This window comes from Pseudorca crassidens, chromosome 2 (assembly GCF_039906515.1).
Source record: "Pseudorca crassidens isolate mPseCra1 chromosome 2, mPseCra1.hap1, whole genome shotgun sequence".
Taxonomy (NCBI): Eukaryota; Metazoa; Chordata; class Mammalia; order Artiodactyla; family Delphinidae; genus Pseudorca; species Pseudorca crassidens.
The window spans coordinates 2,184,934-2,464,292 of NC_090297.1; the positions used below are offsets into that span (position 1 = coordinate 2,184,934).

The 279,359-nt window shown below is 55.0% G+C and overlaps 7 protein-coding genes across 18 annotated transcripts; 4 read left to right on the forward strand and 3 right to left on the reverse strand.

Annotated features, from left to right (window-relative positions):
• Positions 1-5,833: 5,833 nt before the first annotated feature.
• TP73 (tumor protein p73) lies at positions 5,834-51,811 on the forward strand. Of its 2 annotated transcripts, none has more exons than XM_067717911.1 (13): positions 5,834-5,920; positions 6,325-6,445; positions 32,525-32,773; positions 44,523-44,709; positions 45,060-45,175; positions 46,714-46,823; positions 47,131-47,273; positions 47,625-47,713; positions 48,496-48,617; positions 49,036-49,208; positions 49,473-49,611; positions 49,980-50,073; positions 51,339-51,811. In XM_067717911.1, exons 1-13 carry the CDS (start codon positions 5,862-5,864, stop codon positions 51,675-51,677), a joined length of 1,941 nt encoding a protein of 646 aa, XP_067574012.1. In that variant the 5' UTR covers positions 5,834-5,861; the 3' UTR covers positions 51,678-51,811. The 2 variants fall into 2 exon arrangements, with proteins under 2 accessions (XP_067574012.1, XP_067574021.1); XM_067717920.1 differs by having other exon boundaries at positions 49,060-49,208.
• A 23,703-nt stretch (positions 51,812-75,514) lies between these two features.
• CCDC27 (coiled-coil domain containing 27) lies at positions 75,515-90,013 on the forward strand. The gene is made up of 12 exons (XM_067711283.1): positions 75,515-75,700; positions 76,236-76,368; positions 77,371-77,481; positions 78,056-78,213; positions 81,061-81,240; positions 81,974-82,069; positions 82,349-82,682; positions 82,899-83,029; positions 85,511-85,588; positions 85,830-86,042; positions 88,273-88,377; positions 89,888-90,013. The coding sequence occupies exons 1-12, from the start codon at positions 75,515-75,517 to the stop codon at positions 90,011-90,013; spliced, it is 1,851 nt and encodes a 616-aa protein (XP_067567384.1).
• A 1,239-nt stretch (positions 90,014-91,252) lies between these two features.
• Positions 91,253-94,919, forward strand: SMIM1 (small integral membrane protein 1 (Vel blood group)). The gene is made up of 4 exons (XM_067717955.1): positions 91,253-91,323; positions 91,657-91,783; positions 93,513-93,640; positions 93,945-94,919. Exons 3-4 carry the CDS (start codon positions 93,531-93,533, stop codon positions 94,069-94,071), a joined length of 237 nt encoding a protein of 78 aa, XP_067574056.1. The 5' UTR covers positions 91,253-91,323; positions 91,657-91,783; positions 93,513-93,530; the 3' UTR covers positions 94,072-94,919.
• A 3,057-nt stretch (positions 94,920-97,976) lies between these two features.
• LRRC47 (leucine rich repeat containing 47) lies at positions 97,977-110,858 on the reverse strand. Of its 2 annotated transcripts, none has more exons than XM_067717933.1 (7): positions 110,200-110,855; positions 101,293-101,751; positions 100,548-100,664; positions 99,804-99,919; positions 99,242-99,344; positions 98,896-98,985; positions 97,977-98,742 (listed from the first exon to the last, which is right to left on the reverse strand). In XM_067717933.1, the coding sequence occupies exons 1-7, from the start codon at positions 110,812-110,814 to the stop codon at positions 98,494-98,496; spliced, it is 1,749 nt and encodes a 582-aa protein (XP_067574034.1). In that variant the 5' UTR covers positions 110,815-110,855; the 3' UTR covers positions 97,977-98,493. The 2 variants fall into 2 exon arrangements, 1 of the variants encoding a protein (XP_067574034.1); XR_010938870.1 differs by having other exon boundaries at positions 98,693-98,742; positions 99,178-99,344; positions 110,200-110,858.
• Positions 110,859-115,271: 4,413 nt separating this feature from the next.
• Positions 115,272-173,592, reverse strand: CEP104 (centrosomal protein 104). 6 transcript variants are annotated; one of them, XM_067717971.1, is made up of 22 exons: positions 173,390-173,591; positions 169,559-169,685; positions 157,144-157,317; positions 156,626-156,764; positions 155,286-155,348; positions 154,917-154,993; positions 152,172-152,340; positions 151,648-151,803; positions 150,526-150,753; positions 148,607-148,900; positions 147,867-148,034; positions 147,063-147,236; positions 138,926-139,102; positions 136,379-136,585; positions 135,803-135,910; positions 124,686-124,722; positions 124,408-124,474; positions 123,493-123,601; positions 121,763-121,901; positions 121,526-121,593; positions 118,571-118,661; positions 115,272-117,699 (listed from the first exon to the last, which is right to left on the reverse strand). In XM_067717971.1, exons 2-22 carry the CDS (start codon positions 169,669-169,671, stop codon positions 117,584-117,586), a joined length of 2,874 nt encoding a protein of 957 aa, XP_067574072.1. In that variant the 5' UTR covers positions 169,672-169,685; positions 173,390-173,591; the 3' UTR covers positions 115,272-117,583. The 6 variants fall into 6 exon arrangements, with proteins under 6 accessions (XP_067574072.1, XP_067574082.1, XP_067574092.1 ...); XM_067717981.1 differs by having other exon boundaries at positions 148,607-148,804; positions 173,390-173,588; XM_067717991.1 differs by lacking the exon at positions 151,648-151,803 and having other exon boundaries at positions 173,390-173,592.
• A 169-nt stretch (positions 173,593-173,761) lies between these two features.
• DFFB (DNA fragmentation factor subunit beta) lies at positions 173,762-191,738 on the forward strand. 4 transcript variants are annotated; one of them, XR_010938877.1, is made up of 8 exons: positions 173,762-173,998; positions 176,253-176,379; positions 179,410-179,598; positions 180,440-180,519; positions 182,713-182,883; positions 184,131-184,231; positions 187,557-187,949; positions 190,568-190,706. XR_010938877.1 is itself a non-coding variant. In XM_067718032.1 (7 exons), exons 1-7 carry the CDS (start codon positions 173,876-173,878, stop codon positions 190,800-190,802), a joined length of 1,026 nt encoding a protein of 341 aa, XP_067574133.1. In that variant the 5' UTR covers positions 173,762-173,875; the 3' UTR covers positions 190,803-191,738. The 4 variants fall into 4 exon arrangements, 3 of the variants coding, with proteins under 3 accessions (XP_067574133.1, XP_067574139.1, XP_067574150.1); XM_067718032.1 differs by lacking the exon at positions 187,557-187,949 and having other exon boundaries at positions 190,568-191,738; XM_067718038.1 differs by having other exon boundaries at positions 187,557-190,709.
• A 2,576-nt stretch (positions 191,739-194,314) lies between these two features.
• On the reverse strand, positions 194,315-203,054 carry C2H1orf174 (chromosome 2 C1orf174 homolog). 2 transcript variants are annotated; one of them, XM_067718060.1, is made up of 4 exons: positions 202,903-203,054; positions 196,626-196,736; positions 195,378-195,866; positions 194,315-194,925 (listed from the first exon to the last, which is right to left on the reverse strand). In XM_067718060.1, the coding sequence occupies exons 1-4, from the start codon at positions 202,915-202,917 to the stop codon at positions 194,812-194,814; spliced, it is 729 nt and encodes a 242-aa protein (XP_067574161.1). In that variant the 5' UTR covers positions 202,918-203,054; the 3' UTR covers positions 194,315-194,811. The 2 variants fall into 2 exon arrangements, with proteins under 2 accessions (XP_067574161.1, XP_067574171.1); XM_067718070.1 differs by lacking the exon at positions 196,626-196,736 and having other exon boundaries at positions 202,903-203,041.
• Positions 203,055-279,359: the final 76,305 nt, after the last annotated feature.

Below are 279,359 nucleotides of genomic sequence, written 5' to 3' on the forward strand. Positions count from 1 at the left end.
GTAGGGGGACTTCTGGACGCTGGGACGTTCTGCTGTCCCCTCAAGACAAGGCCACAGGGGATGGGAAGGGTCCCTCCTGAGATGGTGTAGGTTTATCTGCCCCTTGGATTTCAATCCGCCATTGTTTACTGAAATAACCGGGGACGGACCCACCGGAATAACCAGTATGTGACTGAGGACCATCAAGATGGATTGTTTCGGGGTGGGTGGCAGGGTGGAGTTCTTCGGGTCTTTCCCCACTAAACTGAATGGGGCCGCACGCCCTCCCCCAAAGCTGGCATCCAGATGGCCGTGGAGGAGGGGCGTGTGCCCCAAGCTGTCCTTCTCTGCACGCGGGCCAGGCGTCCACTCTGGAGCAGGGCTCTTGCAGGTGGGTGGGGGCCTCCCTCTGTGGATGGGGTGTCCCTTCTGGGAGGATCACAAGGACCCCAGTTTACGGAAGCTGGTTTCGGGGCCCTGGGCAGGGGTGGGCCCAGGGGACAGGGAAACCAGAGGCCTCAAAGTCCTGCCCAACCAGTGGGGCTGCCCGTGGGGGCCACGCAGCTGAAGGGCTGTCTGTGCTCTGCCACCTGCCAGGTGATGGGGGGGCAAGCTAAGGGGCGTCCTGACCTGGCGTCGGGGAGGACAGTGGCTTCCTGGAGGAAGCCTGGCCTGGCAGGACAAGGATGGGGTGGGGAGTGGACGGTGGACCAAAGCTGAGCGTGGAGGCCGCCCTGGCTGGGGTGCATGGGGACAGGGCCGGGGGCAGAAGGGGACCTGTGGGAACAGGGCCAGGAGCCCACGGCAGGCTGCAGCTCTCGCCGGGATTTGTGGAGGACGAGGTCAGAGGGTCGAGCAGAGCCGGCCAAGGAACAGCTGCTGCCCCCCGGGGCCTCCAGCTCCCACCAGCCTGGGGCAGAAGGTCTGCACTCGCTTGTGGGGCAAGGTCTCCAGCTGTCTGGGCTGCGGCTCGAGTCCCAGCCGGGGCCCTTGGTAGCTTGGGCCTCTGAGCGCCTGCCCCGGGGTGGCGGTTCCTGCCCGACAGGGCAGTGTGGGGGCCTGGGGCCCCGGCAGCAGCTGGCCCGCTTCTCCCCTGCGGCACCGGACCTCTGGGCTGGAACCTCTGCCGTGGTGCGCTGCAGGATGTGGGACTGCATCCCCTCCCTGGGGGGCTCTCAGAGACCTCGGGGCATCCCCGAGCCACCCAAAGTCAGTGGGGTGTGGGGCTGTGTCTCCACTCCAGCTTGAGTTGAGTGTGGCCCACACAGCCCCTGCCCCGCCTCTCCAGGGTCAAAAATTTTTGCTGGAAATTCCTTGAGGTGAACTGGTGTTGGTGGCCCCAGCCCACGGGGAGCTGGGGCAGGTCGGAGGTGCCTGAGCCCCGGCCCAGCTGCTGTGAGAAGGGGCCACACGTTGCCCTTCTCGGGCTGCCTCTGACTCGGCAGTTCCCTGTGGGCTGGGGCTCAGGGATTGCTTGAGCCCAGCCCCCACCAGCACCGTACCCCACCTTCTCACACCCACGTCTCCCTTGGAGACCGGCCCTGACCAGGACTGGACCCTCCTGGTGCAACAGGCTGCATTTTTTTCCCAGAGCAACTTCATGGAAAAGCAAAGCTGTCCACCGTGCATGTGCACTTCGTGGCATCATTAATGCCACCTGAAGAGGTGTCATCGAAAGTCAGTCTCTCCCCTCATACACGCGATTTTTTAAATGATTCGCGTCGTTTGCAAAAGCAGTTTCCACTGTGAGCACATTTCCAAATTTGAAGTGCATGTCGGGGAAACTGGATTTAATGTGCAGGAAGTGATTTTAGAATTGCTTTCTTTTTCTCACCTCTGCAAACCTTGGCCACCTTGGCCGAAATGCTGCTAGTGAGTAAAGGGAATATACTGTCCCTGCCCTAGGGGAGAGAGGGCTGGGCCCATGGAGCTCTGGGGGAGGTTCCAGTTGCGGGGGGCAGCCTGAGGCCGGACATCAGTTGTGCTGCTTCCTCACGCCCAGCTCCGGCCCAGGCGGGTGCTCCCTGGCGCCTGCAGGAACCAGGTCTGCGGCTCTGTCACTCATAGCCCAGTGCAGCCTGCTCTGCAGAGTTTTCCAGGGAAGTTGGAGGTATGGGCGCTGCATGGCTTCCTGGGTCAAGTCCTCCAGGCTCTCTGGGCAGGGCAGGTTTCTGGACCCGTTTTGCCGATGGAGAACCCGTGTGGGAGTCACCGTCAGAGGCTGGTGCCGTCCTCGGGTGGACACAGCCAAAGGGGCCCCTCAGTGGGTGAGGTGAACCTGTGTGTTGCTCTCCCCGCCCCGCGGCGGGCGGGGAGGTCTGTCCTAGAGTCACTGTGAGTCCTGGGGTGTTGGCTAAAAGCAGACACAGAGTCCTGGGTCTGAGGGTGTACTGGGGGCAGAGGCAGCAGGATCTGCTGAAGGCAGTGGAGTTTGGTGACCCGGGACCACCCCTTGCATCAGTAAGGCTGAGCAGTCTCCGTCTTCAGTCCTGGTGGTGAGGGCTGGTGGGGTGGGTGTAGGACACCCCCCCCTCCACCGCTTCCCCAGAGGGCCGGGCACCTGCAGGTCTGTCACCGAGCCAGAGCCGGCCTGTGTGGTGCAGGCGCCTCTGACCCCGGCAGCTTGGGGTGAAGCAGGGGGTGGGGTGAAAATGCTGGTTGTGTCCCCCAGAGTGCGGGCCTCTGTCCCCCCTCCCGGCTGTTCTGTGGGGAGGGAGGTGTGGGAGCCAGGGGAGGGAGGGGGCCTCGGGGAGATTCCCAGTGCTGACTTGCCTCCCCAGATGCTGGGCGGCAGGGGCTGCTGAGAACTGGGGCTGGGCTTTCGGAGAAACTGTCTTTAACTTCCATGCAGCTTTATTGAGGTGAAATACACGTAACATAAAGCTAACCCCTTTACAGCAAACCCTCCAGTGGCGTTTAGCTCATTCACAGTGTCGGGCAACCATCGCCCCTGTCTTACTCCAGCAGTCTCCCCCCATGCCCTGCCCCCAGCCCCTGCAACCGCCAGCAGCCCCCCCATGCCCTGCCCCCAGCCCCTGCAACCGCCAGCAGCCCCCCCATGCCCTGCCCCCAGCCCCTGCAACCGCCAGCAGCCCCCCCATGCCCTGCCCCCAGCCCCTGCAACCGCCAGCAGCCCCCCCATGCCCTGCCCCCAGCCCCTGCAACCGCCAGCAGCCCCCCCATGCCCTGCCCCCAGCCCCTGCAACCGCCAGCAGCCCCCCCATGCCCTGCCCCCAGCCCCTGCAACCGCCAGCAGCCCCCCCATGCCCTGCCCCCAGCCCCTGCAACCGCCAGTCTGCCTTTCGCCTCTGTGGACTCAGCTGTTCCGGACGTCTCATAAATGGACTCGTATAGCACGTGGCTCTTTCACTCAGCATGATGTTCCGAGGTTCATAGTGACATGGCCGGTGTGCGCGATCATTGCTTTTCATGATGGAGTAATATTCCAGCGTGTGGACCGACCAGGCTTTGTTTATTTGTTCATCCGTTGATGCACCTTCGGGCCGCTTCCACCTTTCCACTGTTGCGAATGGTGCTGCCGTGACCAGGGACAGGATCTTGCCGTCCACTTGCTGTGTGATGTTAGTCAAGGCATTGTCTGTCTCTGGGCTTAGATGGTCCATTAGCAAAATGAAGGGGGTGGGACCAAATGGCCTGGGCCAGTTGAGCCTCGTGTTGGTACACCCTGCCCACACCAAGAGGCCCCTCTGACTAATCTCTGCTCATCCAAAAAGGACCAGCCTTGGAGAGTGGGTGAGGGTGCGTTTCCGCCCAGCTTCGGCACAGTGACCTGCTCCGGCCGGCATGTTCTGCTTCCTACCAAGTCCACCCCGTTCTGCGTTACCACATGGCCAGCTCCACGCCTTACTCAGCTCTGCTGGGTTTTGGATAGCTCAGCCCAGGATAGGAGTGATCTCCCCAGCACAGGAGGCATGCAAGTGAGCGCTGACCCGCCCCTTGTTAAAATCCTGTGGATTGTGTGCTGAGGGTTTGAGGTGAAGGGGGGAGGAGGCATGACTACGTTAATTTCCAATTCTGAGAAAACCACTTGGGTGTCCCTGCACTTACAGCTATGCTGTGTGACCTCGGCATGTCACATAACCTCTCTGAGCCCTGGTCTCCTGAGAGTGGGTGGAGTGGCCTCCGAGCCTGCTGGAGAGTTGGTCTGTGGCCAGCACTTTCCAAGCTCTTTGTCCCGGCCATCCTCGCTCGGCCCCGCCCGGCCCCTCCCAGCTCGTGCCGCTGCTCCAGGGACGGCGGCCTGGCACGTGGCAGCCCCGGGAACAGGCCACCGGCCTCTCTCGGGGCCCACCGCCTGGGAACAGACGAAGTCTGTCCAAAAGGTTGCAGGCCGCACCCTCCCTCCCCCGACGGCCGTGGGCAGGTCCGGGCCTGCCCGCTTGGGCCCGGGCCTGCCCGCTTGGGCCCTGCCAGGCGGTGGCCAAGCTGATTCCCGTGGCCCCTTGCCAAGAGCCTGGAGGCTGGCCCAGGGGAGACATCACCTTGGCCTGGGTGGGGGCAGTGGGCAGGGTGGGCTCTGGTTTCCCTGCCCCTCCCCCCTACCGTAGGATAAGGGTTCAAGATGTGCCCGGTGTGGTCACCGCCACCTCCTCCTGGGTGGCTGTTTCGGGTGGGCATGGAGGCCCTCAGGAGGGGTGACAGTGGGGACAAAGGCCAGCGGGCACTGAGTCAGGATGCCCCAAGCCCTGGGCATCTCCTTGAAGGGGGGCCACTCGTGCAGTGACCCCTCCAGTGACAGAAGCTTCTCGGCCTCGGCCTTGGCGGCTGCCTCGTGGGGTTGACGCTGCTTTTGTGTCCAGGCCGTACGCAAGGATCCCACATCAGAGGTGAAAGGCCGCCCAGCCTGCAGCAATCGGGCACAGCCAGGCTCGTACCAGGGCCTCAGCTCCAGCCTCCGGTGTGCCCTGCACACGCCCCTCCCAGGGGGCACCTGGGATCTAAGCGTCGCCAGCTGCTGGGGCCTCAGGAGCCCCCAAACCTGGCTTGAGCCACCCCCCAGGCCAAACCTAGAGATACAGTTCGTAATAATAATGACCACGCGTGTTCCAGTGTAATTATGACCCGGGCACAGCAGAGACTTTTTTTTTTGTTTTGTTTTTATTTTTTAATTTATTTTTTATTGAAGTGTAGTTGAAGTACAAAGTAGTGTTAATCTCTGCTGTACAGCAAAGTGACTCAGTTACACACGTGTATGCATTCTTTTTCATGTTCTTTTCCATTACAGTTTATCACAGGATATTGAGTATAATTCCCTGTGCTGTACAGCAGGACCTTGTTGTTCACCTGTTTATACATACTAGTTTGTAGCTGCTCACTCTAAACTCCCACTCCATCCCTCCCCCAGCCCCCTCCCCCTGGGCAACCACAAGTCTGTTCTCTATGTGAGTTTGTTTTGGTTTCGTATATAAGTTCATTTGTGTCATTTTTTTTTAGAGTCCACATGTAAGTGATTTCATATGGTATTTGTCTTTCTCTTTCTGACTTATCTAGTAGAGACTTGAAATTCGTGCTCCCAAGGGGCCCTGCAGCAGCCCCATGAGGGGATGCTGCTGTCACCCCCATTTCACGGGTGGCGGCTTTGAGAAGCTCCTGCTGCCCAGGCCCCCAGCCGGGTCTGAAGCCAGGCTGCCCACCCCCAGGCCTCGGCTCCCACCCCCAGAGAGGGCAGGATGAAGGGAGGGGCTGGGTGAAGGGCGTGTGCCTGGTTAGCACGCCAGGGTGTCCTCGGGTGGTCATTGTCGGCCCCGCCTACCACCTGTGCCCGAGGATGCTGGTTGAGGAGCGCAGAGGATGCCCTCCCAACCCGCACTCTTGTCCTTTCCTCCTGGCAGAGCGAGCTGCCCTCGGCCGGGAGTGGGAAGATGTCGCAGTCCACCGCCACCGACGAGGGGGCCACGTTCCAGCACCTCTGGAGCTCTCTGTGAGTACCTCGTCTGAGCCTGCTGGACTCGGGGGCTGCGATGGACTCGGGGGCTGGACAGGGAGCTGCTGCCTTGGGCTTTCTCCTGGGGATGCAGGGTCCAATGTCTGGGCTTCTTCCTCTGACCAGCCCTCCAGAGGGGTTGGGTCCAGGGGACAAAGCCTGTGTGTGGCCACGCCAGCCTGGCACTCACACCAGCCCTGGAGAGGCTGGTAGGGTAAGGGGGCCGGAGGCCGCAGGGGCTGAGGGTCAGGGAAGGAGTGGAGGAGACAAGGGACTGAAGGAATCCGTGGAGGTGGGAGAGGGAGGCCCCCCCCGGGAGCTGCGGGCTGGCCTTGAGCTCCAGGCCTGGGCCATCTGGGCTGATGGCTGTGCTCTCTGTTCTGTTTCCCTCTTCTGTCTAGGGAGCCGGACAGCACCTACTTCGACCTTCCCCAGTCGGGCCAGGGGAATGATGAGGTGGTGGGCGGTGCGGAGGCCAGCATGGATGTCTTCCACCTGCAGGGCATGACCACTTCTGTCATGGTGAGTGGGCTGCCCTCTGCGGAGGACTCGGGGTGGGGGCAGTAAATGTGGACTGTCCTGTCCTGGGAGCCTGCAGAACCAGGAAACAGGCTCTCGGGTGTACGGCTTCCTCTCTGGGTTTGTCAGCACATTTCAGATGGCAAAGTGGAAGATGTATCAGCTCATGTAACTGTCAGTCCAGGTGTAGGAAGGCCTTCAGGCATGGCTGGATCCAGGTGTTCCAACAGCTGCCTCTCTGTCTCTTGCTCTGCTTCCCCCGTGGTGGCTTTGTTCTTAGGCAGCGTCTCCTCTCATGGGAAAGGCTCCATCATCATCCCCCTCCCTGTGGGGAAGGACCCCTCTTTGCCCAGAGTCCAGCATGCCTACCTCTGAATGCCTATCGCTGAGCCATCCCTGTGCCTCTGATGGCCTGGGTCCCCTGAAACAGGATCAGGATGGAGTGGAGTGGTGTGGGCTCTGCCCACCAGCCGCACTGACTTATGGGGAAGAGCGCCCCGAAGGAAGCTGGAGCTGCTGTTTCCAGAGGAGGGGGGCTGGGTGGGGGATGCAGGGGCACCTGAGGCCCTGACAGCCGCCAGCCCTGCGGTGTCTCAGGCCTTGCCACGCTGGAGGAGGGTTGTGATAAACGGGTGGTGGCCACACTCCTGTCTCTCTCCCTGGCCGCCCACTGCCAGGCACTGGTGGGCCAGGAGGTGGGGGGCAGGAGAGACACAAGAGGGTGTATGAGGACCCCTGGCCCCGGGGAGGCCCAGCGACGCCTGCCGTCCCCAGCGCCCCCTGTGGTCACCTCCTTGGGACAGCCTCTGCGGGACCCGGGGCTGCTCCGTCCTGCCCACAGGCTTGCTGTGCAGCTCCTTCAGACGGGGACTTGTTGTGGGACCTTGGCTAAGTGCGTGAGGGAGGCACCTGGATCTGCCGCTTGCAGCTCCCCAGATGGGGGCCCCCTGGATGGCGGCTCACTGGATGGCCGCTGGCCCCCACAGCCCAGCACAGTGGCCTTGGGGCACCACACCAGGCCAGGGCCAGGGTGCAGGAGGGAGACGGAGCTGGGAACTCTGGAGGCGGGGGGGGGGGGGGGCGCTCAGAGTCTGGGCCCCTCTCCCTAAAGCCCCCTTCCAGATCGGAGCCCTCACCCCAACACACACCCGTCCAAGGCATCTGGTGAACAGTGGAGACCATGGGGGCTCCGGTCGTGGGAACGAGTCAGGGTCAAGGGGGTGGGGGATGAGGAAGGGTCCCTACGTCCTACGTCAGTGTCCGTCTCGGATGCTGGGCTGGCCCAGGGCCCGCTGGCCCGCATGGGGCGAGGAGAAGGCACCTGCTCGGGTAGTCGCAACTGGGGCAGGTGGGGGTCTGGGGGGCAGTGAGCTCCCTGTGACATCCTTGCTTCTGAGGATCCTCTCAGAGTGGACCTGAGGAATCTGCCTGCCCAGCTCAGGCCTCCTGCCTCTGCTCAGAACACCATCAGAGCAGAAACATCTGCCTGTTATAGTCCCATTTTACAGGTGAGGAAACCGAGGCAGATGCTGGGCCTGGGCGGGGCCAGGTAGTGCTGCCCTGTCCCTTTGGACCATTTCCTGTCTGCCAACATCTCCACAGGGGCCAAGGGTCCTGACCTTTCATGGTCCCAGTCGCCCCTCCTGGACATTAGTGTCCTGGCGCCACTGTCTTGGGTGGGTCTCAACCTGTCAATAGTGATGCTCTGGGCTAGGATGCCTGGGGTGTTCACCTGAGCCCTGCTACCTGCACTGTGGGGTGGGGTGGCGGGGGAGAGAAAGAGAGAGAGAGAGAGGAGACCCAGGGCTCTGCCTTTATTGGGGCTGAGGATGGGGTGCCTAGGGTTTGGGGGGTTGATTCGTTATTGGTGAATTTAAAACATAACAGTGGAATTAAACTGTGAAAGGGAGAAGTGGGGTCACTCCAAGGTCCATTATCTGGTCACCCAGGGCTTTCTGAACGGGAGCCTTCGGGGATGAGGCAGCTGGGCTCTTGACCTATAGTTGTATAGCTGTCGAGGTGCATGTCTTTGAAGTGGGCGCCTCACCCATCCACAGCCTAATGTCAGGCACTTACTTTACAATCAAAAAGCAAATTGTCAGGCAGGGCTTCCCTGGTGGCGCAGTGGTTGAGAGTCCGCCTGCTGATGCAGGGGACGCGGGTTCGTGCCCCGGTCCGGGAGGATCCCACATGCAGCGGGGCGGCTGGGCCCGTGAGCCATGGCCGCTGAGCCTGCGCGTCCGGAGCCTGTGCTCCGCAACGGGAGAGGCCACAACAGTGAGAGGCCCGCGTACCGCAAAAAAAAAAAAGAAAAGCAAATTGTCAGCCACTCACCCTACATCCACTCTGGGGAGGGACAGGAGCTGCCCCCAGGCTCCAGGGAGGGAGGGCCTCTGAATGCGGTCTCCTAAGAGGCCTGTCTCTGTAGTTGCAGAAGCCCCCACCTCCCCTCCCCCCAGCTGCCCAGCTCACCCCCTGGAGGGCAGTAGGCCCAGGGGACCCCAACGACCCAGTGTCAGGAGCGGACCAGCTCTGGGCTCCTGTGGGGTGGGGTGCCCCCCCTCCAGGGAGGATGCCTGATGCTGAGAAGGTCTGGGCCAGGGAGGGCAGGACACCCCTCCCACCAGCCGTGGGGTAACCAGGATGGGGCCTCTCACCTCTGCCAACAAGAGGGCCGAGCCTCTCAGCTAGCGCCACGCCTCTTAGTAAAAGTCCTGCAGGTTCCCAGAGGTGGGGGTGCCCAGAACCACGCTGGCCCTGGCTGGGGGCAGGGGTAGGTGTGGGGAGCCAGGCCCCCTCCGAACGCCACATCCTGACCCCTGCCTGACATCGTGTAGCCCAGCCCTCACCCTCATGTAGCCCAGCGCAGCCCAGAGGGAAAGGCGAGGCTCAGAGACACAGCTGGACAGCTGGGCAGCTGGCTGCGGAGCCCACTGCCTAGCTGCCTTGCAGAAGGGCCTCTGCCTGATGCGTCCAGAGGCCTGGAGCAGGGGCCCACGGAGTCCAGGGTGCAGGCAGGAAGCCCCACAGAGTTGAACTGGGTGGTGTTGTCTTAAAGTCCAGACTGGAGGCTGAGAAGACCTGACCCTCTGGCCAGAAAACAGCCCCGGCAGACGCTGTGCTGCTGAGGGCGACCTGGTGATGCTGGGGTGCGGGTGGGGACTCCTGAGTGCCTCAGCCCCACCCCCGTGGCTCCATTCCCACCCACCAGCAGGTCCCTCGTCAGGGAAAGCCTGGGGCTCGGCGGGGAGGGGGGTAGCCCCTCCTCCAGGCTGGTAACAGGTCAAGTGCTCCCCAGGCCAGGCTCCAGGTCAAGAAAGCAGCAGCTGCAGAGTCAAAAGTTCGCACTCGCCACCCGCCCTGTAGTCACGATTCAGGCCCATGTGAACGCGTGCGCGCACTCGTGCACACACACGCATACACACACGGGCCCCCATGCCGCTCCCTCTGGCCGCTGTCCTCTGAGATGAAGGGTGCCCGTACCCCAGCCCCGGGCTCTGGGGCCACCCCCCCAACTGGGTCGTGGGGCTCATCCAGGAAAAGGCTGAGGCCGAGGCAGGCACAGCCGTCGCCTCGGGGGACACTGGTCCTTGCGGGTGGCACACACTGTGGTCTCGGGGCCTTGGGTCTCCACCCTGCTCGGTTGCCTTGGTGACCAAGCAGATTACTTCCTGCCGGACCTGCAGGTTCCTGAGCAGCACCCCGGCCCTGTCAGGAAACAGGCCGTTGCGGACCCCCGGGACGCCCTTAACCGCTGCTTCAGTGGCCGGTGGGAACAGGCGGAGTGGGAGGGGCCTCGCCCGAGGAGCCAGTCTGTCCCGGGTTCGAGTCCCCATGTCTCTGAGCCTCGGTGCCCTCACTTGGGGACCTGGGGTGACAGGCCGTATGGGGTCCCAGCAGAGGCTCCGCCAGCCCTGTGGGGCCTCGGACCACCCTCCTCCCATGCTGGGCAGCTGAGGAAGCCGAGTCGGGCAGTTAAAGGAGAAGGAGAAGGGCCCCTGTGGGAGCACTTGGCCCCTCGGCCTTGGAGGAGTCCCAGAGCACAGATTCTTGGTGGGGACACTGAGCTCCCTGAGGTCGTTGCAGCCAGGGTCCACCGCACCACAGGGCCGAGATGGTGCAAAGGGCGTCGGGGGCTCGGAGGTCAGATCCCACCCCTGCCTCTTCTTTGCTTGGAGAGTTATTTGACCCTCTGGGCCTCAGTTTTCTTGTCTGTAGAATGGGCCAGTGAGGATCTAAGCCAAGGTTGCGAGGAAGACTGATGGTGCCTGACCTGTAGGAACGCATGACAAACACTAGACGTGATGCTGAGACCAGGGACATGGGCTGAGTTTAAGAGAGCTGTTCCCCCTGGAACCCAGAACAGTGGAGCCAGGGAGGGCCCGGGAGCAGCTGCTTCCAGCCCCAGAGCCTGCTGTGCCAGGGAAGGACCCAGTGCCCCAGGTCCACCTTGGGGCCCTTCGGTGGAGCTCCTGCTCTGTGTGGTGGCCTCCAGTTCTAGCTGTCCCTGTAGACCCCCGGCGGCTCACCCATGACAGGCACCTATAAAATAGGCCCCCAACTCCTGCAAGGGGAGAGAGGGGAACACCCGGCCTCCTGTGGGCTCGAAATGAGGGCTGCCCAGAGGACACGAGGTGGGAGGTGACCCCTGGGCCCCCGGCGGGTGTGGTGACAAGGGGAACCTTGTAGGGTCTCCCCTGGCCCTGGAGGCCCTCACAGTCTGAGAGGAGCATGGACAGGATGAAGCCCCCCATGGTGAGCGCTCATGGGGTCCCGAGCAGGCAGCGGCCGTATGCACCCCGTGCTGGTCTGGGCCTGGGCTTTGGGCCATCCAGGCTTTCTGATTCTCAGTGTCCCTCAGGACAAAACGGGGGCAGGGGGACTTCCTTGCCGGTCCAGTGGTTAGGACTTGGTGCTTTCACCGCCGAGGGGCCTGGGTTCGATCCCTGATGGGGGCACTGGGATCCCGAAAGCCTCCAATAAAATGGAAGGGGGCAGGGTTCTGGCCAGCTGTGACGATGCTCGAAAGGTTGAGATGGAGGAAAGGGGAGCTCGGTTGAGGATGGGGCTGGTTGAGGTTGAGGCTGGCGGGCTCTCCTCCCTGACCATCCCTTCCCTGTCTCTCCTGCCCATCCTCCCGGAGTCTGAGCACCTCCTGCCACCCTGGCTGCCCATGCCTGCCCCCTCCCTGCATCCCTTCCCGCCTCTCCCGGCGCCTTTCTCCGGTGACAGCTGTTGTGGGCGCCTGGGCCGTAGAGGGGGCTGTGTCTGGGGGCTGATCCACCCTGGAGCCCTGCCGGCCTCTCCCCAGGTGCCCAGTGAGCTACGCAGGGGACAGACACCAGGGTTAGAACCTGCAGCCACTCGGGACCTTGAGACCCCAGCGGTCACGCAGGACAGGGCTTCCTGGCCTGGGGAGGGGGCGTTTCTCCCCAGGCCTGGGAGCAAGGAGGGCGCAGTCCGGTAGTACACTCCCTGGAGCAGGCATTGTCAGGGAACAGAGCCAGCCCCCAGAGGGATCCGGTGGGCTGAGGGAGGGCCTGCCGCCCCGAGGACGTAGGGCCGGAGCTCGGGGACGGTGAGCCCCGCCAGCCACCGGATCACAGAGCCACCTGCCTGTGGGTGTCCGCAGGTGGTGTGAGGAGTTTGACCTGGAGTTGACACATCACTGGTGCCCTTCTGGTGACTCACCCCTTCCTGCGCAGGTGGGCCGTGCAAGAAAATATCCCCCCTGCCCTGCTGCCGCGAGTCCTGCGGAAGTAGTCCGTGGGGTGGAGTCCCGGTAGGTTAAACTCAGAAGAGCAGGTGCCGCGGGCCCGGCGGGGTGACTTGGGAGGGCAGCGCTGGCAGCTGAGGACTAAGCCAGGAAGAGTTCCTGGGGACAGGGGCCCCGGCTCCCCGTTCCCTGTCCCAGGATGGCCAGGATTTTGGATAAATGTGCAGGAAGTGGGTGATGCTCTGGGGCAGGTGCCGGAGCTCCGGCACTTTGAGAGCTGGAAACGTGCTCTCGTCCACGCTGGGAATCCCAGTCTGGCCCAGGCTCACGCTGTGGGGACCGTGCTGGTTCTCAGGCCGCAGGTGCCCCCGCAGTGTGGGTGGGGCGTGGCACCTGGGCCTTCAGTGCTTCCAGCAGGGCTCAAGAGAGGAGGTCTTCCCGACCTGACCCTGCCTCCCTGTGGGCAGCCTCCAGTCTGGGCACACGTGTGGCCAGCCCCTCCTGGGCCCTGCCTTGTGCCCTGCAGGCCTGAGCCCGAGTGCAGACCGAGGCCAAGGCTGCCCTTCGGCCGCGCCAGCCGTCCAGGGTCCCGCGGAGCCCTGGCCGTCTTCTGCCCAAGGTCTTTGCCTGCCTGCTCGCTCCCCTGCTGCATTACTCAGCTGTGCTGCGTGACACGTCACCGCCAACGGAGGGGCTTAAAGCAGCACCTGTTTGTTGTCTCACGGCTTCTGTGGGTCGGGGGTCCTGCGTGTCCCCACTGGGCCCCCTGCTCAGGGTTTCACCAGGCTGTACTCAAAGTATCAGTGAGGACTCTGCCATCTTGTCTGAGGCCGGGACCTCTTCCAGGCCCTGGTTGTTGGCAGAGCTCAGTTTCAGGTTCTCACTGGCCATTGGCCCAGGGCCACTGTTCTCGGCTTCTAGAGGCCGCCCGCCGCACCCTGCCACGTGGGCCCTCCACAGCCTGGCGGTTTGCTCCTGAGGCCATCAGGAGGAGGTTGCCCTGATTAGGTCAGGCCCACCCAGACAGCGTCGCTTCTGATCAACTCGAATTTTACCCCATGTTGCGCAACGTCCTGTGCTTGAGCCCAGGCCCTCCCCCTCCTCTCCTACCTGCCTGTGTGTCCCTCCATCCAGCCACCTGCCAAGCCCCCCGGCCCTCTTGGGAGAAGCCCTGGCAACACCCACAGGGATCTCACTGACCGACAGTCTCCCCCCCTCCCCCCCTCCCCCCCTCCCCCACCCCACCCCGGCCTTCCCGCCTGCGGGCGTCCCGTTAGGAAGGCTCTCGGCCGCTGCCTCTGGCCAGAACTTGCAGCCGGGGCCCCGCTGCAGACGCCCTTCCTGAACATCGGTCTGCCCGCCAAACCTTGATGTCTCATTGTGAGTGGGGGACACCTGTGCGTTGGGAGTAACAGCGATGGCCGCACGCAGTCACGGGGGCTCAGGCCGCATGTGCTGAGCTGTGTTTCTGGCTGCAGCCGCCGAGGCGCCCAGAGCCTGAGCCGGGGGCTCCCGGCCCAGCCCCTTGGGGGCAGCGCCTGGCTGCACGTCCACTGCCTGGGATCCCCCTTTCCCTCAGCCAGAGGAGCTGGGGGGCTGGACACGTCACGGGCTCCTCGGGCTGGCCTCCCTCTGTGCAACCCCGCTGCTCCCAGCTCCCCGGGATGTGCCGAGGACAGGCCGGGAGAGAGACGGGGTCTACATGCCGTCTTCTCGGCACCTTGCGAGTTTTTAAGCTCTCCTTGGGGGATGGAAGCAGCTGGGCTCTGGGGGCTTGGAAACTTCACATCCACTTTCACGTGATCTGGGCCTGGTTGATCTCCCAGGGATGATCCCAGCCCCTGTGCCAACTTGGTGTCAAAGACGGTTAAGTTACAGTGGTTGGTCCTCCAGAAAGGGAGTGGCTGTGAGCACCGCGAAGCCGCCGGGGAGGCAGGCCCCCATCTCTGAGCCCCTGGCAGCGCTGAGGGCAGTGCCGTCCATGCACTGCGATGGGCGGGGCTCCAGCGGTCCTCCTTCTGGACCACCTCCCTCTCACTCCGGGGGCTCGGCAGCAGTGGGGACACGGCCAGCGGCAGGCCGGGCAGCGTCTGGGGTGCGGGCTCTGGGCTGCGTTGGGCCACACCCAGATGCTCACTCCGTTGCCAGGCTCCCTGTGGGGTTCCGCAGGCAGCAAACCTCCCTGAGTGCGTCTCGTCTCTGCTCAGCCCTTTGGAGCAGCCCTGGAGGGCCACCACATTCCCTAGGCAGGAGTGAGATTCGCTCCACCCTGGGCACAGGGCCGGAAGCGCCATCTGTTCCCTGCCCGGTGGCCTGGCTCTGCCTCCCGAGCTCTTGAGGGCCCGGGCTGGCCCCCTGATGCTCTGGGGTGGAGGCCTGTGGCCCCAGGGCCTCCCGTAGGCAGCATCTCAGAAGGAGCCAGGCGCAGCCTCACTGCAGAGGTGGCCCATGGCCCCCGGCCGCCCCCTCCCTGCGCAGCCGCCTTGGTGCGGTCCGACCCAGCAGTGGGCAAGCTGAGGCCTGCCCTGGACTTTGATGAATAGTCATGAGGAATAAAGGGGTGGGCCGCCCGTTTTGTTGTTAGATGCAGCTAGTTGACAGGACCAAGGCAGATGGAGAGGGCCAAAGTGCCCACGGCCAGCCCACATGTTCTGCAGCGTCCTGTGCTTCTGCCCGCCTAGCCACGGAGCCTCTCTGCCTGGGTCCACCCTGCCGGGCGGCCGCACCCCTGCCCCCGGCTCCCCGGCCGCCCATCCCCATGCCTCGCCCCGCAGCACGCCAGCTCCCCGGCGTGTGCAGACCCCCGTGCGCCCACCATGCTGTACGTCAGTGACCCCGTGCAGCACTTCGCCTCGGTAGGTGCGCGTCGTGCATCCTTTTCAGGGGGCCTTGGCGGGGCTTTTGCCGTGGTGGAGGATGCACGGGGCATTCTCTTGTCTGTCGCCCTGCTCGGCACCTGGGGCCGGAGGGGATGCCGCCATCCAGGGTGAGCAGAGGCAGGCAGGAGGCGCCGACGGGCTGGGGCCGGCCCCAGGCGCGGAGGCAGGTGCCTGCCCATCCTGGAGAAGCTCTGGGGACCAGTGCCCACTGGCTGGGCAGGACCGACAGCCAGGGGGAGGAGGGTGGGTGAGAGTCTGGTCAGCTAGTGGCCCTCCCCAGAGACGTGCAGGTTTCCCTCACTCCCTGGCTTTGGGCTGTCTGAGGCTTAGGGCGGGCTGCCCCACCTGCCCGGCCCTGCCCCCGGCTGCAGGAGCTCAGTGTACCCTGGAGGCTGTCTTTGCTCCCTGGGCTCTGGCTGGCTGTTGGGCTGCCACCACCTGCTCCCAGGACAAGAGCATCCTCACCTGGGAAGCTGCTCATTTGGCTGTGGGGGCAGGAGTGTTTCCTGCCGGCCAAGCTGTGGGTCAGGGGCTCACAGAAAGCTGGCTTCGAGGTGTCCTGTTGCCCCTCACGATGGCGGTGGGCCGGGCAGAGGGAAGGAAGGGACCGCAGCTTGTGCCTGGCCCCTGTGGCCTGAGCCCCGGGAACCTGGTCTCATTTCCAGGTGTGCCCAGTCCCTGGGGCCAGCGGTCACCAGGCTGCTAGTTGAGCAGGTTGAGCTGGGGCTCAGCTGCTCCCCACCGGGCCTTTTTCCTGCCGGGGAGGTGGATGGCGTGGGGGCCACGGGTACCACCTGCCCTGTGGGAGACCCAGCAACGGGCAGAGGGTTGGGATGGACAGCTGGACAGAGTCCAGGTGTCGCCAAGCTCTGCGGGTGGAGGACAGGAGCCATGAGCGCAGAGCCACAAAGAGCTGCGGTCTCTTGGCCCTGTGCGCGCCCGAAGGTGTGTTTGTGTGCACGTGTCTGAGCGTGTGAGTGACAGTGGGTGTGTGTGCTGTTGTTCGCATTGTGTGTTGGAACAGGTACGTGTCTTTGTGCCTAAAGGTGGGTGTCCCCAGGCAAGGCCATGGGAAGAGTAATGCCGTGTGTGGGGGACCCAGGAGGGGTGAGGGGTGTACGGCCCGTCTACACGGGCTGACCCAGGCACTGGCTCCGTTCACTCACATCTGGAAGCTTCATGGCCTCTCCCACCCACGGCATGAGCTTTTCATCTGAAACCCAGCCCTGGAAAAGGGTGCAGCCCCGGGCGGGCCACAGCTAGAGTCCTCATGGCTCCCTTCTGTCACTTATTCCGTTACTGACTCATTTACCCACTAGCACCTGTCACTGGGCTCATACAGTGGCCAGGGGCTCCCCGGGGAGCAGCCTTGTACCCCCAGCCTCTCCATGAAGATGGTGCGTAAGCCGGGAGGGACTGTCTCCCTGCCGCCTGGGGGTCTGTAGTCATACACGGAACCCAAGGCAGAGCCAGAGGCCCGGGGACCTGGAGACCAGTGTCCCTGCCCGGCCAGCTGAGAAGCCCCGCGGACACGCAGGACTCTGGTATAATCTTTTCTCTCGAACGAAATGGGTGTCTCGGTGTAAGTCAGCCGAGGCTGCAGCTCATCGCCTTTCAGGGAGTGGGAGGGGTCCGTGATGGGAGGCACGGGCCCCCCCCACCCCGGCTCCGGGCCTTGGAGCGTCGCCTTCCTGCAGGAGCTGTCGGCAGCAGGGGGCCGCTGGCGTCCACCCTGCTGCCGCCGCCGCCCCACCCTGGGGACCAGCAATGGCCAATCTCATCATCACCCGGCTTCCTGTAGACCCAGGATGACCGTGGCCTGTTCATTCGTTCGGTCAGCAAGTGCCTAGAGCAGCTCTGATGGCAGGTAGAGGCTGCTGGAGCCCCTTCCGGGCCAGCTGGGCTGGGCTGGGCTGGGTCGCACGGATTTGTGAAAGTGTCTCCGTTTCCGTCCCGGAGGGAGAGTATCTGTGATCTTACCACTGCACGCAGAGGGGAAGTGGTATGAACAAAAAGGGTTGAACTTGAGGTCGTGCGGTCGCCTTTGTGGTTATCGCGAGCCCACTGGGCAGGGAAGGGGGTGTGGAGCTGCAGGATGCTGTCGGGGCCCCTGCCTGGGTCTCCTGTGGGACCCACCTTTCTTTTTTTTCTTTACCTCTTTTTTTTTTTTTTTTTTTTTTTGCGGTATGCGGGCCTCTCACTGTTGTGGCCTCTCCAATTGCGGAGCACAGGCTCCGGACACGCAGGCTCAGCGGCCATGGCTCACGGGAACAGCCGCTCCGTGGCACGTGGGATCTTCCCGGACCGGGGCACGAACCCGTGTCCCCTGCGTCGGCAGGCGGACTCTCAACCCCTGCGCCACCAGGGAAGCCCCACCTCTTTTTTAAAAAAAATATTTATTTATTTATTTGGCTGCACCGGGACCTTTAGTTGCGGCATGTAGGATCTAGTTCCCTGACCAGGGATCGACCAGGGATCGAACCCAGGCGCCCTGCATGGGGAGCACAGAGTCTTAACCGCTGGACCACCAGGGAAGCTCCCCGGGACCCACCATTCTGAGCCCCGGTTCTGATGCTGCTGCCCGTAGCCCGCGCTGTGCCAACGGCCCACAGCTTCCCGGTCAGGGCTGGACAGCCCCCTGCCGTGGCCCACTTACTGGGGTCCTTCAGCTGGTGCCGGGGTGGGCTTACTGCTGGTCCAAGCATCTTCTCCCACCTACACAGACCAGCAGCTCACGGGGCAGAAGGGAGCCAGGGGCACGCCCCATGGGCCCCTTCTCAGATGGGATGAGCGTGGAGAGTACCCAGACTCTCCAACTTTCCCCGTCCACTCCTCTTTTGGGTGGGCATCCAGGGACCCCACCCAGCCGCCTCCCAGGCTCCTGTTTCACTGTGTATCAGTTTAGACTTGCAAGAGATGAGAAGGGCTGTGCTGGACAGCACTGGCTCCCGCATGCCTGCCTCTGTTGACGGGCCCAGGTCCATCTGGGCCGCAGGGTCATCGAAGGCTTGGTCTCGGGTGACTGGGCCTGGCCCCATGCCACAGTCCCATGGGCCAGGCCCATGGTGGGCGTCGTAGGTGTGTGCCCTGAGCTGGGGTAGCACGGGAGGGCACAGCGCTTGGGTCTCCCCTGCAACCTGGAGCAGGGTCCCACCTGTCGCTACGGACGGGACAGCTCCTATAGGAGGGGCAGCCTTGGACAGGAGGACCCCAGGAGGGGAAAGTCAATCAGTGCTTTAAGAAATATTTGCTGAGTGCCTGCTACTGCCTATGAGGGCACACAGGAGGAGGGCGTGATCCCTCGTGAGTTCTAGAAGCTGCCTGGGCTGCAGTGCTGAGAGCAGACCACAGGAGGGCAGGGCAAGGCTGGGAGCCGGCTGGAGGCCTGGGATGGAGAGGGATGTAGGCACCTTGGACCCGGTGGGAGCAGGGGAGGGGCTGAGAGCCCTGGGGTTCCAGACAGACGGGATCTGCTGATGGGCTGGGGGTTTGGACCCAGGTGACTGGGTGAAGGGAATGATCACTTATTCAGCTGGGAAACTGAAGAAGTGGTATTTGGGGTGAAAAGTAAGCGTTCTGCGTTGACTGTGCCCTGTGTGAGACGCAAGCAGCAGACGGAGGAGGACCGTGGGAGGTGGGATGGAAGTAAGCGTGGAGTTTCTGAAGCCGCGGGAGGGAGGGAGGGAGGGAGGGGATGTGCGGTGCGGGCAAAGCAGGTCGAGCCCAACAAGGGCCGCCCAGTGGAATGGAGGCATCGTGGGAGGTGGTGGGAAGTGATCGGTGAGAGGGAGGCTGTTTGATCTCTGGAATAAGGGCAGGAGAGGACCGAGGCCAACGCCCAGGCTTCTGGAGCCTCGCGGATGGGAGGGCGGTGCGGAGCCGGGGCGCGTTGGCTGGGGCAGCGCTTGGACACTTCGGGGCAGGAGTCCTGCGTGCTGGAGGGTGTGGGTGGAGGTGACCACTGGGGAGTCTGGCACAGGTGGGGTTCACAGTCAGGGCGGGGTGGGGCCCCACGCAGGGAGAGGGTCGGAGCCGAGCACAGGGAGAGACGCCACCAAGCAGACGAGAGGGGCGGCCTGGGAAGTGGGGGGAGGGGCGGCACGATGCTGGGAGGTGGGAGGCGACGAGGACAGAAAAAGGACGGGCCTCTGGGGACCTGGCAGGAGGCAGTCCCGTTCCGTGGCTGGGAGAGGACAGAGCTGAACTGGGAGCAGGGAGGCCCTGGGCTGGGGACAGAGCAGCAGCCTCTCCCTACCGTGCGCTGAGAGGGTGCAAGGGAGGTACTGACCTTTCCGGAAGGAGATGCCGGAGCCTGATTCAGGGGGACAGAGGGGTCGCCCCATCAGCCGGGCTCGCTGGCCCGGCCTCCTGCCCCTTCGCCAGGTTCTAGGTCTATCCCCGCAGTGCCAGCCCTCTGGCATCCCCACTTCCACATAATACATCCCCCTCTGCCCCCCATGGGTGACTGTCCCTTCTCAGCTGGCGGAAAATCCACCTTCCTTCCTTCTTTCACTTGGCCAGCACCTGGGAGCTGTTCCTGGGCCCCTCCTGCGGCGCCCAGCATCCCGCTCTTTAGGGCCTGTCAGCCTGACCTGCATCGTGCTGGCCCCGTGCAGCTCCCACTCGACTCGGAGCTAGAGGGTCCCTCCTGCGTTCAGTCCTCCGTGGGCTCCCGGAGGGAGGGTTCTGCTCCTCTGAGCAATGTCCCGCCCTCGGCCCCGCGGCTCTCTGGCCCTCTCAGACATCTGGGTCTAGACCTCCCCAGTGCCTGGGCAGGCGGTGGCATCTTCCTGGAGGAGGCCCCCTGGCCCGGCCGCCCCCCGCTGGGTTGCTTTTGTCTTCTTTCTTTGCCGTCAACCTGTTCTGAAGCCTGGTTCGCTGCTTCTCTGCTGTCCCCTCATGGGAGTTAAGCTCTGGAGGCTGGAGGGTGCAGGGTACGGGCTGCGTCTCTGTGCCCACCGCTGTCTCCCAGGGCATGGGCAGTGCCCGGGAGATGTGTGTTGAAGGGCTGAGCTGCACCCCCTGCCGGGAAGCTGGTCCTGGCTTCAGAGCTGGAGGGAGGGGCCGGGGTCGGCCCTCAGGACTCACTGAGTAAGTCCAGGCTGTCCCCAGTTCTGCGGGCTGCCCCCTCCTCCCCTCTGTGCCATCCCGCAGCACCCTCCCTGCCCTTTCATTGCACTTGTCACAATTGTCCCCACTGAGGAGGGCCGTCTCCCCATGATGGCCCCCTTGGTGTCCTCAGTGTCTGGTGCAGGCGGGGGGCATGCTTAGCGTCTGCAGGATGGACAGACAGACGGACAGAGGGATGGATTAAAGGATGTCAGGGGACACGTGGCTCAGGCTCTGGGGGCGCAGGCAGGAGGTGAGGGCAGACTGCCCCCCAGTGGTGCTCAGGGAGGAGAGAGGAGCCCATACCCCTGCCGTACCCCTCGAGCTGGGCCTGTGACAGATCACCAAGCTCCCCACTTTCCTTCCAGGCTCTCAGCATGCTGGGAGGTGGGGCGTGGACTGGGCTCGTTTCCTGATGGTTAAAAAAAAAATCTCTGCATCCCATGGGTCACCTGCCTGTTTCCTGGCACCTCCGCAGAGCCTGGCAGGGGTGCAGCCTGAGACCCCAGACCCCCCTGGGAGACCCTGTGGAGGCTCTCGGGTCCAGGCTGCGCCCTCACTGTCTCCGCAGCGCCGTCTGCAGGCGGAGGCTCCGGCTGCAGGTCCTGCAGGCACACGCCTCCCTGGCAGCCCAGAGCAAGGTGTGGAAAGTTCCACATGGCCCTGACTAGGATGGGGCAAGGCCCCGTGAGAGGAGAGAGCGTATGTGCATATTTTCAGGAGGAGAGGGAGCCTTTCCCCCCAAGCACAAGTCGAATCTTGTTGGCATTTCCATCCGTTTAATCACAGACTCCTGGAGATGCTGTGGGAAATACCAGCGGGATGGAGGTCCTGCTCCGAGTGGGACGGGTTATCTCCCAGCCAGAGCCTAGACGGCCTGTCAGTCACTTACCTCTGGGCGAGGTTGCACCCAAGCCCAGACATGCCTGCCAGCGAAGATCACGGAGTTGGAAGTTTCATTCTCTATGTTTTGAAAGTCTGGTTTTGGTATCCTCCGGGGAGCACGGGGACACTGGGGGTCAGAGCAGACAGAGCACGCCAGAGGAGGGGGCACCTGGCCGACCCTCCCCAGGTAGAGCCTCTGAGATCAGACCCCAGGGCCTCAAACCTGGGGTGATGGTGGTGACAAACAGACGCATGTCTGCCCCACTCTAACCCTAACCCTAACCTTTCCCCAGCACAGGAACAGGATGAACTGGGTCACGCAGGGTAGAAGCTTGGGTCAGGAGGCGCTGTACCTGAAGTGGGAGTGATGGGCTGGGGGCCTCACTGCAGGAGGTGACAGTTGAGCAGGAGGGGAATGGGGAGGGGCCACAGGGCAGGGGGCCCAGCAGAGCGCAGGGGGCAGGGGGCTCCACCTGGTGACCTTTGCACCCAGCCCCCCTCCTATTTGGATCCACTCTCTGGTCTCGTGACGAAGACGCAGATAACACTACAGTAAGTCCCCTGACATACGAACCTTCGAGCTGCGAACTTCCAAAGACACGAACGTGCGTTCTTGTGTCCAATCACATAAGTTAGTTCACGTGTCTGGCGTACATTGTACATCCATTGTACGTTGCAGAGGACGCGTGCATTCTCTACAAGCGGTTGTGCTTCTGTGTACTTTACTGTACAGGACTGAATCGAGTACAGTAGTACAGTACCTTTATTTCAAGCCCAGGATGTCCGGAAGCAAGCGTAAAAGCAGTGGTGATGTAGCTGGTCCTGTTGAGAAGCTCCAGGAGAGACAAAAGGAAGAAGTAACTGAAGAACCGAAGAGAGTCACGATGCAGGAAATGGCAGGGGATTTTCTATATTTGAGGAGGCGCTGTTAGGTTTTGAGGCACAGGACGCAAATGTAGAACAGTACGTGAAGGTTGCGGCAGCCGTTCAGAATGCAATCCAGTGCTACCGTGTCATCTATGATGAGAAAAATAAGAGCTACTACCCAGACATCGCTGGATCGTTTTTTCAGGAGGGTAGATGGAATTGAATCCAGCAAGGAACCAAAACCTGTGCCATCAGCGTCAGGCGTGAGTGACATTGCAGCTCGCCCTCCGTCTCCTACAGCTGACGATCCTTCAGCTCTACCCTCTCCCACCTCCTCTCCCTCCTCCAGTCAGTAACTCTTCTTGCCTGTTCACTCAACGCCAGCCCCTGTATGCCAGCTGTTGTACGGCACTACTGTACTTTTCAAGGAACTGTACTGTAAGATTAAAAATGTTTTTTTTTTTTTTTGCGGTACGCGGGCCTCTCACTGTTGTGGCCTCTCCCGTTGCGGAGCACAGGCTCCGGACGCGCAGGCTCAGCGGCCATGGCTCATGGGCCCAGCCGCTCCGCGGCATGTGGGATCTTCCCAGACCAGGGCACGAACCCGCGTCCCCTGCATCGGCGGGCGGACTCTCAACCACTGCGCCCCCAGGAAGCCCTAAAAATGTTTTCTTTATTTTTTGTGTTTGTTTTTTTTAAACTTTTTATTTTTTTAAATTAATTTATTTATTTGGTTGCACCGGGTCTTAGTTGTGGCAGGCAGGCTCCTTAGTTGCGGCTCACCAGCTTCTTAGTTGTGGCATGTGAACTCGTAGTTGCGGCATGCATGTGGGATCTAGTTCCCTGACCAGGGATCGAGCGTGGAGTTTTATCCACTGCGCCACCAGGGAAGTCCCTTGTGTTTGTCTTTTATGTATTAGTTGTGTGAAAAGTATTATAAACCTATTACAGGACAGTGCTGTATAGCCGACTGTGTTAGTTGGGTGCCTAGGCTAACTTTGTTGGACTTAACGAACAAATTGGACTTACGAACGCGCCCTTGGAATGGAACTCGTTCGTTATGTAGGGGACTTACTGTATTTACCGTATTTCCAATTTTTGCAAAGAGGTTCCCTGCTGGACCACACAGCCAGGCCTTGCAATGGACCTTGGGCAGCTTGAATACCGGTGCACAGAGGCTGACCTTGGGGGGCAGTCTGGAGCCTGTTCCCTCAGGGCTGTGAGGGCACTCTACAGGCCCTGGGGCAGCGCTAGATGCATGGTGGGTGCTGCAGGCCGCAGGGGGAGTGGGGTGCAACAGACAGTGCAGGGGTAGGCAGCGTGGGCGTGTCTGCTGGGACCCAGCAAGCTCTGGAGGGACGGCGGGAGGGAGGGAGTTGGGAGGAACTGTGAAACTTCAGGCTGGTGGGTCGCCACCTTGCACATCTGGGAAGGTCACGGGTAGATTTTGCTTGGAGCTGCATTGGGGACTCTTGGGGTTTTTTTGGGAAACATCCTCACTCCCCGTTGTCAGGGGTCTCAGGGAAAACGTGGAGGACAGCGATAGGGCCTCCCCGGCAGCCGGGCCTCCCCTTCTGGGGTCTCGAGGGTCCCCTGCCTGATCCTTGTAAGCCTGGCTGAGGTCCCAGAGTGAGAGGAGCCTTAGCGGGGAGCCCAGGCCAGCTGCCGCCAACTTGCTGGCTCTGCACAGAGCAGCCAGGGAGACCTGCTTCAGCTTCTAGAAAGAGCTGAGGGTCACGGGTGTGAGATACTGCACGCGCTTAGCCAGGGTGGCCGTGGAGCGTTTGCTGTGGCTTCACAAAGGCGTGGACAGTTATTTTGGAGGCTTATGGCCAGAGGAAAAGGGGTGCCCCCCTCCCCCAATTAAAAAAGACAAACCTTGATCCTTTAGTTCCTTTCAGTCTGGTGGGACCTTAAATACTGCTGCTCGCAGGACCCTCCTCTGTTAAAAACGCACAGGCTGGGACTTCCCTGGTGGCGCAGGGGTTAAGAATCCGCCTGCCAATGCAGGGGACACGGGTTCGAGCCCTGGTCCGGGAAGATCCCACATGCCGCGGAGCGACTAAGCCCGTGCGCCACAACTACTGAGGCCGTGCGCCACAACTACTGAGCCCATGTGCCACAACTGTTGAAGCCCGCGCACCTAGAGCCTGTGCTCCGCAACAAGAGAAGCCACTGCAATGAGAAGCCCGTGCACCGCAACGAAGAGCATCCCCCGCTTGCTGCAACTAGAGAAAAGCCCACGTGCAGCAACAAGGACCCAACGCCAAAAAAACCCAAAAACCCAAACCAAAAAAATAACTTTTCCAACCCTTTCATAAGAAAGGGATAAAAAGACCCAACCCTTTATGGAATAAAAAAGGTCCAACTTTCATCTATTAAAAAAAAAATATATCTAGGACCCTCCTGGAAGGAGCAGGGACACAGGTGCAGTCCCGGAAAGTGCCCCCCAGGGACACTCCTGGCTTCTCTAGAATCCGGCAGTTCAGCCCCAACCCAGCCCCACGGGCAAACCAGCGGCAGCATGGGTGCCCTGGGACCCAGGGGGCAAGCGTTCTGCTGTTCTGCCACTGTCTCCAGGTCTCCCGGCCTCCTCTCGAGAACAGAGTAGGCAGTGGCCAAGCCATGCAGCTGGGCCACTTGGAAAAGCCAGGGCTGGAACAGGCCAATGGTGGCTGGGTGCCCTGGGATGGGCGGGGACCCCAGCACTCCCTGGAGGCAGGACCAGGGCGCTGTCTCACAGGGCGAAACTTCATCCCTGCCTGACGGGGAGGAGACAGCTCTTTGTCAGACTGTCCCCCTCCAGCCTGCCCTCTGCCAGAAGGGGGCCCATTTTAAAGAGCCAGAGGCAGGTCCTCTCCCCTCACCGCCCACTGCCAGCTAGCTTGGCTCCCGTGGGGACAGGAGCTCCTGGTTAGCAAGCGCTCCGTGCCACTTCTCTCTCCAAGATTCGCCTCACACGCTGGCTGTCCTCAAGGTCTGCAGTCGTGCCGTGGCGCACACTTTGGGCACCATGGACTGAACGGCTGGACAGCTGCCCGTGTGAGCTGCAGGTGTCCTGGACACTCAGCAGGTTCTTAATGCAGAAATAGGAGCTGGAATAGGAGGAAGGTGTCTGGATGGGTTGTACACTCTGGTGGAGAGAAATTAGCTTAGCAGGAGCCTCTCACCTCTGAGCTCGGGGCTTCCGTGCTGAGGAGAGGTTTCTCTCTCCCGACCCTGCTCCCTGGACGGTGGGGATTCTGTAATTACGTGTCTCACCTTGGGTCCCTGTTCACGCTGGCTGCCAGTCTGCCCTTGCCGCCGGGCAGCCTCCTTTGCGCTTTCGAGTTGTCCTGTCATTTCTGTCCCTTGCTGAGTCCCTCCTGATCCTTTCTGGGCGTGGAGGGAAGGGTACACTATGACCTACTGGATCATTCTCTGCTGAACTGAAGTAGCACTGGGGGGGGGGGGGCATGGGCCCAAGCTGCCAGAAAAGGTCAAACCGCCCACCCCGAGATGGGCCCTCAGATCCCTGGGCGGGCGCCCTGAGTAATGGTCTTCTGACCACACCTTGAAAGAACATTAAAAGCGTGAAACCTCCATTTCTGCCGGAAATGCATTAGAATGCAAGATGAGTGAGCTGGCCGTCCCATGGCTTAGAAAAGAAGGAGCCAGAACCAGTGTTTCTGCGATAGCCATGCATGTGGCAGCTCCCAGGACCGTGGCCATCCATGCCCACCTGGGGGCAGGTAGGGGGAGAGGGAGCCGGTAGGAACGACAGCAGACACGTCTATGCATTCCGTGTTCGGGCGCCATTCTCGGCTTCTCAGTGTATTAACTGCTGGGCCCTCACAGAAGCCGTTGGTAAGAGGTGGGCATGGATGCAAACCCACATGGGTGTGCATATCATGTTACTGAACCCAGAGAAGCAGCAGAGGAAGTCCTTGAACACCAGAACAGGTGGAGAGAGCCTGGGTGGCTTCAGGGAGGAGGTGATCCTTGAGAGGTGGTACAGGTAGGAGAGACAGTATTGGGAGTAGGTGACTAGCACGAGAAAAGGCCCTGTGTGTGGACCTGCAGTGTCGAAAGGAGGCCGGAAACTGGGGCTTCCTGGGAGCTGTTATCACTGCCCAAAGGCGAGCGAGTCCTGTCTTTCGAATCTTTGTGTCCTTGCGGCCGGGATGGACAGATGCTTCCTGAGCCAGTGTTTGAGCTCCGCATTCCCCAGTTGCCCCCGCTTGGCCTGGCTTCGAGTCCCCTCCACTGGGTGAGGCAGCCTGAAACCGTAAGCCCCTGGGGACATAACCAGAGTCGTTTTAAACTTTACTGACAAGTTTTTCTGTTGCCACGTTCACCAAAAAAATAAGCTTTACTCCGGAGAGCACGTGTGGCGCCTCCATGTAAATCTGTGCTGGGTCCCCTGACTGCGCGTCGCAGCCCGTCTGCACGGTCCTCGTCTAATCTTAGCGTCCTGGAGCCTTGCTGAAGGTGGTCGTGGATGCAGGGAGGCTAGAGATTAGGAGGTAATGGGGACACAGACTGTCAAAGACAGTTTATTTCCCAGGTACATCCCCCCAAATCATTTGAGATGGTTTACAAATTCTACATAGATAATCACATAAAATGGGATACTTCTAAACCCACAAAATCCAGCTCACAACGAAAGGGTCGACCTGGTGAAGCGGGAAGAGCCCAGGCCCTGGAGAAGGCTGGCTGGGACGGCCATCTGTGGGGGTCAGAGGAGGGTGCCGGGGAGCCGCCTCCCTGCCCTCACGGGGAGCTGGCCAGCCCCCGTGCACTGGCAGGGGTGCCGGTTGGCGCAGTGTGGTCACTGCCACGAGGGTCTCCTGGAAGGGCTGCCATGGGCTGGAGCTGCCTTGGGCCGCAGAGTGCGCCCAGCACAAGAGTGGGTACAGTGGGCCTGTGTGATTCGGGGGGCCTACTTGGGAGTTCCAGGGTCTGGTTCATTCAGCCCGGAGTTTCTGAGCGTCCAGTCTGGGGCTAACCTGTGTGCGGGAAGGCCCGCAGCAGATCTGCAGGGACTGGGCAAGAGGCCCCTGAGGCTGGGGGCTGGGGACATGGTGGCGGGGCTGGGGGTGGGCGGGACCTGGGCCCCGGGGCAGCCCCCTTTGGACCTCTCTCCGCAGCTCCTCGGGAAGCCTCCTCCTTTCTCTGGGACTCCGGAGGCTTTGGCAGCGGCAGAGCGGGATGTCCGTTCAGGGGCGGGACCCCCTCAGCCCCGCCCCATTCAGCCTCCTCCCTCTGCAGATGGGTGGCCACACCTGAGGTCTAAGCCCGGTGCCCCATCTCCGCGCGTGTTCTGGGCCCTGCGTGAGAGCACACGTGTGCACATGGCCCCCCAGAGGGGCCCAAGGTGCGCCCTTGCCTGACATGGAGCAAAAATAGGCCATGCTGGATTCCTGCCTGAGAAACGCTGACCCCAGGAGCAAGCCTGGCTGCCCTGCGGAGGCTGGGACGTAAACCCAGGCACACGGTGTGGGTTTGCAGACGGCCCGGCCTGTACCGGGAGGGCAGTCTGACCCCCCTCCCCCGGCCCAGCATCTGGCTCTAAGTTGACAGAGAGCCTCAGAACAGTTTGTGGAGCAAATGGATGGACCGCCTTGGAGGGGCTGGAGAGAGTGGCCCCCAGGGCACCGTCCTGCTCCGCCGGAGGCACTGAGATCTGAGAGGGAAGCCCGAGACCCCCTCCCAGAACTCCAGCCCAGCGTACTGGGCGTAGGGGCCTCCGAGGCTCAGAGGCAGGCCTGGCGCTTCCGGGGATGCTGGGGAGAGGCCACCCGCTGGCTCCCGACTCCCGCTCGCTCGCGGCCCTCCTTGGGTCGGGCCCAGGAGCCCTGCGCGCGCATGTAGGCACATGTGGGCCGCCGCGGGCCAGGCGTGCCCCAATCAGCCCACTCTCTTGGGAGTTCTTATTGAAAGCCAAACAAACCAAAAACGCCCTGGTCTTGCCTGAGTTCCTCCCTGTTGCCAAGCGGGTCTCGTCTCAGCTTCCGGGGGCCTCTGGTTCTGGAGAACCCCTACCCCTGCCGGCTTGGGTGCAGCCGCCTTGGGCACGACACTGGCCTCCCCTGGGGTCCAGACTCCCCTGTTTAGCAGCTGGGTCTGTGTGGGGGTGGCCCCAGCAAAGCTCCCTGCCTGGCGGGGGAGGAAACGCAAAGTTCCCTGTGGGTAGGGAAGGAAGGGCCTTTCGAGGTGAGGAAGCAACACTTCCTAATCTGCGCTCAAAGCCTCAGGGAAACCAGGGGGACAGACGTCTCTGCTGTCTCGCTGTCTCTCCGTCTCTCCGGGTGTGGGCAGGGGTGTCCCTGGGGAAGCAGGACGGAGGGAAGGAGCGGCACTGGCGGTCTGCCCCGACAGCATCCGCCCAGCACAAGGCTAGTGTCATCAGGCTCCCGCAGAGAAGGGGGGCTCCCCAGGCCCCCAGACCACAGGAGGCCCCTGAGCCTGACACCTTGGAGAGCTGGAGCGAGAGGAGAGGAGATGAGACCCTCGCTGGACGAGGGATGCAGCGGTCCCACATCCCATTAGGACTCCTTGTGGCGGCCGGCGGCCCGCTGGAAGCTTCCAGGCTCCCTCTTGCTTTGTGGCTGCTGGGCGTGGAGATCCTATCAGCCCTGCTCCTTTTGGTTCAATGACTAATTCCCTGGCACTCGCCTCAGATCTGTAAAGAATGTGGACAAGTTAAAATCTGAACACGGTTGTCGTCGTGGGGCTGCCTCCCCCTTCCCCTGAACACGGTTGTCGTCGTGGGGTTGCCTCCCCCTTCCCCTGAACTGGGAGGCAGGGGCAGTTTGCTCTGCTGGCCTGGACCGTCCTCCTGTTGGGGATGGAGCCGGGGGAACAGACATGAAACCCCAGGCTGGCCTGTCCTTGCTAGGGATGTGGAAGGCTCCCTGCAGCCCTTGGTGGAGCGAAAGGGAAGACCCTCCAGAGGGGTCGTGCTCATCACCTAGAAGAGAAAGGAGATCTCTGGGGGTTGGGTTGGCAGGCTGGGACCCCTCCCCCCAGGACCCACCAGGTTCTCAGCCTCCTGCAAGTGGGAGAAGCAGGCTCACATCCCGTCCTCATTCCTGGGCATTTGTATGGTGGGGTGGGGGGCATCCTGCTGCCCCATGCATCTATCTATCCATCCATGCCTCCCTCCCTCCATCCAGCCATTCATCCCTCCCTCCCCCTCCCTCTCTCTCTCCCCGCTCCCTCCCTCCCTCCATCCATCCATTCATCCACCCATCCATCCATCATCCATCCGTCTATCCATCCATTCATCCATCCCTCCATCCCCCCCTCCAACCCTCCATCCCTCCATCCCTGTGCCCACTTGCTCTCTCATTCAGCAACCCTCCTGCGTAACCACTCTGTAATGAGAAATGCGCTAAAACCCCAAAGGACGTGCTAATAATTAATAATAATAAAACAATAACAATAGTTACAGTTGCGAGTCCCTCACTGGCCACTGATGGAGGACCCTGTCCAGTGCCGGCCATCCAGTAGAAATGGGACGCAAGCCACACATGTAACGTTGCATTTTCTTGTAGCCACATTAAAAATGGTGAAAAGAAACAGTGAAAATAATTCAAGAATTTATTTTGCTTTTCCCAAACTATGCTCATTTCAGCAAGTGATCAATATGAAATTGTGAATGAGATATTTTATTCTATTCTTTCCATTGGCACTAAGTCCTTGGAGTCTGTGCCCTTATGTCCACAGCACAGCTCAGTTCACACTGGCCACGTTTTCTGTGCCCGTGCAGGGGTACGTTGATGACCCGTGGGACAAGGTCTGTCCTTGTCGGGTCTGAAGTCCAGTGGGGAGGCGTAAGTGGGGGGGACGCAGAGCAGTGCCGTCCTGGAGCAAGGGGGTGTGAAAGCACCCGGGCCCTCTGGAGGCGTTGGCTGTCACTCCCCTCACGCCCACAATGGCCCGGGCCAGGAGAGGTGAGGCTTGGCCGGGTCCCTCAGTTGTTTTTATTGAGTTATAATTGGCATACCACACAATTCACCGACTTAAAGTATACAATTCAGTATTTTTAAAATATATTCACAAAACAGACTCACAGACTTCGAGAACAGACTTAGAGTTGCCAAGGTGGGGAGTGCAGGGTAGGGAAGGATTGGGAGTTTGGGATTAGCAGATGCAAACTATTATTTACAGGGTGGACAAAAAACAAAGTCCTCCTGTAGAGCGCAGGGAACTATATTCAATATCCTGTGATAAACCATCATGGAAAAGAACATGAAAAAGACCGTGCATGTGTGTGTATAACTGAATCGCTTTGCTGTACAGCAGATGCTAGCACAGCATTAAATCAACTCTACTCCAGTTAAAACAATTCACAGGTATATGGACCCATCACCACAGTCCATTTGAGAGCGTTTTCATGGCCTCAGAAGGGACCCCTGCACCTTAGCTGTCACCCCGAAGCCCCACCCCAGCCCTGGCCGCCCCCATCTGCGTCTGTCCCTGTGGGTTTGCCATCCCTGGACTTTCATGTAAAGGGAACCGTATGGCGTGTGAGTTTTCGTGTGGGCGCCTTCGTGTGGCGTGTTTTTGCATCTCCTCCGGGCTGTAGCATCAGTAGCTTGTTTCTTCCTGATGCTGGAGGAATAACATTCCGTGGCACGGACTCGGCATCTGTTTCTCCACCTGCAAGGCAGGCGAGGCAGTGGGCACTGAGCCTCCTTCGTCTTCCAGGCGAAGCCTCAGGAAGTTAGGAAGGCCTTTGAGGGGACCGCCGACCAGGGAAGGTGGCCTTAGTGGGGCGGGGAAGTGGGGTCTGCCCGGCAGGGGGCGCCCATCCCACTGGTGTTGGGGCCCTAGGTTTACAGGGTGGGGGGAATGGCCCTGGAGGTTCAAATAGAAAAGCCTGAGAGCCACCCAAGGGATCTGTCAGGTGGCAGTTTCGGCCGGGGCCTTGTGCCAACACCCTGACAGCGTTGCCCAGTCTGGCTGTCCCCAGCGGGGAGGGCATGGGGCCGGGCCTGACGGCTGGTCCGCACTGGGTGGCAGCGGGCCGTCAGGGCTGGAGCATCTGAGGGAGGCACGGTGGGGGCAGGAGGAACGGGGCTGGGGGGGCGGGAAGCGGCTTTGGTAAGACTCAGCCGCCTGTCGTCCATCACCCGTCACCTCCCTCCCCCTCGGTCGTCACCTGTGCTGAGCTTCCTCCAGGCTGGGCAGACCTCAGGAGAGGGTTTCCCTCCCCAGGTCGGGAGGGGGCCCGGGGGGCTCTGTGATGTGGACACGGGTGTGCCTCCGGGGTGCCGAGCTGCAGGGGCCTCTGGGTTATGGAGCCCAGCCTTCCTGACGTGCAAGAGGGAGCTGAGCACTGGGGTCGCCCCGCGGCCGGGGTTCTCCCCACCATCCAAGGAACTTGAGGGGACAGAGTGCTTGCCTCGCAGAAGTGGGTGCAGAGCAAAGGGGCCCCTCGCCCGCTGTCCGGTCTGCCTCTCCCCTCCACCCCTCTAGGGGGACTCCAGGCCCTCTGCCCGCCAGATGCAAGTCCCCCCAGTTCACAGACCCCCGGCGTTGCCATCCCCACACCAAGCCTCAGTCTCCGCATCTGCACATCGGGGGCAGTAGCGCCCGCCCTCCCTCCGAGCCTGGCTGGCACAGAGAGGAGCTGTTTAAACACTTGCGGTTAGAGCAGGCCTGGCCCGTGTCAGCTACTGTGTCACCCTCCTGTTGGAAGCCTCCTGATTGCCAAGGTGGGTCTTCCCTGCCAGCCCTCCAGGGGAGATCTGCTCTGCCCTGGATGCAAGACGCTGAAGCGTGGGCCGGCGCCCGCCCCCTCCCTTCCTCGCCGGGGCCTCCCTTAAGCTCCTGACAGGGGCTGCTGGTCCGGATCCCACAGAGGGTGACCAGGGGACACGCCCACACCACGAGGCTAAGCGCTCCTGTTCCTTCTGTGTGTGGCCCCGGAGGGGGCTAGGCTGCCAGTGCCCTGGGGTGGGCAGAGGGTGTGGACCAGGCAGAGCTGCTAGCGGGGGGAACTGGGGGTCGTTCAGGTGTGGGGGGATGAAGGTAGCCTGTCGTCACAGAGGCCCTTCGCAGGTGGCCTCAGCCACCGTCCTTCAGCCCCCAGCTCTGCCCCACCACCTACGGGGCTGGACCGAGGGGGCCACATCTGGCCTCCCAAAGCCTCTTGGGCAGACAGCCCCTGCACCGGAGCCTGGGGTGTGCCCACCCTGCGCACGCGCGGGGGCCGCCCTCTGCCCTGCTCCCGGGGGTGGGGTCTCCCCAGCTTGAGCTGTAACGGTGACAGTAGGAGGCGTGGCTCCCTGGGCCGGGTGCTGCCCCTGGGGAGTGCAGCCGGGCACCCAGGGTGTCAGTCGGGGCTGGGAGCCGCCCCCCCGCAGGCCGGTCCCCTCCAGGTGTGCTCGGCGGAGCCCCAGGAGCCCAGGCACTGGGAGGCTGATGGAGAGGGGAGGGCGAGGTGAATATGTCAGTTTATCCCAACACAAGTAGTGACCTGTCAGGTGGGCCCCCCCCACCCCCCGAGGAAATATTTGGGATGACTGAGCTGCTGGCCCTTTAAGGCTCCTGTAACAGGACACCTCCCGGACGGGATGGCTTCCACTCTCCAGCCTGACTGTGTGTCTCCCCCTTCCCTCCTCCCCTTCCTGCCAGTCCCAGTTCCATTTGCTGAGCAGCACCATGGACCAGATGAGCAGCCGCGCGGCCCCGGGCAGCCCCTACGCCCCGGAGCACGCCGCTAGCGCTAACGTGCCCACCCACTCGCCCTACGCGCAGCCCAGCTCCACCTTCGACACCATGTCGCCCGCGCCTGTCATCCCCTCCAACACCGACTACCCCGGCCCGCACCACTTCGAGGTGACCTTCCAGCAGTCGAGCACAGCCAAGTCGGCCACCTGGACGGTGAGTGGCGCCCGGCTCCGGCGGTCCCCTGAGGGGCGCACGGTGGGGAGGGCTGCCCGCGACCTTGGCACCCAGGGATGGCACCGTGCACATCCGTGTCCGCTCAGGGCTCCCACCCGGCCGGGAGGCGGGTCTCGGGGCCGGACAGTCTGGGCGTGCCCGCCCCTCGGACGGCCGCGTGGCCAGAGTGGGCCAGCCTCCCACAGGGCCCCAGAGGAGATGGACATGCCCCTCCCCCTGGCGAAGACAGAGGCAGACCCTTCTCACGAGGACTGTCTGGCCGGCATCCCTGAGCTCAGTGGGGGCTCTGGCTTGAATCCTGTCCTGGGTGGGCAGCAGGCTCACAGCTCTGACACCTGGAGCTGTCTGAGGCTGGCGTCGGGGCCCACGGAGGCCACCTCCTCCAGGCAGTGCAGGGCTGGCCAGAAGTGTCTGTTGTAGGCGGGTTTCGGCTTTGCCCACTCCCTCTCTGGGCTGTCATCTCCAAGCATGGGTGTCAGGGATGGAGCCGCAGTGCCGCGGACCCCAGGTCCTGCCACCGTGCCCTTGGGAACAATCTGACCCCCCTGTCGAGATGGTCGAGATTTTGCCAAGCTTGTAACACCCCCCACACCCACGGCTGCTCCCCGAGAGCTGTGATCTGCTGTTGCCCTCTCTGAGGTTGTGTAAACCCTTGAAACTGCCTGCAGCCACGAGGTAGAATCCACTATTGCCCCATGTCAGAGTCCAGGACGCCGAGGCACAGGGAGGGGACGTGGCCCGCTCAGGGTTATGCAGGTGGTAAGTGGGGGCACTGGCATGGGAACCTGGTGGCTGGCTCCTGCGGCTGTGCTCCCAACCACCGAACTGCACTGTCCATACTGCGGCTGGGAGAGGAAGGTGCTGCCTGATGTCCCCGCTAGGGCAGAGTAAAGGGTTAGGGACACCAAGACCCCCGGATACACTGCCGGCTTGCCTCGGAGCCTAAGGCATTGGGCAGGAAAGGGTGCGCCAAGGACCCTCCATGTCTGCCCGCCCCCAGGAGGGGAGAGTGAGCCTGGCTCTGGCGGTCCTGGCCGTGGGGCCACATCCCCTCCTCTGGGAACAGCAGCTCCGTGCTCACACCGGGCCCCTGGGAAAGGACCCTGGAGCAAAGGAGTCCATGCAGGGTGGATGCACTCCCTCCTGCCCCCGAGGGAGTGCTGAGCTGGTGACACCGAGGTCCTGCCGCTTTGAGAACCGGTTCCCACTGCCCCCACTGCCTGCTGGCCAGGCTGTGGCTCTCCCGCACTCCTGGGGTGGCCAGAGGTGGGGCGGGGAGGCAGGCAGCCTGGACGGCCCTTGCAGCTACCTCTGGCTCTTGCCTGAGCCATGGGCTCCCGCAGCTGCCGACCCATTGCTGAGTCAAGGCTCAGACTGACTCCAGGGCTTCCAGTGGCCGAGAGGGGCATCTGCTCCCGTCAGTGCCCAGATGTCCTCATCTGGGAATCTTCACTCCATCTCCATTGGTGGAGGTGATAAGGCTTAACCGGGATGGGCTTAGCGCAGTCGGCGCCGGCATCTTCATTATTTCCTTGGATGATGGGGGTGGGGGTGGGCTGCCATGGAGCCTGGTCCTCCTGGACAAGGTTGTTTAGCCAAAGCTGCACCTGCAGGAGCTTCTTTATTGCCTGTGGGGTCCTGCTCCCCACACCCCTGCTTTGAGGTCTGGCCCTCGAGGCATCCCTACACTTGCACGTCTCTAGTGACAGGAGGCTCACTACTGCCCCTATTCCACATTCTGACTTTTGCTCCCTAAGCCCTTTCTCTCCCTTCTAAGGGGGAGGGTCCCGGTCCCTCCTTCACTGACGTTCTGTCATCAGGGCCTGAGTTGCTGGCCCCGTAGGAGTCCTGGTAGGCAGCTTGGGCGGGGGGGGGGGGGGGTCCTGGCTCCCTTCCTGTCCATTGTTTGAGGATGCTGATGGGGTCTGTAGCATCTGGGGGGCTTTGAGCACCTGGAATGGTCAGAGCTGGTCCTCAGGGAGGGACGGGAGCTGCCCCCTCCTGGTTGCCTCCACCACCCCCTGCCAGGTGTGTGGCCTCAGGGCTGGAGGGGCTCATGGCTTGGTCACAGTTGTGCTGGCCCTAAGTGGCCCCGTGGGGTGGCCTGTTGTCCAGGACAGAGGCAGCCCAGCGGCTGCACCAGAGGGCAGGGGAAGGCTCATTTGTCTGAGCAGCTGTGTCTCCAAGCCCCAGCCTTGCTTCCCCCGGTGCCCGAGCAGTGGACACCTCCCTCCCAGCCTGGGCACCTCTACCTGCACCCCCGCTGAGGGCTCGCGGAGCGGAGCTGAGGAGGAGGGTGCAGCTGCCTGTGCCCAGACGCCCTCCCCAGCCCTTCTCCATGCGGGGGTGGAGGTGGGACAAACATCCGTAATGAGATTTGTGGCGCCTCGGCTCTGGGGGCAGACCCCACCCCTGCAGGCTCCCTGCCTTGCCCGGGCGGGGTGGGGGACAGGCGGCCGGCTCACGGGGACCCCTGGGCATCCCGCCTGCTTGCAGCTCTGGGGGCCTGGCTGTGCGGGCGCTGCCCAGACTTGCCGCCCGGCTTGCCCTCCGGGCCTCCGCGCCGTGCCGTGCGCGGCCCCGCTACGCCAGCCGGCTGGTAACTGATAGATAATTCGTATTTTTCTCAAGTGCAGTTCCAAACTGACTGCTGCCTTCTCTCCTCTTCCTGCTCAGGAAACACACTCTCAGCGGCCCCCACGTGGCCACAGCTGTTTATGGGTCTTTGGCTTCTGCTCGGCCAAGGCCTCCTGGGAGTCCCCCCAGCGCCGGGCGCTTCATCTGCTTTGACCTGTGTCCCTTGACTTCAGCTCTCACGCCTGCATTCTTTGGGGGCAGAGGGGCCCGGAGCCCTCAGCTCACAGGCGTGTGTGCACGTATGCGTGCACGCAACACTCGTACATGCATGCACAAACACGAACACATGTGCAGACATGCACACACAGGCAGACGTGCAGACACATGTGCAGACATGCACACACGCAGACACTGTACACGTGTACTTGCGCACACAGGCCCGCAGGCCCCTCCTGGTCGCTGCCCAGGGTTCTGACAGCCCCTCCCCTCCTACAGGAGTCAGGAGGAGGCGGGTAGCAGGTAACTGAGCTGCCGGAGGAGGGACCTGTAGCCAGGAGCGGGGGCAGGATGAGATGGCACTGTGGCCGGCGGGGTCGTGGTGTCACAGGGGTTCGGTAACGCCCCGCCAGCGGTCGCTGTTTCCGAGCGTCCTGGCCGAGGCTTGTTCTTTCGGGGCCGTCTGGGCTTTGGAGAGAGACAGACGCCGTGAGAGATCACAGCTGTGAGCAAGGGCCCGGGACCCCGGGCACTGATGTTCTTTGGGCCGGTGGACGGGTGGAGCCCGGACAGGGATGGCAGTGCCGGGTGCCTGGGTCCTGTTGCACACCCTCCCCGGGACATGGCGGGTTGGCCTCTGGGCCCTGATGGTCACTCCCATCCCCGGGGCCCCCGTGGGTTGGCAGTGTGGGGCCTGCTCCCAGCCTGAGCCTCTCCAGGGAAGGGGCTGTCCTTGATGTTCTGGAGGTTTGGGGAGGGGCTCCAAGGTCAGCAGGCAGGCGTGGTGTGGTTGGAGCCCTGGCCCAGCTGGGCATCTGTGGGCACTGCTGATGGCCCTCAGGGAAGGCTGCCATGAGGCGAGATGGCGCGGGTACGCACGGGTGCGCACGGGTGCGAGGGCACACAGCTTGTCCCTGGGGGCCTCCAGCCAGCCCCCAAGCCTGAACACAGCCCTCTGAGTGACCTCCAGCTGCCCCCGCATCCGACGGGGTGTGTGTCCATCCGTCTGTCCTGGGGGCGAGCTGGCCCATGTGATGTGAATGCCCTCCCGTCCCACCCCTGCCCCAGAAACACGTGGGAGGGGGCCTGGGAAACGCAAAGGCTCTACGAGGGCTTCCTGGGTAGAATGTGGCTGAGTCAATGCTAATGGATTCGGGAGAAAACTTTCCAGCCCCTCGGAGGTTTGCAAGTAGGAGAATAATAGTGGAGGTGTCCCAACATGATCGTGGTATCAATTGCGTTATCCTAAAAGTTTATGGAATGCATGAGTGGAATTAATACCTTTTACTGGCACCAGAAGCAATTATATGTATTTGAAGCTGAGGGAAGAGTCCTAACAGTGTTCATTGTAGAGGTGAACCACCGAGTATTCAGGCGAAACTGGGGAGAATCTTCAGCAAACGCTTGCCCTGTGCGGAGCTCCGCGGGGGGTGCGCTCCCTGCGGCTGGTCCTGGGGGGTCAATGCCCCGGCTCGCGGCCCAAGGTGGGGGTCCCCTCAAGCAGCGGGGGAGCCCTGCGCCTGGAGGTCACAGAACTCAGCCCGGAGGGCCCTGAAAGGGGCCCCGAGTCCCTGCCGCCAAGGGGTCCCAGGGCAGCCCCCCCCCAGCTCTGAGGTTCTTGCAGGGGAGGCGCGGGGAGGCCCAGGGACAGGGCTCCAGCTCCCAGGTGCGGGGCTGTGGGCAGGGCATGACACGATAGACGTTTTACCAAGAGTCCTCTCTTGTCTGGGGCTTGTTTCCAAATTGGACGCAGCTCTGTGGATTCTAGGGTGTCTGGCTGGTGCGCAGACAGAGCCCTTGCAGGGCCCCTGTGTGGGTAGCCCGCCCGAGCCCCCGGTACATGTTGTAGGCTCTCATGTCCTCCTCACTTTACGGATAAGGAAACTGAGGCTCGGGAGGGCAGGTCCCTGCTCAAGGTCGCCCGTCAGCAAAGGGTGGAGCGGGGGTCTGAGCCCCGGCAGCCTGACCCCTGGCCTTCATCACGCAGCTTGTGGGGGGCGCAGCCTGTGCCCCTCTGTGGAGCGCGTCAAAGGAGCAGCCTCCTCTCGGCTCCGAGGGGTGGGTCCAGGGACCCCCCCAGGACCCAGTGGTGAGGGGTGCTGACCCCTAAGAGGTCCAGGGCCTGCCCTGGTGGGGATCAGCTGGCCCAGCAAGCCTGCGACTACTGTGTGTCAGTGAGTGAGTGACAGCTGCCACTGGGCGGGGAGAGTCTGCCCAGTTTGCCTTCGCAGCCTTATTTTAACTGACTGATGAAAATTCCTTTATACGTATTCCTCTATTATAAAGAACACTTTATCATTACAATGCTCCAGGGCTGACCAGGCTCAGAGGTAAACGTAGCAACAGGCCGGGAGGACCTGGGACCCCCCCCCCTTCCTCTTCTCGCACCTGAACCTGGCCCCCTGTTCCCGCCCCACCCTCCGGTGCCCTTAGCCCCCTCTCTAGCTGGGAAAGTGAGGCCCGAAGGGGAGCTCTCGCCCCAGCTTCTCCTAGAGCCACTGCTGCAGCCAGGGGGTCCTGAGTGCCCTGGACCTTGGCCCTGGGGGAGCGGGTTGGAGCTTGGCTTCCGAGCTGGGTGCGTCCCTGTGGTTGGTTGCCAGGGAAATCTGCTTTGGGGTTTTCTCAGATCCCAACCTTGGAAGCCAAGCTCAAGCTCATGGATCCCAGGCCCTGAAATCCCACCCGCCACGATCGGGGCTGTGAGTGTGCTGCAGCTCATTCTAGGGCAGGAAGGTCCCCGTGAGAGGTGCCCAGGGTTCAGTGAAGTGGGCAGTCAGAGGCTGTTGGGGGAAACACGCAGTGGCCTGGAGGCAGGCTCCCCCAGGATCGCAGACCTGCCCAGGGCGAGGCGCCCCCTTCCTCCGTGGGTCCCCGTGTCGTGAGGGGGCAGCCGGTGCCTCCAGGGCCTCGGAGAGGATGCACCAGGTGGTGCTTATGTGATGGGAGATGCCATGTGGTGCTGATGTGATGGGAGCCGCCATGTGGTGCTGATGTGATGGGAGCCGCCATGTGGTGCTGATGTGATGGGAGCCGCCATGTGGTGCTGATGTGATGGGAGCCGCCATGTGGTGCTGATGGGATGGGAGCCGCCATGTGGTGCTGATGTGATGGGAGCCGCCATGTGCTGTGGGGTCAGATGTGTAGAAGCCACAGCGCTCCTGCCCCAGATGCTTCGCCGGATACTTACAGGTTCCAGTGAAAACCTCGATGGCAGCCAACTGTACTAAACGCTGAAAAGTGACCACCCCTCGTGTCCAGGGCGTGCAGGTCCCCGGGGGCTCCTCTCCTGCTGGCCGGGAGTGGAGTTGATTTAGTGAAGAGAGGCACTCACTGCTTCCTGGCTGGAGGGCGTGGCTTTGCCTGTGGTCCTGAACTGGGGACTTACCTGCAGCTGCCGTGGCAGGAAGGTCAGAGACAGGAGGGCCCATCCTCAGGGCTCCCGTCGGGGCTGACACGATGGCCCTCCAGAGGGGCCACCTTGAGTATCTGCTACAGCTGCGGCCACAGCCTGACCTCCCCTCCCGCCATCCCCCCTGCCTCCTGCTGCTGGTCCAGCCCCAGGCCATCTGGAAGCTGCAGGGCGCTGGGGGAAGGAATTGCCCACCCTGGACAGTGGTCATGTCCAGCATGGTGGGCCCAAAGGCAGAGGCTCCTGGACTGTCCCGTGAGCGGAAGGTGCCCACTGACCCTTGCAGTCACCATGCTCACAAGGCCAGGCCGGCTCAAACGGCTGCAAGTGGGATGGGGTGAGCGTAGTGGGGACCTCCTTCCCCTGGCCGTCAAGGGGGCCCTCCCGGGGCTGGGCAGAGCTGGGCTGGTGGGCAGCCTCCCCACGCCGCCCCGTGCCGGGCAGTTCTGAGGCCCGGCCCACAGCCCTGCTGGCTGGGTTCTTGCCAGAGTGCTGTCTCTGTGAGGCCAGCGGGGGATGCCCCCTGCCGCAGGGACGCCGGGCACAGGGGCCATGTCTGGACCTGGCTGAGGCTCTCTCTGTGAGGCCAGCGGGGGGATGCCGCCTGCAGCAGGGACGCCAGGCAGAGGCCAGCGGGGGGATGCCCCCTGCCACAGGGACGCCGGGCACAGGGGCCAGCGGGGGGATGCCGCCTGCCGCAGGGACGCCGGGCACAGGGGCCACGTCTGGACCTGGCTGACGCCGAGTGTGCCGCTTGGGCTGTCGACGCTCTTTGTGCCCTGGGAGCGGGAGGGGTGGCCGTTGGCGGGAGTTCTGGGGCTCCCTGCAAGCCCGGCCTGTCCCGAGGGCTCAGAACATGTACTGCTCACCCCCTCCTCAGGGTCTGGGGGTGGCCAGATGTTGGGCCTGGGTTACGGAACAAGGACCAGATGAAGGCCCAGGCTCACCTCACCCTGCCCGTGAGGGTGTCACTGAAGCGAAAGGAAGGGCCGGGCCCTGGGAAGGAGCTTCCGGCTGGGGCCAGAGTGTGAGTGATAACAGTGGGACCCCCTGTGTGCAAGACCCCCTCCCCCACTGCTCACGGGGGGGCCAGTGGATCGACAAGGCCCTTTGGAGTCGGGACTGAGACTCATCCCACGGCATCTTGACAGAAAAGGGGGGGGGCCGGAGCAGCCTCCTTTATCTGCTGGCCAGGCACCGGCTGTGGCCCCCCTCTGGAGCCAGGGGGCCCCCGGAGCCTCCAACCACCAGGCCCGCAGCCAGGGTGGGCTGCTGGCCGTGGGTTTCCCTGTGTGTGGACCCTCACTGCCTTCTGAGCGTGGGTGCTCTGAAGCAGGCTGGGGTGATGGTCACCCCCCAGGCCGGTCACCTCCCTGACACCTGTCAGAGCCCCCCATGCTCCTGGCCACTCTGCTGAGTGAAGACACAAGGGCTTTTCTACGGTGAGTGAGGGTCTGCGGCCTTGGGGAGGTCCTCAAAGGGTCCGTAACCCAAGAGAGGAGAGAAATGTGGGTGTGAGAGCGCGCACACGCACACACACACACACGCACACACGCACGCGCGGGTAGCAGATAAAAGTGGTCCATGAAAAAATCAGTAAAATAAAGCCCCACCGCAGGCCCCGTCGTCCAGAATCTGTCGTAACAGATTCACCCGAGCTGGTTAACGGTATTTGCGGTTTGCAAGATGCTACACGTCCCTGGAAAATGACAGACAAGTTATTATCACCTCTCCACTCTCCTTCTGCCCAGACCTGCCCGTGCCGGGCACCCAGCTGCAGGGGAGCAGGCGCGAGGAAATTAACAGCCACCACGCCGCGCCCGCCACCCTCTGCCCACCACCCCCTGCACCAGCCCTGCCAGGCCCGAGGCTCCCAGCCAGGCTGGGCCGGGCCTATCGTGGACTGGGGGGGGGGGGGGGTGTGTGGATCGGAGGAGAGGAACCGGGTGGAGGCAGGATGGGCACACACCAGCGTCTGGGCAAACCATTTCCTGCAAACACGAAGGAACTCACGCATCCCCGAACAGGCAAGTCCTGACGGCTCTGTGTCAACCGCCGAAGATAAATAAGATTTTATCAGCTCGGAATCTGTTGAAACACATCCATCTAGCGGTTCTAGGGAAGGAGAGGCAGGAGGGAGGGAAGGAGAGGCAGGAGGGAGGGAGGGCGAGAAGAAGCATCGCTGCGTGACCTTTTTTACAAAACAGATGAGGACCCAGGCACCCTCCTCCTCCCTGCCCCGTGCCCGGGGCGGCCTGAGGCCCCGGAGCTCTGGGAGGAGAGGAAGGATCTAGGGGAGGGGGTGGGGGGCTCCTTCATTCCCTCCAGGTCCCACCCTGCCCCCAACCCCAGGTTTGGCTATCCAGGCCTACCCCCTCCCCCTCCCAGGCTTCCTTCCTGCCCTGCGGCCCAGCGGCCGCAGGTGTCACCACCTGATGCTACCAGGGTGGGGAGGCCTCAGGCACCCCTCCCTGACGCTGCCCGACTTGGGCCAGGCTGGGCGTCCGTGGGTCCAGCCCCTGCTGGGGGGCTGGGGCCTGACCGGGTGTGTGCCCAAGGGCAGCGTGAACAGCCAGCTGAGGGCAGTACTGGGCTGGGGACACTACTAGGGGAGCGGGCCACCCAAGGCCGTCGGGGGCCTTGCCGGGGTGCAGAGGGAGGGGGCTCCTCTGTCCACGCTCATCGCCAGCCAGCCGGGGTGAGGCACCCCAGGCAGCTCTGCGCTCCCAGCCGAGCCGGCTTTCGGCTTTCGGCTTTCGGCTTTCGGCTTTCGGAGGGGCGGTCAGGCGGCCGCTGCCCTCGGTACCAGGGACAGCTCCCAGCAGCTCCTCCCAGGGGCGGGGCGTGCACAGCTCCGGAGGAGGTGGCCAGTGGGTCTGGGGCAGGCAGGCCAGAGGGAAAGGCTGCGCTGGTGGGGGCAGGGGCTCTGAAGCCACGTGGCGGCGATCAGGGAGCCTGGGGAGGGGGCTGCAGCTTTGCGCCTCCCAAGGCTGCGCCTGGAGCCTGGCTCCATCCATTCCCCCTTGGGGCTGCCTGCGGTGGTTGGTCGACGTTGGAGAGGGCACTGCGGGGCCAGCATGCCCTTGGGGGCCCGTTCGGCTCCATCCGTCCCTAACCACAGCCTTGGACTTGAACCCACTGCCCCTGCTCACACCGGAGGCCAGGAGCCACCTCACCTGGAGATGAGGAAGCACAGGAACACGTGCGGGCGCTTCCACAGTGGGCAAGGTTCAGGGGTGTTACATGTAGCGGCACATCACAGGCCAGCGATCAAGACGCGGGGAGGTGTCCAGTGGTTTCAGGCATCCCAGCTATCAAACCCAGAGCCAAAATTGCAACACAGTGGCCAGGTCTCCGACGCCGCACCCCTTGCTGACCACCCCCCAGCCCAGGCCAGCTCTCTGTGGGTCCTCAACACGCCCCCCCCCAGCCCTGGTCACCTCATTCGCTGGACCCTCTGCAGGCAGGTGGGACACCTGCAGGGGAAGAAGCACCCTTTGGAATCCACCAACGCTGCAGGCGGCCCCGGTGAGGCCGCGTGGCATTCAGGCGTGAGCCTCCTATGAGTCTAGCTACTTCTGGGGGCTGGGGGGCTCTGTCCACTTTCCTTGGTGAGCCAAGGGGCTGGCGAACACGAGGCGCTCAACAAAGGCTTGCCGCGTGGACGGCTCTCGGGATCCCAGCCTCTCCCTCCACGCTGCTTGTGTTCAGGTCCCTGGAGTCCAGCTGAGACCCGCCATTCCCTGTGGGGCCCTCCGCTTCCAGGAAGTCCCCCAAGTAGGCCCCTGGAGCTCCTCCATGCCACTCACCAGGCAGTTTCCTCTGGAAACTAACTGCACACTTGTCTCAGGTCAGGGGCGGGTCCCGAAGCCTCACACGTGGTGGACGAGAGAGCTGGGCACTAAACTGGCAACTGGTGTTTGCTCTGGGCTGGGCTGCTGCTGCCCTGGGCACGGCCCTCAGGACAGGACTCAGCTCAGGACAAGCTCAGCTTATCTCCCAGACTGGTGCTTCGGGGAGTGAAGGGGCAGCATCTATACCGGTGGGGACCCAGGAGGTCAGCGGTCACCTCCCTGGGAAGCAGGACTGCCCCCCCCGTGGCCCCAAGCCCACTGAGGGCCCACCTACACCCATGGGGGGTGTCCCTTCCTGCCGAAGCGGGGTCGCAGGCACAGGTGGATGGGGTACCCGGGAGGCGACAAGCCCTGTGGGCATCCAATTCCCTTCCATGATAGGGGCCTAAGGGGGCTCGCCCTGAAGTCACCGCTGAGGGAGTTGGACAGGGTCCCAATCCCCCAGGACACCACTAGGGAGACCCCAGCTTGGGCTTGTCCCCGAGCCCCCTCAGACCCCATCCCAGGTCAGCATTTCCAGCTGGGTTGCAGCTCATCAGAGGAAGGACATCTTGCACTGCTCAGGGCCAAGGGCTCCGAGGCTCTGAGGGTCCAGTGTGTCCCTTGGTGGCCAGAGGGTCAGGGTGTCAGGCCCCAGCTTCCTCAGCAAAGGTGGGATCAGACCTGCTCGTCCTCTGGTCTGCAGCAACCCTCCAGCCTCAATTTCCCTGACAACCATGGTGGGATGCGATGGGGGGCTCTCCAGGACCCTGTGGCTGGAGTAACTCTGAGTCCCTGGGGGCTTGTGGGGGGCCCAGGGCTGTGGCATGACAGGAAGCATCCTGGGACTCTGAGACCCTGATGTTCCCTACTGTCCCTGGGGGATGGGGCCATGAGGAGCCCTGATGGATCCCCCCAGCCAGCTTGGAAACGAGTGGGCACCCCTGTTTCCAAGGGACCCTTCCATCAAGGGGCACTTTGAACTCGTGAGAGCCGGCCTGGGTCCTCGGGTGGGCCACCTGGACCTCTGGGCGCTCGCCCTGGAGGCCCCTTCAGGTGGCCCGGGAGTCATCTGATCCTCCCCGGGTCAAGGTCTTGGGCTGGGGGTCCTGGGGCTTCAAGGTCAAAGACCGCCACCCGCAGTGGCCAGAAGTAAGCCAAAGGGCTGGCCCCTCAGAGGATGGTCCAGGGAGTCCCTGTGCACGTTTCCTCTGTACAGAGGGCTGAAAACCTAACTCGAGGCTTTTAAAACCCCAGACATGAGGCTGTACCCTCCCCCCTTCAAACTACTGCAGTCTGGGGGCTTAAGGTTCGCAGGCTTGATGCACTGGACCTGGCTCCCCGCCCCCGTCCCAGCCCTGCTCTCCAGCAGCTCCTTCTCACCATCCTGGCCTTTACTGTCCTCATCCATAGAATGGACCTAATGGTACCTACTTCTCCAACCCATGAGATCCAGGTGGATAAGCGTCTCAGCCTGGCTGCACGGGGCACTCAGAGCAGCTGCTCTCACTGAGCCCACACCAGCCAGACACTGATGGGTGGGTGCCGGGGAGAGGCTCTTTGAGGGAAGGAAGCCCAGAGGTGTTCAGCTGAGGGTCAGGCATGCGGTGGCCGGGACTCCTGGTGGGAGACACAGCAGGCGAGGGTGTGGAGTTGGGACGGCCAGCCTCACCCCGGTCCCCACCCCCTGCAGTATTCTCCTCTGCTAAAGAAGCTTTACTGCCAAATCGCCAAGACGTGCCCCATCCAGATCAAGGTGTCCACCCCGCCGCCTCCGGGCACTGTCATCCGCGCCATGCCCATCTACAAGAAGGCGGAGCACGTGACCGAGGTCGTGAAGCGCTGCCCCAACCACGAGCTCGGGCGGGACTTCAACGAAGGTGAGTGTCCCTGCCCCACCCACTCCTGCACTCAGCAGCCGGCGCCCCAGCCAGGAAGGAGAGGGCTGGCCGGGGCCTCTTTCCTGGCGGCGGCAAGTCCGATGCGAGGGGCTGACAGGTGGGTTCAGCATCCCCTCCCCAGTTCCGTGTCCTGCCAGCTCTGCTTGGGGCCTTGGGTGCTGGTGCCCACAGGTGAGCGGGGAGCAGGGCTGCTGGGCCAAGTGCCCCGGGTGCATGAGGGCTGCCGGCGGGTCTGAGTCCCACTGGGAGGCCCGAGTCCCCTGCGATGCGCCCGGCACAGGGGCGCAGACCCCGGCTGGCACCTCTGAAGCGGCGTCCCCTCTCGGCAGGACAGTCTGCCCCCGCCAGCCACCTCATCCGCGTGGAGGGCAACAACCTTTCGCAGTACGTGGACGACCCCGTCACCGGCAGGCAGAGCGTCATGGTGCCCTACGAGCCCCCGCAGGTAGGGGGCAGGACTTCGGGGCAGAGACCCCTCGGGTCACTTCCCAAGTGTCCCCGAGCTGTGCAGATCCTCCCCCAACCTCATGTCCATCCCTCCCTTGCCTGTGGGTGGGGCTCTGACCACCTACTCTGCCTAGCTGTGGGCGGGGCTGGGGGGGTCCCCTCCGGCCCTCTCTAGGCATCCACATCCCTTGCTTTACAGTAGGGGTTGGGCCTGCTGACCCTTGGGCCTCAGCCCGGCCCTGCGTCCCCTCTTCCTGCCTGTCTGTTTCCTATGGCCCGGCCTGGGCTCTGGGGGATGGAGGGGCTGAGGTCAGGAGGAGTTAGCCCGGGTAGAGCTGGGGGGCCGCGGGGAGAGGAGAGACCTGCGGTCGGGGGCACAGCACTGCAGGGCCCGGAGGTGTGGGGGAGGCTGTGGGGGATTGTTGCAAGAGGTGGGCGGGGGCGGAGAGACCCTGGAGGTCTGACTTTGACCTGAAGGCAGCAGAAGGTTCTGGGGCTCATGTGCGAGCCGGACTGGGGTAAAAAGCTGGGGTGGAGAGAAGTTGGGGTGGCACCAACCAGTGACGGTGGGGTGGGGCTGCCAGGATGGCAGGTGGAGACCGAGTCCCAGCAGTGCGCCTTGTGGGCTATGCTTCCCAGGGTGGGCGGGTGACGGCGAGCCCTCACCTTTCCTCTGCCTGGGTCTGAGACGCCCGTGCCCCCTGCACAGAATTGTACCCAGTCCTCCAGGCGCCCCCTTCCAGACCCCATCACTGTACCTGGTCCCTCAGGACCCCCTGTGGTTCCCTAGGAACAGCCCTTACATTGGCGGGGCCCGGGGAGGGCTTACCACCCTGCCTTCCCTCCCCGGAGCCTCACTGGCACCTCCAGGACCAGGAAAGCAGGTCTCTCCCGCCCCCTGGTGGCTGCCACGTGCCAGCAGTTTTGTGAAAGGCCAGGTTTCCTAAGCCATCATCCTGACCCAGAGAGACCGTGACAACTGTCCATTTTGTGGTACTGGGATGCCCACTGGTCAAGAGTCCCGGGTTCACATCTCACTGTCTCCACAAACTCCCTGGAACAAGTGTGTGTGCTGGGAGCCCACTCGGACGGCTCTGGTCCCTCCCTCTGCCAGAGCTGTGCCATGCACCCCACTGCCCAGAAGAGCCCACAGTTTGCAAAGCACACGCCTGTGCCCACAGAGGCCTGTGCATGTGCCTGCCCACACTCAGCCTCCGGCGCCACCCCCAGCCTGTGCCAGGGGAGGTGGTTGGAGCAGCCAGACCAAGGCTCTCTTGGTTCCAGAGCCAGCACAGCACATGGTACTCAGTGTACTTGCTGTGTGGCTGGCTGGCTGGATAGGTAGGTGGATGGGTGGGTGGGGGATGGATGGTGGATGGGTGGATAGACAGCAGAGGACCACAGGACAGGGCCCAGCTCCCCCTTGCCTACCCAGAGATGCGAGGGGCAGGTGCCTGGAAGCCCAGGAGCCCCCAGCCCTGTGGACTGGGGCCCACGTGCTGACAGCACAGCTTCTCCCTGACCCTCCTGCGGCAGGTGGGGACAGAGTTCACCACCATCCTGTACAACTTCATGTGCAACAGCAGCTGTGTCGGGGGCATGAACCGGCGGCCCATCCTCATCATCATTACCCTGGAGACGCGGGAGTGAGTCTGCCGGACGCGGGGGTCGGGGGGGGCATCGGGGCAGGGACTTGGGCCCGTGCTTCTGGGGCGCTTGCTGGAGAGACAGGGAGGCCATGAGCAAGGGGAGGTGCAGGCCCTGCAGGCCACGTGCTGGGAAGGGCTGCTGGGGCAGGAGCTGCCTCGGGAGGGACGCAGGGCACCTGGCGTCCCAGAGCAGCTGGGCACTCAGCCTTGAGCCCTCGGCCCATCAAGGCCGGTCCTGTGGGGTCCGAGGTGGGTGGGGACGGTGGGCCCCAAGGCTCACGGTCCCGGCTGTGCCCCTGGACAGCGGACAAGTGCTGGGCCGCCGGTCCTTCGAGGGCCGCATCTGTGCCTGTCCTGGCCGAGACCGCAAGGCGGATGAAGACCACTTCCGCGAACAGCAGGCCCTGAACGAGAGCGCTGCCAGGAGCGGGGCTGCCAGCAAGCGCGGTGAGCAGGGCCGGGCCGGGGGTGCGGGGCTGGAGGGCCACCCTGGAACGTCAGAGCCAGGCCACCCTAGGACACAGCTGGACCTGTCTCGGGGCTCGGGGGAAACGCACGAGCCTGTGTCCGGGGCACAGAGCCAGCCCCGCCTGCGTGGCTGCCCCCGGTGCCCTCCGTCCAGTGTGGGTGGCCGCCCGGGTTTGCTCATCCGAGTGGGTGACCGGTCTCCGGGCCTGTCCACAAGGGGCACCTTGGGAAGGTCGGCTCACGCCGGGGGGCGGGGTCGGCTTGGCTAACCTGCGCGTGGCCCCTCCTCCCTGCCTGCTCACGAAGCTGCCCCACCCCGCCCCCTGCCAGCCTTCAAGCAGAGCCCCCCTGCTCTCCCTGCCCTGAGCACCAACGGGAAGAAGAAGCGGCACGGGGACGAGGAAACCTACTACATCCACGTGAGCGCGCCGCGTCTGCGGCCCCCAGGCTGGGGCAGCGGGGAGTGGGGGGGGTCCTGGGGCCCCCAGGGTGGCAGGTGCAGCCTGGCACATCTGAGAGCTGAGACCCCGAGCTCTGCAGGCTGCAGGGCCTAGAAGGGAGAACCAGCTCTCAGAGAGGGAGAGCTGGCCTGACGCAGCTCCCAGCGCAGGAGTATCGCTGTAGATACAATGGTACAGCGTGTGGGGCAGTGAAGGTCTCCCCACCGCCGGGTAGGGCACGTGCCAGGAATGCCACGCTCCCACAGCCTGGCAGGCCCCAGCCACATCACCAAAGTGAGTTTACAGCCTGTGGCGTGATGCGGCCATTCCAGCTCGGATAAAACCCCACCTGCTCTGCTAGGACTGGTATCCGTGACGTGAGCTTATCATTTTTTGAGTCTTTCAAGAATGAGTTCCAAAAAAAAAATAGGAATGAGTTCCTTGTTCTAAAAGCCCCGTATTTGTGCAGCGCCCCCGCATCCCAGCACCCCAAGTGTGCTGAGCTGTGGAAAGGGGAAGGTGGGCAGCGAGGCAAAGTCTCAAGGGTAGGAAGGGGTGGGCGTGGTTTGTGCAGACAGGAGACCCACCCACCAGACTCCCCCAGACCTGCTTCCTGGGAGAGGAGAGTAGGGTTGGGGGACTCCCGGCCCGTGGGGGACTGGGGAGCCCCGAGAAAGGAGAGACGCTTCGCCGCGCGGGGGGGCTGGGGCTGGGCGGTGCCCACACACACCTGGGCAGAGGGTCCACCTCTCCGTGCTCAGGTGCGGGGCCGGGAGAACTTTGAAATCCTGATGAAGGTCAAGGAGAGCCTGGAGTTGATGGAGCTGGTGCCCCAGCAGCTGGTCGAGTCCTACCGGCAGCAGCAGCAGCTCCTGCAGAGGCCGTGAGTGCAGCCCCTCCCGCCCCCAGGCTGCCCGTCCTGCCCAGCTGCCCGGGGGAGAAGGATGGGGCAGGGCGACCCAGCAGGGACGGTGCCAGCAGCACCAGGCCGCGCTTGGCGTCTCATCTCCCGGGAGGCCTTCCCTGAACTGCGGCGTCTCAGCCCACATGTCTCCCGAGTGAAGGCGAGGGGCGGTGGTGGGAGGGACGCCGACCCACCAAGAGCAGGGCCGGTTCCAGGGGCCCCCACCCCCTCCCACCCATCGCCCGGGTCCTGCCTGCCAGCGGGCCCGTGGCCGAGTGTGGCCACCGCCCGGCAGGGAGGCTGGGCGCGGAGGCGGGCGCTCTGACACCTCAGCACAGGGCGGGGGCTCCAGGCCCCTGCAGCAGGGGGGCTTTACATGTGGAGGTGCTTCTTACAGACCCCAGCTGTCCCTTCCAAGCAGGGGCCACCTGCAGCCTCCGTCCTACGGGCCCGTCCTCTCGCCCGTGAGCAAAGCGCACGGGGCTATCAACAAGCTGCCCTCCGTCAACCAGCTGGTGGGCCAGCCTCCCCTGCACGGCTCGGCGGCCGCGCCCAGCCTGGGGCCCATGGGTGAGTGGCGCGGGCAGCGTGGCCGGGATGGGCGGGGAGGCCCAGCGGGCGGCCGGGCTCCAGACTCCCCGGCTCAGGACCACGCGGGGCTCTCGACGGCTGCTCCCTCCAGCAGCTCCCGCCCAGGAACAGGAGGCCCGGCCATGGACGGTCTCCTCTGTCCACTCCCGGTCTTGGGGAGGGCCGAGCGTTACGAGCCTCCCCCACACAGCCTGGGACGCCCGGCCCGGCCCCCTCTGACCGTCCCACCTGCCTCCCACCCAGGCCCCGGGATACTCAACAACCACGGCCACGCCCTGCCAGCCAACGGTGAGATAAACGGCGGCCCCAGCTCCCAGTCCATGGTCTCGGGGTCCCACTGTACCCCGCCACCCCCCTACCACGCCGACCCCAGCCTGGTCAGGTACGTGGGCCACTGCCGGCCACTGCCACTCACCCACTAACCTCAGCCCTGGTGGCTCCTGGTCGCCTGGCCCCCAGCCGGGGGGCGGTCTCTGCCTGCTGCCCCTCGCAGCCTGTGCTCTAACGCTCTGCCGTCTTGAGAACAGACAGGGGCAGAGGGATGTCGGGAGTGAGCATCCAGCAGGTGCTCGGAGGGAGAGCAAAAAAGCCAGGGGTTCCTGGAGGCTGTGCCCCGGTGAGCGTGTCCCCGACACCGCGGCCACCGCTGGCCAGGGGCGACCTGTGGGGTGGCCAGTTCCCACCCAGACGGGCCGCACAGCCAGGTTCTTAGAAGTTAATGCTGCTTTATTTCCCCAATTCTCTCTGCAGTTTTTTAACAGGCTTGGGGTGTCCAAACTGCATCGAGTATTTCACCTCCCAGGGGTTACAGAACATTTACCACCTGCAGAACCTAACGATAGAGGTAACGGCCCCGGCAGGGCAGGTGCAGGGAGCCCACCCCCAGACCAGCGCAGGGCCCTGTCCGCGGGGCAGGGAGCTTTCTCCCCTTGCTGGGGCAGTCCCTCCGTGTCCTGTCCTCCCCGTGTAAGGGAGGGCTGGAGAATTTAGAAAACCTTCCCACCGGCAGCCCGATCTATGTGCTGACATCCGGCTCCATGCGGCTGGACGGGACTCGCCGGGGCCCCTCATTTGGACTTGAGTCTTGTCTCCTGTGACCCGGCTGCCTTTGATTTGGGGGACTGGCTGTCTCCAAGGCACGAAGAAGTGCAGAAGGCGAAGGCCGGAAGGGTCCTGGGGCTGGTCTAGTTCAGTGCCATTTACACAGGGAGAAGCTGAGGCCCAAACTGCTTGCCGTGCACGCACAGCAACTGAATGTCTGGTCCAGGATGTGCGGGGTACAAGTGCCCCACCCTTGGCATCCTGACCCCTGACCTCACAGCCAGGGCTTGTCTTTAGGTTAAACAAGAGTCCCAGCAACGAGCACTCGTAGCCTGGTGTTGCCTTGAGTGTAATGACTAGTAGCCAGAGCCCGGGAGACACAGCTGTCGGCCGGATCCTGGGGGGCTCCAGCTCAGCGGGCTGGAGTCTCCGCAGCCCCTGCTCTGCAGCCGGCTCCGGGTCAGAGGCCCGTCCAGGCTCGTGCCCAGCCAAGGCCACAGGGCAGAGATGCGGGTTTGCCAGAGGGAGCTGGGGCCAGTGGCTCAGAGGGCTGCCTTGTTGTGTGTCCACTAACGCCCTCCCTAGGGAACAACCCCCCTTGTTCCAGGCAGCTAACCCCTACTGGGCTAGCTCAGTGCATGTTAACCCTGCCTCACCAGCAGATGCTGTGCCTGGCCGGCGGGGTGGGGAGGGAGCGGGCGACAGGAGCCTGAGAATCTGCTCTGCCCTTGCTGGGGGGGGGGGGCCCGCCCGCCCTCTAGGTTCCGGCGTGCCCCCACACGTCACTTCTTAGCTCTCCTGCCACCTGTCTGGGGCAGAATTCAGTGCGGCCAGACCACCAGGCACAGGGCAGGCCCAGCACTGCCCCTCCTCCGACCGCACTATCTGCTTCCCCCGCACCGTCCAGTGCCTGGACAGGTGGCCCTTGGGGTGTGGGTTCCTCGCCTCCCTCCTGGTGGTCCCACGATGGCTGTGCGGGGGCAGGCGGAGCCCCTGGCGGGAGGGGGAGAGGGCAGAGTCTGCCGCTGAGCCCTCTGACGGGGGCGGCCGTGTGCGCTACGCTTGCAGGACCTGGGGGCCCTGAAGATCCCGGACCAGCACCGAATGACCATCTGGAGGGGCCTCCAGGACCTGAAGCAGAGCCACGACTATGGCGCGCAGCAGCTGATCCGCTCCAGCAGCAACGCGGCCACCATCGCCATCGGGGGCTCAGGGGAGCTGCAGCGGCAGCGGGTCATGGAGGCCGTGCACTTCCGCGTGCGCCACACCATCACCATCCCCAACCGCGGGGGCCCGGCTGGGGGTGCGGGGCCCGACGAGTGGGCCGACTTCGGCTTCGACCTCCCGGACTGCAAGTCCCGCAAACAGTCCATCAAAGAGGAGTTCATGGAGAGCGAGGCCAACTGAGGTGGGGCCGGCACATCCAGGGCCCCCCTGACCCGGTGCTAGCGACCCAGAGAGCAGAGAGCCCCGGGAGCCATGCTGGATGTCTGCTTCCTTTTTGTCACCAACTGCCTTGGGAGGCAGGACCTCTGGGCTCTGCCGGGAAAGGGACTTGGGCAGGGGGATGCCCCTGAGGAGGGGCTCCCGGAGCTGCGCTGAGGGTGCGCGCCCAGGACCCATCCTCCAGGGGTCCGGGGGGCCTCCCCCTCCCTGCCTTGCCTTCCTGGGGGCTCTGCTGACCGACTGCCAGAAAGTATTTTCCGATGCTCTGGCTCTGGGTAGCAACACGGCTCGGTGCTTGTACCTAGACACTCCTGTTTTCGGGTCAAGGTTCCAGACCACATCTCTGCCTGAGGCTGTCCCTCTGCTGGTCTTGAGGGTCAGTCTGCCCTTGCACACCTGACCGCTGGTGCAAAGCCTACTGCAGCCACCTCCCACTTCCTGCCCCAAACAAAAACCAGAGTTTCACTGGAATCGGGGAGGCAAGGAAACTCCTGGTCGGCGGCCTCCAGCCAGCACCCGTGCCAACACCTCTGGCTGCAGCCCGTCTCTCCAGTGGCCCTCTTAGCATAGACACGGACGGCAGGCTCCCCAGACCACTGGAAAGTGTCAATATTTGATAAAATGATGCCCTTTTCTACATGGTGGGTGAGCCTTTTTTTTAATTAACTTTTGTTCTTAACATTCACGTTGGGTCAGCCTAGCGGGATGCCCGTCTTCCCAGGCCTGTGTAAACAAGATGGGCTAAGAGAGCCGAGGGACAAACCAGGCGGGGTCCACACCAGGCAGGGTAGGTCACTTGCTTCCGCGTGCGGGATGGGAGGCAGGCATAGGAGGGCAGAGCCCACCACCTGCAGCCGTGGCCCCACTCTGCTCCCTGGGAGGCCGGCTCTGTGCGGGAGAGGCCCTTCTGTCCTCGTGGGGACAGCACTGAGGCAGATGGAGGGGGTCCAGGCCTTTACGGGACACCCCAAGGAGTCAGCGGGCTTGGGGGGGACAGCGTCAGCACCCTAGCTGGTGGGGACATTTCCATCTGCAAGAAGCCTTCTGAGCTGCTGTAGCCAGAGAACTTCAGGGCCGGAAACAAGACCACGGAGGGTGGTGGAAGAGGGGATGAAGCAACGCCCCTTGCTCCAGGCAGGCGGGATGAAGGGACTCCTGACTAATGCGTGCGCTGAGACGCTGCCTACTGCTTTCGTAGCATCTCTGTCCCTCACTCTGCCTGGGTCGCTGTGGTTAGTCCTGCGGTCTGGGCCCTCCTGTCCGAGGCCCCCAGGCCAGGGGGCGGTGCAGATGCAGCCCTAGTCGCCCTTTGGGGGTTTTCCTGTTGCTATAACCACCCCCCAAGCCCCCGGCCCGGGGAAGTTAGGAAGCAGCGGACCTCACACAGGTCCACTCAGACGCCGAGCTCTCAAGACTGGGTGTTCAAGTTCCAGCTCCCTTGTTAGGTTCTCAGGCTCTGCAGAGGCGGGCACTGGGCAGAGAGAGGGGTGTCAGCTGTACTAAGCGTCTCAGGGACCGGCCAGCAGGGGACGGAGCCCCAGGGCCAGCTCTGCCCCTGGCCCGCTGGCAGGAGGCCTCCAGACCAGGGCTTCATCCTGGACATCGAGCGTAAACACTGCGCAGCAGCTCTACTTATTTGAAAAGCGTTTGTGCGAAGGCAGGTGCCTGTGTCCAGGGTAGCACCCCCTCCCCCCACCATGCGCTCCCTGGGGACCCCCTTGGGGGCGGAAGGGGGTGTCCTCAGCGCCCAGGAGGCCCCGCCTGCAGCCAGGCCTGAGAGCCACAGGGAACAGACCAACCGCCCCCGGGGACGGGGGTCGGGCTCAGCTCCCGGGGGCCTGCGGTCGCCCGGCAACCCGGACACACGCCCTGGCGGCGCCTGACCGGCCGTTGCGCCGTCCCGTTTCCTCTTGACACCCTCACAAGGCCGCCCGACAAGGAAGGTGAGGCACAGAGCGCTGGCTCTGAGCCCTGGGTCACAGCCGCTGCCGTGGTGTCCGGCTCTTGCTCCAGTGGCACACGCTGGGCCCCCGAGTCGTGCCCCGTTGGGAGCTGCAGGCCCTCCCCCCAGCTCCCCTGGGGCCCACGAACCTGACAGAGGAGCAGCTGAGTGCCCGGGGCTCCCGGGACTGTCCCTCAGGCTCATCCTGTCGGCTGGTGGGGAGGCCACGGGGGCCCCAGGGTGCTCCCGAAGTCCGGGGGCTGCGACGTGCGGGCACGGGCCGGGCGTACCCCCAACCCGGAGGAAGGGGAGACGCATCCTCCCAGAGGGCCCAGCACAGGCTCCCCGCCCCTTCGGCCCACGTGATGAGCCCCCGCGGCTCCTGGGCCTTTGCTCCTGGAGCTGACGGTGGAGCGGCCGTGAGAACTGAGCCGGTGGGGACTTCCTCGTGGTTGCAGGAACACGCAGAGCGACAGGAGCAAAGACGGGCTGCACGAAACTCAAAGATCAAGAGAAGATAAACCCGTGAAGAGGCAGGAGGGAAGCGGCCGGGAGAGGGCTGGGCTGGGCCTCATGGACGCCGGCCGGGCTGAGCACAGCTGCCCGGTCCCAACCGGCTCCTCCCGGCTGCTGGGGGTGGTCACCCCTCCCAGGTTTGGGTGGCTTCTTCAGTGGCCCTGGTCCCCAACATGCAGGGACCAAGAACGCGGTGTCACTGTCCCCTCGGACATGCCAGCCTTGCAGACACAAACACCTGCTTCTGTTGCATCGGTTAAAGTGCTTTAACGCTTTTAAGGTTTAAAAAAACACCCACCCTGTCGTTAACGTCGGGCGATGCTTCTTCAGGCGGTACTGATGGATCTATCCCAACAATATTATTACCTTCTCTTGGGAATGTAACCTTGGGAAAATGTGGTATTTTTTTAGCTGTGTTTTGGTGGGAATTTTTGGTTTTGTAACATAATAAAGCACATGTTCCGATGACTGACAGTTATGACTCAATCAGATACAAAGACGAGAGCACACATAACACAAACACACCCCAACACACACACCCAGCGGGCGCCCCATCTGGGTTTGTCCCGTGTTTTCGGTGAGTGTGATGCACCCCCAGGCACCATCCTCCCCTGCGCCTCAGAGCCGTGTGCCTCGTGGGGACTCGAGTCCAAGGACAGCCTGAGGACCGACACCCGGTTCTGTCCGAGCGCCGCCAGCTAAGCTCATGGGACTGGCTGCGGCCCAGCCACCTCAGGCCTCCTAAGAGCAGGGGCCGGGTCCGACTTTAGGAAGTCTTCGGGGCGTCCCTGTAGACAGTCCTCCAGCTGTTTCGAGTTGAAGTTCATGTTCCTCTGCAAAACTCAGGAGCTCGGTTCAGCCCAGCGCAGGCTCCAGGGCACCGGGCATCATTCCGTCCCTCCAGGCCTCAGGTTTCTGGATGTCAGACCTGTGAATAAGGGACTGGGGACTTGGTACAGCAAAAGGAGGGCTCTCAAAACCCGTTCAACCTCGAGGTAGGCCAGGGTCTTTCTAGACGTGGGGCTGAAACCTAGCAGGACAAGGCGAGATGGAGCCCCGCCCACCTCCCTGGCCCCAGTTTCCTGGGTGGGGCTCTGGGTGCCCCCTTCTCCCCGCACCTCTCAGTCCCTTCCCCAGAGCCGACAACCTCATGTGACAGTGAGCTGTCCCCGCCCCACTGCGGTGACAGGAATCTGCATCACTGACGCCAGCACCTCAGGACTGGACGGAACAAGGACTCGGGAAGCTTAATTAGAAAGAGACTGCCACCGCCATCACAACAGGCCCTGAAACCAGCCCTTTGAGGGGTGAGCACGGTAATGCTAGTGTGTTCAGCACAAGGCGATTTTAATATCTTTGTTGAAAAAAAACCTTTTTTTAAAAAGTAGGGTACTTTTAAAATACACACTTACGTTCAAATATATAAAAACATCTCCCATAGGCTGACGTGTAATTTTTGAAAGATAACCTGGGTTCAGAGCAGACCTGGCACTTTGCAAGGCACTGGGCTCTGGGGACACGCCCCCGAGTAGCCACCAGGGAGCAGAGGAGGCCACGGCCCCTCGGGAGGAAACAGCATCCCCTCCTCTCCCCATGGGCACCCAGAGAGAAAGGCTATATATTCAGGCAAGAATTTAAAAAAATGATTCTTTAGTATCACATTTCCTAAGAATAGTGCTGCATTATATATTGTGCCCAAACTCACAGATGCTTCAAGAAAGTGGTTTGGTTTTTAAAGACGGCTACAACTGCCCCGAGGGCCCAGGGGAACCTGCAGCCCCGAGTGCATGGCACACGGTCTCAGATGCTGAACCAGCCTTCGCTTTGCTCACCACACAGAAGAGGAGCTGCTCAGGGCGGGAGCTGCAGCTTCCGGCCAGTTCACGAGGCCCAATTCCTGCCCTGCGTTCTTCCCAGGACCCCTGTGGAGGAGACCCTGCTGGAAGGGCGTCCCTCACTCACCAGGCCCAGGCTCCAAACAGAGCAGCAATGCCAACCTCTGCCTCCTGGCTCTGACATCATGTCCTAAGCAATCCCGTTACCCCAGTAACGAAACACACTCGGTCTCCAAAGGATAAGGTCACCAAAGGTCCCATCTCTCCCAGCATCGGGTACGTGGGGACGGGCTGTCAGATCTCAGGCAGGGCCCCGGGTTCGAGCCGCGCCGTGGCTCATGGTGCTTCTGTCTTGACTGCACGGGCCTCGATCGCTTCGTGCTGAAGGTCCATGGCTGACCGGCTCCACCAGGACTGCTGTGAGGCTGCGGCCACCTGGAGTGTCCCGACGAGCAGCTCTCCGGTGACTGCAGGAGCTTCTTCCCTTGGACAGAGTGTGTTTAAGCAGAGTTAGGGTGAAAACCTAGACCCCAAGCAGGGTCAGGACATTCCTTCTTTGTCTGGGGCCACGGGGCCATGGAGAGGTCACGGGCCTCCTGGGCTGGTGCGCCAGGAGGCCCACAGACTCTTCTTGACACACCCCTCCCCCGGGGTCATCCGGTCTCCCTCCCCAGCCACTTTCTTCAAGGACACCTGAAATTCACCCGACCCCAGGAATGTGGAGTAACTATCGTGTCACAGGCTTCAGAGCTAAAACATTTCTGATGACGCTTCAGGCAACGGGGTGTATTCACACAACCCTAAAGGGACACCTACAGGACGGCACCTAAAATACATGCAGTGCCAATGATTATTTCAAACAAACAACTTTGGGGACTTCCCTGTGGTCCAGCAGTAAAGAATCCGCCTTCCAGTGCAGGGGATGTGGGTTTGATCCCTGGATGGGGAACTGAGATCTCACGTGCCGCGGGGCAACTAGGCGGCATGAGGATGGAGGGGGGATGAGGGCCAAGAGCACAGACGACTCATGGGCTTCACTCCAACAGGACGAGAGACGGGCCATCGAGCTCAGGGCCAAGCAGAACAGGACTCCTTGAGAGCCAGCAGTGCGACACAGCACGACAAGTCCCCCATGCCGGAGCCCCAGACGTGCTGTCCCAGGCGGGCTCTGGTCTCCCACACGCGCGGCTCCCGCACACCTGCTCAGCCAGCCGGCTGGGGAGCAGACGTCACCTTCAGTCCTGGCCCAAACACGCACACGGGTGAGCCTCGTGGGTGTCACCTACCACGTACGTTCCCAGGCAGCCTGGAGAGACCAGGACCCCGACCACAGCCATGGGCTGACCCTCGGGCCCCCCTCCCTGCCCCATCTCCTGCGGTTCAGGGTGACACAGCTGAGCCTGGGCCCCCCAGGGTGCCTCAGTCCCTGACCGGGCCCTTCTTCCCGCCCTCCCTCCGACGTCTGACCAGCTCTTACTGTGCGCGTCCGCTGCACTGGTGGCCCCGATATCCCCACCTCCCTCGGGACTGCCCGAGGGTACTCACACCCTCAGGCAGTCCCCGGCCCTGGGACCTGCCACAACCCACAGAACGCCGCGGAAATGGTGCCGTGCCAGCTCAGGGCCCGAGCCTTGAGAGGCCCAGCTGCTTCCACTCTTGTGCCCTTGGGGGCCCTGAGATGCCGTCAGAAGTGGGGTCACCCTGCCGGGGAGACCCAAGGAGGGGCTGCCCTGAGACCACACAGAAGAGAACCCACGTGGGGCTTCCCTGGTGGCGCAGTGGTTGAGAGTCCGCCTGCCGATGCAGGGGACACGGGTTCGTGCCCTGGTCCGGGAGGATCCCACATGCCGCGGAGCAGCTGGGCCCGTGAGCCATGGCCGCTGAGCCTGCGCGTCCGGAGCCTGTGCTCCGCAACGGGAGAGGCCACAGCAGTGAGAGGCCTGCGTACCGCAAAAAAAAAAAAAAGAGAACCCACGTGATTGCAAGACAGTTGCCGGCAGGCCACCAGCCAGCTGACTGCATTCGCTGGGAGCCCACGGGGAAGACCAGCAGAAGGGGCCCCGCTCAGGGGCGAGCGGCGCGTATCGCGGCTTCAGAGCATCCTCGGCCCCCCGCCCCCGCCTGCCCGGGATGCCGCCCACAGCGCCTCTGCGCGCCCCGCCGGCTGCCCTTTCCCTCGGACACGGGCCTTTGACCCCTCAGAGGCTGCACACGGCCTGTCTCACGGCGGGGGCTGGAGGAACGTTTACTGAAAGAACGAATCTCTCAGTTCACAGATGTGAACTGCTTCTGGCTCGACACCTCTTTTAACAGAGCCTCTGGGGAGCAGCTGACGAGTGCAGTGAGGTCACCCGGCTCAGCCGCGACCCCTCGAAACCGTTTTTATGCATCATGTCCCGCATCACTTTACTCGCTCCTCAAATGGGGGGCTGGGGGCTGTGGCGTCCTGTACAGGGTCACCAACTGGGGCTACAGCCCAGATGCTGGGGGGAGGACCTTGCGAGGAAAGCCGCACTCTCACCCGGTCAGGGGGTGCTCCCCAGGGCAAACATGGATTCTCCAGGCAACGCGCTGACAATGTCCACGTCAATGTCCACGTCAACGTGCACGTCAGTGTGCACGTCAATGTCCACGTCATGCACGGCAACGCTGTAGAAAATCCTACCTGGACACAAGGGGGAGCCCCCCTGGCATCCGGAGCGTGGCTACGGGCGCTCCCCACCGTGCGTCCCCGACCTGACGTCCTCAGGAAACCCGGAGAGGCTCCTGGGTACAGACTGCTGACGGCAGTGACCTGAGGGACCCTCCCCGGGGCATGACCATCTCGGACCTTCTTGTGCAGGAACTGGAGAGCCGGGTCAGAGGACCTGGAAGGCAAGGATGGACACCAGGCAGCCCCGTCCCCACTGCCCATCTACCGGAGAAGTGCATTTGGCCAGCTGGGCTCTGGGCCACGGCCCTCAAAACCTTCCCAAACACGTACATTCTGATGGGCTATTAACAGCCCTGTCCATGGGGTGCAGCAAGGCGGCAGGCAGCACGCCAGCCACTTTACTTAAATCCCAACCCCATCCTTTTTGCATCCCGATGTTCCAAACCCTGTGTGGTCTCCGGGATGAGATACAGGCTGCTGACCTCGGTAGCTGCCCCCATTTCAGATCGTGAGCTCCTGGGAGCAAAGGCCTTTCTGCTTCTCCCCCAGTTACACCAGCACGGCTTCTGGCAATGAGGAAACACTTGCTACACTCTGGTCCAGCAACAATCAGGTGACCTGAAGTATGTGCATCTCGAGGAAGACAGAATCGGCCCCAGAGGGCAGCCCACAGTCGCAACACAGGGTTGGACTGTGGCTGGACTCCCCCCACCCACCCCCCAGAAGTCTGCTTTTCTCCTGTGTGACACCCTCGTACTACCAGGTCTCTTCCTTCCTTTCTTTTCTTTCTTTCCTTCCTTCCTTCCTTCCTTCCTTCCTTCCTTCCTTTCTTTTTCTTTCTTTCTTTCTTTCCTTTTCTTTTTCTTTCTTTCTTTCTTTCCTTTTCTTTCTTTCTTTCTTTGCTTTTCTTTTTCTTTCTTTCTTTCTTTCTTTTTTCTTTCTTTCTTTCTTCCTTCCTTTTCTTCCTTCCTCCCTTCCTCCCTCCTCCCCTCCCTTTCTTTTCTTTCTTTCCTTCCTTCTTTCTTTTTCTTTATTCCTTCCTCCCTCCCTCCCTCCTTTCTTTCTTTCTTTCCTTTTCTTTTTCTTTCTTTCCTTTTTCTTTCTTTATTCTTTCTTTCTTTCTTTCTTTCTTTCTTTCTTTCTTTCTTTCTTTCTTTCTTTCTTTCTTTCTTTCTTTCTTTCTTTCTTTCTTTCCTTTTCTTCCTTCCTCCCTCCCTCCCTCCTCCCCTCCCTTTCTTTTCTTTCTTTCTTTCCTTCCTTCTTTCTTTTTCTTTATTCCTTCCTCCCTCCCTCCCTCCCTCCCTCCTTTCTTTCTTTCTTTCTTTCTTTCTTTCTTTCTTTCTTTCTTTCTTTCTTTCTTTCTTTCTTTCTTTCTTTCTTTCTTTCTTTCTTTCTTTCTTCCTTTCTTTCTTCCTTTCTTTCTTCTCCTTCCTCCCTTTCGACTGTGCCATGCAGCATGCAGGATCTTAGTTCCCCAACCGGGGACTGAACCCACAGCCCCTGCAGTGGAAGCATGGAATCTTAACCACTGGACTGCCAGGGAAGTCCCTACCAGGTCTCTTTAGAACAAGTAATAGCCAAACAAAAAAGTCAATAATTATATCTATCCCTCACTCCTGGAAATGAGAATCTCATTTAGAAATTGCAGGTTAGTATTTTTTAAAAAGTACTATGAGTATTTCACATAATTTTATTTTAAACATTTAAAAATCGCTAGGAGGATGCTCTTATTTGTAAAATACACAGACCAGAGGCCTGCTGCACCTGTCAGCCTCATCGAAGCTGGACCCTGCCATCTGCCCGTCCAAGCAGGGCAGGCTCTCGCAGAGCACACCCTTCCCTGGAGATCGCAAGCAGGGAAGCAAGGGTCACAGCACGGAGAGTGGAAGGCCACAGACTGGAACCCCAGCCTGCTTTTCTCTACAGCCACAGACCACCCTGGGCTGGGCAGCTGTCACCCAGAGCCTTATTCCTGGTGAGTGAAGTCAGGCACACTGCTTTAACAGGACAGGACAAGGCAGGGGAAAAATTACATCCACCTCAAAATTTGTAAATGCAGATGTAATTTCTATCAGTATTTCTCAAACTTGAATAAGATACAGACAACTTGAAAAAGAAATTCTCACGAATTCCCAACATTGACAAATTATTTTAAATATAACCTACATAACATAAAACCAGGCACTAATTCCTCTTTTTTCAAAAAATATTTTTAAAATTTATTTATTTTATTTCTTCTTTTTTTTTTGTGGCTGCGTTGGCTCTTCGTTGCTACGCACGGGCTTTCTCTAGTTGAGGCGAGCGGGGGCTACTCTTTGTTGCGGAGCGCAGGCTTCTCATTGCGGTGGCTTCTCTTGTTGTGGAGCACGGGCTCTAGGTGCACGGGCTTCAGTAGTTGTGGTACGTGGGCTTCAGTAGTTGTGGCTTGCGGGCTCTAGAGCGCAGGCTCAGTAGTTGTGGCGCACGGGCTTAGTTGCTCCACGGCATGTGGGATCTTTCTGGACAAGGGCTCAAACCCATGTCCCCTGAGTTGACAGGCGGATTCTCAACCATTGCACCACCAAGGAAACCCCACTAATTCCTCTTATATAATTAAATTAAAACTATTCTATAAACTAAACGTAATATTACAAAACCAACTAAATCCAAATAAACATCTCTCTGATGTGCAGATGCTCTGCCCCTGCAGAGTGGCTGTCATTCTGCCAGCGTCCACAGGGGATTTCAATGGACGAACTCCTGACTGAGGCCTCCGACTCCCTGCTGCTTTTCTCCATTCAAACTGCTGCAGGTGCTTCCCTGGGGCCAAGGGCACCACTTACAACAGAATCCCAAGACAATGAAAGTCTATGTCTTTTTTTTTTTTTTTCCTGTGGTACGCGGGCCCTCACTGCTGTGGCCTCTCCCGTTGCGGAGCACAGGCTCCGGACGTGCAGGCTCAGCGGCCATGGCTCACGGGCCCAGCTGCTCCGCGGCATGTGGGATCCTCCCGGACCGGGGCACGAACCCGTGTCCCCTGCATCGGCAGGCGGACTCTCAACCACTGCGCCACCAGGGAAGCCCAAAGTCTATGTCTGATGCCAGCATGTTGACGGACTCGACAGCCTGGACACTAAGATTATGTCATTATTGGCTACGAAGTGGTCACCCAGAGCAATGACAGGAACTAACATTCGTGCCTGAGCACTTACTGTTAAGGGGGCGCTGCTGACACAGGGACCAGCTTCCTTTTCTGTAATGCGGCCGAGGGTGAGAAAGGCACCCAGGGTCACACGACTCTCGGGACCGAGCCAGGGTGGGACCCTGCAGAGTGGCTTGAATCTGTGGCCCCTATGGATGACCAAATGTGGTCTCATTTTCTGAGATCACCAAAGTGCAAATGCCGAATGATGAACCTCTGAGGACAATGCCAGGCCTCAAAGAGAAGCACCCAGCATGAGATGCACAGAGGCCCATTTTGTAGGTGAACATTCCTGTCCCCAGAATGGGCCAGGAAGTCAGTCCCAGGGGTGGGGACACTTCTGGGAGAAGCATCATCTGTGGCCTTAAGCAAGGATCCCTGAAACGTTCCTAAAACTTCTTTTCCACAAGCAACTGTCAGCCTGTAGTTCCTGAATAAAAGTTTATGACTTCAGAGCCTTAACTCAGCTCCTTTTGTAGAATACGGAAATCTTCAGCTTAGGAAGTTACAGTGACCTTGCTTCTATCTTAAGAGACAAGGGTTGGCAAACCAGAGCTGGTCTCTGTTTTGGACAGCCTGGGGCGCTGAGAATGCTTTTCACGTTAAAGAGAAATGAGTGCCTATTCTACACAAACACTTCCAGAAAAAGTGAAGAGGGGAACACACCCAACTCATTCCATGGGGCAAGCATTACCCTGAAACCAAAACCAGTTAAAGATATTACCAAACAACAACAACAACAACAACTATAGAGGAATACCTCTCATGAATGCAGACAAAAATTCTTTAAAAATTTAGCAAATGGAATCCAAAAATGTATAAAAAAGGGTAATACAGCAGGATCCAGTGGGCTTATCCCAGGAATGCAAGGCTGGTTCGACATTAGATCAATCATCCATGATCTCAACTGGTGCAGAAAATGCACTTGACAAAATTCAGCCTCCAGTCCCGATGAAAACTCTCAGCAGAGTGGGAACAGAAGGCAATGATCTCAACCTGATAGAGCTTACAGCTGGCACCGTACCCATGGTGAAAGGCAGAATGCTTCAGCCCTAAGGCTGGGCACAAAAGGAGGCTCTCATCACTCCTATCCTACATCACATGGCAGGTCCTTGCTAGTGCAATTAGGCAAGAAAAAGAAGCACACTGGCTAGAAAGGAGGAAACTGTCTCTATTCACAAACAACACAGTTGTCAACACAGAAAATCACAGAGAATCCACAACAAAGGAAGGGAAACAAGTGAGTTTAGTAAGATCACAGAATTCAAGGTCAGTTATACAAAAATCAATTGTACTTCTATATACTAGCAATGAAAAACTGAAAATGGAAAATAAAAAAGTACCATCTGCAACAGCACCAAAAATTCTAACAAAACACGCATAAGACCTGAACACTGAAAAGTACACAACAGTGATGAAAGTAATCAAAGACGACCTAGATAAATGCAGAGATAGGTCATGACCCACTATCATGAAGATGTCAACTCTCCCCAGACTGATCTACAAATTTGAGGCAATTCCAATCAAAATGCTAACAGGATTTTTGCTGTAGAAACCAGCAAGGTGATTCTAAAATTTACATGGAATGGGAAAGGATCTAGAATAAGCAAAACAACGTTGAAAGTGAACAAGTTGGAGGGCTCAGGCTACCTCATTTCACTCCAACTTACTGGACAGCTGTAGTAATCAAGATACTGTGGTGTTGGGGAAGGAATAGGCAAATGGATCAAAGGACCAGAAGAGAGATGAATTTTTGACGAAAGTACAGAGACAACTCTGGGGAGAAAGGAGTCACTTCCAGAGCATCCCAGCATCCTGTTGCCGGTTTGTCATCAAGGTGACTATGGTGGCAGAGCCTTCCCAACCAGGTGTCCTGACCCCAGATCATGGGCAGCTTCCTGCTTCTTTGCCTTCCTGGATGCAGCGGAGGTGAGTTCTGAGGTCACTCCACCCAGAGCAGCAGTCACTAATCCTTCCAATGATTGTTCTTTATACTAAGTCTCCTGATGCTTAGGATATCTGCTTTCTATACTAACCCCCGAACGACACAAAGACCAAAAATGATTGGGAGTCTGGAAGAGATACTTGCAAATGCATGTTCATGGCAGCGTTATTCACAAGAACCAAGATGTGGAATCAACCCAAGTGCCCACTGATGGACGCCATTTGGATAAACAAAATGTGGTCTATCCATACAATGGGATATTATCCAGCCCTAAAAAGGAATGAATATCTGATCACAACTTGAACACAAGCAGCCCCTCTCTATTTAAAGAGCTTTCTGGGAAGCCAATGACTCCTTCTGCATGGCTGGGAAATGCCTTAGCTGGGTTAATCCGGGCCAGGCATAAAACCAGGGCTCTGTTTACAGAAAGCAAGTGATATTGGATAAGCAGCTGCCCTTTGGTGATCAGGTCCTATTTCTAGATTTTGAATGCAGGATGCATTCATGGGTCACAGCTGAGTAAAAATAAAGGTGAAGACAAAATATCTCGGGTCAGGGGCTAATCTCCAAGGGGGCAGAGATCTCGTTTTCACCCCACTGTCCCTAGATCTAAAACAAGCCTGGTGTTTTTTTAACTGGCTGACCTTAAGTATTTACTGAATTAAAGTTTGAAAATAAGCTGGAATGTTCTCAGTTTTTAACTGCATTTTTCATCAGAAAGTCTTAAAAGCCAGAAATGATACTCATTCATTCGACCAAATACTCCTACATGCCAGGCATGCTTTAAGTGCCCTGAGGCTGGGTAATGAGGTCTGGAGAGCATCTTGCACTGAATATTGCTGACAGGGTGTAGTTGCTATGGGTTGAATCCTTTCTTCTAAAAAATTCACATGTTAAAGTCCTAACCCCCAGGACCTGTGAATGTGATCTTATTAGGAAATAGGGTCGTTGCAGATGTAAATGGTTGAGTTAAGATGAAGTTACACTGGAGTAGGGTGGGTCTCTAGTCCAACAAGACTGGTGTCCTTAGAAAAGGGGGAAATTTGGACACAGACACGCACACTGGGAAATGCCGTGTGAAGGGGAAGCAGAGATGGGGATGATGCTTCTAAGAAGCCAAGGAGGGCCAAGGAAGGCCAAGAATCACCAACAAACCACGAGAGGCTAGGAGAGAGGCCTGGAAGCGTCCTCTCCACAGCCTCAGAAGGAACCAGCCCTACCGACATCTTGATCGTGGACTTCTGGTCTCCAGAACTGAGAGAGAATAACTCTCTGCTGTGTAAGCCCAGTCTGTGGTGCTGTGATGCGGCAGCCCCAGGAAACCAGTACAGTAATACCCGCCACTGGGGATTCTGGCTCCATCCTAGAGCTCTGACACCTTCTTAATGGTCCTCTACCATGAGAAGCGCAGGCCTCAAGGATCTGGCCTCTGTTGCTCTTGAATAAGCCAACCTCGCTTTCACCCTCAGCTGATGAACTGCTTGCTCTGCGGGGGACACTCTTCTCAACCCTTCTGCTTTCTGCCTCTATGAGTTTGACGACACTAGGGACCTCCTATAAGTGCAATCATGCAGTATTCATCCTTCTGTGACTGACTCACTTCACTCAGCGTCATGTCTTCATAGTTCATCTATGTTGTAGCAGGTGTCAGAACTTCCTTCTTTTTAAGGCTGAACAATATTCCATCGTATGGATGGACCACATTTTGCTTATTCATTCGTTTGTCAGTGGACACTTGGGTTGCTTCTACCTTTTGGCTGTCGTGAGTAAAGCTGCCATGACACAGGCATGCAAATATCTTCTGCACATTTTCGTCCCTCCCAAAGTGATTAGGATTCTATTTGAGCTCTACATTAACAAAGAGCCAATCCTGCTGTCCATCTTTTCCTATGACCTCTGGGTTGCAGAGAGAAAGGACCGAGTGGATCTGGTTTTTCTTCGTATCTCCGCTGGGAGCGCTGAGCCTGGCACACGGGAGATATACTTTGTTGTCATGGGAGAGGAAGGATGACAGGAAACTTGCTGAGGGCTCGCAGAGATTAGGGGAAATATGGTGTGTTAAGCACTTTGCTGATCTCGCACATTTTATCGGTGGATTTTTGGTGTGAATCTGTAAAAATGAAATTGCTTATTACTGCATCATGTGAAAATGTCTCCATGGATTCTCAGTAAATGTGAAGGCCACGTCTAGGATACACTGACTTACGATACAGGCCACGCAGCAGGGATGAATTACATTTCTGGAGGCACCAGAAGAGAGGCAGGGAGCCCTTCTTAAGAGAGTCTGAACAGTTACAAGAGGCATGGACCGCTGCCAGTGGTGAAACCTAGGCTTCATGTGGCCACCTCAGGAGCGTGACAGTTTATGCCACCTCCGTGTAGAGTCCGGGGCAGAGAGAAAGCCAGAAGACACAGAGCAGAGAAGAAGATAATCCAGCAGTGGTGGGAAGTGAAAAACTGCTTGGAGAACAGGAAGCACCCGGACCTGGTGAATGGGAATCAGCTCCCCAGGCAACTCTCAAGCAGAGAGCCAGGGAGGGGCCGTTATGCTCATCTGCCTGAAAAGCTCACTTGCCCCCTATTCACCTGGCCTAAGCCCTCCCATCCTTCAGGACTCTCCTTCCGCGTGCCTCCTACAGGAAGCTCTTCAGGAACCTCCTTGCCCCGCTCACCCCCAAGACGGTGGGAGGCCCCTCTTAGGGGTGAGTGTGGACTCTCAGGCCCACCCCCATCACAGCTCTGTTCACGCCCTGCTGGGTCCACGGTATCTGGTTCCCCAAGATGGCCAATCTTCATTTGTTTCCTGGGGCCACCATAATAAAGTACTACAGACTGGGGGGCTTAAACAACAGGAATTTATTCCCTCACAGTTCCAGAGGCCAGAAGTCGAAAATCAAGGTAGAGTTGTGCTCCCTCTGAAGCCAGAGGCTCCTCCCTTGCTTCTCCCTAGTTCTGCTGCCAATAGTTAGTGTTCCCTGTGGTCACATCACTCCAACCCTTCATCTTCACGTGGCCTCTTCCCTCTGCATCTGTGTCTAAATTCCCTTTTTTATAAGGACACCAATCCCATGGGGCTAGGGCCCACCCTAATGACCTCATTTTAACATGACCACCTCTGCAAAGACCCCATCTCCAAATCAGGTCACTTTCTGAGGTCCTGAGGGTTAAAGACTTTTAACATATCTTTCTGGGTGGGACACAACTCAGCCCAGAACAGTAGGTCTGCATTTCCCCACCCGTTTTGTGATCAGGCATGGCCAGCTGACCGGCCTCGGTCTGTAAGATGTGAGCCTCAGGAAGAGGCATCACTTCCAGGCCAAAACGTTGCTCGCCGACATGAGACCTCAGAGTCCCTCGTTCCTGCGTCTGTGATCCAGATGCCAGTGACAGAGGCAGAGCCTCCAGCATCCTGGGTCCCTGACTAACTGCAATGCACAGAGACTCTCTCCTGGAACAAACAGGCTCCTCCGAGCCCTCTTCTCGACTAGGCTCCACCTTGGCCTCTCATGTCCATCCTTTTTGAGCCCAGTTTTAGCAAGAATCCTGCTAAGTTCAGTTTAGCCAGAATCCCCTGACCCTTGGCATCTGACCAAATTCTGCTTTCCCTGACCTTTCCCGTCTGAGCCCTCGTATTTGAGTCCGTAGCCTGCCTTTAGCAAGAGTCCTGTTAGGCCAGTTTAGTAAGAATCCCCCTACTGTTTTTTTTTTTTTTTTAAGTCTTTATTGAATTTGTTACAATATCGCTTCTGTTTTATGTTTTGGATTTTTGGCCACGAGGCATGTGGCATCTTAGCTCCCCGACCAGGGATCGAACCTGCACCCCCTGCACTGGAAGGCGAAGTTTTAACCACTGGACCGCCAGGGAAGTCCTAGAATCCCCCTACTCTTGATGTCTCCTCCTAGGAATTTTCCATCCACTGACCTCCTCACTCTGCCATTGGTTATAAATCCCCTGCTGTCTTTGCCGTATCGGGGGTTGAACTCAATCTCTCTCTCTTACTGCAATAGTCTTGAATAAAGTCTTCCTTATTATTTTAACAAGTGTAGGAGTAATTTTTCTTTAACACAATCCGTGGTGTGCCTGCAAGGCCCTACATCGGACAGCTAGCACAAGTAAGAAAAAAAAGTTTGTATGTTCAGCCCCTGAGATGGGAGTTTGCTGACTGTCACAGCATAACTTGGTCTATCTCAATGATTCCACAGTGTCTAGGACAGTGCCTGGCACTTGGAAGACATTCAATAAGTGAGAATAAATGAAAAAACCAAAGGTGCCAAAGAGATAGAGAGGGAAATGTAAAACTAATTTGCTTTATGACCTCCTTGGTATCCAAATTGCTAACAATGATCTCGATGAAGGCTGCATTAATGACTATTATTACATAGGTCAGCATGATTAATCACCACTTTTGTTCATATTCTTAATTACTTAGGCAATCCAAATCCCTCTAAGACAGACAAAAAGATGATGATGATGGTGATGATGGTGATGATGGTGATGGTGATGATGGTGATGGTGACGGTGACGGTGATGGTGATGGTGGTGATGATGATGGTGATGATGGTGATGATGGTGATGGTGATGGTGATGGTGGTGATGGTGATGGTGACGGTGACGGTGACGGTGATGGTGGTGATGATGATGGTGATGATGGTGATGATGGTGATGGTGATGGTGATGGTGATGATGGTGATGGTGACGGTGACAGTGATGGTGGTGATGGTGGTGGTGAGCATGATGAAAATAATGATCATAAATAACAATAGCTAATCTTTACTGACTATATGCCATGCACTATGCTAACTCTTTACATATATTTCCTAAATAAATCCTCACAACTCTATGAGATAGGTAAAATTTTTTTTTTTTTTTTTTTTTTTTGCAGTTCGCAGGCCTCTCACTGCTGTGGCCTCTCCCACTGCTGAGCACAGGCTCCGGATGTGCAGGCTCAGCGACCATGGCTCACGGGCCCAGCCGCTCCGCGGCATGTGGGATCTTCCCGGACCGGGGCACGAACGCGTGTCCCCTGCATCGGCAGGCGGACTCTCAACCACTGCGCCACCAGGGAAGCCCCGAGATAGGTATAATTTTTATCTCCATTTTAGAGATGAGCAAATTGGCCCAGGGAGGGGAAGTGACTTGCCCAAGGGCATGCAGCTACTAATAACATTGGAGCTGGGATGTGAACTCAAGCAGTCAGGCTCCGGAGCTGCATTCTAACTGCCTTGCTGTACTGCCTTGGACCCAATCAAAACAGAACCTGGTATATATATGAGGGATAAATAACAAGTTCCTACTGTATAACACAGGGAAGTATATTCAATATCCTGTGACAAACCATAGTGGAAAAGAATATGGAAAAGAATATATATGTATAACTGAGTCGTTTTGCTGTACAGCAGAAATTAACACAACACTGTAAATCAACCATACTTCAATAAAAATTTTTTAAAAGTCTACGCTCCTATAGGGTAGCTCATAGTATTATATTTTTAAATATTATAAACCATGTTAATGAAAGCATGATCTTAGTAAATTAAATGCTTAATGATATAAAAAGCAATAACAAAATCCAACAACAGCAGAAGCCAGAATGTGGTGCATCACACGGGTAACTCTTGGACATCCTGTCCAGAAGCCACCCAATTGGACGAAGGGCAATGTAGGCAGGGCTGTTCAGAATATGGACCCCACAGTCAGGTGACCAGGGTGTGGGTCCCAGCTCTGCCCCTGACTCGCTGTGTGACATTGGGCGGGTTCTGTAAACTCTCTCTTCTTCAGTGTCTTCATCTGTAAAATGGGATCATACTCGTACCTACATCGTTGAGAAATATATGAGTTAATGTCTATAAAGTACAATTAAGAATTAACCTAGGAATCCCAGGTGTGAAGGAAAGATAAATGCTTCCTCATCAATTTCAATCGCAAACAGCCTGAGTCACCAGAACCCCTGAGACATACTTACCTAAGGGCTCAGCATGTTTACAATGTCTGCCCCACACTGACTCTTTTTCTTCAAAGGTAAATGGGTACCTTGCTGATGAAGGTAGCCTAGCTGCTAGGTCACCATGCCCCTCGAAGCCAACACCTGTCAACAGGGGAAGAAGGAAAACAAGTATATTCTGCATGGCTCCCTGCAGCTGCCCACTCATTTGATATCTCTCAGGATTATACTGTGAAGTAGTTTTCAGCATTCAATATTTAAAAAATTCTTCCCATGGGATTTTATTTCCCAGAAAAAGAAATCTCTTGCAGGTGATTTGTTACCTCTACATCTATGAAGGCAACACACTCTATTTCCCATATGTCACATTAAAAATCTGTCTCCACTCAGAATTGGCCACCAATGTTATCTTTTAGCTAGTATTTGGTCCAAAAAAGAAAATAAAGAGAAGATGCTTTGATGCCGCTCATTTCCTTGAGGAAGCAATTTCTCCTTTAAGGTTTTGAAAAGCAGTATTCAGACCAAGCTCAGCTAGTCCTTCCCACACTGTATCCAATGAACCATTTCTGCCTGGGTCCCCACAGCCCTGTGAGCTTGGGATGGCGGGTTGGGTGCTTGGGTCCTATTCATGGCCTAGTGCACTGTTTGCTTGGTGATCACCTGATAGGCAGTAATGTTGAGTGGATGGACAAAGTTCCTTCCTACACACCTGAGTCTCCACCACCATCTATGTTGTGTTAAACATTTACCTGCATTTTGCTTGGGTTCAAATGGAGGTACCCCCCTATCACACCCACAGGCTCTCCCTCCTGCCAGGAGCCCTTGCGTCTCCCATCTCAGCAGCTCTGGCCATTCTGGTGACTTTCCCAGGATCCCTCTTGTCTTAGTCTGCTCGGGCTGATATAATAAAATACCACTGGCTGGGCAGCTTCATCAGTAGACATTTATTCCTCACAGTTCTGGAGGCTGGAAGTCTGAGATGAGGATGCCAGCTTGGTTGGGTTCTGGCTCAAAGACGCCACCTTCTCGCTGTGTCCTCACGTGGCCTTTCCTCAGCATGCATGCCGGAAAGAGATCTCTCATCCTTTCCTTCTGAGGGCGCTAATCCCATCATGGGCCCCACACTTCATGATCTCATCTAACCCTAATCACCTCCCAAAGGCCCTTCCCCCCAATACCACCATATTGGGGGTTAGGACCTTGACATATGAATTTTAGGGGGACACATTCAGTCCATAGCACCTGCTCATGCTGGCCCATAGGCGGGCACACCAGGTGAGGGCCTTTCCACAAGGTCCTCCCTGCTGTTGGGCACCATGACTTATTCTTCAGTAGGTTTGCTGGAGGTCCATTTATGAGATCCTGGAGAGATGTCCCAAATGGACCCAGGGGGCTCTGTTTCAGAATGGGGGAAGGAGCTCCTGTAACAGGGACCCTCCTATGCCTCCCACAGAAAACAGCTACAAACTAGAGTAAAAAATGCAAAATATAACTACTGAGCATGCCTGAGGATAAAAACAGAAATATTTTGGAGGGGGGTAAAAATGTGGAGGAAGCGACTGGCATGGGTGAGTTCGCCTTTTGGTTGCTTTTCTCTGAGGAGAAGCACAGCTGCAGTGTAGGGTGGGGTGATGAAACGTCTGACAGGAAGGTCCCCCTCTGTGGTCCCTCTGGCTGAAGTAACCAGGGGAAAGAGCCAGGGAAAGCACGGCCATTGGACAGCAAAGGAGGAATGCCAGGAAGGAGAGCCAGATGAGGGCACCCTCAAACCCTGTGTATAAACACTGCCCAAGCCTCTAGCTGCCCTTCAAACTACACCTGCCTGGGACAGACAGAACAATCTGCACTGAGGTTGGAGCTGCTGTCCGCTGCAGGTAAGACAGACTTGCAGTCTTAGTTTAGCCATGTGAGTCACCGCTAAAATGAAACCATCAACACTCTTCAGAGGAATATAACAGAACTCAGAGTCTCCACAGCATAACATTCACAACGTCTGGGATACAATCTAAAATTACTCTACCAGGAAAATGTGACCCACTCTGAAGGGAAGAAATTAACAGAGGGCAACCTCAAGATGACGCTGACATTGGAATTGTCAGACAAAGACTTAAAGCAGCTGTTATAATTATGCTTGGTAGGCAAGTACTCTCCTAATGAATGAGGCAATAGGAGACCTCAGCTTATAAATAGAAAATATTGAAAAAAACAAATGGAAACTTTAGAACTGAAAAATATATATTTGAAAAAAAACCTTTTAAATCACTGGGATTTAAAAATCCTGGAGTTTAATAGCAGACTCAAGACGAGAGAGGTAAGAGGAAGTGAAGTTGAAGACAGGTCATTAGAAATTACCCAGTCTGAAGAAGAAGAAAAAAGATTTTGAAAAGTGAGAACCTTAGGGACTTGTGGGGCAATGTTAAAAGAGCTAAGATATGGGTAATTGGAGTCTCCAAAGAAGAAGAGAGAAAGGGACTGAAAAAATTGTTTAAAGAAATAATGACTGAAAACTTTTCAGTTTGGTAGAAAACATATATTTGTAGATTTAAGAGGTTAACAAAATCCAAAACAATGAACACGCACACACAAAATCATGCCTAGACACACCAGAGTCACATTGAAGCCAAAGATAAAAATAAAAATCTTGAAATCCACCTAGAGAAAAATTAAACATTACTTACAAGGGAACGACAATTTGCATAACCACAGGACCCTCATAGGAATTATAGGGACCAGAATCTAGAACACCTTTACGTGCTGAAAGAAAAGCCACTTGTCAACTAAGAGTTCTATGTTCACAAAAATGTCCTTCAAGAATCAAGGCAAAATAAATATATACCTAGAAGAAGGAAAACTGAGAGGATTTGTTTCCACTAGACCTGCATTGCAAGAGATGATCAATGAAGTTTTTCAGGCTGAAGGGAAATATATGTGTAAATACAAAAGACTATTTCTCCTCTTAATTTATTTGAAACACTGTTAGAAGGAAAATTTATAACATTGTCTTATGAGACATACAGTATAAGTAGATGTAAAACTTATGACAACTATAGTTTAAAATATGGTGGGAGAGGGGTACGGATCCAATTGGGTGCAAGATTTCTATATTTTTACATAAAGTGGTACAATATTAACTTTACTAAACTGTGAAAAGTAAGGATGTGTATTGTGAAACCTAGAGCAACTTCTAAGATATAATGCAAAGAGGTGTATCTGAATGTTCAGCAGGTAAATTAAAATGGAATTCTATAAAATATTCAACAAATACAAAAAATAAAGAAAGAGGGATAGAGAACAAGAAACATGTGGGCAAAGAGAAAACAAATAATAAAACGGTAGGCCTGATCTAACCACATCAATAATTACGTTAAATATTAATGGGCTGAACACTGCAATTAAAGGAGATTATCAGAGTGAATAATAAGACAAGACCCAGCCATATGTTATTTATAAAAGATATAGTTTAAATATGACACAAGTAGATTGAAAATGAATGGATGGAAAAAAATACCATACAATGGGAGCATAATAAGGTAAGACTGACTATGTTAATATCAGTAAAATAATCTTTAAGGCCAAAAATATAAAAGAGAGAGACCTTTCATAAAGATAAAAGAATTGACTCATGAGGACGACATGACAGCCTTAAATGTGTGTGTGCCCAATAATAGGTCCCTTAAACACATAAAGCAAAATTGACAGAACTGAAGGGGGAAATAGTTCCACACCATAGCTGGAATATTTCAATACCCCTTTCTCAGCAGATGATGCGGGAAAAGTCAGTAAGCCAAAGAGGACCTTGGGAATTCCCTGGCAGTCCAGTGGTTAGGACCGGCCACTTTCACAGCAGGGGCCACAGGTTCGATCCTTGGTCTGGGAACTAAAATCCCGCTAGCTGCTAGTTGCAAGTTGCGGCCAAAAAAAAAAAAAAAGGAAAAGACAAAGAGGATCTGACCAAGACGCTCGATCACCTTTACCAAATTGCTGTATGTAAAACACTACATCCAGCAAATGAAGCAGGGTGGGATCGGAGGCTGCCTCTGACCCAGGGCTGAACCACTCAACAGACAGACTTGAGACCCTAGTACTGCAGCGGTATCAAAACATATGGAGAAGAAATTAGGAGAGAATTTAATAGATCCCAAAGAAAGCATTAATGTAACCGTCTGGGAATGGTCAGCGTTTGATTTTCTTACATTTATTTTGTGATGCAGGATCACCCTTGTACTGTCTTTGTCTCTAGTGACATGGGATACGAGGCACCAAAATCTTTGCAGTGTTGCCCCTCTCTCGCTCTCATTCACCCGTTTGTTCATATAGGTCCCTCCAGGATGGCACGCGGTCCCCTGCCGGCCCCCATGGCCTCTGATTGTAAGAGGGACCCTCTCCTCTCCTTTTAGACTCAAGATCACAGACAGGAGTGGAAACCCAGACGGCATTTTCATCCTTCTGTGTTGCAGAACTGAGAACTTCACGCCTGGAGACATCCCTCGAGTGGACTGGAGAAAAAGCAGCACAGGTGACACTGAAATAGGCGGGAGACCTCAACTCAAAACAATACCCCACTTTCCCTTGAAACTCTGAGCTGGGCCAGACCAGCGAATGGTTCTGGGAGAGGAGGCCATGCAGAGCTGGAGAGGACCCACAGGGTGACCCAGAGGGGCCTGGACTCTGGGAAGGCACCTTGGTTCCCTTGAAAGAAAGTGAGGCTGCTTCAGAACACAGCTCTACATGCTGCCTGCAGGGGCTGGCCTTTTCCATTCCCCCTGAAGGATGGGCTGAAAGAATATGAGCTCGAAGTACAGTTATTATTTTAAATTGAGATACAAATCACCGTTTTAAAATGTACAATTCAATGGCATTTAGTCCATCTGCAGCGATGTGCTACCATCACCCCTATCCAGTTTCAGAACATTTTCATCCCCCCACAGAGGAGCCCCGGGAGCCATGTGTCGTCACTCCCCGTTCCTCCCTCCCTCCTGCCCTAGGAAATCAATGTGTTCTGTCTTGGTAGATTTGCACATTCTGGACATTTCAAATAAATGGAATCACACACTATGTGGCCTTCTGTGTCTGGCTGCTTTCACTGAAGAGAATGTTTTCGACGTCAAACTGCAGTTTGAGAAACATGAAGTGGCCAAAAAGAAAATTTTTCAAGTAGCAGCCTGGATGCAGAGAAACATCGACACCATTTCTTTGTGTCCTTTGCAAGCCTGAGGCCTGTGTGTCCAAGAATCGGATGGTGGGAATTTAGCAAAATCACAGTAAGTCTCTCTCCTCTATCCCAATTCCATTTTTTAAAAAGAAGTACATACAGTATTCAGGTGTTAAGAAATATGTCTAAAGTGTGGACTTTAATTGAAAAGGTTAAATTTTCACATCAGAGCCACCGACACAGTGTCAGATTGTTAAATAAGGTGAAATACTAATGATGGGGAAAAAAGAAAACAGAAGAATGGGCTGCTAATGCCTCGGGGCACTTCTCCTGCGCTTGTAACATTCTGTGTGTACAGCGAAGCCGCTTCTGGTTCCCCTTCCCAGCCGAAAATTTAGACAGATGACAGGTGCTGTTTCTAGGTTTCTATGGAGACATCTGTGATGTCATAGACTGCTCCCAGGACCCCTTAGGATGTGGAGCTTGGGAAGCTGGTCTTCTCCCGGCCTGTGCTTGGACCTGCGCATCCATGACTGGGGCTGTGTTCCCCTCGACACGCTGCTCCAGACCCGGAGGATAGGTCCAAGTCATCATTCAGGTGGCCAACCTTGGCCCTCTGCTCCACGTTCCCGATGTTACCCATCAGAGCCAGCACGCCCAAGAAGAAAAGTCTGGTGCCCAACTGGATAGAGAAGGGCCTGATCGTCCTACGGCAAGTGTCCAGCCGGAACGAACAGACCCCAGAATGGAAACTTCGCCAAAAAGAGCGCTCCCTCAGCAAGTCAGCTCAGGCCATCAACCGCTACTACAGGAAGATGGTACGGAGTCTCGGGAGAAAGGATGGCCCGGCCACACGCAGGTCATCAGGAGATGACCTGCTTCTCCCACTGGATGAAAGGCCTTGAGGGTGGGGGGCTAATAAGAGCATCCCAGATCAGCTTGGCTGATGGATTACAGTGGGTGGATTCTGGGAGTGGATGGAGACTGGGAGAGAAGATGCAGTGTCTGCTCTGAGCCTTCCTTAGGGAAGTCTTGAGAAGGAGGGAATGGGGAGGAGAGAAAATAAGGAAGAGAAAGCGCGGGCGGGAAGGTTCAGGCAGGTACCACGCGCTGGGGGAGACTGGAGAGCCACCACACTCCCCAGGGCCCTCCTGAGTGAACTTGACTCTGGGCTCAGCCGACTGCAACTTCTAAAGCAAGGTCCCCACGGCCCTCATCGAGCAGCCAGTTTTCCGGGTGGGGACAGCCCACCGGGATCGGCACACACGGCAGGCCCTGGCGCTCCGCCAGAAGATGGGAGAGGGGCTTCCCGGGTCCCTCTTCTCCTGCTGGTCTCATTTTCCTGCTCCTCAGAGCGATTTCAACAAGGACACCAGCCCCCAGGACAGCGGCTTCCTGTCTGAAATGGAGGAGCTCTGGCACAAGTTTCTCACACGTCCGGGCTGTCCCCAGTTCAGCACCAGGTCCACGTCCATGACCCACTATGGTGAGCGTGCCCAGCGGGGCCCCACGTGGGCACACCCCCTACACCCAACCACCCAACCCACCCCTCAGAGTCCGGGACCCGCACGGGGTCCTGGCACACAGCAGCCTGCGGGGGTGGCCAGAGGGGACGTGTGCAGTGGCCACAGCTGCTGCTTCTGAAATTGGCTCTCAGCTGAGGCCAGAGTGGGAGGGGGAGGGAGGGAAGGAAAGGCCTGTATTTCTGGTCTCCCAGTCCTCTTGCTTTTCCTATGGTCTCACTCACCAAGATTCAATAGAGTTGGGACAGGGGAGGAGAAGGTTGAAGGTTCTGGAAGCTTCAGGAAAGAGGTCCATAGGGCCAAAGGCAGCTCATTAGGGACCAAGCCCTGAAAGGAGCCTTAGCAAAACTCTCGTCTAAGCCTGCGTTGCTCTGATATGGACAAGAGGCTCCGAGAGGGCAGCTAAGGGCCCAGCCGTCACCCGAGTGGCATTGGTCAGGCCAGGTGTCATCCCAGACCTCCAGCTCCGGGACCTCCCATTTCCCCACACACGGCATTTTCCTTAGTGGTGTTGACATGGAGGCCGAGTGCCTGCAACCAGCAACTGGGGTCCTGTGTGTGGCTCTCAGGCGGCAGTCAGGCAAAAGTAGGGCCCCGCCCACCCGTCCAGGCTCTAAGCTTCCCGTTCTCAGTGCCAGGGCCTCAGAGAGCAGCCGGCACTCCAGGACTTAGAGGGGGAGCCACTTTTACGGGAGGGAACGGGGCTGCCCTCCAGGGAAGGGGAGGCACCAGACTGCAGAGCTTAAGGTGCACTGATCGGTTTCAGGTGGACACACCCGTGGTGGGTAGGGGGACAGAACTACGCTTCGATTCAGTCGCGTAGTCCAATCCTACGCAATCGCTGAGAAAACCACCTTGAACCCTACCCAGCATTTAAAAGGAAAGGAAATACTAGTCTCTGTCCTGGAGGTCTTGGGAGGACTCGGCCTTAGCCGTCATCTGTTGGCACGTTTACCGTCCTGCAGGTTCAGCCACGACTCTCGATCTCCCCGAGGACAGGTGCATCAGCTCTGAGACCTGGAAGGTGACTGAGGACCTGCTCTCTGGTCAGGAGGGCTTGGACATGAAGGTGGACGGTGAGGACGGCGAGGACGGCCCTGCTGGGCACGTGTGACCCATGGGGTTCTCTCCTCGGACCCCAGCCCTGAGGTCCTCTGCCTTCATCTGCAGGGACCCCTGCTCCTCGCAAAGCCACCCGATCATGTCCCATGGAACTCCCTTCCTAGGACCGCCTGCCTGGCCCTATGTCCCTTACACAGGCTCCTGGGATGCATCCCTCCTTGATTAGAGGGACCCACATGCACTGTTCCTACAGACAAACACTTTTGTTTATCCAGAGGTGAAATCCACCCTCCCTTGAATTTGCCTGAATTCAAGGAAACTCCTCAAAAGTGTCCCCTGTGCACAGGGCAGAGTCAGGATGTCCCCTCTTGTCCTGACCCCCAGGCTCTGGGAATCCTGAAGCGTGCTTTGATGCTCTCATACACACTGGGCTGGGTGTAGGGGACGGACAAGGGTGTAGAGGAGCCCAGCTGGGCAGGGAAAGGTTTCAGGGGGAATCTTGAAAGGGGGATGTTACGGAAGATCCGGGGCAACTCAGCTGGGGGAGAGTCTGACCGACCCCCCCCCCGCCGCCCCGCCTCTTGACAGGCTGCCAACTTCCCTTTAGTAAGAGTGCCTGCGAGTTCAATTACCTTCGGAAGAAGAGTGAAGCCCAGGTGTTGAGCCCGGCCCCCAGCAACCCGGTCCTAGGGCAGAGCTACCCAAGGAAGTGGGTACCTTGGTACATCTCCGTCATCCACGAGAAGGTACGGCCGAGCGCGGAGCCTGGGCACGGATCCTGGTCCTGGCGCCCCGGCTCCACCTCCTGCCCGAGAGGATGCCCGACCCTGGGGGCTCTTGTTCTAGTATCTGTTTGGCTGTGTAAGCAGGTCCCAGACATGGCCTGAACTGACATCCAGACCCCCTCCCATGGCTTCTACGAATCAGATGTTTGACAAGCCTAGGTCCTGCCCATCTTCATCCCTGTGGGGGACAGTTCAGGCTGGCCTGGACGTCACCCACTCTTAACACAGCTCCCCCCGTGAGTCAAGACCTTCAACATCCATATATTCTTTAAAATAGTAATAACCAGCTTGATGGGCAATGATCTCCCTACGGGTTGACTCATCGTGGTATCATTTTTTCCTACATGTTTATGAGAGGGACTGGCCCATAATTTACCCGCCTTGTCATTCCCTGTTTGCTTTTGGTGTCAGAGTTTTCTGGCCTCATAACAACAACAAAAGTTGGAAAGTTTTTGCTCTTTTTCTATTTTCTGGAAGAGTTTGCATAAGGTTGGTGTTATTGCTTTGTTAAATTCTGAAGAATTCATCATTGAAGCCATCTGTACCTGGCAATTTCTTACAGGGTTGGTTTTTAAAATAACAAATTCAATTCCTTTTAAGATATTCCAACTTCCTTTTCTCTCGTTTCAGTTTTGGTAAGCTATGTTTTCCTAGGAATGTGCCCATTTCATGTAAATTTTCAAATCTGTGAGCCTAACTCTGTGCACAAGAGTCTCTTAGTATTATTCCTCCAAAGTCTGGAGAAGATCCTGCAGAAGATTGCCTGTTTTTTTTGTTCCTGACATCGTTAACTTGTGCCTTCTCTCTTTTTCTCTCCACCAGTCTTATCAATGTTAAAAGTCTTCTCTTAGGGGATTCCCTGGTGGCGCAGTGGTTGCGAGTCTGCCTGCCAATGCAGGGGACGCGGGTTCGTGCCCCGGTCCGGGAAGATCCCACATGCCGCGGAGCGGCTGGGCCCGTGAGCCATGGCCACTGAGCCTGTGCGTCCAGAGCCTGTGCTCTGCAACGGGAGAGGCCACAACAGTGAGAGACCCGCGTACCACAAAAAAAAGAAAAAAAAAATATCTTCTCTTAGAATGAGCTTCATGGGTTTTTTTTAACGTTTTTGTTTTTGTTTTAAGCTCGTGAAACTCTAGTGACAATTATGGAAATGTCACACAAAATGCTGTGTAGTTGGTGGGCACACAATGGGGACTCGAGCCCTGATAGGGTGGGTTCATGAGTATTCATTTTAGCTTTATTCCCGAAACTGTAGCTCTAATTTTATGATAGATTTCATAATTCGTTTTCTTTAGAGTTCACAATTTAAAAAGCATCCCAACCATTGGAACAAGCAATTCCACTTTGGAAAATAGCCTGAGGATAAAATCAGATAGAGTCTCACAGGTATACGTAAAAGGATGCTTTTGCAGTGCCGCTAGGAGAAGGAATTCCAGCGGAAGGGCTGCAGGCTGGGCTGCCACCAGGGGCTCACAACATGTCCTCAGGGCCCTCGTTCCCTCACCTCTGTGTTCGTCTGCCCTGTGGTAGGTAGCACCACCTGCAGAAGCAAGGTTGTGCTGTTGCAAAGTTAGCAGCCCCAGAGGAAAGGAGCATCCCCTTCCCGGGAACCGTGTCTGGTTTGGACACATCGTGTTTAAATCACCATGGCCTGGGTGAAGAAATGGGATTTCTCCATGACTATTTTAACATAATACTATAAATAATTCCCATATACCCTCCAGATTCCCCGAATGTTAAAATGTTGCCGATTTGCCCTGTCCTCCTCTCCCCGCCGTACCCCATCTCCCTATATCATCCATTCTTGTCCTGAGTTTTAAAAATTCTCTTCCTGGGCTTCCCTGGTGGCACAGTGGTTGGGAGTCCGCCTGCCGATGAAGGGGACGCGGGTTCGTGCCCCGGTCCGGGAAGATCCCACGTGCCGTGGAGCGGCTGGGCCCGTGAGCCATGGCCGCTGAGCCTGCGCGTCCGGAGCCTGTGCTCCGCAGCGGGAGAGGCCACATCAAAGAGAGGCCCGCGGACAGGAAAAAAAAAAAAAAATTCTCTTCCTGCTGTGTTCTTTAGGCTAAATTTCCAGTTCTTTTTCTGAATTCTTGAGCTGGATACTTAGATCTTTGGTTGTCCATTGTTTCCCCTGATCCATGCGTTCAAAGGCTACAAATCTGTCCTTAATCACAGCTTTCTAGTCGCCCGTCTTGACGTGTCCAAATGTTTGTTATCATTCAGTTTAAAATACTTTCCAACTTCCTTTGTGACTTCTTCCTGGGCTCGTGGACTCCGTGGAAGCCTGTCACTTAACTCCTAGTTATCTTTTCCTTTAGAATTCTGTCTCTGACCCCTTCCCTCTTGCCTGGAGAATTCCCTTTAGTATTTCTCTCAGTTATTCAGCTCTGCTGGCGACGAATTCTTCCAGTTACTGTTTGTCCAAAAACACCTTTATTTTGTCTTCAGTTTTGAATAATTAAGGGCATGGAGGTTTTGAGAGTGGATGGTTGAGGGGCAGTGGGCCCAGCCCTGACAAGCCCCTTGGAGGTGGCCCTCGGAGGGGGTGCTGGTTAGGTGTCCTCGGTCACACCTGGGGGCTGACCGGGAGCCAGGCCTGGAGATCCCCGGGCAAGGGTGGCCCTTAAGCAGGAGGTGGTTGGGGATGATGGGGGTGGGGAGGGGGGGGGTGGGGGGGTGGACGGGGTCTAGGGCAGCAGGCCTGCTCTTCCTGGGCCCAGAGCTGCTGCTCTGCTGGGGGCTGGCGGTGCTGGAGGCGCGTCTGAGTGGCTTGACCGTGCCCGGGGCTGCCCTGTTTCTGCCCAGGACCGGTGCCTGTTTGCACTGGGGAAGGAAGTCCAGCGCCTCTCCGAGCTGGAGGTGCAGGTTCAGACGAAAGACGAGGAGATCCTGTCTCTCCAGGAGGAGAGGGAGGCCTTGAGGAAGCAGCTGAAATGCCTCCTGAAGAGCAAAAGCCAGGAGGCCTCGCTGAGCGAGGTCATGACGGTGAGCAGAGGCAGGCGCTCCGCGGGCGGCGGTGGCTTGGATTAGCCTGACCTGTTCTAGCTGTGGGGGTTCCGTGTCCTTGCCTGTAACATCGGGGTGGGCCCCCACCCCTCCCCCAGCTCTGGGGGGCGCCCTGGAGGAGGCGGGTCGGGGTAGGGCTCTGTGTGGCCCAGGGGAGCAGTCGCCGAGTCTGAGAACTGACTTCTTTCACGTCTGGGGATACAGCCAGTGTTTATGCTGGGTCCTCGCGTGAAGTGGGGACTGGAGGCTTCCGACCACCACCGGACCCTCTGGCCGCCGCCAGAAAAGCTACCCAGGCACCGATGGTGGGGGACTGGTGGGCGGGGACAGCAGGAGTCTGGAGAGGCCTGGAAGCATCGTCCTGTGACCCCCGTTCCCCGGCCTCCTGGGGGCTGTCAGGCGTGAGCGGGCAGTGCAGGGCGGTGACCTGCGGGCACGTCTGAGGTCGGGCCCCTGCCAAACTCCTCCAGACGAGCGTGCTCGTTACTGCCAGGCCACTTGCCAGGGCTGTTCCTGGGGTGGGGGGGAGCCAGAAACAATACGGCCCCCCAGGGCTGCCATCTGCACACTATGGCCCCCTGCCCACTGACAGGGCACCCCTGGCAGGAGGACGGTGGGTCCCCCTTCCAGGAAGACAGGTCTCTGCAGCACGGCCCCTGGGGGAGCTGAAGGTGCAGATTGAAACCCTGAGGCTCCCACGGGCCTCTTGCAGGAGTGGCCGGCGGAGTCGGAGCCGAAGCTGCAGGGGAGACTGAACACCCTTAGGACCTTCCTCGGAGGCAAGGAGGAGCCGGAGCACAGGCAGCAGGTGCGGGCTGGCCGGGGCCTCCTCTCCCAGGCTGCCCACGCGATGCCCAGGCCACAGGCTCCCACCTGCTGTCCGCACCCGGTGGTCCCCGCCCAGGCGAAACCCTCGGCCACACTGGAGGGGAGCAGGGGAGGGGTGATGGGGCAGCTCCTGGAGATGCAGCCCCGGCCCCGCCCCGTGGGGGCCCCCTTCGCAGTGCACCCTCTGTCCCCGTGAATGGCCGAGCCCCTTCCCACAGGGGTCCCGCAGTCCTGCCCAGCATGCCCGTCCCTCCCCCAGATGCAGGGAGAGCACGCCATGACCGACAGAGGCAAGGACCTGGAAGGAGGCAGCTACGAGGAGGAAGAAGGCCTGGAATGGGAGGCCGAGCTGGCGGCGGACGAGGGGGCGAGGGCCAGTGCCAGCAGGAAGGGGATTCTGCAGGAGAAGGCGGCGACGGTGGTGGCCGCAGGGGGCGCCGCGGAGGGGGAGGCCGCGGGCGGGAAGAGGGCTGCCTCCATGGCCCACACCTTCACGGGGGAGCTGAGAGCCCAGCTGGAGAAGCATGAACAGCTGGTCCGGGAGTTCCAGTTCCAGCTCGAGATCACGAGGACCAGACACTCCCTGGCAACAGGTGGGAAGTTGGAGGATGGTGAGGCGCGGCCAGCAGCGAGCATGCCCAGCTCTGCCGGCTTTGCCCCGTGTCCCTCTCAGCCGGGACCATGTGGCGGCGGCGCTGGAGCCCCGGGGTGGGAGCCAGCAGCCCTCAGCCTGCAGTCTCAGCCTGGAGCCCCCGGGATGATGCGGTGACCAGCACCCTCTCCTCCCCTCTCACTGTCGCCTCACCCAGGAGCCATCATGTCTTTACAACGACAAATGGAAATCCAAGAGTCCCAGCTGCAGAGCTTCAAAATGGAGAACGAGGCCTTGCAGAAGGAGCTGCGAGAGCGGAAGCAGCAGCTGCAAGCCATGTCCGACAAGGTGGCGGTGTCCTCCGTCACGTCACAGGCGTCCTCCCTCTGGGGCTCTGGGACCGGTGCCGTCTGTCCCATCCCCCTGATGGAGACACTTGACTAGGGAGCTGATAGTGGCGGAGCTGGGGTTCACACCCTGCCCCGCCGTGCTCTGCGCTGCCCTCTGTTCCCAGCAGTCATCTCTGTCTCCTGGGCCACTGGGCTCCTGGCCATTTCTCAAGCATCTCCTGGCCCCTGGGTCCCAGGGCTGAGACCTGCATGGACATTAGGGAGATCGCCACTGCAATGAGCCCAGTGCATTGGTGACCTTAGGGATATCGCCAATGCACTGAAGCATTTGTATTTTTTAATTGAATTTTATTTTTTGGCCACGCTGAATGGCTTGCAGGATCTTAGTTCCCCGACAGGGATTGAACCCGGGCCCTCGGCAATGAAAGCACGCGTGGAGTCCTAGCCACTGGACCGCCAGGGAATTCCCTGAAGCATTTTTAGCTTTTATTTTTATCCAAGTTTCTTGTGCACAAAGCTACACAGCTTAAGGAACCAAACAGTTCCACGGGCTTATTATGCGAAACAGGAGTCTGACCCTTCTCTTTCTCATTTGCCCATCCCCCAAGACAACCGCTTTCAACTCTTCTAGCTGATTCTTGAAGGCTGGCTCTTTGTATCTCGAGATTGCATGCTTATAATGCCCATTCTAGATGTTCCTCCATCTTGGCATCATCTAACGCTTCCCTCTTTCCTCGCTTGCCTCCCCAGCCCGGGAACTCCTCCCCCTCCCCGTACTATTCCATCGCGGCGTCAGTGAGTGGACGCTGCATTTACATCATTGAGACGGTTATCAGGTGCACACGCACGTGACCGAAACACACGTTTTGTGAAACAGTATTAAGATCCATAAACCACATTTTAAAGCCACTGCCATCCACATCTTTTCTCTTTCTTGACCTACTCCCATAGTTTCACTGGAGCACATCCTTCAGTAGTTTTTTGAGAAAGGTGAGTGAAGGTAAAATTTGGGGGGCGTCGTAAGGACATTCTGCAAATGTCCTTCTTCTACACATTAATAGAATCTGGTTGGAATAGAATTCCGGTATGGCGAGCACTCCCCCGCAGTGTGAAGGCATTGCTCCGCGCGTCCGAGCTTCCAGGGTTCCTGGTGGGAAGCCCAAACTCATCCTGACTCTTGCACTTTCTTACAGCATAGTTTTTGGTGGTGCTTCGTTTCTCTCTGGAAAGTTGCAAGATGCTGCCTTTGTCCCTTGTGTGCAGAAGCTTCCATAGTTGGGACTTACTAAGGGTCTGTTTTCATTTGTCCTGGGCGCTCAATGGGCAACTGGAAACTTGTGTCCTTCAGTTCTAGAATTTTTCTTTGTTTATATAGTTTTTATTTCGTTCTCTCTGTTTCCTCTGAACCCTCCTTCTGGCATCTCCATCAATCGGCCAGTGGACCTCCCCTTCTGGTCTCTTTTTTCCTTCCTGTCTCTTCCCTCCTACCTTTCATCGCTTTGTCTTTCTGTTCCTTTTATGAGATTTCCTTAACTTTGGCAACAGCCCTCCTCCTGAGCTTTAATTTTGCTCATTTACGGTTCCCAAGGTCTTGCTTTTGCTCTCTGAGTGTTCCTCTCCCGCTTTTTTGGAAGCACACTCTCGTTTTGTTTCTCAATTGCAGTATGTCTCTGACCTCGCTGAGCGCGTAAGTGATCATTATGGGTTTTGGCTTCTTGTGCCATTTCTATCTCCTACAAGCTCCTTTTGTAAGTCTGGTTTTGGTTTCTGTTATTCCTGCAAGAATCTTGCTCCAAGGTCAGAGCTGCCTGGAATCTCTGAGCCCCTGAGTGATGATTTTGTGCTTCACGGCAGAGAGCTGGTCTTGGGCGTTTCAGCGGAGAGTTAGTTCAGGGGTCATGTTGTTGGGTCTCTCCTCTTGGTTTGCCCAGATTCTCCTGGAATCTGGGAAACTGGGAAAATTCCTTTCCCGAAAGTAAAGGCCCAGCTGCCGGTGTTTTAGGACCAAGTTGGGCAGAGGCTGCAGTCTCCACATTCAGCCCCCACAACCTGTGCCTGGAGCTGGGGGTCTCCACCAAGTGAGCTTGGCATCTCCCGGGCCAGAGACCCCCTGCGGCCCCCCGGCATCAAGTCTCCTGCCAGGTGGAAAAGGGGCAGGCGCTCTCGGCAGCTCCTGGTCAGGGACGAGTCTGCGGCTCCTGGTTTCTGAAATGATGTTCCTCATCGTGTTGGTTTCCACGTCCAGAACAGCCCAGCACCACCAATTTCTGAGATGTCCAGGGCCTCTGACGGCTCTCCCCACTGCTGGCTCTGGAGCCAGCTTCCCAAGTGGGTTTGGTGCCGCCCCTCCTCCCCTCCCTGTCCAGCAGAAACCAACCGCGGAGCTTTCGTCTTACTGAGGTTCAGGGAGGGGGCTGTCTGGTGTCTCACCCCCAGCCCCTGAGCGAAGCCCCTGAGCGAAGCCCCCTCTGCCTTGCAGTTCTCCAACCTCCGGGAAGACAAGAAACACATGGAGATGATGGGACTGATCGAGAAGGACAACCTTCTCCTCCGACAGGTGTCCGTGGGGTGGTCAGGGAGCAGCCGCAGGCCCGGATGGTGACGGTGGGGGGAGAGGAAGCTGGCAGATCCCTCACCGCTGGGCAACACCCCATTCAGCAAATCCAGAAGCACAGACACCCACAGGGGTCCCTGCCACGGCCAGGGCCGGGCTGACTTGAAGAGCTCAGGGAGAGTGGCCGTCTTCAGGGGAAGGAGGGGGGCAGGTGGGCCTACTGCGCCATCTCTCCGCCCCCCAGCAAGTGTCAGAGCTGGAGAAGGAACTGGTCAAGCGGGAACGGACCATCTCAGAGTTGGAGGCCAAGGTCAGCCAGTTGCAGGCCCAGGTGAACCAGAGCCAGGACCATCTGCAGAGGCGGAAGCAGCTGCAGGAGGAGATGCAGAACAAGAATGAGATGATCCAGCGGGCGGAACAGCAGGCCTGCGTGGCCCTGGAGAGCGCCCAGTCCAGGGTACGCCCGGCTCCCCCCTCCTGAGGGCCTGCTCCGGGGCCCTCGCCCAGCGCTGCCCAGCGCCGACCCTGGGGACTGTGCACGGGTCCTCTGGCTCACCCCCCACCCCTTGTGTGCAGGAATGCTGGTGGAGGAGGGGGCAAGGGTGCAATGGGCGTGGCAGCCTTAGACGTAGGAGCCGGAGGGTGCCGCGTGTCGGGGCTTTGTCTATGGAGGAGCCCCTTGGGTTGTGCTGTGAAAGGGACCCAGGGGTGTGGGTGGCCAGCCAGGAAGGAGAAGAGCTCTGAGGTGGGAGAGAAGCAGTAATAATAATGCCGTCCATGTATAACTTAGAGAGCACTTGCTGTGGGTCAGGTGCTGTTCGGAGCATTTATTAAGGCATTCAACCCTGTTAACAAAGCTGGGATGTGGCTTTCATGAGTGTCCTCACCTGATAGATAGGAACCTGCAGCAGAGAAGGTAAATGGTCCGTCTGAGGTCCCAGAGCTGCGTGGACGTGGTGCTAGGGTGTGAAGTGCAGGGTCTCCATTCTGAGCTCCCCATTAGATGTGAGCAAAGGCATGGGGCGGGGGATTTAGGAGGGACCCGTCAGAGATCTGACTTGATTGAGTCCAAAACCAGCAAAGGTAAAGGCCCCAAGCTTGCAGGCTTTTGAAATAACATTTTCCCCACTCACCCACCGGGAGTGCCACCTGTAACCAGCCGTGTTCTCCATCCTGTTGGGGCCGGCCTCCTGCTGGCCAGCTGACAGCATCACTGAGCCCCTCTCCCTTGCCTGTTATCTTTTATAAAACTGTGTTTCCCATCCAGCAGCATTCTCAGCTAAATCACTAGATGGGTGACGGTGTATAGATGGTTCCATTTCTAGTGGGTTTGGTGGGGCCCAGAATGCTGTGTTGAGAAAGATTCTGAGGCTCAGTCTGGGGTTGGCAGGAAGTAGTGCCATGACCAGTGAGTGATGCCTGAGACAGGCCCGGCTGTGGGGCACCGTGGATGGTTGCCCCGGGTGACTACCACCCCTTACCCAGCAGGAGGCACCTCTGGTACAGAGGGCGAGCCCCCGTTTCCCTCATGACCCCTGTACCTAGCATGGTGCCTGGCACAGAGCTGGCATTAATCCATGTTGGAAAGAAGGAAAGGAAGCCCTCTGCCCCCCCCAAGTCCAGGGGCTTGTGGCATCCCTGTCCCAGAGGCAAAGTGGACCGACTTGCGTGGCGTTAGGCAATGCCACATCTCTCCAGCGAGGCTCTGCCTCAGCATTTCTACATTGGCAGGGCCCCCGGACACTGAGGGTGAGAAGCTGGAGCTGAGCTTGTCACCGTGACTTGGGGGACACTGTCTGGGGGCTTCTGGGGTGCAGATCGGAGGATTTTATTCTGAAATTACTGGGAGGCATGATTCACTCTCCTCTGCGGAGGTGGGCTGGGGCCCTGAGCACCCACAAGGATGCTGATGGCAGAAAAAGACTAGACAGCCTCAGGGGTCCATTCTGCTTAACGCCTGGTTAACGCCTGGTTAACGCCTGGTTAACCGTTTAATGCAGATGCCCACAGCATGGAGGAAGGGAGGGAGTACAATGACCAAAGGGGGGCTAACAGAGTCTACAGGACGTTTTCTGCGCCACTGACAGTCTCCTGGGGGTCAGCAGGAGACTGTGGCTGAAGCTCCTTCAGGGAAGGGGGGGAAGGTCTGGGGCTCATTTGGAGATTTTTGTTTGTTTGTTTTGTTTTCTTGTGGTATGCGGGCCTCTCACTGTTGTGGCCTCTCCCGTTGCGGAGCACAGGCTCCGGACGCGCAGGCTCAGCGGCCATGGCTCACGGGCCCAGCCGCTCCGCGGCATGTGGGATCTTCCCAGACCAGGGCACGAACCCGCGTCCCCTGCATCGGCAGGCGGACTCTCAACCACTGCGCCACCAGGAAAGCCCCGGAGCTTTTGTTTTGTTTTGACCACATGCAGGTTTTGCTTTTTCAATTAAAAACAAACAACAAAAGCTTGGTGTGGCAGAAAGTCTTTGCACTTTGGTGTTAAGCTTCCTGGGTCCAGGTGGTGATCTGGCACCTTCTAGCTCTAAGGCGACCACGCTGACCTCTCCCACCCTGACTCCAATTCCTAAAGCCAGGAAACATGAGGCCAGGTCTACCTTCCCTAGACCCTCAGCGAGGTGGCAGGTGCGGAGGTTGCTGCCTCCTCCGCTAAAGGTGAGCTTGGTTATTTTCCCTGCGCTCACAGCTCGAAAGACTAAGAAACAAGATCATCCAGGCCACCTTCAACACCATAGGATTCAAGTCCTTGGCCACCGAGATCTCTGACAATGACATCCTGGAAGCCTTGCAGGTATATCCAGCCTCCTTGTCCCCGGGGCCACGTCTCCACACCAGCGCTCCAGGGTCTGCAGCTGGGGGCAGAGGGGAGAGGCCTGGATGGGAGGCTAGGGACCCCCATTCTTGTCCTGGTGGTGTCACCCTTTTACCGTGACCCCAGAACTGTCCTTTCTCTCTGCTTAGGCAGAGGGGACTAGGTCTCCCTAATGGGTGGCAATGTCCCCGAGCTGCTCTCAGCATTCAGCGCCCAGCAGCAGCTGCTGCAAACCCACCCAGTGCAGTAGGGAGGGGACCAAACTGCTGGGTCCTGGGCATTTTCCTGCAGCAGGAGCCCATCCCCAGGTTCCGCCCAGCTCAGCCTCCTCCAAGGACGCTACTTTGCAGCTCAGCCTGGCCTCCGCTGGAATCCCTGCTGAGCCAGGAGTCTGGCACGGACCCTGTCCCCGGCCTTGGTCCATGTCAGCTCCTCACTGACAGGCAGAGGACTCAGAGGGGCAGGGCGGTGAAGGGGAAATAGTGCAGCTTTGGGGTGGCAGGAGTGAGTCACCACCTCCTGGACCTTAGCTTCAAAGCTGTGGGCCGGTCACTTGACTTCGCTGAGCCGTAGAGCTTCCCTCTGTACCCGGGACAGCGTGCCTGCCTTCCAGGCACCACGGGGCCCACAGCTCTGGGAGGAAAGCACCTGAAAGACAGGTGCTCCGTGCGGGGCCCCAAGCCTCCTTCGACAGCACAGCCCTAGACCCCAGCAGCTACCCATGACCTGCCACTGGTCCACACTTCCCTGGGGCTGGGTTCCTTTCCCCTGTGAGGGGGGCGGGGAGTTAATGGTGCTCTTGTAGGGTGGCCACAGCCCTCAGGGCAGAGGGGACCTCTGCATGGGGACCTGGGGAGAGGTCTCTGTTGTTTGGGGCCTGGGGCCTGGTTACTGTTGTTTGTGGGAAGGGAAGAGGGAGGAAGGAGAGAGAAGATGGGAGGGATGGGGGACGGGAGGGAGGGAGGGATGGGGGGAGGGGGATAGGAGGAGTCGTCACCATCACCCAGTAGCCAGGGAAAACCCCCTTCCTTTGCCAATGCCCCACACAAACCAGCAATGGGCCAGAGAGAAGGAGGCTGAGGAGGGGCGGGACAGCCTTCCCTGCGCCCAGGACAGAAGGGACTTGAGGTTAAGACTTGACGGCCTCTGAGGTCTCTGGGAGTCTGGGCTCCCAGCAATTCCCAGAGGACTAAGAAGTGCATTTGGGGCAGACTCCAGGGGTGAGATGACCTGGAGCCGATGGTGGGCATCTCTCCCCAGCTCCGAGTTCTGTGGCTTCACCCCTGTGCCTGGATCAGCCGTGGTGGGAGGGCTTTCAGAACAGAAACTGGCAAATGCTACAAACCAGAGCTTTTTATTTTCTCCTGGAGAACAGGTTGCAAATATTCACCAGCACAGCACTGAGGCAGCGGGCTCTTCTCGGGGAGGGAAGGGTGGTGTCCCAGGAGCCTGCAAAGACTGGGCACACGCTGCTGCATGTCTTTTCTAGGGGATCATCTCAGAGAGAACTGACTACTACAACCAGTTGAAACAGAAGGGGATTAAAGTGCCCCCCCTGCAGCAGTCGGAGATCTTATCCTCACCCAGCAAGTCCAAGAAGATAACCTCCAAGTAGGCCCAGCTAGGACCCCAGGCGCAGCCAGTCCAGTGGAGGCCAGGACCCAACCTGGGTGTGCCCTGTGTGCCCCCCCTTCTCCTCCGTCAGCCCCCATGGCCTCACCCTTGCGCCCAGATTCAGAATTACACCTGCTGTTGGCCACCGTCTCACCTTCTCCTTCACTAGCACACACAGGGGAGCTTGGGCTACATGGACACCCCCCATTCCAAAACTCACTCGTTGGGGATCAGCACAGCAGCCTGCACCCCTGGCTCCTTCCTGGGAAGACCCCACGCTGAGCAGGGTGCCCTCTGGTGGTGCCAGGTGTAGGAGGCCTGAGACTGGGCTCCTGTCCACCGCATTCGGTTCAGACCCCAGAGCGGTCCTTCTCTGCCGCACACACCTGCGGCGGTTCCCCTGACAGGGGCTCCCCAGCTGGGGCACTGTTTTGCTGGTGCGACCCCGTGGAAGAAGATGGGTCGGGCTGCGGCACTTCTGTTCACATCCATCGCTCCTGAGATGAAAGATCTGCGAAGACAGGCACGCTTGTCAGTGTCGTTCACAGAGACCTGTGCCCGGCACACAAACACGTGCTGAACCTAGTCAGTCCTCGGCCTCTTCTCTTTGCTCTCTACGCTCACCTGTCCACGCATTCTTTCATCCTTTCCTTCGAGCAGCGCCCGCTCGCGCATGGCCGCCCCACCCAGGCCTCTGGCCGCTCAGAGCGAGCGGAAGGCCGGCTGGCGGCTGGGGAACCTGATGACTGGGCGCCACCGAGAACAATCCGGTGTTTCGGTTCTAACCAGGCGCGCTTACCATCCCTCCTCCCCCCACTGAGCCCGCTTCTGCGCTCGAGCCCGGTTCCCGGCGGGGAAACTGCAACAGTTGAGAGGGGTCTAGGCTCTGGAGAGAGGTGCGCTCTGCGGCCCTTGCGGCTCCTGCGGCCCCGGCGGCCCTTGCTACCCCTCGCCCCTGCAGCACGCACCTCCTGGAAGGCCTTGGGACCTCCCTCTTGCTCCGCCCCTGCCACGCCCCCGGTAACGGCCCCGCCCCTCCACCCCTCCACCAGGCCCCACCCCCGTTCCCGGAGTCCGGCGGCCTCCCACCCACGGCCTCAGATCCCGCCCCATTTATGCCCCGCCCTGACCTACCTGCCCGGCCCCTTCCCCGGGCCCCACCACCCACCGCCTCGCCCCGCCCACCCCAGCCCTGCTCCGCCCCCGCTCAGGCCCCACCACCCACCAGGCCCCACCCCCTCCAAGGCCCCGCCCCCCTCAGGCCAGGGACACGTCCGCGGCGCGCGGAGCGGCCGGGGGCTGTCGAGCCAGGTGAGACACGGGGTCGTGGTGCGGTTTCCTCGAGTAGAAGGAGGTGGTGGGCTTGGTTTCAAGTGGGCAGTGGGCAGAGACCCCACTGGCGAGGCCCAGTGCAGCCCCCCGCCCCGCTAGGCCGCGGCCTCTGTGAGCGGCCGGCCCGGGAGAGAGGAGTTGCTGGGGTGCGGGCGGGGTTGAGGCTGTCCCGGGCCCACAGACCCCGAGGCTAACTGCCTTCGCCGCTCCTGCTGGCCGCCCGGGACGCCCCAGGGCCCCTTTCCCTTCCCTGCCCCTGGCAGCGCCGCTCGCTCCTCTTCACCTTTTCTTTATTTTCTGCCTCTCTCTAAGGTTGGAGACATCTGAGGCTCCTCAGGTCCCGAACTGCGGGCTGGGAGGAGGTGAGATCACTGGCCGGGCTCTGACCATCTTCCTGGACCGCAGAGGCTTCGACCCCCAACGCCGGGACTCTCCCCTTGTAAGCTGTGGGCTCCTTGGAGGTGCCTTGGGGGTGAAGGGGTCTAATGTATATGCAGCCCGTGTGTGCCAAGGACTCTGTCCCCACACACTCCCAGGAGGCGGTGGTACCCCTGAGGGTCCCAGGGCTTAGCAGGTGTCCCTGCCAGGGAGCACAGCCCCAGGGTCCTGTGACACTGTGTGGCCGTCGCGTGTGGGTTGGACAGACCATTACAAGCAGGTGAATGAAGCCCTCAGAAGCTCAGCTGCAGCGCCTCACCAGCTTCTGGTGGCTCTCTCCGGCCAGGACTACTTGAGGGCCACCATCCGCGTCAGTCAGGAGCTTGTTCTGCTGCAAATAACAGGAGCCCACTGCCCCAGGCTTGCACAAAGTGAGCTTGACCCCCCTCAGATCAAGAAGCTCATGGGTGGGCAGCTGGTGTGGATTTGGAGACCCAGCACCACGGGGCTGGTGTGGCAGGATATCCAGACTGCAGAGCGGCTGCTCAGCTCCAGCCATCACTTCAAGGCAGGAAGAAGGAAGTGGCTGTTCTTTTGTTCATGAAAGCAAAAGCCTCCTACCCCTGCTGCACCCCAGCACCTTGCTCATATCTGGGTGACATGGGAAAGCAGGGGTCAGAGTATTAAGCTTGTCTTAGCCCGTGACTGTCACTTTGGGCCGGCACACTGCTGCCTGCAACAAGATGGGGACTCTGGCCACAGGAGGGAGGGTGGACATTAGGTAGGTAGCTAACAGAGCTGGCCCTTAGCCCCTTTCCTGGACACATCCTGGGAAAGCAGAACCCACGCTCAACAAATGCTTGGCCTTCCCCAGGCCTGAGACCCGGCCTGCATGGCTACCCCAGAGCACAGGATCCCACAGGAAGGACAGGCTTTGTGGCTTTGAGACAATCTCCCTTCCTTTGTCCCATGGGCCTGGGATTTGGGAAAGGGCAAACGTGGAAGCATTTCGGGGGTTTAAGAACTGCCGGATTTCCTGAGTTTCTGGGTTCGCTTCTTGCTAAGTGGCTCACTGTGCTTTTAAGCCTCTGTGTCCCAGATTACCTGGACAAAAGGTCAGGTTTTCCCAGGCTGGCGGGAGCTGAGCAAAGTCTCAGCCCCTGGACTCCCAGCAGGGCACAGCGGTGGGTGAGGGAGGGGCTGCAACTCGGACAGGCCAGAGGACACAGCTGCTGCTGCTGCGCAGGCCAGGCGGGCCTCCTCCCCCTACTGGACAGGCTGTACCCGCTGCCCCCAGTCCGGCTGCCCGGCTTGCCCCGTCCCCTTCCTTTCCAGCCTCCAGGGATGGCTCTGGGGCCTTATCTGGCAGGAATGGGAGGAGGGAAGGCCGTTAGTTATCAGGCTTGGTGACCTGGCCCCAGCCAGGGGCCCTCCAGGGTGGCAGCAGCTCTGCCTGGAGGCCCCCCCCTGCCCTGGGGGAGCAGGCTGGGTGGAAAAGCAGCCTCTCGCATTCCTGAGGGCAGGGTTTGGCAGACTTTCAGACTCTGTTGGAATTCCCTCTTGCCTCCTCCCACGTGACCCTGGACAAGTGGCCTAACCCCTCTGCATCCTGGTCACCTCCCAAGCTGGATGAGAGGATGCAGGCAAAGAGCCAGCCCACCTGGCCCGTCACGGCCCCCAGGCAGACCCTCACCCCAAGAGCAGGGCCACACGAACCCTGCCCCTGGCCTCACCGGGTCTGGAACAGTGTGTCTTGGGAGGCTCAGCCCACCTTCTGCCCCTCCCGCCAGAGCCCCGTGGCCCCCAGGATGCAGCCCCAGGAGAGTAGCATCCAGTACAGTAGGTGGGAGGACAGCAGCCGGGATGAAGTCAGCGTGGCCAGCGGGCCCGGCGCACAGGAGGCCTCGGGCTGTAAGAGGTGAGGGGCTGGGAGGAGGGCCCCCCTGGCCCTGCGCAGGCCCCTCCCATCCTTCCTGCCAGCCTCTGCTCTGCGCCCACTGGGCGCCCACCCCAGGCGGTCTCGGCAGACCCGGGCCCCACACCTTCCCCGGTGTCTCCACCACTCCCCTCCCTCCTGTCTTCCAGTCCAGAGCGCCTGGGCTGCCCTCCTCCACAGTCCACCTGCCCGAGGCCCCCTCCTTCTCCTCCCCCCGCCCCCCCGCCCCCCCACCCCCGCACTGGGGGCCGCCTGGGGGCTCACGTGCCTGCGGTTCTCACTCTAGGGTCTCCCGGAAGCTGTGCTCGGGCAAGCTGGGCATCTCCTTGAAGGTGCTGGGCGGAGTGGCCCTCTTCTGGGTCGTGTTCACCCTGGGCTACATCACCGGCTACTTCGTGCACAAGTGCAAATGAACGCTGCCCAGAGCATGCGCCCAGGGGCATGGGCTCGGAGGGACACCCCGTGTGCGAGAACCCCTCCGTGTACACAGACCCACCAGTCTACACGGACCTTAGTGTATACAGCCTCCCATATACACAGACCCTCCTCTCTCTACACAGGCTCCCCTCTGTGTTCACAGCCCCTCACCATGCACACAGACACTCTCCCCCAGACCAGTGCACAGACTCCAGGGGCACAGGGGGCACACATATTGGCCTCAAGCTCACGGGGACACCACTGTGCACAGCTGTCACGGGCATCCACAGGCGTACAGCCAAACAGGGACACGGGTACACAAGGACACACACCTGCACGCCTGGCGCACACAGCCACCCAGGGGCCCACGAGGCTGGGAGACCGGGCCCAGCCTGAGCTGGGGCTCAGGATACACCCAGGCTAGGCCCTCAGTCCAGGGCCCCAAGAGCTCCCTTTCTCCCCGCAGCCGAGGGCACAGGCCTGGCAGCCCCAGGGTGGGGTCGTCCCTGGGTGGGCATTGTGCGGAGCTGTGTGGCCCTGACCAGGCCCCTGCCCTCTCTGGCCCTTCTGACTCCCGTTGTGAAAGGATGGCTCTGAGGGGGTGTATGTGTGTCCCTCTGTACATCCACCCTCCCTGGGGGCTGAGTCATTTCCTGGGTAGAGGGGCCTTAGCCCTTGTCCCAGACCCACCTCTGCATCTTCCCTCCAGGGAGGTGGACACGTTCCCCAGGGCTGTCCACCCCACAGAGTGGTCCCTGCAGGAGCCCGGCCCCTCCACCGGCACCCTGTAGGAGGCCCAGACCCTGCACACGGAGGTCGTCATTAAATGTCTGTTGAATGAAAACACGGATGACAGTGTCTCCCGTGGGTCTCCCCGGCGAGGCGTGACTCACGGCCCCCGATGTGAGGGCAGCTGGAGGGCATCTGGACAGCGGCCGGGAGGCCTGGGAAAGGGCCTGTGAGCCTCCCGCTGGCTCTGGGCCTTGGGATGCGCCCCGTCCTGGCCAGGCCCTCTGCCGGGAGGTGGGAGCACAGGGGCAGGCCTGCGGGCGCGCATGTGGCTGGACCTGCTCCTGCCTCTCCTGACCATGGACAGCGCCTTGACGGCTCTGCTCCGGCTCGCTTGGCCCTCGCCTGCTGTGAACTCACGCCCCAGACCCCGCAGACCCCTTGCCAGAAACACCTTCTCAGGGAATTGGTCCTCACCCCAGAACTGCCCAGAACTGAGGGCAGGAGACGAGGGACAGTCAGGATCCCTATGGCTCATAGCAAACCTGGGTGTCAGAGGCCGAGCTGGCAGGGAGGGCAGAGACCCCACGGGACTGGCCTAGGGCACAGCGGGCCCACTGCAAGTCTGCCCGGGCCGGGTGGGCGTGAGGTGGGGCTGCACCACCCAGGTGATCCCTGGCTCTGAGCCTGCTGCTGGGCTGGGGTCTCCCAGCAGCGGTGCTTCATCAGGGCCTGCTGTGGGGCAGGGGGCAGGGCAAGCAGGTTAAGGGCAGTGGTGGAGGGTCTGTCCCAGCCGCCCTGGTCTCTGCGCCTCAGCATCTGTCTCCGGAGAGACTCTGCCCCCACCTGCTTGGCCACAGCCAGGGAGGGGGCCCCAGCTGGCCTGCACCTGTCTGGCCTCAGCCTAGCACCCCAGTTGGAGTCCCCTCTGGCCATCTCAGGACGGGCACTGGGGTGGAGGGTGTGGGAAGGTGGGCAGGGGCCACTGGCCTGGCTGCGTGGCCTCCGGGGGCTCTCAGCGGTCGGCGGTCGTCGCTGGAGGTGCAAGGGCTGACCCTCCCCGAGGCCCAGTGCAGCCTCGGCCAGGAGTGGGGCGAGGGCGCGGGACAGAGGGAGGAGGGAGGGGTCCCCGCTGCCCCTGCCCCCCATTCCCTCTGAGGCCTCTTCGGCTCCAGGGCCGCATTCCCCGAGTAGCCCCTGGTGAGGGGCAGGTCTGCGGATGCACAGGTCACATGTGACTGGCCTGGGGCAAGGCAGGGAGGCGGGACGGGGCAAGGAGGGGCAGCCAGCAGCGGGAGCGGGTGGAGAGGAAGTGACCTCGGAGCCTCTCCGGCTCGGTCCGGCACCGCTGGGTGACGCCCAGGGTCCTTACGAGGCCTGCTCCCCAGGACCGGGGGGAACATTACGGGCAGCCGTGGACCATGGACGGTGCTGGGGTCTGGCCTGGGTCTGGCTGGCCACGCCCTGTGTGCCCCACGGTCAAGCAGGCCTCAGCATGGAGAGCTGGGTGCACCAGCCCAGAGCCTGGGGGATGCGTGGCACCCCCTGCCCCAGGCCCTACTGGCACCGGATGCCTGGCCCATGCAGGTGGGGGGCTACAGGCAGGGGCACGCGGGGCACCTCAGAGAGACGTGCCCCGGGGCGCCAGCTGGACCTGAGTGGCCGGAGTGGAGGTGGCGTCCCGACAGCCCTGGGAGGGTTGGGAGAGGACGGGACAGGACCCTTGGCCTCCGCTCCCACAGGAGGTTCAGGATTGGGGTGGTCTGCTGGAGGCGGGTCCCAGGAACTTGACCCCTTTGGGAAAGCCCCGGGGTGGGGTCCACCTGGTGATGCCACAGGAGCAGGTTCCCAGGACCCAGGGATCAAGGGCAGCCGCTTCTCTGGGCCAGGCCCGAGTGACAGGAGATAACTGCCTCTCACTCTTTGCTGGCAAGAGGGTCCCAGGTCCTCAGCTTCCCCACAGACACTTCCAACACGCACCTCCAGAAACCCCAGGAAGGACTCACGGGGAAGGAGCCGCGATGTTCCTTCTAAATGTTTTTATTAGAGGGTCGGCCGACAAAGAAAAAGAAACGTCAGAGCGGTTTTCTGCTGTAAGTTGAATACGTTTCCAAACCTCACACGGAATCAAACTGCACCAGAGAAGAGCAGCAGGGCCGGCTGCTCCCCAACATCAAGGTGCCCCAGACGTGGTGCCACGCGGCCGCTGAAGCCACAGCTTGGTGCCAAGAGGGCAGCTCAGCTGCGGCCCCAACCCAGAGCTCCCAGCAGGGCTTCGCCGTGACGCCCACGCCCACGTCAGCCGCAGCATCTGCGGCCTTGATGGCCCGAGGGTCATGAAGTGACAGCCCTGAGCCGCCGATGCGCACAGATGTCAGGTAGGTTTGGGGAACACCGTCACCCGGTGTCCACTTCAGCCCAGTTAAGCACGGCTGCCCCAGGGCCGACGAAGGGCAGTCCTGGCAGTGACCAGAGAGCTGGGTCAGGGGTCAAGGCAGCCCCGCCATGTCCTTTGAGGAGGGCTGGCCGGGCCCTGGGGAACCCACGTGGTTGTACAGCAGGCCCGGCGTGTGGGGTGTGGGCCTCACGCGGGTCTGGCTCTGACCGCTACGCGCCTGGGTCCGGGGGGGGCTCTCGCATATGCCTGCCAGCCGCCTGTCATTTTGACAAAACACATAAACTGTCCTTTTCAGGTCAAAGACCATGGAACACACGTTCACTCAACAAGAAAAAGGTGGCGGGTCAGTTTTTCCTGTGCCGGCTGCTCCTGGAGCAGTGAGGTCAGTGAACTGCTGACTCAGAGCTGGAAATACCTAGAATGCCAGATGCTGAGACCCCCTTGTCCGGCACATGCTCCACGATTCCTGGCATCAAACTCCCCATGCCTCCTCCAGTCACCGCCACCCCCGTCCTGGAGCAAGCTGACGACGGCTGACCGCCCTGTCTGAGCATGGAAGCCTGTTTTGCAGTGGGAAACCTGCACACTGACCTCCAGACGCAGGTGTGACACCTCACGGCCCTGGTGCTGGTTTACAGTCGACTGACGCCCCCGCCCTCCCCAAGTCCGGCCAGTGCAGCAGGCGGGTTGGGCCGTCGCTCCCGGATGCCCTGCCTCCCACCCCCAAAGCATCCTACAGCAGCAGTAAGAAAAATGATTTTGCCAATTCTAAGGTCACGTTAAAAAATGTTTTTATAAAAAGACTACGGTTTACAATAACTGGAAACCATGGCATCCCACATTTCTAAGCTGCACTGCTGGAACCGTAGGACTTTAAAAGATACTGTATTGTACAAAAATAACTGTGCAGCTCAGCAAAATGCATGTTGTTCAGCTTCTCAACTTAGAACTAAATATTCACACCAATCACAGTGTCCTTTCCCCTGTGAATACAGTGATTTGCTGTGTGGCTACATGATTTCAGAACCCTTTGAGCAGTCAGTTCCAATATTCAAGTGATTTCATTAAAAGCACTGGCAGAGTCAATTCGGTGCTGTAAAGGTGAAATGACTTCAGCGCATGTCAACGTGGCACCCCCTACGACAGAATCGACTGGAAAACTGAACAGAGAATGCATATATCTTAAAAACTACCGAGGCGAAGGAATAATTTAATATCACCACACGAAAGCCCTGCAGAGCCAGTGCAGCTGACAGTGCCTCCCTGGGAGCCTGAGGCAGTGGCCCGGCCATCAGCGGAGCACAGTCACGTGGGCGGCGGCGAGGTCCAGGTCCGTCTTGGACGGATACACCACCTTCAGGTGGCCCTCCTCATCCACCACCCGGACCTGCTCCACCACCAGCGGGGCGCTCCCAGCCTGCTCAGCACCGGGAGTCGCCCTGGGGCCCGGGACTTGTCCAGGAATGGCATCGGCTTCGTGGTCGGAGAGGGAACCTTCGTCTTTGTTTTCCAAAGTGTACTTGTTGATTTCTGCCATTTTCTGCAAATGAAAAATATCTTTTCAACCGAGAGATTAGAGGCAACCCAGGGAAGACAGGCTGCCGTCACCCAGATGGCAAAGGGCAGCGGACGCGCCGTCTGTCCCGCGGGGCCAGAGCCTCGGTGGGCAGGATGGGCAGGGCCGGACGCTCACCAGGATGAGGGCGTCCATGATGTCCTTGCAAATCTGCAGGCTGGTGGCGCTCGTCACTTCCAGAAACAGGTCACAAGTGGTTTTCTTAATCTTCAACAGAAATTAGAAAGATTTCAGGAAAGAATCAAGTTATCACAAGCAGACCCCAGCAACTGCAAGGTCTAATCTGCAGAAAACCCTGTAAGACGGTGTCACACAAATCTGGACTGTCGCCCGCCTGAGGGGAGACACACACCGGGGTGCGGCACACGTGGCGAGTCATGGGCAGCAGCGAGCACACACCGCCACACGCGTGAACGCGACACGTGATGCGGTCTCAAAGGTGCCAGACGCTGGCACCGCCCACCTTTGTCTTCTCGCTGTTTGTTATGGGCGGGAAAGAAATCACGTCGCCGTTTGCATCCACGAGGCACGGGTAATGCTCCTTCCCATCCAGCAGGTGAAGGTACCTGGGTGAGAAGAAATACCGATAACAGGCACAGCTGTGGAAACACACCTAAAGGCGAGTGGACGAATCGCAGTTCTCTGGACACCGTAGGTGTCAGGTCAAGGGCACGTGACACAAGCAAATTCAGAGGAGATGTTCGCAGGGCCTCCTCGGCGCCCGAGCCAGCCGAGCCTGACCTAGATCAAGCGCAGCAGGCCTGGCTGCCCCTCATCCGTGGCGCGCTCTCCCTGCGCACCTGGTGGGCATGCCGAGGGCCCCCCTCTGAGACAACACAAGGCCTGCACTCCTGGCACCTGCTTCTCTGAAGCCACGCGACATGGGGCTACGATGGATCCTTCCCCCCCCCCCCCCCCACCGCCAAGAACCCGAGAGGAGAGTGAACGAACGCTGGGGAGGTCTCCTGAGTTTGGGCAGCTGCGGGAGCGCCCGCAACGGCACAGGCTGATGAAAGGGGCCCCACCTGTGCAGGCCCGACACGTTCTGCCTCTTCTTCTGCTTCCTGTGCTCCTCCGCCTCCAGCTGCAGCTGCCGCACCAGGTCCTTGGCCTTGACTTCCCGGCGCCCCAAGGGGACGATCTACGGGGTGGATACCGCACGTTGGCCCGTCGCTGGGGGTCCCAGCGGGAGGCTTCTGAGAGCTGACAGTCCTCCAGGCGGACGTCCAGCGGGCTGAGGATAGAGGCTGTCCCCATGTCACGTGCAGATATACTGTGCCTTCAGAGGTCACCCCGGGGGCTGAATCTGAAACCCGCCTAATGCACAGCCGGGGCTCCACGCCTGTGGCTCTGAGGAGGCTGAGGGAAGAGATGGGGCCAGCAGCCGGAGCCAGCCCCCTGGGAACACTCCTCCGCCGGGAGCCCGAGGTGCCTCATGCGGAACCCGAGAGACCAGGAGCGGGGCCTTGGCAGAACTTACACTGTGGTCAACCCCAGATCAGGGGGTTTGCAACTGGGATATAAACCACAATTTCTGGTTAAAAGTTAGCGAGCAGGTGAAGGAAACCACTTTCAAATCACCACCTCCTTTGATGAGTTTACTTTTGAAAGTAACTGTCAGCACAACCTGTTTTATTTTATGTTCCTGCTGGGAGCAGAAAAGGGTCAGATTCTATCCAAAATGCTCTGACTCAACCACCTGCACGTGTATTTTTTGAAAAACACACAAGGAACACTCAAACTGCAAACACCGGGATGCGTGGCCTCACCCTGAGGTCTTCTGGGGGGCGGGCGGCATACAGCAGGGGCCCCCGGATGGCGCTGAGGTCGTGGGTTGCGATGGTGGCCACCGTCCTCTTCTCACAAAGGTCCTCGTGCAGCTTTGTCTGCAATACAAGTTCAAGGGCAGGCAGAGCTCAGTATGCCAAGGCCGGAGGGCAAGCCCCGCCACCCCAGCCCCCCGGAGCAGCCTCCCCAGCCAAGTATTTATTTCGTGGAGCCTCCGCTGGAAAGCTGGTGCCTGCTTATCAGCAGAATCTCCTCTCGCCCTAACTCTACTGTGCAATGCTTGAGACTTCAAAGAGCCCGTCTCGAGCTAAAATTGATGACTGAATAAACAGAAGTGTGGCTTCAAAAGAAACACAACCCCAGCAAGCGTTTCCTCCAAAGCGCTGATCTTCCAGTTCCGAGCTCCTGGCTTGGCTTCCTCCCCGTAGGCGCGTACAGCCAGCCCCGCAGGCCACGCTCGGGGCTGCCCACGTGCAAGGATGTGCTTTTTGCTTTAAAAGCTGGGCAGACTTCACAGAAGAACAAACTCTAAGTTTGTCTAGCTGAAACTTCACAAAAACTAAACAAGTCACCCAAGAACACGTTGGCAAGAGCTGACGATTTTAACTGCGCCGGGTCCCCTCCCCGCCCCACCCCACCCGGGCCGGCCGAGGAGCTCGGCAGGAGCGGTGGTCGCCCCGCCCACGGCCCGTCCTCCCCGCCCCCATCGCGGCCGCGGGCACCCACCTGGGAAGAGAGGAAGCGCTTGAGCGCGTTCCCGGGCTGCAGGTCCATGCCCCGCACCACGGCGCCCACGATGAAAGGCCGCACGTCTCCGACCCCGGGGCTCACCCTGACCGTCAGTGGGGCCGGGTTCTCGGCCACGTGCAGGACCCGCAGCAGCAGCCGGCTGGCCTCGTCCACCCACGCCTCCTCGCCCTCGCCGCACTCCCTCTTCCTCCGCTCCCGCCGCTTCCTCCGCGCCTCCTCCCTGTCGGGGCCCTCGGCCTTGCCCCGGCTCCGGCAGCCCCCGCGGCCCCCGGCGCGCAGGTACTCCAAGATGGACCTGGTCTGGCAGCCGCTGACCATCTTCTCCAGGCGCTTGTCCCGCAGCCTGTTCCCCCGGAAGTTGATGTCCTTGAGCCTGGGGCAGTCGGCCAGCTCTGCTGGGATCTCACTCAGCTGGTTGTTGGACAGGTCCAGCGTCTGCGAGGGAGACCGGGACGCATCAGACCCCCGGGACCCGCCCTCCTGCCGCCTGCCCCGCCTCAGCCCCACGCCTCTCCCCCAGCCCAGTGCCCAGCACGGATGCAGTGACCCGGGCTCCTCGGAGGAGAGGCGCGAGTGGACTGCCAGTCACCTCTGTGAAGTGCTGGTCTTGCTTGTGCTGCTTGACCACCGTGTCCCTGTAGTAACAACCACGGCAGAATTTCCCATCGATGGTTAGGTTAGAGGGAAAAAAGACAACAAGGAACGCGGGGAATGTCTGGTTATAAACAAATAAGGACTTTACATGAGAAACAGGTTCCCCACAAAGTAGCGCTGAGACGTCTTTAATTAAATGAGCAAAAAAGCAAGAACAGAGCAAGAGTAACCAGCACGATGCTCTCGCGCTCTCGTATCCTGCATGTGTGACAGACAGCGAATCAGCGTCAATGCTGGGACAGTCCTGGGCCCTTGGCGGTGACGCGGGAGGAGGGAGCGGGGGCTACTGCTCCTGCGCCGTAAGGAGGTTGGTGAAACCCTGTGGCCCGTGAAAAGGAACCTTCTGTGACTACTACTGAGGCTGCCATCAGTGTCGCTGACACGGTGGAAACGGGCCAAGTGGCCACCTCACGTGGTGGGCAGAAGGTAGGGTCCTGTGCCGTGGGAGGGACTCGGCTGGTGGTAAGGAGGACAGGGCCCCTCCCAGGAGGCCCAGGCGGCACGCAGCCCTGCAAGTAAACGGCTTCTTCCTCGTTCTCCTCCAGGGCCCGTGGCAAGCTCTGGATGGGCCCCGCTCGGCTTCGCTTGGACCTGACATGGAGCCTGGGGAGAAACCCTATAATCTGGCTTGGTGGGAGTAAGCACAGGGGACTGGCATTTGGACAGCGAGGCAGTGACGGGCGGCAGGGGCCTCCCCAGGGGCTGCAGACCTGGGAGCGCTCGGGCAGGCCCCTCCTCACACTCAGGGAGCAGCACCCACAGCAGCGTGGCCAGCGAGGAGTCCTGGTCCTGATGGGGACACCTCGGCCCCGAATGACCACAGCTGGGCCGCAGCGGGTGGCAGATCTGTCATCAGCTGGGAGGGGGGCAGGGGCCCTGACTATCCACGAGATGCTGTCTGCTGTGGCTGGCACAGAGGGTGGTTTTAAGGGAGCTTCACAAACCCCGGTTATGAAGGAAACTCTGGCTCAGCAGTCAGGCTGCTGCGAGGCCGGAAGAACCAGGGTGGAGGAGGGGTGTGGCAGGTGGGTGCCCGACAGAGGGTGACAGAGGAACCTCCATGCGGCAGGACCGGAGGCTCGGGAGGGAGGGAGCAACTGCAGAGCAGACTTTGATCCTGCAGTCGACCCAGAAATGGAGAAAGAGAAGGTGAGCCTGACACGGTCTCCAGTCACCACTGGGGACCAAGCACTCAGTGGTCATGCGGGCTGTGGGTTAACCGGACGTCACACACCTGTCACCGTTTGGTGCCTCTCCAGGCCTCTGCCTGCTCTCAGGCGAGACTGGACAGGCGGGTAGATGGGCTGAAACGTGGCCCTTCCAGGCTTCTCTGTGTCCTGCCCCCCCCATGCTCACGCACACACACACCCACCCGTGCACAGGACTTGGCGGTGCCCCCTGCACCCCAGCCTGGGGTCTGCTGGCCTCCTCACTCACTGCTGACTGGCAACATCAGCAGTGCTGAGCCCAGGGCTGCGGAGCTGCTCCCCCAGGACACGCCCAGGTGTCAGAACGCACCTGGACGGGAGGACGGGCAGGGGCCGCCTAGACCAGGTAACCCTGTGTGCACACTCAGCCTGGCCTGGGCCAGAAGAACCAGGCCCCCGCCCACTGGCAGGCTGTGAACAGCAGACCAGGGCTGGCATTTCAAGGTCGGGTTTGGACCTGCACACCCAGCTTGGAGTCTCAAGAGCGTGAACTCCACTGGCAACTCTCACTGCAGCGTGAAAACACAGCCGCCGCGGTGGAAGGTCTGTGCCTCCACGAGGAAGAGACCCACAAAGAGCAGCAGAGGAAGGGCCGGCAAGAGTGGGGGAGGGGGGCCCCCAGCCCCGACCAGAGCAGTGTCAGGCCAGCAGCCTGCTGAGGTGGTCTCCTCGGAAGACAGGTGCGGGGGTACTGGGGCGGGGGTCTGTCAGGGGCAACGATCGCCAAACACTGGGCATTTCGGAGCAGAGGGCAGTGGCAGCAGCCAGTGCCACAGACAGCAGCCCAGGACCTGCCCCGGGGCCCTGCGGGAGACAAACGGGGAGCAAGGGCAGGCAGCCAACAGGGCTCTGGGGGTGCCATGTCCAGCAGAGACAGGGAGATCACCGACGAGTTCAAAGCGGACCCCACAGCAGGACACGCCACCCGCCGCCAGGCACGCAGAGCCGCAGGTCCAATGGGGAGTGGAGTCCACAGGTTTCATGGCCGGAGCGTGAGTGCCGGAGGGAGAGCCTGCGGCTGAAGTGATGTCTGGATGGCGTAAAACTGCGCAGGGCAGGGGGCGGGGGCGGGAAACCCACAATCGCCGAAAGGAGAATGAAGTGAATTGAGTGCACATGGAGGGGCCTCCAGGCACCTGCCCAGAAGACACCCAGGCACTCCCTCCCTGTAGGTAACACAATAGTGACACCGGCCAGGCAGGGCCAGCCTCTGACCCTAGACTGTGACTCGACTGCTGGGCCGAGCTGCGGGGAAGGGACCCTAACTCCCTGGTTGTGAGACCCTACAGACACACACTCTACCCCTGGGGGTGTGGAAGGGCCCCTCTGTTCCAGTTGATGGTGACCAGGCCGCGGGGACCTGAACCCACCATCTCCAACAGCAACTGAGAAAATAAGATGGAAGGATTTTTTTAATCAGTTTTTCGTCACTGGACAAAGGTTTCATGGGCAAAGTTCCACTTCTCTGTGAAACGTGATTACGGGAGGAGTCCCATAAATGAGCGACGCCAGACGACATGAGAGGGCACAACTCCTGGCAGGGCTGGGAGAAACCCTGAGTGCCGTGGCCCTTCAGCTGATGAACGTGCTGTCCCGGAACAGTTCATAAATCTGGGGGCACATCTGGCCTGCCCGTCCCTCCAGCAGTCCCCGGTGGCAGTGCCGTGGGCCTGGGTAATGGTCACTTACAATGGGGGCATCCTGTGGCTGAACCCCATGGGTAACAGAAGCCCAGTGGGGAGAAGCCCAGCTGAGTGGGTCTGAGGTCAGGACAGTGGTGAAGCTGGCGCTCCAGGCAGAGGTAACTGGGGAGGGAAAGGACAGCTCTCCCTTCAGCTTCCGTGTCCCCGGCAGCTGCAGTGGGGCAGAGTGTCCGCCCTTCACGGCTCCCAGGGGAGTGGGCACCAAGAAGCTCTCGTGCTGTCTCCCGACTGGGAGGTGAGTGGGACAAGCAGGGGCCTGTGTGCTGTCACCTTGGGGGCCCCTACAGAACCACGCCTCCAGGTATTCGCCTCCTTGTGTGGCATCTCCCACAACTCCGCACTGAGCTCCACTTACTGAATCAGCAGGTTGCAGTGGATGTGGCGGGCTGCTAGGTCCAGGTCTGTGCCTCAGGAAGGCCTGGCAGCTCCTGCCCTTGTGCTCCAAGGAGCCCTGAGCCGCCATGTGAGAGGTCAGACTACCCGGCGGGGACGGGAGACGTCCCAAGATGACGTGGAGAGAGGAGTCAGCCACGCCAGCCACGCCAGCTGAGCCTGGCCCTGAACCCACGGCAGCTGACCGCAGCCACACGAGTGATCAACGGCAAGGCAGCAACAGTCCAGCTGGGCTGGCCCACAGTGAAGAACCGTGAGCAAACAAAACGACCGCTGTGTTAAGCCACAGCCTTGGCGCGGTGATGCGGCTGCAGAGGACCTGCACCAGTGCCATCACCGCGCTTTCTTCATGGCACCGTGGTCATCCTCAGAGGGGAGGAGATGGGCAGGAGCCCAGGGCGCCGCTACAAGACACTGAGCTGAACCCACACTTTCTGGTTCCCAGCGCAGCTGTCCGACTCCCGCTGTGCCCCCACCTCACAGGAAGGACAGAGAACACCTCTGTCCTCGGAGCGCCAGGGTGTGGAGCGATGCTGCTTCACCCAGTTCCAGCAGCCGTTCCTTGTGAAGGCATCATTTTAGGAAAGGCCCCCAAAGGACATCTGAGTCCAAAAGGGGTTCCAAGTAGCTCTGACATGACACTCTCCAAGAAACAGGTCTCTTCATGTGAAAGAGATCGATGGAAGTCTAAAAATGGGGAACGTGATGGACCAGGGGAGGGGGGATTGAGCAAGCAAGACGTTCTCTTCACCTGAATGAGGGTGTTCCGGACACAATAAAGGCTACTTCACTGGGCGGGCACCCAGAGGTACTAAGAACGTTAACAAAACAAAACAAAACCCGAACTTGAACACTGCTAAGGCGTTACAGATGTGAAGAGAAAGATAAAAACTGTACACTCACACGACGCGACGTCACACTCACACGACGCACACGACGCGACGTCACACTCACACGGCACACACGACGCGACGTCACACTCACGACGCACACGACGCGACGTCACACGCACACGACGCACACGACGCGACGTCACGCGCACACGACGCACACGATGCGACGTCACACTCACACGACGCGACGTCACACTCACACGACGCGACGTCACGCGCACACGACGCGACGTCACGCGCACACGACGCACACGACGCGACGTCACGCGCACACGACGCACACGACGCGACGTCACGCTCACACGACGCACACGACGCGACGTCACGCTCACACGACGCACACGACGCGACGTCACGCTCACACGACGCACACGACGCGACGTCACGCTCACACGACGCACACGACGCGACGTCACGCTCACACGACGCACACGACGCGACGTCACGCTCACACGACGCACACGACGCGACGTCACGCTCACACGACGCACACGACGCGACGTCACGCTCACACGACGCACACGACGCGACGTCACACGCACACGACGCACACGACGCGACGTCACACGCACACGACGCACACGACGCGACGTCACGCTCACACGACGCGACGTTACGCTCACACGACGCACACGACGCGACGTCATGCTCACACGACGCACACGACGCGACGTCACGCTCACACGACGCACACGACGCGACGTCACACGCACACGACGCACATGACGCGACGTCAAGCTACACATTTGGTACCTCTACCTTCTGGGAAACCAAGAGACGGATGAGATGGGTGATGGAGTAGAAAGGGCGAATATCATGTGTCACACCACAGCCCTGAAGGGAAGCTACAGCCCTGGGACCAGCATCCCAGGAGTCGGCGCCCACAGCTTCTTCCTGGAAATGCCAGCTAGCGCATGTCACTCTGCAGGGTGGCCTCCTGTTTCTCTTAACTATAAACACACACACACGTACCCACGCACACAGATACACCCTGACGTAAAGACATCTGTAAAATGAGTTAGCAACATCTTAAGAGTAATTCCCGCTGCAAAGAGGTCAGTTGCTAAACTGCACACATGTTTTATTGTTTTAAAAAAGTCTGCGTTGGGAACCTACCTCAACATCATAAAGGCCATATACAACAGACCCACAGCAAACATCATTTTCAATGGTGAAAAACTGAAAGTATTTCCTCTAAGATCAGGAACAAGACAAGGATGTCCACTCTCGCCGCTATTACTCAACATAGTTTTGGAAGTCCTAGCCACGGCAATCAGAGAAGAAAAAGAAATAAAAGGAATACAAATTGGAAAAGAAGAAGTAAAACTGTCACTGTTGCAGATGACATGATACTATACATAGAGAATCCTAAAGATGCCATCAGAAAACTACTAGAGCTCATCAATGAATTTGGTAAAGCTGCAGGATACAAAATTAATGCACAGAAATCTCTTGCACTCCTATACACTAACAGTGAAAGACCAGAAAGAGAAATTAAGGAAACAATCCCATTCACCATTCCAACAAAAAGAATAAAACACCCAGGAATAAACCTACCTAAGGAAATAAAAGACCTGTACTCAGAAAACTATAAGACACTGATGAAAGAAATCAAAGAAGACACAAACAGATGGAGAGATATACCATGTTCTTGGATTAGAAGAAGCAATATTGTGAAAATGACTATACTACCCAAAGCAACCTACAGATTCAATGCAATCCCTATCAAACCACCAATGGCATTTTTTTTTTTTTTTACAGAACTAGAACAAAAAATCTTAAAATTTGTATGGAGACATAAAAGACCCAGAATAGCCAAAGGAATCTTGAGGGGAAAAAACGGAGCTGGAGGGATCAGGCTCCCTGACTTCAGACTATACTACAAAGCTACAGTAATCAAGACAGTATGGTACTGGCACAAAAACAGAAATACAGATCAATGGAACAGGACAGAAAGCCCAGAGATAAACCCACACACCTACAGTCAACTAAGCTATGACAAAGGAGGCAAGGATATACAATGGGGAAAAGACAGTCTCTTCAGTAAGTGGTGCTGGGAAAATTGGACAGCTACATGTAAAAGAATTAAATTAGAACACTCCCTAACACCATACACAAAAATAAACTCAAAATGGATTAGAGACCTAAATTTAAGACCAGACACTATAAAACTCTCAGAGGAAAACAGAGAAAGAACACTCTTTGACATAAATCACAGCAAGATCTTTTTTGATCCACCTCCTAGAGTAATGGAAATAAAAACAAAAATAAACAAATGGGACCTAATGAAACTTAAAATCTTTTGCAAAGCAAAGGATACTACAAACAAGACGAAAAGGCAACTCTCAGAATGGGAAAAAATATTTGCAAACGAATCAACGGACAAAGGATTAATCTCCAAAATATATAAACAGCTCATGCAGCTCAATATTAAAAAAACAAACAACCCAATAAAAAAAAAATGGGCAGAAGACCTAAATAAGACATTTCTCCAAAGAAGACATACAGATGGCCAAGAAGCACATGAAAAGCTGCTCAACATCACTAATTATTAGAGAAATGCAAATCAAAACTACAATGAGGTATCACCTCACACCAGTTAGAATAGGCATCATCAGAAAATCTACAAACAACAAATGCTGGAGAGGGTGTGGAGAAAAGGGAACCCTCTTGCACTGTTGATGGGAATGTGAATTGGTACAGCCACTATGGAAAACAGTATGCAGGTTCCTTAAAAAACTAAAAACAGAACTACCATACGACCCAGCAATCCCACTACTGGGCATGTACCCTGAGAAAACCATAATTCAAAAAGACACACATACCCCAATGTTCACTGCAGCACTGTTTACAATAGCCAGGTCATGGAAGCAACCCAAATGCCCATCAACAGAGGAATGGATAAAGAAGATGTGGTACATATATACAATGGAATATTACTCAGCCATAAAAAGGAACGAAATTGGGTCATTTGTAGAGACGTGGATGGATCTAGAGACTATCATACAGAGTGACGTAAATGTCAGAAAGAGAAAAACTAATATCGTATGTTAATGCATGTATGTGGAAACTAGAAAAATGGTACAGATGAACCGATGTGCAAGGCAGAAATAGACACAGATGTAGAGAACAAACATATGGACACCAAGGGGGGAAAGCGGGGGTGGGTGGGTGGGTGGGATGAATTGGGATACTGGGGATTGACATATATACACTAATATCTATAAAATAGATAATAAGAACCTGCTGTATATGTAAAAAAAAGTCTGTATAAAAGGATGGCAATGAGGAGGAAGAAACAGAGGCCTGCCTCTTTAAGGACAGGAGCCTCTAGACTGGATTTAGGCCATGGTCACAGCAACTCCTGTCCTCTAGTCTCTTCCTCAACCGACTTACTGGGCCCTTGTTCCGAGTCGAGCATTCTGTTGGGACCTGGGGTCCCCGGATGAATAAAATAAACAAGCAGTCCCTGGACAAGAAAGCCTAGACAAAACCCCAACCTATTTGCTATGTACTTTTGGCAACCCCTTCCGGCCTTCTGTAAGACAGGAATAACCACCCCTGCCTTGGCAAGCCGTTGTTGGGGTCAAGTGAACTATCACATGTGAAATCATACGCGCGGCCTTACGCAAATTCCAGTCATTTCACATCTCCACGTCCTGCCTGGGTGGCCTCACGTACAGGGCTCACCCAGTCTTTTCACAAACATTTGGAGATGCAAAAATTTAGACACCCGTCCCTGCTGTTGACCTGCGTCCGACCTGAGCGGGAAGCCCAGTTAGTCCACGATTACGAAACAGTGTGTTGCATGTTAAAGCCCAGTTGTGAGCAGAGTGTGCGGGGCGAGCCGAGAGGACCACCCGAAGACGGAGGCCAGGCTACTGCGAGGGGACCCGGGGGTGGGCCGGCTTCTCAGAGATACCGACGCTGCGGTGGCCCTTCCCGGCCGAGTTGGGACGGCTCGGCACCGGGAGGAGACCCCCGTCTGTGGCTACCACAGGGCCCGCCCCGCCCGCCCCGCTGACCGCTGACCTTGAGCGAGGCCAGGTGGGCGATTTCGGGGCTGAGCTCCCGGAGGCAGTTGTCGGCGGCCGCCAGTTCGCTGAGCAGCGGCAGCGCGCCGGGGCGGAAGAGCGCGGCGGGGAAGGCGTCCAGGCGGTTGCCGGTGAGGTTGAGGGTCTGCAGGCGCGGCGCGCAGCGCGCCAGGTCGGCGGGCAGCTCGCGCAGCCGGTTGCCACTGAGGTTGAGGCTCTGCAGCTGCGGGAAGCCCGGCGGCTCGGCGGGGCCGAGGCCCTGGCCCGGAGGCAGCGCCTCCAGCGCGTTGCCTGACAGGTCGAGCACGCGCAGCGCGGGCAGCGGGCCGAGCTCAGGGCTCAGGCCGGGCCCCAGCGCGTTGCGCCGCAGCACGAGGCTGTGCAGCTGCGGGAGGCCCTGAGCCAGGCCCGGGCCCGGCTCGCGCAGGCTGCCGCAGCCGCTCACCTCCAGGTAGTGCAGCAGCGGCAGCGTGAAGAGCCGCGGCGGCAGCCGCCCGCCCGCCGCGCGCACCCGCTGCTCCAGCCCGGGCCCGGTCAGCAGCAGCTCCCGCCGCCGCTCCCGCTCCGCCAGCTCCAGCTCCGGCCAGGCCTCCGACACCGCCGCAGCCGCCATCGCGCCGCCACTCCCGCAGCCCCTGCCGGGGCGCTTCCGGGGCACGCGGCGCCACTTCCGGTATGGGCCGGAAGGAGTCGTCGAGAGCTGCGCGGACGCTAGAGCGCCTTAGCGAGGGCCATAGAGGAGCCCGGTGGGGCGTGGCTCGAGGCTGTCGCCGGCGGGGTTGGGGTCCTCACCCGTGGGCGTGTGGGTGGGCTCCCGGAGCGCCCAGGCCCACGTGGGGCCGTGAGTGCTGGGCCTCCGGCCGAGTCTTCCTGCCCGCGAGGATGTCGGGGAGCAGCGGGGACGGCCCCGCACGCCGTGCTCTGTGGTCTCGGCCGAGCCCCTAAGAGAAGGCCGGAGAGCGAGTCTGCGGACGCGTCCGCCTCACGGACCTGAGGGAGACGCCCGGGAACGTGGTGACTCCCAGGTGGCCTAGAATTCAGGCTAAACGCCGTCTGAAGGGGAAGGGGGAGGAGATGAGTGGTTCTTAGGGGAGATGAACGGTCCCTAAGAGGACAGACGGGCGGAAGGACCGTGTGACAACGGGTGTGTTATCACTTCTAGTCCCTCCGGGTCTGAGCCCGTCTTCCCTGGGCGGTGCGCTCCCGGGAGGGGGTCTCTGACGGCTGAGTTCCTTTGGGAGGATGTGTTTAGGCAGAAGGGGAGTTCAGACAAACCTCTCCCCGCGTTTACACAGCTCAGAATAGTCAGTATACCGAGGTGGTACATTTCGGGGTGGTATGATCTGAACTCCTAGTCATATTTCGGGGTGGCATCGTCTTCTACCCTTCAAAAACCTAACCAAGCTCCTCTTCGTAATTTCCCATCCGCTGGCTCCCTCTCCCTGCCCTGTGGCTATAACCCCCCAGCCGCCCTGTATTCAGAGTTGAGTTCACTGTCCCCTGCTGCAATCTTGCATTAAGTCTTCCTTGCTGGTTTTTAACAAGCATACAGAGCACTTTTCTTTTTTTTCTTTCTTTCTTTTAGAGGTTAGTGATTTGTGTATTGGAATCACCAGGAAGTTACAAGTGACTGATGCCCCAGTCCCTGGGCCAGAGATTCGGGCCTAACGGGCTGGGCTGCAGCACGGGCATGGGGGTGTTACAAGCTCCCCGCGTGTTCTGTTGGGTCCGCAAGGTTGAGGGACTGCTAGGGATCAGATCGTTTCCATGTGTTAGGACGCACTAATCAGGGCTGTTTGGAGGAGGAGGGTGGGAGGAATAGTGCTGGAGTCGGCTGCCCTGTTCTCTGCCCCTGTTGGTAACTCCTCACCCCAGCAGGCTTTTAGTTTTATTTTATTTTGAAATGCCTGAACATTGTATTGAAGGGTGATGTACGTCCAGAAAAGTGTGCACACAGCATAAGTGAACTTTGTCCAGGCTGAGCACATCCGTGTAGCCATCACGCAGAACAAGAAACCAGTGGTCACCAGTCGCCCCGGACCCCCCTTGTGCCCCGATGTTGTAGTTTGGCCGGTTTTTGCATTTCGTGTGTAAGGTGCAGGGCCGGCTCTCGGTGCCTGGCCTCTCGCCCCATGTCACGCCTCTGGGAGTCATTGTGTGTGGGAGGTACTTGCGGGTTGTTCGCCGTCTGGCATTGTAAGTGCGTTGTGACTGTACCACGTTTATTCCCAGCAGGGCCTTTGTGCTGCCCTGGCTTTGCCCCCGTCAGCGCCAATGACCCCACACAGGAAACACAGATTTTTGTCTCGGTTGCTGTTGTGACCAATTCCATCTGTGAAGGGCAGGCAGTGACTGTCCCCAGGCAAGGCCGGGAGAGGTGAGAATGGGCCCCTAGGACCTCTTCCACCTGTGCCTTCTGAGCCGGCTTCCGCTGCCCTCTGCGCGTTCTCCTCAGTGATTTCTTGGAAGGCTGTACACACATGCGTGATATCAGTGGCTTTCGGTTCCTGGGACCTGGGTGTTGTGTTGCTTGCTTAGTTTCTTGTGGTAGGTTTCTGGGCCGCTGTCCAGCAGCTCATGCTAACACACATCACCTTGACAGGCTATGAGAGTAGTAATAGTTTTACAGTAGCCAACACTGGAAACAACCAATGACCGTCAACAGGAGAATGGATAAATAAGTTGTGAGACGTTTCTTCACGTGCATGACCACGTGGAGACCGTGTCTGAGCTGCACGCAGCAGCATGAATGACGGACGGTCAGGGTCGTGATGGGGAGGGAGGAAAGCAACTCACACCGGGATACACGCGGTATGATGCCACGTGCACAGCTTAAAGATATGTCAAACTCAAGATTCTTTTGTCTAGGGATACATGCCTGTGCGGTGTCTGTGAAGACAGCCGAGGTTGGTACTGCAGACAGTGCGGCCAGACCCCAGGGCCACCACCGTCTCTTCTTGGCCGGCCTGCAGGGTGCAGCCGGTGCATCCAGACCCCCTCTCCATCCCCTTCCGTGCCCCAGTCTCAGTCCCCATTGCTGTCCCCGCCCTGGTCCCGGACCATGTCTCCACCGGGCTGAGGCTGGGAGCTGGAGGCCCTGGACACCTGGCAGGGCTTGCCCTCCTGCCACTGTCCCAGCCTCCCGGGTAATTTGACTTAGGATCCCTGAATTTGGTAAACAGCATTCCCAAGCGTTGTCTCCTTACCCCATCTAGAACCCTAGCAGTGGTTCCAGCAGTGCCTCCCACCTTCAGCAGGACACTGCTCCCGTCCATTGCCAGGACTGGTCCCGGGACACCAGGAGGCACCGAGAAGGGGTGGCCAGGTGACCAGTGTGGAGGCGGCGCTAGGACACTCCTGGGGAGTCCTCAACCTTCAGGACGAGGGCCATGAAAGGGGGCTTTAGGGATGAGCTAGGCCCCGGGACACCTGCTCACAAGGGCACCCACCCTGCTGCTCAGTCTGACCTCACTCTCTTCCCCGCTCTCCCTGCTGGGACATCTCTTGATGGGGAGGGGCCGCACGCCTCCCCTGCACTTGAGAGCTCAGAGACTGGGGGTGGGGAGGGGGGTGGTGGTGCCCTTCCTCCTGCGGCTGGCCCCCCCCCCACACACACACTGGGAGGCACCCCTGGGGACCTCAGAGGCCAGAAGGAAGCTCGGGGAGATTTTGAGGCCAGCCGGGCAGGTGGCGGCGCCACACCTTCCGTCTCCTCCCACCCCTGCAGGCTCATCACCTTCCCCGCCTGAGATGAAGGGGTGGAGGCTGCCTGCGGGGAACTGCTCTGTGCTTGGGCGCAGGCTCGCAGAGGGCGTGTGCTGGGAACCAGGCTCAGCACCTCCCCCTCAGCTCCATTCCGGGGTGTGTGGGGAAACCGAGGCAGAGACAAGCGGATCTTGCCTCCAGTACCCCGAACCTGCTCCCGGCAACCCTCACCGCAGGGTGGACAGAGGCGCAGAGCACAGGGTTCACATCTGGGCACGCTGCCTTCCGGTGGTGAGGGCTTGGGCTCTGACCCAGTTTCCCTGCCCGCAGTGGAGGGTGGGACCAGCTGCCCTGCAGGTCCTCTGACCCTTCCAGAACACGCACGTGGGGGCGTGGGGCGCTCCACTGAATTGCTCCCGTCCGCCCTGCGGCAGCGGCTCCGGGGGTCACCGCCCCAAACCCCGACCCCAGATCCGGGAGGCTCAGCTCCTGCCCAGGTCTTTCCTGCCCCCGGTGGCAGCAGGCTGGGCGGAGACCCCAGCGCTCCGAGGAGAGGATTCGGGGCACACGCTGCTCCAGCAGGCTCTTGTTTTTTTAGCACTGGGCTAGTTTTTAAGAGCAAATAAGCAATGGCACTAACGAACACCTAGTTGAAAGTAGCGCACTGCAATCTCTCGGGGTGTCTGACACGAGCAGGTGGGATCGCTCTCTTCCCTGTGGACAGCGAGCTCTTTCCTCCCACGTTCTCCAGAGCACACACTCACGCACACACCCCGCCTACCAGAGTAAGATAAGCAATTTTGCTGTTTAAACTGTAATGCTAAGTTTTAAGTTTATATGTGTGTGTGTGTGTGTGTGTGTATATATATATAAAGGAAAAAACTATAACTTCAAAATGGAAACTTATAAAACCATCAAAGGTAATAAAAACTTAAAACCACTCTACAAATCAACAGAGAAAATACTGTATTTTTACTTATTTGAAAAGCAAAATAGCTTTGTTGGCTGGTAAAAATGCCCTCTTTCAAAAGGGATAAAAAACACAGGAAGAGACTATAAAGTATAAACCTCTGATGGGCACAATTGGAGCATTTATAAAATATTCTCATTTTATTCCATGGGATAAAATTGGTAAAGAACTTTCTCTAATTTATATGTAGCTTAAAATCGTTTAGCTTCTTCAGGAGTAAACCCACAAATAACTTATTTTAGGAACTACACTCTCCTGGCAACCTAATACCCACTGCCCCTCTCTAAGCAAATCTCAGCAACTCCCTGGCATTTCAGGGCTGAGCTACACCTGCATGTTTATGAAAGGAAATGTAACTTACCGATTGCTTTTTAATTATAATTTTAAAACGAAAGTGACAAGACATTTAGTAATCTTTTTATTATATTCATATACTCGGTGAATTAACGCCTAAGCCCTCAAACAACAACAAAAATATATTACTTAGATATTTTACAAGTTTGGTACGTGAAATAAAGACAAATAGAAAACTATGTCAAAACATTAAAAAGTTGCAAATTTTCATTAAAAGTGTTTACGCTTGTACTCTAATGCCAGATTTATAGATACAATTCTTTTAAATTAGAATATTTTGAAATATGAAAATAATAGAAATAAATATTGTTAAGTATCCACAACATATTCATGAGTGAGATTTCAATTAAGTACTGTTCCGAGTTTAGATGTTTATGAATGGCCAAGGGAGCTTATAGTTCCTTTTTAGTTTTCTATCCTTTATTCTTGGGCCCTTAGTAGTACATATATAACTCTGTAAAGATTTTAATAGCCACTGATCACTGCCAGGAATCATCGGAATAGAAACACATGATTCTTCTGTAACCAGCAAGACTGATCTGTTTTAAATGCACTCAATTTTGTCAATCACTAAAAATTAAGTAATTTTACAAAAATCTTCTTTATGTTACAATACATAGAAAACATTAACTGTATAGTTCTTAAAAGTTTTGATTGGAGAGAAAAGAATCATTTCTTGGTTAACTTTTCTCATTGTTCTGTTTAAAGCAGTGTTCTACCTGTACTTCACTCTCATGGGTGAGAGACCATGGCAACATCTTTTTGAAACCAGGAAGGCTCATTTTATAATTATCTTGGCATCTGTACTCTGCTCTCTCTAGTAAAGTTTTATGTTATTTCTCCCCCCATATTTTTACGTTTTTTTATAGAGTATATTTTTGAAGGTAATTCTCTTGGTCACTCTTATTCCGGCTCAGTATTTTGAGTCAACCGTATGAGAAAGCATTAGCCTACCAAAAATGGAAATTGATCGACTAGTACAAATTCACGGTCACTAACATACCCAGGGAGCACATCGCTCAAATAACTATTAGTTTTTAAATATATATTTTGTTATTTTACATGGTTGGGAATTAAAAATATTCTTACACTAACGGTGTAGTACAAGTTTCGTCATCCTGGAAGCCTGCCTGGATCATGCTCAGGAGGAAAGCACACCCTGGGCACGGGGCCGGGTGGGGCAGGGAGGGCCATCTTCTTTCGGTCTCTAGTGGGCTGGGCACCTGGGGAGCACAGGCGTGGACGAGAAGGCAGCCTTTCCAAGCACGTTCTGGACAGACACTGGCTCCCCCACAGCTACCTGGCTCTGAAGCCAGGTGAGCCACTGCCATGGGCCGGGAAGGTTGGTTGGCGGCTGGTCAGGAGGCTGGATTCTGAGGTTTGGTTTCATCATTTTAAGTGGTTTTTGGTGTTGAAAGTATCATACAAAGTGTTTGAGAAAAGTGAACATACAGTTGCAATTCCCACGCGGATCCGAGCGGGACAGGATGACGGGCTGAGCAGAGGCTCGGAGGCTCCTCTGAATTACGCAGAGTGGGAGTCGCTCTGCCTGCCCCAGGGGTTAGGAAAGGGCTATTTCGATGGACACACCTGCTCAGGTGAGCGCAGGATCATCGGGGAACGTCATCTCCTATTTTTCTAGGGCTTCATGCGTGTAAAGAACTTGAAGCCCCCCGAGGAAGGGCCTGACGTGGAGCCGCCAGCATTAACCTCCACTCCGCCTGGTGTGGGCGCCGATGTGGGGGTCAGGTGGGCTGCGCTCCGAGCGTCTGGCAGGCGAGAGCCGAGGGGGCTGGGCCGGGACCTTAATTTCTTGACCTCGACCTTACCTTCTTGACCTCGACCTTACTTCTTGCTGCCGTGGACATGCGGGCTTTGCAGGCCGACAGCCCCCCTACCCTGGAGAGGAGGGGCACAGGGGGACTGGCCCCCCCATCCCATCCCATCCCATCCCCCGGCCTGGCGAGCCCTGCAGACCTTCCACCACGGCTGACAGAGACCCACATGCAAGAGGTTTAGAGTGAGGGCTTTATGGAAATTGCTCCAAGCAGCTGCGCAGAGGTGCTGCGCTGGGCCTGTCCCTCCGCATGGGCCGCTCGGCACTGCTCCTCCAGCAGGACCGTCTCCTGTGGACCCCGGGCCCTGGGGGCTGGAGACCTGCGAGCCGGAGCCAGGGGAGATCAGGGCCTCACTCCGGAGGCAGGGGCCACGGTCGGGACGGGCGCAGCCAGGAGCCTGGGGGCAGCAGGGGCGGAGCGGGGGTTGCCACGTCTAGAGATGCTTTGAGGTGACACGTCCACGGCTGGGGAAGCTGCTCGCTCCCTTTGGAGACGAGGGAGCAGATGCGGTGCTGTCACCGCTTTGTGTACGTCCTGCCAGAGCTTCTACTCAGGCCCCCCTTGGGGGTGGGGATCTTGCTTCCGACCTTGGATCCCGAGGTCCCCGACTTGGCTGCGGCTGGGCCTCTACCTGCAGTGGACACACAGAGCACGGGGGACAAGCGTGAGCCAGGGCGCAAAGCCGCGGTGACAGTGCGAGTGGCCCGGGGTCGCCAGACACAGGGAGGATCTGAGCACGAGGGGCTGGGACGCTCCCGGTCACCCAGCCCACAGCTGGCTGGGCTGGGCCGGCAGATGTGAGAGGGGGCTGGGCGGGCCACCCTCGAGGATGCACATGCGACGGCAGGAGAGGAAGAAAGAGCCAGAGGAGGAGCCTGACGCACGGTCAGAGGAAAGAACTGAGCCGCTTACCTAATTTTTAGTTTCAAACAGCTCCCGAAATGAAAGACCAGCAGCCATGTGACCAGGGCCGGTTACCCGGCTAGGAGGCCGGGGTGGCTCCCCCAGCACCCCTGGTCCTCACACGTGTGCATGTGTGCGTGCGCGCGTGCGTGTGTGTGCGTGTGAGGGGCGCAGCTCCTGCAGGTGCCTGGCGCTGAATGAGCACGAGACACATTTCCTCATGTTCTCGTTGATCACAGGGCCCCAAAATAAAGTCATGTATCCAAGGTCAAGAATAATTTTCTAATGAAAAACAGCACTCTTCTGTAAGGCATTCTAAACCCTACAGAAAGCAGCCAGAACTGGGATTCAGAAGTCAGGTCGTGGCGCCGCCTACGGGTCTCCTACTGAACCCCCAGTTTCCGGACACTGGTACCCACGGCGCGGAGGGACACGAGACCCGGGGTGCGCCTGCGAACACCCGCGGTTTGGTTTCTCAGCTCTGTGAGTGGGGAAGCAGGACCACGTGGAGGGGCTTCGGCCAGAGCTGGTGCTGACGACATGATCACCCTACTTGTTCGGGACCCAGGGACAGGGCCGAGGCCGGGGCGGATGCTTACCTGGCGGCAGCGTGGGCGCCTTGCGTAGCACGTGCGTCCGGCGCAGGTTCACTGTGCAGCCCGTGGGGCCCATGAGGTGGGCCTTCCACGCCTGAAACGAGAGGTAGGTGGAGTGGGAACCAGGCCACCAGAGGGGCCACTGAGACGACCGAGCCAGGGGTGGCGATGCGCTGCGGCTGCGGGCGTGGGTCCTGAGCTCTGTGCGTGTCCTGCCTTGGAGCCCCCTGTGCTGAGTGCACGGCCGGAGCACCCATGTATCTTGAGATGCTGCCTGCACTTCACACCTCTCCCAGCTCTCATCACCGCTGAGCAAACATGCCAAGACCGCTGTCACGCGGGGTGCGCAACGTGCGACGGTCCAGGGGCACAGGGTGCAGGGGCTGAGGGTGGCCCTGCTGGACAGCCAGCAAGGAAGAAGGGCCCTCGGTCCTACAGTGACGAAGAAAAGAATTCTGCCAGCACCTGCGATGGGCCAGGAAGTGGCTCCTTTCCCTGCCGAGCCACAGATGAGAGCGCAGCCTGGATGACACCTCGAGTGCAGCCCTGGGAGACCGCAAGCAGAGGACCCAGCCAGGTCGTGCCTGGACTTCTGACCCACAGAAACTGTGATAGAACAACGGGTGTTTAAGCTGCTCGGCGGGTGGTGCCACGTTAAGAAAACACGGAGAAAGCAGAGGAGAAGCAGCACAAGCCTGCCAATGCGTCTCTGCAGTTGACTGTGAGTCAGATGCCATCCCCTCAAGGCAGACGCGGGGGGCTTGGGGGGAGGGCAGGAAGGGAAGGAGGCCACTGCCAATGTCTGCGCTGCTCAGAGCAGGGAGCCGACTGGTCTCCAGAAGGAGGGGCTGGTCACGTACGACAGTAATAGTGTAAAGGTGACAACGACAACAAAAGCTCAAAGGCTCCTAAATTCTAAAAATACACAGGGAGAGAGAAAAAGTGTGGGCATGTGAGAGCAGTTCACATTTAGGACTAAAATGGATAAACCATAAAAAGCCCCTCGCTCTGTAAGAGGAGGGATGGTGGGCAGGGCAGCAGCTTCTGTCGGGTCTTCCCTAAGTCTCATTTGACAGACTTTGGAACCGTCTAAGTATCTCGTGTAATTGTAGAGCTTGTGTTTGAAAACCCCTGGGACTTGAACACAGACTGAAACAATGAGGCTGAGTTGTTAACAACTGGCGACACAAGCACGTGGAGCAACTCCCGTGACCGTGAAGCAGACATGCTTTTGCCCCACGTCTCCAGAAGGAGGCACGGGAGGGACACAAAGAGCTGGGACAGCGTGGCGTCCAGCAGCATCTCCCTGCCTGCAGCACCCGCACCGCTGCTCTGAGCCCCCACCAAGGGGAACGTGGGTCCGAGCAATGCACACTCTGTGACGGTCCAACGGGCATCTCTGGGGGCTGTGGGCACTGATTCTTGGGAGGGAAGGAAGGACACACAGACGTGCGACGCCAGAGGTTCAAGAGACCCTTACAGCTCAGACTCCGAATCAGGAACGTCACCATGAACTTTTTTTTTTTTTTGCGGTACGTGGGCTTCTCACTGTTGTGGCCTCTCCCGCTGCGGAGCACAGGCTCTGGACGTGCAGGCTCAGCGGCCATGGCTCACGGGCCCAGCCGCTCCGCGGCATGTGGGATCCTCCCGGACCGGGGCACAAACCCGTGTCCCCTGCATCGGCAGGTGGACTCTCAACCACTGCGCCACCAGGGAAGCCCCCACCATGAACTTTTGATGGATTTATCTCAACGTTTTCCCCGGCTCTGTCCGCAAAGAGGTCCAGAATGGTACCGAACCAGGAGCAAGGAGCACCCGAGGCACCCGAGGGGGTCCTGGAACGTCATTTCCACTGCAGGGAACCAGGAACGGAAGGCTCGGTGGGGCACCTTGTTGCGACGGCCAGGAGGCTCTGAGTCCCCTGGGCCACCGGCAGCGCCAGGAGCCTGTCTGCAGAGGCTCTGATGGCCAGAGATCGGCTCGTTCACGCACCACTAAGCACAGCGATGCCAACAGCTGAACACGGCAGACAGTTTTAAGCCGTGAGTTCCTGATGGTGCTAAGATCCAACAAGCAAATAAGCCACCACTGGAAGGTGCTGGGGACCCAACCTGTCGTTCTGAAAACCAGTCAACGATGGCAGAGACCTAAGCCTTCACCGTGCCTTCCCCACACACGGCCCGTGAGGAGGCACGTGGTTCCCATGCTTGTCTCTGTTACGTGTGTGACGTTTTCTGAGAGGGAGAGAGGATGAGCCCTGGACGGCCGGATGGCCGGGGCGCTGAGGGAGCAGCGGGCGGCCGGGCCCACCATCCGGCACGGTGGGGCGTCGCTGGGTCTGAGCCATCCTATTGGCACCACAGCCCCAGGGCTGGGACAAGGGACCCCGCAGTGGACGCAGTGGGTGGACTGCAGGTGGCCGCGGCTGAGGGGCTCAGGGCAGGAGAGGCTGGGCCTGCTGGGCCCCGCGGGAGCTCAGCACGCAGGGCAGCGCTGGCGTCGTGTGAGCCAGAGTGATCGGGCTGACACCAGAGGACGGGGCGCGTGGAGGAGAGGGTGGGAGACCCTGGTGCCCCCCAACTAGGCCGCTGTGTCACCCGCGTGGCTCACGCTGGGAGCGGGCGGAGTGCTGGGCACCGGACACGAGGTAGGATTTCCAACCTGGACGGGGCTCAGCTTTATGCATTACAAGGGACCAGAGCGTTACAGAATCTGGCCAGGAGGCCAGTCTAGGCCCCAACGTGGAGATGAAAGCCAAGCCTGGAAAAAGTGAAACCACTTCATGCTTCCATCCCAAAGAGCTGAGACGCTCGCTCCCCCTTCCTGGGAGATGCCACAGGCGTGCTGCGCAGGGAGCGCAGGAATCCTGAGACAGAGCCTCACCCCACCCCGGGGGCCAGCCTCCGCCCGACGCCTGCCGTCCCTCCACGCAGCCAGGTCGCCCCGTCAGCCCCTCACCTCTTCTCCGGGGGTGAAATTCTCGTGGCACAGAGGACACCGGTTCGCCAGCTTCTCCGCTTTGGCAGCTGAAACGGTTTCAATGAGACAAGATCTAGTTACTCCTGTGGGGCGTGAATGGCGGCGCAGAGGAACGGGTGGGCAGGGGCACCGGCAGACGCGGGATCTGCCCCCCGACCCCCCAGCCGGGCCTCCGGGGATGACGCGAGGGTCTCGGGGGGCTGCGGGGGCACTCACGGTTGCAGTCTCTCGTTTTTATGTGTCTGGGCAGCTCTTCCTTTAAAATGGCCTCGCTGCAGCGGTAACACTCCCCAAAGCTGTCCTTTTTGTCACACTCTGTCAGCAGATGCTCCGTCAGGCTGGAAATCTCCACCACCTGGAAGCCACGACGGGACACGTCACATGGCTGAGCGCCCTGAGGCGCGTGCGGCCCCGGCCCCGGCCCCTGCACGAGCGCGCGCTTCCTGTCCCGCCAGCACCACTCGGGAAGGGAGGCGCACACCTGTTACCTGTGCAGTCACGTACACGTGGCTGGAGACCTCACATCCTGCTTGCCATGCTACCTCAGGAGCATCCAGAGGCCACGGCTAAGCGGGGAGGGGAAGCAACGGTTCACCCACAACACTAACCCTGCCCTGTACTCTGAAGAGCTCAGGGGTCTACATGGCCTTGGGTTCAATCCCGGCTCCCGGCCATTTCTAAGAACGTGCCCGGAAACGGGTCACAAGAAGAGACCCTTTCACCACTGTGACCTCTTTGCCAGGAGGGGCTTGTACACACCCTAGAGCTTCACACCGCAGACTCTCGCCTGCTGCCAGAGGAGCCAGGCCACGCCGGGGGGAGGAGTCTGCACCGCCAGCCAGGGTGGGGAGGAGCTGCTCAGAGGGTGGGGCCTGCCCACCCCGCCCCTGCAGGCCTGAGAGCACCCAGGACAGGAGAGAAGGTCACTCCCCTTCTGGTTCCCCTCCTCTGTCTAAAGAAGGGCTGGCTGGCTGCATAGAGGAAAGATGAACAACTGGGGTGCGCGAGGACCCCTTCAACAGGGTGCCCAAGCATTAACCCTAGAACGGGTCAGTAGGGTGGACAACATTAAAATGAAAAGCTCCTGCTCGTTGGTGAAGAGGCCAGACACAGAGTGGACACCACACATTCAAGTGGCGAAGGACGCACATCCGGGTGTGTCAAGAATGACTACACGTCAGCAATAGTGGGACTGGCACCCAATTCAAAATATGGGTGAGAAACTAGAAGTGCTTCGCAAAAGAGGTCAGCGAGAGGCCAGCAGGGGGACAGGGCTCCAGCCCAGCATCGTCAGGAGAGCGTGACATGCGCGTGGCAGGTGGCGACTGCGAGGCTGGCGAGGACGGGGGGCGGCTCCCGCCCGGACACTAGGCGCGCGGCTCACACTGGCCTTCTGCAGCTGGACGCGAGCCCACCCAGCCGTCCTACAGCGAGGTGTACGCCCAAAAACGTGCGTCCGCACGCGCGGAAGATTACACAAGGGTGTCTGTAGCAACGCTATTCCTAACAGTCTCACCCCAAACCCAGATGCAGTAGAAAGGACTGATAAATTGTGGTACATTCAGACAATGGAATACTGTACAGCAAACCCCAGACGTAGCGTATGATTCCACTTCAGTAAGACTCACAAAGCAAGAAACAGACATGAGGACAGTGATGGCCCTGGGGAGGAGGGTGGGGTACCTTGCGGTACCTGGCCTGCTGGCGGTTACGTGGATTTCTTTATCTTGCGATAATTCAGGAGCTGTAACACCCATGACTTGTATACATTTATATATATGTTATACTCTAATAATAAAGTAAGAAAAATCAACCCCAACAAAACTTTCCCCATAACTTTTCCTCTGAAAATGCTAAGATTTGGGACATTTTTGTGACTCGGCCTTCGGGAACTGCGTGCCCAGCTCGCCTGCCTGGGTCTGGCCCGCCCGTGCCCAGCACCTGACCTGTTTGCAGTAGTCACATCTCGTCAGCATAAGACAGTGCTTCCAGTAATGGAGATCCAGGCCTTCTTCTGTGAAGGAGTCGCTCCTCTCCCCACAAAAAATGCATAAACTGAAACAAAACAGAAAGGTAAGAAATGAAGCACAGACCCAGTTTAGCCATCCCCATCCTGCCGGCTCCCGGGGAGCTCTGTGACGCCCCCATGCCCAGCCTGCGGCCACCATCCCGGACCCACTGAGTGGGCTTCAGCTTGACCTGGAGGCACGGCTGCCCCTCACAGAGGGGCCTCAGGAGGGGCTGGGTAGCTCCTCTATCAAAGGGCGTAAACAAGAGTCTTTACCACGTAGGGGTTTGAGGAAAAGTAGCTTAAGATCCCTTAGAATTCTAACTCTGTCAGCGTCACCAAGCAGAAAGGATATTTTAAATCACAAGAAAAGATTAGACCAAGACATCTCCCTTAAATTCCTTGTAGATCTGTCTCAGCCACAGCACAGGAGAAAGCATTTTGCTGCTGTAAAGTTTGAGCCTGACCATATTCAATGTCCTGTGATAAGCCATAGTGGAGAAGATGAGAAAGAACATATATACGTATAACTGAGTCACTCTGCTGTACAGCAGAGACCAACACACCGTAAATCAACTATACTTTCATCAAACACTAAAAGAATTTCTGGCCTGTAACAGGACTTCTGACAAACAGCCTGCTCGTTTCTGTCGGGGAAGAGAGGAAAGGTTACCTTGACTCACAGCTGGTGCTCCTGGTTTGGAGGGCAATTTCCTAGCTTTCAGAATCACTGAAAAGAGCCAACTAGGTCACGTGAGCCTCATGAACCAGGGGGAATATATTTATCTGACGGCATTTTTATGGGTTAGTCCCTCTACTTATTCTACAGTGGGTTAGAGACAACTTTACTCACTTATCTAAATAGTGATTATCTGGAATTTCTGGAGCATTAGGTGGGGCCGCTTTCCTTCCTTGAGTGTCTAAAGAAATTAAAAAGAAAGCTATTTAAATAACCTTTGGTAGAAAACTATTTTCAAAGTTTTAGTAGCCAGTTAACCAGTTGGATGGGAAATACAGTTTAAAAGCTACCAGTTAGTAAAGGTAGTATTTTGCATTCAGCCCTGAAGTGTCGGAGATGCAGACATTCGCGGCGTGACTACGCAGAGCTTTCACGATGTGCGTTCTACGTACCCTGATTCTCGGCCTTCGCAGCTTCACTCTCTTTTTCCTGAAACAGAAGAACAGAAAGATCAGGGACGAATGGCTGCAGGGCGAGTGAGAGTCTACCCAGGGTCTACTGTGATCCTGGAGGCGTGACCTTAGGCTGTGTGGCAGAACCTCCGTCTGCAAACAACACACTTGTTTGGAAGAGTCGCCCTCTCAGTCCGTGGGCAGCAGTCTCCTCCGTCCTGCCCTCCACAGCCCCTCCCTCGGGCTCCTGCCCTCCACAGCCCCTCCCTCGGGCTCCTGCCCGCCCCCCCCGTCTCCTTGGAAACCACTCTTCATCAAGGCCACCTGCACCCCCTTCGGGTCGCCTGCCCATCATCAGTGGCTGCCCGCCCGAAGAACGCGCCATGGGCTCCCGGCGGCACGTGACTCTCCTCACCCGTCTCCTCCAGGCCCTTCTGAGTCGGGCTCCCAGGGCGCCCCCTGCGCCCCCTCCAGGACTCAGCCCGCCCCCCGTTTGTCCATACAGACCCTGACGGTGCTTTTGCCCAGGTCCCAGGCTGCACACCCATCTCTGTGCTCATGACCCTAACGTTTGTGCCACCACCTGGGCCTCTCTGCTACCCAGCATGTACTTGGGTCTTAACGTCACTTAAATGTGACTCAACCAGACCAACCCCCCCTTCCCCGCCCACAGGCTCCCCCTCACGTGCGCCCCTCGCAGCCTCTGGCGCAGAGCCCAGAACCGCCAGTCTTCTAGGTATTCAGGCCACGAAGCCTGGAGACCCCAGCGGCTCCCACCCCTCCCTCCTGTTCCAGGTGTGGCCTGTCCCCGACCCATCAGTGAGCCCCGCAGGCTCTGCTTCAGCACTCCAGGAGCCTGCCCTTCCCACCACCTGCAAACACAGTGGCCAGGGCGGCCCATTACTGCCCCTGTAAAGGGACCCCTGGAGGCTCCACAGGCCACGGCACTGCTGCCCCGGGGGCCCCCCCGCCACGCAGCGTCATGTGGTGTCAGGCGGTCAGCTGACCGCCTCCCTCCTCTGGCTTCCTCTTGCCCTGCGCGGGCACCACACCCTCACGCACCGCGTATCTGCCTCGTGGGTCTTGGCTGCTGGGCGTCCCCACTGTGGGAGGTGACAGCCGGGGGCACAGTGCTGACCGGAGGAAGGACAGGGTGCAGGGCCCTGTGTGTCCACGGCGGGAAGCTGCCCCTCTGCACCGAGCTCTCCTCCTGCCCCTCAGGGGCCTCCCGGGGGCTCCTCCTGTCACCAAGCCTTCCTCCCTGCACTGGCCAGTCTGCCCCACCTGAGCCTGCTAGACCCACGTGGCCTGGGCTGCTGGCCACTGGTGGGGGAGGCGCATCTGGGACTTGCAGTTTCACGGCAGGACAGGGACGAGCTGGTCCCCTATCCACGGCATTAAGGGACGCAATACGTAGACACCGCCTACTGTGACTGCAGAAAATCAAAGCTTCCACGATGGGAGCTTCTCTCCAACCCAAGCTCTGAATACAGAAAACACAGGAGAATACAATTTTAGGACTGGGGAAGCACCTGACAGACTGACACTACACTTGCAAACAGGGTTCACGTGATTTATACACCTACCAACTGAAGAAAGCAAACTCACACAAACGGATTCTGGGCGTCAAAAACAATCCTTATTAATGAGAGATGGGTTCGTATATCTTGCAGGGAGACAAATGAACAATGCCAAAAGTTAAATTTTTAGTTATAAAATCTACCTTAATCTATGCTTTGAACAGATTAGACAACTGATTAGTAATTTAAGAATCTTTTCCGAAAACTCTTGAGCAATCGGGTGATTTAAAAATATTCTGCTGTTCTCAAAAGTTTTGGAGCTGGATGGTGGTGGTGTCTACACAACGATGTGAATGTCTTCAATGGCACAGAACTGTACACTTAAAAATGGTTAAAATGGTAAATCTCATGATATGTATATTTTACAATAATAAAAAATAGAAAAAAAGATTCTGTCATCCTCCTGCGAGATGGCTTCAGTGATCATCTCAGGACAAGGACGGCAGGACGGCACCCACCCTCCCAAGCGGCCGTGCCGTGTGGTCTCTCCTCCTGGAGCAGTGGCCCTTGTTCCTGCTGCATCTCTGGAGCCCAGGGCAGGGCTGGCCCAGTGCAGGCGCTCAACAAACACTGAAGGATGAAACGAGCCGGAGGACAGGCCTCCATGCCCCGCACCACAGATGCTGCGGGGACGCACAGCCTGGTGACCTCTGCAGCTCCCAGGCCGGGCACTGCTCCCGCGCTGCCCCACCGGTCCCCCGCCTCCTCTCTTCTGTTCCTTGGTGGCCGCTTTCCCGCTCTTCTCACAGGCATTCTGACATGCCAGCGTCCAGCGGAAATGTCACTGTCACTTTCTGTCACAGGCACTTCAACATACACTCGGTCGTATTTTCTTTCTTTTTTGCCATTTTTAGTCACTTATTCTTTTTCTAAAAAGCGGTGGTCAGAGCATTTCCCAGGAGACTCACCCTCATGAGCACAGCCGGCCTTATGCACCCACGTCCTCTCCCTTTTACTATCAACTTAAGGAACTTAATCACAAAAACCAGAGTGATGGCACAAATTTAAATCACAGAGGCAGGGCCCTTCAGAAGGGACACGTTTCATACAACCAAACACCATCTGATGCCCCCTGCGCACTAGGACTCAGTGCTTCCTGACGGGCAGCATTTGCCCCAAACCTTACTTTTTTAATGCACGGAAATCAGATCTTCCTATTCAAGCTCCTTTTCCTCCTTTGCCTCTGAAGGAGGCGAGAAGCTGCAGAGAGGACTTCTGTCCCTCTACCCCCACCCCGCTCCGCCAACTCCTGCAGCTCCGAGCGTCCTCTCTAAACACGGCTGGGCCAGCAGCACACTTCATCCCTGGGAAGAATGACGAGCATGCAAATGTTACTTCTCCTTTTTCATTTCTAATTCTATTGACTTAAGTCTTCTCCCTTTTTTTCTTGATGAGTCTGGCTAATGGTTTATCAATTTTGTTTATCTTCTCAAAGAACCAGCTTTTAGTTTTATTGATCTCTGCTATCGTTTCCTTCATTTCTTTTTGATATGATCTTTATGATTTCTTTCCTTATGCTAACTTTGGGTTTTTTTTTGTTCTTTTTTTTAAACATCTTTATTGGGGTATAATTGCTTTACAATGGTGTGTTAGTTTCTGCTTTATAACAAAGTGAATCAGTTATACATATACATATGTTCCCATATCTCTTCCCTCTTGCGTCTCCCTCCCTCCCACCCTCTCTATTCCACCCCTCCAGGCGGGCACAAAGCACCGAGCTGATCTCCCTGTGCTGTGTGGCTGCTTCCCACGAGCTATCTATTTTACGCTTGGTAGTGTATATATGTCCATGCCCCTCTCTCACTTTGTCACAGCTTACCCTTCCCTCTCCCCATATCCTCAAGTCCATTCTCTAGTAGGTCTGTGTCTTTATTCCTGTCTTACCCCTAGGTTCTTCATGATTTTTTTTTCTTAAATTCCATATATATGTGTCAGCATACGGTATTTGTCTTGCTCTTTCTGACTTACTTCACTCTGTATGACAGACTCTAGGTACATCCACCTCACTACAAATAACTCAATTTCGTTTCTGTTTATGGCTGAGTAATATTCCATTGTATATATGTGCCACATCTTCTTTATCCATTCATCCGATGATGGGCACTTAGGTTGTTTCCATCTCTGGGCTATTGTAAATAGAGCTGGAATGAACATTTTGGTACATGACTCTTTTTGAATTATGGTTTTCTCAGGGTATATGCCCAGGTGTGGGATTGCTGGGTCATATGGTAGTTCTATTTGTAGTTTTTTTTTTTTTTTTTGCGGTACGCAGGCCTCTCACTGCTGTGGCCTCTCCCGTTGCGGAGCACAGGCTCCAGATGCACAGGCTCAGCGGCCATGGCTCACGGGCCCAGCCGCTCTGCAGCATGTGGGATCTTCCTGGACCGGGGCACGAACCCGTGTCCCCTGCATCGGCAGGTGGACTCTCAACCACTGTGCCACAAGGGAAGCCCTATTTGTAGTTTTTTAAGGAACCTCCATACTGTTCTCCATAGTGGCTGTACCAATTCACATTCTCACCAGCAGTGCAAGAGTGTTCCCTTTTCTCCACACCCTCTCCAGCATTTATTGTTTATAGATTTTTTGATGATGGCCATTCTGACTGGTGTGAGATGATATCTAATTGTAGTTTTGATTTGCATTTCTCTAATGATTAATGATGTTGAGCATTCTTTCATGTGTTTGTTGGCAATCTGTATATCTTCTTTGGAGAAATGTCTATTTAGGTCTTCTGCCCATTTTTGGATTGGGTTGTTTGTTTTTTTGTTATTGAGCTGCATGAGCTGCTTGAAAATTTTGGAGATTAATCCTCTGTCAGTTGCTTCATTTGCAAATATTTTCTCCCATTCTGAGGGTTTTCTTTTGGTCTTGTTTATGGTTTCCTTTGCTGTGCGAAAGCTTTGAAGTTTCATTAGGTCCCATTTATTTTTGTTTTTATTTCCATTTCTCTAGGAGGTGGGTCAAAAAGGATCTTGTTGTGATTTATGTCATAGAGTGTTCTGCCTATGTTTTCCTTTAAGAGTTTGATAGTTTCTGGCCTTACATTTAGGTCTTTAATCCATTTTGAGCTTATTTTTGTGTATGGTGTTAGGGAGTGATCTAATCTCATACTTTTACATGTACCTGTCCAGTTTACCCAGCACCACTTATTGAAGAGGCTGTTCTTTCTCCACTGTACATTCCTGCCTCCTTTATCAAAGATAAGGTGACCATATGTGCGTGGGTTTATCTCTGGGCTTTCCATCCTGTTCCATTAATGTATCTTTCTGTTTTTGTGCCAGTACCATACTGTCTTGATTACTGTAGCTTTGTAGTATAATCTGAAGTCAGGGACCCTGATTCCTCCAGTTCCGTTTTTCGTTCTTAAGATTGCTTTGGCTATTCAGGGTCTTTTGTGTTTCATAAATTGTGAAATTTTTTGTTCTAGTTCTGTGAAAAATGCCAGTGGTAGTTTGATAGGGATTGCATTGAATCTGTAGATTGCTTTGAGTAGTAGAGTCATTTTCACAATGTTGATTCTTCCAATCCAAGAACATGGTATATCTCTCCATCTATTTGTATCATCTTTAATTTCTTTCATCAGTGTCTTATAATTTTCAGCATACAGGTCTTTTGTCTCCTTAGGTAGGTTTATTCCTAGATATTTTATTCTTTTTGTTGCAGTGGTAAATGGGAGTGTTTTCTTGATTTCACTTTCATATTTTTCATCATTAGTGTATAGGAATGCCAGATATTTCTGTGCATTAATTTTTTATCCTGCAACTTTACCAAATTCGTTGATTAGCTCTAGTAGTTTTCTGGTAGCATCTTTAGGATTCTCTGTGTATACTATCATGTCATCTGCAAACTGTGACGGCTTTACTTCTTCTTTTCCGATTTGGATTCCTTTTATTTCCTTTTCTTCTCTGATTGCTGTGGCTAAAACTTCCAAAACTAGGTGGAATAAGATTGGTGAGAGTGGGCAACCTTGTCTTGTTCCTGATCTTAGTGGAAATGCTTTCAGTTTTTCACCATTGAGGATGATGTTGGCTGTGGGTTTGTCATATATGGCCTTTATTATGTTGAGGAAAGTTCCCTCTATGCCTACTTTCTGCAGGGTTTTTATCATAAATGGGTGTTGAATCTTGTCAAAAGCTTTTTCTGCATCTATTGAGATGATCATATGGTTTTTCTCCTTCAATTTGTTAATATGGTGTATCACATTGATTGATTTGCGTATATTGAAGGATCCTTGCATTCCTGGAATAAACCCCACTTGATCATGGTGTATGATCCTTTTAATGTGCTGTTGTATTCTGTTTGCTAGTATTTTGTTGAGGATTTTTGCGTCTATGTTCATCAGTGATATTGGCCTGTAGTTTTCTTTCTTTGTGACATCCTTGTCTGGTTTTGGTATCAAGGTGATGGTGGCCTCGTAGAATGAATTTGGGAGTGTTCCTCCCTCTGCTATATTTTGGAAGGGTTTGAGAAGGATAGGTGTTAGCTCTTCTCTAAATTTTGATAGAATTCGCCTGTGAAGCCATCTGGTCCTGGCTTTTGTTTGTTGGAAGATTTTTAATCACAGTTTCAATTTCAGTGCTTGTGATTGGTCTGTTCATATTTTCTATTTCTTCCTGATTCAGTCTTGGCAGGTTGTGCATTTCTAAGAATTTGTCCGTTTCTTCCAGGTTGTCCATTTTATTGGCATAGAGTTGCTTGTAGTAATCTCTCATGATCTTTTTGTATTTCTGCGGTGTCAGTTGTTACTTCTGCTTTTTCATTTCTAATTCTATTGATTTGAGTCTTCTCCATTTTTTTCTTGGTCTGGCTAATGGTTTATCAATTTTGTTTATCTTCTCAAAGAACCAGCTTTTAGTTTTATTGGTCTTTGCTATCGTTTCCTTCATTTCTTTTTCATTTATTTCTGATCTGATTTTTATGATTTCTTTCCTTCTGCTAACTTTGGGGTTTTTTTTGTTCTTCTTTCTCTAATTGCTTTAGGTGCAAGGTTAGGTTGTTTATTCGAGATGTTTCCTGTTTCTTAAGGTGGGCTTATATTGCTATAAACTTCCTTCTTAGAACTGCTTTTGCTGCATCCCATAGGTTTTGGGTTTTCGTGTCTCCACTGTCATTTGTTTCTACGTATTTTTTGATTTCCTCTTTGATTTCTTCAGTGATCACTTCGTTATTAAGTAGTGTATTGTTTAGCCTCCATGTGTTTGTATTTTTTACAGATCTTTTCCTGTAATTGACATCTAGTCTCATAGTGTTGTGGTCAGAAAAGATACTTGATACAATTTCCATTTTCTTAAATTTACCAAGGCTTGATTTGTGACCCAAGATATGATCTATCCTGGAGAATGTTCCATGAGCACTTGAGAAAAATGTGTATTCTGTTGTTTTTGGATGGAATGTCCTATAAATATCAATTAAGTCCATCTTGTTTAATGTATCATTTAAAGCTTGTGTTTCCTTATTTATTTTCATTTTGGATGACCTGTCCATTGGTGAAAGTGGGGTGTTAAAGTCCCCTACTATGAATGTGTTACTGTCGATTTCCCCTTTTATGGCTGTTAGTATTTGCCTTATGTATTGAGGTGCTCCTATGTTGGGTGCATAAATATTTACAATTGTTATATCTTCTTCTTGGATCGATCCCTTGATCATTATGTAGTGTCCTTCTTTGTCTCTTGTAATAGTCTTTATTTTAAAGTCTATTTTGTCTGATATGAGAATTGCTACTCCAGCTTTCTTTTGATTTCCATTTGCATGGCATATCTTTTTCCATTCCCTCACTTTCAGTCTGTATGCATCTCTAGGTCTGAAGTGGGTCTCTTGTAGACAGCATATATATGGGTCTTGTTTTTGTATCCATTCAGCCAGTCTGTGTCTTTTGGTGGGAGCATTTAATCCATTTACATTGAAGGTAATTATCGATATGTATGTTCCTATTCCCATTTTCTTAATTGTTTTGGGTTTGTTATTGTAGGTCTTTTCCTTCTCTTGTGTTTCTTGCCTAGAGAAGTTCCTTTAGCATTTGTTGTAAAGCTGGTTTGGTGGTGCTGAACTCTCTCAGCTTTTCCTTGTCTGTAAAGGTTTTAATTTCTCCATCAAATCTGAATGAGATCCTTGCTGGGTAGAGTAATCTTGGTTGTAGGCTTTTCTCCTTCATCACTTTAAATATGTCCTGCCACTCCCTTCTGGCTTGCAGAGTTTCTGCTGAAAGATCAGCTGTTAACCTTATGGGGATTCCCTTGTGTGTTATTTGTTGTTTTTCCCTTGCTGCTTTTAATATGTTTTCTTTGTATTTAAGTTTTGATAGTTTGAAGGGAGAAGACTCAAATCAATAGAATTAAAAATGAAAAAGGAGAAGTAACAACTGACACTGCAGAAATACAAAAGATCATGAGAGATTACTACAAGCAACTCTATGCCAATAAAATGGACAACCTGTAACAAATGGACAAATTCTTAGAAATGCACAACCTGCCAAGACTGAATCAGGAAGAAATAGAAAATATGAACAGACCAATCACAAGCACTGAAATTGAAACTGTGATTAAAAATCTTCCAACAAACAAAAGCCCAGGACCAGATGCTTCACAGGCGAATTCTATCAAACATTTAGAGAAGAGCTAACACCTATCTTTCTCAAACTCTTCCAAAATATAGCAGAGGGAGGAACACTCCCAAACTCATTCTATGAGGCCACCATCACCCTGATACCAAAACCAGACAAGGATGTCACAAGGAAAGAAAACTACCGGCCAATATCACTGATGAACATAGATGCAAAAATCCTCAACAAAATACTAGCAAACAGAATACAACAGCACATTAAAAGGATCATACACCATGATCAAGTGGGGTTTATTCCAGGAATGCAAGGATTCTTCAATATATGCAAATCAATCAATGTGATACACCATATTAACAAATTGAAGGAGGAAAAGCATATGATCATCTCAATAGATGCAGAGAAAGCTTTCGACAAAATTCAACACCCATTTATGATAAAAACCCTGCAGAAAGTAGGCATAGAGAGAACTTTCCTCAACATAATAAAGGCCATATATGACAAACCCACAGCCAACATCATCCTCAATGGTGAAAAACTGAAAGCATTTCCACTAAGATCAGGAACAAGACAAGGTTGCCCACTCTCACCAATCTTATTCCACCTAGTTTTGGAAGTTTTAGCCACAGCAATCAGAGAAGAAAAGGATATAAAAGGAATCCAAATCGGAAAAGAAGTAAAGCCGTCACTGTCTGCAGATGACATGATCCTATACATAGAAAATCCTAAAGATGCTACCAGAAAACTACTAGAGCTAATCAACGAATTTGGTAAAGTTGCAGCATACAAAATTAGTGCACAGAAATCTCTGGCATTCCTATACACTAATGATGAAAAATATGAAAGTGAAATCAAGAAAACACTCCCATTTACCACTGCAACAAAAAGAATAAAATATCTAGGAATAAACCTACCTAAGGAGACAAAAGACCTGTATGCTGAAAATTATAAGACACTGATGAAAGAAATTAAGGATGACACAAAGAGATGGAGAGGTATACCATGTTCTTGGATTGGAAGAATCAACATTGTGAAAATGACTCTACTACTCAAAGCAATCTACAGATTCAATGCAATCCCTATCAAACTACCACTGGCATTTTTCACAGAACTAGAACAAAAAAATTTCACAATCTGTATGGAAACACAAAAGACCCCGAATAGCCAAAGCTATCTTGAGAACGAAAAACGGAGCTGGAGGAATCAGGCTCCCTGACTGCAGACTATACTACAAAGCTACAGTAATCAAGACAGTATGGTACTGGCACAGAAACAGAAACATAGATCAATGGAACAGGATAGAAAGCCCAGAGATAAACCCACGCACATATGGTCCCCTTAACTTTGATAAAGGAGGCAGGAATGTACAGTGGAGAAAGGACAGCCTCTTCAATAAGTGGTGCTGGGAAAACTGGACAGGTACATGTAAAAGTATGAGATTAGATCACTCCCTAACACCATACACAAAAATAAGCTCAAAATGGATTAAAGACCTAAATGTAAGGCCAGAAACTATCAAACTCTTAAAGGAAAACATAGGCAGAACACTCTATGACATAAATCACAACAAGATCCTTTTTGACCCACCTCCTAGAGAAATGGAAATAAAAACAAAAATAAACAAATGGGACCTAATGAAACTTCAAAGCTTTTGCATAGCAAAGGAAACCATAAACAAGACCAAAAGAAAACCCTCAGAATGGGAGAAAATATTTGCAAATGAAGCAACTGACAAAGGATTAATCTCCAAAATTTTCAAGCAGCTCATGCAGCTCAATAACAAAAAAACAAACAACCCAATCCAAAAATGGGCAGAAGACCTAAATAGACATTTCTCCAAAGAAGATATACAGATTGCCAACAAACACATGAAAGAATGCTCAACATCATTAATCATTAGAGAAATGCAAATCAAAACTACAATTAGATATCATCTCACACCAGTCAGAATGGCCATCATCAAAAAATCTATAAACAATAAATGCTGGAGAGGGTGTGGAGAAAAGGGAACCCTCTTGCACTGCTGGTGGGAATGTGAATTGGTACAGCCACTATGGAGAACAGTATGGAGGTTCCTTAAAAAATTACAAATAGAACTACCATATGACCCAGCAATCCCACTACTGGGCATATACCCTGAGAAAACCATAATTCAAAAAGAGTCATGTACCAAAATGTTCATTGCAGCTCTATTTACAATAGCCCGGAGATGGAAGCAACCTAAATGTCCATCATCGGATGAATGGATAAAGAAGATGTGGCACATATATACAATGGAATATTACTCATCCATAAAAAGAAATGAAATTTAGTTATTTGTAGTGAGGTGGATGTACCTAGAGTCTGTCATACAGAGTGAAGTAAGTCAGAAAGCAAGACAAATACCGAATGCTAACACATATATATGGAATGTAAGGGAAAAAAATGTCATGAAGAACCTAGGGGTAAGACAGGAATAAAGACACAGACCTACTAGAGAATGGACTTGAGGATATGGGGAGAGGGAAGGGTAAGCTGTGACAAAGTGAGAGAGGGGCATGGACATATATACACTACCAAGCGTAAAACAGATAGCTAGTGGGAAGCAGCCGCATAGCACAGGGAGATCAGCTCGGTGCTTTGTGACCACCTAGTGGGGTGGGATAGGGAGGGTGGGAGGGAGGGAGACGCAAGAGGGAAGAGATATGGGAACATATGTATAACTGATTCACTTTGTTATAAAGCAGAAACTAACACACTATTGTAAAGCAATTATACTCCAATAAAGATGTTAAAAAAAAAAAAGAGCATGCAAATGATTCAGTGGAGGATTCCTTTTATTTACCCCTAAACTAATTTAAAAAACAACAAAGAATAGAGATACCCATTTGGAGAGTCCCACGAAAAGCAAACCAAGCATGCTGTGCATCTACGTAAGGAAATAAACGGTCACAGGATTTTGACCGAGAGCATGACGGGGAAAGACAGTGAACCTTGCCAACCTGGACTTCAGCCTGCATCTCCTTTAGTGTTGCCGACTGCCCTTGTAAAGCTTTAATTTCTTCTTTCTTGCGTTTTTCTGCTTCTTCTGTAGCTGCTCTTTTCTGTGCCTGGTATGAAATGATTTTCCGTTAGAATTGATTTTTAGGGTAGCGCTGGAAATTGAGTGATAAGTTATAGCATATAAATTATGTTTCTTATGTATTGTGATCGTCACTAAGACTAACACTATAGCTAGAATTAAAAGAAAATCCACCAGATTCATCTAATAAATGTTTACTGGTTGTTTTTTTTTTCTGGAATTAAAAAATTTTTTTAAAATTTTATATCGGGGTATAGTTCATTAACAGTGTTGTGTTAAATGTTTCCTGTTGATAAACACTGCAGGTGTCCTCCCGGCCATCATCATCCCTACACAGACAAGGTGGAAGAGCCAGGACGTGGGCTCAGGCACCAGTGTCCTCCGTGTGCTGTGTTTCCTGACCCCATAGCCCCGTGAACGATGTGTCAGTTTACTCACGTACCAAGTCACTTCTTAAACCCGGGACCAGGTCATAACTTCACGGAAGTTAACTTACCCTAATTTCAGCATCTGTAGGTCTGCCGTCTATTGTAGCAAATCCCTCAAAAAGTGTCTTATAGAGGACGCTCCTGCGGGTGGCACTCTCCTCGGGAGGGAGGCACTCGAGGACCAGAGCCCGGTGCTGCGCGTACAGGTCCAGGATCATCCCCACCGCCGAATCCCGCACCTTGTGCTCCCTGTGCTCCAGGGCCCGCACTGCGAACTAAGAATAGGGTTGGGACGTGCTCTTGTTACTGGGTCTCAAAATAGCCACGTTTATTTCTTCTGGCATAAAAGAAACATAGGGACATCGTGGACATTTGAAAAACATGGATGACAATGCCCATAGAATTCCAGCTATTAAGATACAGAGTTTTCCTCACTTCCTTTACTTTACATGTGCAGCTGAACCTATGTTGTATTTACAATTATTAGTGTTTTCCTTTTTCCTACTTCAGGTATTAAATAGCATTTTTAAAGTTACATCCCTCCAGAAACTTCATATTAAGTATTAGAAAATATTTCAATCATAAAGAAGAAATATAATAAACTTCATGCATCCACCATCTAGATTAACCAACGTCTATCATTTTTGCCAGGTTTGCTTCAACTCTTTCTAAGAAACAGAACCCTAGGACTACGGTGCAAGTCCCCTTGAAGTCTCCCTGGCCCCCTGTCCCCTCCCCCCACCCCCCGTCAGAGGCATCAGTGTCCTGAAGCGGGCACGCGCCCCCCAGACGTCTTCATTTGCTGCACAGTGTACGTGCCGTGTGCGTGTGTGTGTGTACACGTAGGATTTTTGTTTGACATTATAAATGATTCACTGTGCTTATCATTCTGACACTTTACTTCTTCTTATTCAATGTTCCTTTTTCAAGATCTGTGCATGACCTTGAAGTAGGCGAACGACTCACCCCATCCATTTTAAGCTCTTTAGTGTCATCCGAACACATCACAATATCCGACGTTCCCACGTATAGTAAACCCACGTCCCCTCCTGGTCCTTTGGGCGCTGGCCCCTCACTGGCTGGGCTTCCTCACTTCCTCTGTCTCCGCCTGCCACACACTCAGGTTTTACCCCAGACCTTGTCCTTCCCAACCCCTGCACCAGCTCGAGAAGTTCTGACCGTGAGGCACCCCCGGGATGATCACCTCCTGCCTCTCCAGCTCACCTGTCTGCACTCCCTCCCGTCTGCCACCTCCCGCGAGTCTTTCCCACCCCGCGTGTCCATCACCAAGTCACCCCCGGCATCCTTGCAGGCCCTCAAATCTGGGGCCGCTCCTCCTCTGTGTTCCCAGGTGAAGCAGAAGGTGCTGCGGGCTCAGGAATTGTGCCAGCTGGTTTCAGGCTGGACTTTGGGCCATGGCGATCCTGGGGCCCTTGGCATCACGCAGTAACCTGACCCGTGACGTTTCCTGGTTGGTTTCCCTGCTCAGCGGTCAAGGGCAGCATCTCATACTCCCTGCTCGCCCCTCAAACCTCCCCATCCACTCTCGGCTTTGAGCCGACGCCCTCCTGTTGAGAGGCTGGCTGGCCGCTGCCCGGCTCTGAGCCGAGCCGTCCGAGCGAGCACTGCGGCCCCGTTCCGTCGGCTGCCTGGGGGCTTTGTTTCTTCAATTAGAGCCTCACCCCCACCTCCAACTTTCACTCATTTCTCCTCCTTTTTAAACTCTCCGTCTCGATCAAGCCCACCGCATGTAGACGGACCCGCACAGGGTGACGTGCTCACCAACCCGGTTTCCCCACTTCCTTGGGGCACAGTTGTACACGCCTCCCGGGCCCTGCCGTGAGGATGGGGCCACCTCAGTGGATGGACATGTCTGAGAGTGGCTCGGCCTGTGGACACCTGCACTCACAACCTCTAGTCACCCTCCTCCATTCAGTGACCTTGGAGGTCATGTGTGAAGCCGCGGCATCACACTGGGAGGAGACGGAGCCCCCGAGTGCCCACAGGTGGCACCGGCCACAAGGGACGGCAGTGAGCCTCTGCTGTGTCACTGCCCTGAAGAGTGCGCATCTGTGATGGCAGCACAGCTTACTGGACCAAAGCTCACGCTGGGATCCTGACGTGGGTGTGGCCCTAACAAGGATGTAAGCATGTGGGGCCGGCTTATGGTCTGTGCTGGGGAACAAGGAAACTGACGTGGAAGCAGGACAGACAGTGGCCACGTGACGCAGGGCAGGACAGGGGACACTGACCCATACTCAGGAGGCAGTCCAGGGGCTACAAGTGAACGGACACAATCAGTGTTCACTTCTGGGGCTCATGGGGTTGTCCAAAGCATAAAACATGCACCTCCTTCCACAGCCCTGCCACCCGCTACGATGCGGCGTCATTGCTTGCAGAGCTTGCTTCCCTGGGGACACGGCTCTGCACGGCTCACGCCCCGATGCCACGGCGCAACCGGCAGCGCGACTCCAGCGCCCTCACATGTCAGAGGAAGCGGCGACGTTCCGAAATCGCCCCCCACCTCCGCACGCAGCCAACACCGGCCAGATGCTTGCCATGCTCCGGCCACCAGCTCGGAGCCCAGGCTGCGGCAGCCACCCTGGGGTGCTTACCCGCATCACACTGTCCACGGTGAAGCCCATGCCCTCCGTGCCCAGGTCCCGCAGCAGCCGGGCCAGCAGCGCCATCTGGCTCATGGCCAGGTGAGCCGAGGAGTTGGCTTTTAATGGCTGGACCAGGTAAGATGGGATAAGCTGGAGAGACTTCACTTCCTTAAACAAGGCCATTTCCTATAAAAACCAACATCATTTGTTAAGTTTTACTGGAAAACGCTAAGGGCAACTTAGTGCCATCCGCAAAGTAAACACTGAAGGAAAAAACAGGAAACAAAAAATGACAGTGACAAACGGCAGTAAAGTCACTGATCTATAAGCTCATGTTTCTATTTAAGATGTAATAACAATTAAAAACAAAAACCAAAAGCATCAGAAATAAAAACCACGACCACTTGGAGATTAATGAAAGCTTTACAGCAAATGTGATCAGTAACTTAAGGTTTCTCTTCTCAGGATTTCACAACCTCAAGAAAAAGGTTTTCTAATTTCTAAAATTCTGAAAGAAATTAGTCCTGCTGCGAGAACCACCATTTCGGTATTTATTAAACGTCAGCCAAGCATGTAACCACACACAATACTCCAGGTGAACAGACCCCTAATGGGTTTAGATGAAGGAGGGTAAGTACCTCCACACAGTCCAACGTCTCCAAGTGAGCAAGTCTTCCCATAACTAAGATTTCATCATTAATTAGCCAGACGCAGAAAAAGAAAAAAATGGTAAAATATTAAAGAAAAAGATCGAAGAAACGATAAAATATTGATAAAATATGAGACGTAATATAGGAAGACGTCTGTTTTTAGCAGGTCTGCAGGCCACACTACCCAAAACACTCTCTCATTTTGACAGTACAGTTAACTCCCTCTCTGGGCCCGTGAGTAGCTCTGAACCAAAGGAAAGAAGAAAGAGGAAGGACAGCCCCTCAGAGCATGAACGGTGAACTCGCACGTGACACACAGATGCTGAGGACACGGGGATGCAGGGTCGGTTGCCCAGATGCTGGTGCAGAACGAGAACAGGTCCCAAGCAGAAGACACTCAGCACCACCACTGTCTCAGAGGTGAATGTGGCTGGAAAATAATTCGCTGCATATTCAATGCATCCTTTGAAAGATTTCCCCCAAATAGTATCACTTACTTGTTTTCTCTGAAAATTTAAGTTCATTAAACAAAACAAGATCAGTGGTTCTTCATGTTGGAGAAACTATGGCAACTTTGGGTTCCTTCCCTAGAAAGCCGTGCACCCTCACAGCACTGTGTGTGACATTCGAAGGAGCTTGCAGACTTTCTGAATCTTAATTTGAGATCTCCTAGACCAGATGGAGTCACTAATTTAAAGAGAGCAAAGCATATTCTCACACTGCTCGTCTAAGCGTGTGCCCCAAACTCTCTTTTAAACTTGTTATTGGAGTATAGCTGATTTACAATGTTGCCTTATTTGCTGCTGTACACGGAAGTGTATCAGTTATATATAAATACATACCCACTCCTTTGTAGATTCTGTTCCCATATAGGTCATTACAGAGTACTGAGTAGAGTTCCCTGTGCTGTACAGCAGGTCCCTATTAGTCATCTGTTTTATATGTAGCAGTGTGTGTATGTCCATCCCAATCTCCCAATTTATCCCTTCCCCCCGTGCTTTCCTGTTTTCTATGTCTGTGACCCTCTGTTTTGTAGATAAGTTCGTTTGTACCCTCTTAAAAAAAATTCCACATATAAGCAATATCATATGATATTTGTCTTTCTGTGTCTGACTTACTTCACTTAGTATGATAATTTCTAGGCCCATCCATGTTGCTGCAAATGGCATTATTTTGTTCTTTTTTATGGCTGAGTAATACTCCATTGTATATATGTACCGCATCTTCTTTATCCATTCCTCTGTTGATGGACATTTAGGTTGCTTCCATGTCCTGGCTATTGTAAATGGTGCTGCAATGAACATTGGGGTGCATGTACTGTTTTGAAATATGGTTTTTTCAGGGTATATGCCCAGTAGTGGGATTGCTGGGTCGTGTGGTAGTTCTATTTTTAGTTCTTTAAGGATCCTCCATACTGTTCTCCATAGTGGCTGTACCAATTTACATTCCCACCAACAGTGCAAGAGGGTTCCCTTTTCTCCACACCCTCTCCAGCATTTATCATTTGTAGACTTTTTAATGACAGCCATTCTGACTGGTGTAAGGTGATACCTCATTGTAGTTTCGATTTGCATTTCTCTAATAATTAGCTATGTTGAGCAACTTTTCATGTGCTGTTTGGCCACTTGTATGCCTTCTTTGGAGAAATATCTGTTTAGATCTCTTGCCCATTGTTTGATTGGGTTTTTTTTTATATGTATATTGAGCTGCATGAGCTGTTTGTATATTTTGGAGATTAATCCCTTGTCAGTTGCTTTGTTTGCAAATATGTACTCCCATTCTGTGGGTTGTCTTTTCGTTTTGCTTATGGTTTCCTTTGCTGTGCAAAAGCTTTTAAGTTTAATTAGGTCCCATTTGTTTATTTTTGTTTTTATTTTCATTACTCTAGGAGGTGGACTGAAAAAGATCTTGCTGTGATTTATGTCAAAGAGTGTTCTGCCTATGTTTTCCTCTGAGTTTTATAGCGTTTGGCCTTACATTTAGGTCTTTAATCCATCTTAAGTTTGTTTTTGTGTATGGCATTAGGTAGTGTTGCAATTTCATTCTTTTACATGCAGCTGTTCAGTTTCCCCAGCACCACTTACTGAAGAGACTATCTTTTCCCCATTGTATAGTCCTGCCTTCTTTGTCATAGATTAGATGACCACAGGTGAGTGGGTTTATCTCTGGACTTTCTATCCTGTCCCATTGATCTGTATTTCTGTTTTTGTGCAGTACCATACTGTTTTGATGACTGTAGCTTTGTAGTATAGCCTGAAGTCAGGCAGTCTGATTCCTCCAGCTCCATTTTCCTTTCTCAAGTTTGCTTTGGCTATTCAGGGTCTTTTGTGTTTCCATCCAAACTAAAAATTTTTGTTCTAATTCTGTGAGAAATGCCATTGGTAATTTGATAGGGATAGCACTGAATCTGTAGATTGCTTTGGGTAGTATAGTCATTTTGACAAAATTGATTCTTCCAATCCAAGAACATGGTATATCTACCTGTTTGTGTCTTCTTTGATTTCTTTCATCAGTGTCTTAGAGTTTTCTGCATATAGGTCGTCTACTGAGGTAGGTTTATTCCTAGGTATTTTATTCTTTTTGTTGCAAAGGTAAATTGAATTGTTTCCTGAATTGCTCTTTCTGATCTTTCATTCTTCGTGTACAGGAATGCAAGAGATTTTTGTGTATTAATTTTGTATCCTGCCATTTTCATCAATTTCATTGATGAGCTCTAATAGTTTTCTGGTAGCATCTTTAGGATTTTCTAGGTATGGTATCATGTCATCTGCAAACAGTGAGAGTTTTACTTCTTTTTTTCCAATTTGGATTCTTTTTATTTCTTTTTCTTCTCTGAATGCCATGGCTAGGACTTCCAAAATTGTGTTGAATAAAACTGGTGAGAGAGGACACCCTTGTCTTGTTCCTGATCTTAGAGGAAATGCTTTCAGCTTTTCACCATTGAGCATGATGTTTGCTATGGGTTCGTCGTATACGACCTTTATTATGTTGAGGTAGGTTCCCTCTATGCCCACTTTCTGGAGAGTTTTTATCATAAATAGGTGCTGAATTTTGTCAAAAGCTTTCTCTGCATCTACTGGGATGGTCATATGGTTTTTATTCTTCAGACTGTTAATATGGTGTATCACATTGATTGATTTGCATATGTTGAAGAAACCTTGCACCCCTAGGATAAATCCCACTTGATCATGGTGTATGATCCTCTTAATGTGTTGTTGGATTTGGTTTGCTAGCATTTTGTTGAGGATTACATCTATGTTCATCAGTGATATTGGCCTGTAATTTTCTTTTCTTTTTTTGTAGTATCTTTGTCTGGTTTTGGTATCAGGGTGACGGTGGCCTCATACAATGAGCCTGGGAGTGTTCCTTCTGCAATTCTTTGGAAGAGTTTCAGCAGGATAGGTGTTAACTCTTCTCTAAATGTTTGATAGTATTAGCTGATGAAGCCATCTCATCCTGGACTTTTGTTTTTGTTCATGCTGTACAGCATGTGGGATCTTAGTTCCCTAACCAGGGATGGAACCCGTGCCCCCTGCAGTGGAAGCACAGACTCCTAACCACTGGACCACCAGGGAATTCCCTGTTAGAAGTTTTAAAATCAGTTTCAATTTCAGTACTTGTGACTGGTCTGCTCATATTTTCTATTTCTTCCTGGTTCAGTCTTGGAAGGTTGTGCATGTCTAAGAATTTGTACATTTCTTCTAGGTTGTCCATTTTATCGGCATATAGTAGCTTGTAGTAGTCTTTTATGATCCTTTGTACTTCTATGGTGTCTGTTGTAACTTCTCCTTTTTTATTTCTAATTTTATTGATTTGAGTCCTCTCCCTTTTTTTCTTGGAGTCTGGCTAAAGGTTTATCAATTTTGTTTATCTTCTCAAAGAACCAGCTTTTAGTTTCATTGATCTTTGCTATCTTTTTCTTTGTCTCTATTTCATTTATTTCTGCTCTGACCTTTATGATTTCTTTCCTTCTACTAACTTTGGGTTTTGACCTTCTTTCTCTAGTTGCTTCAGGTGTAAGGTTAGATTGTTTCTTTGATATTTTTCCTGTTTCCTGAGATAAGACTGTATTGCTGTAAACTTCCCTCTTAGAACTGCTTTTGCTGTGCCCCACAGGTTTTGGATTGTTGTGTTTTCGTTGTCATTTGTCTCTAGATATTTTTTGATTTCCCCAGGGATCTCTTGGTTATTCAGTAGTGTATTGTTTAGCCTCCATGTGTTTGTATTTTTTACAGTTTCTTTCCTGTAACTGATATCTAGTCTCACAGCGTTGTGGTCGGAAAAGATACTTGATACAATTTCAATTTTCTTAAATTTACCAAGGCTTGATTTGTGACCCAAAATATGGTCTATCCTGGAGAATGTTCCATGAGCACTTGAGAAGAAAGTGTATTCTGTTGTTTTTGGATGGAATGTCCTATAAATATCAATTAAGTCCACCTTGTTTAATGTGCCATTTAAAGCTTGTGTTTCCTTATTTATTTTCATTTTGGATGCTCTGTCCGTTGGTGAAAGTGGGGTGTTAAAGTCCACTACTATTGTGTTACTGTCGCTTTCCCCTTTTATGGCTGTTAGCGTTTGCCTTATGTATTGAGGTGCTCCTATGTTGGGTGCATAAATATTTACAACTGTTATATCTTCTTCATGGATCGATCCCTTGATCATTATGTAGTGTCCTTCCTTGTCTCTTGTAACTGTCTTTATTTTAAAGTCTATTTTGTCTGATATGAGTATTGCTACTCCAGCTTTCTTTTGATTTCCATTTGCATGGAATATCTTTTTATGTCCTCTCACTTTCAGTCTGTATGTGTCCCTAGGTCTGAAGTGGGTCTCTTGTAGACAGTGTATATATGGGTTCTGTTTTTGTATCCATGCAGCCGGTCTGTGTCTTTTGGTTGGAGCATTTAATCCATTTATATTTAAGGCAATTATCAATATGTATGTTCCTAGTGCCATCTTCTTAATTGTTTTGGGTTTGTTTTTGTAGATCTTTTTTCTTCCCTTCTGCTTTTATTCTCTTCTTTTGTGGTTTGATGACCATCTTTAGTGTTGTATTTAGGTTGCTTTTTCTTTTTTGTGTGTGTATCTATTGTAGCTTTTTGGTTTGCATTTCCCATGACGTTTTAAAAAATTATTTATTCATTCATTCATTCATTCATTCATTTATTTATTTATTGGCTGTGTTGGGTCTTCGTTTCTGTGCGAGGGCTTTCTCTAGTTGTGGCGAGCGGGAGCCACTCTTCATTGTGGTGCGCGGGCCTCTCACTGTCGTGGCCTCTCTTGTTGCGGAGCACAAGCTCCAGATGCGCAGGCTCAGTAGTTGTGGCTCACGGTCCTAGTTGCTCCACGGCATGTGGGATCTTCCCAGACCAGGGCTCGAACCCACGTCCCCTGCATTGGCGGGCAGATTCTCAACCACTGCGCCACCAGGGAAGCCCTCCCATGAGGTTTTATATAGCAGTCTATATATAAACAAGATTGTTTTAAGTTGCTGGTCTCTTACTTTCCAATGCAATTCCCACTTCCTGCATTTGTGCTCTCCTCTTCTCACGATTGCTGGGTTTGATATCATATTTGTGTGTGGATGATTTGCTCCTTTTAGTGTATGTTTGCCTTTACTAGCAAGCTTTCCCATTTCTTAGTTTCCTTGTTTGTAGAAACAAGAATATTTCTACCACCCTACCCCCCCACCCCCAACCTAGAGAAGCTCCTTTAGCATTTGTTGTAAAGCTCGTTTGGTGGTGCTGAATTCTCTTAGCGTTTGCTTGTCTGAAAAGCTTTTGATTTCTCCGTCAAATCTGAATGACAGCCTTGCTGGGTAAAGTATTCTTGGTTGTACGTTTTTCCCTTTCATCACTTTAAATATATCCTGCTTTTTCCTTTTGGCCTGTGGAGTTTTTGCTGAAAAATCAGCTGATAACCTTCTGGGGATTCCTTTGTATGTTATTTGTTGCTTTTCCCTTGTTGCTTTTAATATTTTTTCTTTGTATTTAATTTTTGTTAGTTTGATTAATATGTGTCTTGGCATGTTTCTCTTGGGTTTATCCTGTATGGGACTCTCTGTGCTTCCTGGACTTGGGTGACTATTTCCTTTCCCATGTTAGGGAAGGTTTCAACTATAATCTCTTCAAATCTTTTCTCAGTCCCCTCTTTTTCTTCTGGGACCCCTATAATTTGAATGTTGGTGTGTTCAGTGTTGTCTCAGAGATCTCTGAGAGTGTCCTCAATTCTTTTCGTTCTTTTTCCTTTATTCTGCTCCTTGGCAGTTATTTCCACCATTTTATCTTCCAGCTCACTTATCCGTTCTTCTGCCTCAGTTATTCTGCTATGGATTCCTTCTAGTGTATTTCCCATTCCAGTTATTGTGTTGTTCATCACTGTTTGTTCTTTAGTTCTTCTAGGTCCTTGTTAAACATTTCTTGTATCTTCTCCATCCGTGCCTCCATTCTTTTTCTGAGATGTTGGATCATCTTTATTACCATCACTCTGAATTCTTTTTCAGGTAGACTGCCTATTTCCTCTTCATTTAGTTGTTCTTGTAGGTTTTAACCTTGCTCCTTTGTCTGCAGCACATTTCTCTGTCTTCTCTTCTTTCTAATTTACTGTATATGTGGTCTCCTTTCGCAGGCTACAGGGTGGTAGTTCCTCTTGCTCCTGGTGTCTGCCCCCTGGTGGGTGGAGCTGGGTCTTGTCCCTCTGGTGAGCAGGGTTGTGTTAAGGGGTGTGTTTTGGGGTGTCTCTGAGCTTAGTAAGACTTTAGGCAGCCTGTCTGCTAATGGGTAGGGCTGTGTTCATTTCTTGCTGGTTGTTTGGCCTGAGGTGTTCCAGCACTGGAGCCTGCAGGCTGTTGGGTGAAGCTGGGTCTCAGTGCCAAGACAGGGACCTCCAGGAGACCTCACGATGATTAATATTCCCTGAGGCTGGGAACTCCCTGGCGGTCCAGTGGCCAGGACTTGGCACTCCCACCACGGTGGCTCAGGTTCGATCTCTGGTTGGGGAACCAAGATCCCGCAAGCCGCACAGTGTGGTGTGCCCCAAACTCTTACACACTCACTTCTATCTTAGCTTCCCCCAGCGCCCAGGCTAGAGGAGGCGTGTTTGCTGAAAGAATAAAAATATTTAGATCAAGACCATTATACATCTTTTTTTTTTACCCCATTTTTCTATTCTGATTTAATTCTCCATATATTTTTATTTATTTAAAAAATAGTGTACGTTGAATAAAAAAAAACACTAGAAAAAGCAAACTGTACATTTTAATCATGTTTAAGGCAACATTTACCTGGTTTAGAACATGAGGAAAATATGATGGTGAATCACTAAGGATAATCTATGATGCTCTTGGGTAGACAAGATCTTGTAAGGTATTAAGAAAGTCAAGTAGTTATATGTTTATTATTTATTATCTGTAGTTATATTATTATCTGTAGATATATTATTATCTGTAGTTATATGTTTATTATTTATGGTTTCAAATTCTGTGGTGAAATTCATACCTGAATAAAATTGGAAGCTATAACACGCAGGCGAGCAGAAGAATCTCCAGTTCTCGTGAGCAGAACAGGAATGGTCCTTTCCACACAGTGAGTTGTTTCAAGCTTACCCAGTTTATGTTTAGGAATATATTGTGTGATTAACATTTTCAACAATTTCAAAGATGCCTGAAAGACCTAAGAAAAAAGTGATAAAAACAGATGAGCCACTCTCACTGAATTCCACCAAAAGAAAACATGAAATTTACTATTAAACACAAACGTTACGCTGAAAACTACATGCTGTCTGAAGGACTGGAAATGGCCAACTGAAAACTGCTCTGTGAGCACAGTTCCCGGCACATGGAAGGCACAGGCTCTTATCTCCCACGTGTCATAAAGTCCCCGACATCTCTCCATGAGCCAAATATCTGACATTACTGCTGAACTGCATGAGCTCCTGTATGAATGCAGACGACAATGTAATTGTGGGATGTTCATTCTTAAGGTCCTTTCAGGGTCAGGAGAAGTCGGTGCTAACTCCCAAGCTCCTCAGGTGTCATGAAGAACAAAAACATAAAGGGGCATGTATCAGTCGTGGTGGCCAGGCCTCTGTGCACATGGACCAGAGGGCACGGCCCACGGGGACAGACCTCAGACTCCTTAGTGACCACATTCCTTCCTCGAGAGCTTCATTCCTAGTGACACCACATGCTAGGTGACAACGGTACTGGGGACCAGGCTGCCTCGGGCTACCCTGACCTCCTGGGGACATCCCAGCAGCTCTCTGGCAGACACGGGGCCCCTGAGGGGTGGGCGGGGACTCACTGGGGTCACGATGTCTCGGACGGCTCTCCTGATGAGGAATACGGCCGCCCTCAGCGTGCTCTTCAGGTCTTCCTTTGGGGTTGCCGCCGGTGCATCCATCAGCTGTTTATACAGGGCGAGCAGCGCGTCCTCCCGGTGCGACCATGTTTTGGAATAGGCCCCGGCCACCTGGGAGGGCGGGACCCGGCCCCTCAGAGTGGGCACTTGGCCACATCCCCTCCCCAGCAGCCCCGGCAGCCTGCACCCTGCACCCCTGGCCTTGGTTTGTTTTAAACCAAGACACAGCTTTTCTAATAACAGGACCTCCACCCACTAGGTATGTGTATTTGGAGAAATACTCCTCCTAACGTGGAAAATTTAAGTTTATGTTAAAACATGGAACGTATTAAAAGTTCCAGCACGAGAATCTTTTGAGGCTGGTGACACGCTCATGTTTTGTTTGCTCTGCTGTCCTCTTCCCTGGAGCTGGCGGTGCTCTCAGGCGGGAGCTGGTGTTGGACCCCAGCCCTGTCAACACCCCAAATCAGGCCCAGGCTGAAATGGATACTTGTCATGAAATCTGAAATTCTAGCTTACGCTTGTGCTGCTTCACATAAGGAGTAACTATCAAAAGACTTTTCCATTGAACAGTGAGGACAAAGGGCAGTTGCAGCATCGGGACCAGCAAGCCTGGGAGCCCTGTGGAGCCGCCCGCCCCTGCCCGTTGTTTGCAGGCTGTTTATACGAGCTTCTGTTCTTACCAAGGCCTCTCCCAGCACGTCCACGGCGGAGCTGGCTTCGCGCAAGGCCTTCTCTGTTAGAGGCTCAGGCTCGCCCACGGTGCCCGCTCTGGGAGGCTCGCTGCTGTCCGTGTCCCTCGTCTCTGGCTCCGTGGCCACTGCCCCAGGCTGCTTGCGGGTCGCGGGAAGGGGCCGCTCATCGTAGGGCAGGGACTCGAGCTGCGGGAGGACAGGGCGGCTGCCGGGCTCGGTGCAGGATCCTCCCCACATACTGACCCCCCGTCTACACCCATGGGCTGACTGCTTGGGACTTACCTGGTCAGAATGATGGTATTTTGCTAAATATCAGTCTCGTCAAGTTAGAATAATTTATACCATAGGGTGTAATTGAAAAAAAATTAGATCAGGGGTTTTATTCCCTTCTAAACTTACTACAGACCTAATAAACAAGCAACGTAGATTCTGCCGCGATTACTATTTACAACTAGTGATTTCAGTTCAGCTGACAGTAGGTCACTACAGTAAAAGTCATTACAGTTTTTTTCTGGCAAGACCCTTGGCATTTTTAGTTTATTTCTGAGAAACAACTCTCAAGCCTCATTTTAAACGCATCCAGTGCCCAGCAGCCTTGAAGTAACACAGGCAGCCAAAGCTCCAGATCCTTATCCACCTTTGTCTGCATGCTGCAGCAGACATTTCCCGGGCTCTGTTCTTGGCGACCCACGTAGAGCGATGGGAAGACAGACTCCCCGCCCTCGGCGGGCCTCGTTCTCAGGGGGAGACAGATATACATTAAACAAGTACACACGTCACAGACTTCCAGGTAACTGAGGGCAGAAAGAGCGATTCCAGAGCCACTTTCTGAGGAAGGCGTCACAGTGACACTGAACAGACAAGGAGGACCGTTTATTCATACTTAATACTTGCTGAGGTCTTAACTGGGTGTACAACACGTGAGATTTAGCTTCTCATCTTTTAAAATGTGCTCACACTTGTAAAACAAAACACATTGAGGTACTAAAAAAGGAGAAATTAGAGTACTTTTAGATTGAAGTGTGAAACATAACAATTAATTTACAAACAAGATATCACTGGAGGGAGAGGGAGGATGGCAATGCTCACAGACGTGCCCTGGGAGAGCCAGCGGCACGAGGGCGTGGGGGCCGTGTGGCAGCTGTGGGCCTCTGGCTGCCATCCTCCCCAGGGTCTACTGGCCACGTGGCCATGCCCGGCAGGGGCTCCAGGGAGGCCCCCACAGGCCAGTTGGCACCTTTGCCCCCTCTGGTCCTCGTCACTGCTCCTCAGGTGGCAGGTGACTGAGGCCGATCTAAGCAGGGTTAACCCGGGGACTCTGCTTAGAATGGGACGCACGCTCTCCCCCAGAGGGCACAGCGTACAGACCTGAAGCTGAGGCCACGTGACGAGCCCGGCCTTCCGAGAGGGCGTCTCAGAACCACAGGAAACAGACTCGCAAGACAGAAATCAAACCAACCCTGGAACCCACATGACCTCTTAAAATTCCCAGTTATAAATGCCAATAACCCCCAGTTTGAACCAGGTTTTCTGTCCCCTGCCACACAGGAGGTTCTAACAGGTATGGTAACTGGATACAACTTGTACCGAGGCTCTACTAAGGTCAGGCCAGGGTAGGAACCTGACGAATATTGTCTCATTTAATCCTGGAAACCACCCTTTAAGAAGACATCTGTACATCTTTGCAAAGAGAAAAACAGAGGCTCAGAGGATGAAGTGTGTCTCAGCCATTGGCCGATGTTCCGGCCGCAGCTTTTTTGCCCCTCTTCTTGACACAGCGTGGGTAAGGCTGTCACTGTTTTGTACCCTGATACATCCCTTGCCCTGGGAAAGCACCTGGCATGATGCAGGTCCCCACTACATACATGTGGAATAAACTGTCCACAGCGTGAACATGAGTTACCTACATGGGCCTTGAGAGGAGGACCTGCGGCGGGGGGTGACCGGTCCACCACGCAATGCTGAGGAGAAATGTCCAGGGGATGCGATGAAGGCTTCTCCTGAAGGAAAGGGTCTGCAAACTGGTTTTCTGTCCCCCTTTCTTCTGGCTGTGGCAGTGAGAGCGCGGGCTGCTGGTGGCAAGGGCTGTTGGAACGGACCAGGGGCTGGAGGGGCAAGTCCAGAGGCCTTCGTATCTGGGGAGAAATGGGCCATTCAATCCCCAGTGTCACTGCCCCACCAGACACACCCCTTGTTCCCCCAGGGGAGCGCTAGTTTGGGAAGGCAGAGGGGGAAACCCACACTGACGAGGTCCCATAGCCATGTCACTGCCCCCGACTGTCTCTGGATGGTTACTGTGTGGACCACTCAAGTGACACCCGTACCAAAACACCAGAGTGGCCATGAGCATCTGTGCACAGGGTGCTGTGGTGGGGAGGCCACAGGCAGGCAGGGAGCACCCGGCTGGATCCGAGAGGCCTGTGCTGGTCACTCCGTGTCTGCAAAGCAGGCTACTTCGTGTCACCTGAACGAGTGCAATGGACTCAGTGGTGGCCACGTGCTGGGCCAGGAGCAAGAGCTCCAGGCAGACGACTGCACCTGAGGCTCCCTGTTCTCACCCCTGTGGATGGGATGGGGAAACTGAGGCACAAAGAGGCCAAGGAATGAGTCTGAGACTACAGAGTTGGACGGAGGAATGGAGCCCGGGGTCTGGCAGCGAGTGCCAGAGGCGGCACTCCCTGCACTGCCCTCTGGGTGCCAGGCCTGTGTCCCAGCCTGGAACGTGGGCTCCAGACATGAGACCCGCCCCCACCCAGCCCTCTCGCCCCACTCCCGGGGGCTGTGTGGGCAGGGCTGCCAACAGGAGATGCAGTCGCCCACCGGGAAGCCTTCCCACCCGACCTGCCCTGTCTCCGCCTCTGCAAATCCTGCAAGAGTGCATCAAGGCCAGGCCTACGACACGGGCCCACTGTCGCCGCTGTCGCCTGAGCCTGACAAAGTCTTCCGTTTTGCGGAACGTGCAACCACCCTTGTGGACCCCGTGACGGCTCTCCCGGTCCCTGGTCCCAGCTGCAGGCCCCGCCACCCACCAGCTCGGCGTCCACCAGCCCGTGCAGCTGCAGCCGCCCGTACACCTGGCTGCGGTAGCGCGCCATCTGCTGTTTCTTCTCCTTGGCCAGGTCGTAGTCCTCCTTCTCCACAGCACGGCGCTTTTCCACCTCGTACCTGCCCAGCCGCTCCCCGACCTGAAGCACACGGCGTTGGCTTTGGCTTCGCATGTGGACCGACTCACGCGAGGTGCAAAGACGGTTTTAAAGTAATGCTTTGAGGACAGTGTGGGCGACCAACTCCGTGTCGGGGGGAGAGGGGAAGGGCACGGGGCATGGAGGGAACGGGCCACCGCCACCTGCGAGCTCACGGGAGTTTAAACATCTTACATTTCCTGCGGCCGTGGCCCTGAGGAGGGCTCTGCAGGAGTGTGTGCTCTTGCTGTCCTTCATGTGCTGATGCCCCTGAACCCACGCTAACCCTGCAGCCTTCAGAGGCCTGCCGTTTGCTGAGCAGGAACCAGGGCAGTTAGACACGCAGCCGCCGCCTTCCCCACAGGCAGTACCTTCTGCAGGTCGGCGATGGCCTGCTTGAGCGTCTTGGCGTCGTCGTAGCGCTCCCTCTGGGCTGCCTCGCGCTTCCTTTCATCTAACCTGCGGATAATCTGTGCCACTTCCGGATCCTGGTACATGTCAAAGGCCAAGTCATCTAGTGGGGAAATATAGTCAGACTTCCTAAAGGAAAGGAAAGGGTACTTTAGAGCCAGTTTCAATCTATGTGACGCTGCAGGGGGAGAGTGGGCCCCGTGCTCAGTGCTGAAGACACACAGACAGTCTGGAAAGGTCCCACCCACACCCGTTCCGGAGCATTTCTTGCTGAGAAAGCAGAGGCTCAGAGAAGTCAGTAACGGGCTTCAGGTCACACAGCAAGTGCAGGCAGGTCTTGCTGACCCCACAGCTTATGCTCTTGACCATGAATTATATGCACATGGGGCACCTGAGCCTTCAGTGTGTTCATTCACTCGTTCGGCAGATATCCCGAGTGCAGACCGTGCAGGGCTCTGCTCTGGGCGCAGGGACAGGACAGAGCATGTGAATCATTTGTAGGCGTGGGAAAACCAAAACCAAAGCCAGCCATGAGCAGGCCCCAGCCCTGCAGAGGCTGGCTTGGTGGCCCAGGCCGAGTCCAGGGTTGCATTTCACGCCACAGTAATGGTGACGAGCATTAAAGACGGAGAACTGCTACCACTGGGCTTGTACCTCAAAGTGTCTGATCATATGACATCACCATCCAGTCCTGCAGGAGATCAGAGAAATCCTTCCCAGAATAAATCACCTAAACGTGATCTGAATAACCTGTTTTGGATTACGCATCGCCTCCCTCTTTCCTCCCAATTCTATAACCGGCCAGAAGCTTTCTTCTGGGCCTGACATTTAGAACCAGGACGCCGTTCTAACTACTCGACAGAAGCGTTAGGGGACACGGTCCAGAGCCTCCCAATCTGCTGCATCAGAGGCAGGAAGACGCCTGCTGTTAGCTTCGCCTTGGGTGTCCTTGCACACAGCAAGTATCATTAAAGAGATTATTTGTCATACAAGTTTGGTTGGTTAACAATATACTCAAACGGGACAGGGGACCATATCACCTTTCAAAGGCAGCCAGGACCCCCTTTCCCCAGGCCTTGACTCAGGCGGCTGTGAGCACAGCAGTGGGCACACGGCCACGGCGGCTGTGAGCGTCTCCGTTCATCTCAGTGATGACTGAACAAGAGCACGTTTCTGTGCTTCCAAGATCCGTTGACTCTTTTTACCTAAATACACACCACACGCTCAAGTCTAACTCACTCTGCCCTGAAGTTCCAGAGGTGAAGCCAAGGCTTCATTACAGTATAAAAACCCTACGAAGGACGAAATGATGCTGCAACGCCCAGGCATCAGCAGCGCCCACTTTCCACGATGCTCCAGCACTGCCTGTGGACTCAGCCTTGGGCGCTGCCCACAACCTTTCAAGACCTCCCTCTACCTTCAGGAAAACCCTGGTGGGGGTGGTGGGGTGGGTGAGTCAGGACAAGAAACTGCAGTTTACCATCCCCCATGGCTAACTTGATAAAGAACTGATTTAAACAGAAACCACAATTCCCCAGAGGGCTCTTGGCGATACTAAACCCGGTAAGAGAGCTTAGTCGCCCCTGTTCACCAAGAGCAGAGCCGGGGGCAGCACCTCCACGATGCTGAAGGAAGTACCTGCCGTCAGTGCTCCCCCCGTCTTCTCACCCCCACCTGGCAAGGTGAGGACTCCAGCAGGCGGGAAGGATCCGGGCTGAGGACTGAAGCGGAGCTTGTGTAGGCGGGAGGATGGGTCACCCTTCGCCGTGACTTTTTATACACGAAACTGTAAGCACGGCCTCCACTCCAGTATGCCATACTCAGCACCACCCAGTGGCTCCGAGCAACGGCACAGAGAACTGACGCCACGTTTGATGCAAACGGAAGAGCCAGCAGTTCTGGCCATGTGCGTGTGAGCGTGGAAATACACCACAGGTCATGGGCAAATGTCAACCGTGTACTAACATCTAAGCATCTTATCTCTTTGCTATTGGGAAGCTGCCGTCAGAGAAGGGGACCTGGGTATTGTTTTGAATCCCTTTCTCTTTAGGCCGGGCGCCTGTGGAAGGGGTCCCCCTACTTTCATAAACAGCAGACACATGACAAGGGTGCTGAAGGACTCTGTCCCAGAGGGGCACCTAGGGACAGAGGGTGTAAAGTGCCGTGCCCTCGGCCTTGCCCTCCACGCCTGACTTGCTAAAGAGTCAGCAAGATAGCGAAGTCTGTGTAACTGTCCACGTGAGGAGCGTGGAGAGGAACTTACAGAAACTGATGTGACATGCAGTTCTCACTCCCTGAAGGAATGAGGTTTTAAAGCAGACATAAGATGACCTTTGGGGTACCTGGTAATCTGGGTCAATTAATACTTCGATTCTTACCCATGAATTTGCCTGCGCCACCAAAATACCAAAGGACGGCTGGCAGAGCTTTTATCTGAACGCGCTCGAGGAACTGGCTAGTAATACCAGAACATGCAAGAGACGAAGTCAGCTCTGCAGGGCAGTGAATGAAGATGTGCTGAATAAAACGGTGACCTTAATCTGCAGCGTATTTAAGACAATCCCATCAGTGGCTTATTCGGCTCCAGACTGACTGTAGAGGCCCCCAGGTCCAGGATCCTTTCTTTGGAGCTGACTTGCACTTTCATGATTCCAAGGAAAGTTACAGAAATTTATTGCCTCGTGGGAGGGGGGCAGGGCTCTTACCCAGAACAAGTTCCTTCGAGAGCTGGGTCCTCTGTGTTGTGCCCTAGATAATGATCAATCAGCTTCTCTCTAGAGGTCTTTGGGGGAAAAAGTTATGCTTAGTATCTCAGAGAGAAAAGGAACAACATAAAACAGAGATGATTTGACATAAAGGTGTCAGTCAGGGAGCTTCAATGATCCTAGTGTCCTGGAGGGACAACTGAAATTCTCGAGTAAAGTTTAATACAACAGCTGCTGAAAATGGTCTGCTAGCTGTTCACCAGATAATTTTGTGAGGATTTTTAGGATGATACTTTTGTGACAAAAATAAACGATCCCCTCTTGTTAGAAATAATGTCCCTCTTCAGGAATGAAACTTCCCAAACTTACAATATTGCTTTCATCACTGAAATCTGCAGGGTCTCCAATGATATTTATTGCCACCAAAGCAACCTAAGAAAGAGTTAATCCACAGAAATTAAGTATAACATGTCTGACATGACTTAACCCCTTTATAACAAACTCTGAGCCACACTGTCATAAAACGGGACGAGGTTCAGCAAAATGCTTTAGCTGTAGAATCTCACGCTAATATAGAATTATTAATGACTTTTATAAATTATATAAGTTAATATTCTAATGCTGAACCAAGAGGGTATTTTAATGTTTAAAGGATGTTAAAACAATACAGCTAAAAAACCTCCAAAGTTTTAACCCAGCTTTATATCGAACCATCCACTCAAGGTTAAGGATGGGGTCACATCTACATGATCGTGGTAAATTAGACAATGAAATGAAAACCTACGTTAACATAGCTTGGTTTGTCCAAGGCACTGATTCTCACTTGACGGGGAGGAGCCGCCTTCGCGCACCCCCTTCCTTGAGAATCATGGTTGCTGAACTGAAAACTGAGGAATTACTGGTGAATACACAGATGGGGTGGAGGAGGGAAAAGGCTCAGAATTCTGCTGTCAAATAGGGACCAGGCACCACGACTCTGTCTCAGAACTCTCCTTCAGCTCACTTGCTCAGCAGAAAGCTCTGACTTGCTGGAATGCTTGCATTCCTCTTGGAGGGGGCAGGGAGTGCTGTAAATATCTGTGCTAATTAACAAGACTGCTTTGGACACAGTTGATTTCCACTAATATTCTTTATGCCAAAAAAATAAAAAGAAAGGGAGGGAGGGAGCTAGAGAGATTCTGGACTGCATGCATCATTAAACCGCACCCTCAATTTCCACCAGGGGATTTATCTTGTAAAAGTTTAGGGGGTTTATGTAGAACAGTGCTGTCCAACAAAAATAATGGGCTGGCCAAAAAGTTCGTTCAGATTTTTCCATGCGATGTTACCTCGAACACCCGAACAAACTTTTTGGCCAACCCAATATAATGCAAGCCACATATGTAATTTTAAGTTTTCTAGTCGACACAGTAAAAGAAACATTTAAAATTGATTTTTTGATTTTAACAATATATTTAAAGCTAATGTATCCAAAACATCCTCCTCTCCTTGTGTAACCGAGCCTGGGTCACACGTGCAGCCCATGCACTTGGACCAACCACGCTCCCAGCGTGCACAGCCGCACGTGGCCGGTGGCTCCGAACCGGAGCACGCAGCTCCAGGGAGCTTAGCACTCTCCCACAGACACCACCTTAAAGGAGGAGTCTCAGATGCCACAAAGCAGGGGGCCGGGTAGGGGTGTCACCAAGGGGAGGGCCCATGTGTCTCACCTGATTATACACATTGTACTTGTTGATATGGTTTTGGTGAAAAATCAGCTTAAGAAACTGTCCTACTGCATCCACATACACCGATTTCAGTTCCCGGGCTTTGCAACCTGTCTTTTCATTGTCACAGAGAGAGACGTAGCTGAAAGAAAAAACACAACTCTGGAATCACGCTGATGTGGAAATACGCTGCCTTTGGTGCCCACTGAGCTCTGCAGGTTTCAAGGAAAGTTGTTAGGTTTGGAACGAAAAACCCTAGGGAAGAAAGCCCAGAAGTCAAGTTCTAAATAGTTCTCTTAAGATAAGCTCTGCCCCTGAAAAGTGGCCTGAATACGACTGACAGGAACACTGCCCAGTAAGCACGCTCAGCGCCAGGCCGGTGTTCGGAAGAGGTGTGCTCTCCACCCGCACACAAGTACGTAAGACAGCGCCAAGGGCAAGGGCGACTCCTTAGTTTTTAATTGCTTTGAGATGGAATTAGGCTAAGAGTCCCCACCGTACATGTTAAATTGCATTCTTACCCAAGCCTTCGAAACCTCTCTGCTTGATACGGTGCGAAATACTCAGGCAGGCTCTCACTAACGTAGAACTCGATTTTACTGGAAATCATATACTGATGAGCAAGCAACTGTAGTTTTCTTATTCGACATCTCTCCACCATTTGAAGAACAATTTCTTGTGGAAACTGGCAAAACCTGAAAGCAAGCACATTTTTGTTTTATCTGCAGGATCTCTGTAGAGGGTCGAGGGATGTTCGCAGCCACGCTTCCACGTACGTGTCAGGTCTGTGGGTTCTGACGCTGCCGGGTCCCCGGTGCTGTCCCCGCCCTCTGGCCTTCCAGTCGCAGCTCGAGCTTGGAGTGAAGGTTTGATGGGGTCTGCCAGCCCCCCAGTGTGAATCATACTTGGAGCAGTTAGTTAGTGGTTTGAAATGAAACCCAAAGTTTATCACGAGATAAAAACATCAATCTAAAGATGCTGTACTAGTGAGTCAAAGGACTTTCCACCAGAACCTGAACACTTCAGGAAAGCCCTTGCTTTACAGAATCCTGAGTGGAGTGAGCAACGATCAGTACTTCAAGAATGCCTCTCAACGCTCGCTCAGCGGCCTGGAGAAGCCTACAACTGTCCATGCTGGAGCTTCTAATTCTGCCCAGAAGGGACACAGAGCATTAGAACGTCACACTGCAGTATATGATCACGACTGGGGGCGGGGGGCAGCACGATGCTTCGACAGCGGGCAGCGTGTGCGCCGAGCTGGCCAACATTGGGTGCGCACGACAGTGGGCATCGAGGGCATCTAGAGCCGGGGAAGCACCGAGGATGCGACAGTGGGAAAGGCCCCTCCAGCACACGTCACGATCCTCCTCGAGTGCAGTGGCGACCTGGCCCCTGGCCGGCCTGGCCCCTCTCCCGCCTTTCCTCCCAGCAGCCCCAGCTGAACTGCACCAGAGCCAGCCTGCCCCTTCTCTTGACCTGATCACCCCATCAACACACACGCACACTCACTCACACTCTCACATTCACACACACACACACTCTCATACACATACACTCACGCTCACACACAGTCACTCACACAGTAACACACACACTGACACACTAACACACTCATACACACTGAAACACACACACACTGACACGCACACATACTCACACCCATTCACACCCTCACACAAATACACTCAATGCTCACACTCACACTCATACACACAACACACACACTCACTCAAACACATACACTCATATACACTCAGAGTCACACACTCATACAACACACACACACACACACACACACACACACACACACGCATACACTCCAGAAAAGCCTGAGGAGCCTCCCATGACCCTGCCTCCGTCTCCAGCTCCCACCCCGTTTCTCAGCTGCCCCCTTGGCCAAGGTCACAGGCCACCACTGACCTCCACGAGGCTGAGTGCAACGTACACCTCATGGTCCTGACTTCCTGGGCCCCTTCCTGCCTCGGGCCGCCTTCCCGTCCGGCCCTGACTGTGCCCTGGGCTGGGTTCCAGGTTCCCTTCGCTATCTAGACTCACTGTGAGGCATCCCACATGCCTCATGGCTTTGAAAACCTCCTAACAGGGAGGAACCCCAAGTAAGTACCATCCTGTGTCCGAACTTGCACATCTCGTTGGTGACTTGACATTGAGTGCAGGCATCCTCAAAGCACCAGATGTGACCCAGACAAACACACCCCTGACCCAGCTCCCCAAGCCGCCCCAAACAGCCTCCTCCCCCAGCTTTTCAGCATTAGCACCGCACCCATCATGTGGCCCGTGCCTGTCCTCACGCTCCTAGCAGAGGGGCCACCATCAGTGGACAGGACAGAAAGGAAGCGCACAGGAAGGATCATCAGGCGGGATGGATGGGACTCTGGAAACTTCTGTGTTTAACTGAGGGACGTGAAAGGGTGAATGGGGAGAGTGCTGCTGAGAAAGTGGGGCCAGTGACTACGCGTATTCTGGGGGGGTGATCCCTGGGGTTTCCTAAATGCCAAGGTTGTAAGAGAGAGGCATGTGGGGCAGGAGGGCAGCCAGGAAACTGGGAACTTAGCAATTCGAGCCTTGAATACCCTTCAGTCAAGCACTGCTTTAGACATCTAACATATTTACTTTTTTAAAATGCAGGTATAGACATAATTGGCAGTGAGATCATTCTAGACATAAGGACACAGTAATCTCATGTGGAAAAAAATCCTTTATAAAAAAACAAAACCTCCAAAACTGTTTAAGGAAAACTAAGATGACTGACAAAAGTTTGAAGCTGTATACTTTAAAGCCCTTCAAAAAAAGGGCTATGGGACTTCCCTGGCGGTCCAGTGGTTAGGACTCAGCACTTTCACTGCTGAGGGCCTGGGTTTGATCCCTGGTCAGGGAACTAGGATTTAGCTATTCAAAGGTAGCTTATTGAGAGTTTATAGATGAATCAAAAATACCCCTCAAACTGATGAAAAGAAGGGACAATACACTGTGCAAATCAGTGAAGAGAAACTCATCTAAAATGGAGCCAGAGGCCCTGCAGGGAGGGTCTCAGGCATGCACTTCCTTCATCCGGGCAGGGAGCAGCAGACTCGGCTGCCCCAGCAGCAGAAGGGACACTTTCTCCTGGTCCAGTAACAGCCCAGCCAATGAGATGCTGTGACCACCCCAAACCCTCGCTTTCCTCCAATGGACTTAGGTTCAAAGCAGCCCCTCCCAAGTGCCCCTTTTCTCTGTAAAATAAGGTTTCTCCCTCTCCTTTGTCCTCAGACTCACCTATGCTTTCACCAGTCTGCATGTCCCGAACTGCAATTCCTCTGCCATTCTGGAATAAGCTCATTTTGCTGGCAAAAACAACTGGCTATTTTTAAGGTTGACATCGCATGGTGTGCAGAAGTGGGTTCTGGAGGAGACGGAGCCTGGACCCACGTGTGACAGCCGCCCGTGCCCCGTGCCCCGCTCCCCTCCCCTCCCCTCCGGGCGGCGAGAGCCCTCCTCCTTCCGGGCCAGGAAGCCTCCTCTTTCCGGGTCAGCTCCCTCCTTTCGGTTGAGTGCTCTGACTTTACTGGGATCTGCTTGTTTTCTTTTTGGGAAGGCTCTGCCCCTCAGGTGAGTACTCACTCATTTGTTCCCCCTATTGGAAGTGTGCTGGAATTCTGGTAAAATTCCACTGGAATCAGGCTGTTTAGGGATTTTTCTTTTGCTCTTGAGAAAAGCTCTAAGAAATGGGACCCCAGTCACCTAAATGCTCTAAGGGCACCCTCCTTCGGGGACCCTGGCTGGTTTTATGTTTAAAAACTATGGTCCTTCCTCATGCACATTTTAAACTAAATAGACTGACTTAACCCCAAATACTTCAGAATACCAAGGGCCATTATGGGGAACTTTCAACCTCTCCAAACTTGTTTCTCTCAGAACCAAATTAGAAAGCGACGGCTCTAAAACTAAACAGACTGAATGGGATGCTTATTTTAATCGGTACTTGGAGCTTCCAAACACATCCAGGACTCTAATAAAGCTGCCTCTTTACAAAATACCATTCCTAGACTAACAGAGGAGAACAAACTGAAAGAAGACAAAACGGCTCTGAGGCCTCTCCCCCGCCCCAGCCCCTTGTGCCCCTGTGCCACCTTCCCTCCCCTTCTGCCCATCCTCACCTCCTCTGGGCCCTCCACCCGCTCCTAATCCTCTTGCTGAACTCCCCTTTTTCTCCAAACCTCTCCCTGTTTCCCCCTCCCCTGAACTTATTAAGTCCTGCCCTTTTAAAGCTAAGCCTTCTTGGGGTCTAGATGCTAAATCCCTAGTTACTTATGTTGCCTGGACTAAAGCTGAACTTCTAGCTATAGTCAAAGATTTTCCCAAAGTAACTGAGGACCCCCATGGATTTGCTGAAGAACTTATCCACTTATAAACTTATCAACCTGGCTTCTCAGATTTATATCAATTAGTCCACATGCTTGCTGGTGAAGCTCAGGCCCAACATTGGATGAAACTTGCCTGATGGGAAAATCCTGAAAGGGATTTGGAAAAACAAACCCTGACTGTTAGCAGGAAATCCAAGAACTTGCTAGAAATTTTCACTAAGAGTTTCAAAAGGTTTTCCTAAGCATGATGACTGGAACAAAATTCAGGCTTTGCATGCAAAACCTATAAAACCTGTTCACGGCCATTGTAGTTGTCTTCAGACTGTCTTTAGAGAAAACTCTGGTCTTCTTTTGGATGTTGAATCTGCTTGGGTTGCCTTTAACTCTGTGTTCATTAATGGGCTGAATGGGGATTCTCTTTCAGTTAAAAGGACCAGGATGGGGACTTCGCTGGTGGAGCAGTGGTTAAGAATCCACCTGCCAATGCAGGGGACATGGGTTCGAGCCCCAGTCCAGGAAGATCCCACATGCCGCGAAGCAACTAAGCCTGTGCACCACAACTACTGAGCCTGTGCTCTAAAGCCTGCGAGCCACAACTACTGAAGCCCGCGTGCCTAGAGCCCGTGCTCCACAACAAGAGAAGCCACCCCAATGAGAAGCCCACGCACCACAAGGAAGAGGAGCCCCTGCCCATAGCAACTAGAGAAAGCCTGTGCACAGCAGTGAAGACCCAACGCAGCCAAAAAAAAAAAAAAAGGACCAGGATGGAATGGGAAACCCTGTCCACTCCAGGTTTGGTTAATTTGGTAAATCAGCGCGTTTGCACGCTAGACAATTCAACAAATGGAGGTCCCACCCTCCCCGCCAAACAAAACCTCTTGGTCTCTGCTATTACTGCAAAAAGCCAGGACATTGGAAAAAAAAGATAATTAAAGCCTCAGCACTGCAGGCACCTTCACTCTAAGCAACCTTTCCAATGTCCTTCTAACCCCAACGGCCAGGCTCTGAGGAACTACAGGGGGCTCTGCCAACCCTCCCTTTTAATCGGCTCGGAGAAACGACACCCTGGATGCGGATGAATCTCTGTGTCCTTACTGACACCACAGCTACGCTCTTGGTGCTCAATCCCACTGCTGTAAAGCAGCCCTGCCTCGAAGTGCTAAACAGTTCAGATAGTGGGGGTTTCTAGCGAACCCCCAAAGATCCCCGTCTCAGAACCCGTTCCCTTTTGTTTAGGCCTTCCGAGAGACACACACTGTTTTCTCCTTAGGCTCCTTCATCCTTATTCAATCACTGGGCAGAGATTTCTTAGGGAAATACCATGCTGGAATTTCTTTCTCCTGAAAGGGGGAAATAGTTCTAGAATTTGACAGTAGCCATCAAAATAGCCAAGCAGGGAACTGAATGACCTTCGATATCTTTTACTTGCTCTGTCTCAGATGCATCAGAGGTGATTTCAAGGATACTCACTAGTCACTTGTCACCAGTGGATCAGCTACCACTTCCCCTGGGGGCAAAATCTCCAACTGAAATACACAGAATTCAGTGCTCCTCCTATTAAGAGTCAAACATATCCCTCAAAGCTTCTCCCCAGAATTAATCAGTACCTTATAATTAAATAAAGAGGTCCTTCAAGGCATCAAGCCCATAACAGAAGATTTCAAAGCCGCAGCCTCATTATCCCTTGTACTAGTCCCCGTAACACCCTGCTTTGCCCGTGAGAAAACCCAGCGGCTGAGGATGGAGGTTTGTCCGGAAACCGGAATAAGTGACACTGTTATCCCTGGCACCCTGTCTTCCCCCAGCCCATATGCGACTAGCATCCATTTCTACTAAAAGCAGATTCGCACTGTAATTGATCTATGCACTGCATTCTCTAGCATTCCTGTTGATAAAGCTACTCTGTATCTTTTTGCTTTCACTTGGGAAAGAACAGTAGACCTGGACAGAAATGCTTAAGGCTTTTACTGAAAGTCCTTCTGCTTCTGTTTTTGTAAATTTATTAAAAATAAATTCTTTTGGCCGTGCTGCGCAGCACGTGGGATCTCAGTTCCCTGACCAGGAATTGAACCGCGCCCCCTACAGTGGAAGCATGGAGGAGTCCTAACCTCTGGGCCGCCAGGGAAGTCCCTGAGAGTCCTTCTTACTGTTCAAGCCTTAACGGCTGCCCTGGACAATGCCGTTTGCTGCAGCCTCTACTTTATTACAATCTGTGGGTGGTCTGCTTCTCTGCTCTCCTCTAAAACTTCACAGGAGGACAGCATTCACCTGTTCAAACCTTTTAGCCTTAAAGGGACATAAAGTCTCCACGGAAAAACTGCAGTTTGCTCAAACTCAGGTTCAATATTTAGGGCACCTGCTCTTAGAATGAGGCTACCTTTAGATACAGGTAGGCTTCATGGTACCCTCAACTTCCCCAAATCTAAAACTCAGCCCAATTACGAGGTGTTTTGGGCTAGCTGGCTACTGTCAAAACTAGATTCCAAATTTCTCTCTTATGGCCCAGCCCCTGCATGTTTTATAAAAACAACAAACCGGACCCTATTATTTGGGGCCATCAGGATGACATAACCTTTGGAGCCTTACAGAAAAGCTTAATAAGGGCCCCTGCCCTTAGACATCCTAATTGTCAGCTTCCTTTCTTTCCCTTTGTACGTGAGAAGGAGGGGAACGCCTTTGGAGTATCATCCCAAACACAGGGACCATCATCGACCCATCGGCTAGTATAGTCGACAGCTGGGCCCTGTGCCATGGGGACAGCCCCCTGGTCTCAGAGCCACTCCTGCCACTGCCCTTTTGGTTAAGGCCACCAAAAAAATAATCATGGGATTCCCTCTAACCGTCTTTGTACCCCATGCAGTAGAAGCTCTCCTGAATTTGCATCACACTCCTGTGAGACCCTCTTGCTAACTGCTCCTCACAGAACTCTTTCTTGGTGTAATAACCTCAACCCTACTGTTCCTCTCCCCGCTGCTCTGACAAAACTCTTCCAGACTGCTTAACACCGACAGATCACCTTTTGACTCCCTGCAATAGTTCACAGGAAATTCCTCTAACCAATGTAGATTTTTCATGATTTACTAATAGTTCCTATCTAAAAGATGCAAAAGGTGAACACCGTGTGGGGTTGCTGTCGCAACTCCCCTTGAAGTCATCAAGGCAGTACCTTTGGCTACTTCAGCCCAAAAGGTGGAATTACATGCTCTCACTAGGGCTTGTACTTTAGCCAAGGGCAAGACCACCAACATTTATACCCACAGCCGGTACGCCTTTGGGGTAGCCCATGACTTTGGGACGTTATCAAAACAGCAAGGTTTACTTACCTCTGATGGGAATAAAATTTAAAATGGCTCTCATGTCTAAAATTTACTAGATGCCAGCTGCTCTGGCTACTAGCAAGGTCCCTGGGCATTCCAGACTCGAGTCCCTGTAAGCTAAAGGAAACCACCGTGCTGACATTTCTGCCGAAAAACGCTGCTCTCAAAGGAACCAATGGCTAACCCTCTGTCACGCTCCGAAGGGATATCCCCACATCCCCCAGATGATAATTTGGAAACACTGACTAGAAATGCCCAACAACTGGCCCCAGAAAAGGAAAAACAATATTGGAAATTGAATAACTGTTGGCTTGATAAAAAGACAGAACTCTTGGTTTGGGCCAAACAACAATCTGGTCCTACCAGAAATTCTAAAGTTCCCACTACTGACCACTGCACATGCCTTAAGCCACTGGTCTACTGGCAAAATGACAGAGTTCATGAACCAATATTGGTGAAGAAACACGAAGAAAGCTGTGAGAAGCGCCCACCGTGCTTGTCCCATCTGTCCAAAACACAACCCAGGAAAACCTGTCTGCACTGCAGTAAATTGCTAATGGGCCACTCGAGACCTGGCAGAGGGATTTTATTCAGCTGCTCCCATCTCAGGGATATAAATATGTCTTAGTCATGAGTTGCATGTTTTCTCACTGGACTGAAGCTTTCCCTTGTAGACAGGCTACTGCCTCTTCTGTGGCTAAGATCCTGTTAGAAAAGATCATCTCTACCTGGGGAACGCCCCCTGCCCCTGAACTTCAGCGGCTGAACACTTCGACAGGTCTGTGGCTGGTTTTACACTTTCACTGTCTTACCATCCTCAATCCTCAGGGCTAGTCTAACGCATTAATGACATCATTAAGACCCAACTGGCAAAATTTGTAGAGACCCTCCAAATACCTTGGCCAAAAGCATCACTGTTGGCCCTTCTAAATCTCACATCCACCCGTCTGGGAACTCACAAACGCTCACCCTCTGAGACAGCCGCAGGAAGCCCAATGCACCTGGTTCCCGCCTCCTTTGATCCACAGCTGATAAACGGAGACACACTTCAACACTGTAAGGGCCTCACTGCTCCCACTGAAAGTAACCACACTGTAGTAATGCTTTCATCGCATGCTCCCAGGAGACGAAGACCTTAAGCATCACACCATGCAACGCGGAGATTTCCCCTACTGGAAGGGACACCGCAAGGAGGATTCCCTTCGACCTCACTGGAAAGGCCCCTATCAGGTGCTGCTAACCAACCCTTGTGCTGCTAAGCTCCAAGGAATGGACTCCTGGATTCATGTCACCTCTAAAGAGAACACCAAGCCCTGAGTGGACCTGCACACCAACTGGCAACTTGAAAGTAAAGATTTCCAGGAATTGAAGCAGACAGCATCTGATGAGACAGCTTTCCCAAGATGGACCAGGCCCATATACCCTTTTCTCACTATTGCGTCTTACCTTATTTTCTCCCTCTCTACCTTGGACAGACATTGCTTTTATGCACATTTCCTGATCTACTGCAAGAGAGGGAAACCTCTCTGATGGTTGGATTTGTCACCAGAAACCTTGATCTGTCCATGACAGCAGTGACCCCTGCTCACACTGTAAGTAACTTCTCTGGAATCCCAAATGCCACTCTGCGCCTCAACTGCTCCGCAGGCCCCTCGTACGAGGTGAGGCTACCTAATCCGCACGCCCTCGTCCCCTGGCTTAACTTAAGCCTCCTGAGCACACGCGGAAGACACGGGAGCGGTCAGTTTGAGTCAGACTGTCTGTAAGCTGGCTGTCATGCCCACATATTTGGGAAGACTTTTAGTATGTGATAACATCATACGTGAGTCTTGGTCGAAGGCCGCCAAGTCCCTGATACCGACAAATGAGTCCATAAATGCTACTACTGACGAGGGGCTCCTACGTGTTCCTCCCGGTTACTCTTCTATACGTGGAAGCCTTGGTAATGGCCCCCAGCTTGGGCAGCTCATCATCTTGACAGCTGGAGGGTAAAAGGACAGTGTGCTTTTGCTTATTCACTGTTCTACTTTCTCTTCATAACAGATCAGAAACCTCCCATTGGTCTATTGTGTTAAACCTCCTTAGCTGCCTTACATGGGAACTTCCAGCAGGCGTATATGACCCCAGGTTTGCCTCTGTAGGGAGAGCCGCCTTTCTCCCCCCATCAGAGTAGGTGCCAATGAACACATGATTAGAAATCTCTTCCTAACATTAGAAGAGCTGGTCAATTCCACAGCCGAAGGAGTAGCAGCCCAACATCGTTCACTTATTAGCTAAAGTAGTTTTAGATAAGTGCATAGCCCCCAATTACCTATTTGCTGAGCAAAGAGGTGTTGGAACAATAGCAAATACCATCTATTGCACATGGATAAATGTCTCGGGAGAAGTAGAAATCCAATTACACAAAACCAGGGAGCAAGTGCACTGGTTGCAAAAGATTTTCACCCGATATTCCACGGTCCTTGGATTTGTTCAGCTGGCTACCTTCAGGCCTAGGGTCATGGGTCAGAACTATCATAAAATTTGGAACTGTCATGTTACTTTAAACTTTGTTTTGCATAATTATTTTTAACCTTTGTACCTGTTACATGTTAAACCTTTGTAGAAATGATGTACGCAACAGAGTGATGTTGGCTCAATGCTTTGAGATCTCCAACGTGCACAATCTTGACAAGATGTACACTTTAGATAGGAATGCTTGAGAGTCTTCCCTTCTAACCTTCCCTGTTACTCAAACATGGCCTTAAACGGTTTCCTACTGCTATGTAATTTCCCTCCGACTTTGGATGTGACAAATAGGAAAGGTCCTTCCTGACACTGAAGGACAAAAACCACTAAATGCGGACAACCTGACTCTTGATCAGTGATACTTTTGGAGAAAGTTCTTGTTCAAAAGGGGGAAATACGACAATTAATAAAAGGAAACCTCAATTAAAATGGAGAGGGGGAGCCCTGAAGGGGGAGCACTCAGGCACGTATCTTCCTTCATTCCTGGGCAAGAAGAAGCTGACATTACTGCCCCAGCAGGAGAAGGAAGATTTTCTACTTGTTCAGCAACAGCCCAGCCAATGAGACACTGTCACCACCCTGAACCCTTGCTTTCCTCCAATGGACTTTCACTCAAAGCAGCCCCTCCCAACTTCCTCCTTTTCTCTATAAAGCAAGGTAAAGTAAGGTTTCTCTTTCTCCTTTGTTCCCCAGACTTGCCTATGGTTTCACCATAGCTTGCATGTCCCGAATTGCAATTCCTCTGCCATTCTGGAATAAACTCATTTTGTAGGTAAAAGAACTGGCTATTTTATTTTTAAAGTTGATTATTACCTAAAAAGGTATGTATCTCTTCAAGATAAACTGACAGCTCTAAATTTCTTTCTTTTTTTGGCCATGCTGTGCGTTTTGCAAGATCTTAGTTCCCTGACCAGAGATCGAACTCGGGCCTGGAGCAGTGAGAGCACTGAGTACTAACCACTAGACAACCAGGGAATTCCCTAGATTTCTTTCCAAATGAATATTATTTGACAATAAAAAATTCATGCCCAGAGGCTCTGATCATTGGTGTAAACTTTGTGTTCTCTTGGAGAAGTGTGTCTCATGCCCTGAAGATTTCAGGCTCTATGAATTCCTAGGTCATAGAAGGCACTGGAAAAACTTCCCTTGCACCCTTGTAAAGACCCCCAGGACCACCTCCCACTGGAGCTATATCTATCAGTGCCTGAGCAATCACTCTTTGACCTGGGCTAACAGAGCACCCTGTCCTCTCTTTGGGAGACTTGGTTTGAGGTTACTTTCCTTTGCCTTCCTATGATGTGCTTGACCTCAGAGAACACTGTTGAAGTCAGGAGATCCCCGAGCCAAACCCAGCATGAGTCTGAATGGAGATCAAGGCACATATACCCTTTCCTTTGAAGCAGTCTGAAAGTTTACTACTAAATCAAGTATAGGTCATGCCTTAGAAGAAATACCATGTCAAGATGTGAAAGAACCATATCAGTATTACTTTTATAAATATTACAAAAAAGCGGCCCTGTCTGTGTATTTAAGTACCTTTAATTCATGCATAAATGCTGAATAAGTGCATTTAGTAGGAAGGACCTCTGCTGAAGGGAAATGCAGGTGTGTGTGTGTGGGGAATGCAAGTGTATTTGCATAAAACCGTGGCCGCAGCTCACTCCGGGCCCCTGGGCTTGGGGAGAAGCAGGACTGGACTGATTCGTGAGTCTGGGGGGAGCGTGGATGTGACTGAGGCTGCCTGATGGAGGTGTTCCTCCAGCCCCCTTGGGCCTGGTGAGGCTGTCCTGGCTGGCCCAGTCCTGGGATGCTACTTGTGCCCAGATAAAGCCCTTGTTCAATATCAGCTTCATCAGCATTAAAGAGGCTATTTGTCCCCATCTGCTCTACTCTTTTGTTTCATTTCTCAGTTCACTGAGAGTGGAGTCTTGTTTGTCGGGTTCCCTCAGAAACGCCAAAAGGAAAATATATTTGAATTTTAAATGGGATTTACATCAACTTTTTAGCAATATATCATCTGAATAAATGTAAGTCGCAGTATATGACTGAATGTAAATGTCATACAGATTCACATGTTCATGAATAGGAGCAAACAGTAAGCCTTCTACGCACTCTCGGAAAACAAGTCATGAGGAGTGAGATTCCCCGAGGAGGTGAGGGGACCAGGAGGTGAATGGCCTCAGGCGGCCGACACTAAGTCGGGGAAGCCAGATCAGGCCCTGGGGCAGCTCAACAACTAACTCTGCCCCACCTTTGGGGAAGAATGAAGGCTTCTCAGGAAAAGACTTGAATGTTTCAGAAGAATACTCACTGGTATTGCGTCACTCAAGTAATGAAGACTTTTAAAGGTGTACAAGTATTCCAGATGAGTCCGAAGAGACTCGGCTAAAGCCCTGTGTTACGTGAAAGCAGCGAGACGTAAAATCTTTACCACCACGCACAGGGAACGCGGGGCTGGCCCTCAATCAGGGAACTGGGGGGGCAGTTCTCCTCCCTCTCTTCCATATTTGCATGCTTCTTAAGTGAATGTGGGCTAACGTCAAAGGGAAAAAGGTTCAACAAATTTTCTTTAAAAACAGAAGGAAAAAAGTCCAGCGCGTAACTAGATGGGTGAGTCTGCAGCACAACCCGACCCTCGTGTGGTTCTGCCGTCTGAGTCGTAGTAAGACTAGCAGTTGAGACGGAGAGAGCCCATGCGCCCTTGAGGACCCAGCGCCCTTGCCCCCCACCCCCCCCACCGTCTGACCCACCTCGGTGACCTCCACCCGCTGACGGTCGGTGCATGGATCATTAGCTCCCGGGCACTGAAGCCGTCTTCGTGTCCAGATGAGCTGACAACTACGAATCCGATCTTGTGGGGCATTCTGCACGCTGGGGCTATGTATGAGAGCAGGAAAGACTGCTTTAAGGGACTTAGTAGTACATCGTAACGTTGAAAGTGTTATTTCCTGCCTTGTTAATACACAAAGTAATTCCCAACCTAGTCAGGACTGTCCCATCACTTTGAAAGAGTCTAGTTCTTATTACACAATTTTTAAGATGCCTCTTGACTTTTCCCAAATATATGCCAAAAAGTTTGACCAGCGTTGTGGGTTGAACTGTGTCCCCCCAAAGCTATGCTGAGTCCTAACTCCTGGTGCCAGTGACGTGACCCCGTTTGGAAACAGTGGGGACGTAAGCAAGTTAAGATGAGGTCATATTGGAATAGGATGGGCCCTGCTCCAACATGACTCGTGTCCTTATCAGAAAAGAGACAGGGACACACACACAGACAGGGAGAAGCCAAGTGACAATGGCCGAGCAGCTGGAGCACTGCATCTACAAGCCAAGGAACGCCGAGTACTGTCTGGAGGCAGCAGAAGCTGGAAGGGGCCGGGAAGGAGCCTTCAGAGGAAGCGTGGCCCTGCACAAGTGCACCTGGATTTTGGACTTCTGGCCTCCGGGATAAATTTTTGTGGTTTTAAGTCATCCAGTTCGTGTTACTTTGTTATGGCAAAAACAAGGTCTTTTGCTAAGATATGAATATAAAGATTTTCAAATTATTAAGGAACTAATAAACCAGTGTGCTAATGAGTTATACAAAAATAAGGGGAAAGGGGGCTGTTTAATCAACAACATTGCTAAATGAAAATGCTGATCAGCAGGGAGAGCAGAACCACGGCGGAACCTCAAGCACACAGGTGTTCTCCCCGGGCCTGGCGGAGGGGCTGCCTCTGGGCAGATGCGCAAATCCCAGCTGCAGGATCTCCTGTCTCGGTGTTTCAGCAAAGCTGGCCTGGCCCATAGTCGCCCAGCACCGTTCTGAGGGCGGCTGTATCAGCACAGCTGGCTTGGCCCAGAGTCGCCCAGCACCGTTCTGAGGGCGGCTGTATCAGCAAAGCTGGCCTGGCCCATAGTCGCCCAGCACCGTTCTGAGGGCGGCTGTATCAGCACAGCTGGCTTGGCCCAGAGTCGCCCAGCACCGTTCTGAGGGCGGCTGTTTCAGCACAGCTGGCCTGGCCCAGAGTCGCCCAGCACCGTTCTGAGGGCGGCTGTATCAGCACAGCTGGCTTGGCCCATAGTCGCCCAGCACCGTTCTGAGGGCGGCTGCAGCGACGCCCAGTTTTGCCCACTCCTTTGAAAACAGCACCTCAATTCCAATTTCCCTCCGTGGTTCTGTCCTCCCCACACCCGGAACTGTGGGGCTGACGCCCATCCTGCCCCCCACAGATCCCCGCCTGAGGGGGCACGTTTCCCAGGCTTGGGTGGTCCATGAGTTCCACATCCCTCCTCAGGAACGGGCTCAGGGATGGAGACATGAGAAAGGACCCAAACTGGACCAAAGCCACTCAATCCCAGGACCCTGCGGAGGCTGTGGCCATAGCATAGTGTCTGCGGGGGCGGGGGGGGGGGGCTGCTGGAGGCCACCAGAGGGGAGATCCAGGCAGGGAGTGGAGCTGACACGGGGAAGCAGTGCTGAGAGAGGCGGAGACACCCTGTGAGCCTCAGGACTTAAAGCCCGAGCAACTCATGGACTTCCGGTTACTCTCCAGTGACTAAGCCTGTCGATGCTCTTCAGTCGGCCAATTTGAGTGAAGTATGCGACCAAGCGTCCTCACTAACACAGAGGATAAAGACTTCTCCAGAAAGTTCTCTGGGGTAGGACATACTATTAATGGAGATTTTCAGGAGGAGGTGACACACAAGCATATCCCACATGGAATGTGTTTGTTTTAACATGCTTGATACATGATCTAGATCTTCCTTTGACTTTTACTGAGAACCTGCAGAGGACCACGTCAATAAATTAATTCTTGGCTGGCACTCGCTAATGTTTCTTGGAATATACGAACAAAAGTATTTAAAATAGAAAGAGAAACCACTATTAAAGATCCCAGTTATTTTTTATACAAAGCTCACTGCAGGATATCACAGGAGAGAAAACCAAACTAACCCAGAAAGTAATAAAATGCAGGCACAAAAAATGGACAAGTGTGATTTAACCCACGGCAACTGCACAGCCTGGCCTGTGTGCCAGCTCCCATGCCAGACATGGACTGGCCTCGCCCAGCCTTTGGCTCCTCCCACGTGCCCGGCTCGCAGCCTGGACTGACTCTCCCCTTGGCCTCCATACCTCCCCCTCCCCCATCCCCTCTCCCTCAGTGCCAAGTCTCACTGGTCCCACCTTTGGAACAGTGACTGAATACGTCACCTCTTCTGGGTCCCACTGTGTTCTCTAGAAAACAACGGCCAGGTTTCCCCACGTGGAGTACCGCCCCCACCGGAAGAACCCTCCTCAAGCCCAACCTGCTGTTCTAACCCCCGCTTTCTGTCATGGATTCTAAAGTCCCTCCAAACTTACGAAAGCTCAGAGTTAGATCCCTGTGCCCTTCCATCACCTTCAAGAGCAGGGCCTGTTGCTTTCTATCCCACCTCGAAAACAGTAGGTACCTACGAAATATTTTCAGCTGAGTGTGATCGCGTACCCTGAAAGTCCGGAGAGCTGAAATACCGTTTATTCATCTTGCTGGCCTGTGTGCTGACCTACTCCCTCACACCATACTTCTGTGTGCAGGTGCATACGTGTTTATACCTTCATCACAACTCTGACACCCCAGCTGTAGAGACGAGGAGACTGAGGCACAGAGAGGCCTGGCCCAGGGTCATCCGGCTATGAAGCCACACAGGCCGGCTTTGTTCTAAAGCTGGTCAGGTTCCAGAGCCTGGTCTTGACCAACACCCTCGGTTATGGCCCTAAGAGTTAGAAATGGGGCCCTTTAAATCCGAATAAAGGACGTGTCCACTATCCTGTGCTGCCTCAATAAATCCAAAACACAGTCCTGGCATTTAGGAACCAGACAGGAGAAGTGCCTGGGAACCGCAGAGGCAACGCTATTACGTCGGTTTGGGAATTCGAACAGGATTCCTTTATGGCCACGTCCTTCCGCCTTGTTCCCTAGGGTCCCCTTTGCGTAAACCTTCAAGTCTTCCCTAAGATACTTGGGGTGTCACTAAGGACACTAGTATTGGGCTCTATAAAAATCACATTAACATTCTGGGGAGAACCAAAGCTCTGTCGAGTGCGGGGCCCCGGTGCACAGCGGTCCTCGCCTCAAAACGAGCGCCGGTTGCATCTTCCCCAGCAGCGATCACTCTCCCCCGCGCCGCAGGACGAGCTGGGACCGTGGGGAGAAGGTAACTCGGCGGTTCCTCCTACGAAGTCTGCTTTTCACTACGCATCGGGGTGCTGAATCTCTACGTTAAACCGAAACACTTTACCAACTTCCGAACATCTTGCTACAAGACTAGGAGACAGACTTGTATCGTTTCCTTCTTAGGAAAACCTAAATGTTACACACTGAAATGGTTTTTTGGTCAAGCAACCTCAAGACTCGAAAGTGCCCCTGAGAATCCCTGAAACAGACGAGGCTGAAGAGCCAGCTCAGCACCCAGTCGGGGTCGCTGAGCCCGCACCGCCGCCAAACGCGGGGACCAAGCGCTGGCGCCGCCGGCCGCCCGGGGCGGTGACGCAGCGCGCTGGCCGCTCCCACGGAGGCCCTGCCGCCCACGGAGGCCCCGACGCCCCCGGCCCGCTCGTGTACCTGTCAGGACGTCCGCACGACCCGGGCTCTCCGCCGGCCCTCGGCAGCGCCGCGCCTCGGCGGAGCTCAGGAGGCGCCTCCTCCGCCGACCCGGGCCGGCCGGCACCCCCAAGCCGCAGCGGTGGTGGCAGCCGAGGAACAGCCCCGGCCGCCAGCGCCTGTTGCCCGGGCCGCGGCCGCCGCTCTCATGACAACCAGGCCGGCCCGCCCGGACCTCCGCGCGTGCGCGACCCCGCCCCGCCGCGCCTGCGCACAAGGCGGAGTCGCACCGCCTCTTCCTGGGCCTTCTGGGTAATGTAGTTTTCAGGGAACGGCGCCTGCGCACAAGGCGGGGTCATGCCGCCGCTTCCCGGGCCTTCTGGGTAGTGTAGTTTCGAGGGCGGGGGCGGCGCGGGGCCTTGATTCCCCTTCATGGAAACCCCCAGGCGCGGACACACGGCGCGGCCCGCCGCGTAGGCGCCGCCCGCGGGGCCGGAGCCTCTGAGGATGTCTGCGGTGCTCCAGAAGCTCAAGAGGTTCAAGCTGCGGGCCCTGCACAACCAGAAGAAATTTGGGGTGGCGGGCAGGAACTGCGAGGAAGTGCTGCGGAAGGGCTGCCTCCACTTGCAGGTGCCCCGGGGTCCGGGAGGCGGGGGGCCTCCGCTTGCAGGTGCTCCCCGGGCCGAGGAGCTGGGGGCCGATGGGCTGGGGGCCTCTGCTTGCGGGCGCCCCGGGCCGCGTGGCGGTGGGGGTGGGGTGGGGCGAGTCTGACTGAGCGAGCCTTCCCAGAGCACTCTTTTTGAGCTGGGAAGATGGCCCGTCGTCCTGCACTGTCCACACTGGCCGATCTCAGGCTGCACCGAGCCGCAGTGCGTCCCCGAGTAATGACAGTCGCTGGGAGGGGTCACTGTCCATATCCCCAGGGCGGAAAGCCTGAGCCTGACCACTGCCGACGGCCACGTGCCCGACCTCGGGCTCCATCCTGGCTCCTTACGTGGGCTGTCGTGGAGTCCACCTGTCGCCCTGTGAATCGGGCGCTAACACCCCCATTTCAAAGATGAGGAAACTGAGGCACCGAGCGACTAAGCAACGTGCCATAGACACTGAGGAAAGGCCGGTGTTTAAACCCCGGTCTAGCTACGCCGGAAGCCTCTTAGCCCAGCCTCTGCGGGTGCGGGGGCTGCAGGCGGGGGGCGGGGGAATTGGGGTCCTTCCCGGCTTCTGGGTCCTGGTGCCTGGTGCTGCATCTCAGCAGATGGCCTGAGTGAAGTCTCTGCCCCAGCGCTTAGGAGCCCACCCGCTTGGGAGAAATTTAGGGAGAATAGGAGGTGCTGCTTTTGTGCCTCAAAACCAGGGAGTGTGGGAGACATCTGGGCCCCAGGGAATTCCCATTTCCTGTGCTGCGGAGTAGCCCCCAACCTCCTCCTCTGGCTCCTCGGCCCCGTCAGAGCAGGGGGACTTTGTAGAGAGGCCTGGGAAACTTCCCCCTTCTGACCGTGAGCATCACGACATCTCTGGCCTGAGACCCAGGGACTTGGTTCCAGTGCTCGTAGGCTCAAGTGCTCCAGGGCACAGGCCGTTCCCTGCCTGGTTTCCCCTGGTGTAGAATGAAGGGTTGGGCTCAGAGGCCTCTAAAAGCCCTTTGGCACGAATATTCTAGGTATTTCAGCCATTGTTCTTACCCTTATTGAATTAATTTTCTCGACTGGGCTTAGATCAGTGCTGGGGTTGTGTGTGCATGTGTGGGGTCGGGGAGAGGGGAGGAGTTGCTATTAAAAATGGATATGGGGAGGGGGAAGGGTAAGCTGTGACAAAGTGAGAGAGTGGCATGGACATATATACACTACCAAACCTAAAATAGGTAGCTAGTGGGAAGCAGCTGCATAGCACAGGGAGATCAGCTCGGTGCTTTGTGACCACCTAGAGGGGTGGGATAGGGAGGGTGGGAGGGAGGGAGACGCAGGAGGGAAGAGCTATGGGAACATATGTATGTGTATAAACTGATTCACTTTGTTATGGAGCAGCAACTAGCACACCATTGTAAAGCAATTATACTCCAATAAAGTTGTAAAAAAAAATTCGTAAAACTGATTGGTGTCGAGCAACAGAGGACTAAACCTCAGCAAGTTAAGAGTCCTGTGTGCTGATCACACTTCCGTGGCCAGAGGCGGTGGGTCCTGCTCAGTAAAGATGTTCTCCTTAACTCATTGGTGCCCAGGGAGAAACTCGAGCGCTAGGCGATGTGTCCTGACACCTGTCAGGCAATGAGCCTCATTGATGGGGATGTGTTTACGGGCTTAGTGCAAGCAGTCAAGGGTCATTTTTGGAAACAGGCTTGGTTTTTTTTTTTCTTTTTTTTTTTTTGCTGTACGCGGGCCTCTCACCGCCGCGGCCTCTCCCGCCGCGGAGCACAGGCTCCGGACGCGGACGCGCAGGCCCAGCGGCCATGGCCCACGGGCCCAGCTACTCCGCGGCATGTGGGATCCTCCTGGACCGGGGCACGAACCCGTTTCCCCCGCATGGGCAGGCGGACTCACAACCACTGCGCCACCAGGGAAGCCCACAGGCTTGGATTTTAAAGTGCCCTGGAGGAGCTCGGTTTGAAGGGTCCGAGTGGTGAATCCTGCAAAGCGGTTATCACCGTGTATGTATTTCTATGACTTTCCAGGTCTTAGAACGACCTACAGTAGGTGCCCTTGTTTGGACGTGCTCTGTCCGTGCAGACTGCATCTCGAGTGGGATTCTTTACAGCGTAGTAGTTCCTTCTTGTTCTCTGTGAGGGCTGCAGATGGGAAGACCTCAGGTCGCCACCCCAAGACTGGGCCGCCCGAGATCCAGGAAGTAAGCATCCCACCCTGCTCTCCCCTCCCCCTCTTCTTCCCAGCTCCCCGTTCCTGGCTCCACCCTGTGTCTCTACGAGGATGGCACGGAGGTGACTGGAGATTACTTCTGGAGTGTCCCCGATGACTCGGAGCTCGTGCTTCTCACTGCGGGGCAGACCTGGCAGGGTTGTAAGTGGCGGGGACCTTGGAGATCTGTGGGGAAGCTGGTGCGGCTTTGGAGGTGCAGAGGGCCTGCCTGGGGGTGCCAGCCCCGGGAGGGAGGGGTCCCCCTTACTCTGGGCTCTGAAGGAGGAAGCCCCGGAGGCAGAATCAGATGGCAGTGTTGTCCATCCTCTTGGCCAGGAGGCCAGTGGTCCAGCTGGTTGGTCTATGTGTCTTTTTAAGAAATTCCTTTAGTTTTATCTACATTCATTTGAAGTGTCCTAGTAACCCCTAAGGGCAGAAGGGAGGGCTCTGCGGGTGGGAGCCTGCCCAGTTTTGCGGGTAAGGCAGAGCCAGAGAGAGAGGCTGTCCTGTTCTGCTGGACTTTGTTGCGGAAAATAATCAATAACCAATCAGTAATAAGAACAGAACAGTTTTATCTGAGCCGGACTGAGGCCTATAGCCCAGAAGCCCTCTTCCCAGGTTACTCTGAGAAACTGCTCCAGAGAAGCAGGGTTTTCAGCACAGTTTTATGTCTTGTCAGAACAAAGACCCTTAAACAAGGCAGGGATGCATTTCTCCGAGGTTTCAAAAAAAACCAGACCAGCACGTACACAGCGAGTCAGCATGGGCTTGGCACCTGGGAGGGAGCTTTACGATCGAAGGAGTAACCAGCATTGGTGTCCCAGGAAGAGGGGCATTAATTTTTATCTTTAACATGGATGTTCTTTACTTCTGGTCAGTGCGCCCTTTTCTTTAATAATTAAAGCAGATGTGCAGTGTATGTTTGATCAGCCACAAAAAGGCTGTTTTAGTTAGCATCAAATGCACGTTAACTCATGTGGAAGCCAGAACAACGTCCCTGCATCTCAATATGTAAACATTTCTTTTATCAACTGTCTCAGGGATGGGCTGGTGGCTGATGCTGTGCTCAGTGTCTGGTCTCTGTCGGGTTTGCGGACACACCGTCCTTAGGCTCCTGTCGGGGCTGCCTTATTGGAGCAGGTGCTCTTGGAGTTGGTTCTTTGGGGGGGTCTGTGCTGGATGACAAGTGATACTCTGGAGCCATAGGCCGGTGGCCAGGTGTGTGCCCTTTCCCTGGGAGGGTCGTCTGGCCCTTGTGCAAAGGGGCTTCCATTTCAGGAGATGTTTCTGGTGCCTGGGGAAGGAAGTGGAGCTCTGAGAACCGAGGTTGTCCTACCTCCTCTGCCGAAAGGGCGGAGAGAGAAGCCTGAGAGCAGTGCAGGTGTGGCCTCGCCCCTCGGTTGGGACGCTGCTGTCAGCAGTGAAGGTGACATGTCTGCTGTGCGCTCCTAGTGGCAAGCAGCTGTCCTCCTTGTACTTCTAGAGAATTAAGTCTCAATAAAGTTGTTAAAAAAGAAAAGAAAAGGAACTGCACGCCGCTTTCCAGAGCTGCGGTCCCATCTTACCTCCACAGCAGGGACGAGAACGGCCTCTCCAGCTCTTGGCATTGTCGCTCTTTTCACTTTAGCCGTTCTGGTGGGTGTGCGATGGTGTCTGGACTTGCATTTCCCTCCCGACGGATGGTGTTGACCATCTTCTCCTGGGCTGATTTACCATCTGTAAACCTTCCTGTGAAGTGTCTTTTGTCCATTGTCTAATGGGGTGTTTTTTACGGTTGAGTTTTGTGAGTTTTTTCCTAATATATTCTGGATGAGTCTTTGTCAGATGTGTTGTTGACACTGATCTTTTCTCCCAGTCTGCAGCTTGTCTTTTTTTTTTTATAAATATGTTCTTATGACCATTATGCTTTTATTTCTGTGAGAAGGATTCCTAGGAGTAGAATTGCTGAGCCAAAGAGTATATGTGATTTTTTTTAAATAAATTTATTTATTTTATTAATCTTTTTTGGCTGCGTTGGGTCTTCGTTGCTGTGTGCGGGCTCTCTCTAGTTGTGATGAGCGGGGGCTACTCTTTGTTGCGGTGTGCGGGCTTCTCCTTGCGGGGGCTTCTCTTGTTGTGGAGCATGGGCTCTAGGGGCACAGGCTTCAGTAGTTGCGGCACTTGGGCTCAGTAGTTGTGGTGCACGGGCTCTAGAGCGCAGGCTCAGTAGTTGTGGCGTGCAGGCTCTAGAGCGCAGGCTCGGTAGTTGTGGCGTGCCGGCTCTAGAGCTCAGGCTCAGTAGTTGTGGCGCGCGGGCTATAGAGCGCAGGCCCAGTAGTTGGGGCTTGCGGGCTATAGAGCACAGGCTCAGTAGTTGTGGCACACGGGCTTAGTTGCTCCGCAGCGTGTGGGATCTTCCCGGACCAGGGCTCGAACCCGTGTCCCCTGCATTGGCAGGCGGATTCTTAACCACTGCGCCACCAGGGAAGTCCCTGCGGCTTGTCTTTTCGTTCTCTTAACCGCGTCTTTCATGGAGTAAAATTTTTAATTTTGATGAAATCCAACTTGTCCCTTTTTATCCTTCTCCGCGTATGGCTTTGGTGTTCAGTCTGAGACCTTTTCACGAAGCTTTAGGTCTTGAAGGTTTTCTCTGTCTTTCTGTGCCAGTTGCTATGATCATGTGACTTTTCTTGGTTAGCCTGTTGAGGGTGGATCACACTGATTGATGTTTGGACCCTGAGTGGCCCCATATCCCTGGAACGACCCTCGGGACCGTGCGGCCTGTTCCTCGCGTGCGTCTGGACTTCTGTTTGTAGGACGCTGTGAAGCCCTCGGTCCCAAGTGCCTGCTCGGAGGGCTTGCGGCTTTCGGGTGTGAGCGGAAAGGCCCCGGGAGCCAGCAGGACAGTGAAGGGACGAACCTGGAGTGTGAGAGGTCTCGAGGGAGGTCCCAAGACGAGGTGATTTCACTTGGAGGAAGGAAGGCTGAGGGGAAGGGCGGCAACTCGCTTGGGTGGCTTTCGTTTTCCAAACTGCGTCCCGTGTCCTCCCTGTCTGTCCTCACACCAGCCGGGCGCGGGCAGCCAGGCCTAAGGCCCGGAACCCTGGGCTGGTGACTGTCGGGGCAGGGGTCTGGCTGGTCCTGGGGGAGGAGGTGGTCTCCCCGAGGCAGTGCTCCAAAGCCTGGTGGCCTCTCTGTTCCCTTTGGTGGCAGACGTGAGTGACATCAGCCGCTTCCTGAGCGTGTTCCAGGAGCCGCACGCAGAGCTTATCCAGGCCGCCCGACAGCTGCTGTCGGACGAGCGGGCCCCGCTGCGTCAGAAGCTCCTGGCCGACCTGCTGGGCACCGTCAGCGAGAACATCGCAGCCGAGACCAGGGCCGAGGACGCGCCGTGGTTCGAAGGTGCCTCACGGATTTGGGCCTGGAGGGAGCGGGTGGGGAGTGCTTCCTCCGGGCCAGCTTGCTGGGACATGGGATCTGTGTCAGTTCCCATACCAGGGGCTCCCCAAGCACGGGGCCAGGGGCCAGGCAGCCCTGGGACTGGCCGTTTTATTTTTATTTAATTTTCAATTGTGGTCAAGTAGGCATAAGGTAAAATTCACCGTCTTTACCGTTTTCAGGCATATAGTTCGCTGGCATTAAATATCTTCCCGTTGTTGTGCAGCGTCACCACCATCTGTCCTCAGACATTTTCATCTTCCCAAACTGAAGCTCTGCCCACACTGAACATCGCTCCCCACCCTCTGCAGCCGTGGCCCCCAGCCTTCTTCCTGCCCCTGTGATTCTGACTCCTCCAGGGGCCTCGTACGAGTGGGATCGGCGTCTCAGCATTTAATGTGTCCATGGTTCATCCATGTGGAAGCAGGTGTCAGGATTCCCTTCCTCTTTGAGGCTGCGTGATATTCCATCACCTGGGTGGACCACATCTTCTTTATCCATTCACCTGGGCTGCTTCCACCTTTTTGACTGGCCTCTCAAGCCAGGCGGAGGGAGCCCTGAGCGACTGCAGCCCTCTTGGGAAAGGGGCTTGGAGGTGCCACCAGGCAGGAGCCCCTCGGTGGCCTCTGAGATGCTCCGTGCTGGTGGACCAGACTTCTCCACAAATGAACAAAATCCAGGGATAGCGTGCAGGTCCCCATTAGAACGTCTCTAGATGGAGCTGAGCAAAACGGCCCTCACCTTCCGCCCCTCCTGGGAGAGCACGGGCCCTGGGCTCCAGGCGTCTTGTCTCTCCTTCCGGCAGGTTTGGAGTCCCGGTTTAGGAACAAGTCTGGCTACCTGAGATACAGCTGTGAGAGCCGGATCCGGAGCTACCTGAGAGAGGTAGGTCCACACTGATGCTGGGTGTGCCAGGTGGGTTTGGAAGCGGGCTCTGCTGTTGGGACTCTGCTCCAGGGCCAGCATGGATGTTGGAGGAGCGCACAGGCTGGCGTGGGTGCAGGTTCAGGTGCAGGTGCTGGTATAAGTGCTGGGATGGGTGCTGGCGTGGGTGCAGGTTCAGGTGCAGGTGCTGGTGTAAGTGCTGGGGTGGGTGCTGGCATGGGTGCAGGTTCAGGGGCAGGTGCTGCTGTGGATGCCAGTCTGGGTGCAGGTGGACGTGAGCCAGCAATGGATGGGCCGCTTGCCCGGAGAGCCCCCTGCACGGCCGACATCTGGCTTCCACTTGTCAGAGCTCAAGCTGGGTCCGGGGTTGCAGACTTTGCCTCCCTGCAGTCTGCGTGAACTCTCCCTACGGGCTGTGAGTAGTGAACCCACCTTTGAACGCCTTCATCTGTTGGGCGGTTCAGTTTCGACGTGAACTCATCCCAAGTAGCCGTCTCCGTCCACCATTAGCTTGGATGGACGCCCACACGGTGGGTGGGGAGGGGCAGCTGCTCTTCTGTCCCCAGCGCTGCCGTTGACTTTCCCGTCTGTGCGAGGCGCAGCTGTCTGACCTCCAAGAAGCAGCAGCAGGGGCTCCGAGTCGTGGTGGGTCCAGGCTCTGACTCTGGGCTCCCCTCCGGGAGGTGTGAGAAGCAGGCTGATACAGGCTGATACAGGTTGAGAGCCGAAAGTCTCCGATGGAGACGCACTTCACCTCCGAGGAGAAATGGGTCCTCGGGCCCAGTGCACTCTGTCCCGCTCCTTTTCAGCAGGGAGGTGACCCAGCTGACAGACGACCTTCAGCAGGGCAGGCCGTGGAGGGGACTGGTGCCCGTGGTGCTTTGGGGGTGCGTTGCCCCCTCTCTGGAGGATAACCTGGGTGCTTGACTGGCCCCTGAGGCTGGGTTCTGGGCAGATCTCCTCCACCCTTCATGGGAGGACAGGCGGCAGGGGGTGGGTTTGGGGGCAGCGGCAGGCAAGGGCCCTCAGGCTCTGCCCTCTGTGCCAGCTCCTCAGAGAACTGGCGCTGGAGCCTGGGGGTGGGCTGGGCGCTCCCCGCAGAGGCCCGTGGGCACCATTGCCCCTGTGCTGCGTGGCTGGACGTCAGCCGTGGGGCGTCTTGTTCGTCCTTTGCAGACACCCGCCCCCCGCACCCCTCACCTGCGCCTGGCTGCACGTTGGTGCCGCAGAACTGCCCACACGTGCTCTGTTGAGATCCCGTTACACAGAAGGAAACCTCAGGACTGGGGTGTCTGAGGTCCTGGGGCCTGGTCCAGATCCCCCTCTCCCCCTGCCCCCATCTCTGCCTGAAAGTGGCCACCCTCAGGCTCCTTCTGTTGCTGAGGACACGCTCCCCGCGCTGGCGGGTGGGCATCTCCAGGGCATCATTCCCAGCCCCTGCTGGATGCAGCCCCCTGTCCGGTGATGACCCATCTGCTGCCCTGCTGTCACTCCCACTGGGCCAGGCGGTCTCCTTGCTTCTGCCCAGCGCTCATTGTGGGCCCAGCTGTGCCCATGGGTGCGACTCTCCACCTGCGCCCCAGTGGGCGGCAGTGCGCTGGTCACTCCTCACCTGCACGCTTCCTCTCGGGTTTCAAAGCAGTGGGCAGTGCTTGGGAGACAGGGCGGCCAGGATGCCTGGAGCTTGAGTTCTTATCTGATTGTGACCAAAGCTCCATCTCACGGGCCCAGAGAAATTTCCCAGCGTCAGACAGGCACAGTCGGTGTGAGCTCAGACCCCCAGACCTCTGGGCCGTGCCGGGACCCCAGGGGGCGGGGGCCGGATCCCCGACCTCGGGGCCATGCCGGGACCCCAGGGGGCGGGGGCCAGACCCCCGACCTCCGGGCTGTGCTGGGACCCCAGGGGGCGGGGGCCGGATCCCCGACCTCGGGGCCACGCTGGGACCCCAGGGGGCGGGGGCTGGATCCCCGACCTCGGGGCCATGCTGGGACCCCAGGGGGCGGGGGCCAGACCCCCGACCTCCGGGCTGTGCTGGAACCCCAGGGGGCGGGGCCCGGATCCTGACCTCGGGGCCGCGCTGGGACCCCAGGGGGCGGGACTCTGAGGGCTGTGGTGTTGGTGGACCGGGACCCCGGCGGCGGTGGGCTTTCGGGCGCATGGCCCGCGTCCAGCGGTGCCCCTGCCTCTTCTAGGTGACGTCTGGCGCGTCCCTGGTTGTGACGGAGGCTCGGGAAGAGTACCTGCGGGTCGTGGGTGCCATGTGTCAGAAGCTCCAGGCCGCCCGCTACAACAGCAGCTACTTCGACAGGGGGGCAAAGGCTGGCCGCCGGCTCTGCACGCCCGAAGGCTGGTTCTCCTGCCAGGTGAGCTACAAGCGCGTGCCCGGGGCCACCCTGGCCAGGGCCTGGTGAGCTGGGGCAGCTCTCGGGGTGAGGGAGGGTCTCAGCCAGTGGCTCCCAGACGTCAGTGGTGTCAGAACCCCCTGGAGGGCTCGTGAGCCCCCTGGGCCCCTCCCGGGGCCTCTGTTGCAGCAGCTCTGGTGAGGCCTGAGAGCCTGCATTTCTGACACGTGCCACAGTGATGCTGGTTCAGGGCCCTCACTTGAGAACCGCTTTGGCGGGCGCGGGCGGCAGGACACAACTGCTCGTGAGCCGAGACCCCACCCTGGTGTGAGAGGAGGGATGGCATTCGTTTGGGTGGCTGATGCGTGTTTTGCTCCCCTGGGAAATCCTGGATGAGAGAGCATCAGGATTGCAGGGTGGTGGCCGGATGTGGCATTTCGGGCTCTGGCTGAGCTTGGCACCGTGGTGGGTGGCATCAGCTGGAAGCAGCATTCTGAGCTGTGGAGACAGCTAAGGGCACATCTTGCGCTTTGCAAGCTGTACGTTGCACTTCCAGTAAAATCCACTCCTGCCGCTGGCGCTGGGCCCAGAGTGGGCAGGGGTGGGCGCGGCCTCCCTCCCATAGGCCCCCATGCCTCTGTCCCCACCGGGCAGCCCCTCCCACGCGTGACGGGCCCTGAACATCCAAACGCCGTTCCTTCCCAGCTGGCTTCGCGTCACACCTCACACACAGCCGACCTCTCCCTCCCGGGGGGGTGCGCCTGGAGCCTGGCAGTGTGTGTGGCGGAGACAGAGACCAGACCCTTCACCCCGGCCTGGGCAGGCTCTGGGTCAAAGGCCTCTAAGCGAGTCGGGCGGTAGGCTTCCTGCGGGGCGGCTGTGAGGGCCCTCGGGGGCCGGAGTGGGGCTGGGGGCTTCAGGGAGGAGGAGATGTTTTCGCACGTCTCCGAGGCCCAGCCTGTGCAGGGTCTCAGGGAAATGCCGGGAAGCCGTGGAGGAGACAGGAGGGGAGCAGTCGTGTGATGGGAGCAGCATGGGGAAAGCTGGCGCCCCAAACGGCCAATAGGCTCACTTGTCCCCTTCGCAGCCGCAGAGCATCACCCCGGGGTCATGAGGGAATGGGGTGCCGTTCCAGGGCAGGATGCTTTACCTCCTGAACAGACTCTTTATAGGGGCCTGGCCCCGCCAAGGGGTGCCTCTGTCGCGGGCGGAGCGGCAGTGAGATGCTCCTTGGCTTCGTGGCCTTTACCTTCTCTCTTTCGGCCCAGGGTCCCTTTGACGTGGACGACTGTGCTTCCAGACACTCCATCAACCCCTACAGCAACAGGGAGAGCCGCGTCCTCTTTAGCACCTGGAACCTGGACCACGTGTGAGTGCGTGGGGCTGAAGGCCACAACCACAGACCCGGAGTGCACCTGCGACCTGGCGCTGCCCGGCCTCCGCGGCTGGCGGGCTGCCTGGTGCGCCACGCGCCCAGCGCACGTGTCACGGACCCACAGACGTCGTGGGCGTGTGGCGTGGAAGGGGTTGCCGGGATCGTGCGGTGCTGACGCTCCTGGGCTGCGTGGCGGGTGTCACTCAGCGCGGTGGGCTCACATCCCCGTCTGCACCTGTGCAACCCCGCGCGTCCCCTCCCACCGCCAGCGCCCACCTGTGGGCGGAGGCAGTGGTCGGCAGCTGCGGGCCCGGTCGGTGTGGCACGGGCACCCTGTGTGGGGTCCCTGCCTCGCCCAGGGAGTGGGAGCTCTGCGTTGTGACGTGTAGGGCGTTTCCTGCTTCAACCAGGGTTAGCAGGTCTTGGCTGGCAGGATCATTTTATGTGTGTATTAGCTCATTCTAAAAACAAGGGCAGAAATGGAAAATTTTATTATTTTCACTGAGATGCTTTTCTTGTTGACCCCTGAACAACGTGGGGTTTGAACTGCGTGGCTGCACTTATACGTGGAGTTTTCAGTACGAAATATTAGAGTACTGCTCCATCCACATCGGTTGACTCTGCGGATACCGAGCCGCGGATACGAAGGAACCCTGCACGCAGAGGGCCTCCTGTAAAGTTACACGTGGATTTTTGCCTGCGTCGGGTGCTGGCTGCTAACGTCCCCTGTCTCCCGTCCTGCGTGTTGCCGGGTTGCTCTCCAGGGTGGTCCCACCGACACCCTCACTGGCTGTGAGTTCACGCGCCCCAGGCTTCACCACCTCTTGGTATCAGTACTCTTTTTGCGTTCTCCCAGTCTGATGGGCGAGAAAGAGATTCTCCTGTTGTAATTCATTTGCCTGATTACTAGGAAGGTTGAACGTCCGTGTGTTTATTGGCCACTTGTGTTCTGTGAAGTGGCTCTTGCTTCCTCTGCTCAGTTTTTACTGGGCTTTGGTTTTCTAATTAATTTGTAAGAATTCTTTACACGTCCTGGTTACTGATTCTTTGGTGGCTCTTTGTGTTACAGGTATGTTTTTACAGTTTGGGCTTGTCTTTCGCTTCTGGGATGTCTTTGATCGTCACGGGTTTAAATTCCAGTGTACTGAGATGTAGCTCTTCTTTTTTGTGTGAAATCCTTCCCTTCCTATATCATGAAGATACCCTAGTTTTTCTCTACTGGTTGGCTGTGCTGTTTCTTACCTGCCTGAGCACCCCAAGATGATCTCTGGGCTCCATGCCATCTGTCTGCTCCTGTGTTTTCACGGCCCACTAGGGGCCACACCGCCAGCATCTAAGGAGGGAAACAGGCCGGCCTAGAAGAGAACACGGATGAAGCAGCAGTGTGCACGCCAGACCCTGAGTCATGTCTCCTGAAACGTGCCAGTTACACTGCCGCTCTTCTTCTAAATACACATACGTCCACATAGATACACGTACTGGCTTTTAATTTCAAATGTGGTTTTGACAGCAGGCAGCGGGGGTTTGAAAACACTGGTCTGATTGTTTCCCTGAGACGTGGCCACAGGCCCACCCCGACTCTGATGGGGCTGAAGCCACAAGCCACGTGTTTAAATAGTTAAACACTAAAGAGTAACAAACTGTCAGTACAGCACGTGCTGTCCTCCCCCTTGGACTGTGTCACCGCGGCCCAGGCCAGGTTCCTGGTCCCAGGCGGCGGACTTCTCAGGGCTCCGGGACGTGGCCGCAGTGGCCTGCAGTCCACAGCCTGCCCTCTTCTCTCACCCCTCGGGCCCCCTCACACCACAAGGGCTGCACCGCGCATGTGCAGGCTTAGGGGTGCACGTACGGGGGTGCAGCCTGTCCTGGGAGGATGTTCCACGCCTGAGTTCCGGGCGTGTGGGCTGGGCGGCGGGGCAGGGGTCCTGTTCCCCGAGGGCTAAGGGCGCCTCCTCCAATACCCGGTGTTGCGAGAAGTCTTCCTGTCTGGGATCAGCGCTTCCCTCCCTCTTTTCAAAACCATCCTCGGCCTTTTCCTTAACTTCATTCATTTGCCTTTTATTTTGTATCCCTTCTTTCTACTTTTTTGGGTTTCTTCTTGCTTATCAGTTAATTTGCATCTCTCCTGTTTTCTGACATGTACATTTCAGGCTATCAGTTTCAGCTTTAGCTACCACCTGTGCGTTCGGTAATTTTACTGATATTCAGGGGTAAGGATTCTGTCATTTCCGTCGTGATGTTATCCCTGCTCCGTGAACTGGTTAGAAGTGGGCATTTGTTTTCAGTTGCCGCCAGGTTCCTAGTTGCCTCTCCTGGTGCCCGCTCGCGGCTGTGGTCACTCACGCCTCCTCTGAGCCTCAGTGGCGGGGGCGTGAGTGCGAGCGGCCTCAGATCTGCGTGGCTGGATTTAAGCTGCTCTGCCGTCTTTCCGCCCCTTTCTTGTCGACTCTGACATGTCTCCGGGTTTGGGTGAGTGTCCCACTTGCTCTTATTCCCATGGGGTCCGAGATGGTCCCATCAGAGCTGACGGCTGCCGTCCTCTGCCCGTGTGGTGATGGCCGTGCTCCCCATCAGCATCGCGCTCTGCCAGGTCAGTGGTGTTGGCACGTCCCCAGCGCCTTTCTGCAGCCAGGACAGCGTCTGGCCACTGTGGCCAGTGTTGGTGGAATGAATAGGAAATGTGTTTGGACTTCTTCAGCCCTCTATTCTGGGTTCCCAGTCACCGTTCCGGTCCTTCCCTTTTGGGTCTCCTTTGTGCTTTCTGTGTGTTTAACCGAGTTTTCCTTTTCCGTTGCCCATCACCCCACCCTTCGGTGGTTTGGGAAATAGATGTCTGCTTGTGTTCCCTTAGTGGGGCCCCTGAGAGAAGCGCATCGGAAGCAGAATTGTGTCCCCCTTGCCCCCAGGCCCCGTGGAGTCACCTTGGTGTCACCCCCTCTGCTCGCCGTGAGCCCTGCGCGTGGGGGCGTGTTCCCGGGGTCGGTCCTCGATTGCGCTCACCCACAGATCACATGGCACTCAGCCTCACTCCCTGATGATGAGGGCCCGGGGGTCGCAGAAAGGCCCTGAGCGCTTGTTGAGCTGACGTGACCCCAGGCCGGCGGCCACTTGGCCCGCAGTGCTTTGGAGACATGACACCTCATCTTCTGGCGTCTGTTCACAAGGCTGCCGTCAGTCTCCTCTGCCTTTTCTGTGGCAGCTTTAGACTTTCCCTTTCTCTTTGAAAACGATGCGTATCTAGTACAGATCTCCATTTTAAATTCTGACCGGGACTTGTATTCTCTGCTCTGAAGATGTGTCTGTCTTTAATTTTGGGAAGCTCTTCAGCGTTGATTCTCTGACTCCCCCTCACGTACCTGGACCAGCTCCTCCATCCTCCTTGTGCTGCATCTGCTCTTACACATTCCCTTTCCCGGGGACTTCCTGCCACAGACTGAACTGTGTCCCCCAAATTCATGTGCTGAAGCCCTAACCCCAGGGTGGCTGTGTCTGGGGATAGGCTCTTCAGGAGGTGATTAAGCGTAAATGAGGTTGGAAGGGAGGATCTGATAGGACTGATCTGATAGGACTGTGGTCTCATAAGAAGAGAGGGCTTGCTCTCCACCATGTGAGGACGCAGCGAGGGGGCAGCCGTCTGCGAGCCAGGAAGACACTTCTCACCAGAACCCGACCACGCTGGCCCTCTGATCTCAGAATCCCAGCCTGCAGAACGGTGAGAAAACTGATTTCTACTGTTTACGCCGCCCAGTCTATGGTGTCTTGTTGCGGTGGTCCGAGCTGACACACTTCCTGTACGTTCAGTTCACACATTCTCTCTTCAGCTCTGATGCATTCAGCCTGTGCATTCAGCATTGAGTACGTATTTCCCTTCTACAAGTGCTTTTGGGTTATTTTTAAAAAACACGCCTCTTCATGCCAGTCTGCTTTCATTTTTATTTTTTAGTTTAAATACACTTATTTTATGGTTGTGTGCAAAGAGAGGTCTGGCCTTTGCCCCTGACCCCTGGGAGGTCACCTCTGAGCCCTCGGAGTGTCCTGCCTGCTAGTGTCTCTGTTTCCCTGGGGCTCACTGGACAGCCTAACAGTGTGACCAAGGTGGGGGGTTTGGGTCTCGTGGTTTCAGCTTGCCCTCTGGGGGCGCTGGGGATGAGGTCAGCCTGTGGGTGGTCAGCTGTGCCCACAGGGCAGAGCCCCAGTAAAGACTCTGGGTGCCGAGGCTCAGGGAGCGACCCTGTCTGCTGATTCTCCACGTGTGTTGTCACCACCACTGCTGGGAGCACTGTCCATGACTCCCTGGGGAGGGGACGGCCAGAGCTGCCCTGGACGCCCCGCCCTGTGTGTCCCTAACCTTGGATGATTTTAATTTGCATGCTTTCGTGGCTGTAAACTGTAAGTGTGAAGGCTCTCGGGGCCTTCCGAGTCCTTTCAGCGAACTGTGGACCCTGAGGGTGTTCTCGGGGCCCTGAGCTCTGCAGTTGGCGGCAGAGGGAGTGGTCTGTGTTAAGATCCCTGGGGGTACTGGGGGCGCCACCGTTGGCTGCATCCTTCTGTGCATTGCAGTGCATTCCTTGTGCTTTGCGTGTGTCTGGGCCATGAGTTCGTCCTCGGTGGGAGGTGTCTGCAGATGGCCCGGGTGTCCCCACCGAGCGGTTCTGCATGTTTCCACCAGGTGCCCGGGGCTTTCAGGGGGCTTTCCTTGCTCGCGGGTTCCCTACCACATGCAGCGTAAAGTTGGATGTGTGAGAGGTGGGCTGATGGTCCTGGTTTTCCGCGTGACTGGAGGACGGTCACACTAGTGGTGCCCTGTGACCAGCACCTGCCGGGTGTCCTTACCTCGTCCCCCCACTGCATCAAGCAGACAGGAACCTGGGGGTGCCTGGCAAGGGCTCGCACATTCACCACGCCGGGGAGCCTGACTTGGCCTCGTGGAGGATGAAAGACCTTGCGGGGAGAAGGGCCAGCCCCTGGCTAACCCCCTAGCAGAGTGCAGCCCCGTGACTGGGCCAGGCCAACCCACAGAACCGCTAGGTTTTGGGGGGCTGGTTATGCAGCAGTTGGTAATTGATGCAGAGGCTTTTCCTTCCCCTCACAAAGCCCTGGACCCCCAGCAGCACCTGTTCCTCCCCTAATGGCTGGGGTGGGAATCTCGGCCCACTCCTCCTGGCTCTTGAGGGCCCCTGGGGCCTCCATCAGGACCGGAACCCTGTTGAGCTGTGGAGTGTAGCTCAGTCCTGTGGTCCAGCATTGGTTTCTGTGTCTGCAGAGGGGAGCCGCCTTCTTTCTTTTACTCTCAGATACTTATTTATTGTTACTCACCTTTTCTGTGTCGTGGGGGACAGGATTCTATGCCGGTCTATTTGCCACCAGCCCCCCGAGCTGTGCTGTTTCCAATTCCATCTTGTCAAGTTTACAGGCTTCTAGGCTGGTTACTTAGGTCTTTTGAACTGTTGCTTATAAGTGAAAGCAGTTTACACAAAGATAACATCACGATTGTTTTAAATGGACACACATATGCGTATAAAAGTACAGGATGAACTTTGGAAAGACACATGTCAGACCCTTAATAGAGATCGTCTCTGGGAAGGGAAGGCGGGAAATGAGAGCGAAGGCTGCAGCTGGAGGTGACTTTAGCTTCATTTGTAAGATTCTCTTTAAAAACGTTCGTACAGTATCAGGTAATTGCTAAGTCTGCACATAGCCAAAGTGTGAACCAAGGAAGCCAAGTTGTTGGTGAGTGAGTGTGATGGGACTACGGTTGGCTCTCATTTTTCTCTGTGTACTTTTCAGTATTTAAAAAGGTACGCGCTACCTACTTTTATTTACTTATTTAATTTGGCTGTGCCACGCAGTTTGTGGGATCTTAGTTCCCCGACCAGGGATTGAACTCGCACCCTCAGCAGTGAGAGCGCCGAGTCCTAACCACTGGACCGCCAGGGAAGTCCCCCATCTACTTGTAAAATGTGAGAAGCCCGGGTGGCCGGCATCAGGCTCTGCCAGGCTGGCTGGCCCGGCGGGCGTGGCCGCGTGCGGCGCTGCACCCCCGCCAGCCTGTGGAGGGATGTCCCCAGTGCTTGTTCGATGGCCACAGGGTGAGCCCGTTTCAGCGCCCGCCCTGCTCTGTCTGGGACGGCCTGAGTGCAGGTCCTCTGCCGAGTTTAACCATCTCCGCCTGTCTCTCCTGGAAGCCGCCAAACCTTCATGGATGTCTCAGCCGAGTAGACACCACATTCAACCATCTCTGTGGTTTAACAGAAAAGGAGGCCTGGCAGGTGCCTGGGGTATTGTGACAAATTGGACAGCAGAGACGGCGTCTCTAACCTTGCTTTGCAGGATAGAAAAGAAGCGCACGGTCGTCCCCACGCTGGCCGCGGCCATCCACGACGCCGAGGGGAGAGAAGTGGACTGGAAGTACTTCTACCGCCTGCTCTTCACCTCTGAGAACCTCAAGTTAGTCCACATCGCCTGCCACAAGAAGACCACCCACAAACTCCTCTGTGACCCCAGCAGGATCTACCGAGCGCCGGCGGTGCCCCGGAGGAAGCGGCGTGCTCGCCAGCGCCCGTGATGCAGCCCGGACAGCACGTGCATCCTTCCAACAGGTGCTCCTTTTTTTGTTTTTTTGGCCACTCCAATATTCCCGGAAAACACTTGAAAAAAATCTTCCTACAGATTCTGGTTTGAGCACATTTCTGAAGCTGTCTCCTGACCTCTGCAAGCCCAGCTGCCAGAGGACGATGCTGGTGGCTCCCGGGACACCCAGGCTCAGGAGTGGCCTCCCTCCAGCTTCACCCATGTGTGCGTGCGGTGTCCCCAGCCAGGCGGCTCCCCTCTCGCCTGGCCACTCGGGCTTCAGGGAGCTTGTGTGAGCCCTCAGCTCCTCTGGGCCTCCACGCACGCCCCAGGCAAACGCAGTGCTCTGTCCTCTGGTCTCTTCTAAATGCTCGAAAGAGTCGTGACCCTTTTGGGGTAAAATACAAGGATATTCACTGCTGTATTATTTCTAACTGCAGAAAGTGGGAAACCCTCCAAATGTCCGTGGGGCTGCTTGTGGCATTCTGCTGACCCATAGGCAATTGGTGTTTCTATGGGTCCAAAATGGTCAGATAGATAGCATTAATTTCATGACTCAACCTGACACATCTACTCTGTAACAGTTTCGGGCATTTATGTGAGAAGTGGGAAGCTGGCTGTTAAGTGCACGAGGCAGGCAGGTGGCTCGGCCATGCCCAGTGTGACACGGGTGTGTATCACACGTATGTGCCGGTCATGCAGAGACCGTCACTGTGTGTGAAGAGCAGGAAACCTGGGGGGTGGGGTGGGGTGACTGGGTCACAAAGGACTAATTTTCTAAATCATGCATTTTATAATACTTGAAGTTTTTGAAATAAGCATTTATTTCATAATTTTTTTAAATTTACTTTTTAAAGTCACATTTTATAATACTTGAATTTTTACATGTACTGTATAATCACGAAAGCAATAAAGATTTTTTAAAAATAGACACGTCAAAAAAGTTTGCCCTCATTGAGAATGATGAAAATGAGGAAAAAAATGAGCCAATGACTTTTAAGAAGCTGACCCAAATCATTCTATCTTCATCACTGAAATATACACATATTTTAGAAGGTGCCAGTTCAGTGTGGGATTTGAAAGTGCTGTTTCAGTTCATGGCACTGATCTAGTGTGCTGGGAAGTGGGGACGTGGGATAGGCTGGACACCCCGGAGCGTGGTGGGTCCCATCTGTGCAGTAAGAAGGCCGGACCAGGCCCAGTGGCCCCCACCCCGTCCCTCCAGCTCCGCGGCTGCATGTCCAGGGCAGGGCTGCCTGCTCTCTGCTGCTGGAGTGCGCCTGTTACAACCTCTTCGTGACATGTTTCTGGAGGGCAACTCAGCAGAGTTGTCATAAGGACCCCTTCCTTCCCCCGCCCCCGGCCTCTGGTTGCGCAGGGCTGCCCGGGCACCAGGCCTCCCCAAGAGCTGACTGGTCAGGGCTTCTGCTGCCCACATCGTGCCGCCTCGGTGTGACTGCCGGGAGAGTGTCCGGAAGCTTGTGCCGGTCTCTCCTGGCCTTGGCCCCGTGCACCTTTTCCCTCTGCTAATTTTAATCGGGGTGACCAAGATTAAAATTGAATTGCTTTCCCGAGTCCTGTGAGCTCTGAGAACTGTCGTGCCTGAGGCCGGTCCTAGGTCCCCTGCACAGACGTGCGCAAGGAAGCGGGATGAGCGGTCGATGGCAGTCGACATAGTCGCAGGAATGCTCGCAGGACGCACCCCACACCCCTACTGCTCTGGCACCAGTAGGTCATTTTACGTAGGAAGTGTTTCTAAAAATCTGCATGTGTCACATGGCCTGGCCTGTGGGTCGGGTGTTCATTTTAAATGCTGGCAGAACACATCCTTGGAGTATTCCCAATTAGAGCAATTTTAACACGGTTTTAATATGCTTTTTGAAACTTTATTTCGTCCCCCAGGCCTGATCTGCATTCCATCTGTCTTGCTCACGTCACCCTGGGCTGGCCTCACGACGTGTTTTCTTTGCACTGTCCTTGCACGCGTGGGCACAGAACAGGTTCCCCAGATGCGCCGCCCTGGTCCCAGCCGCCTCTTTACGGGGACACCTGGTGTTTTCTTTTGGTAATGTCTCACTCTCGGGAGTAACCATCAGGGACATGGACTTGCCCACCCTGGCCACCTTCAACACCCAGCAGGTTCCACTGGGCGCGTTCCCTGCTCTCAACGTGATCCTCCAGTTGCCACTGGAAACCAGAGCTGCAACTCAGTGGAGCCAGCTGGCGCCGGGGAGGCGGGTGGGCGGGACGATGGCCCACCACACTGTCCGTCATCGGTTAGAAAAAGGCCTGGAACACGTGGGGAGCTTCCTGCGGTTTACCTCAGCAACCTGGGCGGCTGGGGAGGAACCGCTCCAGGCTCCACGCGGACCGCAAGCCAGCGGGGCTCAGGCATCCAGGAGTGAGGTTTACATTTCGCATCTTGGTGGGAACATGCCGACGTGTCTGTCTTGCAGGTGGGCTGTGATTCAGGTTGATGCTTCTCCCGGGAGCCAGTGTAGGGGAAAGACAAAATCCCCTGAAATCTGATGCAGCTCGACCCCCACGAATCTGAGTGCCGTGATTAACAGTCATTCCTGCAGAATCTCAGGTTGCAAATTACTCTCCCTGGATGCTGCCAAAAGGCCTTAGAAGCAGCATCGTCGCGTTATTAACGTAGTTTGTTGACCAGTAAATCACAGGGGGACTCAGAGCGGGGGCGGCCACAGCTGCTGACGGGACAACCACCACACTGAAGCAGAGGGGCTGTGGGGACACGTGTGGGGCAGGCGCTTCCCGGCGGCACTCTGGGTCCGTCAAGGACAGTGGCCAACCTTACAGGGCAATTCAACTATATTTTGCCCCCAAATGATGTTATGTGAGAAACTTCCGTTGTTCACAGGACATTTTAGAGGGAGGGAAGTCTAACGGCTGTCGTAACTAAACCAGAAGTGTTTGCTAGCGCAGCAACAGTAGGACCGCTGCTCACTCGTGAAAATCCAGCACGGCCCTCCGGAACTGCAGGCAGCTCTCCTCCTGTGCCTGTCACCCGGCGACCAGGCTCCCTCTTGGACACTCTCCTAGTCACCAGCCTTGGTGTCCTCTGCCAGCAGCTGGTGACAGGAAGGGGCAGCAGACAAGCAGGCCCACATTCCTCTCCGGAGCCCACTGGCAAGAATGTGTCACCAGGCGCTCCTTGAGACAGGGGGAGTGGCAGTGTAGCTCCGGCAGGGCAGCTGCACCAGGTAACACTGCACCAGGGAGAAGAGCACGGCTTCGCTGGATGGTTGGTCCCCACACCACACAGGGCGGGAATGTGCCGAACACCTACCATCGCAGAAACCCCACAGCCTCAAGAGGAGGAGCCGTGTCCCTTCCAGCTCACAGCCCTGCGCTCTCAGCTCTTGGCGCTGGTTAACGGGTGCAAAGCTGAGCCAGCCTCGCACGTGTTAAGACAGGACAGGATCTATTTTCTCCACTTGGCTGTCCAGCGTTTTAGAAAGGAATACAGCTCTAGGGACATAAGCCTTCTTTAAAAATATTTTCAAAATATATTTTATTTCTTTTCCATATGGATTTTGCTGAATGTCCAAGGTACACATGAGCTTCATATACAGAAATAAAGGAGAGTTCTTTAAGAACTGGGATTGAATCAGTCACAAGAATGATCAAATTCTGATTATGGAAAGTAAACTTGCACGTTATCAAAGCTAAGCTTAAGAGTCTCCTTTACAGAGATCTCTCGTTTATGAGAGAAGTTAGCTGGAGCCACCCCGTGGGTACAGATGGGAGAAAACGCATCACTGCAGAAACAGCTGTGCACGCAGAGGTCTTTTAGTCCACGTGTGCCAGTCTCCCCGCGGGTACGTGGCGTTCTGTGCTGCTGACCTTTGTGGGTCAGTTCTGAATTCTGATTAGAAGCATGGACTCTTGGAGATAGGTTTGGTATAAATCTCTAACGTGCTGAACTGGGAAGCAGTCAACGGTACTGAACGTGCAGAGGATCAGTGTGTGCGTCTCACCCTCTATGTTTCTGCACCGTCGGCATCGTCGTCATCGTCGTCTTTGGCTCTGAAATGCATTTTCCTGAATTCGCGTCTGCTCATCGAAGGGCAGGATGACGATGCTGGCGGGAGGTCCTTGGAGGGAAGAGAACACCTGCTTCAGGCACGGGTTGCCCAGCACGAGCACCCGTCTCCAGGCTCTGGTCCCCCCCCATCATGGGAGCGTGCTCCCCACCAGCGTGATGGAGGGAGAGAGGAAAGACTCTGGGTTAAAAGCAAAAGCAAGCCCGGCAAATGCGGGGGAACTGCCCAGAGGGCCGCAAACCACGGCCATGACTTCACACCCCGCAGCAGGGTCCAGACTCACGTCGGCCAGCCCGCCCACACCCGCGCTCGCTATGGCAACGCTTCTTAGCTCCCTGCGGGGGATGCCCCACACCAGCAGCCGTTCTGCTCTCTCCTCCCGGGTTAGAGCTCTTACTGTGTTTGGTCTGCACCGGGTGGCACTCAACGTGTGAACTGGGGCCGTGACCAGGCGTGCGGTCTGCTGGGGGCTGCCTGCCCAGGGGAGAGGCCACAGGCCTTACCTGCATGAGCTCGACGTTTCCGAAGAAGCGGCTCACTGGCATCGGCTGGTTGCTGTCGTCGTCGAGAAGGACGCTGTTGTCCATCTGCAGTGGAGGCGTGTGGCTCTGCTCCAGGTCCGCCGCCGCCCCGTCCCTCTCGGGGCAGCCACTGTCGGACTCTCCTCCCGCAGGGGCCCCGCATCTCGGCGGGGGCGGCCTGTCCTCAGTCTCTACCGGGCAGGCGTCACTCATGGCTCCACAGTGCCCCTGGGGGAGTCCTGTGGTCCCCTGAGGAGCGGAGCCACTGGCTTCCTTTCCCGGAAGCCTGGCCCTGTCCTCGGCCAATGCCAGAGGCTCGCGTTGACCTGGGGTCTCGGGGGTCGCTGTGGGCGCAGCAGTGCTGTCGCTCTGGGGGATGGGTTTCTGGAATTCTGACTTCACAAGATGACCTTTGTCGTACTTGAACTTCTTGGACGTGCGCCTGTCGGTGGCTTTTTGTGATGAGGAAGGCTGTCAGGAGAGAAAAGGCAAGGGAAGACCAGACACGCTGAAGGTTACGAAGCAGATGGCAAACAGTTAACAAGCCTCAACGCCAGGGGCGGGCAGTCCTGCTCACAGCAAGCGACATCACCGCTGGAGCCACAACTTACAGGACAGGGTCCTTTCATTGTCTGCCGCCAAAGGGGCGGAGTCCAGACTGACGCTGTCCCCCGAGGGGCGCCCTGACATGTAAAATGATGACCCCAGACCCAGCTTCCATTCGTTTCTGCTGGGCTGTGAGCTCTGATGAGGCAGGACTCTCTGTTCCATGGCAGGAGCGGGCGCTCAACAGGACCGTGAACTTGACTTAGCGCAGCTCTAACAAGCGGCGCCCCAGGAGGGAAACCAGGCCAGTTGCTGCTGTGAAGCCAGGTCTAGCCAGACCGCCGGGCTGCGGCTCAAGGGAGCCGCTCTGGAAACTGGGACCACCGGGCCACCATGGCTGCGTGCCCCTGGCTGGACACAGAGTCCCCTGCCTCCCCACCTGCCCTTTGGGGTGAGCAGCATGGCCTGTGCCAGCATCGCTCAGGCTGCCCAGCAGAGGCCGCTGAGCCCACAGCTCTCGGTGGGTGGGGAGCACGTGCACCGAGGGCGGGGCCTCCTCTGATGGCGACAGCGCCCTGACCTCGCCTCTGGTCTGTTCGCCACACTCAAGGCTTTCTAACGTGACATGTTTCGTGGAGAGGTGGACACTCAGTCCGGTCCTGTCTCCGAGGGGCTGAGGCTCACCTGACATGCCGTCCGGGCAGACGTGGCGACGTGGGCTTCCTGGGCCGAGGCCGATGTGGCCAAGCAGCTCCGGGCTCGGAGGCGCGCCGAGGACCGCACTCCACCTGCCAGCTGGGCGAGACCAGAGGCTGGTCAGAGACCCCGAAGGTGGCCCCTCCCACCCCCATGTTTTTATCGACCATGGAAGGACAGACACCGTGGCCTCTTTTTTTTTTTTTTTCGGCTGTGCCGTGTGGCTTGTGGGATCTTAGTTCCCCAACCAGGGGTTGAACCCAGGCCCGCACAGTGACAGCGCCGAGTCCCAACCACTGCACCGCCAGGGGCTCCCCTGATAACGTGGCCTGAATGGCGCATCTGCACAAAGCTGGGTGGAAGGTGCTGAGCCCCATTTCCATGATCCGGGAAGCTCGCATACTCTGTCCCCACCTCCCACGTTTTTAGAACCTCCATTTGTGAGTGAATAGATGTTCAGTTGACTTCAGGTGTTTAGAATAAGCAGCCTGTATCCTTGCTCAGAAGGTTCTTGATAAAAGGTGAAAAAGCAAAAGCCCCCCCCCACCCCCCGCAAACCCTCTCTTTGAAATCACAGGGGAGCCAGGCCTAATCCCATCAGCTTAAAGGAGCTGTAGCTGCCGTCCACAGGCCGCAACACACAAACCGCCCGCCGCCATCTCACTTGGAATGCAAAGGAAAGTCTTCTAGTGACAAGAAAGGAATTAAAACAATGAAACTGACAATCATTTTATTTAGGAATAATTTTAGGTTTTCAGAAAAGCAGCAGAGATGGGAAGGGAGTTCCTGCCCGTGCCTCCCTCATCTTCCCGGCAGCCAACAACCTGGTGCATCTGTCAAAACTAAGCTCAGCACTGACGCGACAATTCGCGAAACTGGGGCTTCATTTGCATTTCACCTGCCTCTCCACTGACTGCTCTCTCTGTTCCAGAATGGGGACCACAGACACTTAGAAAATAACACATAAAAGCGCAAGTGAGAACTTGAAAGTAAGAGAGGTGGGGGATAGTGAGGAGGGCGTAGCGGAGGGCAAGCTTGACAGCGCTGTCCCAGCGGCCGAGACCTGGGGGCTGAGGACGGGGCGGGATGGGGGGCAGCATGCCCAGAAGTGGAGAAAAGAGATCAGAAAGCACACAAGCTAGTTTAGAAATCTTCACAGCAGCATCTCATCCAGAGGCCCCTGGAGGAGGGCAGGCCACCGAGGCTCCGAGGCACGTGACCGCTTGCGGAGGGCACTTAAAGGGAAGGGGAAGGCAGCTTCCACAGCGAGAACAAGGCAGGACGCGCTGATGTGGACGCCCCGGGGCTGGGCTTTGCTCAGAGAGCCCAGGCAGCAGTGTGGCCGCTCATACCCAGGGAACTAAGCCTAAGAGGTTACAGAACATCTCCTGTGGGGACGGCACCGCACCACCCAGTCTCCCTGGAGCTCTAGCGCTGCCGTAGTCGGGAACAGACATTCTTAGCCCCAGAAAGTCGCTGACTATCCTCTCCTTCCCGTTATAGTCCGACTCCAAACATTTCGATGCCGGCTCGTGCCAGGCTCCCTCGGGGGGGACCGGCGCTCGTGACAGCGGCCACCATCCCTGAGTGTCAACACACAGGCGCTGTGCTCGTGCCGCGCAGCACCCCACTGCAGATGGGGACTCGGGAGAGGACCCTGCCAAGGTCACACACAGTGATGTCTGGCTTCAGAGCCCCTCCCCCTGCTCTGTCACCAGAGCCACCCGCAGGAAAGCCTTGGCTGCTTGCAGAGGGACCGAGCAGAGAACCTGCCGTCCGGCTCTGGGGCTGCGTGCCGTGCAGGCCCTCTGCTGGCAGCAGGGCACTTCTAGATGCTTTGCACCACAGCTCCTCGGGGGGCCTGTCACCCCTCAGCCTTCTGGGCCCCTCTGCAGAGGTGAAGTCGGTGAGGGTCTGGCTGAGACCCAGGAGCTGTGGTCACAGGCACCTGAGCAGGCCATCTGCCATGCGCACCAGATTTGCGAGAGTCAACTCCAGTGGCATCTGGCTTCAGTTTAATCGTGGGTAAAACTACCTCTAAGGCCCTTGCTCCAAAATGTCAAGAATCAATTACATTGTTTTCTAACTTGGAGAACCGTTGCTCTTCAGGTAGGCAAACTGGTTGCTTCCACATAAACAACCCCTAAATGAAAAAGCCCCCATCACTGAGGACTTCCTCCTTCCAAGCAGACTAGTTAAAGACTAAAAGGGCTGGAAGAGATCAACAAAACAGCAAGAGGTGCTCCACGAACCCTCCCCCAGTGCAACTGGTGAAGAGTATTAAAAACAACCATTTAAAGCCTTTGCAAATGGTCCTATAAGCAAAGAGCAAAATGAAGAAAGTTATTCTGGTGTCCCAACTCCAAGCGGCCAAGGTCAGCACACAGGACACCCCCCTCCCCCACCAGGCAGAGGGCTTTCTTCCCAGGGGGGCAGGATGGCAGCACTTCTCATTCTGCCCTCACCCCACCTGCTGCGAGGCCAAGTCTCCAGCACACGCTTGAGAGGAGGGGCTCCCCTCTGCCGAGGCCCCACTCATGGAACAGAGGTTCCTGCCTGGGCAGGGCACTAAGGAGACTGGGGCCCCATCGCCCTCGCCCCTCCTAGCGAGGCAGTGGTTCCAAGGCCAGGAGAGGCAAGTCCAGGGGATCTCAGGCTGCTGCCCCCCTTCCCTCCCCAGAGCACTTAGCTCGGAGAGCAGGGGTGTCACACAGAGAAGCCTGTCACTGTCCCCAGCTGGGGAGCCCTGGCTCAGATTCTGCCTGGAGAAGAGGCAGGCATCAAAACAAAGGGCTCTTAATCTCTTCCAACGTCATTTACAACAGAGTGTGGAGAAGGTAATGCCTAAGGGGTCCTCAAGAACAGTGGAAGCTGTGATGAAAGGCAAATGGGAGAAAAGTCAAGATAAAGTGTAGGCGTATAGTCTTCAGGAGACAGCCAGGGAAAAACACAGCAGGAGGATCCCTCCTGGGGTCAGAACAAACATCAAACACTGATCTTAGAAACTATTCCTTCAAAGAAGCCAGAAAGTGATTGGATTCCTTTGTAGAAAATTTATACTCCAGGTCATCGCTGAAAACGACTGGGCGATCAGCTGGCAACTAGCGGAGCTTAAAAGCTGGGTGTGGGGACTTCCCTGGTGGCGCAGTGGTTAAGAATCCACCTGCCAATGCAGGGGACGTGGGTTTGAGTCCGGGAATATCCCACGTGCCGCGGAGCAACTAAGGCCGTGTGCCACAGGTACTGAGCCTGCGCTCTAGAGCCCGCAAGTCACAACTACTGAGCCTGCGAGCCACAACTACTGAAGCCCATGTACCTAGAGCCTGTGCTCCGCAACAAGAGAAGCCACCACAATGAGAAGCCCGCGCACCGCAAAGAAGAGTAGCACCCGCTCGTCGCAACTAGAGAAAGCCTGCGCACAGCAACGAAGACCCAACACAGCCAAAAAAAAAGAAAGAGCTGGGTGTGGTCAGAGAAAGAGGAAGACAGCCCCCCTGAAACTAGTGAGACCCAGGTGACTGTGGGCACACCCAACACTGCCCCTGAGGAGCATCATCACAGCTTCAGCTGTGGGAAGGGAAACAGACTCTACCAGAATCCCCATCACCAAACAAATAAAAAGGACATTAACAGTAAAAAGCCTCAGGGTGGGGGTAGGAGACCAGTACCCAGAGCTGCTACAATATGTTATCTAACATGTCCAGTTTTCAAAAAATCATGAAACATGCAAGGAAACAGGAAAGCAGACCCATGCACTAGAATAAAAGCAACAGAGCCTCCCTGTGAGAGAGATCAGATGTTGGGTTTATCAGAAAAGGACTTCAAAATAGCCATTACCAATGTGTTCAAGAAGTAAGAGAGACCATGATCAAAGAAAGATTTGATGACATCACACGAAATAGAGATTATCAATAAGAAGATAGAAAGTATAAAAAAGAACCAAATGGGAATTCAGGAGTTGAAAATTACAATAGCTGAGGTAAAAAATTCACTGGCAGGGGTGGGGGTGTGCTCAAGAGTAGATATGAACTGGCAGAAGAAAGAATAAGTGAGCTTGAAGATAGATTGCTAGATTACACAAGCTTAAGAACAGAGAGAAATAAGAACGGAGAAGAATGAAGAGCGCCCCAGAGACATGGTGGAGACTATTAAGTGCAGCAACATACGTGTAATGGGAGTACCAGCAAGAAAGGAAGGAGAGAGGGGCAGAAAAAATATTTGAAGAAATAATGGCTGAAAACTTCCCAAATTTATTGAAAAACAACAATGTACAAACCAGCAATCTCTGTTTCTCTTTCTTTTTTTTTCTTTTTGGCTGCGCTGCGCGGCGTGTGGGATTAGTTCCCCAACCAGGGATTGGACCCACGCCCCCTATAGTGGAAGCATGGAACCCTAACCACTGGACCGCCAGGAAATTCCCCAAACCCAGCAATCTCAAAGAACTGAACTTCAAGTAGGATAACTGCAAAGAGATCTATAAGCAGATGCAACACTGTTTAAGTGCTGAAAGTCAAAGACAAGGGGAAAGTCTCGGAAGCAGCAAGAGAAAATGACTCCTTAAGACGAGGGAGCCCAACAAATAAACTGTTGATTTAGCAGAAACACTGGGCGCCAGACCACAGTGGGTACATTCAAACAGACTCAAAGTTCTCAGACAAAAAACTGTCAACCAAGAATACTATATCCAGCAAAACCATCCTTCAAAAGTGAAGGCAAAATAGACACTTCCAGATAAACAAAAACTGAGAGCACTTGTTGCTGCAGACTCCTCTTACAAGAAATACTAGAGGAAGTTCTTTGGGTTGGAAGCAGGTGACCCCAGACGATAATTCAGATCCACAGAAAGGGCTTCCCTGGTGGCGCAGTGGTTGAGAGTCCACCTGCCGATGCAGGGGACGCGGGTTCGTGCCCCGGTCCGGGAAGATCCCACATGCCGCGGAGCAGCTGGGCCCATGAGCCATGGCCGCTGAGCCTGCGCGTCCGGAGCCTGTGCTCCGCAACGGGAGAGGCCACAACAGTGAGAGGCCCGCGTATCGCAAAAAAAAAAAAAAACAAAAAAAAACAAATCCACAGAAAAAAGGGCACCAGTAAAGGTAATTACGTCCTCACGGAGACAGTTTACGTGCATATTATTTCCTTCCCTAAGGTGATTTAAAAGACAGTTGCATACAGTAACACGTATGCAAGTGTAGGCAGGAATGCCCATAACAGCACAAAGGAGATGCGTGGCATCAAGGCTGTACTGGGCTAAGGAAATGACCACGGCTGGTAAAGTAATCATGACAGTGTACTATCGGGTTTGTAACATTAAACATTTACCACCACCAGAAAAGTGCGTTAAGGGAACAGAGTGCGTTAAGGGAACAGAGCTACATAGACGTAACATTTGTGTATCTCTCTGGAACTAAGCTAGTTCAATCTGAAACGAATTCTGCTAAATTACAATGTACACGGTAAGACCTAGAGCAACCCCTGGGGGAAAAAAACTAAAGGTTTAAAAAAAATCAATAAATTAAAATCCTACATTAGAACCAAACAGAAGTGTGAGAAAAACAAAAAGTAAAATGACACGCGAACCCAACTAAGTCACTGACGCGCTAAACAATCCCTCAAAAGGCAGAGACATCTGGCTGGGAAAGCGCAACCACGTGGGTTTTCAGGAGACACACTTTCGGGTCAAAGGTACCCCAGGCGCCGCTCCCACCCCCCGGAGGGCCTCCTCCCCAGGCAGGGGCGCATCCTGTCCCGGGCCCTCGCCGGCTACCAGTGCCAGGAACTGGCGCCCCTCCATCCTCTCCACCCTCCGGGGTGTACCCGTCGTCATGTGCCCGCACTTGGGCTGGCTGACCCCGGGCTCGGGTGCCGGCAGCAGAGGCACGCGAACCCCGGGCTGGGCAGCGTCAGGGCACCAGGGGTCCGGACCAGCTCCGGAGAGAGAGCGCCCCCACCCCAGGACCTGATCTGGGAGCCCCCTTCCCAGGGGCGTGGCCTTGGAGCGTCCCTAGCCCGGGGGCGTGGTATGGGGGGGGGTGCCCTTCCAAGGGCGTGGCCTGGGAGACCCCCTTCCCGCAGACGAGGTCGGAAAAGGGGGGGGTCCGCTTCCAAAGGCGTGACCTGGGAGCTCCCTCCCGGGGGTCGAGAGCCAGGCAGAGATCCCCCACCTCCGCCCGAGGCGTACCGTGGCTCCCCTTCAGCTCCCAGAAAGTTGGCGGCGGCACCCCCCACTGCGCCCGGCGCAGCTCCCGCCCGGCCTCCGGCCCCTCACCTTCCGGCTCCTCATGAGTGTGAGCGGCGCGTTGCCGCCCTCAGCCCCGCCGCCAAGCCCCAGCACCAGGCCTAACACTCTCCAGCAGAGAAACGACCCGGCCGCCCTCGGCTCGCGCCGCGGCGTCTGACGTCACCAGAATGCTGGCCAATCACAGCCAGGCGTCTCCAGGCATGTGACCCAACAAAGTCGGCGTTTTACGTAGCTGGCGGGTCTCACGGCAGTGTTTTGAGGATAATCTCCCTTGCGGGCTCTCCGGCCGCCATTTTTGAGCGGGGCGGAGGCCATATTTATGACGGTCGCCTCCCTTAGTGTCTCTGCGGCCGCCATGTTTAAGAGGGTCGGTGGCCATAGTTTAGAGGGGCTTCTCCCTTGAAGGCTCTGCGACCGCCATGTTTAAGCGGGGCGGCGGCCATGTTTATGAGGGGCCCCTCCCTTGACGGCTCTGCGGCCGCCACGTTTAAGCGGGGCGGCGGCCATGTTCGTGAGGGGCCTCCTTTGGAGTCCCCGTCACGCGCGTGGAGGCTGGCTGGGAGGGCCTGCGCGGCGGTGTCTTCCACCCCGGTCCGGCAGGCGATTTTCCCGGGCCCCGGCCTTGGTTGCTGGGCCCCGGGAGCGATGCTGGAGTCCCTGGAGGTGGTCGCGCGAGGCCGTTCCCCGCCCTGGCCGCACTGCCACCGATGCAGTGCTGGGTGGGCCGGGCCCGGGGCTGCACGGCGAACCCGGCCCGCGTGGGAAGGGACGGCGGCGTCTCCCGCCGCGAGCCCCGGGGGCGGCCGCCCTCGGGTGGGTCCCCCGCGCTGGCCCGCACCTCGTCTCAGGCACGTGCGTCGGCGCCCCGGGACCGAGGTCCACGGACGAGGCTAAAGCCCTCCCGGTGCTCGCGGCTCCGGGCCCGGGGCCGCAGGGCCCTTTCGGGCCGGGGGACACCAGCCTCCGTGCCCGCTGTGGCCCTCCTCCCGGAACCACCCACTTTCTCATCAGGGACGCTGGGACCACGCGCTCTTCACAAATAAACGACAGTGCTGTTTCCTTTTGTTGTTACTGTTTTTTTTTTTTTTAAACAGATGAGAACATTTAAATCAGGCAGTTTTGTCAATTACGTTTTAAAATTAAAGTATAAAGGTTGAAATATGTACCGCTCGAGGGTCTCTCCGCGCGTGGTTCCCTGGCAGAGGCGTGATTCACCGTCTCTTCCAAAGGCTTCATGGTTTCTGCCCTGACGGAATGACTCCCTCAAAGCCTGGAAATACAGTCGATGCCTCTTTTCAGTGCATAAAAAATGTGGGCCCTTCAGGATCCCGCCAGAGCGCTATGCAGACTCTCCTCTCTAGACACGCGTCCTTAGGTAATTAGGGCTGCACCTGGGGTTTTGCTTTTGGCAGTGCGTGAAGACACGTGCAGTCCTAGGGTACACACGCACGCACGGACACGTGCACACACATGCACTGCACACAATTGCACACACCCGTGCTCGTGCATACATGTGCATGCACAGGCAAACACCAGCACAAGCTCACCTACCTGGCTATCCTATCCATCTTCCTTCCCAGTCCCATGGTTTTCACCGGGTTGTTCCCCATGGTACACACCTAAGGGAAAAGACAAATGTGGGCTGGCAGGAAATCCTTTTGAAGGGGAAACTAACATAATCACTGTCAGCTGTTAAGAAAAAAGCAAAGTGATATGGGTGTTAAATACCTAACCTGTCCCATTTTCGCTGAAGTCGGTTTCACAATGAGCTGGGTTCAGTGATTTCATTTTGGACTCCTTAAGAGCTCCGAGCTCTCAGTTCTCATTAACTAGGGGCTGATCGCCACAAGCCAGTTTTGGGCTCCATGGTGGTTTATGGTTAATGTCAACTGAGATACCGCACTGCTTGAGCGTGTCCGACTGTGGCCGGATCATCTCAGTGTCATCTCGAGTTTAACGTCCCAAAGGAGCTCTTGATCTCTTGTCACAGATATGCTCTGCTCCCCCCTCACTGCTCCCCTGCCTCCAGTTTACATAGGTGGTATTTCCAGCTGCCCAGCTGCTCTGGCCTGGCACCCAGGGCCAGCCTTGACAGCCAGGGCATACTCACGGCCCATGTTCCATCAGCCACCATCCCTGGTCCGCCTTCCCCTCTTGCCAGTTCTGCCCTTGGCAGTCAGGGTGGTCGTTGATCAGTGACCTACCCCACTGCTAACGGTCTTCAGCACTTTGTCACTGCTTCTAGGATCGAGAGTGACAGTCCTAATACGACCTGCACAGCCCAGCACAGTGCCTGGCACAGTGGCTACTCAATGAATGATGGTCGAATGAATGCTCAGAAAGCCCTCTGAGGTTGCCCACCGCTGCCCCTCGTCTGGACTCATCTGGCCCTGTCACCCCCTCCCCTCCCCCTCTGCTGAGCTCCCCGCTCCCCTCTCAGCCCCCACCCTGCATGCACTATTCCCTCTGCCTGGAAAACCTGCCCCCCAGCCCCCCCACCCATTTTGCCTGGCAAGTTCATTCTACAAATCTCAATGCAGCTTCAATTTCACGTCCCGGTTGGGGGGCAGTGCATTACCAGATGTTCCCCCCCAAACCCCAAATTCAGCCTGTCAATTGTTTTTTTAGCATCCTGAACTCTTCCCCCAGGGCGTAGAGCCAGCTGGCTCTCCTATCCCCTCTCTCCTGGAGCACTGCAAGGCATCCCTTCACTCACTCACTCCATGTGTCTGCTGAGCTGTCATGGCCATGCTGAGCTGGGCCTGGGGTCCCAGTGGTGGTGGGCTCATGCCAGTCCTGCCTTTTTAGTGGTTTAGCCCCACAGGGGGATGGGCGTTGCTGGAATAATCACACGAGGATCAATCCATCTGCATTGGTGGTAAGAGCCACAGGGGAGAAGCCCTAGCACCTGGGGTGTCAGACCCACTCAGGGGAATCAGATAAGGCTTCTTGGACAGTGGAAGTGGATCAGAAGTCACCTCTTCTCTCCAGGACCCAAGTCCCTTTCAGGCTCTCCAGGAGGAAGCAGGCAGGAGCCCCTGCCTGGGCAGAAGTTCGCCCCTCCTGATGCAGCGGGAGGTCCTGCCCTGGTGGAGCAGGCGTGCTTGGATTCTCCGCTCTGCACACCTCCCAAGCCGCCGTGTCGGGACGCGATCCATCCTGGAGGGCACACGGAGGACATGGAACCAAAATCATGCCTCTGCACATCCCTCTGGGTTCCTCGGCACCCTTTGTCTCTCGTTTTCTTCCTGAACGGCTGTACTCCCTACCCTGCCGGGGTTAGGGGCCCAGAGAGGGGCGTCCCCATGATGGCAGGACATTGGTTCTCATTGCCGGTTGGTCCCCCACGTGGATTGAAAGCTCCCTGAAGGCAGGGACTGTGTTCTGCTCAGAACCCCATCCCAGAACACAGCCAAGTGTCTGGGACATGCAGGCGGGGGCTCGGGAAGCACTGATTGAAAGAAGGATGGTGATGATGACACACAGGAAGAAACTGAAGATGGAAGATTCTGAGGAAACTTTGTATTCCTCAGAATGCAAAGGTTTCCTTCGTAGCTCACCTCTCCTGCCTGACTCGGCTGGGTAGTCACAACCCTACAGCCGTGCAGCTGTCGAATTCCTCTCATGAGTCAATCCCACGCAAATTTGCCAAGGTCCTAGCAGGAGCCAGGCATCTTCAGGACCCAGAGGTCGACAAGGACGTGCAGGCTCAGAGCCTTGTAGGACACACAAGAGGCGTACAGAGCTCCTGCGACCCAGAGAAAGTGCAAAGAAGTTGCAAAGGGACACTGGTGTTGAGCAGGAAACAGTCTCTGTGGAGGGAGGTTGGCCAGGGAAGGCTTTCGGGAAGAGGTGGTGCTGGCCTTGGGCTTTAAACATATGTGAAGTGTCAACACCGAGGCGGGGCCGCCCTTCGCAGAATCTCACCAGTGGTTAAACATCAGTGCAGTTTCCGTAGGCTGCTTTGCAGGCTAATCAAATAATCTGTGACATTAAAACATTTGAGAACAATAGGGCATTTTCTGCTTCACATCTCCTACAGCCTGCTGGGAAGAGGGGCCAACTGTGGGTCTATTAGACAGGCTCATGTTTCAGCAAATTCACGATCAGCAGAAAGACCTGTGTGAGGGTGCTCTCCTCAAGCGCACGGCTGTTCCTACCTCCTCTTTGCCTCCCTGGCAGGAGACTTGGAGGTGGCCTCATTCAGAATTTCTTGATCTTGTTTTTCCTGGTTCACTTGGCTTTCCATTCTGGGCTTCTGTCTTTTTTTTTTTTTGTGGTACGCGGGCCACTCACTGTTGTGGCCTCTCCCGTTGCGGAGCACAGGCTCTGGACGCGCAGGCTCAGTGGCCATGGCTCATGGGCCCAGCCGCTCCGCGGCATGTGGGATCTTCCCAGACCGGGGCACGAACCCGTGTCCCCTGCATCGGCAGGCGGACTCTCAACCACTGCGCCACCAGGGAAGCCCTGGGTTTCTGTCTTTTATGTGCAATTAATCGTGTGTGTGTTCTCAAAAATCTAACTGTGCTTCTGTTTTTATTGATAGCAACTCCGAATTGTTTTGGGCAGTAGTCAGGATGTAAATGTAACGAAGCAAAATCCTCATAAAGCCTTCACGTTCCACTGACACCGGACAGGTAGAAATTCACCAGAATCAGCCAGGAATGGTCTCCCGACGCCTTCTGGCTGTACTGTAACTGTCATCATTATCCATTCGTTTCATTCATCAAACATTTATAGAGCTCTCTGTGTGCGCTGCGCTTCATCACTGTAAGAAATATTACAGCCACATCACACAACTCGGCTGACAGCTGGAAGGGGGGCTCCCTCAAAGGAGGGTCTTGGGATCTGGGCGACCCACAGATGTTTACTCGAAGCCAATGGAGAAATAGTGCCAGGCAGTTGAACTTTGGGAACTGCCGTGGTCCCCGTTTGCCCTGAAAACACAAGGAACACACCCTGCTTGGGTATTCCTGAACGTTCAGAATGGAACGTTCAGGACATCATCCTGGCCTAGAAGCTCTGAGTGGTTGGCAGTGTTGGGACAAAGCTACTCCCTGGGTAGGGACATCGCAGTGATCGTGTCCTTTGAATGAAAGGACATTCATTCACAGTGACCGTGTCCTTTGAATGAAAACCCAGGGATTTGCAGAGCCTGGAAAAGGCTACGTTTCCAGCGAGATGGAGAAAACGCCATTTTAGGAGGACCTTTGGGCTGGCAGCAAGAAAGACCCAAAGAAGAAAAGCTCTATTCTGAGAGCTCCTGGGCCCCGGGCTGGTGGAAACTGGCTTGTGATCCTATTAACGTGGAGTGAGGCTCAGACCGTGAAGCGAGGGTGTAAATTAGTCTCTCGCAGCAGATTTACTTCTGCCTCACTCACAAGCGCTGGCGTCTTCCGTGGCCCTCTCGGCTCCTTTGGCTAAAAGTCTGTGACACGTTATGGACAGCCGCCAAAGGCGTGTATTTGCCCGTAAATGTGGCGTCGTTAACTCGGTGCTTTCTCCCTCTGAGGCCGTGTGATGGCCCGCGGGCTGAGCGTGGGGACTATACCCTCTTCAGTCTCTGAGTTCCGGGCATCGCCTGCATCCGAGCCCAAGCATCACGGGACCCTGCTACCCCCATGGGGGGAAGGCCACCCGGGAGAGACGGACGTCACCATTGGATGCAGAGTCAGTTAGCGCTGGGAACAATTGACCTCGAGTCTAGGTCCATCCCTCCTGGGGCCTTGCGGGGCTAATCACCAGATCCCAGATCCATTGAGTTTCACCTGGGCTGCAGAGACGTTTCAAGGTGCTGCCCTCCTCCCCCGCTGTCAAGAAAGGTGATGAAGGCCCTCTGGGGTGGGGGGCGGGCAGCAAGGCGGTGGGAGGGCTGATGTGGCAGACGGGAAGCACAGGAAGACGGCAGTGCCCACCCGCCCGCCCGCCTGGGGGATCACAATACACTTAGCCTTCCTTCCAGACACCTTTCAACCACCTGAAAGACTTGAAAGCCATGAATATGCAGTTTTGCTCTCAGAGATGGGGGACAGGGAGGTTTTGCTCCAGCAGCATTTACTTGGAAACAAGGCAAGGTCGGTGGACCCCTGTCTGTTTCCCCGTCCCAATATGGCAGGCGGCTGGCTCAGAGAGGGAGAAAGGTACTCGATAGGGGAGGTGGTTAATTCACAAAAACAAAACCTGCGGGAGTCCACAGGTGAGCGGGGATCCTAAGGGCTGCTGGAAGGGCCCCTACCCCACATCTGTGAGTGAGGTCTGCCCTGATCTGCCAGCCCAGGCAGCAGAATGACAAAATGGCCGGCCTCTGCCGGCGGTGGCTGGCTTTTCTGCCCGCAGGAATCCCCGTGTCCTTGAAGGGCATCTGCCTCCTTGCATCCCCACACTGGCATCCCCGTCACGCTGCTTCCTAAGAATGCAGAATAGATTCAGGTCAGTGCGTTTTGAGGCAGCTAAACGCTGGATAAATGTCACCGTACGCAGATTTAAGTGGCACAGCCAGGGTTACCTGTGGTCCCTTCCCAGCAGCTAACAGATGTGAGCTAATGTCGTGGATGTAACCTTGCTCTCAGGGGGTGCCTCGCCAGGGCTGTCTGGCTGCCTGGTTGTCCGTGGCCTCACCTGTCTCGCTCAGGTGTGGGCTCCCCTGCTGCCTTGCTCCAGCCTTCTTTTCAGTCTGGGCACAAAACGGGAAGCAGAACCTTCTTTGTTATCTGGTCTCCACACACATCTCTCAGTTTGTGGGGTGTTGGCTCGTGGACAGCGGGCAGCTCACAAGGTTTGTGCCTTCTTGAGGCTTTCATGACCGAGCCATCTGGAAATCTTGGACAGTTTCAAGCTAATGCAGTTGGCATGAGCTTAGAGGTGAAAAGGTGGGGATGATCTTTTCCATTGGATTTGCCAGTCCCAGGATCTCCGACTCCAGTATTCTGGAAGACAGATTTATACCAGAGCAGGGGCTGCGAGCTGATACTCATCCTCTCCCTCTCTCTTACACACACACACACACACACACACACACACACACACACACACACACGTGGGGGCACATCCTAGAGAGTTCAGACCAGCTACAAAGTTAAAGGACACAAGACCTCATTCAGTTGCAATTTGGGGATCCCCAGGACCACCCTCAGAGTCACTAATTCTCTGGAAGGACTCACAGATCTCATGAGAGCTGTTATCCTCATGATTACGGCTTCTGGCAGGGAAAGGATGCAGATCGAGGTCAACCAAAGGAGGAGACGCCCAGGCAGAGTCCCGGGAAAGTACCCAAAGCGGAGTCCCCACCCCGTGGAGTCGGGACACCTCACCGTCTCCGTGCTGACGTGTGATAACACACGTGGACGACTGCCAGCCAGGGAGGCTCTCCTGGGCCCCAGTGTCCCATGCCTCCATGACAGAGGCATGACTGATGATCGATCAATTGATGATTGATTGATGATTGATTTCCCACATCATTGGTCTCAGTCTCCACTGATACCTGTGACCCCCACCCTAATCACGAGTTTGGTCCTTCTGGCCTAACCAGCCCCACCTTGAACCTTCCAGGGGAGGCCGTCTCCTACCCTACATCGCATTATTGGCCCATTCAGTGTGACCAGAGGCCCCCAGGAAAGCAAAGACACTCCTATCAGGCTGGACATCTTAGGGGCGACTGCCCAGAAGTGGGAGACAAAGGCCAGATTAAACTCCCTAACACACACAGGCAGGGGGGAAAATGAAATAAAATGGTGCTCTATGGGTCTATACCTCCTCCTTTCATAGGCTGGTTGGAAATTTCTTATCTCTTTTTTCCTAATTTCTGTTGTATTCCCTGGAACTAATGCCTATTGTATGTACCTGATTACAAAGGAAAGGGTTTTACAGAACATTTTTCCTCTCAGGAAAAAAAGAGGCATCCTGCCCTTTTCTCAGTGAGAGAGAAATGCTTTTTTGAATAATTTTTTAATTTACTCAATTTTTTTTGATGCTGTTGCTTCGAGGATGCGATCTTCCAGCAGAGAGGCGCACAGATAGCGGTGTTTTAATATCGTGCTGCTCCGGAGGGTGGCTGGCAGTGGCCCAGGGGTCGAGGTACTGTGGTGACTTGTAAGACAACTCCTGTCATCTCGCCATGACCACGAAAATGGGACCCCAGGCTGCCTAGCACATCCTTGTCCCTCCCCAAGACCACGGGGACCGAAGCGAGGCTCCTCTCTCTGGCCCGACCCAGAATGACCCCAGCTGCTCTTCCAGACCAGAGGCCAGCCTTCCCTGACTGATGAGAAGTTAATTATCCACATCCCCAAAGAGATGTTGTTGTCTGCTGTTCATTTTCTGCCTGGAGTTTTAAAAAATAATGTATTTTAAGGTCAGTAAAGTTTTGATGGTTCCATGCACGGTGGCACCTGAGTCAGTGGTTACGTCATGATCATGCATAGGGCAGAGCGCTGTGTCCAAACAGTGATCTTTTCCACTTGAGATTTTCAGCGATTGCTTTTTTTTTTTTTTTTTGGTACGCAGGCCTCTCACTGCTGTGGCCTCTTCCGTTGCGGAGCACAGGCTCCGGACGCGCAGGATCGGCAGCCATGGCTCACGGGCCCAGCCGCTCCGCGGCATGTGGGATCTTCCCGGACCAGGGCACGAACGCGTGTCCCCTGCATCGGCAGGCGGACTCTCAACCACTGCGCCACCAGGGAAGCCCTCAGCGATTGCTTTTTAAGCTTTGCTGCTAGGATGCACAGCGTCAGGTACCGCTGACTCTTGGAAATAGCAGTGCTGCAGCTCAGGCTCTGTGCTCCAGGCTGGGAATGCCCATCTACCTCCCAAGCCTTCCTGCTTGGGCGGCTTTTATGCTGCAGACACTGAACCGTGGGGTCGGCGTGAAGAGCCCTGCCGAGACTGGGGCTGGGGCTGGGGCTAGAGGTGCTGAGCGGAGCTGGGGGCCGAGCGGGCGCCGAGGTCTGGCCCTGGATCCTGGGGCGGTCTTGTGAGGATGGCAGGGATGCAGAATGTGCAGAGGCGTCAGGACGGGCCTGGTGCCCCAGCTCTGCAGACTCGGTTCCCCCAGATTCTGACCTGCACGAGAGCCTTACCTTTGCAGAGAATGTGTGTCCACATGGAAAGGCAGCTGACACCGGGGGGGACGTGCCAGGAAAGGAGCGGGGTCCCTAGCAGGTCCCCCGAAACCATTGGGTGAATAACGAAGCCATGGTGACATTGGGGGTGTTCCTGCGTCTGAGCCCCATGCTGATGGGACAGGCCTGGTGAGCTCCCAAATGTTTCAAGCACCTCCAAGTCCCTGGCCGGCTCTAAGCCTCTTCCGTGGATTTACGCCCCCTCTTCTGACACCACCACGAGATAGCTTCTCACGTGGCCCCATTTACACCTGGAAACTGAGGCCTGGAGACGGGGCGTGACTTGCCCAAGACCACAGAGCAAGGAGGTGGCAGGTCAGGATCTGGACCCGGATGCCCCCAATTCACCACCACCTGGGGCTCTGCAGGGGAGGGGCCCTGCCCCCGGGGAGGGGCTGGGTGCTGAGCACCAGGCGGAGGAGGGAGGGCCGCTGGGAGCTGCCCAGGGCCTCCTCACCCACCAGGGGGCAGGATGACACAGGGAACGGAGGCGGTAGCTCCTAGCTGGTCCTGCTGTCAGGAGGGTGGAGGGCGCAGGCGGGCAGGTGGGGCAAAGTGGCTCTTTTTCTGACGACCTTCAGAACCCTCTGGTGGGCCAGGAGCAGAGCCATCAGAAGCTACTGCTGCAGGAAATGTGCCTTTTCGGCTTCTCAGGCTCCCAACACGTTGCCAGGGAGTGAAATCAGTGAATTAAAAATGAATTAAAGAGAAGTGGCGGCTGCCTTCAGCACAGGGCTGTCAGGAGACGAGCTGGTCCGCCCGGCGGCGCCTGCAAGGACCCCCGCGCCACCGCTTTCCCTCTGGTCTGGCGCTGACGTGGATTCCCCTGGGGTCCCCGCAGGTTCTGTGCCAGGTGGGTTTTCCTGGTGAAGCGGGTGCCGTTTTCCTGCTGCCTGGAGTTTTGCCTCTGGCCCGGGGCTGGCTCAGCCCCTCTCTCTCCCCTTTGCTGGTCTTTTTTCTCCTTATACTTTTTTTAAACTGAAGTATAGTTGCTTTACAATGTTGTGTTAGTTTCAGGTGTAGAGCACAGTGATTCAGTTATACATACATATACCTATTCTTTTTCAGATTCTTTTCGCATTATAGGTTATCACAGAATATTGGGTAGAGTTCCCTGTGCGCTACAGTAGGTCCTTGTCTATCTGCTTTATATATAGTAGTGTGTGTATGTTCATCCCAACCTCCTAATTTATCCCTTCCCCACCCCCTTTCCCCTTTGGTAACGATAAGTTTGTTTTCTATGTCCGTGAGTCTATTTCTGCTTTGTTAATAAGTTAATTTGTATCATTTTTTTTAGATTCCACATATAAGTGATATCATAGGATATTTGTTTTTCTCTGTCCCCTTTGCTGGTCTTTTCACACATGTTCACTGCCCAGGGACCTTCCTGTGTGGAGGTGGAATCTCAGACCCTCCCCTCAGCTCGTCAGTGCAAAAGGTCCCATCCGGTGGGCGAGCTGGGCTCCTTGCCCGTGGGCCTTGGCACACTGGGACCCAGGAGGCCCTATGGAGACTTAGGACTCAGGTGGAATTTCATCTGCCCCTCCCTCCCCTGCCCCGCACTCCCCTGGACTTCTAGAAACACCTACTCTTTTGTGGGGTCACCTGGGGATCTGCTTGTCCAGGTCCCTCATTCACAGAGTGGGAAACAGGGGCCAGGGTGACTCAGGCACTGACCAAGCCCTGGAGCCCTTCTGGCTCCTGGGGTATGTCTGCCCCGCTGTCTCCCCGTGGGGGGCTGTCTCCCCGTGGGGGGCTGTGCTCCCCTCGGGGCATCGGTTCTGGGCACCTGTTTGCTGCTCCAGCTACTGTTTATTCCCTTTTCTCCCCCAGTTTTTCCTTCTTCTCCTTTTGTCCCAAACCTTCCTCCTTCCTCTGCTTCTTGGGGGCATGCATCCAAGCCCCCAGCCCAGCAGGAGGAGGGGTTTCACCGGCCCCATTTGCATTGCAGTGGTGATAGATTGAGGGACAGGGTGGGCTAACGGTTCCCAGAGTGTCTGGGGCTGTGTGCCTCCGAGCCCCCTGGAGAGACCTGTCTTGATTGGACGGGGACAGGCCCCCACAAACGCTCTGCCTCGGGTGTTTTCTGGGCATCCTCCCAGGATGCACTTTGCTGCCTAGATCCCAAGTCTTCAACTAACCCTGGGCCAAGAAACTGCTGGAACTGCACACGTGGATGAGCTGTCAGATAATCCAGCAGGTGCTGGCTTCCTCCCACCCAAGCCTGTCGGGGTGAGGTTCTGAGCTGCTGCCGGGTCACGGGACCCGAGAGGGAGACCACCGCCCCGGTGGTGGCAGGAGCCCGTGTGGCTGTCTGCAGGGACTTGGAGAGCTGCCTCTGCCCCTCCTCTCCCTGGGCCTGCTGCCAGCGTGGGTCCAGGTGCCTGGCTGCCAGTGCAAACCCAGATGCAGCCCACAGTTCTGTGGCCGGGGAGCGGCCGGGACACGTCACTGAGCCCCCGATCCAGACGTGGGTCCGGGTGGCCTTCGAGGTTGTCTCGACCAGGCGGCCTGTCTGCAGCCCATCCCACCCGCCCCAAGCAGAGCCCTCTCTATCTTGACCAGAAACACAGCCCAGGGTAACTTTCTGTTTCTTTGGCTCCCACGAGCGCCCTGGGAGGAGAGCAGCGCTCCAAGTCGGCCAGACTCAGCTGTCTTGAGTCTTCGCTGGAGACCCCCCCCCCCACCGGCTCCGGGCCCTGGTTCCCACTGGGCTGAAGAGGGACCCAGGCAGGGAGAGGCGGGGCTTCTCAGCTTTGGAGGCCGACGTGGAGGTCCGTGCCGGCCTCTGCAGCATCTAACTCCTGGTCTCTACCATTGCTCTTCCTTGAGGGAGAATCTCTACTCCTCCTTTTCAGACTCTCCTCCCCGAACCTGCCCTAAACCCCGGCAAACGGATCTCTCCTGCAACCGTGAGCCCCGTGACACAATGTTCATGCCTCTGCCATTGGACTGTGTCTGGGCCTCCAGTCACCCTAGGTGGTCCCTTCCCTGTGGGAAGTGACCAGGGGGCTGCAGGGGGCCAAGGGACAGGACAGCTGTGAAGCGGTCACCTGGACTCTTTGAAGTTTGGTACAATCTCCTCTCTGACCCCAGCCTTACTCACCTGGGCCTGACCTCTGACCTCCAAGCTCCAAGGCCCAGCAGGTGAGCAGGCAGCTTTAAGAAACACAGCGCTTGGCTCCCGGGTGCGGACCACCCAGGGGGTGTGGGTGGTGGCCCGTCAACTGCTCTTCTCGCTGGAATCCTCTAGAAGTGGCTCACAACCCCCCTGCCCTGGTCCGTGGACCCTGCCCGGAACCTCCCACCAAGGGTGTCCCAGCAATCCAAGCCCAGCTTCTGCTCTTCAGGCTTCTAAAAGCATTTGGGGACAGTGACAAATGACACTGCGGGAAGGACTGGCCATAAAACTATGTCAGTGTTGAGGTTTGCAGACAGACACCATGAGGTCATTGTTTGGGGCCTCAGTGGGACAAGCTTAGGTTCGAAATCGATTTTGAAATGTAGGTTATCCGCATTCCCTTAGTACTTACTGAGTGTCTATTATGTGCCTGACATGATAGGCACATGGGGACGCCTCTGGCCCCAAATGCCTGCCCTCGTGAAGGTTGGGGCCTAGGGAGACGGAAAATAAATAATGCATACGCAGCTAAGCAAGCTACACGGCTCTGGAGACCACGCCATGGGCGACGGGAGACAAAACGGGATGGGTGGGGGACGTGAGCGCTGGGGAGGCCCTGCCACGTCACCCACGTCAACACAAAGCCATCGACACAACGGAAGCCAGCAGCCTGGGTCCAGTGTGGGCCTGGGGATGACCTCCGTGACCCCTGCAGGGTCAGGAGAACCAGCAAAACTGTGTCTCCTGTGGGTCCCAGAGCTGCTCGGCCACTGAGAGTGCTTCCGAGCCATGGTGGCAGCCATGCTACTGGGGAACAAGGGAGAAAGGAGTGCCGCCACCCCCCGCCCCCGTCCGTCCTGCAGGGTGTGCGGTCTGATTCCTGGCCGTGACAAAGACCTGGCAAGGAGAGCTGGGCACTATCTCAAGTCCGACTGTAACAGTGCATTTCATGTGTCTCCTGGGATGGGCCTCGGTGCCCAGACACAGGGCCAACTCCTATTCTGGATGTTTCTGTGAGGGTGTTTCTGGATGGGATCGACATTTAAATCAGTGGCCTCTGAGCGAAGCAGACTGCCTTCTATAGTGTGGTGGGCCTTGTCTGTTCAGGCGAAGCCCTGAATAGACCCAAAGGCTGACGTCCCCCCAGCAAGAGGGAGTCCTGCAGCAGGTGGGCTTTGGAGCTGAACTTCAGCAGCAGGTCTTCCTGTGTCTCCAGCTGTAAGTTTTGGGCTTGCAGCCTCTGTGACCGTGTGAGCCAGTTCCTTGGACTAAATCTCTCTCCATGTTATACACATCTTTTTGGTTCTGTTTCTCTAGAACCCTGACTCATGCACTAAGGCAGGACATGCTTGGGTTTTCCGAGACAGAAGAAGGGAGAAGTGGTGACTGTCCGAGAAACAGCTTCCAGAAAGGGCTGAAGGGCATCCCTCACGGAGTTGGGGGAGGTCTGTGCTGTGAGCCCAAGAACACGACCGGGGGTGAGTGTGTGATGTCACGGTTTCCTGGAGCGAACTGTTTCTGTCCTTAGGCCACATTGCTGATGGCTGCGCTGTCAGAGCCTCACCATCCCCAGGAAAACCTCCCTCTAAAGCAGGGGTCCACGACACCCAGGTCGCAGACCGGTCCGTGGCCTGTTAGGAGCTGGGCCTCACAGCAGGAGGTGAGTGGCGGGTGAGCGAAGCTTCATCGGCCGCTGCCCATCGCTCGCGTTACCGCCTGAACCATCCCTCCCGCCCCCTACCACAGATCCATAGAAAAATTGTCTTCCATGGAGATGGTCCCTGATGCCACAAAAGTTGGGGACCACTGCTTTAAAGCACAGCACGTAACCGTGCCCTTTCCTCCTGCCAGAGAAGCCTCCAGCCCCCCCAAAAAGTTGACCCGCCCTCGGCCCCTTCCCCGGGCGGCCGGCCATCTCCTTGGTGACTGCAGTCGCTGGTGCTGCAGTCACTCTACGGTGGTCTCGGCCTCTTTGACTCATGAATTCCTCCGGAAGGGGAAAAGCTGAGAGGATCTCACTGTCGTCTTTCTGAAGCATCCTGTGGTCCTTCCATCTGTGCTGGGTCCTCTATGCCTCTCTCCCCTTGTCCCCAGCCCGACACCACTCTGCAGTACCCACAGTGGACTCCCTGCCATTCCTGAGGGTTCAGACCCCTCATCTTTCACCCCAGCCAGGGGGCTGCATCGTCTGCTGTCAGCTCGCTGCCTCTGTTCCTGCGAGGCTGCCAGCGAGAGAGGGCCGTGAGGTCTGCGGGGTGGGCCTGGCCGTGCAGCAGCAGCCGTGACCTCGGAGGGCCCGGCGGCCAGGTGTGGTGGTGAGATGGCGGTGAGACGCAGCGGCTTTGGGAGAGTGATGGAGGCAGGGGCTCGGCTAGCCCTTCCTAGAGCCCTGGCCGTGGTCCCACTTGGGGACCTGACTCCCCTCCTTCAGGCTGGAAGGTTAGTGGCCTTTCTCCCCATCCCTTCCAGACCTCACTCTCTCGGCCACCCTCACATTCACAAAAGCCTCAATTCCCATAGGAAACACCCTTTTCCTAAAACGTGAGGCGTCCTCTGTCTTCTTGGCCAGACCTGGACTGGTCTGTATCACGTGCTCTTGGTGGGGCCCGGCTGCCCACGGGGAGGAGACGGCTCAGCACTGTGTCCGGCTTCCCTGCCCCGCCCACCCCCCGGGCCTATCACACAACCCGGTGGCTCCAGGTGCAACTCTGTGCCACCAGATGGCCTCTTGGTGAGATTTCCCCATGAAGCAGAAGTGGGTGCTTCTGGATGAAACCCTGACATCCCAGGGCACAGGGGACAGATGTAGGTGCCGGGTGCGGTGCCCGCCATCTGCCCCTGACGTGCCCTTCCCTGGGAGGGACGTCCGTCCACGGGAGGCTCCTGACCTCTCACCCGGCGTCCTCTCCTGCCTCTGCAGTGGGTGAACCTTCAGCTGGGGGGCAGCCCGTGGCCCCCTTTGCTCACTGGAGGCAGACAAAGCAGGAGGTGTCCTGAGCTGAAGGGTGGGTCCCTCCTCGCCGGCCTCTGCCCGGATCAAGAAAGGCCACGACCCAGGCCCTCCCGTCGGGGCGCCCCCAGCTCTGCTCTGGGGCACGGACCCTGCCTGGCTCGGCCACGCAGCTCACCCCCAGCCTTTCACGACATCAGTGAGATTTGGTTCTCCATCCGCTGACCCATTTGTCTGATTTCTTATTTGGTTCTGACAACAAAAAAACGTTTGCCATCCGGCTCTAAAAGGGTTGAGTCACTGGCCACTGCAGTCACTGACCTTCAACACACCCTGAAAGGAGTCCAGGGTGGAGATCAGGAAGGGGGCGCTCTGTGCTCTGGGGAAACTGGCAGAACAGGCCTTCAGGTAGGTATTTTCAGGAGAAAATCTCGTGAACCCAATTTCTTGCATCTTCTTATACCTAGAAAAGCACTAAAATCATTAACAGAGATGTCTGCTCCTCGAGACCAGCAGCAACCTTCTACCGAGATGTATGCTTGACTGCAGGTACCCCTTCTCCAAAATCACACATGTACTGACCTCCCTGCCTTACCTCTTCAGAGCAGTTCCTCAGAGCTGCTGAGAGGCTGTCTCCCAGGCTATAGTCCTCAGTCAGTCCCCAGATGAACCTGAAGCTCACAGCTCTCATGTTTTTTTTTCAGTTGACAGTTCAGGACTAGGGTATGAAGAAGGGTGACATTATTTGGGTCCCCCAGAGACCTGGACAACTGGTGACTGTACAAATAGCATCTCAAAACCGCTAATGCTCTCTCCTCCACCTGGATGCTTCCCTCATGCTCTGGACCCAGAAGGCTTGAGCTGGGATCTGGGATCTGCCAACTACCAGCCGTGTGGCCTGGGGGCACTTCCGAATCCCTGGTCCTCGTAGTAAAATGCAGATGAAAATACTTCTCGTCGATAATTTCAGAATCAGATGGGAAGGACGATGGATGAGCAAGTTCTCTGCAAACTGCCCAGAACCACAGACAAACCAACCCACTGCATCTAACACACGTTCTTTCCCCACCCAGGAGCCTCGAGACCCCAGCCGTGAGCCACTCAGGGACCGTGTGAGAAAGGAATAGGGGTCCTGATTGTGGCGAAACCCTTCCTTTGCCTCCTTCCAGCCCTTCCATATTTTTGTTATGCATGTACACGAGGGACATATGATATTAAAAAACTCTTAAATAAGTCTGAAAAACTTTTTTTCGAGAATTCTAAAATCAAATGATAAGTGATAAAAAATCACTGTGCTGAGATACAGTTGGCAGCATTTTTCATTCTTTCCTGGTGCTTTATAAAACAAGGGTACGCCTTGGAGTTGATGAAATGAATAATTTATTTCAGGCAGATTCAGATACATCTGAGTTAAAAGCTTAGCTCTGCAACTAAGCAGCCATGTGAACTCGACCCTGTTACTTGACCCCAGTTGCCTTGTCTGAGGGTAACATGGGTTACGACTCTTTGGGGTGCAGGTGATGAGGAGAAACCACCCAAAGTGGCTCCAGGTAAGAAGCGATGCAGGTCATGGAGCTGCAGATCCCAGGCTTGGCCTCAGTCTTGGGTTCTCCTCACCTCATGTTGGACGTGGGGACGGGACGACAGCTCAGAGGCCCTCTTCCCAGGTTCCAGGCACCTGGGAGCATGCCAGCTCCCGTGCTGACCGGGAGCTGACGGGGTCCCAGACCCTGTGTGAACCAGGGGGTGGCTGGAGCTGATTGGTCAGGCCTGAGTTACGTGCCCCTCTGGAGCTGGGATGCCCCAGCGCACCCCAGATGTGAAAGGAGATGGGGGTCCCCAAGGCAAGGGACCGTGTTTTGGTGCCCAAACACCAGAGTCCTCTGCACTTGCTTCTACGCGGACAAGGCACCCCCCACGCTTGCACAGGGACTGGCACACGTCAGGGGTTCCACAGACTCAGTTCTCTTTTTCCTCCTTCCTTCCCATCCAGTCATCTGCTCTTTGAGGCTGGCTGGGGCTGGGTCGGAGGGTGCAAAGGGGAACTGGGGGTGGCAGCATTCTGAAGGAGGCCCCCTGCCAAGCCCGGCAGAGCTCCAGAGGAGGCCTTCTTTGTGCGGGGCTCCCCGTGAAGGGCACACAGATCACATCATGTCTCTTCCTGGGAGCAGGGAGTGAGCATGTCACCAGCTTTTTCGGAATCAGCACATGTGTTTCTTCCCGGGGCAGGGGAGGGGGCCGGGGGAAGGACGGATGAAAGACACACTCCGGGGGCACCTCACTGACACTCATGCAGCAGATTTCCTACGAAACTCTTGAACTAATTCCAGATGGAATTCTCATCCAAAGTCAGCTGCTGCAAACAGCCCAGCCTGCTGGAGCGACGTCAGATCGTGGCCAGACAACTGAGGCTGAGAGCACCTCCCCCCGCCCCGAAGGGCTGTTAATAGGGTCGGGGGCTTATTTCCAGGATCACGACCCCTGGGCCTTGCCAAAGAAGAGCCAGAGGGCTGTTCGGAGTGGCTGGCACAGAAGATGGGGTGCCCACAGGATCCTCGTGCTCCCAGCAAGATGCCCCTGATCCGTCCCTCCTGCCTCTGGACCCCCGTCAGTCGATTCACGAGCTACAAAGGGCTCGCCCTCTCCTGCGCTATTTGTGGCTTCGCTGCTCACATGGGTCTCCTACTCGGTTCAGAGGAAGCCTTTGTGTGCCAGGAAGTCCAGCTCCTCCTGTCATTCAGTCCCAGCCCACGGACATCAGCAGCTTTTGCAGGGACAATCTTTTTCTTTTTCCAAATAGGGCATAAAAATCACCTGCATCGTGACACCCCTTCTGAACCATGGCAGCGGATGGCGAAGCTCTGGAAGTGGGTGTGGGTGGGGAGAGGGGGGACAGGGTTTATCCTGAGGACCCCCCCCCCAATTCTCTTTAGCCACGTTACCTTGTGATCAAGGCGAGTGATGGCAAGGTGACCGGCTGGACACCAGGAAGCAGAGGAGAGGTGACCTCTGGGGACTGTGTCTGCTTAAATTCCAGGGATGTTGTGACCAAGAGACGGAACTATTGGAGACAGTATCAAACACAAACTGCCTTCCGTGTACTGAAATGGGCTGCTTCCAGCGCTCTGCCCCTGGGGCGCCCAGGAGAAGGCTATAAAGACTCCTGGCTGTCCAGTCCCAGGGGCACTTTTGACCACCTAGGAACAGCATCCTTGTCCCCTCCCATTCCAGAAATTGCTCTGGGTTCTTCCCAGCCTGTGGCCTGGGGCTGAAGAGGTTTCTGGGCCCTCATCCCTTGAACGCAGACAAGCTCCGTGAAATCTGCAATTCTGAGGGTGACGTGGACCTGGGTGCCGTGCCCGCCTGCCTCCCACCCCCAGGTGTTCACTGCCTGGCGCTTCCTCCTGCCCGTCTCTGCAGGTTCGGGAGTGACAAAGGGCAGTGAGCTCCATGGACCTTGGAGACAGCAACGAGCCCTGGCCTCTCCTTTAGGGAGAGACGTAGCCAAACGATGACAAAATGGCTTCTTAAAACTGCCTCCAGCAGGTTTTTACAATATAGAGGTCAAGGCCTCTGGGGGAGAGGCGCTGGGCTGGAATGGGGCCCCAGGGAACTTTCCAGGGTGATGCAAATCCTACTGCAACTCCTCTATGGGGCGATGATTGCATGCATGTGTATAATTGCCAAAACTCTTGGAAATGAGCACTTCAGAACTGTGCATTTTGGGGGTATGTAAATCATATATCCGTTAAAAAATTTTCCAAGCACCAGCTAGCAGTTCTTTCTGTTTTTTTTTTTTTCTCACGTGTAAAATGGGAATTGTTGTGAAAATTAAATGAGATATCCATGCAAGGCTCTGGGTAGAGGGCCGGCCCAGGACATGGTAATTGGGCAATAAAGGCTAGCTGTCTGCATTATTACTACTTTTTTTTCTTATTCCCAATGATTGGTCTAGATCCTTCCGGCGAAGTGAAATGCATTCTGTCTTTGGTAGAGATGGAGAATGTCCATCTTTCCTGAGGCTTCATGAGCTCACCTCCCCCCAGACTCATGCAGACCACGCTGGATCAATGCAGCGATTGTGTGATCCCTGCATGCACAGGGGTTTACCTGTCACCACCTACCTGCCTGCAGGGGTACATTTCATGAGTGCAGGGAGCAAGTCCATGTTGTTCATCACTGAACGCTCAGCACACAGCATAGTCCTGGATGCAGGGCACTCTTTAGAAACATTTGTGGAATGATTTAAGGATAATGAGGTGATGATGATGATTTTAATGACACCTAGAGTAGTTAACTTTTAGAACCTTTTCATTGTAAAATAAAGCACATGCACGGAAAACCATAGGGAAATGTTTAATTCACTGGATTATTATAAGGCAGACGCCTTTGACACACCACCCACATCAAGAAATGGAACTTGGGGGAATTCCCTGGTGGTCCAGTGGTTAGGAGTCAGTGCTTTCACTGCCGTGGCCTGGGTTCAGTCCCTGGTCGGGGAATTAAGATTCCACAAGCCGCGTGGTGTGACCAAAAAAAAAACAGAAAGAAAGAAAAAGTTGTGAGACTATGAGACAGAGGAAACTATGAGAGAACAAAAAACCATAACAATCATATGCTCAATTTCCAGGACAGTGCTGATTAAAAAAAAAAAAAAGAAATAGCAAATAGCACTTGATTTTGTCTTACCCATTAGGTTAAACCTGATGTATATCTGAGTCTCTTTTAATGGGCAGGTCCCACATGTATCCCTTCTTTCCCCACACTTTATCTGCTAACGTCCCTGGGCCACTGGATGGTGGAGGTGCCCGCACTCTGGGTTTGCTGATCGCATCCTCGTGGTGCTGTGTATCGTGTTCCTCTGTCCTCGGGACTTCCGGGCAGGAGGCAGCTGGAACCAGAGGCTCAGTCCGACTCTGGTTTGGTCGCCTTGGCAAGGCAGCACGTGATGTCTGGTTTCACTCTTTTTAGATGTTATCCGCTGTCGTGGGGGAGCTTGTGCCTCTCCCAAAACACATGTTCAAGTTCAAACCCTGGTACCTGTGACTGTGGCCTTATTTGGAAAGAGGGCCTTTACAGATGTCATCAGGTTAAGATGCGGTCATCCTGGATAAAGGTGGGTTCTTGTCCAGTGACTGGTGTCCTTAAAAGGAGAGGAAATTTGGACACAGATGCACAGAAAGGAGAACGCCTTGTGAAGACACAGATGCACACACACAGGGGAGAAGCCCGTGTGGCCACGGAGGCAGAGACCAGGGTGATGCGTCTGTAAGCCGAGGAACGCCAAGGATGACCCGCACCCACTGGGATCTGGGAGGGAGCCTCCCTCAGGAAGCGGCCCTGCCCACACCTGGATTTGGGCTTCTGGGCCCTGGAGCCGGGGAGCTGCTGCTGTTCTCAGGGTCAGGGCAGAATCCAGGTCGTCAGTCAGACGCTTGATGCCGGTCCCGTTTCTGCCACTGAGGACAGGCCGGGGACCCGGCACAAGCCAGCCAACCTCTCTGCGGCTCATGTCCTTATCAGCAACAGCCGGGCAGAGTTCACACTGTCTCCTGTGGCTGTGTGAGGAGAAGATGAACTGACGGCGCCGAGGCCTCGGGAATGCGTCTGGTGGGTAGGAGGTGCTCTCCAACACAGGCAAGTGGGTCCTGCGGTGGTGGTGGGGGCAGCATGCCCAGGCCACACGGGTCCCAGCCTGGATTCAGGCCCTGGCACTGGGCGCTGGCCCTGCTCCCTGGACCACTGACCTTGTTGTATCTTCTCAAGATCACACACCTGGAGATGGCACAGGACCCCAGAGTCCCACCAGGTGGGGCCCCCCGGGGCCTCAGTCTCCCAGTGACAGGCCAGGAATCCTTCCATGTCACACAGTGTGGGTAGGTGGGTGGGCTTGGTTGGCCGAATGAGAAGCCGACACAGGCCCAGAGCTGTCAGAGAGGGTGTGCCAGGCCTGGTCTCTGTCCCAGGGGAGGGACGGCACTGCTGGGCACCCAGCTTTTTATTGGGCACGTGAGGAATCAGCCTTGTCCATGTCTGGAAATGCCAGCCGCCCAGCACTTGGGGCCTCCGGGCCGAGTTGTGGGAAGCGGGTTTGGGAGCCGCTTGCCGGCCGGGTGAATGGCGTGTCCTGCGGTCCTACAAGCGGGTCATGTGGGGACAGGCCTGCTCATTGCACCACGTGCTTCCCTGGTGATGGATGGATGGATTACGTAAGACACTTGCAGAGCTGGAGAGATTAAGAAAAAGTTTGAAATCGTTACAGACACTCTGACAGCTGCTGGCTGAGCCTACAGACGGGTTTCCCGATTGTGTCCTTTTCGAAGTTCGCTGTCCTGAGGGTTTTGCTGGAGAGACTTGACCTCAGGGCAGCTTCGAGGAGCCGGATGGGACGCTCCCGCCCCGCCCCCGGACCCCATCCCCCTCCGTCTGTGGGTTCTGCATCCCACCGTCTGGCAGGGCCCTCAGCTTGCCTGCACCCACCCCCGGGGGCGATTTCTTAAGCAGCGCCTCTGTGCCTGGCGCTGCCCTATCACTGTGGGCAAGGGGATGACAGGTGACGTCCCCCAGCTGTCAGCAGCCCGGGAGGAGGGAATTTACTGCCCTTGGGGGGAAGGGGCCTCTCTTTAGAGAGACGTCTCCATTCGTCTTGTTCTGACTGCTGGTGGTCTTTTGAGCAAGACCCCCGGGGAAGCTGCCTGTGCCTCCACGCAGAGGTTCTGCCGGACCCAAACAGGCCCAGGCCCTGCGTTCATTCCCCAGCCCTGCCCTGACGGTGCCCTTACCTCGGCCGATGGTCCTTTGTCCTCTGGCCGCCCAGGCTACAACAGCCGAGTCACCTGCAACTCCCATTGCCTCGTGGCTCCTCAAGGAATCGGCCTCTCAGTCTGTTTGTCTCCTAAACGGTCCCTGTAGCTGCTTCCTCCCAGCAGCCTCCTGTGGATTCCTGAATTACAGTGAGCTGTGGACACACCTGTCTCCAAGCAGATGAAAAAGGCCCTTCCCGGCTGGGACCACCTGGACCAGTTGGTGACCAGGTGCTGCCTACACAGAAGACGCTTTGTTCCCACAGAGCCCCGCTTGCTCCCCTCCGGGAAGCCCTCCAGCCCTCAGGAGATGGGGTCATTCCACGGGACCTTGGTTCCTTGTTCAGCCCTTTCCCTCTGTCCAGACCCAGGCTTCCGGAGGGTGGGGACTGAGTCTGTTCCTTGTGCCTGTAGGGCTCAGAAGGTTGGACACAAGAGTCAGAAGGACAGGGGAGCTGGGTTCCCTGGGCGCTGGGATTGGGAGGGAGGTGGGAGGCGTTCTCATCCTCCTTCTGGCCTCCAAGGTCGTCGTCCCAGACCTGGAGCCTCAGAGCCCCGAGTGGGACTTTGTCGGCCAAAACCCTCCTCCACCCAGTTCCGAGTTGGTACCTTCAGCCTTAGTTATTCCTAACTGGGCCGTGGGCGTTACTTCCTTCTTCTCTCCTGGAGGGTACAGCCTCAGATGGCAGACGACACATCTGCTCTAAGAGGCTCTGTGGTCAGCACTTTCTGAAAGCAGCGTGTGTGGCTATTCCATCCTCAGGCAGCCCGAGGGGCAGGGCCGTGGATGCACAGCCGCTCACGGTCAACGCTGTGCTGCCTGGGACACACTGTTGTCCCAACTACAGTGAGGAGAACTCGGGCACCTGCCCAAGGTCACGGGGCCGGGAAACAGCAGGAGGCAGGTTTGAAGCTGAGCTTCGGGAGAGCCCAGGGGGCCGGTATTGACCACGTGTTTGGGGGAAGTTGAAAAAGAGATGCTCGTTGAAGTAGTTTCCTGTCGCTGCTATAACAAATGAGCACAGGCAGTGGCTTGAAGCCACACCAATGTGTTCTTTTACCATCTGGAGGCCAGAACGCTAAAATGGGTCTTAGGAGCTGGCTGCTCCTGGAGCCTCCAGGGATAATCGTTTCTTTGCTTCTTCCAGCTTCTAGAGGCACCCGCATCCCTAGACTCGTGGCCTCTTCCTCCATCTGCAAAGCCCGCAGCCCAGCATCTTCCCTCTGACTGTGACATCCTCCCCCACTGCCTCCCTCTTATAAGGCCTTGGTGATGACACTGGACCACCCAGGTGTTGACTGAAAAAAAAAAGCACAACCTAGAAGTTGAAAATTATGTTTTAATCATCAGACTTTCTGAGGACTCAGGCCTGGAGGCAGCCTCTCAAGAAAGCTCCAAGAGACTATTCGGAAGAGACAAGGGAGGGGCCAGGATATACCGGAGTTTTTGCAACAAAAAACAGTTTGTTGGAACATCAAAAGATTACTGTTAGGACTTCCCTGGTGGTGCAGTGGTTAAGAATCCACCTGCCAATGCAGGGGACATGGGTTCGAGCCCTGGTCCAGGAAGATCCCAGATGCCGTGGAGCAACTAAGCCCGAGCGCCACAACTACTGAGTCTGCGTGCCACAACTACTGAAGCCTGCGTGCCTGTGCTCTGCGACAAGAGAAGCCACCGCAACGAGAAGCCCATGCACTGCCATGAAGAGTAGCCCCTGCTCGCCGCAACTAGAGAAAGCCCACACGCAGCAAAGAAGACCCGATGCAGTCAAAAATAAATAAATAAATTTGTTAAAAAAAAAAAAAGATTACTGTTAATTAAAGGGAACCAGACATCTCAAGTTAATGAATTTAGCATGCTTTACTATGTATGGGAAGATGCAAGAGCCTGGGCTCATTGAAATCATCCCTTTGTACCTCAGCTATCTAGGGCCAGTATCCTGCTTCTCTCCACCCTGAGTCCCCTCAGGATGCACAGCTGGGGGCGGCTGCAGTGGATGAGGGCTTGTGGCCGCAACAGCCTTTGTTTACTGATAGGGCGAAGTGCTTAGTCCACACGGATAATCCAGGATAACCCCATCTCAGGACCCTTAACTTAACCACCTCTGCAAGTTCCCTTTTGCCAGGTAAGGGGACACATTCACAGGTTCTGCGGACTAGGATGGGGACATCTTTCGGGGCCACCTTTCAGCCAACCACAGCCCCTGTGGGCTCTGCTTAAGTAGTGATGAGTGTCCTTGGCTTTCAGGGAGTAGAAGGAGTGGGGAGGAGACACCTACTCTGAGCCGCCTTAGCAAACGCGGGGTTTGCTTAGACTGAAAGGTCCTGCTCCCCCAGCCTTGGGCCAGGCTTCGGCCAGTGTGGTGCCCTATCCAACGCTGTTTGTGGAGGGGGACTAAAACTGCATCGGGCTCTGGCAGCTCCCTCTCCTAGCAACTGACAGTGACGGAAGGGGCTGTTTTACAGAAGGTTCATGAAAAATGAAAACATGATGTTGATTTCCAGCAAACCTAAATTACTTAGGCTGGTGTAAGTGGATAAATATTTCATGCTGCCGTTTATTAAGCTCCCACCAACAGCATCTCTCCGAATGCCTCCAAGGGGTCTCGGCTGGGAGACTAAGGGGAACCCCCCTTCCTGCCCCAGCCGCAAGTTCCCAGGGTCATCCTTGGGGCCAGCCACAAGTCACCGGGGGGCCCGGGGCTGCCCTCTGATGCGGCTACCAGCACAAGGGTAGTGACAGGAACCAGAGAAAAGTGAAAAAGCGGAGAGAGTAACCAGAGAGCAATTGCCTCGGTGATGTTGTTTTTCTTGGCGAGGGAAGTAAGGACACAGACAGTTTGGAAACTCAGCTTCTTCCCTGCTCACACCTCCTCCCCCGGATGTGTGCAGAGGCCGACGGGGTGCTGGCGGTGGGGGAGCCCCCCTGAGCCCCACTTGTAATGTGTCTGGATCTGCTGGCTGCAGAGATGCCTGGACATGGGATGGCCATGACTGACTCTCCACTCCCCTGTCTGCTTGGCTTTCTCCCCCAAAACTGCAGGCATGAGAACACCCGCTGCCCTACAAAACTGTACTGAGGACTGTCTCCCCTTCCCCCTGCCAGTGGAGCAAGAAATACGCACACAGGCAGTTTGGGGTCACTAGACACCAACAGTGCCCTTATGGCCCCGCCTAGGTCACCTCGTCCTCCTCTGTCAGTGCCACCTTGTGACAAGAAGGCCCCTCTTCACGAGCTCATGGGCAGGAAAAGGCATTAACCCGAGAGGGCCGGTTATGTGGTGGGCTGTGTTCCTCAAATTCATGTGCTGAAGTCTCAGCCCCCAGTATCCCAGACTGTGGTCCCCTTTGGAGAGGCCGTTAGGACGGGCCCTAACCCAAAAGGATTGGTGTGCATAGAGGGGAAATTTGGGCATGGGAGCGTGCATTCAGGCAGCACGCCTGTGAACACGAAGACAGCCACCTACAAGGCAAGGAGAGGGGCCTGGAGCACATCCTGATCTCAGCCTCAGCAGGAACCAGCCCTGCTGGCACTTAGAGTCTGGACTCCAGCCTCCAGACTAACGAGAGACTCAGTTTTTGTTGTTGAAGCCTCCCAGTCTGTGGTGCTTAGATACGGCAGCCCCAGGAAACTGAAACAGCCATATTTTGTTCCTTCTGGGAGGGAAGGTGGGCGCAGGGGAAGTTGTTACTGGTGGCAGTGGTGGGGAGGGGAGAGCTGGCTTGTCCCTGAGTGGCACCTTGGGGCATCTCGGTCGGTTGCCTTTATCAGCACTGAGCATTTACATTGTACCCAATTGTCCAAAGTGCTTCCTTAGCTCACCCAGGACTCAGACCACCTGGCTGACGCAGGCACTGCCATTTTCCCCACGTGCCTGACACAGAAAGGTCGAGAACTTGCCCAAGGACACACAGCTGGCAAACGGCAGAGCTGGGATTCGAAGGCAGGCCTTCGAAGGCAGGCCTTGCAGGAAAGAGTGAATAGTGTCCCTGGGAACATTTATTGCCCTGGGAGGCAGAGGCGACGCGTTAGCTCTGGGGTCCAGATGGTCCCCAGGTTCACCTGGAGAGTGGTCCAGGCCAGCGTGGACAACACTGGGTGCAGAAACCACTTATTCCTGCCCCGAGGGTGAGACCACATTGGGGCCCTATCCACATAGGCTCTGATTCCTTCCCTGCAAGAAAGATGACCAGTAAGTGCCTTGGTCTGGAAGTCCTGCCCGTTTCCAGGCCAGGTCATTGCATTCCGCCTGGGGTGTCTCTAGCAGTTTCCATCATCCGCACGGACGGCTGCCCACACGCAGCTTCCGAAGGAGCCCACCCAGGGGCACAGGACTTCCCTCTGCCCCTCCACTTCCTCCCCAAGCTGGAAGCGAATCCCTCCAAATCAGTCAAATTGTTGGGGGACAATTCTCCACGACTACGTCACAGTCTGCACAGGTGGGGCCTCGGAGCAGAGGATCTTGGCAAGTCGACAGAATAGCCCACACGCCTCTTTTCAGATACACCTGCTTACACTCAGGGCAATAAACCTAGAGGTCCCCTCTCCGCCCATGCCTGGGGAGGGTCTGTTCACATCCAGAGTAGAGACAAGGTCTCTTAGGAGGGAGGGATGGGCAGAGGTGCCAGCGGCCCTGTCGAAGCTCTGAGTCTCATAATTTGGGGTTCCGCTCCGTGTCGTAACCCACCGCACGTGCAGCCAACAGCTTGCTCAGCTGCGCTGCCTGTGGGTTTGGGGCTCAGAACTCGTGTGAAGGTGGTGCTCTGGCAGCTGTCTCTGCTGTGAGCAATAAACATCCCGTTTCTCTAACCAGGGGTCTGTGTGTCTCTGCCAGCATATGTGGCAGGTTGACCTATTAGCTTGCAAGTAGGGTAGCATCTCAGAACTGTCGTAGCTTTTTTAAAAATAAAATAAATAAATTACTTAATTGGCTGTGTTGGGTCTTTGTTGCTGCATGTGGGCTTCTCTAGTTGTGGCGAGTGAGGGCTACTCCTCTTTGCGGTGTGCTGGCTTCTCATTGCGGTGGCTTCTCTTGTTATGGAGCACTGGTTCTAGGCGCGCGGGCTTCAGTAGTAGTGGCACATGGGCTCAGTAGTTGTGGCACATGGGCTCTAGAGCGCAGGCTCAGTAGTTGCGGCACAGGGGTTTAGTTGCTCTGCGGTATATGGGATCTTCCCGGACCAGGGCTTGAACCCATGTCCCCTGCATTGGCAGGTGGATTCTTAACCACTGTGCCGCCAGGGAAGCCCCCGTCGTCGCTTCTGACTTAGCAGTACTGGTGATGAGACTGGGATGTCGTCAGTGGTGTGGCTGCTCACTGAAAGAGAAAGATGGGGGCCCGAGGGCTGGCTGATGTACTTGAGGACATTCCATGGGAATTGGTAGCGGAACAAACTGTGTGGTCAGCTGGGACCAATACGTGGTCCTCTCCTTTGCTGCCTGTAAGTGAGAAAGGGTTGGGGAGGTGGGGGAAGGCCGGATATTCGGAGGTGCATTGAAACAAGCAGCTAGGACCATACTATTGGTGCTTGCTCCCTCCTCCAGACGGGAGAACAAGTCCGTGAGTCCCCACGGCTGGCACAGGACTATGGGCGGACTGAAAACATTACAAACTTGTTTGTCTGTTGCTGTCTCCTCCAGGCAGGGGGAGAAGGGGTTCAGCATGTCCCAAAGCTGGTGTAGGGCTTTTGGGGGGCCAAAGACATGGGCAGCTGGGCCATGACCAAGTCTACCGTATGCTGCTGAAGCCAGAGCGTAAACGTGTCCTGAATCCCCATCCTCAGCTATCCTGATCTCCGCTGCTTTAAGGGTTAGGGGTGAGGTCAAGGTCTCTCTGCCCCAAGGGCTAACCGAAGGCCTGAAACACTCATCCCAGCATGCTGGGAGCTTTAGGGAGGAGAGGGACTCAAATGGATTACAGTGGGTACACACTGGAGTCTCCATCCTGCACAGCTGGTGGGGGAGGGGCGCTGGGGGGTTGAAGGAAAGCTGGATGGAGCCACGGTGGCCTGTGAGGGGCCAAAGAGTCCAGGGTGCTCCCTCGGTGCCGGCAGGAGCACGGCGGGGGAGGTGGACTCTGGCACAGGACCCTGGCGTCTCCAGCCTTCCTCCATCTCCCCCAGCTGGCCTCTCTGTCCTCCCCTGCCCCAGCTTGGAGGTAACACCATCTCCCGGAAGCTGTCACTGTAACTCTTGAAGTGCTGACTTTAACTGGGAGGGCTGGAGAGAGAATTGCAGTAAAGCAAAAGAAGGTCAAAGTCACTTTGTAGTGTATCCTTTTGTGCCGATTCAGTGCACTGCTTCTGCTGCTTCTCCATCTGGATTTATTGCAGGAATTAATGCGTTATGTTGCATGCTCCTAATTCCCCATTTTTATGTACCTGACAGAGAAGAGATGCATTTCTTTGGCTTTGTCCTGCTGGTGGTTCACTGAGATTCTTTAGTCTGTAGGTTTATGTTTGTGTCCAGATTTGGGAAGCTCCTCAGCCATTATTCTCTGAGTATTGTTTCAGCATTGAACTCTTTCTTCCCTCCTTTTGGGACTCCAGTGACATGAATATCAGACCTTTAAAAAAATAGTCCCATAGGTCACTGAAACTCTATTTTTTCAATCATTGTTCTTTCTGCTGTTAAGATTTTATACTTTCTATGGATTTAGGTTCAACTTCACTGACGCATCTGTCATTTCTGGTCCACTTTGACCCCATCCAGTGAGCTTTAATATTTCAGTTATAGTATTTTTGAATTCTAGAATTTCCATTTGGTTTTTCTTCGTATCTTCTACTTTGCCAAGCCTTTCTCTTGTTCATTCTGTTTCGAGAGTGTCTGTGATTGCCTTTGGGAGCATCTTTATAATAGCTGCTTTAACGTCTTTGTCAGATAATTGCAACATCTGTGTCAGCTCAGCATTGGCAATGATTGTTTTTTACATGTGAGTTGAGAAAAAAAACTGGTTCATCACATGCCATGTAATTTTGGATTATATCCTGGACATCGTGAATATTATGTCATGAGACTGTGCCTTGTTTAAATACTTTGAGAAATGGTACTATTTTTGTTTTAGCAAGCAATAAGCTTGGTTGTGTTCAAACACATGTTCCAACCCATCTTCTGTGTGCTGTGGTTCCAATGTCAGCTCAGTTTTCAAAGCCTGCAGGGCACTATTCAAATCTGTCCCTTGTGTGCACAGCCCAGAGGCCAGCCTTTGGGCTGAGAGGTAGTTCAGTTCTTGAAGTCTTTGGTATACCGTCCAGGATCAGATTCATGCCGTGTGCAGCTTGGGAGGTGAGACCAGGAGTTTATCGTACTACTTTATGGTGTTACTTTCAACAGCTTTACCCTCTCGGAAAATTTCCTCATAATCTCTGGCCTTTTTTGGTCCTTTGGGTAGAAACCTAGGGCTCCGATGACCTTGCTCTGACATGCACTTCTGCGACTACACCATTATCTGTGTGAAATGGTGGAGAAAAAAAGAGGAAAAAGGGCAATGGAGCTCTCCCTGCCTCTGGGGTATCGCAGATCCACTAATCGGAGAGGAAAATTCCCCTCCCTCGGAGTTTTGGCTTTTGTGGGTTTCTGTTGTGATCCCGCAAACACTGCCACAGGGTTATTTGGGGGCTGAGGTGTGAGAAAACAGAGAAGAGAGAAAGGACATGGGATTTCTACATTTTCCTTCAGCATTTAGGAGGCTCTGTTCCTGCTCCTTGAGCCAGAATTAGAGGGCTTCCCCTGAAGCTTTCTGTCTGTGCCAATGCTCGCTTTCACGTCGTGAGTTGGGTTGTGTTCAGGCCAAGTGATTCTAGAGGAAAAAAATGGTGAACTCACTGTGATTTGGTGGTACTTAAAAGAAAATCTTGTTTTCTTCCTCGATCTGCCTGCTCTATTTACTTTTCAAGGTCCTCAAATAACTGGTCCAGGTGTTCTAGTTATGTTTCGTGGGAGAGGTCAGGTGAAGCGTGCTTACTTCAACTTAACTGAAGTTGGAATCCTTGCATTTATTCTCTAAAGATAATTTCACTGTATAGAATTCTAGGTTTTTGTTTCTTCAGAAATTTAAAGATGTTCATCCACTGTCTTCTTGCTTACATTGTTTTCAATAAGGAATCTGCTATCATTTTGATTTTCATGTATCTTTATATAACATGTCCTTTTCTTCTGGCTGGTTTTGAGATTTCTTTTTATCCTTGGAGTCAAGCAACCTGACTATGATGTGACTCTATTTCTCTCATGCTTGAGGTTCATCCAGCTACTTACATCTGTGGGTTTGTAGTTTTTATCAAATTTGGAATATTTTCAGCCATAGTTCTTCAAATAGATTTTCTGTTCTCTTCTTTGGGGATTCCAATTTCACTATTTTAGGCTGTTTGAAATTATCCTCCAGTTCATGAATTCTCTTTTAATTTTTAAAAACTATTTTTTCTCTTTGTGTTTTGTTTGGATAATTTCTATTGCTTTGTCTTTATGTTCATTGGTCTTTCCTCCTGAAACATCTAATCTGCTATTAATTCTACCAGTGCATTTTTCATCTCAGATATTGTCATTTTCAAAACTTTGATTTGAGTCTTTTAAAATATTTTACATGTTTATAACTTTTTGAATATATGGCATAGAGTTGTAATAACTTTTAAAAAATACTTTATTTTTTAGAGCAGTTTTAGTTTCCCAACAAATTAGGGGGAAAGTATAGAGATTTCCCACGTAGTCTGTGCCCCTACCCATGCATAGCTTTCCCTGTTATTAACATCACTCACCAGACGGTACATTTTTCACCAAGGAAGAACCTACATCAACACATCATTGTCACCCAAAGTCCATAGTTTACCTTAGTGTTCACCCCTGGTGTGGTACATTCTACGGGTATGGACAAATGTATGCTGACATATATACATCATTAAAAAAAATAAATTTATTTATTTATTTGTTTTTATTTTTGGCTGTGTTGGGTCTTTGCTGCTGTACGCGGGCTTTCTGTAGTTGTGGCGAGCAGGGGATACTCTTTGTTGCGGTGAGCGGGCTTCTCATTGCAGTGGCTTCTCCTGTTGTGGAGCACGGGCTCTAGGCACGTGGGCTTCAGTAGTTGTGGCTCGCGGGCTCAGTAGCTGTGGCTCGCGGGCTCTAGAGCGCAGGCTCCGTAGTTGTGACTCGCGGGCTCTAGAGCACAGGCTCAGTAGTTGTGGCACACGGGCTCAGTAGTTGTGGCTCGCGGGCTCTAGAGCGCAGGCTCAGTAGTTGTGGCACACGGGCTCAGTAGTTGTGGCTCGCGGGCTCTAGAGCGCAGGCTCAGTAGTTGTGGTGCACAGGCTTAGTTGCTCTGCGGCATGTGGGATCTTCCCAGGCCAGGAATCGAACCCGTGTCCCCTGCACTGGCAGGTGGATTCTTAACCACTGCGCCACCAGGGAAGCCCTATACATCATTTTAATCTGATATAGAGTATTCTCACTGTCCTACAAATCCCCTGCTCTCTGTCTATTTATCCTTTTCCCTCCTCAACTCTTGACAAACACTGACCTTTGTCCCCATAGTTTTGCCTCCAATGCCTAAATGTTAGATAGTTGGAATCACACCTATGTAGTCTTTTCAGACTGGCTTCTTTCACTTAGCAATCCCATTTAAATTTCTTCCATCTCTCTTCATGGCTTGATAGCTCATATCTTCTCAGCTCTAAATAATATTCCATTGTCTGGATGTACCAGTTTGTTTATCCACTCACCTACAGAGGGGCATCTTGGTTGCTTCCAAGTTTTGGCAATTATTATGAGTAAAGCTGCCATAAATATCCAAGTGCAAGTTTTTGTGTAGACATAAGTTTTTAATCCATTTGGGAAACGCCAAGGAGCATGCTTGTTGGATCTAGTTTTGTAAGACGCCACCAAACTGTCTTCCAGGGTGGCTGTACCATTTTGCATTCCCACCCACAATGAATGAGAATTTCTATTGCTCCACATCATTGCCAACGTTTGGTGTTGTAAGTGTTCCAGAATTTTTTTTTTTTGCTATTCTAATAGGTGTATCGTGTATCTCGTTGTTGTTTTAATTTGAATTTTCCTGATAACATAGGATGTGGAACATCTTTTCACATGACTCTTTTTCACCTGTACATTTTCTTTGGTGAGGTGTCTGTTCAGGTCTTTTGCCCATTTTTTAACTGGGTTGTTTGTTTTGTTATTGTTGAGTTTTAAGAGTTCTTTGGATAAGAGTCTTATCAGATCTGTCTTCTGCAAGTATTTTCTCTTGGTCTGAGCTTGTCTCCCAATCCTCTTGATGTTGTCCCTCACAGTGCAGAAGTTTTTATTTTAATTAAGCCCAGTTTATCAATTATTTATTTCATGGATCATGCCTTTGGTGGTGCAGCTGAAAACTCACTGCTACCCTTGAGGTCCTCTAGGTTTTCTCTTATGTTATCTTCTAGGAGCTTTATTGCTTTATGTTTTACATTTAGGTCTATGATCCATTTTGAGTTAATTTTTGGGAAGTCTCTAAGTCCTGTGGTTAGATTCTCTTTTTTTTGTATGTGGGCATCCAATTGTTCCAGCACCATCTGTTAAAGAGACTATCTTTGCTCCATTGCCTTAGATCCTTTGTCAAAGATCAGTGGATTATAGTTATGTGGGTCTATTTCTGGGCTGTCTATTCTGTTCCATTGACCTATTTGTCTATTTTTCACCAGTACCACATTGCCTTGGTTACAATAGCTTGATAGTAAGTCTTGAAGTTGGGTAGCATCACTTCTCCAACTGTGTTCTTCTCCTTCAATATTGCGTTGACCTTAATATATTTTTAAATGTTCTTGTCTGCTAATTCTAACATCTATGTCAGTTCTGATTTGATTGAATTTTCTTCTTATTACAGGTTGTGTTTTCAAGCTTCTTTGCATGCTTAGAAAATTTTGATTGGATGCCAGACATTGGAATTTTACATCGTTGGCTGCTGGATATATATTTTAAAATAGATCTAAAGTATTCCTGAGCTTTGTTCTGAGAAGCAGTTATTTGGGAACATTTGGATCCTGTCATACCTTGCTTTTAAGATTTGTTAGATGGGACCAGCAGATCAGCAACAATTACCCCTAACAGTTACTCCTAGACCAGATCAGCATTTGGTCTTGGGGAAATTAATCGCCACAACTGAGGCAAGACTCTTCTGAATGCTTTACCCAATGCCCCGTGAATTATGGGGATTCCCACTCTGGTGGTGAGAACAGTAAAATTTTCAGCCCTCTGTGAGCACCGGGCACTGTTCCCACTAACACTTTTGGGGGCTTCTTTCTGCAGCTGTGGGTAGTCTTCTCACCTATGTGCACTGATCATTCCTTTGCTGGATACTGGAAGGGGATCTTCTGCAGATCTTCAGAGTTCTCTCTGCAGCTTTCTCCGCTCCAGTGCTCTGTCCTGTGAAGTCTAGATGCTTCGGTCTCCCTGCATTCTCAGCTCTGTATCCTCTTCTCAGAGTCCTCTGGGCTCTGCCTGTGTTCCTGCACTTGTGCTACAGCCTGGAAACTCACCCAGGATAGCAGGTGGGGGTGATCTTCGGGTCCACCTGGTTTATTTCCTATGTCTCAGGAATTACTTTCCTTTGCTGCCTAATGTCCATGGTATGAGAACCTGTTTCACGTATTTTTTCTCTTTTGTGGGAGTTGTTTTAGTCGTGGAGGTAAGTGCACTGCTTGTTATCCCACTTGGCCAAGTGCACAAACCTCTGCCTATAGACCATTTGATTAGAGTGTCTAGAAAATAATACTAACACTTATTGAGCACTAAATGCATACCAGAAATAGTTCTAAGAACTTTATTTCTCTTATCTGTAGAATTTTCACATTAGTTCTTGGAAGCAGGCACCATCGTTATCCCATTTTTCACAGGAGGCGACTGAGCCTTGCCGAGGTCACTCAGCTGTGAGAGGTGAGGTCAATCCCAGGCAGCGGGGCTCGGCCACCTCGCTGCTGTCCTGCCCCATTAGAGGCATCATGGCCATCATGCTTCAGCAGGGAGTTCCAGAGGCCCTTCTCAAGGGCCTTTCCAGGATGGTGAGGGCTGTGTTTGAATTAAATTTGACAGCCTTTTGTGTGGGTCTTCAAAAACGAGGTGACCTTTCTCAAAAAGCTTAGAATAGAATTCTGGTGAAAACCTTAATTTGGCTGTTACTTTTTTTCCTCCTTTATCCCACTGTGTGCTCCTCTGCTGGTGTGAGTTTTGCCCGGGCTTGGACATCTGAGAGGCCATGGAGGTCTTGCTACAGCTGAGACCCTCTCCCTTTATAGATGGGGGGCCTTTCTCAGGAGTCAGTTGGTCCATCCAAGGGACCATGAGGAAAACAGCCCAAACAGCCCAACCATGGCACACAGGTCTCAAGATGGCTGGTGCAGCAGAACCCAGATCTGTTTCCACTGGGAACTTCCCTGGGCCTGCTCCACTTAGCCCCAACCCCTCCAGCCAGGCTTGGTCAGGTGCCTACCAGATCCTCCCTCATCATCCTACGCTCGCTTGGGTGGTGTGTGTGTCTGTTTATGTGTCTGTCTCCCCTCTTGGGCTATGAGCACTTGGGGGCAGAAGGTTTTTCCTAATTTGGGTTTTTATTCCTTACAGCTGAGACAGTGCCCAGCTATACTGGGTTCTCAGCAAAGACAGTATGAATGAATGATGAATGAATGAATGGCTCTCAGACTTGTGCCGGTGAGGATGCCTCAGCTCACAAGTAATGGAAGAGCCCATTCGAGATGGCTTAACTATGAAGAGATGCATCGTCTCCTGTAAGCCCAGGTTCTGGGGCAAGGTGGGCTGCAGGCACAGCACCATCAGGGCCCCAGCTCCCCTGTTCTGTGGGTCCCTCGGCTCTGCCTCTCTTTGTCCTTAGGCGGCCTCCCTCACGGCTTTACGGTGGGTGCTCCCAGCTGGTGATGGGACAAGCTGCTCATTCACACCCAGATTAGAAATGTAGATGGAGTGAAAGTCCTTCTCATCCCTCTGATTGGCCAGTCTGATTAGTCATGTGTCTGTTCCTGGGCCTATAATAGTCACCAGGGGAATTCTGTGTGCTGATTGGCTGAAATTGTCACCGAGGGCGAGGATGGCATACAGTGATTGGTTAATTGGGGTCCATCCAGAATGAGAGAGGAATTGGCCTCCTGAGTCCGTGGCCAGTGCACAGGAGGGTGGACACCAGACCCAAAACGGGGTCCTATGGGAAGGAGTGGGGGAGGTGACCCGTGTGCCAGTGATGCACTGAGGGACGATGGGATGTCCCCCCACACCAGGTCTCCCTCTCTTCTCTCCAGACGAGCATTTCTTGGGTGCACGCTTGGAACGACACGGGCACTGTGCCCTGGGCTGCGTGGGCACTGTCCCATCTGGAAGGGATTATAATCTCTCCATGTTAGAGATGAGAGAACAGAGGGGCAGAGAAGTTAAGAAACTTGTCCAAAGTCGCCCGGCTAGTCAGCGATGGGGCTGGGGGCTGATGCCTGTATCCACAGGGCAGGCCACTATGCCTAAAATGACCACCGAGGTCTTTTCAAGATGGGATGTTCTCCGTGGTTCCCAGGGCACTGGGTCTCACCTCATCCTACCTTCCCTCTGCCCCCATCTTTGTGCCCCGCTCCCAGAGTGGAGAATCCTCAGTGGGCAGAAAGCACGGGCTGCTCAGGCACCCTCGGCTGCCTCCCAGAGTTCTTGAAACGCAGGTGGCGCTGACAGCCTGGCAACCAGGACCACCACTCACCTGACTAGGATGGGAAGGGCAGAGCCACAGCCTGGGGTTTCCTCCGCCCCTATCCCCTCCCTGGGCCCCCAGTGCAGCCCCACTGGACTCACAAAGGGCCAGGTGATCGTGAGGGTTTCAGAAGGATGTTGATGTGGTCGATGGCATGGAAGCTGAGCACACACAGGCCTTTTAACAGCAAAAAGAGCTGAATCCAGGAATGAAGAAGATAAAATATTAAGACAGCATTGACGCTGCGTCTGTGTGAACCCTGGGGGCAGCGAGTGGGAGGGGCTCTACCTCTGGACGTTGTAGCTGAGTCAGGAGCACCCCTCCCTGCTGTCATGGAAACAGTCACATCAGAAGTGACCGTTCTCACTGGTGGCCTGCCCATTCCAGGCCTTGGGCCACGCACCCGTCAACCGGACAGGCGTTTGCTGTGCGTGAGTGGTGACGTGCCGGCCAGGCTGCCCACATCCCCTCGTTAAACCCTTGTGCCCGTCCTGAGTGTAGACCTTTGTCTTTCCCGTTTTATAAACGAGACAGTGAAGCCTGGCAGAGACCAAGTAACCCATCAAGTGGGAGGATAAACCCGCCTTCCTGTCCCCAGGCCTGCACTCTGGACGCCTCTCTTCCTAAGCTGGATACCTGGGGGCTTCTCCCGACCCCCTCCCACCCCCCGTGCCTGCACTCCACCCTGCTCAGGACAGCCCGGGGCACGTGGCCATATGTCACTTCTGTGCCCAGAAACCAGGTGGCTCTTCAACTCCTTGTCTCTCTCCTCATTGCTGTTTGCAGGCAAAAAAGGTGCAGGCAGCTGAGGCCCCCTCTCCTCACTTCCTGCTCCCAAATTCAGGGTCTCCCTTCCCTCCTGGATCTGACAGGAGCAGCTGCGTTTGCCGCCTGTGCCCCTCAAATTCATCACCCCTCGAATGCCTGGAAAAAGGCAAATAAAAATAAGATGATGATATTTTTCGTAAATAAGCAATGTAGCAGCTCAGATCTGCTTTGGGCTGTCAGCCAAACCCACCAGAGAGACACTGACGCTGAAATATTTGAGTATGTTCTCATGGAACATTTATTGTGGAGCGCTGGGTTCCAATAAAGCCTTTGTATAAATTATTCATTATGAAATTCAGATGAAATGCCAAAAATCTGCGCTCCAAGGGGCTGCCTTTTTTCTTTTTCTTTTTTTCTGTGCCTCTGAAGAGCTGGTCTTAGTTAGCATCTAATACCACCGGCTAGGCAGGTGGCACAATTATCGGGGAGAAATGAATGTGTCCGGGGCCACGGTTCCGACCTTATGCTCAAGTCTCTGCGAGGCAACTTGACTTTTCTTAAAGGATTTTCTCTGCTGGCAGAGGGCTTGCTAACGTCCTCTGAGCCCGCTGAGACTGTGGCTTTCTGAGAACAGTGAAGACCCGTGCCCCCTCGCCTGACTCCGGTCTTCGGAGGGGAGAACCCGTTACTTCCGGTGGCACAGGCCCCAGCCCAGGAGGTCCTCAGGTCTGCTCTGGGGGAGAGTCGGGCTGCTTTAGGCAGATCAAGGCCTAGAGGTCCTTGTGGGCTGAATGCTGTCCCCCTAAATCCACATGAAGCGTTAGCCCCAGTACCTGCGAACGTGACCTTATTTGGAAATAGGTCTTTATAGAGAGAATCAAATGAGGCCATCGGGTGGGCCCTGACCCAGCATGACTAGTGTCCTCATGAGGAGGGGAAATCTGGACGCAGAGACCTGCATGCAGGGAGCTGCCACGTGAGCTAGAAGGTGGCCTTCTACAAGGCAAAGAGAGGGGCCTCCGAGGACCAGTGCCGCCGACACCTTGATTTCCAAGTCCCAGCCTCCAGAACTGCGAGAAAATACAATTCTCCCAGCCTATGCTATTTTGTTAACGGCAGCCTGAGCAAATCAAAACAGCGATGAAGTGACTTTTCAAGGTTCAAATATAGTGTATCAGGATGTGAACCAGTGGCTTCGGGGTCCAGCCCACTGGTGTCCTTAGGTTGGAGCTGGGAGCAGCTTCGCAAAAGGGCCCTGAGACCTTCTGTGAAGCCCGAGAGTTAGTGAGGCAGAGGCTAAAACAGGGACTCTGCAAACTCCTTCATTTTTGTTCCTTCAAAGAGCTCTCTGTAAATGTTTGTGGAATTAATTTCACAATTTGCAAATCAAACAAATGAATGAGTGAGCAAGGGAGTCCCGCCTGCCAGGATAACTCCCCACGTGCAATGCTCTCCCTGACGCTGCCCCACGTGTTTGGTGACCAAGACAGGCCACGTCTCCGGAGCCCAGTGACCTCAAGAACCCCGGCTGAGCTGTCCACGGACAACTCGTTCTGTGCCGTGGGGCGAGGCCAAGCGTGGCTCAGCCTTTGGGAACAGAGGGGGTTTCCCTCCTGGGGTTTAGGGGCCCCGAGGGCAGGCTCTGCTGTAGGAGGAGGGCCGGGGTCACGCCGCCCTGAGCTGCGGCCGGCCAACCTTGGGACTCGCTTTCCCTCCAAGGCCCTCTCCATGGCCCAACAAGGTCTGTGGCCTGATGCAAATCCAGGTGTAGCCTGGCACGGCCTCAAATGACTTCCAGGGCTTTTCCATTTCCATGGTTAACACTATTAATCACTTCTTTTCTCTGAGGGAGAAGCAGGTGGTGCTTTAAGACAACTCTTTGTGAAATCGATTGGATTTATGCCGACAACATTTAACATCTCACAGAGGACCATTTGGTCCTGGGAACCTTCCGGATCCCTGGGGCTTCTGTTCTCACTGGTCTTGGGCTGGGGCACAGGTGCTCCAATGGTGGCTTGGAGAAAAGCAGGCCCAGGGGCTGGAGTGCCCCCCCGATTCCTTCCCTCCCAGCCAGCTCACTCCCCGGCCACTGCTGAATCCTAATGTATGTGTGTATTTTAATTCTTTCTGCTCGTAGACACTTTTTTCTTAGCATCTCGTTGAAATTTCTAATTTGCCTTGAGGACTCAGCATAGAAAGTTCTGGAGTCCCTTAGCTCTGACCAAACCTCAAGCTGCCACCTGGCCACGTCTGGTGCCAGCCCTCTAGCTTCGGGGGTGTCCTTTCCCTCCAAGCCCCCATCTCTCTCAACCAGCCCCTCCTAGAGGTCTGGGGTCTGACCTGGGCTGCGGGGTCTTGCCTCCCTGTCTTGTCCTCCACTCATCCAGCCTCCCCTGCCCCCCACCTCAGACCAGAACACTGTGTCGGGCTGTTGTCAGGCCCTGACTGTCCCCCACCTGCTTCCTGGCACTGGGTCTCTGAGCTGTCGCCTCCCTCCAAGGGTCTGTACTAGGTCCGCTTTGCCATCTCCCTTGGTCTTTGCGGGCGACAGGCCTTCAGATCCCCATGTAAGTGAATGAGCTCTGGGAAGAAGGAATGGCAGACAGTACTGTTACTAAGAAAACCCATTCATGCAGCAACACGGGGTGTTTTTTTTTCTTAAAAAGAGCAGCATTTGGGAGTGAGGAAGACCTTGTTTGCAGCATCGCCGAAATCAAGGATGCGTGTCTGCAATGGCAGAAGGGCTGGGTTCCTGCACACCTGTTCTCATTTGCATAAAGTGGAGAGACCGCTGGGGGCCCCTCTCTCCCCCTCCCCGCCCCTCCCACGGGGTCCCCACCCTGAGCCTGGCTCTTTGCTGTGATGGTGGATGGAGTGTTTTGGCCCAACACCTGGACAGACTGCCCTCCTCATCCTGAATTCAAAACACAGGAGAGAGGGGTGTCTGGTCCTCCCCCCTCACCCGCCCCCAACAGCTGCTCAGCTGTGATTTCTGTTCCCGCGCCTCTCGGGTCCCTGCGCCCTGAGGTCCTGACCCCCTTGCACGATGGTGAGAGCTGAGGGCAGAGGGACGGTCAGAAGCAGACAGTGAGGCAGAGGGGCTGGCTGCTGCCTCGTCCCAGACCCTTGTCCCCAGAGTCCGTCCAGGAGCCCCTCAAGGTGGAGTGACGGGCAGCCTGTCCCTTCTGGAGCCGCCTGCTCTCCGTGGCTCAGTGATGTGTCATAACACGTTCCTGGAACGCTTCTTGGCCATCTGTCTCCTGCACTAGACTGCCTGGCGGGCGGGCTGGGAGAGAGGAGCTCCAATTTGCAATTGTAAATTGTCTTCTTCTTTTTTTTTTTCCCCTCTTCCCTCTGCCGGTGTCAAGGGCTGTCATGGTTTGCAGTGAGAACGGGGCTTGGTTTCCCTGGAGGGAAACACACGCCCAGGCCCGGCACCTGGCCGTGGGGCTGGGATGGGCAGGAGGCTGGGAGGCCTTTCTCCAAGGTGACCCCGGGCTGATTCTGGGCCCTGCCCTTGACTCCAGCAAGGGGACAAATCTCAGCGCCCACCCTGATGAGCTCCCTTGTCTGGTGTGAGGGCTCAGCCCCCGACCCCTCCGGGTCTCCCTGCCACCCTCCCTGTCCCGCCAGAGCCTGTCCACGCTGCCAGCGACAGAGGGCTTCCTGCTGCCTCTCCCTGGGTGTCCCCATGCTCCTCACTGAGGCTGCTCCCTCTCTTGGTTCCCAGTGACCCCAGCTTCCCCAGGGCTGTACCTCCAGCATGCCAGATATTTGCCCAGGTGGCTTCACGGCTGAATTCTGCTGAACGTTTAAAGAATTATTACCAGAATTTCAGAAACTCTTCCAAAAAACAGAAGATGAGAAAACACTTCCTGACTCATTCTACGAGGCCAGCGTGACCTGATGTCAAAGCCAGACAGAGACCCCGTCTCAGTCAGCCCGGGCTGGACAGGGGTGTAAACACAGAACTGATTCCTCATGGTTGTGGAGCCTGGACATCCAAGTCAGGTCCTGGTGAGGCTTCTCTTCCTGGTTTGCAGACGGCCACCTTCCCGCTGTGTCCTCACGTGTTCTGCTCTGTTCCTCTTGTTACAAGGGCACCCACCCCATCACGGGGCCCACCCTCAAGCCCTAATCTCACCCTGATCACCTCCTGAAGGCCCCACCTCCTCACACTGTCACATTGGGGTTAGGGATTTGGGGGCACAGTTCAGTACTTAGGACGCCGTAAGGCAGAACTGCAGGTCTTTGCCCCTCTGTCCAGAACCTTCTCCCTCACATCTTTCCCCAGGCCTGGTCTCCCTCATTCCAGCCTCTGCTCAAAACCTCGAGTTTGGGCTTCCCAGGTGGCGCAGTGGTTGAGAGTCCGCCTGCTGATGCAGGGGACACAGGTTCGTGCCCCGGTCCGGGAAGATCCCACATGCCGCGGAGCGGCTGGGCCCGTGAGCCATGGCCGCTGAGCCTGCGCGTCCGGAGCCTGTGCTCCACAACGGGAGAGGCCACAGCAGTGAGAGGCCCGCGTACCGCAGCAACAACAACAACAACAACAACAACAAAACCCTCGATTTGCCCTGACGCTGTACCTAGCACAGCTGGACCCCAGTCTCGGCCCCCCAGCCCCCTTCCTCGCCACGCTCCTTTCCTGAGCTCGGCGCTGCCCACCAGGATGTGGCACAGCTGTCTGACTGCTGGTCCCTGGAGGAGGCTCCTGGGTCTCTGTCTTGCCCGCCCACCCTTGCGTTCGCAGTGCCCAGCGCTGCACCCACAGCTCACAGTGATGCCTCTGCCTGCACAGTGTGGAGCAGGGCACCGGGGCTCCCTCCCTCAGGGCCCAGGCTGGGGTGGCCTTGCCTCACCCGGAATTGTCCTTGATTCTCCCCTCCTTCGACCTGGATGCACCAGCTCCAGGCTGCACTTGGTCCAGCGCTCTGCTGGCTATAAGGCTCTTTCTCATCTCCCTCTTCTGCCCCATGTCTGGGGTGGGCGTGGCCCTGTGACAAAGGTCCGAGAAGCGCTCCTAATTAATGTGTAGAGGAGGAAACAGGCTTGGGAGAGTGAAGTGACCTTCCGAGGTCACACACGTTGGTGCGTCTGGTTTCAGTTCACACACGCACTGCTTCTGCCACGTCATGCTGCCCATCACAGGGACAAGAGCAATGACAACAGACAGACAGACAGACCGACGGATGGTCTGGACAAGGTGGTTCTGTGCTAGACCCAGGGGAGCGTGAAGTTTGTGGTGTGTGTGAAGCGGAGGCCGGCGAGGCCACACGAGGGCCCGCCTGGCCAGTTAACCCTCAGGGGCTTGAACTCTGGGGCCAGGTCTGGACACATGGGACCACAGGCCGGCTGGCGAGGGGGGTTTCTCCTTCGCGCCACCTGGAGGCCATTCTCCAGAGGTGCCAGGAAACCTCAGACCCACAGTTGGGCCTGGGGCGGAAGGAAAGTGGAGGGGGCAGGAGTGGTGCCCCTGGGAGGTGGGCTTCATCCCGGGCTGGGGTCGGGGAGGCGGTGTGAGCCCGGGCCTAGAGGGGGTTATTCATAGGCCGCTTGGGAGGAGGGTGGGATCTGGAAGTCTGAATTCCCAGGAGCAATGATTTAGAGCCCAGGAGCCTGGCCTGATGTCCAAGCAAAAGGCGAGATCAACTGTGGAACCCAGAGCAGTTTGCCCAACTCGCCCCCTGAGGTTTCTTACAGGTGTGAGGGTCTCTGTATCTGTGACTTGGGATCTAAAGCAAAGGGCGCTTCTGCTCACTTTTTAAAATTATTTTCATTGGAATATAGTTGATTTACAATGTTGTGTTAATTTCAGGTATACAGCAAAGTGATCCAGTTATACAGACACATATATCCGCTCTTTTTTAGATTCTGTTTCCATAGAGGTCATTACAGGGTACTGAGTAGAGTCCCTGAGCTATACAGTAGGTCCTTATTAGTTATCTATTTGACATATAGTCGTGTGTCTATCCCAGCCTCCCAATTGATCCCCCCAACTCAAGCCTTCCTCCGCAGCTCCAGGAAGCTCCGTATTCTCTCGTCCTTTGCCCCAAGCCCCAGTTCCCATCCTGTCTCCTCGCTCCACTTCCCTGCACGTCTCCCACCCGCTTCCTCCACCCGCCTGTGCTTTCTGGGTTAGCGCTTTAACTTCTGCAAACACAGGCTACTTCTCTTCTCGCTTGGGATAAAAACCACCAGAAATAACACAGCGAAGGCAGCCTTCCCGACTCCAGCCGGCCGAGGAAAAAGAAAAATCGATAAGCGATGCACAGGGTATGACTTAGCTCGTGAAAGCCATGCATTCCTCTCGACTGGATACCGTCATGGTGTTAATCTCAGCCCCAAGCACTCACTTCACTCCTGCGTTCCCGCAAGAGTGATGTCCCCAGACGGCATCTCTCACAGGGGAGAAAGGGGAGGCAGGGGCTCCGGACTTGGGCTTTGGGACCCACGTGAGGTCAGCGGCACGCGTGGAGAAGACACTTCACACGGTCATGAAGGTCGTGAGAGCTTTTGTTCCCAGTGAACTCCAGTCAGAACTGGGAAATTCGAGTCTAGGTTAACTGCAGCGAATTAGCGGTAAAGACGGTCCCTTGAGTGGGTCCTTGTGCAGAGCTGGGGGTTCCGTCCCCCAGCGTCTTCTGTATGGGTTTGTCTTCTGTCTTGTCTTAGAAGAATGATTCAAGGCTTGAGCGCTGGTAGTAGGTGCATCTGGGTTTGACTCCTTGTTGAGCCGTTTGCCAGCTGGGTGGACTCAGACACGTTGCCCAGGCGGCTTCTCTTTTTCTGTAAAGTGAAGCTAAGTGGGGTTTGGACAGCGTTCTGTGTGTGCAGCTCTTAGCAGCGTCTGAACCACAGTAAGTGCTCGGTGAGCAGCAGCGATGGAGCAGCAGTTTGTGCTTTTTCTGGGCAGTTGCTTTCCTTCTTGGTGTCTTTTTTTTTTTTTTTTTTTTTGCGGTACGCGGGCCTCTCACTGTTGTGGCCTCTCCCGTTGCGGAGCACAGGCTCTGGACGCGCAGGCTCAGCGGCCATGGCCCACGGGCCCAGCCGCTCCGCGGCATGTGGGATCCTCCCGGACCGGGGCACGAACCCGCGTCCCCTGCATCGGCAGGCGGACTCCCAACCACTGCACCCCCGGGAAGCCCCACTTCTTGGTGTCTTTTGTCCACACGTCTGGAGCGAATTTTCAGGACCCTCCTAGCAAGTGCCTAGACGTTCCCTTGCGCGTATTCTGCGTGCTAATCCGTTTCCAGTTCATCCTGCCGCTTTCCCTTTGCTTGCACCCTCCCGCCAGTCCCGCTCCTGCACTCGTGGCTCACACGGGCTCGGTGAATTGTGTGCGTTTCGGGGAACAGGACAAGATTTGGCAACGCGCGAGGGTCCCCGCCTTCTCCTCACCCTGCCCACCACAGGGGATCTGGCTTTTGCCGCACAGCCAGGTTCCCTCCCCCCAACCCCCAAGAGAGACTGTGGGCGTTCTGCCTTTGTCATGTCAACTCCAGGATTTGGCGTGAAGCTGAGTCACAGGAAAGTTGGGCCACAGAAATAGTACCAGGACTGTCGAAAGGGGGAAGGACTATTTTATGGGGAGGGACTTTTGTGATGGGGGAGGGACTGTTGTGATGAGGGAGGGTCTATTGCAATAGAGAGAATGTTGTGGTCACAGTCTCTGCAAGCAAGTCAATATTCAGGCTCAGGATTTAACCCTCTCTTTAAAGCCCGTGCGCACGTGTGTGCGTGCATGCATGGTGCAGTCACGCACGTGGGCACAAACCCGGTTGTGTGCATGCGTGAGCATGTGCACACGAATGTGTGCGTTTTCCACTCGCACTGCCTTCCATCCACAGCACTGTGTCCCTTGGTGTGCGGCTGACCCTCGGGCTTCCACGATGCCCCCGGGTCCTGCTGAGAGGATGCTCCAGGAGCCTCCCAGGAGGAGGACAAGCCTGGCAGAAGGTGCATCTCTGGAGTGCGGGCGCTCTTCCCTCGCTGGCTCTGCCATGTGTAGAGTCTCCCCTCTCCCCAGCCCAGGGCGACTGTGCAGCCTGTGACCTGCTGTGGGAGTTCCCCTCCTCCCTGGGGGCCAGCGGGGTCCCCAGGCCTGTCTCCGGCCAGCACCGTCCGGGCTAGGTGGCATGGCCTGGGGTATGCGGAGGGCCCATTCCCCTCCCCAGACACCACTGCCCAGCAAAAGCCTGCATAAACACCCCCTCCTTCAATCTTGCCTGGTTGTTTTCTTTATTTCTTGTCCTTCATCAAGGGACAAGTCTGGCTGCCCCGAGGGCTGGTACTCCCGGAGGGGACAGGGGTTTGGGTTGCCAACTTCAAGCTTTGAGGAGTCGCTCAGGTAGAAGCGAGGGGATGCTGGCCTGGGGCTGCGACTCTCAACACCTCCCTCCAGCACCCAGCTGCCACCTGATTTCCCTGCTGCATTATTTTACACCTGGAGCGTTCACTCCCATCCCCTCAGGCACGGCTGGGGCTGGAGATGTGCTTTTCCCAGACTCGGTGGGAAAGTCCTGTCTTTTCCTTGCTGGTATATGACTGTCATCCTCCCCACCCCCCAAAGCCAAACATTTAAAATTTTCCTCATTTAATTGGGCTAATTTAGGAGGAAGGGCAGCAGTGATTTCCTCATGGGGCCGAATCTCTTTGAGAGACTTGATTAATATTCTGATTCCAAGAAGGATAGGTGTGAATTCCTCCGTTATAGATGACATAGTTATATTTCTAAATTCTTCTTCTCAATTAGAACAGATGGTTAAAAACACCCTTGCCTTTTAATTAATCTTCTGAACAACAGTCTTATGAATACAAATGGGTCATCATCCCTGCCCACAGATGGGCTGTGTGGGAGAGTCACAGGCTCCACCTGTGCTCGGGTCCCCAGCAGGTCACGGGGCCTCAGGGGACTATATGGGCACCAGGCCAGAGTGAGGTTCTGGGGTCTCAGTGCTGGGGGAAAGAAAGGGGTCCCCAGCCCATTCCTCTCAGGTCCTGCCCCTTACGCCACTAGGCCTTTGATTGTGACTTTTGTCTTTCAGGCGGGGCTGCGGGGTAACCCTTTGCCTGGGCACCCGGGCTGTCCTAGGGGGTCCCTTTGTTTGTGCACAGGACCCAAATGTCTCCTGTGTTGTGAGGCAGATGTCCTCATGGTTTCCTCTGTTTGTGTGCGTGTGTGTGTTTATGTTTCCCAGAGAGCTTTGTGTTAGGTGCTGTAACCAAGACGTGACCATTTATTCTTGTCTGTCTGTGAGTCTGTCGGCCTCGCAGACTGCAGGCAGCTCGGGGTCGTTCTTGGTGTCCCCAGGACCTAATATGAGCCTGGCTGAATGTTTGTTGAAACAACTGGGCTTTAAAATCCAAACCAGATTCCTGGACTACATCAAAATGAAAAGCCTTCGTGCATCAAATGATCCTATCAACAGAATAAAAAGGTAGCCTACGGAATGGGAGAAAATATTTGCAAATCATGTATCTGATTTGAGGGTCACCTCCAGAATACATAAAGAAGTCCCACAATTCAACAGCAACAAAATAAGAGGGGGCTTCCCTGGTGGCGCAGTGGTTGAGAGTCCGCCTGCTGATGCAGGGGACGCGGGTTCTTCCCCCTGTCCGGGAGGATCCCACATGCCGCAGAGTGGCTGGGCCCGTGAGCCATGGCCGCTGAGCCTGCGCGTCCGGAGCCTGTGCTCCGCAACGGGAGAGGCCACAGCAGTGAGAGGCCCGCGTACAGGAAAAAAAAAAAAAAGGGCAAAGGACTTGAATAGACACTTCTTCAAAGAAGACATACAAATGGCCAACAAGCACATAAAAAGATGCTCAACATCACTGATCATTAAGGAGACGTAAATCAAAGCCACAGTGAGACACCACTTCACACCCATGAGGGTGGCTCATCATGAAAATACAGAAAACAGGCGCTGGAGAGGATGTGGAGAGATGGAGCTCTTATGCATGGCTGGTGGAAATGTAAAATGGGGTAGCTACTGTGGAAAACACTGCGGCAGTTCCTCAAAATATTAAAAATAGAACTACCATGTGATCTGGCAGCTCCACTTCTGGGTATTTCTACAAAAGTGTTGAAAGCAGAGTCTTGAGGTGATACCTGTACACGCATGTTCACAGCAGCATTACTCAGTCATCAAAATGTGGAAACAACCCAGGTGTCCATGGACGGATGAACATGATGGGTAAACACGATGTGGTCCATCCAAACAATGGAACGTGATTCCACCTGAACAAGGAAGGAAACTGACACCTGCCACCACATACATGGACCTTGAGGACATTATGCAGAGTGAAATAAGCTAGTCACAAAAGGACAAATCCTGTGTGATTCCACTTCTATGAAGTCCCTGGAGGAGTCAAATTCATAGAGACAGAAAGTAAGATGGTGGGTGCTTGGAGGAGGGAGATGGGGAGTTAGCATTTATGGGGACAGAGGTGTAGTTTTTCAAGAAGAAAAGGAGACAGATGGTGGTGATGTTGCCTAACAATGTGAATATGCTTAATGCCACTGAGCTGTGTATTTAAAAATGGTTAAGATAGTAAATTTTATGGTATGTATATTTGATCCCAATTTAAAAAAGGCCAAATTCCCTTGGCCAGACAGCCTACCACTGAATCCAAGCTAGACACGCTCCCTGGCACTCATCCTGGGCCCTGGGTAGACCACATCAGAGGGAACCGGAGCCAGGCGGTAACTGAAGCAGTAAAGTCAGACTTTATTCAGGACTATTGCAATAGGGGAAAAGAGACCTCAGTATAGTCTTTTTTTTTTTTTGGCTGCGTTGTGTTATTGCTGCGTGCGGGCTTTCTCTAATTGCAGCGTGTAGGGGCTACTCTTTGTTGTGGTGTGCAGGCTTCTCATTGCAGTGACTTCTCTTATTGTAGAGCACAGGCTCTAGGCACATGGGCTTCAGTAGTTGCAGCACACGAGCTCAGTAGTTGAGGCATGTGGGCCCTAGGGCGTGCAGGCTCCGTAGTTGTGGTGCACGGGCTTAGTTGCTCCATGGCATGTGGGATCTTCCCGGACCAGGGCTCAAACCCGTGTCCCCTGCATTGGCAGGCGGATTCTTCACCACTGTGCCGCCAAGGAAGTCCCCTCAGTATAGTCTTAACTCTGAGCACAACAAGGGTCAGTGGGAATTTATAGCCAAGGAGCAGGGTGGGAGCGGTGGATGGAAATGACCATGAAGAGACACCAGGGGTAAGGGGGATTCTGGTTGAAGGCAGGCCAGGGGGTCAGACATCACTGGGGGAGGCTGGTGATATCCAGCGTGGGGGGGTTCTCTTTGAGCTGCCTTAGCAGGATTCTTGTTACAACTGGGCAATGCAGGCCCACAAGGATGGATGCCAAAGTCGAAGCATTGAGGGAGGGCTTGGGGAGCCTGACAAAAGTTTACTCAAGGACAGTCTTCGTCAAGTCAACATAACTTGTAAAGGGGATTCCTTAGATGCAGGCTGGGTCAGCCTGAACCTGCCTGTCCACCAGGGAATGACCCACCCACGGAAACAGATGGGTCTGCATTTCTGTGGAAATGATTTTCCCTTTTGGCAGTTGGCCCTATAAACACATTCCTCTCTCCTGTAGGGTCCCAGGGTCTTCAGCTGGCCTCCCAGAGCTCATGCTTGGCAGTGCTGGGCCCTGTGTGGTCAAGGCCAGTGCTCGGGGCATTTTCCAGGAGTAGAGCTGAGCTGTGGCCACTGGGAGTGAAGGCATGGGAAAGGCTGAGGTGTTCAGAAGGTCAAGGCTGGCGGAGCTCGGGGTCAGTGGTGTGCTGGTGATGTCCAACAACCAGCTCTCTGGTAGTGTCTGCACACGAGTCCTTAGACATTTTACCGATGTTAAGGATACATAGTACACGCTTTACCAGTAATAATAAAACACACAATTCTCTTTACTGTAAATTCCATACGGTCAATTGAATCTCACAGACTGATTTTGCTGTTTCTTGCCAAACTCTTGTATTTGTCATAGCTAACCAATGCTTGCAATTGACTAACAGGTGTAGTTCCCACGTGTGTGTTAGCTCAAGGTTTTGTTTTATGTTGGTGAAGAAGACAAAAGTTGAAACCACAAAGACATATGTCTGCACTTCATCAGTTTGCCGAGGATGTGAGCGGTTCCCCTGCTGAACTGGATGATGTTTCTCAAATACTAGAAGAACTGTCTCCTCAAATGTTGTGCTCTTTACAGTGTGAACACTTTTAAATTCAATCTGCATCGTTAACATTGTCTCTACCATTTTCTAAGCCCAGACAATCTGCATATCAAACAATTAAGCCTTGATTTCCGGTGCTTGCCTCTTTCAGTGGTGTAAATTCTCCTGCCGTGGCTGATCTCAAGCAACCCACTGCGACATGACTAAAGGTGGGTCTGAGAAGAGGTGGGGCAGTGATGTACCATCACCTGGGGCACCCCACGCAGACACGCCAGACGTGAAGAGCCTCAAGGGCTCAGAAAATCGGAAAATGTGGCAGACGTTAGGGAAGGAGGAATTTTGAGTACTTTGTACCTTCGTTTCTACTATAATGTGTTTAATTGTGTTTACATACTCTAATCTGTAATAATGGCTGTGATTAACAGCTGCCTTAAAACCCCTGAAAGTTTAATGTTGGCGCCTCTGAGGCAGAGTGAGTGGGCTCCAGCACACCAGTGGAGGCTCCCTCATACCACGTCCTAGAGTAGTGTGTGCCACGGAGATGCTCTCAAGGAAACTGGTGGCTTTTGTAGTGACCAGAAGAGGCAGGTGCTCTGGCCAAGGGCTCCCCAGGCCACTGAGATGCACACAGATATGGCCCTTCCTGCCTCTGAGTTCTCCGTTCTTTACAAAGTGCAGCCAGGCCTGGGGGCTCAGTGGTTGGTCATATGAGCCGTAGGCGCTTGGAGCTGGTGAAGAGCCGGTACTGGTACCACTACTAGTATTACTATGACTAGTCGTCTGGCTTCTGCTGCTGGTGGCTGCTGTTGCTTAGTCATTTTCTGGGACCTGGGGGTGGGTCCTGCCTCCTGGGGCTGCTATAACAAAGTACCATCAACTGGGCAGCTTAAAGCGTTAGAAACAGATTTTTCTCAGTTCTGGTGGCTAGAAGTCCAAGATCAAGGTGCTAGCAGGGCCACGCTGCCCCTGAAACCTGTAGGGGACTCCTTCCTTGTCTCTCCCAGCTTCCTGTGGTTTGCTGGCCATCCTTAGGGATCTGGTCTTGTGGATGCACCACTCCACCCTGTGCTCTGTCATCACACGGCCTCTTCCCTGTGCATCTCTGTCTTCACATGGCATTTTCCTCTTCTCATAAAGACATCAGTCATATTAGAGTAGGGGCCACCAGTGAGACTTCGTCTTAACTAATTATATCTGCAGTGACTGTATTTCTAAATAAAGTCACATTCTGAGACACGGGGGGTTAGGACTTCAACATATGAATCTTTGGGTGACACAATTCATCTCCATAAAAGAGTGAGAGTGGAGAACTGTCATCCATCCATCCATCCACCTCCATCCACATCCATCTATCTATCCATTATCCATCCATCCATCCATCTACTCGTCCATTATCCATTCATTCACCTCCATCCATCCATCCACCTCCATTCACATCCATCCATTATCCATTATCTGTCCATCCATCCATCCACCTCCAACCACATCCACCATCTATCCATCATTCATCCGTCCATCTGTCCATCCATTCTGACATATTTATCGAGTACCTTCCATTCTCTGGGCACTGGCCGGGAATCCAGTGACGCACAGGGCAGACGTGGCTCCTGCCTTCCTGGAGCTCTGGGTCTAATCAACCCATCACATGATTGATTAGTTAATTGCTCAGGCTGTGAGACGTGTGATGAAGGAAAGCCAGGCCCAGACTGGGGAGTGGCTGCCTCTCCCCTACAAGCCGCCTCTCCCCTACAGGCCTGGCCTGGGAGCGGTCACCAGGCTCCTGGACGCCCATATTCCCCTCTTTGTGTTTCACCATTTTTTTCTCCAGCATGACTCCCTCCCACCTGGGGCTGGAAATGCAGGCTTTGGGCATCCCAACACCTCCCAGGGCAAAGCTTGGCACTGGTGGGCCCCAGACTGACCCTAGAATCAACAGTGGGTTATGACATCCCAGGCAGATGCAGAAGGAGAGGAACCCTGGGCAGCATTGTCTGGGGCCTGGACATTTCAGGGACCCTGCTGACCAGTCTCTCCAACTTTACGTCACTTTCTGGAGGGCTGGGCAGCCACACACCTGTGCTCAGCTCCTGCCTCTCCTTTCATGAGAGAGGGGAGCTTTGGTCAGGTTTTTAACTTCCCGGCCTCAGTTTCTTCATCTGAAAAATGGGGTGATGTTAGTTCCTATCTTGTACGTTTGCAGTGAGTGTTGAGTGAGTGAACACCTGCGAAGACTTATACCACTGCCAGGGCACACACAGGAACTGGGGGTGGGGACCTGTGTGTGTTAGCTTCTAGAACCTGAGCTGGGTGGCAACCTCTTAGAACCCAGGTCCGAGGGACCGTAGATGTGCTCTGTGCACGATGGACACACCAGTGGATGAGAACGTTATACTTTGCAGGTAGGAGGAGACGGTGCGGAGGCCGAGGGGAGAGCAGGTTAGATCTGCCCTCTGCCTGTCCTTTGTGTCTTCTCTTTCCAGGTTGGAGGCAGCAGCTCCGGGTCCCTGCAAGGTGGGGGCAGCCGGCTGACCTCAGGTGTACTGAGGCTTGCTGGCAGGATTCAGGCAGGAAGGGTTGGGTGAGCAAAGTGGGATGCTAAGAAGGAAGGCCCCTCTGTTCCAAGACAGGATACATGTCCAGGTGAGATCCCCAGCAGGCCCCCTGGCCCTTCCCCCCACCTCCCTCTGCAAGGTGTGGAGGGAAGGAGCTCAGTGCCTGTGGCCTCCACAGCTGGCACTGCCTTGGGGTCACTCAGCCCAGAGGGCTAACCCGGCACTGCCTTGGGCAGCTTGGGCTCTGAAAACCCCTCCAGGGGGGCTTCCCTCCAGCGGCTGAACTGTTACATCCCCGTGCTGCCTGCTCCCACCCTCAGCTCTCAATGTGTGACTTGGAATCAAGATGGAACAGGTCGACCGCTGCTGGAATAAGCAGAGAACTGAGACCAGAAACTCTTCAACGAAGCAAGAGCTCCTTGCCGAGGACCCGAGTCCTAGGAAGAGCAGTGGGCAGCCCTGCTGTGGATCTGCATCTATCTGCCTGCACCCCTCAGGCAGTCGGGGCATGTATCAGTCTTGGGGCTCCAGGTGCCGGCTGTGGGGTGCGGACGTCTTCCTGGAGCGGCAGCCCGGGGCTGCTGGCCATGCTGAGTCCCATCAGGATGGGTGCTCCTGGGCTGCTCCGTGCAGAGTCACACTTGCTGTTATCAAAAATAAGATGCTCTTTATGCTTTTATCCCCTCAACACTTCATCTTTTATTCCTTCGTTTCAATAATGCGGCAGGTTCCAACCTGAAGGCAGGAGGGGTCAGAGCAGACCTTGTTCCTCGCACAAAACTTCTCTGGTTAGTGACATATTGGTTGATGGATCCTGGGGGCTGATGGGGTCTGTCTGAGAGCTGTGGGTCCAGCCTCAACCATCTCTATTCCACCTTCATGATTTTGGGCACCTGTGTCACCTATCCTGCTGGTTACTTCCTTCTTTTTTTTTTTTTTTGCGGTATGCAGGCCTCTCACTGTTGTGGCCTCTCCCGTTGCGGAGCACAGGCTCCGGACGCGCATGCTCAGTGGCCATGGCTTCACGGGTCCAGCCGCTCCGCGGCATGTGGGATCCTCCCGAACCGGAGCACGAACCCGTGTCCTCCGCATCGGCAGGCGGACATCCCAACCACTGCGCCACCAGGGAAGCCCTACTTCCTTCTTTTCTTTAAATCAACTTCTACTGACTCCTCCCCGTCCCTGTCTTAGCGTTGTCCTAAGTAACACCATGAAATCACGAGACTGACATATTAGTAAGGTACTATTTCTAATACATGTTTAAACAAATCTTCAGCTTTTAAGATAAAAATGTTTGTAGAGAACCACCTAAAATCTCCTTGGGGATCTGTGGTGGCATGTATCCCAGCCTTCGGGAAACCCCGTTGAGGGCAGCCTTGTGGCAACAGCGCACAGGAACGGGGGCAGCAAAGCTGGGCGCTTAAGACACCAGGCACAGTACCTTGTTGGATGCCCCGGCAACCTCTGTTCCACACTCAGAGCAGCAGGGGAATTGGAAGAAGATACGGTCTTGTTCCTGTGGCCCCAGGAACGTACACTTGAGTTTTGGAGATGCTCTTAGGAAACTAAAGCATTCAGCACAAGAAAGCTTATAGGGAAGTGCTGAACTGTTGCTGCACTTCAGAGGAGGGAGGATTCCTGAGCAGACTGGGGTGACTGAGAACAGGGACGTCTCGGGTGAGTTTAAAGTCAGCCTCTTATGCCTGCTGTCTAGCCTGAGCACATCACTTACTCTTCCCAAGCCGCACTTTCCCATCTGCAAAGCAGGTGTGTGTGTGGGGAAACCCTCTTTCCTCTACCCTCTTTTTTTTTTTTTTTATTATTTTTTTTTTTTGCGGTACGCCGGCCTCTCACTGTTGTGGCCTTTCCCGTTGCGGAGCACAGGCTCCGGATGCTCAGGCTCAGCGGCCATGGCTCACGGGCCCAGCAGCTCCGCGGCATGTGGGATCTTCCCGGACCGGGGCACGAACCCGCGTCCCCTGCATTGGCAGGCAGACTCTCAACCACTGCGCCACCAGGGAAGCCCTCCTCTACCCTCTTAAGTTATGTGATGGGGCCTGCAAATTAAAGGGACAAAAAGCCAGATTAACAGGAGAGAAGGCTTATTATTCATGCACATGCGGGGCTTCCCAGAAGAGGAGTGAAAATTTCAAGAGGCAGTTAGACCTGGAGTTAACCATTTAAATTTAACAAAGGGTGATAAACTGTGGAGAAGAGACTAGAAAAAGGAAAAGGGGGTTTGGACTTCTGGGGTGGGGGTGATTAAGCTGTGGGAAGATACTAGGAGACGTGTGGTAAATAAGGGTTGTTTAGTAAGGTTCGTTATGCACATTCAAGGTGACTCAGCTGTCTCCAGAGTCCTTCTTTTCTTCAGGTAAGAGAGAGGAGAAAAACTTCAGCTAGAAATTTCCTTTACAAAAGGGAGATTCCTGCCCTGCTTTTGGGCAGGAAGAGGGAGAGCACCGAGCTCCTCCTGTGTTTGCCACTGTTAACGGCCTTCAGCTCAAAGGACACAATTCAACCTGTAACTATGGACCCCTTGTCAAAATAAGTTTTTTAAAAATGAATAAAGTAAAATATGTAATATTACAAAGGAAATAAATTGCGTTGGAATGTAGTTATCAAAATATTAAACAACACATTTGCAGTAATGTCTGTGCTTCCTTATTAACTCATCAAAGGACAGCAGCGGGTCTAGTGGGTCCATAGCTTTGATTTAATGAGGAGTAAATTGTGATATCGAGACACCTGTGATTTCAGTTTGTGACAGAGCCACGGGCACTGCTAATGAGCTGCTCTACTGGTGGCCTGTGTTCGTAATTGAGGCAGGTTCTGTGTATCGGTGGGAGGCTAGTGAAAATAAACCTGTAATTTATTTCCCACCCAAATTCATGGCCCTTGGGTTATGAACCCAGCCCTAGGCCTTCACCACTGTCTGTACCTTTTGGCAGAAGCGGGAGGGGGGAAGGTGAGCCCACCTTAACAGCATTTTCCTGGAAGGGATACATGTCACCACCATACGCGTTCTGCTGGTAAGACACGGTGACGTGGCCACCCTAGCTGCAAGTTCCAGCCGCTATAGGTGACAACCCCAAGGCTAGCGCAGAAGACACACAGCCCTGTTTACCTGGGCCTTCCTGTCCTACCTAGGTGGACAGTCCACGTATTTGGGGAACACTTGATAATATGGCAGGAATTTTGTCTTACTTCTGGTCATGATGGCAGTGAGGATAACATTAATAATATTTCAATCTACTTGTATGTCTTTCCTTCTTATTGTTCAGTAATGTCTCCAAATTGACTAGTTTTGGACTTAATATCATTGTTATAGGTTGAATTGTGTTCTCTAAAGGATACCTTCAAGTCCTATAACTCCAAGTACCTGTGAATATGACCTTATTTGGAAATAGGGTCTTTGCAGATGGAAGCCAAGGTAAGATGGGATCCTTAGGGTGGGCCCTAATCCAGTATGACTGGTGTCTTGGTTTGGTAGGGCTGCCATAAAAAAAATACTGCTAAACCACAGAAATTTATTTTCTAACAGCTCTGGAGGCTGGAAGTCCGAGATCAAGTTTCCAGCAGGGTTTGGTTTCTGGTGAAGCTTATCTTTCTAGCTTGCAGAAGACCACCTTCTCTCCGAGTCCTCACATGGCTTTCTTCTGAGCATCTGTGGAGAGAGATCTTTTCCTCTTAGAAGGAAGAGATCTGGTGGCTTTCTTTCTTAGAAGCCACCCGTCCTAATGGATTAAGGCCTCACCCTATGGCATCATTTAATACTTCCTAAAGACCCCTTCTCCAAATACAGTCACGTTGGGGGTTAAGGCTTCAACACAGGAATTTTGGGAAGACACAATTCAGTCCATAGCAACTGGTGTCCCTCTAAAAAGAGGAAAGTGTCGTGTGAAGACAAGAGACATAAGGGAGATGCCATGTGATGACAGGTAGAGATTGGGGTGATGTACCTGCAGGTCAGGGAATACCAAAGATTGATGGCCATCGCCAACAACCAGGATTCTATCCAGAGCCTCAGAGGGAGCATAACCCTGCCGACCCCTTGATTTGGACTTCTAGCTGCCATCATAGTGAGAGAATACATTTCTTTTGTTTTAAGCTCCCCAGCTGGCGGTACTTTGTTATACGGCAGCCCTAGGAAACTAACTCATTCATGAACTGGCTATTAGGACACCTTGTAGATTGGACTGTGTTTTACCTCAACCTCATTTTCTTAAACACTTACTGAGCACCTGTTATGTGCCCTGAAATGTGCTAGGTTCTAGGGTTATAAGAATTGCTGTCATAACGCTTATAGTCCTCTGGGTTATATGCACAAGTTGATAGATAATGTCAAAAAATTGTCGTAATTACAACAGGTGGGCTATGCATGAAGAGTCCTAACAGCACCTAGGAGGGATACCCAGCACATCCTGGTGGGGGGAGTGTCAGGGCACCTGAAGGATAGGTTGGTGAGACTAGGCTCAGGATGGGCACGAGGTGGGGAGAGAGAGTTCTTCCAGGAAGGTAAGACCTGGGGCTTGGACCAGAAGGCAGGAGAGAAAGTGTGAGGTGTGATGAGAACTGAGTGACCTGCCAGGGTGGGGCACGGAGAGCCAGGACGGGACTGGGAAGGAGGCAGGAAGCCACGGAGGTCAGGAGGAACCACTTCATGGGGGACCTTGTAAGCTGAGGAAAACCAAGGCAAGACAAGCACTTTATCCACAGAAAATGGGGGAAATCAATAATTATCATGATTTAATGTCCTCCCATGCTTTAAGTCACTGACAGCGAAAGACAGTTAATGAAAACTGGTCATCTCCTGAACCGTTCACATATCTGTGTCTGGCCTAACCAAGGAGAGTGGAAGCTACTTACGGGATCCCATCTCCCCTCTACCCTGGAAGGAACCTTGCACGTTAAGAGTGGTCCTTGGCCAGTGGACAAAGTAGAAATGCTACCTGATGTCTCTGTTTGGGTTTCCCACTTGCAGAGCCTGAGGCAAGGCCCTCAGTGCAGGAAGGTTAATTGAGAGTAGATTCTCAGGAAGCAGGAGAGTGGATCAACGAGGGTGGGGTGGAAAAGGAGGGAAAAATCAGTAAAGGATTCATTGCTGAACTAGTTACCACTGTGGGCAACTGGATCTCAATTCTGCTGGAGACTCTCTGAGGAATTCTGTAGAAGAAAGCACCTTAGAATTGTTCTCAGAAGGATGCAGATAGGTGTAGTTATCCACCAACTCTTAATCTCCATCATTTTGAGGTTTGTCCTGTGCGTGCGACATTCTGCAACTTTGGAGGAAGCCCTGGTGCAGAAAAGCAGGCAGGTCCCATCCATGTGCACAGAACTGTCCAGGAGAGCAGTGCTAAAATCAGGTGGGCCAAGGTGATGTCTGCTTCAGTACCCACTCCCCTCCCTTGACTGCCCAGATCTGCATGTGCTTCACATTACACCCGCTCAATCACTGAATGTCCAAGGTTGTGGCTGGTTGGACTCTCTAAGAAAAGTCTCAAGCCCGAGGGATGTGAAACAGCTAGTTTTGCTGCTGCATCTGGCCCTAAAATCCATCATCTCTTTCCTCCATCACTCGTTCTGGATTTCTCACAGTCTGCATAGTCCATGCTGATAACTGGCTCTAGTTATTGGTCTGGACGCAGTGAGGAGGGGACGAGTGGGTCCTGATGAGAAAAAGCATCATCTTAGGGGGCATGATAACATGAAGCCTTGTCTTTTCATGGTCACCAATTTAGAGGAGGTTTCTTTCCTCTAGAAAACGGGAGGAAGATTTTTCAGATGGTTCGGAGGATGAGGTTCGAGATTCTCAGGTGCATTCACCCAAATGTCTCACACTTGATCCAGGGTCCCAATCTTCCTCTATCAGCCCTTGACATGAGCCTTGGAGACCTGTCAAGGCTATGCATTCAGTGTCTTTTACAGTTTTCCCAATCTTACATTTAATTACAGGCTTGATTTCAGCACCATCTTCCCTCTGGCTTCAGGAGATGAGGGCAATTTTAAAGGTGGCCATGGAGGCATTCTGGCTTTGACTGCACACCCTGAGCTGATAATTGGCTGCTCTGAGCTTGTCACTCTCTTCCATCAAGTCTAAGACAGTTAACAAAGAGCGAGCAAACTCTCCCACCTTATAACTTTCATATACTTCAAGGGCTAGTTACGGCACAGACCAAGGCTTTCCTTTCACCTGTACCTCATCCTACAGAATGCTGGTGAGAGTTCTGATAGCCGTGATGCTACTGCACTCCAAGGATTATCATCATTCTATCTATCACCCAGTGGTGGAGTCTTGGTTACTGTCATACAAGGAGTAATGTGGTTCCAGGATTCCATCCTGAAGGTTAGCTTTCTAAGTTCATTTTGGATTCCCCAGAAGCAGAGCCTGAGATAAGGGACTGGATGCAGGTACTTTAATGGGGACGTGACCCCAGGGATTAGGAGAAGCACAGTGAGAGTGGAATGGGGCAGGAGGAAAAGCCGGTGAACGGATTTTCTCTGGAGATGATTTCCGTAGTGTTCAATGGAGCTTCGGTCTTGCTGGGGACCCTGTAAGTACCTTATAGAAAGCCTCTCATTACTGTACCTCTGAAGGAAGTGAGGCTGGGCCATTTATCCACCAACTCTCACACCCTATGTTTTCAGGGCTGTGAATCTCCCCCACATCTCTGGGCTGTGTCTGTGTAAGGGCAGAGGGGCCTCCACCATCTCAGAGAAAGTTCTGGTGCCAAAGCAAAAGCAGAGCGATGCCCTGGCAGGGAGCTGTTCACCCTCATGGTGCTGAAGTCAGGTAGGGTGAGGGGCTGAGGGGCTAAAAAGTGGACCACCTCCAGCACCTGCCACGCCCGACAGGTGGCTTTAGATCCAGAATGCTTTCAAAACTCTTCAGTGTCTGGTCGGCCTGAAACCTTACCCTCCACACACCATGTATTTGCTTCAAAATCCCAATTTCCTTTACCTATGGTCCTGACACTTCAGCCCCACCTCCTAAAACCCCTGCGGATTTACATTAATGGGGGCACGCAGCATCGTACCAGGAGAGCAGAGGGCAGCACACCAGCTGGGTGCCTGGTTGTGACTTGTTTGTCAGCTCTTGTTTGTGCAGGAAAAAAAATCAGACACCCAGCTGTTGCACCAGTGCATGGAGAAAAATCACGTTGATCCCCGTTTTTGTATTTTGGTCAAGTAGTCTGCTAGAACTCCAGGGGGCGTCAGGTCAGGACATCATAATCTCTGGCTGGGATAAATAGTGCCTGCCCCATTTTCTCAGTTTGGGCTCCTGGAGACAAACGTCAGCTGTTTCGTCAAAAACAAAGTGCTCCCCTATGGGAGAGTTTAAACAGCTCACTTATGAAGTGTATTACTTTTTCTTCCACTTCTGAAGTCTGTCCTAGTTTTTCTTTTTCCAGCTGCACCGTGAGATATGGGTCTCCCCGGCCATAAAGAGACATAATGTTCACCTTTCATGAATGAGAGGCCAGGAGTACTTGCCAAGGGCTTCATAACTCTCTGACAAACGTGCCATGGCTTTGACCTTGCTGGCTGCAGACGCCCCATCAGAGGGGACCGCGCATCCCCAGTGGGGGAGGGAGTGAGGACCATGCCTGTGGAGGGAAAGCTAGTGAGCAGGTGGCCCCCGGGTGTGACCTGAGCACCTCACCTGATGCAGGGGCAGTCGTCATGGTTTCTCTGCTCTAGTGTCCCCAGGACAGCAGTGGGGAAAAACTAGGGGACACAGGGTTTGAGGACAAAAATAATCCCCAGATCGTCTTAGACTTTTCTGAGAGCTCAGGACCCAAGGCGATTTCCCCAGTGGTCAGTGGGAAGAGAGTGTGTGCTGGGGGCAGACTTGGATTTGAATCTCAGCTGCTCATTTGTCAGGTGCTGTAACTGGGAGCAAGTGATGAGCTGTCTCTGAGCACTGGTTGCTTCATTTGAATCAAGGGCCTAATACTCTTCACTCACAAGGTCGTCGTGGGGATAAATGAGGTGACATGGGTGACTCGCTGGCCCCATATGGGGCAAACTACCAAGCACTCAGCGGAAATTTGCTCCTTTCCCTTTTCCTTGTTTTATTTATTTATTTATTTATTTATTTTTTTGCGGTACGCGGGCCTCTCACTGTTGTGGCCTCTCCCATTGCGGAGCACAGGCTCCGGACGCGCAGGCTCAGCGGCCATGGCTTATGGGCCCAGCCGCTCCACGGCTTGTGGGATCTTCCCGGACCGAGGCACGAACCCGCGTCCCCTGCATCGGCAGGCGGACTCTCAACCACTGTGCCACCAGGGAAGCCCTCCCTTTTCCTTGTTTTAAGGAGGAAACCAAGCTCCATGGCTCTGCCACCTGGAAAGCACACCAGGTTGGGAAGGATGAACCACACCATGGTCCACTGCCCTCCAGGCACTCTGAAGGGGGATTAAAAGTGTGGCTTCAGATGCTGGAAGCACCAAGAGCTACCTCTTTGATCTGCCTGCTTTAAAATTCTATCCTTACAGTAGCCTCTCTTCAGGCTTTTTCACTTCTGCAGGATGTCCTAATCCCCTTTAAATAAAGAACAAAAAGGAACCAGTTCTTGGCAACGCTCCCCCGCCCTTTCCTGCTGGTCAGTACCCTGTAGAGGTTTGGGCTGAAAGTCCTGGTGACTGGCTGAGGAGACCTGAGAATATTATATCTGGGCTCCGAACTGGTTGGAAAACTTAGTCACCTACTACCTGACCTGACCCCGATCCACCTCCTCCTGAGTTTCTGAAATAATAGCTGCAAATGCTTCTATGGGCCAAGCACGGTTTTAAATGCATTAACCCATGTTATGTACATTAACCCATTTACTGCTCACAGTAACTGGTATGGTAGGTGACCATTGTTATCACCCCATTTTACAGACTGAGAAGCTGACGCACAGAGAGGTGTAGTGACTTGCCTACAAGCACGCAGAGGGTAAGTGGCAAAGCCACTGGGTTTGGGGTCCAGAGTCCAGGTACATAACCACATGGCTGAAATACCAAGGACTTAACTAGTGGTGAGTTCTCAACCCTACCAAGAGTCCAGAACAATGCCTGTTGCAAAGAATGAGTCTTCCACCCCAGTTCGGAGGCTCCCCCCAAGTGCTCTCTGGGTATCAGGAACTGTTCCCCACAGCATCCAGGGGAGACTTGGGGAGCAAATATGGAGCGATCCATAACTTCTGACATCTGGGGGAATCAGCAGCTGTGGGGGCCTGACCATCTGTTGCGATTATATCACAGATGGCAGGAAAAATACCCACTCCTTTAGTCTCAGGATCAGCTATTGGTTAAACACAGAAATGAGAAGCATTTTCCCTCTAACCTTAAAGCAAGGGCAGGGAGGCAGAGTCAGCAGAGCTTTGCAGCCCAGAAGCCGTCAACCTGGTTGTTTCTGTCCAAGAGGGGCAGAGGGGCTCTGGCCCTGGTACTCAGTGAGCAGAAGGGACAGGCACGGACTCGGCTGGGGAAGGGCTCCACCGGTTGTGAAGTCAGCAAACATTTGCCTCAAGTGTCAAGTAAGGAGAACTCACTAGATAAAGACTGGGGCTGAGTGGGCATGGATCCCACACCCAGGACCCAGTGCGGCCAGAGTGGGCATGGATCCCACCCCGGGGAGTGTGGCCAGAGCAGGCAGCAGCATTGCCTCTTGTTCTGAGGGCTCCAGGGCAAGGTACCTTCCAGACCTGTCCCAGGATGGGGACATCCAGGCCCCCCCGCCACCTACTTCCCCTTAAGACTGTGAGATGACTGGAGGATGGCATGAAGCTGGGGCTGAGTGAAGCAGGCTGCCTCTCAACACCTGACATGTGCACACATGTGTGTGCACCAATGCACCCATTCACACACACCTATGTACATGCCAGGCACATATGCATTCACGTGCACACACACACAGTCCCCTCGGGCCCAGACTCCTGGGGGAAGAGGGGTTCTAGGCTTCTTTAAGATTTGGTGTCCTTGCCCGGGTGCTGACAGGGATGGCCTGAGTCGGGGTGATCAAAGATAGCAGGTCAGAGGTCAGAGGCAGGGAGGCTGGAGTACTCTTAGGGAGGAGCTGCAGGTGTGGTCCTCGCAAGGTCTAGGTCAGCGACAGTGTGAGTGGTTGTGAGAGAAATAAGTCTGGGAGGTGAGAGGTGAAGGACTGAGAGGCTGTGTGTTGGGAGGAAGCAGCTCCCCAAAGATGGGGGCAGGAGCGGGGTGGAGGGGGACCCAGAGGCATATGTCCGCAAAGAGTGAGGGGTGTGCTGGGGGCTGGAGCATGACAGTGACGCGGGAGAAGGGGCCATAAAGTCCACTGATGTGGCATACAAAGACGAGGTTTTGATAGCAGAAGAGGGGAACGTGGTCTGCAGGTTAGACTTTTGCAAAAGTGACCCAATAATTCCTCTCCCTGCATCCTTGCCCTTGGGAGTTCCCACACACCCTCTGGGCTTAGCCATGTGACTTGCCTTGGCCAGGGGACATTAGCAACAGAGGCTTCTCTGCTTGTTGGACTCAGAGCCCGAGGCCACCACCTGCATGAGCCTTAGCCAGCCTGCTGGGAGGTGAGCTCCACAGGGGGACGGAGGGGCCAGCCCTGGGGCTGACAGTCTGCCAGACACCAGACAGGTGAGGAGGCCCAGTGGGGCCATCAGGCTGCCAGTCCACCTGCATGGGGACCAGAGGTGTGCAGGAGAGCCCAGCTAGGATCATCCAGGACCAGACTAGATCAGGAGGGTCACCAGCCAACCCACAGACTGAGGAGAAGTAACAAATGTTGTGTTGCTAGTTCCTGGGCCACTAGATCTTGGGGTAATTTGTTATGCAGCAAATCTAACTGATACAGTCTGAAAGCCACGGTGACAAATGAGGAGGTCACCTGCTCCTGCCCTTCCCCTGCCCCAGGCCCAGAGGTCAGAGAACAAGAGCCTGAGGGACCCTCCAGAGAAGAGTTTGAGGATACGGGGGAGGGTTTGCTGATGACTGTCTGTGGGCTACAAAGGTCGGAGTGGGAGGGCTTTGAGGACCAGGGTGGGTGGGCGATGGAGTCAGAGCAGGGCCGGAGCCCCCTCCTTGGAGAGCAAGGTGGGGTCAGAGGCTGCCTGGGGGTACTGGGGTCTGTGCTGATTTGTCCAATTCAGCAAACACATTCTGAGCTCTGGCCAGGTGGGTGCCGAGGCAGCTGCCACGGGACCCAGTCCTTCATCCTTCGTGCAGCTGTGCAGCTGCCCCCGGTCACAGAGACACATGCAGCACTGTCCTTGCGAGGAACAGGCCACTTCTTCTGACCACTGACAGTCATTGGGTTTCTTCTCTCTGTGGGAAAATAACCTTGCTTTTAATTAGGAAAGTCAAAGGGCGCTCAGATTCAGCTCACGGGTCTTCTTTGTTACCAGTGCATCTGTCCCATTAGGGGATGGCTATCTGGCAAGGGACGTGTCCCACGAGGAGAGCACAGACTCACCTGTGAGCTTCCAGGCCTGGCGGCGCTGGGCGGGGGTGGGCAGATCTTGAACTTGTGCCTTACAGGCTCTTTAGCATGTAAACCAGCTACTATTAGACTCTGGAGCCTGTATTTATGTTTTATTAATTTGTTGTAATGAAGTTCTTTTCCCCTGACGGCCACCGGGGCTGGGGGAGGGAGACATTTGTCCAGCAAGGTGGAGGACCCAGTCACAGTGGGGACTCACGGCCCAAACCTGCAAGGCCTGCCTGCACCCAGCGGGCTGATGGAAACCGTGTCTGGGCTCGTGACCCTGTTTGTGGGTCCCCTGACGTCAGGGTGCTGAGCCTCCACACAGAGGGGAACCCCTCTCTGAAGCACACTTCAGTCCAATTGCCTCTTGCTCTGGAATGGTGCTGGTGAGCCTGCAGGACCCCCTAGTCCACAGGGCAAAGGGGCAAAACGCTATTTCTTGCTTATGTTTCATGGGCCCCATGGGCAGAAGATGCCCTTCCTTGGAGTCTCAGAGTGACAGCCATTCTGAGCCACTGGCCTTGGAAAACGCAGTCTTGTTTAATCTATCAAACCACTGGATTTCATAGCCCAGTGAGCCACCATGGAACATTGTGTGAAACCCCCTTGGGCACTGGAGGCTCCGAGAGGACCAGAAATTTATTTGCCCAAGGTCTGGTTAGACCTGTGTGCGAGTTCGCCGGTGACTTCCTTTTTGTGCGGTCCTTCCTCCTGCCCCGCGGAGCTGCTGCGGGTGGGTGGCCTTGGTGCCTTGGCCTGGGGAGGAACTTTCCCCACAGTGTCACCCCTCAAGACAGCTCCACACGGGAGCTTTGGCTCGCCTTCCTTCAGAAAGAACCGTGCCCCTGGACCTCCCTCCTTCAGGACGTCCTGGCCTGCAGCCCAGAGACCCTAATCACTGCTATAAGACCTCCAAATCAAAGTTGGTGCTCAGGGCCTGGGGCCGGCGGTTCCCCTGTAAGGGGGTCCAGTTACCTGGGTTCCCAAGGACAGTGAGTGGGCCGGCAGGCACGAGTCACACAGCCAAGCTCCCCCCAAGTGGAGGAGGCCGGGGTTGCACGTGGGCAGCCTTTCCTTTAAGATCTGGGCATCCATGCAGTCATTCTCAAACAGGGCAACTCTGTCCTTCCAGGGGGTCTTGCCTGGGGGCAGTTTTGGTTGTCATGCTGGGGGCGTGAATGTGTGTGTGTGCGCGCGTGTGTGCGCTTTGGGTGCCTAAGGGTAGAGGCTGGGGTGCCACCTTCCTGCAGTGCACAGGACAACAAAGGCTCATCCCACCCAGGATGCCAGCCATGCTGAGGCTGAGAATCCCGATGGAGAGGCAGAGCCACCAAGGGCCCCTTAGGAGGCATCTGCGGCCGCCTGTGTGGCATCTCCAGCCGCCATGGGCGCTGTTCACGGTCATAGCGCATACCCTGCCCCCCCATTTCTGTGCCACGAGGGAATTTCAAGCCTTGAGTTCACGGTCTGTACTTTGCTGGGGGGTGGGGGAGGTGGCCGCCCAGGTGGGGGAAAGTCCAAGTCTATGGGGGAGAGGAAAGACCCCGAGTGTCAGGCTCCACATCCGGTGCTCTCCCTTCTCTGCCTGGTGCTCTCCCTTCTCTGCCTCACTCCTCTTGGAAGATTAGGTGACAGCGATCAGATGCAGGGGCTGGACCAGGTGGTCTCCGGGGTCCAAGCTTAGATCCCCCAGGAGGGAGGCAGTTACTGGGAGCCCCTCCAAGCCAGGAGCTGAGTGGGGGGCTTCCCAGCATTCCCATCTCTAAATCCAGCAACAATAAAGACCCCACTTGACAGCAGAGAACCTGGGGGTCAGAGAGGGTGAGTAACTGGCTCGCATCACCCAGCACCACGTGGAGGAGCTGATTAGAACTCAGGCCTCCTTCCTACATCCTTCTGGACCACGGCTGAGGGTGCCCAGGTTGCATCCTCTCTGAGTTCCAGCTGAGGATCGGAGGTGCCAGGGTGGAACCCAGGCGTGGCTGTGGGCATGAAGGCATGGCATGCTGGGAGTGCAACCTTTGGAGTATCTGCTGCCCATGACCCTGGTCCCCTCTCTAAAGTCCCCCCTCCCCCACAGGGCACTTCCCCAAGTCAGGGCAGGAGCGCACCCAGAGTCCTGAGCTGGGACAGATGCCCAGGTCAGTCTCCTCTGTCCTTTGAGCTCACAGGTGGGGCAGGCATCTCGGCTCTGGGCACGGGGGTTTGTCAGGAGAGAGAAAACAAGGCAGGTGTGTGGACAAAGCTGGTCCTGCCCCTCGCGAAGCTCCCCGGCAGCACCTGAGCTGTGAGTTCTGACCTTTGCCTGTGAATCCCCTCACTTTCCCGAGCCAGCTGGGGTGGGTGGGCTTCTCACACTTGCAAGCAAAAAGCCTGAGCTGTTGTTCCTGATGGCCTGGGGACCCTCGGATGGCAGGGCCGGCCACGGCAGCTTGTCTTGCAGCCAGTCCTGCCTGGGGCCCTGGCCAGCCCAGGGCGGGGTCCCTTAAGGAACCCAAGGCACCTTGGGTCATCCTCTGTTTCCTGGTGGAACCCCAGCAGGAGGTCTCAGAGGCGAGTGCAGAGCAATCAGGTGAACTTGCTCCTCTGCCTGTCTCGGGAGCAGGTTGTCTGGGGACGAGGGATACTCCTTCAAGGGTCCCTGGCCCTGCGCTTAGGATGAGGGACCTGTGCGCGGGGCCTGTTAGCGGTGCCTCGGACACCCCAGAACAGACAGGACCACAGCCACTCTCTCCCGCTTTATTCCCCAACTGTTGTGCATTATGATGACATGAAAGGTGTTTTCATTGCCTGTTACAGCCTGAATTGTGTCTCCCCACACCCCTAAATTCATATATTGATGTCCTGACCCCCAAGACCTCAGAATGTGACTGTATTTGAAGATAAGGTCTTTATAGAGGTAAAATGGGGCCATAGGGGTGGCTCTAATCCCATATGACTGGTGCCTTTACAGGAAGAGGAGGTTAGGACACAGACAGACACAAAGGGCCCACCGTGTGGGGACACACGCCAAGGAGCGCAGCCTCAGGAGAAAGCAGCCCAGCCGCCACCGCGATCTCAGATTCCAGCCTCCAGCACTGGGAGAGGATAGATATCTGTTGTTAACTGCTGGGGCTGCGGTGCTCCGTTACGGCTGCCCGGGCAAACCCATACGCTGCCTAAGGGGCTGGGAGGTGGCTACAAGCATCAGTGATAATGTCCCAGAAGTAAAGGTAAGGACAGTGTCACAGCAGACCCTGGAAAGAGAGCAACCCCATGGATGCCCACGCCCCCTGGCTTGGTTTCTCCCCACTTTCTTGTTTTCCTCATTTTTTATTCCTATTATTAGTCAAGACTATTTTTGACTCTGAAGGTCAGAGCACCCTTGGGGGGAAGGTGACGAGCTTATCGGGTGTGATTCGGACTCTCCTCTCCACGTCCAGTCTGGGTACCCTAGGGTCCTGCTCCTTTAAGAGACGATGCTCTAAACCCAGCAAACCCTGCAGCCCCTTTGCCAAGAGACTCGTCAGATGCATCCATGACTGTGTCATTTTAACTTTAGGGCCTAATATTACTTGAGCTCTGAGTTTTAAAGCAGCTTGTGCCAAAAGGAATCCTATACATTTCACACACATGCCTGTCAGACAGGAAGTAATGGCTTCCTGATGAGTCTTTGGATGGAATATTAGTTAGAATCACCCCCGCCTCTTGGAAACACGTGGATCCATTCCAGCTGCTCAGGGTGGAGAAGTGCTAAGGAGGAAAAGTGTCGGGACCCGGGGAGCAAGGAGTCTGGGTCATTTTCCTGCAGAAAGCAGTAGAGGCAAAGCATTCCTGTGAAGGGAAGATGCATTCATCTACCCTGGGTGTTTTTTTTTTTTTTTTCCCATTCAGACTGTAAAGTTTATTTCTTGTTTGAAGTTAAGACGTGCAAACACATTTTATAAAGTGGTTCTGCCTCACATCCTTTTTCCAAACCAGGAGGAAGTACATATCCTGAATTAAAAGCACCCGATTAAAAACTTTAAAGATCCTTTGCAGTAGCACATTTTATCCTGAAAAATCCACTCTCTTTGGCTCATAGGGTGGGGTGTAGGGAGCTCTGCCTCTCCTGTAGTAGTTATCTATGCTCCGTAACAAATCACCCAAATTAGGAGCTTATATCAACACCTGTCTGTTATTCACAGTAGTCGCTGTGTCAAGGATCTGGGCTGGGTCCTCCACTGAGGGTCCCACAAGGCTGCCATCAGAGTGTTGGCTGGGGCCGTGTCCCCTTTCGGAACTTGGGCTCTTCTTCCAAGCTCATTTGCTCTTGTCAGAATCCAGTTCCTCGTGGTTGTAGGACGGAGGCCCTCCTTTTCTTGCTGCCAGCCAGGGGCTGCTCTCAGCCCTCAGGGACGCCCACTGGTCCTTGCTTCTTGCTCCGTAGACAACTCCTAACATGGATGTTTGCTTCCTTCTGGGCCAGGAGAAGTGTGTCTTTCTGACTCTACTTGTCTTAGACTTCTAGATTCCCTCTTCAGAGCTCGCCTGGTTAGGCCAGGCCCAAGGAGGAAATCTCCTTTTGATGAATGCTACTGATTAGGGAAGTTAATCACATCTTCAATATCCCTTTTGTAAGATGATACAACCCAGGGGTGATGTTCCCTCATATACACAGGTCTCCGCCTAGTCAAAGGAGAGCATTATATGAGGGTGTGTGTCACTGGGGGTCCTCTTAGAATTCTGCCTGCTGCAGTCTCTCTTGGGGGCCTCTGGTGGGCTGGTGATGGAGAGTTTGCCTGCAGGCCCAGGCAGCACCTTGCGTGGGGTTCATGCATGGCCAAGTCCCTCCGCATTTGCCTCTTGAGTGTAACCTGAACTGTGGACCTTCCACAGCCCACTGGACCTCTGCTTCCTCATCCATCTTCATCAAGGGCAAGTTTGTGCACACCTGTGTATGCCTGCTGTGAGCTCTGCCTCCCAGATCTCAATGGGGAAACCCTACTTTGGGGGTCGGGCTAGACATGGACTCCGAGGTGGAGGGGCTGGGAAGGCTTCAGCCTGGGAAGGTTACAGGGGAGGGTCAGAGGAAGGCTTCCTATGAGGCTTGGCTGGAACCATTCTGGAGGCTGGCGGGTGTCAGGGAGAGCAGAGGGCGACAGATGCTAAGGTGCAGAGAGGGGATGAGCATGGATGACATGTAGGGAGGAGCTGGCCTCCTTGGGGTGTGCGGGTTCCCAGCCTGGGGTCTCTGCTTCTGTCGTGGAACCTGACTGTGACCCGACGGCTCTCTTTTCTGGATGACCCTCCCCATGGTGCTTCACACACTGGCCTCTGGCCTCGAGACCCCTCTGCCAGGCTTGGAAACTTTCTCTTAAAGAATTTTAATAGCGCAGCGTTTAAAAAGGTGGCCCTTCCAGCCTGGTACAGGTTTCAAGTCTGTAATAGAGAAGGTTCTTTCTGCCATTGGAAGTAGAAGAAAAGGACAGAATGTCAGAGGACATGGAATCTATGGACAGCCAGATGCCATCAGTATGCACAGGGTCGGCAGCCCCCCGGGCCCAGATCTGAGCGTGACCTCATTGGGCTGGGGGGGCAGGTGGCCACTGGGGCCCTGGGGACAGGTGTCTGGGTGGTAGCTCCACTGTCAGCAAGCTCTGTGCTTGGCAAGTTTTACAGCAAACAGCCTCCACTACGGAGGCCCAGGCGTTCTTCCTGTTTCTGCACCTCCCCTTGGAGAGCTCAGCTGAGCACAGGATGGAAAGTTCTCTATCTTGGAGCCATTCACTCGGTTCTAAAGAAACGAGGTTGTTCTAATCTCAGAAGAGTGGCCTGATTGCCCCATGGATCCAGCCTGTGTTGTGTGAGGCTGGCAAAGAAGGCTGCTTCTTGTGCTCTTGTTACCTTTAGTGGATGGCGAGCGGACAGTGAGGGGTCCTTGTCCTTGCCCTGGCACCACTGCTCTCTGTGTCCTTCCTGGTTTGGGGAGCTTTTTCTTAATAATAGGTAATAATTTAATAATGATAACAAAGTACGGCGTGGATGATGGAGTGAAGGCGGCTGCACAGGATAGAGCTGACCCGCGGCGTCCGTCGTAGAAGGCAACAACGCAGACCTGTTGGCTTGTGCCCGGGCCAAGCAAACGGGATCACGCAAGGCTAGGCAGCTCCACCGCCTTCCCCGGAGCCTTTAAGCCAATTCTTGCCCAGCAAACGGAACGGGGTGGACGCAGATCCACAAGGTCTAAATCCAGCCTCAAACGCCAGCCATATTGAAGAAAACATGACGACATTTAAGTTAAAAATAACCCTGGTGTTTGCAGGCTCAGCTCAGAGCCTTGCTGAGTCTGGTACCTGAAGCAAAGTTAGCAGCATTCAGTGGGTGGGAGGTGGGGGGACTTTCTCTGTGCAAGTCTCCAGGGAATTTCGGGGGAGGAATGATGCTCTGGGTTTCCCGGCACTTGAAGACTCCATGTAAATGCAGGGAGCCCTGAGAATGTGGACACTCTTCTCCCCGTGGGATGATGGGGACCCTGGGTCGGGCCTCCAAACACCTCCTGAGTCCCGGTGGGAGGTTCCAGGAGGGAAGACTCCGTTCCTGCAGGGCCTGCCCACAGCTAGTGCCCAGTCATGGCTCCAGCAAAGTGAGAAGGACAGCCGGGCGGGGCAGGGTGCTGGCACAGGTCTCCTGGGGCCTCCGGAGGAGGTGGCACTTTGGGTGGGGGAACCCTGGATCAGGCCCTTTATTAGAGAGACGGGGAGCTGGTACGTTTCAGAGTCCAGACTTGGACCCCGAACCGTCGGCCCTTAGAGCTTGTCAGCTTGGCTGGAGCCCTGGGGGATGGACGTGTGGGGGGCTGTGTCTGGACTGGAGGAGACCGTCTGGCCGACACCTCATCTGGCAGGTGTACAGCCTGAGGGACTCGAGACGGGACGGGACCCGTGAAGCCCTTGAGCACCGGACAGAGTAGCTTCCGGGCAAGGTCCTCTCTCTGGGTTTTAAAATAAAGAAAAAGTCCATTGCCCTTCAAAAAGGAATGCTTTTTGTTTTTGGTCGGCTCATAACCACGTCTGTCGATATCATTCTAAGTAAAGTTATGTGACTCCTGGTGCCAAGGTCCAGAGGCATTGATGTTTCAACCGCATTGATTTTTCGTAAATGTCAAGCTGTAAGGCAGCAGTGTTGTTCTATTTCGGGCCGCCCCTGTTTCCTCGTTTTCAACTTGGAAAGGAGCCCTTTGGAAAAGGGCAATTCTGCTTCCCATCACGAGGTGGAAAACTGAGGCCAGAAGGCTTAGGGGAGAGGCCTGTGGTCAGCGGGTGGGCAGGTGCCAACCCACGGGTGGCTCCTCGTCTCTGTGGCTGCCAAGTGGACAACTGCTTCATGTATTTTTTCACTAAAGCTGAATAAATGGGTCTTTACAGAAATTTAGCAGGAGAGTAAACCACAGATGAAAAATCAAACACTTAGGAAAATGATTTAAGGTTTATATTTATACCACGCGTGAAAATACCAGCTTCGTTTTGGATTGGAACTGTTACCTAATTTATAGCCACAAAACCAGTTCCTAATACAATGTGCTCTTAAGTTTCGCAGGTCCCCGAGGCGCCCAATTTATATTCCGTTCCATCGCGGAGAGAATGAATGGCAGGACGGTGGTGGGAAGGAAGGGAGTCTTCCCGGGAGCCCGAGAAGGAGAGACAGCTTGGGAAGCGGGAAGGCAGAGACGGCACGGATGTGGGACCGCAGAGTGGTTTATAGTGGAAGGACTGTAATTTATTTTGACACTGATCATGTATTATTCAGCTTGAGTAAAAATAAACCTTATTAATCGGGAAAATAGATCCTCGTCTTCACCCCGTGCTATGCCAACTGCAGCTTAATCGTGATGGTCAGGACAATAGTGGAGTTTGCTCAATCATCTTATTGGCACTGGAAGAATCAAATCCCTCCCCGGGAAGAGATTTACAGAAACACAGATGCATCTACGTATTATGCATCATCTCCCCCAGCAACGGAGCCTGCAGTGCTGCGGGGTCGGGTCCTGGTGGGGCTGGGACCTGGCCGGTGGGACAGGTGGGGCCCTTCACCTGCTCATTCCTCCCTCCCTCCCTCCCTCCCTCCCTCCATTCATGCCTCTGTTTCTCACCAACTCCGTGCTGGGCACCTTACCCATAACCCCCCGTAGGATCCTCTCAGCTCTGGGAAACAGGCACTCCTGGTCTCATTTTGCAGGTGACAGAGATGTGTACCAGAACCTGTGACCTCCAGTCCATCCTGCCAACCCCCCTGTCGTGCAGCATCCCCCCTACAAAGTCACATCTACCAGGCGCTTCAGAATGTGACCTTCTTGGACACAGGGTCTTTGCAGATGTAGTCCAGTTAAGATGAGGCCGTACTGGATCGGGGTGGGCCCTAAATCCAATGATGGTGTCCTTATAAGAAGAGAAAACAGAGACGCCCGGGAGAAGGTCACGTGACGACACAGGCAGGGCTCAGGGCGCTGCGTCGTCTACAAGCCAAGGATGCTGGTTGTCACCGGAAGATGGAGAGACACAGGGGACGGACCCTTCTACCAGAGCCTCCAGAAGGGACCAACCTGCGCCCACCTTGATCTCAGACGTCCAGCCTCCAGACTGTGAGAAAACAGACTTCTGCTGTTTTAAGCACCCCCCTCTGCCCCCCGGTCTGCGGTACTTGGTTAGGGCAGCCCCAGGAGGCAAAAGGAGACAACAGGGCTGGCCTGGGTCGTTCCTGCAAAGACCAGAGGGGGGATGCTGTGGGAATCAGGGGCCAGCAGCTCTCTGGGGGTTTTCTGAGTAAGGTCTCCCTGGCCTGCAGTGACCAGTGGCTGTGGGTTCGTGGGCAATTATGTGCTGTGAGTCTCAAGAGGGAGGACCGGATGGGGTCTTGGGTGGGCTTTGGCCTGAAGTTGGGTTTGGGGCCCAACCCAACACAGGATGATGTCACCGCGGGATCCTTCCCTTACAGCTGCAAAGGCCCTTTTCCCAAATAAGACCACGTTCACACCTTCCAGAGAATAGGAGGAGGATGGATCTTCTTTTGTCTCCAATATCTATTTTTTATTGTGATAAAATACACGTAACAGAAAATTGATCGTTTTAACCATTTTTAAGGGCACAGTCAGTGGTACTAAGCACAGTCACACTGCTGTGCGACTATCACCACTGTCCACTCACAGGACTCTCTCATCTTCTTAAACTGAGACTCTGACCCATAAACACCGCTCCCCACCCCTCCCCGAGCGCCGGCTCCCACCCTTCTTCCTGTGCCCGTGAATCTGACTCCTGCAGGGGCCTCACGCAAGTGGGATGCTACAGTATTCGTCCTTTGGTGCCTGGCTGCTACCTACGAGGGGTAGAGGAGGATTAGATGGACGGTTTCCTACCCAGAGCGTCCACACTTGCTCTGCTCAGCTGGCGACACCACGAGCCTCAGGTCCGGACTCCAGCCCCAGGGGAGGGAGGGTAAGTGATCGGAGCCGTTTTGTGGTCTTTTCATGCTCTCAGTGCCCTTGTTGGCAGGTCCCTAGATGAGCCAGACCGCACCACGCCTGCCCTCCCGCCCTCGCCCCCTCCCCTCCTCACCTCTCTTCTTTTCCCTCCCCCGCCCCCCTCTCCCGAGCTCACATGGTCCCTTCTGTCTGGGTCATACTCTCCTCACTTCCTGCCTGGCTGCCCCTACTGACCCCCCCCGGTAAGGTCTCTGTTGTACCCCATGAACCCTAGCACATACCCCGTCGCAGCCCACGCCTGCCTGGGGAGGGGAGGTGGCCGTGTCCCAAGCGTAGAGTAGGTGCTCAATAAACGCTCTTTATGGGTGCTCGCCGGGCCGCTGGGCCCGTGTGTCTGCATTGGCTCTGGGCCTCACTCAGCCACGTGGCCAGGGAGCCAGAGACCCGTGGATTCCTGTCTGTCCCACAGAAGAACTGTCCCAGGAGTGCGAGGAAAGGATGCCTCTTAACTATCTCAACTGTGTTAAACCCAGAAGGGACGGCTGCTGTCTGGGAAGGAAGATGGGGGGGTCTCCTTGGGGTCCGGGCTGCCCCTCCTGGGACACCAGGAAGGGAGGGGGCGGTCAGCTGCCAGTGAACAGGCAGCAAGTTGACAGGAAGCAAGTTTCTTAAAACTCAGAGCAGAAATAGGCTCCGGGTGTGGACCCCAGAGAAAGGACAACAGGGTGGGACGCAGCCCACTCGACCCTGCAAGCCCAGGACGCATCTGCAGGTAGGGACCGGCCCCTCCGTTCAGGCAGGCTCGGGCCCAGGGTTCTGGATCCTGCTGGCCCGAGAGGCCTATTGCTGGGGATATGGCTGGAGTCGAGCCCCGGGTTAGGCAGCTGAGCTGGAACCTCGTTTCTCTCACAGCGCGCGAGCAGGGCTCTGTGTCCTCAGAGCCATTTCACAGATGAGGTGGGAACATGCCTCGGGCCACAGGGCAGCGGCCGAGCGAGTTGGCCTGAGGGAGAGGTCCCCTGACTTCACAGAGCTTCCTCTAGGGGGAGGGCTGGGGAGGGGGGGTAGGATAAACAAATAGCCCCGTTCATCGATTCTACGATGCACGGTTCTGATGCTTGAATGTCTCTGAATTGGGACACGTCTTATAACCAAAGGCGCTGGCTCAGCACTGCCGTGGCCGTGTGGCTGACATCCCCATCTCTGCACGAAACAGCCTGGGAGACAATTCTGGGGATGGAAGGGAGGCGCACTGGCACCAAGAGAGAGCGGATCGTCCGGATGACCCGTGATGCTTCTGACAGCTCAGGGGATGCTGACGTGGAGAATCGCGCAGCCTCAATGGCTCGGAGCGGAAAATCAAACGGGAAGATTGGACTTCAGTGTGTGCCAGTTTTAGGAGTACCTTAACCAGTTTTTCTTGCTTATGTCTTTCTTTTTATGTGTGTACAGAAGTGATAGCCAATAAAAATCCGGGTCTAATTAAGTCCAGAAGAGCTCCTTCAATAAGTATAAAATAAAAATGATAAGTGATAAGAAAGCATTTGTCAGTTTAATTGGCAGTGTTTTTTCTTTCTTAGTGGTACATAAAGCAACGAAGCCTTTTGCCATCAATGGCATCTTACATTCAACAAAATATTCTAAGTAAAATATAGCACTGAGCCGTGGCTCCAGGCTCGGCACAATTACACACGTGCTACGTGTTTTAAACTCATTTAACTCTGTGGCAGCCTCAGCAGGTAGTAGCTGGGAAGGAGGACGTTAACCTGGCCAATTCCAGGGTTTTGGAGGGAGGATACCAATGGAGAATCAAGTGGTCAGGGACACCCCAGTGAGAGGTTTGACCAAAGACAGGAGGAGGTAAGGGGGCTGCACCTGGGCCCAGTGATCTCAGAGTCCCCTGGTCACCAGAGCACAGTGGACCCCGCGCTTCCAAGGTCAGGCTATGACCTGCATGAACCAACCAAGCGTCCCCGAATCTGCATGGCCCTGGGGTCCTCTGTGTTTTGCCGAAAGCCTGCTTTCGGTTTCAAGGTTTGTTGGATTTGCTGGCAAAATAACCCCCTGTCTCACGCAACTGAACAGATTTAGTTAATTTTTAAATAGAAGGTTATTTCACTTAATTTCAATACGAAGTCATTAGAAGGGGATGAATAAAAGTATTAGAGAGACATAGCAGAGTATCCACCACCAGATTGGGCGACACCTACATCCGGATTCACACAGCAGCTGGGAAGTCCGGAGTAACAGCGATCTGAAGTCCCAGCTGGGAAGGTCCCAGGTGGTGCCTCCACCCCATGGGTGAGACTTCAAATTGCCGCTCTGGGGGCTTCTGTTTATAATCCCAGGCCGCAAACTGCTATCATCAGTTTGCGTGAAAAAATGCAGCTCTGGTTTAGCTGTAACAATGCTGTTGGTTTCACCATGGGGGTCACAAGATTTTCCAGACCCTGGGGGACTGGCCAGGTCCCCAGGGCTCAAGCAATTCCAAGACCCACTCCCTCTTCTATCGTCCGTGCTGCTTGACTTGTTGGTGACCACTGGTAGGTGTGTAAGCAGGCGTGCAGTCCAGGCAGGGTCACAAGTCGGTCAGAGGCCTGCTTCTGCCTCTGAAGCCTGAAACAAGACTATTGTACTAGTTTTCCCAACACTGTGTGAAGGACTGCTGTGCAGAAGGACATGTGACAGAGAGGGGCAGGGCCACCTGGACCACAGGGTGGGAGGGACCCCAGTGAAGGAGGGCGTTTTTCCCTCTGATGTAACCGAGCAGGGCCCTACTGGGGGGACCTAGGAAGTACCCAGATTACAGTGTCTGATGCACGTTTCCTGAGTTGTTTTGCAGGTGCTGAAACCACCACCAAAAGGAAGGAATTAACTACTTGATGACCGTGAGCCTGTAGCCCCCAGACCTACTGGTGCCTAAGGATTGATGTCATTGAGCCCCTGTGACAGTGCCCTGGCACCGCACCATCAACCAATCAGAGAACTGCGTATGAGCTGATTACATACCCCAGGACGCCCCTCCCTCCCCTGGCCTTTAAAAATGCTTTGCTGAAAGCCATCGGGGAGTCTGGGCTTTTGGAGTCCACTAGCTCCCTGGACTCCTTGTACGGCGCCTGCGATAAACACTGCACTTTCCTTCACCCAGCCCAGTGTCAGTAGATTGGCTTTACTGTGCATGGGCAAGGGGACCCAAGTTTGGTTTGGTGACATTGATGCGAAAATGTAGTGAACGCCAGCTCCAACGTGGCCATGGTGCTGGCATCAAGCAGTCCAGGGAGGCAGGTCCTCCAGGGTGGCAAGTGGGCACACACGACATGGCCATCACTTCAGAGCTCAGAATCTCGTTGAGGTGGACTTAAGTGAACAGCGCAGCATAAACATCTGTGAGTGGAAGAGAGGAAACAGGACGGAGGGGAGGCATCTCCAGCTCACCGTGACAGCTGTTGAAGAATCTGCCCCCCAGGTATCCATTTGGTGCTGGTCTGGGCTCCCTTGGCCCCTAACATTCCTCTGTGGAGCATCAGATGAGGTGAAATCCATCGTTTCCTGGAACTGTCCTCCCACCTGTGCCCGAGAAATTGACCCGCATGATCACAACGCCCAACCTCCCCACTTGGATTCAGGCGGGGCCGGTGCAGAGCCTGGGTCACCGGGAGTGCATATACGACACCGTTTCCAACATCTGTGCAGGTTTTTACCTAATGCTTTGGTTAACATGGTACTTTGTACTTCGGTTAACTTTTCTGAATGTCGCGGCCCTTGGAGGGCTGGCATGCACGTGGGTCTCATGTTTAACAGGTGAGGGAGGCATCCAGCCTCCACCTGGTCCTGCTGACTGGGGTCGTGGGCAGGGAGGCCCTGTGGATGGGCCGTGGGGCCGGCCAGGTGGGTGAGGTCATCAGTCGGTGACCGGGAAGCCATGGACAGGGGTCAGGACACCTGGGTTCCCTCCGACAAGCTGCTGGGCTTTCTGCACAATGGGAACAATTACCCAAGGGGATCACGTGATTGCAAGAGGAGGCTGTGAGAAAGGGCTTCCACGGCACAGGGCTGGGCAACCGCAAGATCACGCGCCTGTCTCTGCATCAGCTGCAAACTGGCCACATGCTCGAGTCTCTTTTCTGCCTTCTCTCTCGAGTGACAGTGGCACGGGGGCCGGTCCCTCTTCCCACCCACCTGGAGGTAGGTCTTACATCGCTGGAGCAGAGCTGCCAGCCCAGCGACCTGCTCCAAACCCACATTTCAGGGCTGATTTCAGATGCTACATTTCTATACCCAGGGGACTCTTGGGTGAAAAACCTCACTTCTGAGTCTCAGCTAATGGTCCGGAATGATGGATAAAGTTTCCCTCCCTGCTTGTTCAAAAGCCACAGCCCCACGGATGCCAGCTGCCTTCAGA

Coding starts and splice junctions, on each gene's coding strand:
- TP73 (XM_067717911.1), top strand. CDS start 5,862: ATGTCGCAGTCCACCGCCACCGACGAGGGGGCCACGTTCCAGCACCTC. Junction 48,618..49,035: donor CAGCAGCTCCTGCAGAGGCC/GTGAGTGCAGCC, acceptor TGCTTCTTACAG/ACCCCAGCTGTCCCTTCCAA. Junction 50,074..51,338: donor TGCAGAACCTAACGATAGAG/GTAACGGCCCCG, acceptor CTACGCTTGCAG/GACCTGGGGGCCCTGAAGAT.
- CCDC27 (XM_067711283.1), top strand. CDS start 75,515: ATGTTACCCATCAGAGCCAGCACGCCCAAGAAGAAAAGTCTGGTGCCC. Junction 85,589..85,829: donor ACAACCTTCTCCTCCGACAG/GTGTCCGTGGGG, acceptor TCCGCCCCCCAG/CAAGTGTCAGAGCTGGAGAA. Junction 88,378..89,887: donor ACATCCTGGAAGCCTTGCAG/GTATATCCAGCC, acceptor TGTCTTTTCTAG/GGGATCATCTCAGAGAGAAC.
- SMIM1 (XM_067717955.1), top strand. CDS start 93,531: ATGCAGCCCCAGGAGAGTAGCATCCAGTACAGTAGGTGGGAGGACAGC. Junction 93,641..93,944: donor GAGGCCTCGGGCTGTAAGAG/GTGAGGGGCTGG, acceptor TTCTCACTCTAG/GGTCTCCCGGAAGCTGTGCT.
- LRRC47 (XM_067717933.1), bottom strand. CDS start 110,814: ATGGCGGCTGCGGCGGTGTCGGAGGCCTGGCCGGAGCTGGAGCTGGCG. Junction 98,986..99,241: donor CAAACAGCGAGAAGACAAAG/GTGGGCGGTGCC, acceptor TTTCTGTTGAAG/ATTAAGAAAACCACTTGTGA. Junction 98,743..98,895: donor TCATGGACGCCCTCATCCTG/GTGAGCGTCCGG, acceptor TTTCATTTGCAG/AAAATGGCAGAAATCAACAA.
- CEP104 (XM_067717971.1), bottom strand. CDS start 169,671: ATGCCCCACAAGATCGGATTCGTAGTTGTCAGCTCATCTGGACACGAA. Junction 136,586..138,925: donor CCGTGGACAGTGTGATGCGG/GTAAGCACCCCA, acceptor CCCTATTCTTAG/TTCGCAGTGCGGGCCCTGGA. Junction 124,723..135,802: donor AGATGCAGGCTGAAGTCCAG/GTTGGCAAGGTT, acceptor CTTCTGTTTCAG/GAAAAAGAGAGTGAAGCTGC.
- DFFB (XM_067718032.1), top strand. CDS start 173,876: ATGTCTGCGGTGCTCCAGAAGCTCAAGAGGTTCAAGCTGCGGGCCCTG. Junction 182,884..184,130: donor AAGGCTGGTTCTCCTGCCAG/GTGAGCTACAAG, acceptor CTTTCGGCCCAG/GGTCCCTTTGACGTGGACGA. Junction 184,232..190,567: donor ACCTGGAACCTGGACCACGT/GTGAGTGCGTGG, acceptor CTTGCTTTGCAG/GATAGAAAAGAAGCGCACGG.
- C2H1orf174 (XM_067718060.1), bottom strand. Junction 195,867..196,625: donor CTGCCCGGACGGCATGTCAG/GTGAGCCTCAGC, acceptor CTCTCCTGACAG/CCTTCCTCATCACAAAAAGC. Junction 194,926..195,377: donor GAAACGTCGAGCTCATGCAG/GTAAGGCCTGTG, acceptor CTTCCCTCCAAG/GACCTCCCGCCAGCATCGTC.